The sequence below is a fragment of the Ursus maritimus genome, unplaced genomic scaffold (assembly GCF_017311325.1).
Source record: "Ursus maritimus isolate PB19 unplaced genomic scaffold, ASM1731132v1 scaffold_27, whole genome shotgun sequence".
Taxonomy (NCBI): Eukaryota; Metazoa; Chordata; class Mammalia; order Carnivora; family Ursidae; genus Ursus; species Ursus maritimus.
This window is the reverse complement of record NW_024425230.1, coordinates 24942406-25192295: the sequence shown is the minus strand read 5'-3', so window position 1 is coordinate 25192295 and position 249890 is coordinate 24942406. Positions and strand designations below refer to the sequence as shown.

General features: G+C 54.6%; 1 protein-coding gene and 1 long non-coding RNA gene across 2 annotated transcripts; one reads left to right on the top strand and one right to left on the bottom strand.

Annotated features, from left to right (window-relative positions):
* Nucleotides 1–74483: 74483 nt before the first annotated feature.
* Nucleotides 74484–81355, bottom strand: LOC103660232. The gene is made up of 3 exons (XR_567757.1): nucleotides 80975–81355; nucleotides 80418–80563; nucleotides 74484–75601 (listed from the first exon to the last, which is right to left on the bottom strand). It is a non-coding gene; the product is annotated as an uncharacterized LOC103660232 (long non-coding RNA).
* Nucleotides 81356–122298: 40943 nt separating this feature from the next.
* ARNT2 (aryl hydrocarbon receptor nuclear translocator 2) lies at nucleotides 122299–237917 on the top strand. The gene is made up of 18 exons (XM_040642888.1): nucleotides 122299–122411; nucleotides 128317–128364; nucleotides 136035–136248; nucleotides 139942–140155; nucleotides 171404–171506; nucleotides 173609–173674; nucleotides 173998–174083; nucleotides 201786–201862; nucleotides 203253–203387; nucleotides 205659–205733; nucleotides 210495–210646; nucleotides 219340–219412; nucleotides 220223–220346; nucleotides 223227–223326; nucleotides 226124–226262; nucleotides 226982–227147; nucleotides 236120–236256; nucleotides 237762–237917. Exons 1-18 carry the CDS (start codon nucleotides 122299–122301, stop codon nucleotides 237858–237860), a joined length of 2121 nt encoding a protein of 706 aa, XP_040498822.1. The 3' UTR covers nucleotides 237861–237917.
* Nucleotides 237918–249890: the final 11973 nt, after the last annotated feature.

Below are 249890 nucleotides of genomic sequence, written 5' to 3'. Positions count from 1 at the left end.
CCCCCCCCCCCCGCCGCGGGTCCTTGGCACCAGCCCGTCCGTCCACCCGCAGCAAGAGCAAAGCCAAGGCTGATGATCAGGATGGTTGGAGTCCAGTGCCCGGCCCTCTCCCTGGAAGCCGGCTCTTCCCCACTGCTGGTGAAGAACCCAGGCAGGAAGACGGTCCTAACACCTTTCTCCTGCGCGGCTTCATGGTCTGACGCTTTCACGGCCATGTCCGGGTTCTCATTCCTGTGAGCGCCCCAGTGGGGTTCTGCTGTTTTATAGACGAGATACAGGAAGGAGGCTCAGGGAGGCCTCATCTAGCCCACTGCACATCACCCAGGGTGAGAGGGCTCGGGGCCCCCCGAAGAGAGGCAGACAGAGTGCTCTGACTGCATCGTGGTCATTCGGGGCCCGTCCCCTCTGCGGAGAGGCAGGAGGCAGGGAGCCGCCCCAAGGTGAGCTCCCACCCCGCAGACCTCCTGCACTCCCGCCTTCGGGCTTGGATTTGGTGGCACATGGGGCACCTCTGAAGCCTGAGCAACTCTCCTGGCCCACAGAGGGCTCCCGGGAGCCTGGGGAAGAAGGCAGAGCAGGGTGCCCACAGCCTGGGGCGGGAAGGGGAGGCCAGATGCGGCCCCTCCGGTTACTGGTCACCAGAACAGCCGGAACTGTCTGTTGTCTCAGGGGACCTCCTATGCCGCCAGACCATGATGCCGCCCAGACTCTCCTCCGAAGGTCGTAAGGCGGCGGCCCTCCGGTGGGTCTGGGCAGGGGCGCTCTGTTTGGCCTACAGAGCTCGGCTTTCAGTTTAATTTTGGTTTAATTTTTAAAACTTGGCCATTGGCAGATGTTACGTACAGTTCAGCATTTCTGCTCGTGCAAGGCTGTCGGAGCCGGGAGCACGGTGCCCCCCTCTCTGCCTGGCAGGTGCCCCCACGGACGGCTCGTGGGTGTCCCCCCCCACCTCACCACCCACTGCGTCACCCGCCTGCCTCCATACACAGCTGATCGTGCCATCACAGGCACGTATCCCTGAGCTACACGGGGAGGTCAAGAGCCTTGGACCCACTGATCCGTGGCCACATGAACCACACTTCCATCTGCCAACCCTCCATTTCCCTCAGCTACCTCCCCCTTGGGAAGGGCGCCGTGCCGAGTACACCTGCCTGTTTCCCTCGCCCCACGCCCGAACGGCTATGGATCCCCACGGCCGTTGAGGCCGGGCCCCGGGAGCCCCGAGGGAGGCCTCTGCGGCCTGGTTGTTGGGAGCTGTGGTGAGCAGTCCCAGCCTGCTGGATGCAAAATCAGACTCGTCCAAGGGATGGTACCAAGACTCGTGACCAGCCGGGCAATGCCCCATGCCCACTGTCACCTTGGCAGGAGGGCTGGAGGTGGGCGGCACGCTGCCCTGGCAGAGTCCCTAGGATGCGGGCCAGCGGCTGCAGGAAAAGCCCCAGACCAAAGGCCAGAGCTGTTCTCTCGGGCAAGGCATGTAGTGATGGACTGCGAGGATCCAGGCTATTTGGCATTCTCCTCCTCCTCCTTTCCCGCAAAATTCCAGATGCCAACGCGGCTCTCTCCTTGCCCCCCACATGTAGGTAGTGCCTCCCTACTGAGCTCCAGGAAGATGTGGTCCGGGGGGAGCGTCTCTGACAAGTGGACGGAGCCCTGGGTCTGCAGGCCCGTGATGCTCTGCGCCGTCTGGAGAGCAGGAAGGAGCGGGGCTCTGGGGGCGTCCGCCACCGTGCACCGGGCCCCGCCATCCCTCCCCTCAGCGCTCCGGGTGCCTCTGCGCAGAGCCTGACCTGTGGTCCCTGGCTGGTGTCCCGTCCTTGTCACCGAGGGTGCGGAAGACGAGAGGGGCCATCCAGCCGCCAGTTATTAACTGCCCTGCCCTGTTTAGAGTCCTGGGAAGTGTCGGCTTGTTTTCTGCTGAACTGGAAACAATCTTCTCATACTCTGCTAACGCTTTCTTCCCTCTGAGCCCAGCAAGCAAATGAACAGATGTGGCCCGAGAATTTATGGGCAAAGGCCCGTGCTCAGGACAGTGGGGGAAATGCTGGTGAAGGGTGTGTCGAAACCACAGATGCTCCAATCACCCTTTAATTATTCCTGATCAATGTGACCATCAGGAGGGGCAGGCTGCACAGGGTGGGCCTCGGGGGCTGGGCGGGCAGATGCCGCCTCTCAGCTGAGACGCGGGCCGGGCACAGCCAGACCCCTCCCTCCCCGGGACACGTGCAGCATAGAGAGAGGCTCTGTTGCAGGAATAGTATCGCATCGCCTGTGGTGAAGACGGGGCAGGCTCTCTTCCGAGTCAGTGCAGAAGGGCTCGCTGCCGAGTGAGATCGGTGGACGGGCGGCTTTGCACAGTTCTGGCCCTCAGACAGACCGAATCACATCGCCCTCTGTCGCCAGGTCGGAGTGACTCCAGAGATGGGAACTGCGCTCCTAACAGGTGCCCTCATGCTGCTGCTGCTGCTGGTCCGGGAGCCCTGTGGACCCTACACCAGCAGGTGCACACCCCCCTGTGTGTTCTAGCAGCCTCCATGGACAAGGAGGGAGGGTCAGGGTGGAGAGCAGGGTCCAGAATCCCAGCCCAAATCCTGTTTCCTAGCAGGGCAGCTTGGGCGGTTTATTTAACCTGTGGCTCAGTTTCCCCATGGGCAGGACAGGGGTGATGATGAGCGCACCAGCCTCCCAGAGTTGGCGTGAGGGCTAGAGGCTGCCGTGGCGGAGAGCACAGAGATGCTCACGCACTCCAGCCGGGCTGCAGGGGAACCGGCTCCAAGCTCGGGTACACCGTGCTCGCTGACCTAAGTCCGCTGGTCTGCAGCAGAACTCCCCTGCTCTCCTGGGGATCTGCACACACTGGCCTTGAGAGTGAAGGACCAGACTTTCCGGGAGACAAGGCCTGACCACGTGCGAAAACAGCGGGCTCAGATGCCAGCAAGTCCACTCAGGGTCACATCCACACAGGACGAACGGCCTGGACACCTGCTTCTCCTGCACTCGCCCCCTCCCTCTTTCCTTGCCGTCCCCTTTAAAGCCCTCTGGCTCTGCCTGGACGCAAAAACCGTCTCTGAGCCATTAGTCCACCATCTTCCCCTGTGGCTGGCTTCCCGAATAAAGGAAGCTTTATCACTCGTCTCTCAAATACTAATTTTCAAGGGCCGAGCAGCCGAACCTGAGTTCAGAACCGGGGCTTGGGGGGCAAGTTGAAGGCCCAGCATCAACTGCTGTGAGTCTGTCCCTTTGTGGGGAGGACCCTTGCCAAGCACCTGTGGGTCGGGCCCTTGGGCACCAAGGCCCTTTGAGGCTCTGACCCAGCCCACCTCCTGCTGCCTGTGGGATCTTGTGTTCCTCTCCAGCCTGAGCAGGCTGCTGTGATTTATTCAAAAACCACCATCACTGCTTCTGAACCTGGAGGGTGACAGGGCTCAGCCGGGTGCCTCTCACTGGGGGCTTTGTCCCGGGGACATGGAGGCTCAGGGGTGGCAGGGAGGGTCCCTACAGAGACCAGGCAGAAGTGTCACTTCCAGCCTCATGTTATTCGTTGAGGGGCCCACAGCCCCCAGGCAGGCTCAGGCGGAGGGGCCGTGGCGACCACCTGTGTGGGGCGAGGGTTGAGGAGCCTGTAGGCGTGTTTAAAGCCACCCCGAGGCTCCTCTGTGCCTTCTTCCCGATTCCCTTCTGCCACCTGCTCTACCTGAAATGCCACCTGCCAGCCCCCACCGCGTCAGCCCTGCCCGCTGTCTGCTCCCTGCCCCAGGCCACCGCCGAGCCTCCTGTGCCCGCGACCACGGTTCACGGGGTTTCAACCTCACAGAGCCCACTGAGGCGGACGGGCAGCAGACGGCAACACCAGAAAAGGTACGCGCGGGGGGAGAAACTGCAGGAAGCACGAAAAGGCTCGTCGAGTGCTTAGCTTTGTTGGTGGGTGATAGTCCCTTCTGCTACATTTTTCAGTATTTCCCAAAACTTCTACAAAGTCCATCTATAACTTGAATCAACAGAAAAATATTTTGCTGGGAAGAGGACACTTTAAAAATAGATGGCAGACGTTTCTTGCCCTGAATCCAAAGCCCTCGGCTATTAAGCTATTCAAATCTTTGTCCTCCAGAGAAGCAAACTGTCTCTAATTCCGAAGTCCACTCTACATAAAGGGGACAAAAATACCACACGACAGATCAAAGGCGGACAGAAAGAGCCTTTCTGCTGCGCCGGCGGAAATTGGAGCAGTCCTGGGCTTCGGGGAGCCGGGCAGTACGTGCTAAAACATGCAGTCGCATCACGCGGAGAAACCGGTTTCTTTCCGTCCCCGGGCCTCGCGGTGGGTCCCTCTGTGGTTCTGCAGGGCCGGCTCGGACAGGACAGCGAGGCTTTGGCCACGGGCCGTGCTGGCGGCCACTGTTGTCGTGGGAAGCCCGTCGGGGGAGTTAATGGGTGTCTGTCTGGAGCGGCGCGGAGAAAGGGGGCTCCGTCTCTGCCCAGACATCGCTGGCGGGGGACTTCCAGGGATGCGTCGTTTAAACCAGGCAAGTGTGCAAACTGCCCTCCTCTCTCCAGGCAGGGCCGGCGATTCTCTCAAGTTCAGGGTGCCTCGCCAAGTTGTGCCGAGCTTGTCGAAAAATGTGCATGGCCAGCTCTGTGCTGGGAAGCTCTGGGTCAGGGCTGCGAGGCTGGCTTCTGAGTGTGTGTTTTATCACGTGCTTCTGGGGCGTTCTTGCAGTGTGAGCTCTTCTCTAGCATCAGACCCAGACTCCACGCACGCGTCTCAGACCTGCTGCGTGACCGCACGGCGCTCGGTGGTTTTAGATATTCTCCATAAAATCTTCCCACAATGTCCGTTTGCCCGTGAGAACACGGAGCTTGGAGCAGTGGGGTTGGTTCTCGGTGGTCCCATGGCTGTAAGCACCGGAGTCAAGGTCTGGAACCAGAGGCCCTCGTGTTCCCCTGGGGTATTATCTCCAGGGTTCTGTAATCTGTGACTCCAGCCAGCCAAGGCATTGATTACTGGGTCACTGTCTCTACCGCCTTCCACCATCCAGCCCCATTCCACATGTGCAAAGATCTTTCCTTAAACTGTCCCACATCCCCCACCTCCTCTGCTTCTGAGATGCCTCCGAGAGGGGCGCCTTTTGTCTTCTGAGCAGCCAGAGGTTCTCTCCTTGGAGTCACAGGTGGGGGACACCTGCTCTGAAGGGGGGGTGACCATGGGGGGTGGGGGTGCCCTGGGAAGAGGAAACTCAATTCTCAACAGTGGTCTGGCCCTTGAGACCGTGCACATCCACTCTCCCCACACTAACGTAGACACCCAGCATCTAAGGAGTGTTCTCAGAAATCAGACACATTGCTGAACACAGACATTTTCAGGAGAGCCGGGTGTCACCGGGCTCGTATACTGACGCACGGTAATGTCTTGCTCCTCCGGTGAGCTGGCCTCTGGCAAGAGGCAGGATTGTCAGAGTTCAGTTTGCCAAAAGTGGCAACGTTTCTCTATTCTGCTACAACACCGAGGAGGAAGGTAGCAGCATTTTAGCCAAGGTGCAGGGAAGGGGGACACTCGCTGCGTCTGCCTCTGGGACCCAGGTCACACGCTGGGGGTTGAGTCCAGATGTCTATTTGGGGATAGAGATCAAGAGCCAGACACTTAACTGACGGAGGCACCCAGGTGTCCCCGGGGAAGGGTCTTTTAAAGAGGTGACCAGGGTAAAATGAAGTCAGATGGGTGGGCCCTAACCTCATACGACCAACTGGGGTCCTTATAAGAAGAGGAGATGAGGACACAGACATGCACAGAGCAGGGACCACGTGAGGACGAGGTTGGAGAGACCAGGAGAGGGGCCTCCAAAGAAGCCAGCCCAACAAGGGGCATCTGGGCTCTCAGTCGGTTAAGCGTTTGCCTTCGGCTCAGGTCATGATCTCAGGGTCCTGGGAACGAGTCCCACATCAGGCTCTCTCAGAGTCTGCTTCTCCCACTCACGCTCCCTCTGTGCTCGCTCTCCCCCCCACCAAAAAACACGAAATCTTAAAAAAAAGAAAAGACAGGAAGAAAGGAAACCAGCCCTGCCGACACCTTGATCCTGGACTTGTAGCTTCCAGGACGGTCAGCAGGTACGTTCCTGTGTGTCAGCCCCCAGTCTGGGGTACGGCGCTCGGGCACCCGGGAAGCTGTAAGTAGGAGTTCCCCCTGGGGCGGCACAGGCAGCCCCCCGAGGCTCAGCTGCAGCATGGCGTCAGGATCCCTGCAAGCCCACCACACAGTCTGCCCTCTGTCTTGAGTTTGGGGGCCTGCGGGGCTGCACACCGACAGACCGTGTCAGTGTCCCCGTGGCTATCGGAGGGGCAGAGGGGAAAGGTGAGGGGGCCGTCACCGTCCTCCTCACTGTCTCATTGTCTACTGTCCCTACTCAAGGCCATTTCACGAGCCGGCTCCAGGCAACGGTTGAGAAGGCTTCCGAGGCCCCGTTCCGGCTCTGCTGGAAAGCACGTCCTGACTGACGAGCAGAGCCTGCTCCGGGCAAGGCAAGGGGCGTGACAGACACGTGCCATAGATCTGCAGTCTCCTAGAACCCGGGGCGCTCCACCCGAGCCAAGGAGAAGTCGCGTAGCCGGGGGAGCTGGGTATGATTAAAGGCAGAGCAGTCCCGGGGTGCTTGTTGGCCACCAGTGCCAACCGCTGGACGGCAGACGGATGTCATCATGACCGCTACCTCTGGTCAGCTCACTGTGGCTGCCTGAGCATGAAGACCTACATCCCAGAAAGACATATGTCCATGGAAAGAACTGTAGTTCAGTCCCCACTGTCTGCCCCGGGCCTGGGTTGCAGGAGTGGCAGCATGACGCCCGGTCTTTCTAACCCTATTGCAATCTCCAGGCTGAACTCAGGGCCTCTGCCATCACACGAGCCCAAGGACATGGATGAAATGCCATTGTGGGGTCTGTGAGCTCATGGGGCCAAGGGACAAGGAGATGGATCTTTTAGAAGAAGGACAGATGGCCAAGGGCTTGGCCTCCCTCCCTGGGGCATGAGTACACTGAGCGGGCAGCAGTGTGGCCCGGGGGTCAAGGGCACTGCCTCCCCGAATGGTGCTGGGCTGGCTGGCTTCCTTCCTTCCCTTCTTCCCTCTCTCCCTCCCTTCTTTCCATTATTGGTTGGGGAAGGGCAGAGGGGGGGGGAATTTTAAGCAGAGTCCACACCCAGCACAGAGCCTGATGTGGGGCTCGATCTCACAACCCTGAGATCATGACCTGAGCAGAAATCAAGAGTTGGACGTTTAACCAACTAAGCCCCCTAGGCGCCCCTGGGCTGCCTTGCTTTATATTAAGCAAAGATAAATTATGGAGTAGAGCAAAACAATTTTTTAATTAAAAATTAAAGAATTTTTTAAAAATTTAAAACATAAAAATAGAGTGTAGCCCTATATACCAAACATGAAATCTGTGCCTTGAGAACCTTTACTGAGGCCTCCGGGGCACGTTCCTTTTGGGGTCATTAGTGGTTTTCGGCGGGGAAGTGGAAGGAGCTCTAGTCTATGGGAACATGCCGGATCCATTCCTCCCTCCGTCTGCGCCTGTCCTTGCTACGGGGATGGTAAAAACTTGAAGGTCAAGGTGACAGGGTGGGCCCTGAGGAGAGGGCCGGAGAGGCACCGGTTCTGTTTTCAGACTGGACGGTAAGCGAGAGGCAGTAGCGGTCCTGGGTGGCGTCTGGGCAGGACGGGACTGCAGGGGTGAGGCTGAGCCACAGGGGAGCCCGTTCTTGGGCAAGCCCCTCTGTGCCACAGGGGCCCCGCCGAAACGTGGGGCTCGGGGTAAGTGGCAGGCTGGGGATTCTGGGATTAGGAATCCCAACCTCATCTCTTCCCATCAAGGACAGTGTCCTTCTATGTTTCCCTTGAAATAAGTCTCCCTGGAAGGGCTTGAAACATCCTTGACCTTGGGGGCACAGCAAGGACCCCTCCAGAAATGTCCAGCCATTGGGGCACATGTTCAAGAGCACGCAGAGGAATCCCGACTGAGCTCGGACGTCCGCGGCGAAGCAGGGCAGACTGTGGAAGGGAAGGTTCGCGGGACCTCTTTTATAAAACACCTGCTATGTGCTGCATCCTCAACGATGATTCCCACAAGAACCCAGCAAAGCAGCCCATTGTGTGCTAAGTTTACAAACGGGAAGACTGAGTCTCAGAAGGAGTTAGAAGCTTCTATGCGCCAGGCAGCCATGATGGAGACCAATTACAGAGGGACCTCGCGTGCGGCCTGTGTGCATTGGCTGATTCCATCTCACCCTCACAAAGTGCAACTGGTAATCACAGCTACGTGCAAATACACTTTTGTGTGTTGAGTGCGGACTCTCAATCAGGGATGTCCTCCTTCGAGCAGCCTCCGGGACGGGTGCAGCACAGGTGAGAAGGACCCAGGCTTCACAACCAGATGAGCCCTGTGGGGAATACCAGCTCTCCTACACTGAACCGACCTTGGGTAAGTCGTTGCTTCTCTGCTCACAGGAAAACAAGGATAAGAATTGCCGCCCTGGGAATTAGCAGCATACAAACAGTGCTTAGCATACAGTAAGTGCTTCACAAGTGAAACTCACTTTCGGATACTGGTTCTCCTGGGTTTTACAAATGAGAGACAACGCTGGAGAGGCAACTCGCTTACAGTCACCTGACCAAGGCAGCGCCCGGAGCAAATGCTGACCTGTCGGCTGCAAGCTCAGGTCTCCTTCTGCCCTGTGAACACTGGAGAACAGACGTTCTCGGGGCTGATCCTGAGGCGTCAGGAAATGTCTGGATTCCCATGAGCCAGGTCTCTGATTGTAAGAAGCATGCCATGCACTTTAGGAATATTTTCTCCCCAAACCATTAAAATAGTTGAAAATGTTGTCCCTTCTAATGTTTCAATGTGAACCTCACTTATCTAAAGAATTCACTGACATGGACCCATTCCAGAGCCTTCGATGCCAAAATTCAGAGCCATTACGGTCTTCTTCCATACCAGAACTTATTAGAAGCGTTAGCCTCAGAGTCTTGGAACCCTGTCAATTTTATAAACACTGCTCTTTCTAGCGTGGCCGGACAGGAGAATTTAAGGACACTTTCCTTGATGCCACTTCATTTTCCACTTCCATCATGGAAACACTGTTGAATTTGAAAGATACTCTGCACAAACCACCTTAAGACAGCAGCTTCTGAGTCTGTGCTGTGATAGTGTAATCTGGTTGTGTAAATATTTGTTGGAGAAAGATTAACTAGCGAGCCAGTATATTCAGAACGGCCGCCTCTCTCATTAGCCCAGGAAGGAAGTAAACCGGAAAGAGGAGCCGTTCTCTACGTCACGACTTATGGGCAGTCACTGAACATCTAGACAAACTACTTTTTTCCCTACGCCAATTAAGGTTCGTACTATTGAAAAAGGTCTTTATTTCACCATAACCTTGATCAATGTAAATTTGTATTTTAAATATCTAACAGCCAGAAGTTTGCTACAATTTTCCAAATTCATTTGACTTCAGAGACACATTATACTTCATGCATTTGTTGCTTGCATGTTGTTTATAAATAATAAATACAGCCGAAAAGTGATTGGCGAATTAATCGTTCAGGACAGGAGCATATTAACACCAAGATTACACTGAATAAATGAACAGCCTGCCCTCAATTTCTCTTTTGGATAAATGTGAAGTTAGCAGTTTCAGAGCAGTTTTCCAGAGATAAGCGTTTGCTCGCACGACTTCCCTCCTAGTGGGTCCTCAGAGCTGCTGTTACGCTGAGCCATCCCTGAACATGGAACCTTCACCCAACTCCAATTTGTAAGTCACATCTAAGGCCTTGGATGTTTGGCTTTGTGATGTCCTAAGCCCTTTCTGCAGGTGTGTGAGAACCACACGTCAGGTTAGTATGGTTCCTCTCAAGGGGAGCCTTCAGGAGACAGAAGGATGTGCAGGGAACTCGAACCCCCCAGCCTCTAGGCATAGACCCCCTAATTCACTGGACACAGATGTGACATGAAAGAGTAAGACTGCATCGCACTGCCAAGCCAGATACTCTGGTCCTCTGGCTGGCCTCCGGGGAGGCTCAGGGAGACCCTAGGATTGAGCTGATGCAGACCTGGATTAGAGCAGAACTGTCTCCAGCTAGCCCCACCTGGGACTTCTCTCTGGGGGGAGGCCACACTGTGACCTTACTGAAGATCTAATGAGAAGGTGCATCCCCTTGGTCCTTCCTGATGGTCCTTCCCTTCCAGAACTTTCCCTGTGGGCCATGGAGACTCTTACAGAATTCAGTTCCATAATACATTCCCCTAAATACCTCCCAGAGGCATTCTCCACACTGATACAGAGGAAAGATTCGAAAGATGGCGTTAGGCTTTTCGCTGTGGATCAGGACAAAATCCGACTGAGACTTGACATTTTAGAAACGCTGCCGCCAACAGAACTTTTCCCAGAAGTTACATCCATTGTGACCTTCATCAGCTACACGGAGAAATACCTGTCCCCTGGGACTGTCAGCCGCAAGCAGGGACGGGATTTGGGGCACAGAACTTGACAAGAAGGAATTTCTAACTTGGATTCAGTTTCGCTCACACTCTCTCCCGCCCCCCACCCCGGGACAGAGGGCCCGGGGCCCCCGTGCGGAGGAAGGGGCGCTCGGTCCCGGGGCCGCGGCCGGGCACCGCGCGAGCTCCCGGCTCCCGAGCCCCGCGCCCCAGCCCCACCGGCGGCCGCGGCTCCCCCGACACCGCGCCCCGGGCCCGCCCTGCCCGCCGACCGCCGCGCGCCCCGGGCGCAGAGGCCGAGGGTCCCGGGTCCCGGCGGCGGCGGCGCGCGGCTGGACCCCAGCGGGGGACCCGCGCTCGCGCCCGGCGTGCTGGCTCCGGGGCCCGGGCTCCGGCGCTCCTTACCTGGCGAGGCCGTCCCGTGCGCTCGCGGGTCCCTGGGGCGCAGCCCAGGCCCGGCTCGGCGGGCGGCGGGCGGCGGGCGGCTGCGGCTGAGTCAGCGCCCCGGCGGAGCGGGCGAGCCCGGCCCGGCCGCCGACAGGGGCTGTGAGCGGAGTCGCGGCCGCCCCGGCATTTTAAAGGCGAGGCAGCTGGATGCCGTTCAAGCGGAAACGCAGGGCGAAACTTCACGCGCGGCCGGCGCGGGGAGGGGGCGACGGGGGGCGGGGGGGGTGATGCAGACAGGGGGCGGTGCAGGGAGGGGGCGCCGGGCGCGGGGACGGGGCGAGCGGGAGCGGGAGCGGGGAGGGGGCGTGCGGGCAGGGAGCGCGGGAAGGGGGCGTGCGGGGAGGAGGCGCGTGGGGAGGGGGCGCGAGGAGGGCGTGGCGGGCGGCGGGGAGGGGGCGCCAGGAGGGGGTGGAGGGCTCCTGGCGGGGGGCGGCGGGTCCCTGGCAGCTGCCCGCCGAGCCGGGAGCTTCTGACAGCTCCTCCAGCGCGTTGCCTTCAGAGGTTCGCTTGGCGGGGACGCGGGGGCCTCTTGCAGCGTCCGCCTGCATTGTGCTTAATAGCCAGACGAACGTTTCCATCAAAGTTGGGAGCGAGACCCGGCCGGTTTGCCGGAAAAATTGTGTGAAAACCTCAGGTGGCACCTTTGTAAAGCCAAAACCAAAGATTTTTTTTTCCATTTTTAAAATTGGAAAACAGGGAAAACGATTGCTATTTGCAGTGCATGGGATGGTCTAGCTGGAAAATCCGAACTGCAGATAGAAATAGTAGCCTTTTCAATGAACTGGCCGGCTGTCAAACGAACATACCAGATCAGCAGTATTCTTGGGCGCTTACTAACTGGTTGGAGATGGAAACGGAGAATCCCACCGTCACTAACAGCAAAACCATAAATAGCTGGGAATGTAAACGTGTAAGAGAATGTGGTCTACTGTGTAAGAAGGGAAAAACACCTGCTCTTTACTGGGGGACTAAAGAACACTTGAATCTATTAGGACACAATCCTTACTCTTGCACAAGAAGAAGTGAACGCTGTAACCCTATCACGTGGTCTTGGTAAATTCAACACAATCTCCTTCAAAATCCAAGCAGAATGTTCCTTTCAACTTGAGGTAAAGATTCTGGGTCTCATGTGGAGGTATACAGAGAGAACAGTCAAGGGAAAGGATGGTAAAGAAGAGTGTGAGGGAAACCAGCCGTGCTGGGTGAGGTCATGAAGGAACGCGCCTGCATGAATGAATAACTTAAACAGCGGCTCCGGGCTTACTGTTGACGGAAGCGCTCCACACGCACGAAAGCCTCACGGCCCTATGATGCGGATCCGAGGATCCCCGTCTTGCCGTGGCCTTCAGGTAAGGAAATGCAGGCCCCGAGGGTAAATATCACAGGTAAAGTCACCCCAGCTAGCAGGGGAGGGTCAGGGGTCTGATGTAGGCATTGTGCCTCCAGAGCCAGGCGTCTGTGCTAACCCGCCATCACATAAAGCAGCGGTAATTGCAACCCAATGTTCCCGGCCCGGAGCTGACTTCAGTGCAGAACCGTGAAGAGACTGAAATCAGAAGCACGCAAGAAATGCTGGTGTTTAAGGTGGCACTTCAAGTGGATAGAACAGTTGCATTTTTAAAATAAACAGTATTGGCATAACTAAATAGTAATTAGCAGGGGCTGATTTTCTACCTAGTTCTCTAGAGCAAAATAAATTCCAAAATCCATCGAATAGTGAATGCAAAGAAGTGAAGCCAAAACATAACAAGGTGAATATATAGGGGAGTATTTGTTGCAAAGCCAGGATTGTGAGAACCTTTCTAAATATGTCACAGAACCATAAAGGGAAAGACTAATGGACAGGATTATAAAATATACCAACAAATGTCTTTATTTAAAGAAAAACATAAGCAGAGTTAAGAAGTGACAACCTGCAAAAAAATAGTGGCTGTATGTATGACATGGGATTGCTAAGTTCAGCCAATGAAAATACAGGCACCCAGTTAAATTCGAATTTCAGGTAGACAACAAATAATAATTTAGTGTAGCTCTGCCCCATTCACTGTTCATCTGAGAATCAGGTTTAACCCAATGTCCTGTATTCTATCTGGTACCCCTAATATTACAGAAACATTTGAAGGTAGAAAATTCACAAAGATCTCTTACAATCATTACAAAGGATGACCATCCCAGTAGAACAAGGAATAACAGAGGTGAGCAGGCAATGCAGAAGAGAAGACATGCTGATGTCCAGAAAACAGAACAAAGCAGCCATCTTGCTGCCAATGAGAAACTCAGAAAGCTGGGCTTTTTACCTCCTAGACTGCGAATTTTAAGATATTGACAAAGTTCGGTGCTGCTGTGGGGCTTGGGGAAAATAGGCGCTCTCTCTCACTGTTGACGAAAATGTCAATTAGCACAATGTTTCCAGAAAGCGGTTTGAAAACAAATATGTAACCGAGTACTTTATGTGCTTAGCAGTAAACCAAACAAATCCGCTTTTAAAGTGAACAAAATGCATAAAGTCCATGCTTGTTACTTCGGGTAAAAATACATGATCGCGCAAAGCTGGTAACCACCTAAATGTCTGCGCGTAGGGGAGAGGTTCATTAAATAGTAATAACGTGCTGAGACTTGACTGTGATTCAGGCAGTGTTCTAAGCACCGCCTGTGTACCTGTTTATCCTCAAAAACAGAACAGAGTAAAAGAGACCCGGCCCATGGCCCACGCCCCACCTCCCCTGAGTGGGAAGGTACGGCCAGCATCGGCATCTTACAGGAGGGAAGACGGGACAGAGAGGGGAGGCAACTTCCCCAAGGTCCCAGGCTGGGACGTGGGGCATGGGGACTTAAACGGAGCAGGTCAGGGACCGCAGCACCGGCTCCGGAGCTCTGTTGTGTACTTAATGGCAGCTCCGGGATGGACAGTGACTCCATCCATAGGATGGAAGAATATACCGTCCCTAGAAATGACAACACAGCTCTGTAGGTGTTGGCACCGAAAACGACCATGACATGGTGTGAAGTGAAAAGGGAAGTGTCCAAAAACATCGCTACAGACTGAATGTCTGTACCCCCAACATTCCTATGCTGAACCCTAATCCATCATGCGAGGGTACTAAAAGGTGAGGCCTCAGCGGGGATCAGGTCATGAGGGGGGGCCTCCCGAATGGCATTAGTGCCCGTAGGAAAGGGACCCCAGAGAGCTGTGTCACCCTCCCGCCACGTGAGCACGCGTCTGTGAGCTGGAAGCAGGCCTTCACCGGACACAGAATCTGCCGGCACGTTGGTCTCGGACCTTCCAGCCTCCGGAACAGTGAGAAATCCGTTTCTGTTGTTTATAAACCCCCCAGTTTATGGAACTTTGTTGTACCAGCTACAGCGTGATCTCATTTATGTAAAATCGAAAATACTTGTATCTGGCTGCATACAGGCATAAAGATAAGTCTGGATGAATAGTCACTAACATATTAACAGGCTTTTTTCTGACTGATGGGAGTTCAGGTGGTTTTTTAGTTTCTTCTTGATACTTTTCCAAATGACTCAGGTTTTAAAATTATGAACATGTATCATTGAAATATCCAGGGGGAAAAACCCAGAAAACAAAGTCTTCCCATTTGACGATTCAGTCCTTCAGGCTTTTCCCCAGCTTGTTGTCTCTCCCTCTGAATTCTGGGCGCTCAGAGCCCTGCCTGAGGACTCCGTTCTCCACTCAGGTAAATCCCAGGCATCCCTCCAGCACCTCCTGCCTGCCCCCTAGCTGAGCGTGGAGGACGGTGCCCTGGACCTCAGGCCTCTCCGGTGTAAGTTAGGGTTTTCGTTTCCGAGGGCAGAAATCCAAGCGAAGCTGGCTTGAGAAATAAGGCATATTCCCTGGGAGGGTTAGAGAATCCAAGCAGAGCAGGACCAGGGCCGGGTAGGGCCCGAGCTGCGATCAAGCCTACAGAGCTGCTGGGAACACTGGATCCAAGGCCTCTCTCTCGCCTCCCTGCCTCTGCTCTTCTCTGGGCATCTGTTCCCCTCTCCTCTTTAATTCAACGCCGGCTTCCTCTCCTCCTCACTCCACAGAAACATGGCAGCCTCCCGAGCCTTATGTAACAGCTTCGGTCACCCAAACACATTCATTTTCTTGGTACTTAGTTTTAAAATTTCCAAGTCAGGGCATCATTAATTCAGCTGGGTACAAATATCAGTGCTGTGCATCCATCGCGATGGGCTGTGGCTCGGCTCCAGGTCGGGAATCCCACTGGGGACCCAGGCTGAAGAAGCAGTTTCTATACGGAGCGTTTTGGTCCTAGTGTTAGAGGGACAGCGAGGACAGCAAGCCTTGGGCTGCCTCTTAAAGCTGCTGCCAGACAAAGTCACACGGCCGAGCCTGGGGTCGGTGGGGAGGAAGCCCGCAGCTCCCCCAGACCAGCAACACGGCCCCCCACAGCCAGCACATGGTGGCGAGGGGATGGGTCGTAGCGGAACACAGCCTTGACCACCCCAGCTGCTGGATGGCATGGTCAGTGGTGCCGTGTTCTGACACGTCTCCATCCAAGGAAGAAGACATGGGAATATTCGGCAGACAACTGCACCCGTCTTGATGCCAGTGGTCCTTGCGTTAGGACTGTGCGATGCCAGCAGGGGGCTAAGTGGCCACTGGGGGCCGTTGGGGAGCACGGGAAGGAATGCTGGGCTTGGAGTCAGACAAGCCCTGAGTTCAGGTTCTTACTCTGCCACCCACTAGATACGGAACCACGGCCGGGTCACAGATGGGCCGGGTCTTCCCATCAAGACACAGATGACCGTTCTCGCAGGGCTGTGGCAGAGGCCAGCACAGCACAAAATGGAAGCATGTAGCAGAGGGTCTCATGGGAGGGGGGGCTCAGCCCTACTGTTAACCCTTGAAAAGAAGACGTTGCCCACCTGCTCCTACTCGGTGTCTGCTGGGAGCACAGCAAGTGCAGGGCCCCTTAAAGAGCGGGTCCGATTGCTGTCTGAGCTTTTAGCGGTGGAACTTCCTCTCTCACTTTGAAACTGCAAAACAGGTTGATTTCCACAGAATTAGTCAGGTGTCAGTTGCATGCACCTGATCTGGGTGGGTGTTGAGCCCTGGAGCCCGCCAGCGGGGGCACCGGCTTTCTCTGTGATGGGGACAGAAAGGAGGGTGCACCAACACTACCGTGTCTGTTGCGTCTTCCCTGCTCGGAGGTGTTACCATTGGCACCAGCTGGTGCCCCAGCAATGCCATCGGGGGCCCAGAATCTGTCCCCACGGGCTCCCAGCTCATTGATGGGGTCAATGCCTCCATCAGCAGCGACATGCATCTCTGACCGCATCACAAGGCCAGCGTGTAGCTTCCTGACCCCAATTCCTGCTGATGGTCTAGGGATTCCTTTATTTCAGTGGTGAAATTCGCAAGGGGACAGTTGGGGAAAAATATTTCCGGAGCCTCTGGCCCTGCCCCAGCATGGGATAGATTATGGCTAAATGCTGTACGTTCTCTGTCTGAGGCAATATTCCGCAAGAGGGCAGAGGGCCCTGGTTTACAAGAGCCAATTTAAAATTTTCAGGCATTTGCAAGTCCGTTCTTAAGCCATCGGTGGCTTGAAATCACCTGTAATGTTTCCAGCACTGTGCCGGGGAGGCCATGTCCTGGACAGTGGCCAGCGTTTGAGCTCTGCCACAGGCTAGGGAAGGTCGAGCTGGTCAGTCTCCAAGGCAGGTTCATGGGTGAAGTCTGCCATGGCCTCTCCTCTTGAGCCCCCAGGGGAGCACATCCAGAGAGGCCAGCTCTGCCGGGTGTAGGGAGGTGTCGGCAGCAGCTGCCAACTCCATCTCGAGCCTGCCGTATTGTTTAAAATTTTTACCTATTTATTTTTTTAAGAGTGAGAGCGTGCGCCAGTCGGGGGGAGAGGGAGCGGCAGAGGCAGAGGGAGAGAGAGAATCTCAAGCAGACTCCCTGCTCAGCATGGAGCCCGATGCGGGGCTTGATCCCAGGACCCTGAGATCATGGCCTGAGCCGAAGTCAGGAGTCAGACACTTAACCCACTGAGCCACCCAGGTGCCCCCACCCTCCCACCACCTGCAGTCATTTTTAAGGCTCTTTCTCAGACTCTCCATTTACAATTGCTACTTAATGACCCTGCCCCCATCTATAAAATACACGAATGAACATTTCGACCACTCCTCCAAACAGCGGCCAGAGCTGTCCCTTTAAAACCTACTACTGCTTTGCGCAGAAATCTCCCGTGGTTTTCCATTTCGCTCAGAGTGAAATCCAAGGTCTTTTGATGACTGACAAGCGCAGGGAGATCCACTGGTCCCTCGCTGGCCTCCTTTCTGCCCCCCACCCCCCACACTTCTCCAGCCCAGACATCCCCTGTCGTTCTTGCCCCCGGGGCTTTGCGCTTTCTGCCCTTTCTACCAGGACTGCTCTTCCCCCAGAGATGGACAAGATTAGCTCTCCCTCTCTCCTTCCGTGGCTCAAACCTCAGGTAACTTCGTGATCATTCTGTGCAAAAGAGAACTTCCGTCCCTTTGACTCAGTCTCAGCTGCCTTGCTTTGCGTGTGTGCGGTATTCACCTGCACGGCCGGAGTGCACACTTACTGGGATGTCAGTGGTCTCTCTCCGCTGGAGTGCCCGTCCACGCGGGCAGGGCCTTGTTGGGTTGCTCCTGTGTCTTTCACGATGGGCCCAAGTTGAGGACACAGCTGCTCATGGGCTGCCTGGTGTAGGGAGCCTGCTGCCTCCGCGGCGTGTGCTGCGTGTGCTGCGTGTGCCGTGTGTGCCGTGTGTGCCGGGTGTCCCGCATGTGCTGCATGTGCTGCGTGTGCTGTGTGTGCTGCGTGTGCTGCGTGTGCTGGGTGTGCTGCCTCCATGGCGTGTGCTGCGTGTGCCGTGTGTGCCGTGTGTGCCGGGTGTCCCGCATGTGCTGCATGTGCTGCATGTGCTGCGTGTGCTGTGTGTGCTGCGTGTGCTGCGTGTGCTGGGTGTGCTGCCTCCATGGCGTGTGCTGCGTGTGCCGTGTGTGCCGTGTGTGCCGGGTGTCCCGCATGTGCTGCATGTGCTGCATGTGCTGCGTGTGCTGTGTGTGCTGCGTGTGCTGCGTGTGCTGGGTGTGCTGCCTCCATGGCGTGTGCTGCGTGTGCCGTGTGTGCCGTGTGTGCCGGGTGTCCCGCATGTGCTGCATGTGCTGCATGTGCTGCGTGTGCTGTGTGTGCTGCGTGTGCTGCGTGTGCTGGGTGTGCTGCCTCCATGGCGTGTGCTGCGTGTGCCGTGTGTGCCGTGTGTGCCGGGTGTCCCGCATGTGCTGCATGTGCTGCATGTGCTGCGTGTGCTGTGTGTGCTGCGTGTGCTGCGTGTGCTGGGTGTGCTGCCTCCATGGCGTGTGCTGCGTGTGCCGTGTGTGCCGTGTGTGCCGGGTGTCCCGCATGTGCTGCATGTGCTGCATGTGCTGCGTGTGCTGTGTGTGCTGCGTGTGCTGCGTGTGCTGGGTGTGCTGCCTCCATGGCGTGTGCTGCGTGTGCCGTGTGTGCCGTGTGTGCCGGGTGTCCCGCATGTGCTGCATGTGCTGCATGTGCTGCGTGTGCTGTGTGTGCTGCGTGTGCTGCGTGTGCTGGGTGTGCTGCCTCCATGGCGTGTGCTGCGTGTGCCGTGTGTGCCGTGTGTGCCGGGTGTCCCGCATGTGCTGCATGTGCTGCATGTGCTGCGTGTGCTGTGTGTGCTGCGTGTGCTGCGTGTGCTGGGTGTGCTGCCTCCATGGCGTGTGCTGGGTGTGCCGCGTGTGCCGGGTGTGCCGCGTGTGCCGCATGTGCCGCATGTGCTGCGTGTGCCGCGTGTGCTGGGTGTGCCGCGTGTGCTGCGTGTGCTGGGTGTGCTGCCTCCATGGCGTGTGCTGCGTGTGCCGTGTGTGCCGTGTGTGCCGGGTGTCCCGCATGTGCTGCATGTGCTGCATGTGCTGCGTGTGCTGTGTGTGCTGCGTGTGCTGTGTGTGTTGCGTGTGCTGCGTGTGCTGCGTGTGCCGCGTGTGTTGCGTGTGCCGCGTGTGCCGCGTGTGCAGCGTGTGCTGCGTGTGCCGCGTGTGCAGCGTGTGCCGCGTGTGCTGCGTGTGCCGCATGTGCTGGGTGTGCCGCGTGTGCCGGGTGTGCCGCGTGTGCCGGGTGTGCCGCATGTGCTGCGTGTGCCGAGTGTGCTGGGTGTGCCGCGTGTGCTGCGTGTGCCGAGTGTGCTGGGTGTGCCGCGTGTGCTGCGTGTGCCGTGTGTGCCGTGTGTGCCGGGTGTCCCGCATGTGCTGCATGTGCTGCATGTGCTGCGTGTGCTGTGTGTGCTGCGTGTGCTGTGTGTGTTGCGTGTGCTGGGTGTGCTGCCTCCAAGGCATGTGCTGCGTGTGCTGGGTGTGCTGGGTGTGCTGCGTGTGCTGCGTGTGCTGGGTGTGCTGGGTCTGCTGCGTGTGCTGTGTGTGCTGTGTGTGTTGCGTGTGCTGGGTCTGCTGTGTGTGCTGCGTGTGCTGTGTGTGTTGCGTGTGCTGCGTGTGCTGCGTGTGCCGCGTGTGTTGCGTGTGCTGCGTGTGCCGAGTGTGCTGGGTGTGCCGCGTGTGCTGCGTGTGCCGAGTGTGCTGCGTGTGCCGCGTGTGCTGCGTGTGCCGGGTGTGCTGCGTGTGCTGGGTGTGCTGCCTCCGCAGCGTGTGCTGCGTGTGCTGGGTGTGCTGCGTGTGCTGGGTCTGCTGCGTGTGCTGGGTGTGCTGGGCGCGGGGCCTGGCTCCCGGGAGCCGGTGAGAGCACAACTGTGAGCTTCTACCTGTTTGGCCACGTCCCAGCCCAGGGCCCGGCTCATTGCCTCATAGACCCAGGACGAGTTGACCCCCAGAGACCGTCTGAAAAGCCCTCAGGTGCCGGCTCAGGAAGGAGGCTGGACGGAACACACTGGGCAGGGTTCTGCACGCGACCTTGGGCTACCCCGCTCTCTTCCAGGCCTCCTCTTCTCCACCGGGTCAGGGCATGGGGTGCTCTGAGCTCCCTCTCTGCTCCAGCATTCCACGTTCTGTCCCTGGATGGGCCGGGGAGGCAGCTTTTGAGGGAAAGCTTTTTGGAAAATCCGCAGCTGTTGGCTGCTGTCTGCATCGTGGTGCGGCTGATGCTTGCGCTCTGGGCTCCCTGCCTCTGCCGGATGACACAGCACGGCTGTGGGTCAGCTTAGCATTGCCCTCTGCTCACCCCGCACCTCAGCGCCAGGACCTCCGGCTGATTTGTGCTCTCAAGGAGCTGGGAAGGCAGCGGGATGGGGGAGGGCAGACTTCAGTGACAGCCCGTCCCTCCTCTTTGCATTTTGGGGAAGGCTGATAGATGATCTAGTCCTAGAAGAAGAGGCTCAAGGGAAGGAGATGGGGTCTGCCAGCTGGACCAGCTCGGGGTGTCAGAGCCTGTTCTCATACGGCTTCCGTACTCACAGGTCCACTTACAGGCCACGCAGAGCAGGTAGGAAATTATGCAGACAGGGAAACTGAGGACAGAGAGGCTAAACAGCGGGTCCAGAGTCCCACAACGTGAGGCCAAAATCCCAGAACTAGAAACCAAGTCACCGAGTCTTTGGTGCAGTTTCTGCCACGTCCAGTCCCCTCCCCTGGCACGTGGTCACACTCCTGAAATTGAAGTCGTCGCTGTGTGGCTGAGTACACCAGAGCTCGTGGTCCCCGGCTGAGCCTGACTCTCTGGGCTGTGGGGCCCGGCATCTGCGCTTCGGCTGGCCCCGGGTGAGCTGAGCACCGTCAGCCCTGTGGGGGCTGAGCTCCCTGGACTGCACATCATTCAGCACAGGGGTGCCCCTTCACTGGGCCCCTCACCTCCTCTGTCAGCCCAGAGTGGGGGACGGTGCATAAAGTGGGGTCTGCTGAGAGGTGCTGTTCAGATGGACCTGCTACCGGGAAGGTCGGGCTCAAGTTGGTGACGCCCCACAGGAGCCGTGGTGCTGTAGAGCCCTGGTCCAGTGTGGACCCTCTGTTCCGTTCTTGTCGGAGTCTGGAGTCACTCCTTCTCCTTTGGGAACTTGGCCCCCCACCTCAGCCTGCTCTCTTGGACTCTCTCTTGGGGTGGGACCCATCTTCCAGCTTCCCTTCAGAGACAAGCCTGTTTTTAAGGGGCTTCCTCTGATCCTCCGGGCAAGCAGAAGACAGTGACAAATGGCGGGGGGTGGGAGGAATGGTAGTTTCTGGAACTCACAGCGCTCTCGGGGATCCTTGGTGCTGATCCTTGCTCTGTGGTTCCTGACTCTCCTCCCAGTGGGTCAGGGCAGATGTTTCCCTGAATGCCCTGCCAGCTCAGAACCCCATGGTCCCCTGGAGAACCATAAGGAACCCCTGCTCTGAGAAGGACCATTTGTTCACTCCTTGTGCACCTGTCTTCCCTGAGGGCTGGGTACGAGGGCACAGCTCCAGCCCTGCTGGCGTCTCCCCAGCTCCTCTCGCTGCAGCTCCAAACCTCAGCATTGTCCACCAGATGGATGCAGTTCTAATTCCAGCAAGCTATGTCCCCGTGAAGGCACCGCCAGAGGGAAGAGAGGCAAAGCTGGGAGATAAGACTTTTAAAAAGCTTTGGACCTGGGACAGGAAGGGAGAGAGACTGAAATGAAATCTCAGGTCACTCAATCTCCGTCTGCGATCTGTTCTTGTCTTCTACCCTAAGGCTGATGAATTTGTCATTGAAAGGGGTTAGTTAGACAGTGGCAGGGTGAGAGCCCAGGTATCCTTCACTGTGATCCCCACCGCCTTGCTAATGTCCCTTGGGACAGCCTGCTTCAAGAGAGCTGGGCTGCTCAGAGTGCGGGGTAGTGCTGTGCCATCTCGAGCCATGGAAGAGTGAGGGGGCCCTGATTGCTTGTATCTGCTCTTCCGTCATCCCGTGCCTGGGAATTCCACATTTTCCACCAGGCTACGAAGGATGACACATATTTATCTCATTTTCTCTTTTGTCCTCCCTATCCGCACAAAATATGACACCCTCCCTGCGCTCACAGAACAAGGATCCACTGAGTTTCCATTGTGGAGTCAGTGAATAAGAGAAACGTGGTCCCTGCTCTCATGGAATTTACAATCCAGTGGGTTAGAGTGACATTAAAGGAACATTTACACAGTCTCTGGTTACAATTGTGTTAAGTGTCATGACAGGCGAGGGCAGAGCACAGTGAGGGAATGTAATAGGAGAACAGAGTGAATCTGGGCAGTGGGGAGGCTCCCTGGAAGAGGTGACACTCATGCGAGGTTTATGGCAGAAGCAGGGGTGTGGAAGTCAGGAGAATGGAAAGCAGACCAAGATGGCCATACGTGCAAAGGCCCTGAAGTAATACGGAATTCATTGTAGAGGAGGAACTGAAAGAGAGCCGGGGGGAGGGAGGGCATAGCGGAAAATGAGGCCAGAATGGTGAGCAGAGGTCAAATGTGAATGACCTTGGAGGCCTCCATAAGGATTTTGCCCTCATTCTAAGAGCGATGGATGGCCTGAGAATGGTTCTTAGGGGGAAGGACTTGGTCAGATTTGCATCTTTAAGGTAGCTTGGGAAGAAGGCCATGAGGTGAATGCAGTGTCCATCTGAAGGCACAAGATGATGGTCCTGATCAGGGCGGTGGTGGAGACGGGTGACAGAGGGAGGACTTCCAGATTCGTTTGAGTAGAGCCAACAGGACCCAGCAGTAAGCTAGTTCTAGAGTCTTGAGAGCAAGGCCTGTCCAGGACAGCGCTCAGGATGTTAGCTTGAGCCACTGGGCAAGGGTGCGGCAGGGGCTGGAGGGCGGGGCACTTGCTGAGCTGAGAAGCAGATTTGGGGGGACACTAGATCATCGGTTCAGGCTTAATATGTCAAGTCTGAGATGTCTGAGGCTGTTCCAGTGGAGATTTTACAGATAAAGTTAGATACGTGGAATCCAGCTCAGAAGAGAAGAGGAAATCGGGGGAACGTGTGGGTAGTGGAAGCCATGCACCAGCTGGGACTGCCTGGGAGAAAGCGGAGACTGGGAGGACGGAGGACCTGTCCTGGGGATACCAGCATTTACATACTGGGAAGAGGAACATGGCGGCCAAAGAGATGGGAGTGGAGTCACAGAAGGTGTGAGGGGGCCCCTGCGAAAAAGTGGCTTCCAGACCAAAGGAGGCTCCTTGCAGAAGGAAGGTGTGGTGGCCAACATTGAAGGCTGAGAAAACCATGTCCATGAGGGCTGAAAAACAAACCTGGGACTTAGCAGTGTCAAGGATCAGGGTAACCTTCATGAGAGCAGCTGTGGTGGAGGGCAGGGAGGGAACTCAGACTCAGAACTGGCCGAGGAGCAGGCAGGAGGAGATGAGCTGGGGAGACTAAGGTCAAACAACTTGTAAGGAGAGAAGAAGGTGGGGGAGCATGTGGGTCAGGAAAAGTGCTTTTTGTTGTTGCTTGACTTTGTTGTTGCTTTTGGTTTTTTTCCAGAGGGGAATGACTTGAGCAGTTTGGATGCTGATAGGACAGATCCAGCAGAGTGGGAGAGGCTGATGTGAATAATGGCTGACTCTAGAGCCCTGAGAAGGCTGAGAGTGGGGTCCAGGAGGAGGGCTGACCTCTACTGGGAGGCAGGTGCTCCCCTATCGTGTCAAGTGGAAAGGTGCAGCCTGGCTGCGGATAAAGGTGACTTTGTGAATGCCAAGGAGGTGGGGGAGGGTGCCGTCTGGTGGTTTCTGTCTTTTCTGTGAAGAATGAGACCAGTGTATTCTCCAAGAGTGAGGGAGGCAGAGGAGAGGTCAGAGGTTCGGAAGGGCAGAGAAGGCATGTTATCGCCGAGAGGTGTTTGTCTGAGGTTTGCTCTTGGGACAGCAAGGTTTGGGGATTATGTGGCTCCATAAACCACAGTTTCACCCTTCCAAGCCCACTTTTCCCAGGTTCCTCATCCCAATCCTTGTACCAAAGGCAGATTTCTATGGTCTACACCGCAGCTGGTCTACGGCCTGGACTCAGGCCTCCCTGATGCCCCGACTGCAACCAGCCACCAGGGCTGCCCTCATCCCCCCTCCTTGCCATTGGCCACCGCTGCCTCCTCTGGCTTCCGCCTCAGAACACTTAAAAAAACCTTGGGCAAGTACAGAGCTTACTGTCACAGACGCCCGTGTACCTGCCACTTGTTTCATGAACACAGACATTTTGCCTCATTTGCCTTTGTTTTCCCTTAAAAAATGCACCGTTACCGGACTTCTTGCCCTCACAACCTATTTGCTTTGACTTATATTTTTATTAGGTAAACAGTCACGTGGTCCAAGATTTACGAAGTAGGAGTCTTCACCCTCCTCCAGTCTCCTGGTGACACCATCTGATGTCGGTGACCGGCTGACACGAAGGTGTGTGTGGGCCTGCAGGCTGGCAGGGCTGCCGTGGGGACTGGGGAGGGGTAGGCAGCACCGATACACCACGGACCCCATGGATCCACGTCCTTCCAATCCACTGGGACCAAATTTTCCGTTGACAATGCCATCTGGGTGTGCTCTGAGCTCAGAGTCAGGGCTGAGTCAAGTCTGTCTCACTCCCAGACTCGTGCGTCTTCCTCCGTCCTGCAGGCTGCCAAGGAGAATAATGTGGCGTTGTGTCATGGTCATTCCTGCCCTGGAGACCGTGAAGGTCGCCGGTGGGACCTGGTGCCATTCCCACGGAGGTTCTGGGCCAGTGGAGCAGGACCTCGGGGCCCACCACCGTGACCGGTAGGGAGGCAAGTGCATCCCGGGAATGTCGTAGGAAAGAGCAGGAGGGCCGCTGGGGCCGCTGGGGCCGGGTGACACCAAGCAAGACGCAAGCCCCTTTCTGCTCCCGCTGAGCTCCTGCCCCAACTTGCCCCGCGTCCTGTACATCCTGGGGCTCCAGGGAGCTCATCGTCGGGGGCCCCGGGCCGTACGGCAGAAAGCGGGATGAACTCCCCCCCACCGCGGAGCCAGCTGAGCACGCTTCCCGTTCAAGTGGAGGAACGCAGCTGTCTCCTCGCAAATGCCGTGGGAGCACGTCGCACAACCCACGTCCTGCCCTGGGGAGTGGGCACGGGTGCTCGGGCCCAAGCACTCTCTGCCATTCAGAAAAGCAGACACTAGCCTCACAGCTCTCGTTGGGCAGCTCTTGTGTGAGGCAGCACTGGGCCCACACGCAGGAGGCCGACCGGGGCCCGCCGGGGAGGCAGACACGCAATCAAATCGGTTTAAGAGCCAAGCATGAGCTGTGGACAGCCAAGAAGACAGAGCACAAGGCAGGGCGCTGCCAGCTCTCCGGACGCGTCCCCAGCGACCCCTGCCCCCGCCCCTGCCTTTGGATGCGTCTACACGTGCCATTTGCACGCTTCACTTGCTGCGCACTCTGCTGCGTCTGGCTTCCCGTTCACCACGCTCCGAAAAGCTCCACGAAGCCCAGCGAGGGAGGTGATGACTCTGAAGGACTCTGGACGCAATGGGCCCGTTGGAAGAAGATCCTCCTCGCTCCCTGCATTGTCTTTCCTCGCCTGATGTCTGATCAGCTCAGTCCCCATGCCCTCTCTTGTCTGCTCAGGCTCTGTAACAAAATGCCACAGACGGGGGGCTAAAAGAGGACTGGTCTGTCGCAGTGAAGGAGGCTGGAAGTCCAAGATCGGCCTCCAGCAAGGACCTCTTCCTGCTCAGACAGCCACCTTCCCGCTGTGCTGTCACCGGTGGGGAGAGGAAGCTCTCGTGTCTCCTCCTCTTCCCATGAGGGCACAGATCCCATCACGGGGCCCCACCCTCATGACCTCATCTGAACCGAGTCACCCCCAAAGGCCCCACCTCCCCATCCCGCCACATTGGGGGTTAGGACCTCAACGTATGAATTTGGGGGAGACACAGACGTTCGGTCCATAGCGCCCTCCCTCTTCCCTTGACCCCACGTCGTCCACCTCTCTTCTCTGTCCTCTCTGGTATGTGTCTTGGTTCGTGTGCCTTCCTCCTTAGGGGTCAACGCCCCCTCTCCTGCCCTGCAGGCCCATCCCTCCGGTCACGGGGCAGCTCGGCCTCCACCGTTGGGGGCCCAGCCCATCACCTCCCTCCTCCTCGCTCCCGTTCCGTGTGTCTTATCTTCGTGCCACCGGGTTCTCAGTCGGATGTGGGAGTCACTCGTGAGGCCCGCTGTTCTCTCACTCCACACGCCTGACTCCTGGCCCGGGGCCTGTCCTCCTTCCTGTCACCTCACCGTCATGGCCCCTCACCTCTACCTTTCCTTCTTTGCAGGCTGGCCGGTCCTCATTCCATTCTTCAACGTGTGGCTGACGGGATTGCCTAAAAACGCGACTCAGAGCACGTATTCTCCCGCTGGAAACTTTGACATAGTCCCGGTCTCTACGGGTGTTGAGCAACGTCTATGAATAGGGGGGCATTTCAGGACTTACTGAAATCCACATTGTGTCCTTTCTTTGTCCCAGAGCTAACTTCAGTTCCACACTGAAGTAATACGGAGGGAATTTCCGGACACGGAGACTGGAGACTGGAGAAGGGTTTGCCGCCCCCCCTCCACCCCGTCCCCAAAGCAACGTCAGGTGCGGTTTGGAGGGTGGCCTCCCTGGTTTCAGCCTTCTGAGAGTGAAATGGTGTTCGCTTAGGGCCCGAGCAGTTCTGGACACTTCTATTGTATTATTATTATTGTGAAGGGGACGATCACCCCAGAGGCTTTTACCTGCAGTGGGAAAGCTGTCTCGAAGGTGGACGTTGCTTTAACCCCGTCGTTCCCTCCGAAGGCAGGCATGATTGGCCGCCGAAGATGGGATGTGACGACCCCTCCCGTCCGTCACAGGCGGGGGTTCTGTGCCGGGGGGCGGGGGTGGCTGTGCCAGGCCAGACGGTGCACGGAAGGCCAGCGTGGCCACTGCACAGAGGTTTCCCGCCACATTCTTGCAAACACTGCATCTACGATTCGCTGACATCTGAGACATCTTTTCTACAAAGGTATACACACGTCTCACGTTCAACAGCACGATTTGATAACGTCTTCTGTTTCATATGAGAGAAAACATGGTTAGCCGCAGGGTTTAGAGGGAGGACGCAGGCCTCTGGGGCGGGCTGGCCACGGGTCTCTCTGGAGGAGTTTTAGGCCTTTCCGAAAATCCTATGCTGGGTAAGGAACTTGTGTCCATAATATGTAAGGGACTCTCACAACGCAACAATAAAAGGACAAACAACCCAATGAAAGAAGGGGCAACAGGTTTCTCCAAAGATATTTCAGAAGGAAAATAAGCACATGAAAAGATGCTTAACATCATCGGTCATTGGGGAAGTGCAAAGCCAAACGATGATGGGATGGGGGCTCACACCCCCTAGGACGGCTACCGAGAGAAGGAGACCCTGAGGAGTGTCCGCGAGGATGTGGAGACATCGGAGCCCTCACACCGTGGGTGGGAAAGTAAAACGGGGCGTTTACTTTGATAAACAATTGGGCAGTTCCTCAAAAATGTTGAACCTCAGAGTAACAAGCGGTGAGGAATTCCACCCCTATGAGCGCGGAAAACACAGAGCCACGCAAAAACTTGTGCAAGGACAGTCGAAGCAGTGCTGTCAGTACCGGTCAGGAAAACGGAAACACCCCAGACGTGGTACAGCCACACGATGGTGACACAGGATCCAGCCACGGGAAGGCAGGCGTTCCCAATGCACCTGCGACATGCGGGAACGCTGGGAAGGTCGTGCCACACTGAGGAAGCATGAGTCCATTTACCAGGAAGCTCCAGAGCAGGCAAGTCTGTGGAGACCCACGTAGATGAGTTGTTTCCAGAAGCCGGGGGACGGGGAAGCTGGGAGCGGCTGCTGACGACAGGTGGGATTTCTCTTGGGGGCAATGAGAATATCCCGCAATTAAATTCAGTGATGGGTACAACTCTGAGAATACGAACACTGCATTTTATGCTTCAAGAAAAGGGAACGTCGTGGTGGGTGAATTGCATCTCGATAGAGGCAAGCAGAAACCGTGAGCAGGACCGTGTGGCTGGCACAGTGTGGGGTGGGAACGGGAACAGTCACAGAGGACTGGGGTGGGGGGGGGCCCGTGGAGCGTCCTGAATATGTGGGTGACACGGGAGAGTCATGCCCTGGCCAGCTGCTCTTGGCCAGGACGCGTAGAGTGGATTTGGAATGGGAGGAGGTGGGGAACATTCTGACGAAGGAGATCTGTTTTTGGAAGCTGGGCTGAGGTTCGAGCGGCATCTGTGTTCAGGGAGGGTAATAACTTGCTGGTCTCGGCCTTCGCACCATCTGCCGTGTGCCCAGCTGGAAAGGCCTCCCGGGCACTGAAAACTGACTCACCCCCTCAGTCTTCATGGTCCTGGAGACGAGCCATCATTCCCCGGCTCTCTAGTCCACGCCATCTGGGTGTTGGCCTGGCTCGTGGCCCTTCTCCCTGGAGAACCATCCCAGGGGTCTGTGGAGCCACGACCAATCCCGGCCACCAGCTGTCTGGTGTGTGGTCACCACTGACCCCTAACCTGGAGCATCTGGGACTTTGAGACTCAGAGAGACACAGGCGGGATCTGTCCATGGCAGTGACAGTGAGAGGGTCACAGGCTTCCAGTGCTTAGGCCTCTGACACTGCGGTAGCTCTGCCCTTCCTGAGGCCTGGGGGGTCGGCTGCCCCCACGGACACTGAACTGCACCCCCACCCGGCCCTGTCTCCTCCTCTGCACCCCCTTATGCCCGTGAGCTAGAGAGGTTTCAGGGTGCTGGCTGCCAGGCTCCTCTCCACTACACAGTGGGTGCAGGTGAGCTCCATGTGGCCTGCGGGACCCACTCCGTCACCAATGACGTCGTCTCAGGGACTGAGGCCCAAGGAGTTGGCTTTGCCTTCAGTGAAGGTATGTGTGACAAAGAGCACATTTCTGGAAGATCCATTGAGTTCTAAGACTCTCCCTCTGCCCTGGGAAGGGTCAGGGCGAGACCGCCTCACCAAGGAAGGGACTTGGGGTGGGGAGAGGGCATGGTGACAGGCGCCTCTGTGTCTGTCACGGGCACACGGGGAAGACTGTCCCCACCACAGAGATGCACCTCAGACCCCCTCTGGGCAGAGCCTGCTGCCCCTGAGTGATCAGCTTGGGAGCTGAAACTCGTCAGGCCAGCAGCCCAGGTCTCCCCCTAAATATCATGCACCCCACTCCATCCAGCATCCGCTTCTCGGGAACCCGCATCCAGCACGTGGCATGTGGGCACGACCTGGCGAATTTCTGTCCCACTGGCATCCGTGTGGCTGTTGGGGGAAGGGGCACAAACATGGCTCCGGTTCTTCTGACCCAGTAAGCGCTTGCTCTGCCCAGCCGGGGAGACCTCCCACCACCCGTGGGGAGCAGACGAGGGCGAAGGGGGCCCCAAGGCTGGGAAGTCCCCTTTATCAGGACACAGGGGCCTGTGCGGGCCACGGACACCCCCAGCGAGAGTGAAGGGAGAGCTTATCTTCCTACACCCGAGTGACTCCAGTGGATTTTCAAACACCTGAGCTTGTACTGTCACTTTCTGGCTGGGTTTATTTTTAGTAGGGTTTCCAGTGATCTTTACCTACAGTGAAGCAGACGTTTGCTGCGGGCCCCTCTGGAGGTATTTCCATCTTCCAGAGACGAGCAAAGAGACCAACTTCGGGCTTGGTGGTGGGGGAGTGGAGGGAGTAGGGGGAGTCTGACCGTGTAAGGAGCTGGGGTGCAAGGAGGTCGACCACCCCCTCCGTCTCCCGTCCTCCACCACGAATCAGCATCAGCAGGGAGCAGCTGGGACCCACAGAGGACCCACCACAGACACAGTGAGAGAAAGGGGCAACGTCAGGCCATCGCGTGGCTGAGAGGGAGACACAGTTGGTCCGAAGGTTTGGTTTGATTTTAGTAAAACCAGCCCTGCGATGTGCCAGGAAGCAAACTCTTGATGAAAAAACCCATCAAGAGTCCACCGTGAGCTTGGTCGCGTGGTCAGGGGTGGGAAGGGCCTTGAAGGACACTGGACGATCCTTTCCTTAGCCGGGTCCAGAGAAGGCATGGTGACACTAGGGAGTGACAACATGGGGGGGGGCAGTTCCTGGTCTTCTGATTGCCAATCCAGGAAGAGTGTTTTATGGGGTGGGGTGGGGGGCGCCGCAGCCAAGTGGTGTGTGATGTAAATGACAGGGTCTGACTCGGGGTGTGGGAGGGGGAGCAAGAGTGGGGGCTGGGCGTGGACTGCTCCAAGGGCATCCAATTTGACTTCAGACATTATCTCCAAGTGAGGTTTGTATATAGACGCCGTGTGTGTGTTTCATTAATGTAAACATTTAAGATATACTACAATTTTCTTAAACCCATTCTGACATTTTTAAACTTTTTTATATACTGGCAGCCTAAAAAAAAACCCCAAAACCAATTTGTTTGAAGCCCTCTCAACAATGAGAGGCCTGAGCAAATTATATTAATGACCCAACAAGTATTCAACTATTCATATAACACCCCCGGGTGCCAATATGAACAAGAAATGTAAGTTATGTAAATTAGACATTTCAGCCATTTAAAAATAATTTCCTACCCATATGGGCCCCGTTGTTTCAAGTATCAAGTACAGGATACAACTTGTCTCCCGCCCCTCCTGCCGTTCCCTTCTCCGTGGGCCGCGGCAGCCCCATCCGGTCCGGGTGGGAGCCCCCGTCCACACCCTCACCTTCGCGTGGAAACAGGGCCAGCAATGTCTCCTCCTGGCAGGGAGAGGAGGGATTGGGCACAAAGCGATGACCGTGTCTTAACTCATCACTTGAGGGGCTGGTGGAATGTCACCTGCTGCGGGGTTGGTGGCAATCAGGGGACACACTCGGGCCGCCGGACTCTGGCTCCAGCACAGATCCCTGCGTGTCCTCTAGAGTCCTTGTGAGCTTGCTCAGCGAGATGGGTGAGCTCCCTCCTGACTTCAGTCCTACCGTTGGGACCTGAGTCCCGTGTTACTTGCAATGCTGAGGCCCAGGTGTTATTCTGAAGGTCGTGCATAGCTTCCCTGGGTGACAGCACCCCCTTGCAACCACCAACCCTAGCAGCTTGCCTGCATGGCCCCCACCTGCCCACAAGGGGCTGAGTGTCCTCCTCCTACGACCAGCCCCCCCACCTCCACCCCAGAGCCCGACTCCCTGCTGGTCAGAGACTGTCTTTGTCTCCCCAGTCCCCCCAGGCACCTGCTTACCCATGGAGCTGGCACCTGCGTGCCTGGTGTCTGTCATGGGCCAGGCTCCGTTTCAGGGTCTGGAGATAACAAAACGTAGTCATCAGTAACCCTACCTTCTTGCAACTTGGAGTTTACTGGGGGCTGGGGGCTGGCCTCGGGAAGTGCCAGTGAGGAGAAGGTCTCTCGTTAGCACCAGAATTGGGTTTGTTGGTGTCGTTTGTCATTGCTTATAACTGGCCCTGGGAGTCTGTTTTCTTTTTTCTTTTCTTTTCTTATTTTTTAAGATTTTATTTATTTATTTGACACAGAGAGAGACAGACAGAGAGAGACAGCAAGAGTGGGGAACAGAGGGAGAAGCAGACTCCCCGCTGAGCAGGGAGCCCGATGCAGGACTTGATCCCAGGACCCTGAGATCATGACCTGAGCCGAAGGCAGCCGCCCCACCGACTGAGCCCCCCAGGCACCTGCGAGTCTTTTCTAACTGAGTCAGAGACAAGCAGGCACAAGGTGAGCTCATATGAGGGTCACAGTCTGCGGTTCGAATCCTGCTATCTTGAGGGCTTAGACGTCAGGTTCCCATCTCTGCCTCTCACTCGCTGCAGAATTCTTTAGTTCGTAACTTGCGGACACATTGCTCTCACACCTCAGTGTCCGCAGAGCAGCACCTGGTCCGCGAGGCAGTGCTGGAACCGGAGGGGCTGGCGCCCGCGGGCCCAGGACAGAACCGCCCTCCGCGTGTGCTTGCTGGGACTCTCTGTGCTTCTGCTCTTAACCTTCCCCATCTTTCCCCAATTATTCTTTGTTATGCTGCTAATATGTTTCATGCGGCTTTTTTCCGTATGTGTTTGAGAAGCTATAGATCTTGTTTTACTGTACTAGTTATTACCTTTAAGGAAAAACATAAATTTGAAGCCGTCTTTCTCTACTTCAATGAAAAATAACTCTTCTCTCCCTAAGTAAAGCAAGAAATTTAATATGCCTTTAAATCTCCCGTTCTGTCCCCATTTAACACTCTGTTTTCTTGGAATAATCTAGGCTTTTAGATCCATGTTATTATCAGCAGCCCTTTCTTCCTCCAACTTCCTTGCAGGAGGGTATATAATGTTTGCATTAAGTTAAATCCCATATTAATGGGAGTTCTTTAGACTTAACTACCTATTTCGTAGGTTTAAATATCACGTGTTTTTTAATTTGTCTCTGCTATTCCTAGAGTCCTAATTTTAACTGGATTGGTTTCTTTTGGGGGGGGAACGGAGTGATCCGTGTATTGCAACATGCCCCCCGAGGCCCCTGTACCCACAACTGTGCCCTGGCTCATCTGGGATGGGGCGCCCTTCTCCTGCCCTTGACGTTGGTGGTGGTCATGTGACTTGGCCAGTGGCACGTTGTCTGACATAAAAAGATATCAGTTCTGAGTTTGACCTTCAAATGGCCTTGCCCTTTTCTGCTTGTCCTCCTGCCCGTCCACCGTCCCAGGAGGAGAGAAGCCCTCGCTCATCCGATGATCCAGGCAGGACATCCCGGCGGCCCGCGGACCCCCGGTGGGAAGCAGTGCTGTCTGCCCACATCCCCCCGGATCAGCCAAACCCAGTGGGGTCATTGGTCAGGAAATAATGGGTGACCACACAGAGGAGTTCTTCAATTCTTATCAAGAGACCGGCCCTCATTCTCCTCCCTCCGAATTTGCCCTGGCCTGTGACTTGCATTAAGAATTTAGTGCGATTTCTCGGCCTAGCCCTTCGGAGGCCTGGCAGCGTTCTCTGCCCAGCCCTGGGGTCCAGCCTCCCGTGTGGACAGAAAAGGCCCCGCCAGCTCCCACCTGTTCCAGCCGCCCCAGCTAAGGCATCAGATCAGCTACTAGCCAGATGGAGCCATCGAGCGCCTCTGTCAACCCCACACCTGGCACACAGCCTACGGGCGCCCAGCCGACCCACCGAGGCCTGGGGACTATTAGACTCCGGCTCCACCAGGAAAGAGAGAGCAGCTGCTGAGGGTCACTAGCCTCGGCCATGAAGCGTCACGAGCTCTCTTGTCCTCAGTGCAACCTGAAGGCGATGCCATGGCTTCTATTCCTGGGAGGGTCACGCAGCCCACATAGGTTTGCCGCAACCCTGCGCCAGGCGAGGGCACGGAGCAGCCACCCGCACACGCTGAAACAGCCCAGGGTCCCTCGGTCAGCAAACGTGACTTGAGGACCAGAACTGGGTCCCTGATGTCTGACTCAAGAGGGAGCCTCTCTCGATGTGCCAGTGGAAACAGAGACAGGGAGCAAGGGGAGGACACACTCAGACGGCCCGAGGGACAGCCTCTTCTCAAGCCCGGACGTACCCTCCGTGTGGAGAATATAGTAGCGGGGCGGCCGGGTGGGGGAAGGAAGCAAACTCAAAACCTAAAAACTAGTAAGTGCTTGAGGACCTTTCTGCCTCCTGGCGGGGCAGGAAGAGTCTTTCCTGAGGTCGGGAGGGCTTCTATTTGAGAAAAGATCTCAAGAATATGATAATATTCAGTTCAGGTTGTTTGCTTTTGCAGGAAGTAATCTTTTTTTAAAAAATGTTGTTGTGGGAAGAACTCTTGGCAGGAGAGCCGCCCCTCCGCAGATTCTCAAGCGTGGAGCGCAGCGCGGTCACCTGTGTGCAGGTCGCTGGGCAGCTCGTCTCTGGGCGTCCTCCTCATGCACGACTGACTTTATGCCCACCGGTTAGCATCTCCTCGTCTCCGCCTCCCCCCACACTGGGCAACCCCACTCTACTCCCTGCTTGTTTGGTTTTTTTAAGAAGGAGGCGGGGAGGGGGAGGCAGAAGGAGAGAGTCTCAAGCAGGCTCCACGCCCAGCATGGAGCCCAACGTGGGGCTCGATCTCCCAACCCTGAGATCATGACCTGAGCCAAAACCAAGAGTCACTTAACCGACTGGGCCACCCAGGCGCCCCCACTACTCTCTGCTCCTAATAGTTTGACTATGTTACATACCTCATCGAAGGGGAATCGTGCAGAATTTGCCCTCAGCGTCTGGCTTATTTTACTCAGCAGAATGTCCTCCAGGGTCATCCGTGTTGTCGCAAACAGCAGGGTTTCCTTCCTTTTAAAGGCTGGATAATATCACATTCCATTGTACGTAGTTACTGCATTTGTTCGATCCACGCACCTGCTGATGGATGGGCTGTTTCCACCTTTTGGCTGTTGGGAGCGACACTGGGATGCCCTGGGGCTGCTCCTATCTCGTCGAGGTCCCAGTTTCAATTCTGCGTCATGAACGCCCTGCAGTGGGTTTGCTGGATCCTCCCCCCGCACCCCACGTCTTCACGGCAAGTCTGCTGTGAGCTACACTTTCGGAAGCCGAAGGACGGCGCTGGTCCTTCATGTAGACCAGAGCACTGAGGATGGAAGGAAGTGGGGGGGTGAAGTGCGGCGCTTCCTGGGAAAGAGGGTTGGGAGGAGGAGTGACCGTGGAGGTCTGATTCCCCGTGGCCTGCAGACGCCCGGAGGAGGGCCCAGCCCGTGAACGCACACATGCAGACAGAGGAGTGGGGACACTCAGGGTGCGTGGGACAGATGGGGTTAGACTGAAGAGACACCACCCAGGCCTTCCTTCAAAAACACAGAACCCCGAAAAAGGCAGCCCCCTGCTCCTTCCTTCTGTCTCTGGGGACGCATGAGGAGCTGTTGCCTGGCCAGCCGGAGGGCGCCGCCAACTTCTCTCTGTCCGCAGGTGCTGAGCCGAGGGCGGCCCAGGGCCTGGCATGACTCTCGCCATGCCTCCGCATCCAGAGCCTTCCGAGCCCTGAAGGAGAAGCAGAAGTGCGGAGGGGGTTGGGTGCCCCATGCTCGAGCTGTGCCCACGGAAGGCTGAGCGGGCCGGGTCCAGGCCACAGGGCTGGTCACCAGGCTCCTTCCCAGTGCAGGGAGCAGCTCCCAGGACCACGGGCCATGTGGGAGGCTTGCCCCTCAGAGCCAGGGGCCAAATGAAGGAGGCGGTTACACACTGCTACCCAGATAGCCTCTTCTGGAAACTTCTGGAAAGAAGTGTCATCATGAGGAAGGGGAAGAGAAAGTATCATGACTGACTTACAGGTAAGACGTGCCCACCTAGAAAACTGCGAGAAGAAATTGAACTGTAAGAATTAATATCAAGTGGATACAAAATAAATCTTCAAAGTCCTCAGTTGTCGTAGTAATAATTACACAGAAAAGATAAAGGACTCCATGAACAGAGAGCAATATAATTTATAAACTACTTAGGAGTAAACTTAATAAGAAATTGACTCGGTCTTTATTTTTAACCATTTTTGTTTAACTGGGGGACATAAAAGTCAACGTGAATAATGGCAGAGAGAAGCCTACGCGAGGAACAGTCATCGCCAAGATAGCAGTTCTCCGAAAACTAATTTATAAATTGAATGTGCTTCTAATGAAAACACAAGGAGATCATTTTTGAACTTGTCGAGTAGGTCTCAGTTCATGGAAAGAATAAATGCTCACAAAGAGCCAAGGAATTTTTTGAGGGAATGAAATTACTGATGTCAGCAGTTAGCTCGAATATTGGCTGAAAGCAATGGATATTGGGAATAGCCAGACGAATAGGAAAGAAACCAAATATTTTAAAGAAATTGAGATGTGATAAAGATGGCATTTCACAGCAGTGGGTGAAATAATATTAATTTTTAAAAAGTTTATTCATTTATTTAAGTCATCTTTACACCCGATGTGGGGCTCGAACCCATGACCTTGACTGAGATCAAGAGCTGTGCACTCCTCCAACGGAGCCAGCCAGGCGCACCCCCCTTTTTTGTTATTAATTTTTTAAAATAAAAAAATCCCACTGTTGGCAGGAATGCAAACTGATGCAGCCACTGTGGAAATGAATGTGGAGTTTCCTCAAAAAGTTAAAAGTAGAATTACCCTATCGTCCAGTAATTCCAATCCTAGACATTCCAACCCAAAGGAAATGAAAGCACTAACTCAAAAAGATGTGAGCCCCCAAAGCCCATTGCAGCATTATTTACAACAGCCAGGATGTGGAAACAAACCCAGCGTCCATCGGCTGAAGAATGGAAAAAGAAGATGTGGTGTGTATATAGTAGGAACATTACTCAGCCATAAAAAGAATGAAATCCTGCCATTTGTGACCACATGGACAGACCTCAGGGCATTATGCTCCGTGAGATAAATCCGAGAAAGACAGATACCGTATGAACTCACTTACGTGTGCAATCTCAGAACAAAACACAACGAAACCAAGCTCACAGATACGGAGAACAGATCGGTGGTTGGGGGAAGGGAATGGGCCAAGGGAGTCGAAGTCAAAAGACAAGAAGAAGCTGCAGAAAGGCTCTGGAACTGGGGAAACAGCCCAAGTCTCAGATTCAAGCTGTGGGACAGTGGGGGCCTCCGACGGCATCCTCCTGGTGGGGCCACGCTGGACGGGCCTTGGGCTCTGCCCCTTCAAGGTACTTCCTGGCTCCTGTCAATTCTTTTGTACGTGACAGGCGCACCAGGAGTGCCCAGCCCACAGCAGGTGCTCAGAAGTACGTGCTAAATGAATGAGCGAATGAAAATAGACGGGGGCCTGAAACGCCGCTCCGTGAAATTCTAGTTTAAGTTGGCTTGTTTCCAAGGCTCTGTCACTCCTAATAGGGGTCTCGTGGCTGCTATCTTTATTATTAAATCTTCACTACACTTTTATGTTCTGCGTAAAACAAGCCCAACGAGTCCAGGGTTTTGGATAGACAGGTGTAAATTACATATGCTCTCCATCTCTCTAGTGACTTTTAGTCATTCATTCAACAAATATCGATCACGTTTCAGAAAGCCGGGGGATGAGCACTGGTGAGTGATTAGGTGCGTGGCAGGGGACATGCCATGGGGACGGCTGGGTCTCTAGGCTTCTGACGAGTGACGTACTGACCCTGGGCTGAGAGTCGAGGGGGCAGGTGGACGAGTGGGCGTGGATCTCGAGTTCAAGTTTGGACATGAGCAGCGCGAGGCGCCCAGGGCACCTCCACAGGGACACGCTGGGTTGGCGGTTCCTTAAGTAAGTTAGGAATCCAGAAGAGGGGACATTTGGGGATCAGTGGTGCACAGATGACAGGGGGATGAGAACCAGGAATCGCCTTCTAATCCGAGTCACAAAGATTAGTGCTTGTGTCATCTTGTTAGAGAGCTGTACTTTAGCTCCGGCGGAGAGGTCTTTGACTCGTTTTGAATTAAGTTTTCTAGACGGTGTGAGGAAGAGGTCCAGGTTCACTCCTCTGCCTGTGACTACGTAGCTGTCCCAGCACCGTTGCTGTTGGGCGTATTTCTGGACTCGCTGTTCCGTGGATCTATACGCCTGTCCCTGTGCCTCCCTGTCGCCGTTGCGGTAGCTTGTAGGAAGCTTTACAATTAAGCAGTGTGATTCCTCGGACTTTCTTCTTACTCCTCAGGGCTGTTTTGGCTGCTCAGGATCCCTCGCAATTCCGTAGACATCTTAGGACGAACTTGACAACGTCTGCAAGGAAGTCAACTGGAATTTTGGTGGGGACTGCACTGGGGCGCGTCAGGTCTTCCAGACACGAAGGGGGCTTTCTTCCCGCCTACGCCTATCTCCTCCGGTTCCCTTCAGCAGTGCTTTGTGGTTCTCAGAGTTTACGTTCTCTACTTCTTCGGTCAAATGTATTCCTAGGTATTTATTCTTCTTAATGTTACCGTGAATGGAGCAGTGTCTCGGCTTCATTTTCAGAGCGCTGGTGTGCAGAATTCTATGCACGGATAGAGCACCCTACGCTGTGCTGTGTGCTAAGTTCTTGTGATCCTTTCTCACTTGTGCTCCCCAGTGTACCTCGTCTGCTGTGATGAGATCCCTTCTTACAATCTTCCTCGACGATCTTTCTAAAAAGACAGGCCTTACTTTCCAGTCAAATACCTCCCTACTGTATCAGAGACGCAAGTCAGAAACTTACCGACCGGCAGAGTCGGATCACGGCTGTCTTACGCTGTGGCCCGAATATCCGTGCCCCCCTCCCCCGTTCATACATTGGAAGAAAGACCGTTTGAAGAAAATGCAGAAGCAAAAGCCACAGTCCTTTTCATTCCAATGAAATGTTTATTTCCAGGATAAATGAGCAGTTACAACAAACTAAATAACAGACCCTTTCTGAAATCACTGCTTGCATTCATCCGAGGGACCAATTTCCTCTACTTTCAGTGCATGTCCTAATGGTGGATACTTTCCAAGAGTCTAGTAATAAATTTGCAGTTTCCAGACTCTTCCTGTCCAAGGACCGTCTCTGTCCTTCAGGCAGGGGTGCAAGGCTGGGTTTTCCTTCAGTCACATTTACAGGACCTGACCCCCACCCCCGCTCGCCTGCCCCTCTCTCTGGTGGCATCTGACGCGTGGGGCAGCTCATGCAGATGGAGAGGGGATGCGGCTGGGCTCAGCCAGCTGGGAGGGCTGGGGCCAGCTCCCGTGAGCTCGCGGTGACGGGTGCTCCCCCCGCACCCGGTTTGAGGAGACTATCGATTCCACTGCGTCACGAGAAGCCGGTGCTGGTGTCAAGTGAGGTGGAGAAGAGACGCGAGTTTTCCTAAACTTTCTCCCTACACTTTCAACGTCTGTCCGCAGCTCATCAGAACTGATTTCCAGGAGGTCACTGGAGACTTCGCCAAGCTTATGACAGGAAGGTTAGAAAGACCCACCGAATGGGTTCTGAATTATCACCATACACTCGCCAGACAAACGTGCTCAGCGACACGTGCCCGTGCTGGGTAGCCTCCGGCGAAGCGGCTCCGTGCTCACAGTTGTTCGATTACCGGCTTACGTCACGGGGATCTGATGGTGCCTGTTTGTCCGGGGAAAGGCTAGGGCACCTCGTCTAGAAAGCGCCAGCTTGGAGCTGAATCCTCCGAGTGTCCACACAACTCATGAAATTTGTTCTCAGCTTCCCCCCTCCTCCACCCCGCGCTCCTTCCAGACAGGGCGCTAAGTACCAGCACTGTTGTAACTCCGGGTACAACCACTTCTGTGCTTTGGGGACACGTGGGGCAACTGTGACGTGAATAACCTTGCACGGGTGTGAAGATACTTCATGTCTCCTCTGAGACAGCTTCTTTTTTTTTTTTTTAAAGATTTTTATTTATTTATTTGACAGAGATAGAGACAGCCAGTGAGAGAGGGAACACAAGCAGGGGGAGTGGGAGAGGAAGAAGCAGGTTCATAGCAGAGGAGCCTGATGTGGGGCTCGATCCCATAAAGCCGGGATCACGCCCTGAGCCGAAGGCAGATGCTTAACCGCTGTGCCACCCAGGCGCCCCTGAGACGGCTTCTTTTTAATCCCCGTCCTCCCTCCTCCATTCTTCCCTCCATCCCTCCATCTCCTCACCCCCACGTGCACAGTCCATAATCATGACATAGCTCTCCAAATATAAATTTAAGCTCCCATTCTCTCTCCTTTAAACAGAAGGCAGCATACTAGTCGCACTGTTCTGGACATTGTTGTTATTTTTATAACTCTCTCATTTAGTGAGAAGAGAGACCCCCCCCACCCCACCAGGAGAGACTAGTCCATTAACCAGCTCTTCTGATGGATATTGGGGTCATTTTCAATCTTTCAAACTTAAGGCCACAAGGAATAACTTGGCGTTGTGTTATTTTGTACGTGTGCGAGGCTGCCTGAGGGATCATTCCCAGAAGCGGACTCGGGGGCTGAAGACGTGAACGCGGTTAAAACCGGGTAGAGAGCGCCACGTCCTCCTCCATCCGGGGGGTTATGCCGATCTCTGCTCCCTCCCAGGGGCACACTGAGGCGGGGAGGTGGCGGCGTCTGCCCCCCATGAGGGCAACAAGGGAGGCGTTGTCTGTACAAAGCTTACAAACCAATGATGAAACCAAATAAAAACCGGCGTGCTTCTTTTTGACGCCCTGACTTGGAAAGTCTAGTCAGTGATGCAACACTCCCCACAAAAATCTTTGTCTAAATTCTCAGTGATCAGTGCAGTGACTGGTGGGTTTTAATCATCTACATGTGATCTTTTTTTTTCTTTTAAGATTTTATTTATTTATTTATTTATTTATTTAACAGAGGGAGAGAGAGAGAGCTCAAGTAGGGGGAGCAGTAGAGGGAGAGGGAGAGGCAGGCTCCCCTCTGAGCTCCAGCCCCTCATGACCTGAGCCAAAGGTGGATGCTTAACACACTGAGCCCCCCAGGCGCCCCTCCATGCGATCTTTGCATCCTGTCTATGTGGAAGTTAACGTGGAGAGATTGCGGTCACCCGGTCACCCGGTCACTGGTCACACGGTCACACGGTCACCCGGTCGGCCTCCTCAGCCTCGACCGCTAGCGTGGTGGATTGAGAGCAGAAGGTTCGGAGGCAGCAGGAGCATGGGGGGTGGCGGGCTCACTGCCAGCACAGCCCTGTCCGCAGCCCCGGCCCTACGCACGCCTGCATTCCAGCCGAAGATACCGCAGACTCGGATAGCGAGTGCGCTGAGTGTAAAAATGGAGGAACACACAAGCCCAGACTCTTAACTGCAGAGGACAAACGGGGTTGCCAGAAGGGAGATGGGGGGGGTGGCGAGAGGGGGAGGGGATGAAGAGGTACCTATGCCCAGTTATAAAGTAAGTAAGTCACGGGGCTGAAAAGAATACAGTCGGGCACACTGTAACAACGCTGCGTACCACCGCACGCGTGATGGTGAGCACGGAGCAGAGTACGGCACTGACCGGTCCCCGCGTTGTGCACCTGACGTTAACGGAACCCTGCGCGTCCACTGTCCGTCACTTAAGAAAAAGATCAAGAAACAGGACAGGAGTTACTCCAATGCAATGCCTTCTATGTGACCACGTAAAACTTCTATTTGCACTTAAACCTTAAAAATTTGCAGAAGCTGGTCTTAAAACGGCAAAAGGAATCGCATATTATTATTCGTTACTGTGACAGACCAATATGTAGGTTTTCTTTAAAAAACTGCTAATGAAATAAAAAAAGCGTTAGGCCGTTTCTGGACTGCAGCGGTAATGTTATTTTATGTGCCTTTTAATCGTTTTTGCTGGTGTAATTCACTACGTGAAGTTCAAGAAAAGAAAAAGATAACTGCATTTCTTTCTACACATACGATAACTCCATGTTCATTCTGATTCTACTGAGAGTAATTCATGGAGCGGGGAGGGGGGATGGGTGTCCACATAGGACTGCTATTTACCCCGCCCCAGCATTGTGCGCGGGGACCCCAGTAACCTCGTGGATGGATTCGGTCATGACACCGTAGGATGGCGGCCAAGCCAGCCACGGCGTAATGGTGCCCCCGTGTTGGCTTACATCGTGTTCCTCTCCAGTGAGGGCGAGAATTTCTTCCAGCGCTGAAGAGCCCCTTACACTTCCTCTCGTTTTCTGAACCTGGGGCACTAGCTCTTCAGTTCTTTTCATTATTCCCTCTGCTCTCTTCCTTCTGGGGAAGTTTCACTCGATACATCTCCCACCCAGTGTGATACGCAGAACAATGAGATAGTTTCCATGGCTGCTCACGGGGTGAAGACCAAGACTGTCTGCTCCCTGGTTCTGGACACTCTGCTTCTAGGAATACAGCCTTCACATCCATTTTTTTAAAGTATTTTATTTATTTATTTGAGAGAGAGAGCACACAAGCAGAGGGAGGGGCAGCGGGAGAAGCAGACTCCGGTTGAGCAGGGAGCCCCACGCGAGACTCGATCCCAGGACCCTGAGATCCTGACCGGAGCCCAAGGCAGATGTTTCACCAACTGAGCCCCTAGGTGGTCCACCAACATCCATTTTTAAAAGCTCCCCCAACTACTGACTGATACTAAGTTTAGAATCAATCTAACCTCTTAATTCCTTTGGGTAATGACCTCACTTAGCGACAACACCCATATTTCTGTACGTGCGGACACAGCACATCGTTTCAGGCGCACCTTTCATTCTGTGGCATTCATGCCATCATCCGGCTTGGGGGCATTATCTTGGCTTTGCCGTTGGCACCTGCCATGGCTCCCAAGGTTTTCCATATCGCGGCAATGGCAAATTCGAATTGTCAGAATCAACTGTCCTTATTCTGATCACACACACCCCACAAAATCGAGCAGTGAACGTCAAAGCCAGAGCTTTGCTGCAGACAAGGAGGTACCCCACGACCCCACATTATGACATTAATGAGCCCTCTCCTAGGGGAGTGGCCTTGACACACTTCTTGCTATTTTCTCATGATTTAGGAAGAAATATATGCTCATTATAGAAAATTTAGAATGTGCAGAAAAACACAAAGGAGAAAATAAAATTGTCCCTTCAGAGAAGACACTTAAACATTTTAGGGTCTTCTTTATAATATAGATCTGTGCTAAAACAGAGCAGCTCCTTGCCACAGAGGGCTGAGCACTTGAAAATGTGCTTGTCCAGGGGCGCCTGGGTGGCTCAGTCGTTAAGTGTCTGCCTTCGGCTCAGGGCGTGATCCCGGCGTTATGGGATCGAGCCCCGCATCAGGCTCCTCCGCTGGGAGCCTGCTTCTTCCTCTCCCACTCCCCCTGCTTGTGTTCCCTCTCTCGCTGGCTGTGTCTCTCTCCGTCAAATAAATAAATAAAATCTTTTAAAAAATTTTAAAAAAAGAAAAAAAGGGAAAAAAATGTGCTTGTCCGGACAGAGGTGAGCCGTAAGCATAAAATAGACACCGGAGTCGAAGCCTCAGCGTGGAACATGTACAGTGTAAAAATCTTATTCATGGTCACCTATATTGATTACATGTTGAATTAATATTTTTTGACATATTGGGTTACATTATATTATGAAATTAACTTGAGTTGTTTCCTTTTACTTGTTTAATTTGGCTGCTAGGAAACTTAAAATTGTGTATGTGGTTCACATGCTAGTTGTGTTGGGCACTGCTGTGTATTTTCTGGAATCACACCTTCATGCTTTGACACATCGGAGGGGTCCTGAAGATCCGCGACCTGGTTGGGTCTTTATGCTCTATGTGATTCCACGTCTGGAGGAAGCAACCTAGGGGGAAAACGTCTGGCAGCTTCTGAGGATGTGTGTTGCCGCCGCCCTAGCCCCTGTGATGCTGGTGGAGCTCAGTCCACACCCGGCTCACGGGCACATGCAGAGTTATCCACCTGCCCCTGGGCGTGGGACCCAAGGCAGGGCCGTTCCGGCGAGCGCCTGGATTTCTACACGTGCTGGAGAAGAAATGGGCTCTTACCACCACAGTGGCCCGTAGAAGAGAGGTCCGCACCTGCTAGTGACCATTGCTGACCACACACGGAGCTCGGCTGCCTAGAAGAAAGCACGTGGAGATGGAAGCAGTATGAGAGATGGATGGGGACAGACCCCCTTGTTTGGGCACCTGAATCCAGCAGGGGTGGGGGCTGGAAACCTCTAGGCTTTTCAGTTATAAGAGTCGGTATATTCTATTTCCACTCTTGCCCGCTTAATTCTGTTTCAGTTGGGTTCTGCCACTTGCATCCTGGAGGGGTCTGACTGGTGTGTGCGAGGAGTTTTGTGTGTGGGACCAAGTGTCACAGTTGCTGAGAGCCTGGCATTGGCCCAGCTTCTGGAACTCATTGGCATGGCCATTCTTGATCTTTCCATCTGTGCCATGAACTCTGACGTGACAGGAACTCTATTTCTTGGGAAAATTATCCCCCCCGAGACGTGCCTACTATGCCCCAAGCCCACTGCTGTGCTGCCGATGTGAGAAAGAAGTGTTCTCATACCTTGTATTTTATGCAGGTGTTAATCGTTACCCCCAGACTAGGAGCCGTTGAAGAGATCAGGGCATGTCCCTTGACTGAGCCAAGGATTCCATTTTATCTTTACTGGTTGCTGTCCGGCCGTACCCCCGTGTCTGGGTCTGTCGGAGGTCCCGCTGTCTCTAATTACTGCTTATGATGACTTCACTCGCGGGTATACGGTGAACACCTTCCCAGGCCAAAAACATTTGCAAATGTAAGTTGTCATGACTGACGACACTCCGTTATATCGATACAGTGTCCCCTCCACCTCCTCTATCCTGTAGAACCAGGGAGACTGCTCTTAACATCCAGCCGGAGTGTGGGCTTTGCAGTTTATTATTTCAGTGGTTCATGAGTGTTAACAGGACGCTCCTGAGATGCCTACTTTCAGATTTCAAGTGTAAGATCAATTTTTCTAAACGATTCATTAGAACTTAAAATATGGAATGTTATCCTGTTGGGTACAGAGTTTGATACGTGTATTAGTGTAAACACACACAGACACACACACACACATACACACACACACACAGTTCTGACTCGGTACAGATTCAGATCAAGTTTCCAGTTTGCTTTGCTTTACGTGTGATGCGGGGAGAGTGTCGAGTTAAACTCCTGCAGTGCTAAGGGCAGCCGGGTGGGTTTGGAGGGGGGGCTCTACTGCTGCACATAGACAGAGATCAGCCACCAACTTCCAAAATCATCCTGGAGAAACACACAGTCGAGGTAAAAATCTGCCTTGGTGGGGCGCCTGGGGGTCTCAGCCGTTAACTGTCTGCCTTCAGCTCGGGTCATGACCCCAGGGTCCTGGGAGGGAGCCCCGCATCGGGCTCTCTGATGGGTGGGAAGCCTGCTTCTCCCTCTCCCTCTGCCTCTCCTCCTGCTTGTGCTCTCTTTCGCTGTCTCTCTCTCCGTCAAATAAATAAATCTTTAAAGAAAAAACTCCTCCTTGCTCTGCGCATACAGGCTCACACTCGGTGTCCCGGGCCCTTCCTCCCGCTGCAGAGCCACGGCCGTGTGTGACTATGCTGACGGGACCATGTGACGCGCGGTTGTGACTCTGGAACACCGTCCAGCAGTCCCGCGTGGACTATTCCCTGAGCTCGTCACGTGCGAGCTCTCGGCTCCTCTTTGTGCGTCAGCTTTGTCCCTGTCTTGTGCCTCACTCCGGCGTGTCTCGTCTCACGACGGTTGCACTTCCGCTGGTGTAACCTCTCCGTTGGAATGACTTTTCCCCGGACCCACGCGACGCACCAGGAATCCGTGACCTTTGCGGTTTGAGCACTGTCTCCCACCACAGTGTGACCCAACTCCGTGCGATGCCCCGGCAGCGAACATAACCTCGGCGGTCCCGCGGTCATGTCTTCTATTTAATAAACAACCAACAAATATTTAGTGAGGCCCTTAGACGTGCATGGCACTATTTCGGGGAACCTTGAGCAAGCGTCGCGAGCTCATTTAGCATTTGTCAGATTGCAGCCGGGCATCGAGGGTAACAGGTGCAGGTGGGTGGGCTGCGTCCCCCGGGGGAAGGTGGAGGGGGAAACCGAAGGTTTTCTGAGGTCTCCTGTCCCACAAGAACAGAGAGCCATGGGGGCCAGAAGGAAGGGAAAGGACGGCTTCCCTGTGGGAGGGAGCTCCACCGGCCTCTGGCCCTCGAAGGCAGGGACCGTTCCTTGTCTTTGGACTTCACGGAGCCCTGAGGGAGCAGGTCTTCAGTATTGTCAATGAATCCATGTAGGAGTGGCGTCCAAAATCAGGCCAGAACTACCAGTTATTACAGTGTCTCACTGCGAGCCTCAACCACGTGCCCTTCCAGAGACGGGCCCGAGGGGCCTCCCAATGGGGAGAGGCCCGGCTCTGTCCCCAGACGGTGCAGCTCCCTACTTCTGTGGCTCAGGAAGGCAGCCCAACGGGCCTAGAGTGACAGAGGATGGCGGGCCAGAGGTTGTAGGATCATAAGCCCTGGTCTTCTGGATCAGCGACTTCAGAATCAAAGAGTAATGCTTGGGAAGTGGTTGAGGAGGAAAATGGGAAACGTAGAAGCAGTGATTTGTGTCCAAATAAGAGTGATTCATGGGCTGCTGTTTAGTTTTTAATTTCCAGCGGGCTCGCCTAATCTCATTCCTGTGCCATCAGCTGAAATATTGAGTGTGACTTCATCACATTTATTCCTGGAGATATTAAATGAAACCGAAAGCTCGATAGCTCATTCATATGCACCTGCAGCGTGGTCTGCAGCTTAATAACCTAATTTAAAAGAACTCAGACCTTGACATTTATCTTTTAATCAAGTAAAAGAGGAGCTTGGATACATTCTCTTGAGCAAATACATCTCCTTCTTTAAATAAGCCAGCGTGTCTCACTCCAGCTGCATGCCGTAAAAATGCATACCTCTGCGAGCTTACAGCTTACTTTCTAATTCTTTGATCGATAATCTGCAAACACGTGGCTTAGAGATCATCGACGAGGAAAATCACAGGATCCCTAAATGTCAGGGGACGGGACGTCATTTCATCCCGCCCTTCAGTTCACAGATGAAGGATGGGGCCCGGGTGAGAAGGGCGCACGGGGCCAGGTCTCCAGGGACACAGGCATCGGCCAGCTCTCCAAGGCCGAGAAAAACAAAGAGATGTGGAAAGCAACAGGACAAAAGCAGGAGCAAAATAGGGCTTCTAATTCAAACTCTGAAATGGTTTGAGGATTCGACGTTAGAGCCATTCAAGAGGAATTTTCCTTTAGAAGTCGTTTGTTCCTCCGAGACCGTTTGTCTTCCTTTGATACTCTCAAGCATGAATTTAATATCTTTACCCTAAAACAAATAGCTGCTGTAAGGCTCAAAGGACAAGAAGGATATTACAGTCTACCCAGTGCGGTAAGGTCGTGAATTATTCTGCTGGTGGTTAAGCACTGATTCTCTGAGTTGATTGAAGAATTGTGGGCTCAGCGAAATAATCTTCAGCCTGTCCCGTGTTACAAGAATCCATTACTCACGCACGGAGCGGGTCTCTGGTCCGCGGCAGACCCCGGGCCACCTCGAACGCGGTCTTCGGGCCATCTTTCCTTGTGCTCTCGGCCTTCAGGGTGGGTCCCCATTTCCGGTCTTTGGACAAGTCTCTCCTTGGCTGTCAGCCGCCTGCTACCATTTCGGACTGCCGCAGATGAATCCGTCAGCCCAGGCCCCGGAAGGCCTCTGCCTGGGAACTTTGCGATCACCCAGAAGGGGAAAGTCTGTCTCTCCGTGCGCCCCACTGCTCTCCCAGGCCTGTTCTTACTCACCTGTTCTGGATGCTCAGAGATTGCCACCGAGAATTCAGAGAGGTCTTCTCGCTGTCCCTTGCCCTGCGGTGCAGGCATGACCGACCACAGCCCGGAGACCCCCGAGTGCTCAGAACAGCCCAGAGATGGTGGCTTTGACATTGGAAACTTGGCAGAAATCCCCCTGCACCCGAGGGGCATTTTTTAAGGAAAGAATAGGAAGCAACCAGAGGAGAGAGGATGCCTGAATATTCACAGGGATTCTTCCAGGAAGAACCGAGCCCCAGCTGGGCTCTTTTTGCTTCTTCAAACCAGGACGGGAGAACCCCCTTCGGCCACAGAAGCAGGTGCAGAAAAGATGGAAGTGCCTGAAACCAGGCCTGCTGAGAGTCACCATTGCCTTTTCTGTCATCATTCTTGTGTAGGGTGCCTCACACACTCTCACACATGCTCACATACTCTCGCACACCCACACTCTCACACATCACACACTCACCCACTCTCACACTCACACATACTCTCACACGCTCACACACACTCACGCACACTCAATCATGCTGCATTTACGGAGGGCGCCGTTTTAAGTGCTCTTTGAAGTTCTCAGTTTGTGTTGCCTGCCCCTCGTCTTCTCACGTATCTCTCCTCTGGCTCCATGTCTACCCCTGTCCCCAGCAGAGGATAAGAACTTCATGGGTGTTTTCCATTCCTCTCTCTCCCCATCTCTATGTCCGTCTAGCTATCATCTGTCTATGTATCATCCATCTATCACGTCTCCATTATCTCTCTGTCATCTATCTGTCTGTCTATCGTCCACCTATCCGTAAGCAGACTTGGACTGCGATCCTTGTTTTGTATGGGTGAGACTGCCTCGCGCCCCCCACTACTCTCGCTCAGCATGGCACGGACGCACAGGCTCCCCGTTAGCTGCACAAATGCCCGGATGGCGGGGTGCCCCACCTTGTCCAATGTCTCCTTTCCGGACACACATGCCCCTTGTTTCTGGGTGGGGTCACTACACACAGGTGGTGGTAAACATCCCTGTACATGACATCTTAGGGTTTTGGTACTTCTTTCTTCCTATGGGGAGTGAGATTGTAGCATCAAAGAGTATCTTTTTAATTTTCACTTAAGAACTTTCTGCCAGCCTGTTTTCTAACAGTCTGAAACTATCCCATTTGCACCCGTGGATGTCAGCGGCTTCTTTCCCCTGAATGCTTACCAGAGGGAGAGTTTACAATTCATTTTAATTTTGTCACTCTGATGGGCCTAACATGAGAATGCATTATTTATTTGGCAATTTTCAGCCTTCGGAGGGTTTTGAGTGTCTGTTCATAGGCCTATTGAACAGTTGGCTATCCTCTGCTAATTGACTATTCTTATCCTTTTAAAATTAACTTGGACGTTATAGATAACTGATTCTTTATCTACCACAGGAGTTGAATTCTTTCCCAGTCTACCATTTGTGCGTTGAATTTATAATGTACAGTTTCCTCTGTGAGATACAAGCGAGTTGTTTTGAATTCTGTATCTTTTGCCATGTAAAATTAAAACAGCATTATCTTTCAAACAAATATGTTTATCGTTTCTCTTCTAACTTCTGATTTATTGTCTTGTTTACAAAAATCTCCGCATGACTACGCGTACAGAAGTGATGAGATGTGCTCAGAGTAATAGGAACTGTATTCTTCCGGCTTAAAGTAACATAACCGTATCTTCTGTGGGACGGAGTTCTGGGTGTGGCCTTGCGGAGTGTGCGTGGCTTCTGAGTCTCTCCCAAGGCTGAAATCCTGTTGTTCCTGGGTTCCAGTCACCGCCTGAGACCCAGGGTCTGCTCCAAGCTCACGGGACTGCTGGCCACAGGGCCCCCTCAGGTCCTTGCCCCGTGGGCCTCTCCATGGGGCAGCTCACCACCTGGCTGCTGGCTTCATCAGAGCACCGAGCAAGAAGAGTGAGAAAGAGAACCAGCCAAGGGGAAGGTCATGGTCATTTACACTTGTATCTGGGAGGTGCTGTAAATCGCTGCCGATTCTATTCTGTTCTATTCTATTCTATTCTATTCTATTCTATTCTATTCTATTCACTAGAAACAAGTCACTATGTGCAGCCCACACCCTGGGGAAGGGATCCCATCAGGGCGTGAACACCAGGAGTGGGTCACATCTTGGAAATCTGTCTGTCCTAGTGACAGAGATCATCAGCATACGTGATTCTGTTTTTCAAGGAAAACAGTTTTGTCCTAAAGTAGCTCTTTATGCCCAGTTTTGTGTTTATGTATTTGTTTTGACCTCTTAACTTTAAATTGAATCAATTTATTTTCATGAAAAATTACTGCATTGTCTTTTTTCTCTCTCTTTAGGTACTAATAACCATATCTTCAAGGACAAACATCAGTGCCAAGGCTGAATCAGGGAACCATGGAACCAGAAGTTTCCTTCTGGTTTTCAAACTCCTTGGTGCTTTTCCAACCAGAAATTAACTTTCAAATGCGGCCGTGCTCAACAAAGCACATTTCACCCATTACAAACGTGTCTTTATTGTCTAATTAAGCTGCTTAGGATTTAGTGAACAGAGAACCCATAACTGGGCTTTATCTCCCCATTCATTATGCCGATGCTGCTTGATGTGCCTTTTGAAGCCAATACACTGACTTTTTATATTTTCATTTCAAAAAGAAAGGCTTTAGCCATGTGCAAACTACATTAACATGAAAACCCAGCTTAGCAATCGGCATGGAAACTTGGGATTTAACTGAGCACCAGTGAGATCAAAGATTACACTCACACCAATATTTTCCTGGAAATTAGTTCATTCCAAGCACAAAACTAAAACAGAAAGGAATTATTATGTTTTTATAATTTCATTTAGCTGTGTATATCTGTCTCTATTTGTTTACTTCCTGAAGGTGTAATAACCAGGATAAATGCTATTGGGAAGCTGCCCAGAGAACCAAACAGTAGGAAAAAGAAGTCTTTTTCTATGTGAGGAAAATATCCATGTTGGGGTGGCTTATGCTATGTTTGGAGGCAAAATAAAAGATTTATAAAACACATGGTGGGAAATTTTTATCATGAAAAGTAGCTTCTGTTCATTGAAATCAATTATGCTGTTTTAAATCATCTCAAGAGTATATCCTCTTGCATACTTAAGCTAGTGATATAGAAATCAGATAAACATAGGGGTGGCAGGTTTATTTTAGAATGAAGGTAATCGGAAGCTAAGAAGGCAGGTTAGTGATTTTCATAACTGTGTGTTTTCTGGGTAGTCACAGAATATCTGAGCAATTAATGCCGTCAAATGCATACGCTCACTATTTGTTATTTAGTTTAAATTGTTGCAGCTTTCTTGAAGTGTAGCTCACGTACAATAAGGGGCACATATTAAAGTGTGTAGTGAGATGAGTTTGACACACGCACATGCACGAAACCATCGCACAATCGAGATAATGAACTTCTCCAGCAACCACCAAAGACTCTGCCCGTTTCAACTCATCGCCCCACCTGACCCTCAGCCCCTCCCTCCCACCATCCAGGCAACCTTGGGCCTGCTTCTCTGACACTATAGATTGGGTCACGTTTTCCAGATTTTTTGTAAATGGAATTATCCAGTAGGTGCTGTTCATTGTCTGGATTCTTTGACCGGCTTAATTATCGCGAGACTCAGCCATACCGGTGAGTGCACCAAAGACTTGCTCCCTTCCATAGCTGAGTATCGGTCCATAGTATGAATATGGCAAATTTGTGTATCCGTTCATCAGTTGACGAGCGTGGGGCTTGTTTCAGCTTTTGGCTATAAATAGAGCTGCTGTAAATATTTGTATATATGTGTTTTGTAGACATAGGCTCTTATTTATTTTGGGTAAATACTTAGCCGTGTGATAGGTGGGTTTTACAGTAGGTGCAGACTTACCATTTTTCTGGAGGGCCGAACCATTTGCCAAAGTGGTTGTGCCGTTTTCCGTTCCCTCCAGCACTGTATGGGGGCTCCAGTTCCCCCCCCCATCCTTGCCATGAAATGAGTTTCATGAATAGAGATTTCTTGGGGTTCATACAATATCTTACCAGTGAATGTTGTTGAAGACACAGTCCCCATGATTTCTCATTGAATGAGGCTCAAAGGGACCTTATTTTACTTTGAAAAGTTTTCTCTTAAACCAGCACTACAGCCTGAGTGTGTGTGGGGGGGTGGGGGGTGATGGGTGCACGAGGAGCGTGGGCTTGGAAGTCAGGCTGCCACTAATAACCGTGCTACTCCGTGTCCTCAGCTGTAAATGCCGCGGATAACGGTCTCTATCCTGCGTCGTTGTTGCGAAGAGAAATACTTTAATGCAGAGAAGTGGCCCTGCGCTGGGCACAGAGCAGTGAAGAACGATCACTGACTCCTAACGCACAGGAGCTACGCTCGCTCTCCCATTTCCTTGGGGTCTGTTCCGCAGTCTCACCCCCCCCAAAGTGCCCACTCCCCGTGAGCTGGGAGCGGTGGGGAGGGGGTTCCAGACGTGGGAGAGCAGGCCAGGTCCCCTTCCTGCCAGTGCCCTGGAGTAGGAGGCAGCCCCTCCAAGGGAAGCCGTGGCGTCTGGGGACAAACCCCAAAGGGGGCTCCCGGCTCATGGCGCAGGGAGCTGGTGCCCAGGTGGGGGACGGAGGCACTCAGCTCATGCTTCTAGAGCCCGCCGGCCAGGAGCGCCGAGGGGGCGCGCGGCGACCCCGGAGTGGCCGGTCACCTGCCGCCGCGCGCGTCCAGGCGTCCAGGTGGCTTCAGTGGCCGCGTCTTCTACCGGGAGACGCAGGAGCTGTGTGGCCAGGACGTGCCACCTGCTGCTCAGTGGCGCCCGCTGGCGGCAGAGGCGAGGCAGGTGCGAGCCGGGCAGGAAGCGTCGGGGGCTTCGGCGGCCGGGCTGGGAGCGCAGAGCCCGGAGCTGAGCCGGCAGCAGCCTGAGCGGGCGCGCCTGCGGGCAGGAGGCCCTGTGATTGGGGCCGGTCCCGAGGCCCTCGCTGCGGGTTGGTCGTCCGGCCCTGGAGACGCCTCGCGGCAGCCGCGTGATGCACACACGGCCTCAGGTGCAGCAGGGCGCCGGGCCGCGAGGGGTGGCTGGGTGGCCTCCGTCCCCCACCTGGGCACCAGCTCCCCGCGCCATGAGCCGGGAGCCCCCTTCGGGGTGTGTCCCCAGACGCCACGGCTTCCCTCGGAGGGGCTGCCTCCTACTCCAGGGCACCGGCAGGAAGGGAACTGGCCTGCTCTCGCACGGGAACCCCCTCCCCCCCGCCCCCAGCTCACGGGGAGTGGGCACTCCGGGGGGTGAGGCTGCGGAACAGACCCGGAGAGCCACGCGCTTTGGGCAGCGTCTGCCTTGCTGGACCCCAGCACCTCCTGGAAATGAGGTAAGAAGGAAGGAAACTAGAGGAACACGTCCCAGGCAATTAGGATTGCACAAATTCGCGGTTCGCGCGTGTTCAGCGGGCCCCATAGAAAGGCCCTGCAGACGGCGTCCAAGCTGTAGGACGATGGACAGTCATCGGCGGGGAAGGCTGCGAGGAGCAGTGGGCGGCCAGGGACGGGCGGCAGCGGCCGGGCGGGGTGGCCCCCCAGCTGCGTGCGGCCTGCGCACTGACCCCCACGAGTCCCGGGACCTCCCCGAGGAGCACCCCGCTCCCCGCAGGAGGCCATTGCTGTTGCCACTGTCCGCCCAGCGTTGCGGGAACACGGCCGCGGTCGGAGCCGGAGGTGTAGACGGTGACAGGAAGCAGTGACTTCCAGTTGCCTTCCAGGCTCCTCCGGGGCTCCATCACAGGGCCGAGGGGGTTCTGGGTGAGAGAACCCCTCAATAATCGCGCTCTCTGCTGCTTCATGCAAGTGCTGCGTCATCCGCCCCTTCACGCAAGACGCTGACCCTCTGTCAGGTCCGCTTGTCACTGGGCGTCCCCAGCCGGGCCCCCAGAACATGCACCAGGACAGGTGCCGCGGGCTGAGGGCTGCTGGGCTGCTTACCTCTGCATTGCTGTCTTTATTTATATCCACGAACACAGGGCTAAGGACATGGAAACCAGTACTCGTATAATTCAGGATCAAGTAAAACGAGGGAGCTTGTAAAATTGATGGAAAAAACTTTTAGTAAAATATGAAAATCTAAGTATTTCTGTAACTATAAATACTTATAAAAATAAATATATAATTTATATACATATGCAGTAATTATAACTCATAATCAATTTATACTTAGAATAATTTATAGAATATAGTTACATAAATATTTACGATGAAAAGTAATAACGTAGATAAAGTATTTTCTGTCTACACGAATCGCATGCATCACTTCCTTTGCGTTGGGGGGAGACCCTCTGCATCTCACACACACCTGGTGGGTCTCCTGGCCTGGCCGCGTGTATAAACGCACATTCATCCCAAGAGGTCCTTTTGCAGCTCAAGCATTGTCCTACAGAGGTTTTTTAAGGGAATATGTGTAGAACCTGTGAAAGCATCATGTCTTCTTCCTTTTCTCACCTCCAGTGTTGGGAAAGCAGAAAGGCTGGGAGGCCATTTTAGCATTTTGAAAAAGTAGCAAAATCTGCGTATTATTAGAGAGAGGGCATAAGGTGTTATTTTTCTCCCATCCTCGATGAGTGTCCATGACCTGAACCACAGTGGTGGACAAGTCCAGTGGTTACCAGTTCCTTCGTAGTCTGTGCCAGGGTTGTGCAGTGCACAGCCTTCACAACTGTCTGTGGTGGGCCTACAAACCATGTGGCAGACAAAGTCCTATGTGTCCATATTTTCAAAGCCAATCTCAAAATATGGGAGATGATTTATCTTGCTTTAAGGAACAGTCACATGACTATGAGAGGTTAAATGGCTTGTTCAAGACCACAGCCCACTCTTTGCCACCTCCCAAACTTTCATTTCAACCTGGAGGATTTCTTTTGCATTTCTCGTAAGGGCAGGTCTACTTGAACTCCCTCAGTTTTGAGAGGTTTTTTGCTTGTTGTTTGGGTGGTTTTTGGTCGGTGGGGGTGGGGAGGTTGTCCTCATCCCTCTTTCGTTTGGAAGATGGCTTTGTTGGATATAGAACTCTTGGTTGACGGCATTCTTTCAGCCCTGCAAATACGTTCCCACCCTTCCTTCTGGCCGTCCTGGTTTCTGGCCAAAAATCCGATATTAAAGTTACTGAGGATAGCTTGCGTGTGACGGGTTGCTTCTCTCTTGCTGTTTTCAAGTTTCTCCCTTTGTTTTTTGCTTTCCAGCAATTTGACTGGAATGTGTCTCCGTGTGGATCCTTAAGCTTATCATGCTTGGACTTGGTGGAGTTTCTTGGATTCACGTGGATTCGTGTCTATTCATTCCATTTATCCTACTATATATTTTTTAGTGAAGACTTTACTTTTAGAGCAATTTAAGGGTCACAGCAAAATTGAGACGGTACAGATTTCCCATATACTGCCTGCCCCCACATGTGTGTAGCCCCCCCCCCCNNCCCTATATCAGCTCACCGGTACCAGCTACCAGAGTGGGACATCCATTAAAATTGAGGGCTCGGCGCTGATGCACCATAATTACCCAAAGACCATAGTTTATGTTTCACTTCCCTTTTGAGGTTGTACATTTTGTGGGTTTGGAAAACTATGTAATGACGTGTATCCATCATTATGGTATCATACGGAGTATTTTCACCTCCCTAAACGTTCTCCGTGCTCTGCCTGTGGCTCTCGTCCTCTCTCCCCGCCCCTGGCAACCACTGATCATTTGATTGTCTTCATAGTTTTGCCATTTCCATTCCCAGAATGTCCGATAGTTGGAATCATACAGTACATGGCCTTTTCAGTACGTGTTCTCCCACTTAGTAATAGGTTTTTAAAACTCCTTCATGTCTTTTCATGGCTTGATAGCTCATTTATATTTTTAGCGAATAATATTCTGTCGTCTGGGCGGGCCACAATTTAATGAGCCATTCCCCTGCTGAAGGACATCTTGTTGGCTTCCAAGTTCTGATGAGTTGAATTGAGCTGTGTTGGTTTGTGTGTGGACAGAGTTTTCAATGCCTTTGAGCAAACAGCAAGGAGAGTGATTGCTAGTAAGGGTAGTTTGGGTCTGCGAGAAGTGCCACGCTGTCCTCCAAAGTGGCCACGCCATTTTGCATTCCCAGCAGCCATGAAGGAGCGTTCCTGTGCTTGCCACCCTCGCCAGCACGGGGTGTTGTCAGAGTTCTGGATTCTGACCATTCTAATATGGGTGTAGTGGTATCTCGATGTTGCTGTTTTATATTTTTTAATTTAAATTCAATTTAATTAACATATATTATTAGTTTCAGAGGTGGAGGTCAGTGATTCATTAGTGTTATATAACACCCAGTGCTCATCCTATCACCTGCCCTCCTCAATGCCCATCCCCCAGTTACCACATCTCCTCACCCCCTCCCTCCAGCAACCCTCAGTTGGTTTCCTAGAATTAAGCATCTCTTATGGTTTGCCTCCTCTGTTTTCATCTTATTTTATTTTTCCTTCCCTTCCCCAATGTTTATCTGTTTTGTTTCTTAAATTCCACATATGAGTGAAATCATACGGTATTTGTCTTTCTCTGACTGACTTATTTCACTTAGCGTAATACCCTCTAGTTCCATCCACGTCTCAATGTTCTTTTAATTTGCATTTCCTTGATGACATACTACACGGAACATCTTTTCATATGGATCTGTAGTATCTTCTTTGATGAGGTGTCTGCTAAGGTCTTTGGCCCATTTTTAATTGGGCTGTTTGTTCTCTTATTGTTGAATTTTCAGAGCTCTTTGTATATTTTGGATAACAGTCCTTTATTAGATGTTTCTTTCGCAAATACTTTCTCCCTGTCTGTGGCTTTTCCTTATTCTCTTGACGTTGTCTTTTGCAGAGCAGAATTTTTTATTTTAATGAATTTTTATTTAAACAAAGTCCAGCATGTCTTTGTATCTGAAAGTTATGACCGCACCCAAGACTATCTGAATTTTTTCTTGTATTGCCTTCTAAGACTTTCATAGTCTGTGTTTTACGTTTGGGTGTGTAATCCATTTTGTAATTTCTGTGAAGGGTGTGAGGTCTGTGTTGGGATTCACTTTTTTACATGTGGCGGTCTCGTCTTTCCAGCACCGTGTGTTGAAAGACTATCTTTGCTTCCGTGTGTTGCTCTGTTATTTTGAGATAGTTAGACAAGAAGAAAAGACTAGAAGGGCGTTGGGAGTAGTTGGCGCCAAAGTGTGGGAGAAGCCATGTGGGGATGGGACCTTCTGTGTTCCTTAACAAGCTTTGCAGACGCAGTTGACTTCTCAAACTGAGTGCATATGTCACTTCAATAAAGTAAAAAGTAGGTTTTAATAAATGGGCAAAAGGTAGAAACAATGTGCAGAGAAGGCGTGCAATGGCTCAGTAAGAGCTCGGCCTCGCCCGTGATAGCAGAAGTGCAAAGAGAGCGGCTCTCCCGTCTGGCTGGCAGAGGCCGAAAAGGTTGGTAAACGCGGTATTGCTGAGATGAGTGGGGTACAGTGCAGGCAGGAAGAGGGGCACTTACAGGAAGTACCGCCATGTTGTTTCAGTAAGTGAAGAGCGCTCGCTGTAGGGCCGTGTGCGTGGTGCGATTCCATCGTGCAGAGAAGAGGAATCGGAGGAATCTGTGGTGGTCGCTTCCCCGGGTGGGGGTCGTAGGAACAGCTCTACTTGATTTCCTCTGGACCGGACTGCGAGCTGCAGGGGCTCGTCTTACGTGTCCACTTGACCGGGCTGTGGGGTATCCACGTGTGGGGTTCCACGCTATCTGTGTGGGCCTGGGAGGGCGTTGCCAGATGACCTCGACCTCTGAGTGGGGGGACCGGGTAAAGCAGGTTGGCCTCTCCAGCCTGGGCGGCCCTCATGCAGACTGCTAAAGGCCTGAAGCCAACAGAAGGCTGAGTAAGAGGGAATCCCCCGTCTCTGCCCGCCTGGCTTCCAGCCGGGACTCGTCCTCTCCTCGCTCGGATTCAGACCAAGACTGACGCCTGCACTCCGCTCTCCTGGTCCTCAGGCCGTCGGACTTGGACGGGAGCCGCGCCATCGGCCCTCCTGGGACCCCGCTTGGGGACCGCAGACGATGGGACTCAGCTCCAGGATTCCCCAGCCCAGACACGAGGGAGTGAAGCGGAGGGGTCCCCCCATCCAGCTCCTCCAGCCAGCGGTGAGCAGGGGGCAGAGGGCAGCCAACCTTGCTGTGCCTTTTCCAGATTCTGACCCATGGAGTCTGTAAGTAACAAGCTTCTTTCTTCTTGTACGTGAGTAAGTTGGGATGATCTCTCGACGGCAACAGTGAACAGAGCGTTCTTCATGGCCCTTGAGTAGACGTAGGGACTCAGTGCCGGTTCAACAGTAAAGTGAAAACACAAGCAGCGGCACATGAAACAATTTATTTAAAAAACAAAATGAAAAGAAACCAAAAACCATCCATTCCTGTGGGAACCTGTGTGTACGTGATAAGACCGGCCCCCTTCAGAGGGCACGAGCGTCTGCGTGTTACTGAAAACGAGTCTGTCGATTGTACGCAAGCTCTCTGTAACCTCTCTGCCTTTCCCTGCCAGCTCCGTCTGGTTCTGAAATGTGTGTTGGGATTCCCCGAAGTGTGCTTTCCTCGTTCTCCACAGATTTATCTGACTTGGATGTTAACTCACATTTAAATTAACATTCCCTTCTGTTACAATTATGTATATGCACATAAACATATGTACTGTGACATCATTTCGAAAGCTTTTAAACTTATATAGATCACGTAATTCTTTATATTCTGTAATTTAGTTTAAAAAACAGCAAACTATAATTGCAAATATAACAAATGGGGAATAAATTGGTAAAAGTGATAGAATCAAGAAAACATCCCATCCTAGACCCCATTTAATAACATGTGAAGGAAATAAGGATACTTTTAGTAAGATTTCAAGCAAACAGGAGATATTCTGATATGGTTACGTGGACAAGATAAACCTTAAAAAATGCAGAGAATTTTGTGATGCAGAAATGATCCCTTATTAAAGGAAAATAGGCAGAAATATTAAAATATTAAACTGATACCGTTACCCAAATAATTTATAAAACTAAAATCCCCAGACAGTGTGCAGGGTGCTCTTTGAAAGCTGCATAGCAAAAATTCGTGAAAATCATCTTTCTCTTTTCATGGGTTTTCTTTTTAACTGGTCTGTGAGCAGCTCCTGTCCACATACAACAGAACTGTGATCTCACCAACAATTAGTTCCCGTTTTTGTGAATGACACGAGTAAGATGATCAGAAGCAAAATTATATGTAATTAAGTATCTTTAATTAACTAAATAACATAATTAAAGATATAAATAGATAAAATAATTAATGCAATTATCTATTATAATTATCAGAAGCAAGCAGTGGAGGAAATCTGAGGCCACAGCAACAGCACCAAATGGAAAACACAGCAGGTTTTTAATCCCGTATTCACATCAGGGAGAAGCAGCTGGGCTCAGTGTCTCCGTCCAGTGTAAAAGTTACTTAGTGCTGAGCAATTATACTGGAAATTTTTAATTTGGATCCTAATTTCCACTGATCTTCCAGACTCAGAGAAATCATAAACGAGAGGAGGGCCCTTGCTCGTGGTGTAAGCTGCTGATCTTTGTTGCCCCGTGGAAACTTTCCACCGTCTCCACCGCCCGCCCCCACCCCGGACTTTCTCATCTTTTGTCACCGAGCTCTTACAGGTGCAGGATTTGGGGCTGTGTTCCTGTATTCCGAGCTGGACTCGGGGAGTGCATCTCTGTAATGACGTGTGCTCGGCACGCAGCTGCACCGCTCCCGTTCTGTCCCTGCGCCCCTGCAGCTTCTCCAGTAGACGACCCCCCACTGTAATAACTGGGACATTTGCATGAGGGGAATAAGCAGCGAGAAAAAGTCACATCTGGAAATCGAGAACACTGGGCCCCCCACTGTAATAACTGGGACATTTGCATGAGGGGAATAAGCAGCGAGAAAAAGTCACATCTGGAAATCGAGAACACTGGGCGTCCATCTTTCTCCGCGATGAAACAGGACACTCAGCCCCACTGGTTTAGGGAAGGGAAGAAGCGGGAGTGAGCCACAGTCACCGAACGCAGAGAACACACTTACCCGCACAAGTCACAATGCACTTGCGTCCCTGCAGGTGGGGTTCTGAGTTGCGGGAGCGGAGTGTCTCAGAGAGAGGAGAATGATGTTGGTCAGTGCCCTGCTCAGATTAGGTTAGAGTTAGAAGAGCCTCTTCTGGGGGGCTTCTTCGCTCGTTTGCTGTTTAATAGCCCACTGAAGACCTGAAGACAGGCCATGTGATCAGAGTCTAGATGCTTCGTTCCAGAGGACCACCTGCTGCATCCCTCACCTGCCTCCCCCGCCCCCCACTGGGAAGCGTGCAGCCTTACTTGTTTGCCATTAGACGGGATCAAATCTGTCTCCTTGACAAACCCCAGCACCGAGCCTGCATTACTCTGCTCTACTGGAGTCGGGCTTTGTTTTGAACTGGACCCCCGAGGACCCTTATATTGATGAGACCATGACCCTTCCTTACCCCTTCTGGGGCCATCAGTTACTTCTCAGGGAAGCCATCCATTCTCTCTGCCCCCCCAAATCTATTTCCCGTGGGAGTTCCAGAAGCCAGCTTTGTTCCAGGTCTATTATGGACTGACTGTGTGTCCCCTAAATTCATGTGTGGGAGCCCTACCCCTGCCATGGGATGGTATTGAGAGGTGAGGCCTTCGGTAGGTAATTGGAGAAGGTCCTGGGGCTGGGGCCCTTGTGAACGGGGTTAGTGCCCCTGCGAGTGTCCTGAGGGCGCCTGCCCTCTGCTGTGTGTGCATACAAGGAGAGGTCAGCTGTCTGCAACCCAGGAGTGGGTCCTCACTGGGACCTGACATGCTGGTGCTCTGATCTCAGGCTGCCAGCCTCCAGGACCCTGAGCAATACATTTCTGTTGTTAAAGCCCCCAGCCTCGGGTCCTCTCTGTTCTAGTGGCCCAAACAGAGGAAGGCCCTATAAAAAGTTCCCTCCCTTCTGCCCCAACTGCGTGTCTGGCTTCACAGCGAATCGCCAGCCTGGGTCTCAGCCACTGGCGGCTTTCTCAGCAGAGGGGTGGTGAGGAGGTGAGGGTGGGGAAGGGAAAGTTAATGTGTACTTTTCACTCAGTGTTGTATCTGTGATATGCACCTGTATACACAGCCTATCGTTACGTCACGTTTTAGCTCTCCATCTGCCTGGTTGTAAATCTCAGATATTTCTGGGGTTTAAGTATTAACATGTTGCTGGAGACGCATCTATGCTTGTCTCCTGGTATACTTGTGTGAAGATTTCTCCACATTAAATACCTATGAGTGAAATTGCTGGGTTATAAAGCTCGCACATTTCCAACTTTACTGGATATGGTTGAATTGCTGTCAAAATGGTTCCCTTCGTGGCCTCAAGGTGGCTGCGTGGGTTCCAGACATTACATCTAAGCCCTACGACAGCAGGAAGAAGAAAAATGGTCTCTTCTGGTCCTTTTCTTAAGAATGAGAGAACACTTCTCAGATCTTACAGCAGACTTCGTCTCAGGTCTGTCGACTGGGATTAAGTCACGGGGCCATGCTTAAACTGAACATTGGCAAATGGAGCCCATGAACCTGAGCTTCTTAACCTTGGCACTACTGACCTTTGGGGCCAGGTAGTGAATTCTAGGACGTCTGTTCTAGCAGCACAGACCCTCGGCCCACCACATGCCAGCACCTCCCCAGAGGTGACAACAGAAAATGTTGCCACATATTGCCAAGTGTCACCCAAAAGGGGTGGGGGCGGAATAGCCTCTGGCAGAGAACCACCGGCGTAGACCGTGCTTTGGGTGAGGAACGGCTGGTGGGAATGACCCCCAGGGACCCCAGCAAGGGTCAGTGCAGGGTCCACGGGGGACACTGGGCTTCCGGTCGAGGCTTCCTTCTGCGAGGAGCGGAGACCCGCCGTGGTCTGTGCTTACAGCCTGGCGGAGGACTAACCCCAGACTCAGCCGCAGAAAGGCGACAGAGGAGAGGAGAGCCACAGAGCAGTCACCTCTAGAGACGCTCCCACTCCGTGATCAGGGCAAAAGTGCATGGAAAACCAGCTCCTAACGCCTCGTTGGGTCCTTGACTCTTTTCAGGTCCCTTCTCAGGTCCTTTAGAGATCCTCAAAAATACTGTCGAATGTTGAATCAAAATGTGCCCGGTTTGTTATTTTCTTCCTCCCGCTTTCCATCCGGCGTGGGCTGGTTTTCAGTCTTCTGCTTCAGTGACGGTGACATACGCTGCGGCCGGTGGCAGGGTCCCAGCGGCCTTCTCTGCCATCCAAAGCTGTGCCTTCTGGGGGGGCCTCCACCCCTACGAGCTCTGATGTCGGAGCAGGAGCTGGCTGGGGCCAGCCGGCTGCCGTGGGCAATCTGGGAGGGCGTCCTGCCCCCTGGGCTCCCACAGGCTTGCAAGCTTTGGGGAGACCGTTGGCCCTGCAGGACACTGGCCGGGGAGACCTCCCGTGGGCCATTCTAGCTCCTCTCTCTCTCCGAGCATCCTCCCCGGCTGAAGATGCAGACAACTCCGTCAGCAAGGGCTGCAGTGGATGCTTTTACACTTCGGAGGCAAAGGCCCCCCTGCCCCCCACGGGGTGTCCCCCTCCTGTCCCACTCCGCACACCACCTCGAGCCACAGCACGCTGTCTGTGAGCCGCCGTATCCCAGCCCTATGCCAGGAAGCTGGACCTGCTCTCTGCCACCCAGGAACTCAGGGGCAGGGGACCCTGGAACAGCGGTGCTGGGGAGGATGCATTGAACCTTCCATCAGACATGCACCGCAGGGGCTCCGGGTATCCTGAGAAGGGAGAGCTCCATGCTGGCCTCCAGGGGCAGAAGCTGGGCATGGCGGGAGGAGCCCTGGATCTGGGCTGCAAGGTGTGCCCCCCGCCCAGCCTCACATCACCGGCGTCCCCGCTCCCGGGAAACCCAGGACGTACCTGCGACTCCTGCACGTGACTCACGGTCCCTTCGTGTGCATTCCACAAACGGTCACGGAGCCCCTACCGTGTGCTAGGGGTTTATTTAGGAGTTAAAGGCGAAGCAGAGAACACGACACTGCAAGTGCTGCCCTCACACCCCGACAGCCCGCTGCACGAGACAGTGAACAAACTGCCGGGTCAGGAGCAATGAGAGAAACAGAGCAGTGCCGCGAGCAGAGGGGCCGCTCTGCGGGAGGGGGTCCAGGGTGTCGGAGACATGCGGGGGGCGCGCAGGTGTCGGGGCTGGGAGCCTGCGGCACAGTGGAGCGCAAGGGGCTCTCCGTGCGGGCGGGTGGAGGGGCATTTAGGGCCGGGATGGATGAGCAGAGGAAGCAAGAGAGGAGGGCACGAGGGGGGCGCAGTGGTCAGGGGCCAGACAGGTGGGATTTGGGGGTGGTGTGAGGATGATGGATCCTGCTGTAAATGCTCGGGCAGACCCTCGTGAGGTGACAGCCCAGTCCCACGATGTCACCGACGGGGCTTCGGCGGTGCAGGAGACTCATGCTGGTGGCCTGGAGCATGGACTGGGGTCGCGACAGGAGAGGGGAGAGGAGGGCCCGTTACAGAGGGGTCGGATGTGGGGTGTGAGCAAGAGACAGGAGGCAGTGTCTCAGCGCCCACAGGGGGGAGCCGGGCCGCCCCTGGCCCACAGAAGACCCGCTGGGGCGGAGAGTGTTTGGAGGTGGGGGGGGTCACCGGTTCTGTTCCGGCCGTGACGAAGCCTCTCAGACTTCAGAGATGACGCGTAGGCGCTGGAGGTCTCGGTTAATATCAGCGTACTAACTACTCCGCCCAGATGACACCCCGCAGAGCTACCTCTCCTATGCCCATTTTACAGATGGGGAACGGGCACGGAGAGGCTATGTGAACAGCATCTCTGTGCCAGGCATCTGTCAGGCAAGGGGAAGTGACTCATCACGGAGAAGACGGGAGAAGGAAGGTTGTCCATGGCGGGTCACTGGAGACATTGGCTGGATCACAGAAGAGGGCCCAAGACCCGAGTCACAGGTGGACCAAGCGGCTCGCCCTTTCCCCTGTGCCACGTGGCCACCTCGCCCGCCACGGGTTCTACCACTTCTGTCGTGTCTTCCTCTGCCATGGGACGTGGATGGCACCTGCCACCCGGACGTGGCCAAGAGAAGCGGAATCATCGTGGGGCCTCCCCTGGGCCATAGACCTCTAGAATGAGAAGGGTTTCCCAAGATCCAGGAGCTAGGAAAGCCTCTGTCCGTCCTGCAGGCCAGCTGCCCCAGAGGCAGCAGTCGGCTCGCTCATCAGGAACCCAGTCTTCCTCAAGATGAGGTCTCCTCCTTGTTCAGGAAGAAGGTCACACCTGCTCAAGACCTGGAAAGCAAACGCTCCCCCCAGCACCTTCCAGACTCTGGCGCGGGTCTGCGGCACGACGGGCGCGGGAGCAAATAGTAGGAGGAATACGGCCTCCACGCCGCCCAGCTCCCAAACTGCCTTTTGTGAGTCCTAGAAATGCATTCGCTCCATTCATCCCACGGCCACGGAGACCGACAGCAAAGACATTTTTATTAAGTTCTCACTCAAGAAGCTTAATCCCATTTTGGCAGCTTTTCTCTGTGACACAGAAGCATACTCTGTGTCCTCCCCTCTGCCCCTTGGGTTTGGGGTTCGGGCATGTCGTTCTGTAGTTAAAAAGGAGGCGTGGTAAGCTTCCCGACCACGTAGCCCAGCTGCTCTTTGTGCCACGTCCTCGGCCTCCTCCCGGTGCAGACACCTCCGTGGATCCGTGGATCGGTATCCACCCTTTCACTCTGGAAACAATAGGGAGAGGGTCTCTGAAACCGAACGCCTGACGGGTTCTGACTCCACTCATTTCTTGCTGAGCCAGATTCCCCTGCGCGGCCCCGGCCTCGGGCCGCCCAGAGTCAAGTACAGGAGGAAACAGGGAGGCTGGCGTGTCTGGAGAAGCCGAGGGGAGCCCTGGCTTTACAGAGACGCTGGCGAACAGAGACCAGGAGAGTCCAGCTCAGGCCACACCAACACCGAAACCCGAAGGACACCGGCTGGGGGAGGCTGGGTCAGGGGGCAGAGCAGAGACGGTGGAGGGTCAAATCCGGGCCATTTCAATCAATCCGTAAGATAGGAGCAAGGCATTGACAGGAGAGAGGACTACCGCGGAGAACAGGGCTGCAGGGAGAATGCACAGAGTCCAGCGTAAACGGCTGGGGTGCTGAGCGGGTGCGGGCCAGACTCTAGCCATGCTCGCTCCCGTGAGCCTGCGGGCGAACTCCCAGGACTTGCAGGCCCAGGATAACCCGGCTGGTCGAAGATTCGAGCTGGGATTCACATGCAGGCTCTCTCCGGTCATGCCCTTCACACACCAAGGCCAGTGAACAGATAATGATGTTATTTTTTTGCATAAATTCCTTGAAGTGCTATTTTCTTTGGAGTCTCCGTGATCTAGCCAGGGCCTCTTACTATCAATAGACTAGCCACAGAAACTCTTTTATTAATTTTTAAGATTTTATTTTTAAGTAATCTCTACCACCAATGTGGGGCTTGAACTTACAAACCCCGAGGTCAAGAGTCACATGGTCTACGGACAGAGCCAGCCAGGCGCCTCTTGGGCCCTCCTCACACAAACTCTGCACCAAGCCCGGGTGAGTAGCTGTCAGGCACCGCCCCCATCAGTCCCTCTCAAGGGGGTGATCACGAGCTCCCTGCTCCCCCAGCAGAGCCCTCCAGTTTCCTCCAGTGGTTTTTGTGTGGCTTATCCCAGTAAGACTAATGGGTAAGACCATGCTGGGCCAGTCTGGACCAGACCCACACCCCACCACTCAGAAGTTCTAAGAGGGGATGCCTGGGTGGCTCAGGTCATGATGTCAGGGTCCTTGGTTCCAGCCCCACGTCAGGCTCCCTGCTCAGGGTTGGAGGGGGGGGGAGCCTGCTTCTCTCTCTCCCTCTGCAGCTCCCCCTGCTTGTGCTCTCTCTCTCTTCGGCAAATAAATACATAAAATCTTAAAAAAAAAAACAAAGTTCCAACAGAACAAAATCTCTCATACATTTGATCAAATATACAATTCTACCATTCACGAGTGCTACCAGGTAGTTAAAAGTTTCCCTGGGTCTTGGAAACCGGGCTCATTGCAGAAAAATGCAGGCAGAAGGCAGCCCACGGCTTCGCAGAGAAGCCAGGTCCAGGGAATGAGCACCAACCAGGCTATCCACGGATGGAAGTGTGTCAGAGGAGGGAATTTATGATGACTTTTTAAAAATGTGCATTTAATTTGGAAAAAGAAGTCTCATCCTCTCTTTGCATTTCTCAAATACAGACCGCTGCTTTCATAAGAAGCGCGGCGCGTTCTTCTAAGAGATGCTCGAACAGAAATGAGAGGCCGGGCCTGGTCTTCTTGGCTGTCTATTAATATTAACGCCACCAAGCACAGAGCACTGGGCAGACGGAACAGGGAACTGCGATTAGCTCTGGAAAACCTGGACCCACGCCTGGCCCTGCTCTTTAAAGCTGTGTGTCTGTGGAAGGGTCATTCTACCTCCCTGAGCTTTTATTTCCTTCTCTGGGTAATGGAGAGAATCATAGCTTGCAGGGTTATTCGCAAGAAGTAAATGGTGTAATCTCAAGGAAAGCTGGCCTGGCTAGCACAGGCCCCCTCTCTCTTCTGGGTTCAGGTGGCCCTTGCTCACACGTGCCTCGTGTCACTGTTTCCCCCTCCAGAGCAGGAGCTATTTAGGATCAGGGGCGGTGGCTGACTTGTTCCTGTGCACAGAACCCTTGAATAATGCTGGCGCCTCCAGGGGAATGTTGAGTGCACGACTCTGTCAGTACGCGGGTGCGTGGACGGGGACTGCAAACTGCAGCGTGGACAGTGGCAAGTAGGGTAGACCACTGGGTGAGAATTCGACCTGCTCCCTCCGCCCCCATCACAGAGCCAGCCAGTCTAGCAGGGAATGCAAGGCTGTGCCCTGAGCCCCACCCTCCGCCACCCCGCGTTCCTGTCCCAGCCGCTCTGACGTCCTCTGACACAGTGTGTCCCGCAGTGTGTGGTCTCATGTCGCAGGTTGGACCCAGTGCTCATGACCACTGCCCAGCCTGGTGGTTCTCACAGTCCAGCAAGCATTAGGGTCACCTAGAGGGGCTGTTCAAACGCACATTTCTGGGTCTCACCCCCCGGGAGTTTCTGTTCCAGACGGTCTGGGGAAGAGCTTGAGGATTTGAAAATTTTTTAAAGATTTATTTATTTATTTTAGAGAGAGAGTGTGTGTGAGTGCGAGGGAGCACGGGGGAGGGGCAGAGGGAGAGAGAATCCCAAGCAGACCCCACGCTGAACATGGAGCCTGACGAAGGGCTCGATCCCACCACCTTAAGATCATGACCCGAGCGGAAATCAAGAGTTGGTTGCTTAACCGACTGAGCCACCCGGGCGCCCTGAGGATCTGAAATTCTAATAAGTTCCCAGGTGATGTTGATGTTTGAGAACTGCTAGTCTAGGCGTCTCCCTTACAGGGAGCCCTCACCTGGGGCTGAGGGGACAGGGTGTTTCCTCCAAGATGCCCTTACAAGGGAGAGCCTCCAGAATATACAGGGGTGGGAGGGCGCGAGGCTGTGTAGCTGACGTCCTGGGTCGGACCTCTCAGGCCACCGGGTTTCTAGCCACTGGAGCCGAGGGGCTTGGCAGCCAGGGGAGCGCTGCTGAAGTTTAGCAGCGGGCTGCTGAGGCCTGGGGGAGACGCCCAGATTTAGGGCATCTGCTGGTACCTACGGTGTGTATTCACTGTGGGCAGTTCCGTGCTACGGCCGTGTGACCTTGGGCAGCCTTCAGTCTCCCCAAATGCAGAAGGGCAGTAATAAAATCCATCCTCTGGAATCGGGAGTGTAAGCGGTAAATCGCCTCAAGTCGCAGGAGCAGAGTGGGTACCGAATAAATTCTTACTCTGGTTTTCTGGATTTCCCCCCAGAACGCCCCAGGAAGCAGTATAATTCCTCCCAGTGAATAATCTGTACGAAGCTTCAGTCACAGGGGTACACATTTTCAACGTCAGGCATTTGTGTCTTAGAACCTATTTTGTTTTTAATTTTTTTAATTTTTATTTTTATTTAAGATTTTATTTATTTATTCGACAGAGAGAGAGAGAGACAGCCAGCGAGAGAGGGAACACAAGCAGGGGGAGTGGGAGAGGAAGAAGCAGGCTCCCAGCGGAGGAGCCTGATGTGGGGCTCGATCCCATAACGCCGGGATCACGCCCTGAGCCGAAGGCAGACGCTTAACGACTGCGCCACCCAGGAGCCCCTACAACCTATTTTAAACGGTGCTGGGAAAGTTACATTTTCAGTTGGCGTTTGGCCTAAAGACAGGCGTAGGGCGCTTGTGCTGAGCCCCGTTCAAGATAAACGGTAATATGGTCTTTTCTCACGGACGGGTATGGTCTCTCGTTCTGCAGCGGTGATATTAAGCATTTTTAAATCATCACTAATGACTCATTGAAGATTGCCACGCTGTTGCCATTTGCCTGGCAGATAGTGCTGGGAATTCTCCAAAAGCCTAGAGTAATGGGAAACCAGACCCCGTCCCATCTTCCGGTGCTGTTTTCTAGAACGGCATTTTCTGCCGTAGTAGGCATTTGCCCTCCAGAGACACGTGGGCAGCGTCGGGCGCGTTCTTGCAGAGCTCCAAGTGCGGAGAGCCCCAGATACCACCCGTTTGGCAGGTACGGACGGCAGGAGAAGTGACCTCCCCCACGCCAGGGCATCGGCTCGTAGCGAGGCGTCGGCGGGACTCCTGTCTCTCAGAGCGCTCCGTCGGCTGGGGTCCACAGGCACGTGAGTGCTGAGCCACCCGGCAGAGCAGGAGGGACGTCCCCAAGCTTCGAAGACGAGCTTGTGCAACGCAGGGAGAAGGAGCCGGCCTCGTGCTGCCGCCCCGGGCTTCCGAATCTGATTTCATGACCAAGGCTTAGCTCTCACACTGGATAGTCAAAACTTCTGTCGAGTGTATACTTGTCATAATTACAACTGTTTGGCTGCAAGTGAAGGGGAACAGCTCAAGTGGGCTCAGGCCTAGAAGCAGAAGTGGCTGAGGAGGGCTGCTAGCATGCCGCAGGGAGCACGCGGGGAGCCCAGAGCCTCCTGCTCTCGGGCCCCCAAGCAGCTCTCCCCCGACCTCCCTCCCTGCGTGTCTGCTTCTCTCTTGTCTTCTCCCATCCGCCTGCCCAGCACAGGCAGGAGGCAGCAGTGAAGGGTCTTCACTAAATGGGAACCACGGTAGCAACCTAGCGGAGCTTCTACAACGGCAGGGCAGGTGCAGGGCCCTCAGCGGGCTAGCTGCGCCCTCATGGAGAGGGAGTCCTTGGGTAACCGCTAGGTTGAGACGGACATGGGGATGCGGCCTTATTGACCAGAGAGAGGCATACAAGCTGCATGGACGGAGGTGGAAATGTCAGAATGTCAGAATGTTACCAGCACGGAAAGAGCGGTGTAGACAAAGTGCGGCGGGGGGTCCTGGGGAAGGTGTGACTGCGGTCGGGAAGGGACAGGAGACACGGAAATACAGTGGGTACTGAAGGAACGCTTCGACCGCGAGGGACTGGAGGGAAGCCCGCACCCAAAGGGTGAAGGGAAGTCTCCGGGGTAATCACACAGCAACCGCGGAGCCCGAAACCACGATGGGGCGGGGGTGCCGGGAGGGCACGGAGACAAACAGTTCGAAGCAACTCTGGGGATGAGACGCCCGAAGTCCTGCCGCTCTGAGGGGCGTGAACCTCCACAGGGCGGGCCGTGCAGAGTTCCTCGGGGCCGCTTCCCCGGGGCCATCGTCCCCGGACCGTGGCATGTTAGCCCCGCGTGGGCACCCCGTTCTTGATCTGTGTCTTCGCCCACTTCATGCCTTTTGGATCCCGAACCCCTGAAATCGGCAGGGCTCCCCATTTTCGTTTGCAAAACTCACAGCAGTGTTACAGCTTTGGCAGACGTGTCGAAAGCAAAAGAGCATCCACATTCATCACAGAAGGTCGAAGAGGAGCCCCTGAGCAGGAAAATCGGTGTGCTTAAGCTTTTGACTCCTTCAAATGCGAAGATAAATTTAAGCACTCTTCGGTGCCAACAATCCAACCCCATAAATTAGAAACAACTACGGCGAGTGCATCCGACAGCACCTAAGCCAGCCTTCTTTCCTTGTTTGGTCTGATTATAAAGCATGGGGCTGAAATCATTCGCATGGGTTCATCCAGTTCCCTATTGTCAAGTGCTATGTCTGTCCTTGATGTGATTATGTTAATGTGCTAATTAAGTTCCATGTCGTTTGTTGAACATTCTGCTTTCAGCAAAATAAGAAAGTAGTACTGGAACTATGTTTTCATCAAATGTGTCCTGGGATAAAGAGGGAAAATGCCCTGTGAGAGCAGGAAACGTCATCCCGTGGGTTGAGCGGGCTTACATACAATTTCGCGTGAACAGCTGAGTGTATTTCTGAAGCATCAGAAATAGGCAAGTAAAGGAGTAGTCACGCTGGGGAGGGTGCCCGGCCGGTCACGTGGGCGCTGTGGGCACGGCGGCGCTGCTGGTACGTGGCTCTCGGTGTTTGGGGGGCGCGCTGTGGGGAGGACGAGCACAAGATACCCTCCTTATGTCTCCCTCAACGCCATGTTTAACTTGAAGTTATATCCTGTGCCATTTTTTCCCTGACTCAACGTACGCACACGTTTTCATTGTCTTGCATGTTGATTTTGCTTCTGGGACCACTGTGCAACAGCAGAAGGGCTGAGGCCCAGACTTGGTCTGAGATGATGCATATTTCCTAAGGGAGACTGGAAGAGTCCGTTGTTTTGATTCGCAAATGGCCCCAGGAGTAGAAAGGGCCCAGGAATGCTGGTTCCCTACTCCCCAGATCAAGGTGATAGGCCCGAGGGCATGTCGGGAGCTCCCCCCCACTCCCCGCGTCCTTGTGCCAACCCGGGATGTGGAGCCAGACAGGCCTGCACGAAGCCCTTGGCTCTCTCACTTGCTTTGAAGGCTTTTGAACTACCTGTGGCTTCGCTTTCTGCTCGGGGCAATGGGAATAAAAGTGTGTTTCGTAGACACGTCGATTGTGAAGGACATCACTGACTTATGCACCAAAACGAAGGGAAAACGGCACTGACGTACTTTCTTAATATGTAAGTTCTTATTTCATATTATTGGAAGAGTTCTTTTACATGTATTTAGATAGCTTTTTTTAGTCATACATCATTCTTTTAAAAAAATTGCAGCATAGTTAGCCCACAGTGTGATATTAGTTTCGGGTGACAACACAGTGATGCAACACTTTCCTGCAGTTCTCCGTGCCCATCGTAAGTGCACTCCTAATCCCCGTCCCCTTCCCCCCCATCCCCCACCCAGCTCCCCTCTGGTCACCAGCAGTGTATTCTCTAGCGTTTAGAGCCTGTTTCTGGGTTGGCCTCTTTCATTTGCTTTGTTTCTTAAATTCCACATGTGAATGAAATCATATAGTATTTGACTTTCTCTGAAGAACTTATTCACTTAGCCTAATACACCTCAGCTCCATCCACGTCATTGCAAATGGCAAGAGTTCATTCTTTTTGATGGCCGAGTAATATTCCCTTGTGTCTATATACAGCACGTCTTCTGTATCCATTCATTAGTCCATGGACATTTGGGCTTTTTCCATAATTTGGCTCTTGTAGGTAATGCTGCTGTAAACATTGGGGGGCATGGATCCCTTTGAATTAGAATTTTTGTATGCTCTAGGTAAATACCCAGTGGTGGAATTACTGGATCACATGGTGGTTCTATTTTTAACTATCTGAGGCACCTCCATACTGTTCCCCAGCGCGGCTACTCCTGCTTGCATTCCCACCAGCGGTGCAAGGGGGCTCCCCTTCCTCGCCAACACCCCTTGTTTCCTGTGTAGTTGATCTTAACCCTTCTGACAGGTGTGAGGTGGGCTCTCATTGTGGTTTTGGTTGGCATTCGTACATCACTCTTACGCACACATTAGTTCATCTTGTCCTAAAAGTTGGTAGCATTCAGAGCCCTTCTTCTGAATCATTTTTAACTGAGTTGTCAACATCCGTGTGTTTCCTTACGGTGGCGTCCTCTGGGCCATCGAGGCTGGGGAAATGGAGTATTTCTTACAGGAGTGCTCACTGTTGTCTTCAGGATAATTCTGCAAGTCTCAATGCTGTACTTTCTGGCTCTTACTGGAAAGGACCAACAAAAGGCTTTTTGTCCAAGTTTTGCATGGAAAGGGCATTCCAATGGCATCCGTGCGACAATGACTATGAACCCCAACGACTGTAAGGCAAACCTTGTTTTGAGAAGTGTGCCTCCAGAAGCCGTGAAGTACCGAGCTAGCTCTTTCCTCTTCGGGTCGTTCTGAGAAAAACAGCAGTGGGCTCTTGGCATGGTGCCTTACTATTCAATACACGGTGGATAGCGATCTCAACGCTACTCTAATCTTTTGTGATGCTTCTGTACTTGTAAGTCATCAGATAATTAAGGTGATAAATTATACCCAGGCTTCAGTTATGAGGATATTTTAGAAATGTGTGTATGTTGAGTTTCAAATAATGGAAATGGAGACCAAAGTTACGCTAAATTGTGTCGGTAATTTAGGCGCACTGGGCCTCAACTTGGACGAACAATACAGCTGATGCCGTTATTGTGGTCAGTTAAGGTCACCCCACCAGCAGCGAGATCAGAACACAACACCATTAGGACAAAGTCATCGTTGCAGCCACAAGCCCAGAGATGGGATCCATGGACGAGGATTTTTACTGTTCCAAACACGGCGGCAGAAACATTTCACCACTACACGCCTGTTAGAGTGGGGAGAACCTAAAACAATGACAAAAACGAATGCTGGTGCCATCTGGGGTGACAGGGACGCTTCTTTGATGCCAGTGGGTGCAGCACGGTGTGGCCACGTGGGAAGGCGGTTTGGTGGTTTCTTACAAAACTAAACATGTTCCTACCATGGGATCGGCGATCGTGCTCCTTGGTATTCACCCAAAGGAGTTGAAAACTTGTGTCCACACAAAACCTGTCCGTGGACGTTGATAACAGTTTTGTTCGAAACCACCCGAACCGGGAAGCAACCCAGATGTCCTTCTGCAGATGAGCGATAAGCACACTGTGGTCCCTCCACACGACGGAGTGTCGTTCAGCACTAAACACGAATGAGGATCTAGCCGTGAAGAGACACGGAGGGACCTCGAATACATATCACTTCGTGAGCGAAGCCAGTCTGAAACGCCTGTTGTAGGATTCCAACCTCAGGACCTTCTGCGAAGGGCAAAGGCATGGAGGCCGTAAAAGGATCAGGGCTTGCCCAGGGTTCAGAGCGGGACAGAGATGAACAGGTAGAGAACAGAGGAGAATTAGCGCAGTGAAATGATCTGTATACCATGGTGGACACGCGTCATTAAACATTCGTCAAAACCCATAGAATGTACAACACTAGAAGTGAACCCTGATGTAAACTATGGACTTGGGGTGATTATAATACGTCGATGTCATCAGTTCATCAATGGCACAAATGTCCCACTCTGGTGCAGGACGTTGGTAGAGGGGGAGATTGTGCGTGTGGGTGCAGGGGGCAAATAGGGACTTTTTTTGCTGCATTTTTGCTTAAGTTTTCTGTGACCCTTAAAGTGTTCTAAAAAATAAAGTCCAGGGGTGCCTGGGGGGCTCAGTCAGTTGAGCATCTGCCTTCGGCTCGGGTCATGATCCCAGGGTCCTGGGATTGAGACCCACATGGGGCTCTCTGCTCAGCGGGGAGCCTGCTTCTCCCTCTGCTCCCCCTGCTTGTGCTCTCTCTCTCTGTGTCAAATAAATAAATAAATAAATAAATAAATAAATAAATAAATAAATAAAATCTTTAAAAACATAAAACTGCTTCTCCCTCTGTCTCCCCTGCTTGTGCTCTCTCTCTCTGTGTCAAATAAATAAATAAATAAATAAAATCTTTAAAAACATAAAAGTGAAAAATAAAGTCAACTAAAGGGAAAAGTAGAAACATTTCTAGATTAAAGGAGACTCCAGAGACATGACGATATATAATTCTGGATTGGGCTCTGGGAACCAGAATTCCTTTTTTCCATAGAGAACATATTTGGGATAACTGGGAAAAAGGGTAACATTTGTAGCTTAGATAATTATGTTGCATTCTGATGATTTCTTTTTTTGATAAGTTCTTGATTGTGATCATGATAACGTGGTTATGTAAGAGCGAGCCCTTGTTCTTAGGAAATGCACACTGGAGGGTGTGGCAGAAAGGGCTATAAGGTCCCCGATTATTCTCAAGTGTCAGAAAAGGGTACTATGAAGATACATGGAGAGAAAGCAATAAACTAAGTGCCGCAAAACGTTAACAATTGGGGTGAAATGTGTACGGTCGTTCTTTCTACTATTTTTACAACTTTACTGGGAGTCTGCAATTATTTTGAAATAAAAGAGTACGAAAAATTGGGAAGGCAAACCACTTTAAATGAACTGAAAAGGACATAAGGAGCATCAAACTCATTTTGAGGCAGTTCTTCATTCTAGCTCCCCCTGACCCGCGTCCCCGTAGTCGGGGGCTCACCCACGACGAACTGAAGACCTCCTCACCCCGCAGCGGGTGCTACAGACAGACAATCTATCACGGACGTCAGGGGACACCACTGTGCACTTTACAGGAGTTAGGTCAGTTCGCTCCCGATTTCCCTAGAACATCCCACACAGACGGGGGTGCAGTCTGGACAAGTGAAACCATCAACAGCACCACGGACGGTGTGCTCACTCAGTGACCAGCGAGACCGCGTGACCAGCCCTCGGCGTGGTCAGCCTCAGCTCCCGCCACCTGAGGGACCGACCTCGCCTGGGGCAGGAGGACCGTCCCACCTTCCGACACCTGCTCGCTCTACTAGTTGCTTACACAGTTCACAGCCTCCTACATCTTATTTCAAGTGACTTCCTGAAGTTAGCCCGGGAAGCTGTTTCAAGTTTGCATGTTAAAATGAGATCGCATCTATCAGTGGGGCTGGCTCTGTTTGGGGTTAATTAATACGTGGAGATTGAGTGAGCAAATGCCTTGGAGTCAGACCAGTCTGGGTTTAGATACTTAGCTCTGGAACTCATTAGCTGTGTGACCTTGAGCAAGTCACTCAACCTCTCTGAATATCACTCACCAGACCTGTGAAGTGAGAATGAAAAGAAGGGAATTAAAGAGTTACAAAGGGTGGGATGCCTGGGTGGCTCAGTTGGTTAAGCATCTGACTGTTGATTTCAGGTCAGGTCCTGATCTCAGGGTTGTGGGACTGAACCCCGTGTCTGGCCCTGTGATCGGTGCAGAGTCTCCTTGTCCCTCTCCCTCTGCTCCTCCCCTTGCTCGTGCACTCTGTCTCTCAAATAGATAGATAGATGATAGGTAGATAGATAAAATATTTTTAAGAAGTTACAAAGGGTTAAATAAAATATATACAAAAATACTTTTGAATCTTTTAGGCACTTTATTTAGATACAGTATATGTCACAGATACAAGCCTACATATTCACATAAATACAAATATGATTCAGTTGTTATTTAGATTTTATGGATTAAAATTGGAAACCAGCAAGACCAAAATGCCCTCCAGGGTGGCCAGGAGATTCTCAGCATCAGCTTGGGTCATGACCATCATCCACAGTCTGGAACATTTGTTTTTTTTTTTAACTCAAGCAGACTTATCAGACCTTGAGGGACAGACTGAACTGACCAAATGCCAATTTGTTTTTAATGGGGAACAAAAATAGAAAGTACATCGGCTCGCATAGGCTGATCAGCTCATTACCTCCTCACAAACCTCCTTAGGTAACCAGATTATACCCTGTGGTGTGTGTGGAGGGACGGGAGAAGAGACAGGTGCCGACCAGGAGACAGGTCTGGAGCAGATGTTGTGGGGAGGTGGCCAACTGGAGTGGGAAGGCCCCAAGAAAGACCTGTGGGAAATTCAGATCCCTTGAGAACTCCCAGGAGACACCTGGGGTGGCCGGAAACCCTGTGAAAGACTACACCCCATGATGACGGGGAGAGGTGGGTGTTCATGTCATCCTTTGAGACACAACAATGAAGCAACAGTGATTGACCCGTCTTCCCTGCAACCCATGCCTCCCCCACCTTGGCCGGGATGCCAACGCCGTCCAGAGCCAACGTCGTCCAGAGCCGGGGCATCTCTAACCTGCAGTCCCCTGATGGATACGGCAAGCAGGGACAACTGGAGAGTTTCTAAGGTTTACCTCTAACTTACATATGAGATGGTCTTTTAAGTTCAATTCTAAAATGCCAAGACTGTTTAAAGTAGATAGACATTCAGAAGACCAAAATCTCACCCCTCAAGGGGTTAGACTCTGTGTGCTCAAAATAAACATTCTTAAACAGAGACATGCTTACTTCCCTCCGTCCTTGTGACCTCCAGGGAGGGAGTCATTGTCACCTGTCCCCTATTTGTGGTAATATTCATGCTAATGACGGAGCAGTCGCAGACCAGTTGTCTGGATAATGAACTTGGTCCGGGCGTGTTGTCTCGGAGTAACCAGTGTGGACGCCAACGGAATGTTGAAGATTACTTGGCGAGAGAGATTAATCATTAACCAACCCCGTTAACTCACTTGGATTTTTAAGCAATAATGACCTCTTTATAAATAACATAAGCTCAAACACGCCTCTTCAGAATTACCCATTAAAATGCTCAGAGAACCTTATTATGCAGGAAAAAAAATGTCATTTGTGAGGGTGTTTCCAAAGTGGATTAATACAAACAGGAAAGTGGCTACCTATGAAAATCCGAATAAATTCACACACGTGGCATTTCGTCACGAAGGAGGCCAAATGAAAAATGCCTGAGCCTGTGAAAACATGGTGTTAAGGCGCCTGGACGGTCTGAAAGAGCTGAGCTTCGGGGATTGGGGGGTTACAGCTGCTGCTGGAAATGGAGCCATTGAGGTCCTTCTCACGCTCTTGGGGAGCGTGAGGACTCACCCTGAGTAGAGCGCCGAGCTCGGAGTAGCCTTTTTTCATACCCCTTTCCCTCTTGTTCTCCAAGAGTAACTGATACAGTTTTTAATATAATTTGATCAGAATTATAGCAAGAAAAAAAATAAGAGGCCAGCCAAGAGGCGTTGTAAGGGAGGTGCTGGGAAGCCCGCTGGGCTGCCCTCACTGTGCATCCTGCCGCGGTGATGCAGACGGAAGCGTGGTGGGCTACGCGAGCATTGTCCTCTGATAAGACGGTCACCTTCCCTGCAACCCATACTTCCCCACCTCGCTCACTCCATCATACTAGAATGACGGCTCAGGATACGAGCTGGGTACCGGGGAAGAGACAAAACCAGGAAGGCCCAAGCTCACAACTTAATGAAATGAGCGTAGAAAAGAAATGGGTCCTGGCACGGTGGGGTATGTGGCAGTGTAGGGGAAAGCTGGGACACGGAGCCCCTTCGTGGAGGAAGTTACACAATTTCCAGTGGAAGGAGAAGGCAATCAGGAATACACGGTACTGATGGAGAAGCTCACGGGGGGAGAAGGGTGTCTCGGGGAAAGGAGGCATCACGGTGTGTGTTGTGTGTCGGAAATGACAGGAGCTGGATTTTATCAGAGCACAATGGTTGGCGGGGAGGGTGGGAGCCGGTAGGTGGATACACAGAGGTCCTTTCCAAAGACTCTGCCCTTGGACTAATTTATAGATGCTTCTTTTTATTTCTTATAAACATTTCCGACTTCTGGCTAAATCAGTCTCTGCACCTATCTCACGTCATTTTTCCCCAAGTTGTAGTGGCCGTCTGTGGAAAGAGCCTTGCATCCTTCTCCGGGGCCCTCGCCCCTACTCTTCAGAGCCACGGGGTTCCGCCAGGAGGCACTTTCTTCTTATATGACCTGGTCTCCTATCCCCAGACCAGACAGCCATGGTCACCTGACCCACGGACATGGCTGATCTGGGGTAGGCATCGAAGCCAGGGCAGCCCCAGCCTTCAAGTCTGTACTGGAGGAAGAGATGGGGCCCCGCTCCATGTGTGGGAGCCGGAGACCGTGCCAACTCTCCTTGTCAGGAGCTAGGTCTTCTCCACGGGGAGGAAGGTGGGAGCAGCGAGGAGGAGAGAGGAGATGCGCACAATGAGTCCGGGGTGCTCAGAGGCACGGTTCCAGTTTTCCTGAAGTGTAACCATGTTCGGGTCCTTCACCCTTCCTCCGGATTCTTCCATTGGCCCCAACTGAGCTGGGGAGCTCTCGTGTACAAAGTGCAAGTCCTCACTGAGGGACTCCACCTTTATAACCTGAACGGGGTTCACTCATTTCCACTGATTCCTGTTTAATAATCAAGGACTTGCAGCTGTGAATTCTTCTTGGGGGATAGATTTCGATGTGCGGCGTCTTCTTTACACTGTTTTTCCAAATTGTCAGTTGCTGTGGTTTTGAATTCCTCCCCCCCCCCAATGTGCCCCATTTCGTCATTGGCTACTGAGCCTTACTTCTCGGATAGCAGCCATAATATCAGCAAATACACGTTGCCACGCGCATGCGAGATAATGTTCTAAGCCTTTCACAAATGCTAGCTCACTTAGTTCTCACAAAATCCCTTTTGGGGTAAGTACTGTTTTATCCCTATTTCATAGGCGGGGAAACTGAGGCGCAGAGTGTAAGCTCCGTGGCAGGTGAGCAGAGTGTTTGCACACGGGCCGTCTGGCTTCCGAGGCCACGGTCTGAGAGCAGCGTAGCTTACACAGCTCCGTGCGGTAGGGGGGACCACCAGCATGCCGCCAGCGACTGAGAAAGCCCGAGAAGCTGCCGAGGATGGGGGCGAGCACCTGCTGTAGGACACTGGGTTCTCGTAGCCTCCAAGCAGCTCCCGGGACCAACGTCTCCTGGGAGGAAGAAGCTGCCTGTCGCGTTATGGCCCAGTATTGTCTCCAATCCCACCGGGGCCCAGCCACGTGCCCTCCCTCCTGGGGCTGAGAAGACTTGTTTTAGGGGAAGTGGAACAGACCCTTTGGTCCTACAATCTGGCTAAGAGTAAACCACGAACCTCAAATCGGCACATGTCACCGTTAGGCATGAGTTGCTGTGTATTCGATCTGTCACAGGCTAGAAGAGCTTAGCTGAAGTCCTCACAGCCGTGGGGGTTTTGGTCCATTTCTTCTTGAGTTTCTAGCAGGATTTGCACACCTTGCTGCTTGGTTTTGGTCCCTGAGAGTTCACAGATGGGGCTTTTTCACCGTAGATGTGTGTGCCTGTTATGTTCTGACTTCAGACTGTCCCTCTGTACCATGTGGCGGGGGCAGAAATCGACTCCTCCTAGACTCCTTTGACCAACTTTCACCGTGAGCACGGACGGCGTCTCCTCTGGAGACCGTAGTCTCTGTCAGATGGAATGCAGGGTCCGCCCGAGGCCCTTATCCTGCCACCCGTCCTCAAGGTGGTGTCCAGGTGGCGTGGAGGGGCTGGTGGGGAGCAAGGGCCCTGGGATTCCTGCTCCCCTCGTTCTGAGTGGCTGGGGCGGTCACCTGGCCGGTGAACTTGAAGGCATCTTCAGGAGGCCTGGGTTACCCTGAAACCTGTGGCTCTGGTTTGGAGCCTTTGTTCCTTGAGGCCCGCTTGTCCTCCTCCCCAGCAGCCTGGGAGCCCAGACACAGCACCTGCGGGTCCCCTCGCCTGCGGGAAGCAAAGATCCGCAGCACACCACATGGAAGCCCCACGGGGCCAGGAGCACTGTGTGGGGCCCAGCTCTCTGGCCGCATCCCTCCATCCCTGCTGAACCATCCTGTGCGGTCTCCCTCCCTGGACTTCCAAACGGGGGAAAGCCCTCGGCTGTCGGCTTTTCCATCGGCTCGTTGGAGGTGCCTCTCCCAGGACTTGGGCCAGAAGATGGAAGTCAGAACGGGTGGGTCTGACAGCCCGTTCCTTCCCCCTTCTTCCTCTCCCCACTCTCCCTGAGGCAGAACAAGAGGAACCGCCCCTTCCCGTGTCTCTCTGTCTCTGCCTGTCTCTCTCTGTCTCTCTCTGTCTCTGTGTGTCTGTCTCTCTCAGGGGGCAGGGGGTCCGGCCACACATCCCTTCTTCTCTGCCGGGCTATCAGAGTCACTTTCTAAAATGTCTTGAGTCTCCAGAGCACAGACATCACCACATTCAAGTCCAGGGTCGCTAGCACTCAGCACAGAGATTTGCGTCACCAGCCGCACAGGTGGGGAAACGAGCCAGAAGAGCCTTCACGAAGCTCCAGGGCGGGTAGCAGGGTGTGCTGGTGACAGAGGACACCTGAACTACACTCTCTGCTTCAAAGGCCGTGCTCCCGTCTTTCTCCGTAAACGCGTGACCCCATCCAGCTCTCGGCTGAGTTCCTGCCTCTGAGAGTAACTGGGAGACCCGCTGGCTGGGGGGCTGCCTAGAAACACCAGGCAGTTGTTGCCTGGGTAGAACTGGACATGGGAGGGAGGCCGGGGGGCAACAGTCCCACCACTTCTCTGTCCAGCAAAGAACAAGAAGTTAGGGAGAAGGGAGGAGTGAGGGAGGGGGAGAGGGGCCGAGCAGTGTGGGGCAGAGAAGAAACGCCCCTGCTCGAAGATACGGCAGCCTGTCTGTCTGTCTGTCTGCCCTTCCGTGCCCTTTTTTGGAAGAAGGCCCTGCTCTCATTCCCGGCCTCTTGCTATCTTGAAGGGAGGAGAGAACAATCCGGGGTCATCACACACCGCACATGGGAGTCCTGTTTCTCGTGTCAGAGCTCACAGGGATGGGACACAGCGGCCAGGTGACCGACTGCTCCCCCCACTCCCCCCTCGACGAGTGTCGTCAGCCCTGGGTCTGCGGGCCCAGAGCATTTCTGGGAGAAACACACTGGGAATCACGAATCCCCTGCTATGGGCCCAGCGGGTCTGCCTTCATTCCTTTTTTTAAAAAACGCAAATCTCAGCTTCCAACTCAACAGCCTCCTTTGGAATTTAAAAGAGTTCTAGGTTGTTTAGAGGTTGAGCGGGATTCCTGAGCCTGTTAACCGGTCACAGTCTACTAGCTCTCATAATTAGCACGAGACCACCGTATTGTGTAAACGCCACTCAGTATTCAGCAATGACTAACCGCTCCATTTCAGCCTGTTTACTTAGCAGTGGGGGCTTTCCTCCACTATCGACGTTTCTGGGTATTTACCTATTTAACGAGAGAGAAGAGAGTGAGCTAGTGAGAGAGACAGAAGGTAAGGGCCCAGATCCCCCATTTCTCTATCCTTTCACAACACCTCCCTGGCCCAGCCCCCAAATCCCAGCGCTGTGGGTGACCCGGTTCCAAGTCTTGCCAGGCTACTGGGCTGTGTGACCTTGGGATTCTCTGCCCGGAGCCTCAGGTCCCTAATCTGCAAACAGCGAGGGCTGAGTTGGGCAAGGTCGAAGATCACCCACCTGAGACATGCAGGGACGGGGGGAGAAGGTGGAATGTGTCCTTCTCTTAGCGTCACACATGTTCTTACTGAAAGCCACAGCAGGACAGACTCCAAGCAGACTTCGGAAGTGTCCCAGCCTGGAGCAGCAGGCCACGTGCTACCTGTCTTTTATCGCAAAGGACAAATGCAAAGAGAACGATTAAAGCTATCTGCAGGGTAACATTTACAAAATGGGCAGCAGGGCTCAGCACAGTAGGGAAGTAAAACTTGTCAACAATATGCATGCACAGGTTAAATGCGTGTGTATGTGGTAATGCATTATGTTCACCCCAATTTTCTTTTTCAGGGCTAATATTACAAATACATCTGTTCGCAGACAATATCCAAGGGAGCCGTAGGTCATGGCTGATGGGGAAGGGCTTGCTGACCTCCAAGGGGCGTGGAGAGTGGGAGGGTGCAGAGTTTGGCGGCAGCAGGGGCATGGTGATGCTGGGGGCCCTGTATGGAGATGGGCCACCAGACAGAACTGCCCGTGGGGAGTAGGGCCGAAAGGGAACATTTAAGATGGATGTTTACCTTGTTTGATGTGAACAAGGTGAACCTCCTCCTGCATTTGCCTTAAGAAATCTTCAGTCAGGTACACACTGTGTGTTCCGTGCACGTGGGTGTCTGAGTGTGTTGCCTTTTGGGGTATGTAGAAAAGAAGCTGGGGTCTCATTTGGCTTGCTGTTGGGAGAATCGGGGACATTCTACTTGATACAAGGACGCTGGCCGTGCCCAGCTGACTTCCGAGTTGCTCTTTCTCTCATTATCTCCCTGGGCCTGGCCCAACCCCGTTGCCAAATGCCCACAGGTGTCAGTCCGCACTTGAGAGGTCTTCTCCATCCGCCTCTCCACATCCTGCTTATTTCTTCAAAACCGACTTTTCATTTTCCCTGATCACTGCACGTCTCTCTGCCTGCACTCATTCAGCATACCCCCCACCCACCCTCAGCAGCTGTGTGCTTCCTGAGTACAAGTATCTTCTTGGGCTCCTCTCCTCCCCACCCCCAGGCTAGGCCCTGGGAGGACAGAGCCCCGTGGCTTCCTTTCCAGGGTGCGCCCAGCACCTAGCTGGCACGCGGGAGACGTTCCATGTCTGCCCAATCAATAACCAAATGAATATCATTAAGCGCCTATTAGTCAGATCAATAGTGACAAATACTCCCCGAAGACAATGCCTATTTGAAAAATACATCCCAAGCATTGTTTTTCTACCCCCCCGCCCCACCCCCCAAATGCTTCTTTGGAAGGATTTAAGAAAGTCCGATGTTTTTGCAAACATTTCTCCATTTAGGGGCCATCTTGCCCTTCTTGGCTCTCACCTGGAATGTATTCACCCACCCCTGTGAGCTTTAAACCTAGGGCACCCGCCTCGGTGGGTTTTCTTCCTAAGAGCCAGGAGCTTTCACAGGGATCCAAGTGTCTGGGGGAAAAACAGGCCCTCCAAGCTCTCTACAGCTTAACCTCACCAGGATATGCAAATAAAAACATTTAAAAACCCGTTCAGTTCTGTTTGGTTGTATCCATAAGGCTCTTGCAACAACCTCAGGCCATAACCACGCCAGTCACCAGGCCGAAGAGGAGCAGAGCTGAGTGGCTTCCTCGGAGCTAAGTCATTCCCGATTCCTGGGCCGGCTGCCTGGGCTGGGGTGTGCACCGAGCGCGCTCCCAAGCCGCCCTGGCCTTGGGAATTTCTGGGCGCCGGGCGCTCACCCCTCGGCCTCGGCTCCAGCCCAGCCCGGGAGCCAGGCTGCACGGCCCCGGCATGCTAAGTGGGCCGCACTGGGCGCCTTTGTTCCCCTCGCCTCTAAGGACCGCTTCCCTCTGCATCTTAATGGGCTTCTTCCCCCACCCGCTCTGCGCCCCGGCCCCCGGCCTCCGCGCTGCGTTCCGGACACCGGAGCGCGGGCCGGTCCGCAGCCGCTCCCCGCCGGGCAGGCCCGAGCACCTGCGCCCGGGGCACCCCCCGCCGCTTCCCCCCCACCCCCACCCCGGGGGTCCCGCAGCCCGCGGCGCAAGTCTCGCGGTGCTACGGCCCGGCGGGGAGCGGCGGCCCGCGCCCCCCGCCGCGCGACAAAGGCCGGCCCGGGAGGCGGGGGCGGGGCGCGGCGGCGGCGGCGGGGGGAGCGGAGGCAGCGCCCGCCCGCGCCGTCCTTTGTGTGGCGGCGGCGGCGGCGCCTGGGCCCGCCCGCCCTCCGGGGCCCGGCTCCGCGCCGCCCTCCGCCCCGCCCGGCCTCCCGGCAAGATGGCAACCCCGGCGGCGGTCAACCCTCCGGGTGAGTAGCCGCCGCGCCCGCCCGCAGGCCCGGCCGGGGCCCCGCGCGCACCGGGGGACAAGCGCGCACCGGGGCCCGCGCGCCGCAGCATCAGCACCGGCACCGCGGCGGCGCCTTGCTCCCGGCCGGGCCCCGCGGGCGGCGGACGCGGGCCTCGCGGCCCCCGGAACCAGAGGCCCGGCCCGCGACCCCCTGGGCTTCCGAGAACACCCACCGCGGGCTTTCCCGTCCCGCGCGCCTTCCTCTTCGGGTCGCGGCCCCCGCGGCATCTCCGGCAGCGGGAGGGCACCGCGCGGGCGCCGGGAAAAGTTTGGAGCCGGGATTCAACAGGGTGGCCCAGGGTGGAACTCGCGGCTTCCCCCGCGCGGCCAGCCCCCGGCGCCGGTCCTCTGCGCCCCCCTTCCCCGTGCCGCCGCGCTGTGCCCTCATCTCCAGCGGCCAGGAGCACCCAGCCTGCAGCACCCCGCGGCGGCGCGCGGCATCCCGGCCCTGCCGGACTCGCGCCCTCTGCCTCCCCCGGCGGACCTGTCCGCAGGGTGCGGTCCGTGACAGCTGTGAGCGCTCCGCAGGTTTGGGACGTGTGACTAGGTCCTGACAAGTGGGCATATGTACCTGTTTGGGAATGGGAGCAGCGAAATTCCGTCTTAGGTGGGGAGAATGCCCTACCTGGTGAGAAGGACTCCCTGAGGGGTGCCCAAGAATGGGAAAGGGGGACACCCAGGCTGACTGCTGTTAAGTTTTGGGTGCTGTGCGCCGACTGCTACCCGCCCCCCTTGGTGCAAAGTCCCGAAGGAGGATGCAGGCAGCAGAGTCAGACCCAGGCTAGCCCGCAGGGAATTCCCAGTAGGGAGCGTTCTCTGTTAGAGGTGGGGGTGGGGTGGGGTGCCTAGCAAAGAAAAAAGTAAGTGTCATCCGAGTTAGGGGTGAAAGATCCTTTCTATCTAAAGTGGCCAGGGAAAGCTTTTGGAGCTCAGACCTTTCTCAGCCCACCTTCGTAGGGCTGGAAGGTTTGCATGTGCAGAGCTGGGGGTGAGGGTATTTGCAGGTGGAGGGGACAGCTTGAGTGGCAGACTTAGCTGGGTAGGTTTCAGTGAGTACGCGGGACATTGGGGTTATAGGAGGGAGCAGTGGGATTTCACAGACTTGTTTGGTTTTGAAGGACACTCTAAGGAGTCTGGATCCCCCCCCCCCCACATCAAGGAGTTCTCAGTGGTATGGAACAAGGAAGTCACGTGATCATGATTCTTCAGGAAGGTGGACTTGTCAGCCACGTCTAGATAACATAGGAAGGAGCAAGCCTGGAGGCAGGGAGGCTGGTTGAAATGAGGCCTGTGGTGGGGGGAGGGTGGTGAAACGTCCCAGACCTGGCTGGGAACAGAGAGGAACAGCACACTTGGGCAGGTGGGGGGCTGGCCTTGGCACAGCTCGGGTGTGGGGTAAGGGTAAAGGGGGCACTGCCCCACGGGCGATCAGATCAGGAGTCGGTGGTCCAGAACACTGAACGGGAACATGCCACATGTGGTCACAGCTGCTCACGTCACTGGCTCCTGCAGTCTGCAGTTTCAACCTGGTCAGTGGCTTAAAAATCAATAGCAAATTGATGGACTTAAATGTTATGACATGAAAAAAAAGCAAAGCCGATCAAATGAGGATATTTTCGTCCAGTAGAGTCTTATATTGGAAAGAAGAATAAAATCAGGGAGGGTATTTACATAATGTATATATATATATATATATATATATATGCATATCCCCTTATATCACTGTTGAAAAGGGGTTTGTCCGCGACATTGTTCCACGAGCTGCCTGGAGGGAATGGGGGCAGCTGCCCGGCTTGGCGGGGCGGAGCGCCCGAATGCCTGCGCCTTGGCCTGTGGGAGACTCACATGTTGCAGGTGAGGGTTGTTTTATTATTTGCAAACACCTGGCCTGCCTGACAGGCAGTGATGGCTGTGTCTTCTCTCCGTCGACAGAGACGCCAGAGACCCTGAGCCCAGAGAGGTCTTCTCAAGTGGCAGGTCTTTCCTCTTCTCCGGTCCCCTGTGATAACACTCAGGTCTGTGGGGCATGCTGTTCTTGTCCTATGTGAATACCTACCTTCTTTGGGAGAGAGGATGGTTTGTGGGGATACGGCAAAGGTTTGAGCCCCAGAGGGAGACTTCAGATTTGCCTGGCAGTTGAGGCTCGGCACCCACGCCTGTTGCCCAGAGCCCACGGCTCCGGGGCAGGAGTCCCAGGACGCGTCTTCGAACACCTCCCCCTCTTCCTGCCTCATCCTTCTCCCCAGATGTTGTTGCTTTGCAAAGAGTAAGAGCTTGGTAAACACAGGCAAATGCACCAGGAGGCACCGAGATTTATTTGCCCGGCTGCTTTGTGCCCAGGGTCCAAAGGCCACAGCCTGTCCCCTCTGCACCCGAGCCCACTGGCTCTGTTTTTCCAGCTCCCGGTTGCCCGCCCACAGACCCCTCTGCCGTTAGTCGTTTCTATGAGGCATGGCAAGGGCACTTGGTCCGTGATGCAGGATGAAGCTGGCGTCTTCACATTCTCCAGGTGTTCAGGCGGTAGGAGCCCCGTTCAAACCTCTGATTTGCCCTTTCCAGATCTCCTGTTTGGGTTTTAGGATTCTAGCAACTACTCTGGGGGAGGCGTGCTCTCTGAGAAAGGCTGGGCTCCCTCGAGTTCTCCTGGCTTCTGCCTCCTGGTTTGGCTCTCCAGTGGCCCCTGACACCCCCCTGTACGGATTGCTGATTTTCCCTGTTCTCTCTGGCCGGGGATGACCTCTGTCCCCTAGACCAGGGAGTGGAGTCCTAGAATCTTTAGTCGTGTGTTTACATTATTTGTTTCACTTCCTTTTTGGGTGATATTTAAGCACTTCTGATTTATATGGAATAGGGAAAGTTTGGATTCATTTCATGCATGGAAGGTTATCGGCAACTGAAATGGTCGAGGGTCCAAGGGGGCTGCTCTTCCAGTGCCTTCACTCCACCTTAATCTTTTGTAGCGGAAGCAGGAGGGTCTCAGGTACAGTCAGACCAGAGAGCATCAGGAATTAGGCATCATCAGGACAGTCCCTGCAATGAGCGTTTGCGGAGTAATTATTAAGGCCTGCTTGCACATGGTAAAGGAATTCAAAGGTATGTTTTCAGAGACTTCGAATTTCTACCTTTTTTCTGAAATCAGTTACTAGACTTCTTTTCCCTCCGTGTTTCCGGTCTTTGGCATTTTAGTTTGGAATTGATTGTATGGTACGGGAAGGTCCTCCGGGCAAACAGCTGTAGACATATGCGTCAGTCCAACAGACACGTTGAACACAGTTTTCATGTACCAAGCACTGCTCAGGGTTCAGGACTGTGAAGGTAAGGAAGGGTGCTCTTGGACCTCAGAGGGTTCTGAGGCTAACAGGGGAAGCCCAAGGAGACTAACTTCATAACAAACGGTAGAGCGAGGTGCATGCTGGACAGATGTGCTTGCATCGTACTGGGAGCTCGCTTGAAAAAGAAAGCCTTGTGGGGAGCTCGCTTCTGAAACCGGGCATTTAGAAGAGAGAGATTTTGCCCTTTAGAGAAGGTAGGGTCCCAACCGAGCGGACTGCGGAAGCCCGATTTCTTTTCATGCTGCATTTCGTGGAACCCGCGGGCCCATCGGTTACAGGACACACCGCTGTCTTACCTACCCCTAAGGAAAAACTCGCGCCAGTCCAGCTCTGACATCCTGTCAATTATACGAGGTGCCCCTGTCTCAGGGATGTTTTGAAAATGTGTGTTTAGAGTCAGTCAAGTACCGTGCATTAAGAAAGAAATCCATTTTGCTGCCGGACCACCGACATGTAAAACCTATGGTCTTCTTCTTCTTTTTTTTTTTTTTAATTTCTTTCAATGCAGTTAATTAACATATAGTGTTGGTCTGCTTTTCAGTAAAATATCTCTAGTAAAGTTTACCATGTAGGCGTGTGTCATGACCCCAGTGATGAACTGTCAGCCTCTTGGCTTCTGCCAAATGAAAGGAGTGATCTCTGAAAAAGAGCTTTATTTATTTATTCCTCAGCCAGTGTTTACTGAGCACCTAGTATGTGCCAGGTCCTGAGAACTAGGTTCCGGGCGATCAGCAGGGAGTCACCAGGACAGCCTTGGCCACTGAGCGGCTTGCAGCCCACGGGCACTCACAGCCATAAAGAATCCCGAATATGTTAGTTATAAAATTGTTAATGGTATGATGACGTGAAGGCAGTTTGAGGTTTGCCCCTCGGAGGGGAAACCTTTTTTTTTTAATTATGAGCCTTTGATTTTATTGCTTATAGATCGCTCCATCTAGAGCGAACTTGGTATCAACCACTGGATTTTGACTCAAAGCACTCTGAGACGATAGTTCCTACAGGAAGAGTTCAAGGACATTGTATCCTCGGGGCCCTAGGCCGTCACGGTTTCTAAGAGCTGGGCTCCTTCATCGAGGTGCCCTGATATTTGCTGGTTATCTTGCATGAGAATCGCCGCTATTTATCCTCAACACCAAAGTCATTACTGCTCATATTCCGAGACATTTTATAGGTGAGACGAGGTGGACACGGGGACCCGTGGGTCCTGGCTGAGGTGATCGATACCCTGAGCGTTAATGTAGCAGAGCTTCTGTCAGGCGATCCTTTATGATCAAGGTGTACCACTCACCGTTTGCCGCGAGACGGGACACAGTCTAACGTGGATGTGGATACATTTGTCAAATAGAGTAGGTATTAGTGAAACAGAAGAGATATGTAAGATGCAATGAAATGCTTGATGAGACTGTGTTTTAGGTTAAGATTTACATTGCAAAATTTATTTGATTTTCTTTTCTTGTGGTTGAGTGTAGTTGACACAATGTTACATTGGTTCTAGGCCTATAACGGTGATTCCACGACGCGATACCTTGTGCTGGGCTCATCCCGAGTGTAGCGACCACCTGTCCTTGCACAGCGCTCTTATGACGCCATTGACTGTATTCCCTGAGCTGGACCTTTCATTGCCGTGATTGAGTCACCTCATAGCGGGAAGCCTGGACCTCCCGCTCCCCTTCCCTCTTTTGGCCCATCCCCTGACTCCCCTCTCTTCTGGCAACCATCAGTTTGTTCTCTGTGCTTATGAGTTTTTGTTTATTGTTTTGTTTTTAGATTCTACATATAAGTGAAATCAGACAGTATTTGCCTTTCTCTGTCTGACTTGTTTCACTTAGCATAACACCCTCGAGGTCCATCCACGTTGTTGCAGATGACGAGATCTCATTCTTCTTCGTGGCTGAGTTATATTCCGTTGTATATGTCTGCACACACCACACCTTTATCTGTTCAACTATTGATGGACACTTGGTTTGCTTCCATGTCTTGGCTATTATCAATCGTGCTGCCATAAACACACGGTTATGTGTATCCTTTTGAATTCTTTTTTGTTTTCTTTGGGTAAATACCCAGTAGTGGAATTGCTGGATCATAGGGTAATTCTATTTTTAATTTTTTTGAGGAACCCCTGTACTGTTTTCCAGTGTGGCTGCACCAGCTTGCGCTCCCACCAACAGCGCCCGGCGGTTCCCTTTTCTCCGCGTCTTCGCCGACACTTCTAGTTTCTGGTGTTGTTGATCTTGGCCGTCCTGACTGCTGCGAGGTGGGATTGCACTGTGGTTTTGGTGTGTATTTCCCTAAAGATTAGTGACGTTGAGCATCTTTTCATGGGTCAGTCGGCCATCCCGATGTCTTCTTTGGAGAAGTGTCTATTCAGGTCCTCTGCCTGTTTTTTAATCAGATTATTTGTTTTTTGGTGTTGAGTTGTGTGTGTTCTCTATATATTTTAGATATTAACGCCTTATCAGCTATGTCATTTGCAAATATCTTCTCCCATTCAGTAGGTTGTCTTTTCGTTTTGTTGACTGTTTCCTTCGCTGAGCAGAGGCATTTTGTCTTGATGGAGTCCTACGAGTTCGTTTTGCTTTTGTTTCCCCCGCCTGAGGAGATGTACCTAGAAAAATGTTGCAATGGCCAGTGTCCAAGATGACCGCCTACTTTTCCTTTTAGGAGCTTTATGGTTTCAGGTCTCACATTTAGACCTTTCTTCCGTTTTGAGTTTAGTTTCGTGCGTGGTGTAAGAGTGGTCCCATTTCACCCTTCCACGTGTGGCTGTCCAGTTTCCCCAACGCCATTTGTGGAAGAGGCTCTTCTGTATTCTTGCCTTGAGGACGTAACCTGTAAGTTGAGATATGAGGAAGGAAGACGAACACAGGCAAGGAGGTGCATTCTGGACCCAGGGAAGAGCCTCTGCAAAGGCCCTGAGGTCGGAAGGGCCTGTCTGCTTTGAGGAACCAGAACAGGCCAGAGGGGCTGGAGGCATGTGAGCCAAGGTGAAGTGGTGTGGGAAGCTGCAGGCGTGGGTGGAGGCGGGCTCATGGAAGACCGTGGAGCTTGGGTTAGGGCGTCAGACGTTATTGGAGGTGCAGTGGAAGGCCACCACGGGGTCTTGAGCTGGGGAGAGACATGCTCTGCCCCGCACGTCACCGTGCTGTCCGCGGCTGCTGTGTGGAGAGCAGATCGGAAGGCAGGACTCCAGTTGAGCTTGCTGGCGTGAGCCCGGCCGGCAGGGGAGATGGAGAGAAGTAGGAGGAGGTGAGATAGACTTTGGGGCCGGGACGCCACACCAAACTGCGCCGGGGGCACCAGGCATGTCCTTGTCCATTGCACCGTGGGGCCGGGCACCCCCTGCAGCAACTCTTTCTTTCTGGGTGGAACTGTCAGAACTCTGTGGCGAGGGTGGGAGAGGGCGAGAGGGGGGAGGAGGAGTGGAGGAGGCCCCCCGCCGTCCATCCTGATGCCTGGGTGGTAGGAGGTGACAGGAAGGTGGGAGGCACATGGGGCTGAGGGGCATGCTTGAGGCTTCAGCTTTGGACAGTTGAGTTGGGGTGCCCCCGGGACACGGGGCTGCAGCTGCCAGGGAGGCAGTGGCCACATGGCCCCAGGGACCTGGGCTGCAGAAGTGATACATCAGGAGGGACATCAGCTAGCCTTTCACCAGCTCCGTCGAGTGTTTTCCTTGGGGAGGATGAGATCCCAGAGGACAGAACAGTCGGGCTAAAGCACCTCAGTCCCCAGGCAGCGCCCCCACTCTCCGCTTTATTGTGGGTCTGTGCTGACACTCACCTGCCGAGGGACAGCCTTTCTGCGTCTGTTCCTCCCGTGCTAAGTCACATTTGTGCGGGGCCGTCATGTAAGGAGCGTGCAGTGGTGTGGTCCTGGAGTGGACAGCTGTGTGGGGAGGGATGGGGCTTTCAGACAGAGGCTGGTGGCAGTGGTCACTGCGCGGGGCAGGCTGGTGGACGCCGATACCACACAGAGCTTCCTGTTGGGTGAATACAGATTGTCCACTGCTTCTGCATTCAGGGGCTTTTGCTGACCCTGAGTTCGCCTGTCTCTCCTGCCCTACACCCACCCACTGCCCACACCGAAGTGTTTCCCTATCCAACGCCTGTTTCTCCTGGTCTCAGCTTGGATTCTTTTTTTTTTTTTTTTTTTTTTTAAAGATTTTATTTATTTATTTGACAGAGAGAGAGACAGCCAGCGAGAGAGGGAACACAAGCAGGGGGAGTGGTAGAGGAAGAAGCAGGCTCCCAGCAGAGGAGCCTGATGTGGGGCTCCATCCCAGAACTCCGGGATCACACCCTGAGCCGAAGGCAGATGCTTAACGACTGAGCCACCCAGGCGCCCCTCAGCTTGGATTCTTACTCAGCTGGGGGGTCGGGGGGATGGGAGGAGCTCTCCTGATGCCTTGATCCAGATCAAGTGTGCCTGCACTGAGCTCTGCCAGGGCCCTGTGGCTGTACTTTGTGTTTGGAGCACGTCCCCTCACTGGGAATGAAATGGTAAATTGTGTAGTCATTGGTTGATGCCTGGGTCTCTTGCTGGCCTGGAATCCCCACGAGGGCAGGGAATGCCTTCCTCACTGTGCAGCCCCAGTGCCTGTCATATCACATCCTGTGCAGCGGGCATCTGGTAAGGTGGATGCATGGGTGCCTGGGTGCATGGGTGCCTGGGTGTATGGGTGCCTGAGAGCCTGGGTGCATGGATGCATGGGTGCTTGGGTGCATGGATGCCTGGGTGTGTGGATGCATGGATGCCTGGGTGCATGGGTGTCTTGAGAGCCTGGGTGCATGGTTGCATGGATGCACGGGGGCATGGCTGCATGGTTGCATGGATGCACGGGGGCATGGCTGCATGGTTGCATGGATGCACGGGGGCATGGCTGCATGGTTGCATGGATGCACGGGGGCATGGCTGCATGGGTGCATGGATGCACGGGGGCATGGCTGCATGGGTGCATGGATGCACGGGGGCATGGCTGCATGGGTGCATGGATGCACGGGGGCATGGCTGCATGGTTGCATGGATGCACGGGGGCATGGCTGCATGGTTGCATGGATGCACGGGGGCATGGCTGCATGGGTGCCTGGGTGTACAGATGCCAGGAATTGTGTTATCGCTTTTGTATATGCTGCCTGTGCATGCTTGCCTTGAAGACAAGAAAGCAAGGCCCTGGACGGTGTTTTTGCAGGTCTCTGAAACGGTAGCCAGAGCTGTTTAATTTAGATTCTGATCTTTATTTGCGGGAACTGATTTGATCTGTAAACCCTATCAGGGTAGTCCCTACCCAAACCAGTTCCTCCAGACTTGATCTCATTATAAAGGAATCTTGGAGATGCACAAATCTTATCATCTTCCCCAGAAGGAGGGGAGGTCAGACTGGTCATAACCTGGGGACCAGCTGGTAGTAGCGGAAGGCCCGTCCCCACCAGGTCCCTTATGAGAGTCCCTCTAGGGGCCTCCCGGAAGGGGTCCTCCCCTCCCTGCCTCCTGTTCTGTGTGTGGAACCGTGGATGTGCTCGCGTACTTGGCAGCAGCTGCAGATAAGGTCGACTCGGGACTGGCTTTAGATTCAGTGTCCGGAGGGGGGTGGCAGCCTCATTTCTGTTCAAAGAAAGCATCCACCGCCCTCTGATCGGATGCTGAGATAAGGAAGCTCTGTGGCTCTCCAGACGGCGACAGTTTGACCGTTTTCCAGGCAAATCCACAAACAAGCAAAAATGTTCGCGAGCAGGTGGTCCCCACTTTGTCCATGGTGCAGAAACGGGGCATCTCTCACCGCTGTGGGTGGTCCCCACTTTTGTCCATGGTGCAGAAACGGGGCATCTCTCACCGCTCTGGTTGTGCTGGGACAGTGGCCAGGCGGAGCCCGGGGGTCCCCTAGCCCCGGCTGACAGGCCCCCTTCTGTCCTCCTCATTACCTTCCCCTCCCCCGAGTGCAACAATAAAGACACGTGTTGATTGTAAAAAACAAAAGTCAGAAAAGGTACAAAAGCACGAAGGTAGTTCCATCACGCACCACGAACGTTTTCGTACGTGTTATTACAGGCTTTCCCCTAAATACTATACGCGCATATGGAATCGTCCTGGCGTTGTTCCGTTGTCCGTCCTCCCGTCGCCCACGGCAGGGGTGTTGGTGTTCAGTTTTCGCGCCCTGCCCCGTCTGTTCACTCAGTCTCTTCTGTCGAGGCGCGCTTGGTGCGCTTTTCCGTGTGTCACAATGACACGCAACGTGGCCATGGCCGTCCCCGTAGATAAATATGTCATTACGCGATTCCTTGTTTCCTGTACGTTAACTTCCTCGAAGGAGAACTGTACAGTCCAGTGGGTTTATAGGTTTATGTTTCTTCTTGGTTTCCAGAGGTTAAACCCGAGGCTCGGCCTGGGTCAGAGACCTGCCTGGGGTCCCCGCTGTGCTAGTGGGGGAGCGGGATGTGGGCCCCTTGCCACGTCACCTCTCCCACGGGGCCTTCTCCACGTGGAAGGGGCCAGTCACTGTCCTAGAAACTTTCGGTCGCTGCCGACTGTCCACACATGCCCCTGTGCTGAAGGACACGTTTGCAAGCAGACCGCTCGCTGCCCGGGGCCTGGGGCTGAGGGAGCATGGGGCGGGGTGGGGGGCTGTTGTCCCTTTGCCTGCGCTTTGTGGCTCGGACTGTTGGCGGCAGTTACTCCTGCTTCCGACGCAGGTTCGGGAGGTTTTAGTGACTGACGGTGCGTTTAATTTGGTGCCTCTCACTGGGCACCTCTCTGCTCAGGCCCAGGTGATGGAAGAAAGTCCCGGTGTAGGACAGCCGGGGAGGACCCCCAGGACAGCACCAGGGGGCCGTGCGGAAACCCAGCTCCGCGCGTGGCACCCCGGGCGTGGATCAGGGCCTTCGCAGAGCAGATCAGCGGAGTGAGGAACCGAGGGTAATCTGTGCACCAGATACTCCCTGGGGCCCTGCAGTGACACTCTCTGGCCACCAGAGGCTCGTGGCCTGTTGCGTGGCCTCCTGCCCAGTTTTTGCCTGGCCCACCAAACTGTCCTTGCAGCAATTAAGAAAAAAGCCACTGAGATTGGTAAGTGTCCGAAGGGAGGCCAGGAAAGCGACGTGGCTGCTCTTTACAACGTCAGCTAATGAGCTGCGTTCCAGGCATCGAGGCACCAGGAGGCCGGAGGTCACTTTATGCCCCCATGTGTTTAATTCGTGGCTATATGCACGTGATAGTCTCTCTCTTATCTTGGAGGGACCTCTGACTGAGCTGTGCGGCAGAGCACCCGGGAAGCTGGCGTGGGGGGGCGGGGGCGTGTCCACACGGCGTGTGGCTGTGGGGGGCACTGGCAATGTCTGCAGGGCTTCCTGCTTGTCACAACACTGGGGTGGGGAGGGACGCTGCCGAACCTCCCGCAGTTCACGGGACAGCCCCCCTCCCCGCCCCAACGAAGGCTTCTCCAGACCCAGATGTCACCAGCGCCCACGTTGAGAGGCCCTGGTCCGCGGGGTGTGTGTCCGGCAGAGCGGTAAGGGGCCGGCCCTCACGACCACCACTCAGTGTAAGAAAACCCCGTGGCTCTAAGAGCAAGACGATCCTCCCCAGATCGTGGTGATACCGTGGAGGAAGTTAATTTAAATGTGAAATAACGGAACTGCAAGAATTTTTTATTATTATTTTTAGAACAGCATTGATGTTTCCATCCCATCAGCAGTTTGAAATGAGGCGTAGTCTGGAATCATTTGCTGTAATTTGATATGCTTGATGGATTCCAAGTCCCCCAAAGCATAAAATGAATGAATGTGATCAAGGATCACAGCTGTGTTCTCTCCTTTTGAAAGCATTTCACACCAGAAAACTTCTAGTTCGGCTCAGCCAGCCTTTCCCCGAGCACCCCCACCTCCCCGCACAAAGGGTGCTGTGCTCCGTGCCAGGGGATAGAAGGATGCTGAGCAAAACAGGTTGGCTGCACGCGTGTCCAGCGGCCTCTAGGACAGCCTCTAGGACAGGCACTGTTGGAACAGTTTTATGCAAGTGACTGCATGCTGGGGGGCAGAGGGCATGGGGACCCCCGCTGGCTCCTCCGACGGGCAGAGAAGGGATGCTGGAGGGGTGGGCTTGGGGTATACAGCTCCGTTTAGGACAGGAGCCTGCGCCTTATCCCTAACGTCGGCCTCCAGCTGCCCGCCCGGCGTGTCTGACGTGTGTCCCCGACACTCTGCCGAGCCCGCACCTCCAACACCTCCCCTCCCCCTAGGTCCCCGGTGGCAGTGAATCTCCATTCGCTGGCCAGAGCCAGACACTAATTATTTTAATTGCTTATCCACCTAATTAAACAAATACTAATTTGAATGCCAACTATATGCTCACAGTGGTGTGCAAGGCCGGGCGTGGTTTCCATTTCCCGGAGCTCACTGTGTGGTTGGAGAGGCAGCCATTTATGAAATAATCACATGCATGAGGCTATCAGTAAAATAAGTAATAGGAAAGAAAGGAGTCTTTGTTTCCAGATGCAACAGGCAGCTTCCGAAGTGTTGTGAGCAGGGTGTGATGTGACCGGAGGAGCGTTCTGGAAAGATCTCTCTGGCTGCTGAGTCCGCTGGCCGGCTGAGGGACACCTGCTGCGAGGCTGTGTGGACAGTCCAAGTGGGGGACGGGGGCGGCTTCCTTGGGGGGCCGCGGACATGGGGAGGGACGGGGGACCCTGAGGTACATGTGCAGTGAAACCAGCCGAGCCAGATGACGGGCTGGACGTAGCTGATGCAGGGGCAGGAGCAGCGGGGTTCCTGATTCCGTCCCTGGGTGGGTTAGGGTGCCATGTCCCAAGGCAGCGGACACGGATGAAGTCTGGGAATTTGGGGGTGTTTTCGTGGAGGTGTTGGCTGAAGCACGTTTGCTCTTGGACCTGCTGAGCTCAAGACACCCAGGTGACACGGGGATTTGCCAGAAATCTCTTGAGTTTTCATTTCCTTTCTAGTTGGGACCTTTTTGTTTTTTTAAACCACAGTGTCCCCGGTACCTTGCACGAGGCCTGGCACATAATTGGTGCTTAATAAGTATTTATTGAACGAATGACTGAATCGGTCTCCCTGCCTCCCAGATGACAAGTCAGTGAAGAGTTATGTCATCACCTGAGAGCTGCAGAGCGTGACATTCCTCAGGGAACTCGCAGCAGCCTTCATGTTCTTGGAGACACTAAAAGCAACCTTATCTTGACAATAGCCAGACCTCCAAGGTCCTGTAGACCCTGCTTTCAGCATACAGAAATTCCTTAGAAACTTAACGTTATCTCCACCCCTCCCGCTCCACAAACCTGAAAGTACGGAATCACGCCTCACACTCCCCGGGCAGCTCGTCTGCCCACGGGTCCTGTCCCCGTGTTTAATAGAAGCACCCTTTTGCACTGGACACGTCTCAAGAATTCTTTCATGACCATGGCGCTCGGCAGCCCCACATCACTAGGAATAAGGATGTTCTCTTGCATGACAGCAGTTTGTGACCCAAATCAGGAAATTAGTGTGGATATGACCGTAACATCTAATCCACAGACCTTACTGTATTTTCAAGGAAGTGCTCTTCAGAGCCAGAAACATGGTTTTCCTGGCCCTGGGTTTAATCCAGGATGGCCGTTGTGTTAGTTGTGGTGTCTGTCTCTCTGTCTTTAGTATCTATTTCTAACTGACGTGTAATTAACACAGTGTTGCATCAGCGTCAGGGCACACGGTCTGTGTGCGTGGGGGCAGCACTCGGGATTACAGATGTATTGACTGAGTTCCCTGTGCTGTGCTTCTCATCTCTGTGACTTATTTATTCTATAACTGGACGTTGGTGCCTCTGCCTCCCCTTTGGTTCATGTCACCCCCTGCCCCCAACCGCCAGTGTGTTCTCTGTATTTAAGAGTCGAGGGTTTTTGTTTGGTTTTGTTTATTTGTTATTTGTTTTGTTGCTTCTATTGCAAACACGAGTGACGTCATGTGGCTTTTGTCTGCCTCTGCCTGACTTATTTCACTGAGCATGATGCCCTCTGGGTCCGTCGTTGTGATGTCCCGTTACTCCCCCTCAATTCTGGGATAATTGCTCAGAGGCTGTTTTTGGTCTTGTTTTGTGTTTTGTTTTTCTTTTATGGCCTTCCCACTGTGGCCAAGTACAGGTCAGTCATTTTATAAAATAGCCCTTCCTTTGTTTTTTTTTTTTTTTAAAGATTTTATTTATTTATTCGACAGAGATAGAGACAGCCAGAGAGAGGGGGAACACAAGCAGGGGGAGTGGGAGAGGAAGAAGCAGGCTCATAGTGGAGGAGCCTGATGTGGGGCTCGATCCCATAACGCCGGGATCACGCCCTGAGCCGAAGGCACACGCCCAACCGCTGTGCCACCCAGGCGCTCCCCTTCCTTTGGTTTTGTTTGATGTTGCCTCCTGGTTAAATGGGGGTCGTGCTTTTTAAATTTTTTATCAAAAAACGCCACCAAAGCGACATTGCGTCACAAGACTGTTTTTAGCAGTTGTCACTCAAAAGGGGGTCTCTGAGTGGCTGAATCAGGGTCCTGGGCAGACAAGGCTGAGGAGGGGGATGGGCAGTGTCAAACGCCCTCCTTGCACGCTTGGTAAACCTCGTCTTTGAGTTCCGCACACCATTCATGGGCGGCTTCCGATACTCCTTGGGGAGTACAGGTCCCGGGGGAGTTTTAAAAAAGACTGGAAGGCTAATACCTTCCTAAACTAAATATCAACTTCATTGTCAAATAAAATAATTATAATCTAACTATGTAAGGATTATCATATCTCTAATAAAGTCAATAGGGATTTGAAGTGTTTAATTACCAACTTTCCCGACATACAAATTGAAAAGCTTTTCAGGTAAGTTGCTCATGTGGAATGCCTGAAACCCACTGCAATTAACAACCAGAGCTTCATTCAGACGTAATTAGCGTGTGATTTGTCCTGTTCTCTGTTGCCCGTGCATATCCAGGCTTCCATGTGTATTTTCACTTACGTTAAGGAAGTTAATTGGCTCCTTCTATGTTCCACTTAAAAACAAGTTGATATTTTACTGTGAATTTGGAAAGAAAGACCTAGTGACTTAAAAACCGGAATAATTTTTGGTGGAATTTGCCTGCAGAAACTTGCTGCGTTTTCCAAAGTCTGAGAATCCCTCGCTCATCCCTCTCCCTCTTCCATTTCTTCCTCCTCCTCCTCTTCTCCGTCCTCCCTTCTTCCACATGCCCTACCCCACCTCCTCCTCTCTCATCAGAGACCCAAGAGCTGGTCAGGGCGGAAATGTTGGGACCACCCCAGTAGTTACTGGTGGCTCACCTTGCTGGGCAGGTGTGTAAGAACTCAGACCGTCTGTGCGTGGGGGTGACGTGAACGCCGTCTGCTAGGAGGCAGTGCAGACAAGGGCCTCTGTTTACCCATATGTAAAATGGGGCGGCTTCTTTATGGGGTGGAGTGGGGCCTGTTCTGTGTGCTCCAGGTTCAGAGGTGAGCAAGACACCCCCTTGCACTGGAAGCAGGCCTGGGGGACCCGGCCCATGGCTCATGATGCCATCGCTCCCAGACATGTGAAATGGGGCACCTCGTTGGTTTGTGGTGAGGACTAGAGGTTATCTGTCGCCGTGTTTGGGGTGGTGCCGTTTCTCACTGTTGCTGCTTCTCTTGGCACCACAGTGGCGTGGAGCGTGACAAGGGCTCAGAAGGGAAGCAGGAAGAAGTCGGGTAGCACATAACCAGGTGTGCCTATGGAAGAAGGGGGCTCATATAACACAGGAAGCACCCTCGCCCTTGGCACTCTGGGACGGTCAGGGGCTCTCATATGCACGCAGCTCCTCCTCCTTGTCTCGTCGCGGGGAACGCGGGCCCTGGGAGAGGGGGCCATCACCCAAGCCTATTGTCTGACCCAGCCCCTCCCGTGCCCTGGACAGACCAGGTTGGGGTCTGCCCAGACTCTGTGTCTAAAACTTGCCCCTGCAGATGGTGGCTTGGTGCCCCATCTCTTTCCTCCTGTTTAACTGGCCCCACTGGAGCTCATGCTGAGTCCCAGGACAATCTAGTTTGTACACTTTGTGGACAAACGAGAAGTTAAGACGTCTGCCTTTTTGTCTTCATTCGTTCAACGGATCTGTCACCTGTCTGTCCAGTATCAGTCACGGGACGTAGGTGCTGGGAACGCACTGTTAGAAAGGACGGCGGGGTCTGTGCCTTTGAGCACGTACGTCGGGTCTGCCTGAGGGCAGCTTCTGCCCCAGGTCATGGGGCTAAAGGTGCAGGTGCAGAAACGCTCCCACTCCGCTGCAGGTCTGTTAGGCCTGTCCCCCACTAGGTGGCGCAGTCACACAGGTGGAGCCACGGTTCCGGCCTGCGTCAGCGTCGCCGCGGGGCAGGCTTGTTAATGCGGACTGCTGCCCTCTGCCCGGTCCCACACGCTCTGTCAGCAGCTTAGGGTTGAGGGGGTGCCGTTGGCATTTCGGACCTGTCCCCAGGTGCTGCTGATGCTCCTGGCTCCTGGTCCACAGAGGCAAAGGCGGCTAAACCCGTACCGTGCCCACTGCTAACTAACCCACCTGGTTCTGGATCCGGGGACTCATTGGATCGTCCCGGCGGCTGGGGCTCCGTAGCCCCATCTCACAGCTGGAGAGTGGTGAAGGTGCTCTGACACCCCGCACACCCTCTCCACTGTCACCCTGGCTCTCCCGGGTGGCTTCGCGAGGAAGGCGGTGGGTGAATGAGCGGGCTGTCCTGGGAGAGGTGAGGGACGGTGTGAAGTGGGCCCTGGGCAGCCAGAGAGAGCGGGCGGAGAGCCGTGTCCCTGGCCTGCTGCTGGCTCCGCTGTGCTCTCGGGCGCCCTGCCTTTGCTCTCTGGGTTTTTTCTCTGTAAAATGAAGGGTTGGTCCTTGGTGTGGGGATTTGTTTCATTTACTGTTGTGGGTCTTCAGTGGGCCCTTTCAAACTAGAGTCTCTGACTTTCAGGGCTGAATACTTTAAAAAAAAATAAATTCTTTCTCTCTATTCTCTCGTTCTAGAAATTCTGTTAGTCGGATGTGGTCTTCTTGGAATGGTCCTCCATGTCTTCTCCCACTTCCCAGCTCCTTGATGGCTTCGGGAAGATGTAGATTTCATTAGAAAATAGACCTCTCGTTTCTTTCCCCAGAGAAAATGCCAGTTTGTTGGCATCAGGGATTGGACTATCGTCATTGTCATCGGCAGGGTGTCGGGATGAGGAGAGAGACGGGCAGGACTTCAGTGTGTCACCTTCAACTGGGAAATGGTGGCTTTTCTCTAATTGAGAAGAACAACAGATGCCAAACTATGATCATATCCTACTATTTACAACTTGAAAAAAGTGACTGAAAGGTTTGAAAATAAAAGGATTGGCTGTGGTCTGTCAGGCTCATGCAGAGACAAAGAAAGCCATGGTCACAGTTTTAAAATCAGTAAAAAGGAAATTAATGTCAAAACACCTAATGGTACAAAGAAGGCCATTTTTAGCCTATAATTTACTGATTCTGAGCCTTAATGCATGAAACGATGTTCTATAGCTGGTATAAATTTCTCATGATACCCAAGTGTAAGCCCCGTCTTACTGCATTATTTGTTCTCATCAAATTAAATCTGCTTCATTCCTTCCAGCTTGGCTGTTAGAACCTCCCATCTCATTTTTCCTGGGCAAGATGCACCTGTTCCCTGGGGTCGTTTACGACCCTCTGGGCCTTGCAGAGGTCAGGAGAACTGGAAAGGGGGCCTCAGATCTTGATCGTGGGTCCTTGTGAGACCCTCCTTCTCTGGGTTCTCAGGAGCCGCGTGAAGGCAGCCAGCTGGCCAGCTGTCATGAAATCCAGGTGGGCTGTCAGGAAGTTATAGCATTGAAAGATAAACAAAATTAGGAGATCAATGGACGGATTTAATAGCTGCTAAACACAGATGAATGGAGAATTAATGAATTAGAAGGTGGAATGGGAGAAATTGCAGAGCATTTAGCACAGAGACAGAGTTAGGACCCACGGGCTCGTGGCCGCGAGACGGAGGCGAGGCCTCCTACCTCCGTGCGCACCCTGGAGCTCCGGTCAGGGCCGGTGGGGAGGACGGGCCGGCTGGTATTCAGGAGACGAGGCTGGTCATTTTCCAGAACGAACGAGCGACACTGAGCCTCAGAGCCGGGATCTACAGCGGATGCCAAGCAAGATAGATCAGGAGAAATACAAACGGGAACCACGTGCAGTGCATACAGACCGTAGCAAAGACAGGAGCCAGGGAGCGCGGGGACTCGGCGCGACTCTGAGTAGCTCTGGGCGCACGGGCCTGGACTAGGTCAGCTGTGGCAGGCTTCCGTTCCCGTGGCCCCTAATGGCCCCGTGCTCGTGAGTCGGGGGGGAGGGGGCGTGTTTCTCTCCCGCCTGCTTCAGTGAGGTGGTGTTTCCGTGGCATTTCTGTGGGATGAGCTGTGGGGTCGTGGGCCCTATTTCGGGTCCCCGAGTGTATCCCCGAGGCTCAAGTGAACGAAGTACTTCTCAGAACGGGACATTCAGGAGAGAAGAGAGTGCCTCGTGCCCGTGCGCGGACTCAGGGGAGGGGGTGGCCGTGTGCACGTGTGATGTGGCCGTGTGCCTCCTGTGGCCAGGGGAGAGACGGTGGGGCCTCTTCTGCTTCTTTACGTAGCTGGGGTCACTGGCAGTGGCCGCGCCTTGGTCCCGCCGTCCCGTACTCTCTACTTGGAGCGGAGCCGGAGTGCGTCATCTTCGTAGGCTAGAAGGCAGCTGCCACCAGAGTTCCGTCTCTCTTGACCTCTGTCCATCGCAGCAAAGCCCAGCTTCTCAGTGACCCCTCTTCCCAAGGCCGCTCTGTGGGAGCAGACAGGGCTAAGGGAAGGGAGGGCGCGGATGACGCCAAGTCCTGCTCAGCAGTCACGCGGCTGCTTTCCCTCGGGGTCCCTGAAGAGGAAAGAGCGTTTCACCGCTCTTGACCGGGTTAAATTATCTTGTCGAGAGCAACACGTTTCCCAGATGGAAACCATTCCTTTGACTAGGTGCCGGCGACCTACGTGAGGTGTCTGTCAAGCCCGGCCGCCAGGACAAAGTGCCATCGGCCGGATGACTTCGGTGACACAGATGATTTTCTCAGTGTGAAGTCTGGGGAGTGCAAGATCGAGGGGCAGGCTGAGCCGGTTCCTGATGAGAGCCCCCTGTTGGCGCGTGACGGCCACTTGGCGCTGTGTCTGCACAGGTGGGGAGGACAGATAGGCTCTCCGTTGTTGCCTCGTCTCCTGAGGACCCTGATCCCAGCACGAGGCCCCGCCCTCAAGACCTCATCTAACCCTGGCCACCTCCCGGAGGCCCTAGCTCCACATGCGTCATGTTAGGGGTTAGGGCCTCGACATGCGGATTGGAGTGGGGGGGCACAGGTCAGTTTATAGCCCAGCACAAAACCCACGTGTGGGGCCATCAGGTCGTAAACCCGAGCGGAAAAGGCAAGAGGAAAGCGACATCAGGGAGGGGAGTCTGCAGCGGCGGCTGACCCGTGAGGTCGGAGCTCAGCAACGGGGGCTCGTTGGCTAAGACGTGGACCCGTGTGCTTTGTGTCCCTCGGCTGCCTGTCTTCCACGGCACATTTTAAATTGTATTTTGGTTCACAGCTCAAACCAATTCTGTACTGGACCATCCTGCTCAGTTTTGAGCTTGCGGACCGTACTTGGTACGGTGCCCCGTACGAGACAGGTGCCCGGGAGTCCTTCGAGGAAGGCCAGCCGGGAGTGCGGAGCCCCAGACGGAAGAGAAGAAGGTTCTGCTGGTGGAGCGACTGGGGGTCAGCTCGCCGCGTGGTTGGGGGAGGAGAAGCTGAGTCGGGCTTCACGGTGGAGACTGAGTTAGCGGTGAAAGCTCTAGCACATCATGCCAACTGGTGGAAGGTCACGGAGTCCCACATCTTAGGAAGGGATGGGTCGTCCGTCTTCACCCCGTAGCCACCGCAGGAGTCCCCATGGTAACACCATGGCCTGAGAGTCACCCAGGGCTTGCTTGGTGCACTGTTGTACACGCATAGTACTTACAAGGCACTTTTTTTTACGTTTCGACAGCATCAGCTCTTGGAAAGTTCTCTGCCACTCTTCAGAATCTGCCTCCCTGACCGTTGTCTTTCTTCTTGAATCTGACCTCTGGGGGATCATGGCCTGCATGTAGCTTCCCTTCTTCCTGCCTGTTGACCCCTAGCCCTGACTCCCGCTGTCCTGTCTGTTAGGGCCACCACGGTGGGCACCGTCTCTGGGGTCTGCTCCGTGCGCCTGTGGGCCGAGGGCAGCGGCTTACACACCGCTGCTGTTTGCACAGTGACGTCTGTACTTGTCGGTGACCGTGTACAACTTTCATGGTGGGCCGGAGCGCGAGGGTCTGGGTACCTTTGTCCAGCCCCACAGGGGGCAGTGCTGGGGACTCACATACTCTGACCACGTCTGCGCGTGGACCCAAAGCGTTGTAGGGAAGTCGCCAAATGGTGTCACCGTCGGTACTCACGTGCACATTGCCATTTGACCGGCTAACAATTTCTGGGACATTATCTCATGAGGGACAAGGATGCATAATTTATAGAGGGATGGAGTCAGACTGTGACTCACCCAGTTCGCAGGTGAGCAAGGCAGGAGCCCAGAGGTTCGTGTCCCAGCCGTGGTCCCGTGTTCAACCCGCAGTGCAGGAATTCTCTCGTTGGCTGAAGTGTCCTCGACTGATCAGGGCTAACGCTGGGACTCAAGGAGGGCCAGGGTCCCACGGAGGAGGAGCCTGCCGCGGGCTCCATGTTCCACCTCCCGGACACGTGTGCGTACACAGCAGACGTTTTCGATTTAATAGGAGGAAGCCCTGTTCTCTTCTGGAAGAGAAGGCAGAGGATCCTGAAGGAAGCAGAGAGCTACTGTTTTTTTTTTTTAAGATTTTATTTATTTATTTGACAGAGAGAGAGACAGCCAGCGAGAGAGGGAACACAGCAGGGGGGGGTGGGAGAGGAAGAAGCAGGCTCCCAGCAGAGGAGCCCGATGTGGGGCTCGATCCCAGGACCCCGGGATCGCGCCCTGAGCCGAAGGCAGACACTTAAAGACTGAGCCCCCTAGGCGCCCCAGAGAGCTACTGTTGATCACAAGCCAACATCCCTTTATAGACCAGTCCGGCTTTCTCTCTGCGTCTCCTCCTCGTGGCCATGCCGGCTCTTTGGGGCCACCTAACAATAATGCTTCCGTGTGGAATGACCTGAGTCCGCGGGATTTACGTGTCGCAGTCTTCCTGCCAGGAAGCGGGTTGGAAAAGGTGTAGGGTTTACTTTCCCACAGTGAACGTCCCCGGGAGAGCACGTCTTCTCGGAGTGCACGTCCTGTATTCTAGGCTTGCTTTCTGGATAGAAAGTGGGGGCAATGAGCTTGACTGGCATGGCTGTTAGAACAAAGGGGTGCTGTGGTCTGGCACTTCGGGGCTCCTCCCCCAGTTGGAAACCACTGTCCCAGGGAAACCCCCCCCGGGGGGGCTTCCTAGGCCTTCTGGCTCGATGCCACCACCGTAAATGGCTTTCCCAGGCACCCGCTGACGTGAGCGGGATGCACCCCGTGGCTTCCCCACGCCCAGGCCCCACCGGCCCCTCCTGGTATCTGCCCCGCCTCCCAGCATGGCTGGCCACTCTATTCGGGACTCCCAATCTAAGCAGCCCTGCGGGAAACTGCAAAGGTCAACCATGTGTCGTGTGTCTGATCCGACTGCACTGTCCAATCCAGAGCAGAGCTGCCAAGTGAGAGCCCGTCCTGTCACTGGATGTGTTCCCTCTCGGGATATCCCAGAGCCACTCTTCAAGGAGGACAGTCCCAAAGGAGACAGAGCCCAGCGGGACGGCAGCCATGGGCTGTCCAGCCCCCGTCCACTGTGTCAGTAGCTTCAGACTCTGTCCTGACCTTTTACCCTCTTTCCTTATGTCTCTCAAGGGCTGGGATCTGCCTGGTCCTTCAAGGGTATTGGTTGTGACCTTGGGGTTTTTCTCTGCTCTTTTGCTTTAGTGACATAGAGGAATAACCAGAAGTGGGAGTGTGGGGACGGAGCGCCGGAAGCGCCCATCCCCCCACGCCCAACCCGAGAGAAGGCAGTCGGGCAGCCTGCCAGGCCCATGGTGGCTGCTATGAGCAGTGGGGGACTGCTCCTCTTCCTTGCTCGGCTCACCCGTGACCCGTCTACACCTGCCCCCGCTGAACCCTGTTCTGGACGGCGCATGCACAGTGATGGACCACATAGCCTCCCTCCCAGACCGTGTCCCCGGGGGTTTAGCCACCGGCTTCNCGCTCTTCCCCGGAAGCCATTGTCCTTATCCTCCCTCGGGGTGTTGGGCATCCGTCCAGGGAATCAACACAGGCATTTTTCTGTAGAAAAACAAACCGGTCACCTGCCACCAACACCCCATTCCCCCAAGAGGGGCAACAATAAAACCAGAACCCCACGCCCCAAATTGTGCGTGCGAGCTCAGCAACCGTGCAAGGAGCCAGCCCTCTGTCTTTGCGCGGTCTTTTCTGAGGCTCGGGCTCTGCTCCGTGCAGGTGGGGGCCTGGGAACCCCGGAACGGTGGCTGGCTGGATGCAGTGATTGTGGCCTGGCTCTGGCCTGAGTCTGGTCACAGCGGGCCAGCGCTGGCCCCTCCCTGCCCAGCGCCAGGGCAGGCTGCCCTCTTCCCACTGGCATCCCTGTGCGCTTTCCCCAGCAGCTGGGAGCTGCTGTTCCGGTCCTGGCCCCTGAGCGCACCCTGGCCTCTGACGCCTGCTGACCTGCGTCTCCTCCCAGAGCCCGGGGACAGTGCGTAGTGGGGTGTGTTGGGGATACTCGGGGCAGCTGGAATGGTGCCTCCTGCAGGGCAACCCCCCCACCACATTCCTTCCTCCCATGTCCTCCTCTGTGCTTTTTCTTGCGGGGGGGGGGCCTTGGCGAGCAGACTCCCAGTTCGTGTCACACGGCTGTCTCTGCGTCCTGTGCAGCCTCCCCGCTGTGCTCCTCTTCCAGGCAGCCTTCTTGCATTTGCCTCTGCTCCCATCTGCGTGGCTGCCAGTGGCTCCTGCTGGCCACGCGGGCTCAGCCTCGGTGCCCAGGCCAGGCTTCACATCTCCGGGGCTTCCTCTGAGATCACCTGGCAGCGGAGCCGGCTCTCACGCTGCGTGGGGCGTGTTTGGGTGGCCCTTGGGTGCGCAGTGCCTGGCTGGAGGCCCAGCCGTGGGAGCAGCTCTCCGAAGTGACCGGCCACTGAGGGGTCTGTGCCTGGGGACTCTGCCACCCAGACAGGCTCTGACACGGCGGCCTCTGGCGCCTCTTCAGATGGCTGATGGGGCTGACCACAAACCTGGGGAGGGTCTGGCTTGGTGCAGAATCAGGCCGCGCTCTCCGGGAGCTCAGCCTCCAAGAACGAGTTTTTTTCTCAATAGGCGAAAATGCGGTGTGGGTTTTCCCCACGGCTCTGCTCCTGCAGGGATGGGCTGGGACAAATATTCATACCACACCTGTTGCTTACCTATGGCTAGGCCCAGTGGGAAGGCGCTGCCTTGCCCACTGGTTAGATGCACTGAACTCAGCCCCCCCGGGGTCCTTCTGGGCCAGACGCCTGGGCTTATTGGCTGAGACCAGAGGTTGGCAAATGATGTCTCATCGGCCACATCTGGCCTGCCTCCTCTTTTTCTGTGTCCCACAAGCTAAGAAATATTTTTACATTTTTAAAAGATTGAGGGGGGCATAAAAAAATGGTATCTCGTGATGTGAAAATTATATGAAATTCTAATTTCAGTGTTTATAAGCTGGCATACAGCCAAACCCACTCAGCATCTGTGGCTGCTTAGATGCAAGAACCACATGAGAGAGCAGTTGCCACGGAGACCCTATGGCCTCAGGAGCCTAAAAGAGCCACTCCCTGACCCTCACAGGAAGTGTGCTGACCTCTGGCACCAAGCTCCAGCCCGAGGGGACTTGCTGCTGGGCCCGGAGCCTCTGGGACACTGAATGATGATTCTGTGAGCTCTGGGAGCCCTGGTCTTCCATAAGCAGAGGGCGAGTCTTATGACCCCCGAGGGCCTCTGCAGCCCGGGCTTTCCAGGGGAGCAGGGCGCCCCAGCAGTCTCTCCTCCAGGAGCCCACCCACTACTCTTGTCGAGAATTGGGTCTCAGGCAGAGGTCGGGCCACTGAGGACAAATCCCATTTGGTCTGTAGCACCGAAGAGCACAAGAACAGAAGAGATGCCAGTGCCTTGCGTGCAAGCATTTTTAGTATTTTGTATATTTTACAGTGAGAGAGTAATTCGCTGTTTAAAATTGAACGTAGAATCTATTTGTCAAAGGATGGATGAATACATTCATCAAGGAATATATTCAACGAGAAAACTACTTTGTTTCATAGATGGCTTTGGAGAGGATGTTGTATCTGTGGAAGGATACGTGATTTCCTTAATCGGTTTGTTGTGTAAACAGGGGGTGTGTTCACATTTATTTTATTTTATTTCTTTGCTTTTCAAGGAAGGCATTTTTATGGAAAGAATTGCATTTCAAGAATGGGGAGGGTTCCTCTGGTTTTGTGAGGATTTACGCATCTCTCCCTGGGGCGGCGTGGCTGGGCGTCTGTGTGCTGCCGACAGTTGCCTTTCCTGTGCGCACCGTAGCATCCGGGTGCTGGTGGAGGAGGAGGCGGGGGGCGTGCTGAGCGCACCTGCCCCGCTGAAGCCGGGAGGGAGTCAAGAGGGACAAACCCGGGCCGAGGGGCCTGGGGGAGAGAGCTGGGCTGAGGGTGTGTGTCGGTTCCTGTGCTCCTGCGTCGGGGAGAGGCCGAGCGTTGGTGCACATCAGAGCTGTCCCAGGGGCAGCTCAGGCAGCAGGAGCGAGGATGGAGGGAGGGATCTGGGGAAAACGACCTGCGAGGGAGGGCGGGGCAGGGAGCCGAGCAGGGGGCAGAGGCGAGTAGGGAAACAGGTGCGATCCGGGAGGAACGTGGATGGAGAAGAGGAAATGGCAGGAGTAGGATAGGAGTTATGGGATGAGGCCAGGAGCTGGGGGGAAGAACGGTAAAACGTATCACCTTCATGAAGGTGTTTCATGAATTTTCCGTGAATCTTGAGTGCAAGGTGTGTGGGTGGGGGTGGGGGGTCAGGTGGAAGGTGGGGCAGTCCAAGGGCTCCTTCTCCTTTGTTCTTCCCAAGGCCTGGCCCCATGAGGCTGGACTCTTCACCCCGGGGTGAGCCCCCGGGACCACTGGGTCTGTGCATCTGTCCATGCTCGTCTGCGGCTGGACGCCTCACACTCTCTGAGGCCCCGTTTCCAGGGAGCCCGCAGTCCCTGGGTGTCCATACACACAGCAGGTTTCCAGTGCCGCCTGGCTGCCCGCACCCCTGGCCCTCTGCCGGCCTCCATCCCGCACTTGCCTGCAAGCTGCTTGTCTAGGATGCCCCAGCCTCCTTCCCAGCCACCAGCTCTGCCTTGGGGCTCTCTCCTTCTCCGGGTTGGAGCGGCTGGCGGCCTGGGACGCTAGCTCCAGGGTTCTGGGTCTCGCTGTGTGAGAATCCTCAGGCTCCAGTGTTCTGGGCACAGTCGCCCCTCTGAGAAGAGCTGCCCTCTGGCCTCCCGCTTCTGCAGCACCAGAGCTCAGTGCTGCTGAGCGGAGGCCAGGCCGGCCTGGGACGCCTGGGCTCGCCTTCCCCGGCCTTCTCCTTGTCCCCCTTCCCTCCTGGCCACGCAGCAGCCGTCCACCGCTCATGTCTCTGACCCTATAACCCTTCCCGCAGCCCTGTCTCGGGGGCCTGGGCCTCCCTCTCTCTCTGCATGGATGATACGCTATCCGAGGCCACTACCACGTCAGAGGTGGGTGGCGTGTGTGTTCGAGACTGTTCTGAAACTGCATTGGTCGCTTGGCACTGATTTTTTACCTGAATAATGGAGAACCTGCTATGTGCCTTTTCGGGCAGCACCCAGACTTAGAGTAAAATTCAGTCATTCACTTAGCATTCATTCATGTAAAAAATAGGTGTAGAGTGCCCCACACACCCCAGCTCCGGTGCTTGGCACGTGTGCAGCAGCGAACGCACGATCTTCATCCAGCCGCCCAGAAACCTCCCCTGACGGCACCCCGTCTCCTCCCCTCATCTGGTCTCCCCGTCCCTGCCCAGCACCCTCCATTTAGAGCTTTCCCCTCCTGTTTACCTGACGACACCCCGGGGGCTATGAGTCTTGGACCGACGCTGCGTCCAGCCTGGCTGAGCCAGCCGAGGGTGAAGTCCCGCCCTCTTCCCAGCGGGCACTCTGCGTCTGGCTGACTCGGGGCGTTGGTGGCGTCCTGGTCCGCTCAAGCCCCTGTAACAAGCATGCCACGGACTGGGGGCTTAACCAGCTAACGCTTGGTTCTGACGGTCTCGGAGGCTGGGAAGTCCAAGGTCAAGGTGCCAGCTGTTGTGTGTCTGGTGAAGGTGTGCAGGTGGACGTCGTCTTGCTGTGTCCTCACCTGGCGGGCGGGGGGGTGGGGGGGCGGGGCAGAGAGAAGGGGAAGCAAGCCCTCCTGTCTCTAGTTAAAAGGGCAGCAATCCCAATGAGGGCTCCACCCTCGTGACCTGATTACCTCCTAATCCCATTCCATGGGGGGTCAGACTGGGACATAGGAGTTTTGGGAGCTGCAGACATGCGGTCTGTAGCAGGTGCGTGAAGTGCTTTGGCCCGGAACTGGCAATCTGAGTGCTGTTCCAGGGGAGCCGGTTGACCTCCCACGTGGCCACAAGGGAAATGCGGCTGTCCTTGAAGGATGTGTGATGCCATGAGACACATGAATAGACGTGGCACCCTGGCCTCGGGGATCGGTGACTCAGTGAGTAGTGGATTGTAACCGCGTGACCTGGCTTTGGCCACGTCCATCCCCGTGTCCGCATCACGGTGCCACCTCCCTAGGGTTTGAGTGGACTGTGTGGCAGGTCTAGGTGGCTGGGCGGTTTCGGGAGTCGAAATTAGGCATTGGTTTTCCCAGGTTGCCCTAATCCCCCCAGCTTACTAACCATGGAGTGTCCCGGCTCATGGCTGACGGGTCCTGGCACCGGAGACGTGGCCCCCTTCATTGTGGCTGGCCGCCATCCTGCATGGAGATTGCCGTCTGGTTTAGCATTTGTGCCGCTCTCCTCCAGAGCTGTCCTGTTTGGGTGACAGCTGATGAGGCCACAACGTCCAGGAGACAGGTCTGACCGACTTTGCTGGTTCCCGGTGGCACAGCTCAGCACGGACCCCCAGTGCTCCTCCCTGGAGCCTGTGGACCCTCCACACTCGCTGTGGCTCCTGGGCTGGGCTGGCGGTCCTCCTTCTCGATCTCGGTGTGCTCCATCTTTCCTTTCCACGTGTGAGGGCCTCGCCCCGTTCCCGGTTCCCGGTAAGTGCTGGTTACTGCAGACACGTACCATTAAGAGACAAGGGGAGGCCACAAGGAGTTCACGACCAGCCCGGGTCTGCATGAATGCTGGGTAGATCACTGGCCCATCTCTGTGGAGGGGACGGAGCCTCCGGTCCCCGTCACCCCTGGTGCCGAGGAGCCGAGATGGTGAGGAAAGGTGCAGAGCTGCTCCCTGGAGGGACACGACTGTGACCCCTTGTCCCCGCCCATGCGCTGGCGGTGTGCCTCGTAACTGATGCCCCATATTTCTGTGCTGGGGCGTCACCTTTGTTTCTCACATCGTATCTTGTCCCCTTTCCTCTTGTGCGGCCTCATCTCCCCGTCCCGTACACTTTCCTGAGTATTTCAGACTGTTCCCTGGGTACGGCGCCTGGCAGCTTCGTGGGGCTCAGGAGATGCTTCCTCTTGGGGTGGGCCCCTGCCCTGCCCTCCCCCATCCCTCCCCTCCCCTCCCCTCTCCCATTCCTCCTCTGCCATTCCTCCTCTCCCCTGCTCTCTCCCACCCCTCCCCTCCCCGTCCTCTCCCACACCTCCCCTCCCCTGCCCTCTCCCACACCTCCCCTGCCCTCTCCCATCCCTCCTCTCCCCTGCCCTTCTCTCCCCTGCCCTTTCCCACCCTTCCCCGCCCCTCCTCTGCTACTCCTCCCCTCCCTGTTCCTCCCCTCCCCTGGGATGGGCTGCAGGAGGCCCAGATTTCACCGGGATGGCGGGGTGGGGGGGTGTTGTTCCGTTCTGCTCCCCAGCTCTGTGTTCAGAGCCACTGGACAGCCGCCCACGGAGCCCAGGGTCCTGGGTCTGCTCGCTGACTTTGGGAGACGTGCCCTGCCCTGTACCCTGATCACATGGGTATTGTACTCTGAGTTTTCACAGCTTAGAGGTTATAGAAAATGCTAAGTGGGAGATGAGAGTCCCGCATAGGTGTTAGAGGTGTCCCCTCTTGGGTGGGCTTGCTCGAGGCCCCGCAAACACGCAGGGGCCCTGTGTGCACAAGGACACACCGGAGGTGCGTGGAGGCCAGTGAGGCGCACCGGGCGGAACGGCTGTTTGCTTGGGAGAGGGCTGCGGCTAAGGATCATTGTGACGGGGTGAAGAGCTGGCATTTTCCAAAAGCAGGTGTCGTTACTGTTTCGTTACCATTTCGTGGCCATCACGTTACAGAAGTCTGACGTCGGCTCAGATGCCATCTGTCCAGCTGCGTCCACGGCCAGGCTGCCCCGCGGCTCGTCCGTCGGACCAAACCCATGTCCATTCACAGCGGAGTCTGGTGGAGGGACGCCGTGTTGGGGGTTTCCCTCACGTCTCCCTTTGCTCCCTTTGCTTGTCCCTTTGTCATCTTCATCGTGCCTGGATTGACGATGAGTTCCTGCACACTGTCTTGGGGTGCCTGGTTCTGAAGGCTCCCGTGTGCGTTCTTGGGGTAGCAAAGCTGACAAAGTTGATTATTGCGTCACCCTTACGAGGCACGAAAACTTCCAAGTACGACTTTTTCTTGAAAGTTACCCAACCTAAACAGAAATAAATGAAATTTCTTAAATAATAGTTGTTCAGAGCAGAACACCAGACAGTCCGTGGAGGTATTCGTTACAATGCGCTGTGATAGTCCCTTTTATTCTGCTCTGTGTTTTCTTTCCGGTTCTCTGCACGTCTGGGTTCCAGGGACAGAAGGGTCTTGTGACAGGTAGCAAGCAAACGCATTCCCTCAACGTTTGTATCTCCATACCTTTTACACTTAAGTATTTGAAAGTTCTTAGTAATTGGACTTGTGCATGAAATTTATAGCTTTTACCATATGGCCATGGATGATCACACATTTTGCTCCTGCAACAAGACAATTCGTAAACCATCTGATGGGGAGACTGGAGACGAATCCTGTGCACAGGATCTTCGGGTTAGTTCGTCTAGAATGCACGCTGACAGTTGGAAGTGAGTATTCAGGCTTGAAGGGTGAGCCCACGCGGCACGCCTTATTTGGAGCATTGATGGTGGTGACTGCAGGTGCAGAAGCCTCAGTGACCCGTGCGATCGGTGGTCCTGGGTCACACACCTGTGCAGGGGTGCCGGGAGCGATCCTGCAGGGGGATTCCGCAGGCTGTCCTTTCCAAGGCCCAGGCATTGGTGTAGAAGCCAGGGCCAAATGGAAGGTTTGGGGGTAGTGTGGCTGGGGCTGAGCTCTGGTGGGCCCCGACAGAGACCCGTTCCCATGCGAGATTTTGTGCCCTGAGCACAGCGTTACTCCTTGCCGTTGTGATCGTGAACGGCCCAGTGATTTTATCTGAGCAACTGTTCCATCCCACATCAGCTTCTCTCTTTACACCAGGTATTTTAGTGTGTTTGGTTTCTGTCCGACGCCTCGCTCTTCGTAGCCCCGGCTGCCACACAGAGGCCCCTGCGGGGATCAAAAACGGCCTTCTTCCCTTTCACCCGGGAGGGTCCGTCACAGGCTCGGGGCCCTGTCGTCCCTCCTCCTCAAGGACTCCTTTGGAAAACAAGTCTTACCTGGTCTGCAGGCGCTCCTCCATGCGGCATTTGAACTCTTCACCGTCCCATGGCCTTTCTGGTACTTTCCAGTCTGCGAGTCAGAGCTCCCTGCAGACTCTCCACCAGCAGCCCAGGCCCTGCCCTGTCTCCTGTGCGGTCAGCCCTGCTGCGCTGTGCTCCAGTTCTGAAGGCTCAGGCCCTGGTGGGTCACGGCAGGGTCTCGGCCACGGCCCCCAGGAAGCCCTTCTTAGGGGCAGCCCGGCCACTGACAGACCCCGAGCCTTCACAGCAGGTGCTCCGGCCCATCTTCTGCGTGGCTGCTGAGACCTACTTTCCTGGGATGGCCTCTGGCTGTTGGATTGGACTCAAGCCTGAGACCAGTGGTGGGTGGGTGTCCCATCGTGGTTTGCCCCGTGGGGGTGGTGTGTTGTCTCTCACGGAGGGGGTGGGCTGGGTGTGGAGTGTGCTCTCATTGTCTCCAGAGTCGTGATCTCAGTGGTAACCTCCCTACCCTTTTTCTGCTGGAATTGCTGCTTGCCTGTCTTCTTGCCGACTCCGTGTTTTCCACCCTCAGGGCAGGGATGCTGGGACTTCAGGCAGCAGGGTGGGCGTGGACTCTAGTGGCAACATGGGTGTGGACCCCCTAGGGGGCTGGTGCAGCGCCCACATTCCAGAAGGCACGGTGCCTGCCTGAGTCAGCCTGGGGAGCAGGGCCGTGCCTCGGTGGCCTCATTAGTGCAGGTGGGGGGGTGCACCTCAGGGGCTGCCTTGAGACTAGTTCCGGTTCTCTGACACTAACACCTGCCGGCCGGCTGGGAGCGGCTCAGGCACCGCCAGATGCCCGGTGTTGGTGCTGGAGGCCCCAGCGGGTGGAGACAGGGCCTGGCCTCTTCCCGTCTCCGCTGCCTCCCGCCCTGCTGCAGAGACCCAGCCTGCCTTGATGGACCGGGCTGCCTGCAGAGGACACGGGGCTGGCTACAATGTAGCAAGGACCTGGGGTCACAGTCCCCCGGCTCTCAGTCTCATGATTTTTCTGTACGTCGTGCTATAAAAATCCCACTCCATGGAGGGCCTTGGGGAATCGTGCGCCCTGCCTTCCTTCCAGACGCAGAAGGGACCCTCCCTTGCTCTCCTGTCAGGAGGAATCCTTTCTGATCTTCCCCCTGAGACGTGTTAATAACAATCTGGACATTTCAAACGTATATTGTGGTTGTCCAAGAAATTCCCGTCTCTGATTTTTCAGAACCTAAGCAGTTAATGTTGGAAATTTTGCTGCAAATAAGTTGATCAGTATGCAAGACAGTTGTCACGGCTGAATCATGGTCCACAGTTAAGGTAAACAGATCTGTGATGACATTTTCTGAGCAGAATACAAATGCAGCTCATGTCCTCCCAGAGGTTCCTGACATTTCTTCTACGCGGATAACAGATTCTCCCAAGAAGGTGTTGGTCACAAGGAAGAAAGATCTTTGTTTAATCCCTCTGAAAAGGTAGGGCTGTGATATTTGGTGTGTTTTCTGTGGAAAGAATTGTTCTAAGAGAGACAGCTGTTGGGGAGAGCGTTTTTCTTGGCTTAGCTTCCTCCCCTCACCCCCCACCCCCGGACAGACCCTGCTGGTTTTTCGTCTGTGGGTATTATCATTAAGACAATGTGTTGTTTTGTGAAAGTTTGCATGTAATGGATTTTTTTTCCCCCAATGTGAAGATCAAGGGGTATTTTTCTTACTGAGATTCCCATGAAAGAGTGGGGGGACGAAATGTCTCTCACTTCCTCATGTTCCTTGTGTCTGGAATGCTCCCCCGTGCCCATTTCCCCACGATTTCGCTGCCTGTGCCGTATGGGAGGAACCCTACACGATATGTCTGCATTTGAAACGTGAGACGGTCTTGAGCGAGGTGCTGCTTCCTAAGCCGGCTGTGTTTTCGGTGCTATGGCGAAGCTCAAGCCCTCAGCCTGCACTGATGTGAAAATGAGTGGCGTGAGGCAGGCGGTCATTTTGCCCGTGTAGCGGGAAGCAGTGCTTCCCCGGGGGAAGAGGGGCATCTGCATTTGGAGTCAGACAGCTGAGAACGGAGGTATTTCTGCCTGTCTGTGCATTTGCCGTTGGTTGTGACCTGGGACCCTGCGCAGAGGTCTGTTAGGTGCAAGGGCTGCATTTGAGGTGGGGGAATAATCCCAGATCTCGTAGGAGTTGGAGGAAGCTCCTGGGACTGGACATGAACCGGGGGGCATGCCCCCCAAGGGCGGGGCTGGGTGGGTCTGCCCAGAAACTTGGCAGCAATCAAAGGAATCCATTTAGGAAAAGGACACCTTTTATGTCCTGCTTCCTTCCTCCCAGAGCATTTTCATTGCCAGGATGGCACAGGTGTGGCCTCCTCCAGGAAGCCCTCTCGATCCTCCTGGTCACTCCCACAGTGTGGTGTCTAGTCGCTTAGCACCGTGTGCAGCTCCACTAGGAGACTGCCCGGCTGTGTGTCCCCCAGAGGCACTAGGGGGTCTATTCATCTCTGATTACCCGGCTTCTACCACAGCTCCTGGCTCAAAATCCGAGCTTTGCAAATGCTGTTTGTAATGGAAACAGGGTCCCATTTTCTTATGGCTGCCTCTGCAAAAGGGAGCAATGTCCAGATTAACCCCATTTCTTAGTGGGAGAAACAGAGTCACATGTAGGGAAGCCCAGCTAGGACCAGCCCCCGACTTGGCGCACGACCCTCCGAGTCACTGGACGGAGGGAGGTGTGAGTGCCCACGTGCCTGCGCCTGGCCGCAGAGTCCCCACGGCAGGCGTGTGGCGTGCTGGATGTGAATACGCAACCGTCACCCAACCACAGTTTTCTTCCTCCTCCAGAAATTTTTTGCCCCATCCAGTCTCCGTGTGGGAGGATCAGGTGATCAAGGCTTTTTAGAATCTTCCCTTTCTGGGCGCTGACGGTGACACGGAGTATTTTGAGGCACTGACATCATCTCTTTCCTCCTGAATGCCCTCTTTGCGATTCTGTCGCTCAGGCCCTGCCATCCTTCACCTGGACGGCTGTGACCTTCCTTGCTTCTCAGGAGACGTACAGGGACGGTAAGAGTGAACGACAGGGGACCAGACCTCGACTGGGTGGGGAAGGGACTGGCCGGGGACAGGCTTCCCTGGGAAAGTAATGTTGGAGCTGAACTGACCGACTGTTAGGAGTTAGCTCTGTGGAGAAGGGAGGAGAGCTTTCTTCCCCCTGGGACGTAGCATGTGCAAAGGCCCCGAGGTGGGAGGGAACGTGGAGTGTTCAAGAAGCTGACAGAGCAGTGGGGCTGGAGCTCAGGAGGTGTGCTGGAGGGGTGGACAGCAGCCTGACCACATGGGAATGGGCTGATCGTGGCAGGGAGCTCCACATGTGTGCCAAGAGCAAAGAGAAGCCACTGGGGGATAGAAGCAAGGGCTGGCCTTTGCAGATCTGGTCTCCGTGAGGATGGATGGGGACAGTAGATGCAGGGAGACCAAGGGTGGAGGCCCGGAGGCAGGCCAGCAGCAGAACCCAGAGAAGGGGTAACAGCAGGATCCGATGGCTGGGTGTGGGATCATGGCCACACTCCTGAATGAGATGCTCTGGGGAGAAGAGAGATGGGGAGAAGTGGAGGGGCCCCACAGGAGGCCGAGACAGTGAGAAGGTGGGGCCTGTGAGTGGGAGGGGGCGATGTGGCCCCTGCAAGCCCAGGAGAGGGGTTGGTGGGGAGGGGGCGTGACCCCCAGAGGGGGTCGGGCAGGGAAGGGACCCTGTGATGGGCAGCTCTCCAGGCGGGTGACCGGGACAGAGGTCGGACTGTGCAGGGCTGCACGGGAGGCCAGGAGGCCTCCGGGTGAGACACAAGGGGAGCAGGTGACTTCGCCACGCGACCGACTCTCATTTGTACGGTTGAAAATCCCTCGTCTGTTTTTAACCTCGATTTTAATGTTGCTGCGTGATGATCTGTCAGTAGAATGCGTTCGTGAGTCTGTGGTGCCCTGGACGCCCTTCCTTTCTCCATATGGTCAGCCCTCAAGGGCATGGGAAGGTCAGGGGGAGGAGTGTGACCTTCCCTCCCCTTCCGGCTGGGATCTGCTGGGGTTGCCCCAGGGAACTGGGGTCCAGGACACCCGAGCCCCATGGGCCGGCCTCGGCCCTCTTGCAGGCACGTGGGGCTCTAACCCCATGCACCTGCTTGCAGAGGCTCTCAGTGGGCTGTGTGCACGTCAGGCTCGGGGCTCCAACGTGTGCCTCTGTGTGAAGCTCTGTGGGGGCTCGGGCAGGGTGGAGGTCGGGGAGTTCGGGGCGGCAGGCTCAGGGCCTGTCTACCCACCCCTCCCTCCCTGCAGTGGTGCTTGGGCCGCCAGTGGTTTAAAGGCCCTGTGGTGTGCAGGGCCGTGGCGCGAGGTCTGCCAGGAGCAGAGCCCCGTCTGTACTCCCCCTCTTCGTGGCCCTTTGTGACAGCCTCACTCGGTGACCGTGTGGTCGGGGGGGTGCTGAGCAATTAGGGAGCCCTCTTACAGCGCCGTGCCCCCTTTGGTGGCCCACACGTAAAAATGACGTCCCAGAAATAACTTAATTCCTTACATTAGGAGGACGATGGCAGGTTTTGTTGGCATCCCTGTGTGTGTGTTGACGTCGGCCGCGTTTAAATGAGCTTACACTTCATGCCGCGCCTCCTTCCGGGGGCTCTACGGATACGGACTTCTTTCATCTTGCGAACAACTTCATGAGGTCCTTCCCATTATGATGCCCGTTTTGTAGCTCGTAGACTGAGGCACAGACAGTTACGTGCTCAGGGGTCACCTAACCACACACACACGCACACGCACAATGTCTGCTTCAAAAAACGTTCCTCTCTTGCGGGAAAATAAAAGGGCAGAGTAGAAATTACTTTGCTGGGCATCTCACCTCAGTGACCTTCCTTAATCCTCCAAACAGCAGGGCGAGATGTGGGAGAGTTCCTTACGTCACGGATGGGAATCTGCAGCTAGGGCGGTCGCTTGCCTGCAACCCCACGACTAGATGGAGTGACCCCGAATGTGAAGGTTTCCCGCACGCCACGCAACTTCCTGTCTGGGCCCGAGGACGTCCCTTGTCCCCCGGCGGAGGGCCGGCTGCTCGCCCAGCCTCCCTCAGCACCCCGAGGGGCGACAGCCCTACAGTGGCTGGCCGAGCACACGGGAGCCTGCTTGGCCCCTGACCGGCCGTGCGGCTGGGACACGGCGCCCGCCTCTCTCTGCCCACCCCCCTCATCTGTAAAATGGGCTGACTTTATATCTGTCTTGTAGGGGGGATGCAAAGATCACGTGAAAGCTCAGACATAAACCTTACCATTTTTATGCAAAAATATTTTAATTATTTGCATATCAAACTTTTATCCCATTCTATTCTAGCGCGTCCATTCTATTGTTGGACAGTCCTGTTACTGAAAAGGGTTTCCCCTTTCTTTGTCTCATTGATTCGTTGCTTCTAGTTCTCCAGCTGTATGTGCTTTTCACCGTGTTTTCCCTCTAAAGATGTTTATTATTCTTCTTGTGGTCATTAAATTAACACATCATTAGACTCACATTAAAGTAACACATGTTCATTGCAAAAAAAAAAAAAAACCTATGTGCAAAAACGAAAAGCGTTTTTAGGAGAGCATAAAACCCACCTATGATTCCCACCACAGAAGTAGCCAAGTGTTACACGTTGGTGTCCTTGTGTTTGTCTTCCGGTCTTTTCCTGTGCAGGTCGCCAGTACATACAACACCCCCACACGCTCTCGGGTCTCAGGGTCCATGCTGCCAACTCCGCCATCAGAAAGGCAGAGCTTGTGTGCACCCCGCAGGGGCAGGGTAGGGCCGGGGGCGTCCGAGATGGTTTCCCCTCTGCCCAGTGCGGTGCTCAGGTTCCACTTTTCTTCATTTTGGGGTGAAATTCAGAAGCCCTGGAGCAAATCTGCAGCATGCTTACAGAGCTGCTTCAAGCCCTGCCTTGGAGACCTTCACCTCTGACCTGGTGAGAGACCTTCTTCCACCCACCTTTCCTGAGTGGACATCCCAGGAGTTACGCTCACTTCTGTTCAAGTCTTATAGAAAAGTTGCCAGATTTGGGGAGAAAGTATTCACTTTTCCAAGGAAGGCTGACGACTGATCCCATGGGTGGGTTTGGGCATGAGTTACAGAGGAGAGAAACACATTTCTGTAGTGTTTTTTATTTGAATGCACTAAGGGGGCTCCTAAAAGACAGTGAAATTTAATCTTTAAAGTGAATTTTAGCCTCACTGATTACAACTCCCATTTGGCTTACTGGTATCTAACACACTATTTTAGTGACCAAAATGGCATTTGATAAAATGAGACATCTATTCCTGAAATAAACCTTAAAAAAATAGGGATAGGAGCAGATTTCCTTATCTTAACCAAGCATATCTGTCTTAAGCAAGCTGGTTATTCCAGTGAAATTCAAGGACCAGGCAAGGTTGCTCACCAGCACCTTAATTATGATCATTTTCATCATTGTTTGTTGAGTGGCATTTTTTCCCCAGGCACTGCGTTAGGCTCTTCACATGCACTATTCTTAATTTTTAAAATGACCCTTCAAAGTAGATTATCATGAGGCTTTGACCAGGGGTGGCCTGGTCACTCTCATAGCTGGGAAGTGTTGAGCTGTGATTTGACATCAGGCATGTTTGATGGCAAAGTCCATGGTCTTGTGTTACCCAGGTTTAGGCCATTATTGCTGAATATTGTTCTGAAGTTCTGGCTTATGTAATAAGACATGAAAAAGAAATATTTCACTGTTGGAAATGAGAACATAGTATCCTTATTTGGAGTCCACAGGCTTTGTGAACTTAGAAAGTTCACAAGAATTAATAAGAAATGATTAGAACAAATAAAAGAATTTGGTGGAATGGTAGGACACAGGATGATGGCCCTAGAAACTCTTCAACCAGGCATGCGCATTTTGAAAGGGCAACATGCAGAACAGCGAGGGTGGGGAGGGCAACAGCTCCTTCCCTGCTGCTGTGGGGGGGAGCGAGGGGGAGGGAGAGGGAAGGGGAAAAGAATCTCAAGCCAACTGTGAGCTGAGCCCTGAGCACAGAGCTAGATGTGGGGCTGGGGTTCAATTTCATGACCCTGAGATCATGACCCGAGCCAAAACCAAGAGTCAGAAGCTTAACTGACTGAGCCACCCAGACACCCCAATATTCTGGAATTTAAATGGAAAATTTAAATGGAAGAATAAGACAGAAAGAAGGATGAAGGTAATTGTGGACGGTGAGAGCAGTGGGAGGAGGTCCATCACCAGGTACGTATGGCGCAGCAAACGCAAGCACAGACAGCTGGGTAATTGGCAGAGAAATGCATGTGCTGGAGGCAGCCCATGTTCTGTGGTCAGATACAAGGTAGGATAGAGGGCGCATCACAGCACTTACGGGTGGAAGAAGGACTCCTGAATGAACCGAGGTTGGGACAATTGACATTTTCTTCTGCTGGGGACTGAATTATCTCCCCAAATTCCTAGGTTGACGCCCTGAACCCCAGTGTGACTAAATTTGGGGGTAGAGCTTTTAGGTGGTAATTAAGGAGAAGTAAGGCCCTAGGCTTGGTGGCCTTTTGAGAGGAGGCCATGAAAGGCCACGAAGAGGAGGTGGCTGTCCATAAACCAGGGAAGGGGTTGCCGCCGGGAACTGAATTGGCTGGCACCTTGATCTTGGACTTCCCAGTCCCCAAACCGTGAGAAAACAGACATCTGTTGTCTCAAGCGCCCGGTCTGAGGTATTTGTTACAGTGGCCGGAACTGACCAACACATCTTCCTCAAACTCTACCTCTTAAAGCTTTCTCTAGTATTAAAAAAAATCTCTCAACCTAAAAAGCAAGTGACAGGCTAGAAAAAAATATTGTAAAATATTTTGGAACATAGACAAAGCCCTACTGTCTTTATTACAAAAGGAGGTTGTACAAACAGGTGAGGAAGAACGCTGAATCTGGGGAGGAGAGAACCTTCCTGGACGCCTGGCGCTGGCGTGCAGGTGGGGGCCACCGCCGCTTTCATGTTACTGCTGGGCAGGTGGGAGCCTCTCATCTTCACACTGTGATGCGATGCACTTGCGTGTAGAGCTCATCGGCTCACCACCCACCCCCCAGGCCGAAGCACTCTGGTTTTATGACAGGTGCACGTTGCCCGTGAAGATTTGGGCTGTCCCAGCACACCCACCTGCCACGTCACCTCCATGAAGGGCACCGTGTCCCCATGGTAGAGATGGCTGGTGTCTACCTGTCAGCTTGCCTTGCTGTTCTGCACAGGCGTGGAGGGCTCTGGGGTGTGCTCAGTGGGGTCCTTGGAGGCAGGCTGGTTGTGGGCCTGCCCTCACACAGCCAGCCCTTTGCTGGGCGGCGGAGGCCGACCGGCGCGGAGTGTCCAGGGGAGCAGATAGGGTGTTGACGTGCCGGGGAGACTGGGCCTGCCCCGCCCTGGCCAAGTGTGGGCAGCTGTGCAAACCACCCAGTCTCTTCCTAGCTTCCCTTGTCCATCCAGGGGAAGGACTGGATGGCGGGTGCTACTGAGCCCTCATCCCATACCCGGGTTTCATGGAGCTTTACTTTCTGTAACTCGTATTTCAAAAACAATCAAAATTTTTGTTTTCCCCAAATAAAATTGGATGACTATCATTTTGTCTAGACTACACATTGTCCCTCTACCTTCCCCCCCTTTTATGATATGCCGGTCTAATCAAAGTTAAACAAACTTCCTGATACAGGACTTCTCAGTGCGTTTTTAAAGGACGTTGGAATCTCCAAGGAGGGGATAAATGTGTGACTTTTCCTAACTTGCTTAACTGTGGGATCCTTTTTCTCGGGGTATCTCAAGGGACTGATGTTCTCTGTGGCTTATTTGGGGAAGTGGTGACTTTTGTTTTCACCCGTGTTTGTGCTGGCGGCCACTCTGCCCTCCGTTTGGGGGCCTTAATGGACTCATCTGTTTCAGTTTCCATTTCAGAAAAAATACAGATTTCTTAGCAGCAGCAGCAGATGGCGAGGCTACAGGGTCCCCCCTGCTAATACGGTCTAGATGCCCCCCATCCAGGGTAGTAATTGTTGAAAGGGGAGAGGATTACTTTAAGAAAGAGATTTTCTTCCTGGAGTATTTTCTAGTTGTGTGCATTAGGTTAAAAAACCCAACAACTGTAACAGCTCTCCAATTTTTGTGAACAGAGTAGAGTGGCTAAATTAAGATGTTTGTTAGTATTAGAAAATTCTCCTTCAGAAGTTTTTAGTGGACTAGTTTGAGTTGATCTTAGAATGTGTTTATTAAACACAATGTCTTTGGATGTAATGTGGGGCAGCTGCCCGGTGCCTCCCTGGTTTCTGGAAGGAGGCAGAGGGCAGAGACCGGCCCCGTGTGAGCACCGCCCGTACCCCTGACAAGGGCCCAGATTCCCGTACTTGTCCCGACCCGTCTTCTTGAAATACGGTTTTGTAGACCGTTGCTTGCCTTCTGGGCTGGTGAGAGCTGAGCTGGGGCCGGCGAGCGCTGTGAGAGTCCCCCCAAGAACAGGAAGCAGAGTCAGAGAGACACTTGAATATTTATTTTGCTATTTAATATTCCGAGGGAAGGGTGCCCGAGTTGAGGAACCCTCCACAAAGTAAGAAGGAGAAACTCTTGAACTGTGGTTTCTCTGAAATTGGGAATACTTGACATAGCCTGAACGAGCTGGCAGAAGCGTCTCCCGTAAGAAATAGTGCCTAGGAGAGCGGGGCGCAGGGAGGGCGCCATCCTCCAGCACCACACCTGCTATTCCTGGAATTCACGCGTACCCCGGGGAGGCTGTGGCGAGCCGGGCACCGCGGGCGGGCCATCGTGCAGCCCGTGCTGATGCTCACCGTCGTCAGGAACGGTGCAGTCAGGGTTCTGAGTCCAAATTCAGGATGGGGAACAGCGTTTCCGCCTGAGACAAGGGCCCAGGGTGGGGGCAGAGCATCGGGGGCCCCAGCCACAGGGGACAGACACCTGACCCTTGTGGGTTCACTCCGTCTGGATGACCAGTGGTTGCTCAGGTTCTGGCCACGCCGCCTGGATCCGTGGAAGTCTCACCTGCCTCCAGGTGGCCCGGAGTCCTGGTGAAAGTGGCAAATCCGTGCTCTTTTCAACCGCTGAAACTAAGCACGGGGTACTACCTGGGATAGGGGTCCCATTTCCAAGGAGAAAGGAGGAGCCCAGCTGGGGAAAGGGCTCTCCTGAGTCACACAACGGACGTGGGCTGAGCGGCCCCAGGGCCTTGGGCTCTCCTTCCAGCTGCTGCTTTTGGGACTGCTGGACAACTTTCGTGCTTATTTCTGGGCTTTCCTGGCATTGATAAAACCTGTCTTCTTTCCTGCATTCCAGAAATGGCTTCAGACATCCCTGGATCGGTGACGTTGCCCGTGGCCCCCATGGCGGCCACCGGACAGGTGAGGATGGCCGGGGCCATGCCCGCCCGTGGAGGAAAGCGGCGTTCTGGGTAAGCAAACTCAGCGTTTCCAGGAATTGGGCTTCATACATGTTGCGCAACCGTCTTGACCTGTTAGGGAAATATTGTCTCTCCCCCTCCTGGAGAATAAAAGTTCAGCAGTTTGCCTGCTGTTTAGATTTTGCAAGATCCCTAAGTATGCATGTGATTTGCCTCTAAGTGTCCGCCCCAGCCCCCAGCTGGGGCCTTCTGTTTGCTTATGCTCGTGGTGGGGAGGGGCTCTGTGGTCCTGCTGGGCCTTGCTCAGGCCATCTCTGGGAGGGGGAGCTCACCAGTACCCCCGGTGAGCACACCAGCGGAGGGCAGCACTGCAGGCCTGAGCCCAAGCCCCTGTGGGCAGCGAGCATGGCCCCGCTGCTCGGGTATCCTGGGCAGCTGGTCTCTGCGGGATGGTATGCCAGAACTTTCATAACGTTGGCTCCTCCAGCCCCGCAGCTCAAGGCCAGGCGCGTGCCTCGCATGCTGCCTTGCCGGGGGTACGCGGCCGTGCGGGGCCCCAGAGACATCGCCCTTGGGCTGATGGGCCCGAAAACCGCATCTACTCAAGAGTGTGGGTCCTGTAGTTCCAGACGGAGATCTCAGAAACACCAGCCAGCCAACAAAAATCCCTGCAGGGACAGTGAGACTGATGTTGTCACACTGTGCTGTCCCCCGGCCCCTCTCTGCATCGAATCCGTGTGATTGTCAATGAAACAGCTGATACTCATGGAGTAGAATCAGCCTGTCCCCATAGTGCCATTTCTGACAGCCCAGGGCTCCCCAGGAGCAGGGGACGCAGTGCCCCCAGGCCCAGGCCTGCAGGGCGGGCCCCGGTGCCGGCTGGCTGTGTTCCAGACCTGCAGTCCCTCTACCAGTGTGGCTCTGGAAGGGGCGATGTGGGGGGGGGAACAGGTGCACAGGACGCCCGTAGTGGAGTGCGGCCAGGACGGACTGTGTGTTCAGTGCCGCAGGTCTAGCCCGTGTGAGACACTGCTGTGTGTGCCACACGGTCTTTAAAGGAGGGGCTCAGCTTTCGGTTCATACTGAGAGGGTGGCAAGGGCTGAGACACCGAGCTCAGTGGCCGCACCAGCTTTCCCTTGACTCAGGACTCGCTCTCGGGGTGCCGATGCCGCGGGTTGTGCAGCCCCAGGGGCTGGTGCTCAGGGCAGGCCCGCGGTTTGCAGAGTCGGCACCGGGGGCACAGCTCCGCAGACCCTCCGAGTCGAGGGTCTCACTGCCCACCCGCTGCCCCATTTGAACCAGCTCTTCCAGCCAGTGGCACCAAGCTGAGAGCGTCTGTGCTCTTCCGGGGACACAGGTCCTGTCCACACGTCAACTTGCTGACTTCTTTGCACACATTCCAGGTGTCTAAGAATTATTTTAAATGCGTGTGCTCGCTCACTTCTGTTCCCTGGAGGCAGAGCCCTGTGGCTGCCCGTTCCTGTTTCCAGAGAGGCTGGCACAGGGAGGTGGAGGGTCAGGGTCAGGAACGGGCAGAGATGCCCAGGCCAACCCCTCTCTGCAGGGCGAGCAGCCCCTCTGTGCTGGGGGCCGGTTCTGAGCCCCCATCAGGAGTTCCTGCCACCCCTCCGCACCGTGTTGGGGGCTCTGTGCTCAGGGCTGGGCTGCAGGGGCCAAAGCTGACTCTAGCCACGTCCAGACCCTGACTTCCACTGGCTGCCCTGGCTGATGATTGGACCATGGATCAGGCTCTTTTCTGAAGACGTTGTCCCCAGCTGTCCCTTCCCTACCAGATCTCACACACACACACACACACACACACACACACACACGGTATGCATTGGAGGCGGAGGGGGACCCAGAGCGGCCTGAGACAGAGCCTGGAGGTCGTAACACCTCCAGCCAAGGAAGTCCAACATCAAGAAAAGACATGAGAGATTCAAGGGGAGGCACAGCAGCTGCCAACACACTGGCTAACAGTGTAGACATGACGTGGGCCCTTTAAGACAGACGGGAGGCCTGTCCCCCACTGTCCTCATTCAGGGGAACATGCCTGCTTCCTTTTCCCTGTCACAGGGAGGGAGCACATGAACTGTGGTTCCTTCTGCTAAACCCCAGTGACTTAGGGGCTTATCTTCTGTGTCTAAGCAAGAAAATGGGCACTTGCACAGGGCTGTTTCCAGAATAATTCTTGCAGTTGGTAGCTTACACTGCTGGTCTACTCCTTGTAACGCCTGACCACAGCCTAAACATGTAGCTAAATGCCTGGCCTCCTCCCCAAGCATGTGGGGCGCTGGAGAGACGGAGGGAAGGAGGGAGAAGAGAGAGGGCCTCGGGTGGTGGGGGAGGGGGAGGGGCAAGAGGCGAGGATCTCCTTCCTCCCCTGGTTTCTGGGGCTAGCCACCCATCCCTCCTGGTGCTTCCGACCCCACAGAGCTGGCCCCTGGCAGGTGCGGGATCCACTGGCCGCTGGCCGCCAGTCTGGCCCCTCCCTGTGGATGCCTGGGGCTTGAATGTGCTTCCCCTTCGCTGACAGCCTCCCAGGAGCCGTCAGCAAGCCGAGCACCCTGCTGGCCGCCGGGACACGAGGTGAAGGTTCAGGAGTTTCAGATTCTTTGAAAAGTGATGCCACATGTATGGGAAAGATGAGTTGAAGCGAGTCACCTTGTTCCCCTCTGGCGAGACCTCCCCAATCTCAGCGCGGGGACAGTGGCGGGGATGGGTCGGGTTCTGCCCCCAAAGCCAGATGCTTCTGTGTGGCACCACTGTGGCCTCCGTGGCTGGCCCAGGCTCCGGAGGACGGCCATTCCCGTACCCGTGACTTGCCGTGCTGTTAGCAGGAGCCTCGGGCTGGCCTGGGGCCCTTCTGCGCTGCCGCTGTGGGGCCTGCCCTATTGCCACGGCCTTTCCTCCCTTCTCCTAAGAGCGTGAGTGAATCCCGTCTGATGACTCACCTTTGATAACGCGTGATTGCTGCACAGTCACTGTCCTGGGGACTCACATCACACGCTCGTAACTAATCACAAGCTCGGAGGTGCTTTCCTGGTGTTGTATTGAGCTAAGAATTCTCGCTCGTTGACAGGAAAGTGAGGCAGCGCATTTTCAGCCCATCCTCTGAAGACTCTTCCATCGTCCACGTTGTACCGAATTCCTTAAAGTGAATACAGTAGGACTTCAAAGTCATATTTGGATTTCTCTCTTTTATTATCCAGATGCTTCAGTATAACAGAGGCACATAAAAGACATAAAACAAAGGATGATTTACTTAAGAGTTTTAGAGCAGAAGAAATAAGCCTAGCTATTGCAGTCCCATTTAAAGTAGGGGCTCAGCAGTGGTGACAGACGCCCAAAGGTGCTGCTCTGAGGAGCCTGTGTCCCCAGGAGTGCGAGACTCGTGGGGTCAGGTGACACCCCGAGGATCTGACCCGTCCATTAGTGGACTGATGTCTCTTCCGGGCTCACCCCACATCGTGCTGTTCCGGATTACGGAATCTGATCCCTGCATACGTGTGATCACATGTGACAGATGGGGACGCACAGTTTCATGGTCTCTAATTTTCTGTGGACAAATCCTGGTTCCCGAGCTCCCCCCAACTCCAGGAAACTCCAGAGCAGGGCTGTCCCTTCCTTACACCCTCAGCTCCCTGCACAGAGCCACAGCTGACTTGGCCTCAGCTGGGACCACGAACCCGCCCAGAGGGCTCACGTACCCGCCTGTCTGGGCCGTCAGGCTCCAGGTAAAGAACGGAGCTCTCTTTACAAAAACCAGGGTGACCAACTGCCCCGGTTGGCCTGGGATTTTCCTAGTGTTAGCACTGAAGTCCTACATCCTGGGAATGCTCTTAGTCCGGGAAAATCGGGATGTTTTGTCAGCCCAAATACCCCAAAAATCATGCAAAGGGAGGCCAGGGCGCTGACTAATACGTGGCATCTTGCAGGAGCCCGATTATCACGCTCCTATCGACTTGTGCTGACAGGCATTTTAAAAGATAACCGTACATCTCACACTCACTCGAGGTTTTGCTTCATGCTGACATACGTCCTTAGGAATTTTGAAAATGCACTTTCTTTTCCCTAACTCTGAAATGTCTGTTGGCCCCCGGGGTTAAGTCATCTTAACGGTGTGGCCAGCCCTGTCGCGCTTTCCCGCGGTGAGCGCTGGGTGGCAGTGTGGTTCCGTGGCTGTGCGGGCCGGGAGCTGGGGAACCACGCGTTTGGTGGGCTCACCCAGCTGTCCTTCCTGGTAAAGGTGAGGCGGTGGCTCCGTGATGAGGCAGATCTTGATGACTTTGCTCCATTCGGAAGGTCATGCACGTGGCCCCCATTTGCCCACAGCATAGGCGAGTCTGCAGCGGCGGCCCGGTGCCTGGCGGTCCAGCCTGCACTGGGGGGCCGTGTGTGTCTCCACAGTGGTGCGTGCGGGTCTTTCCCTCCCTTTCCCTTCCTGACTGCGTTTCCTCCCCGCCTGCCCTGCCCTGGGTGCGTTGGTGTTTTGGTTACCCTTGCTGTTGTCTCTTCCTACTCTTTCTAATGCCTTTGTTCTTCCGTTCCTAGCGGCTAGTGTGGCCCACGCTTCTGGAAATGAGGGATTCCAAACTGGCGCTGGGTCCCCTCAGGTCATCCCAAATGGACAGATGCCCAGATTAGACTCTGGCCACCCTGCACATAACCCGAAACAAACATAAGTGAATGATCCCATTTTAAAGAAGAAAATACTCCTTTGCCCTAATTCCAGTCCCTAAGTTCCCCCAGTTAGCCAACCGCAGCCCAGAGAAGACCATTTGTCTCATTAGGGACCTCTCCTGTGTGTGTGTGTGTGTGTGTGTGTGTGTACGCGTGTTTGCACGCATGTGCGTGGGGATAGCTCTGCTCTGCACCCTGGCCATTCCTGGTGGCCTAGGCCTCCTGTTCCTCCCCCGAGTCACCATTACCCACCTAGAGCCGGGGGTGGGGGTCCCGTTCCCTCCAAGGCCACACACTCTCCATTCCTGTGCTGAGCAGCTCCTTAGGGAGCTCCCTTCTGCTTGGAGTCCAGGGGACTGCACCTTGCTTGGCCCCTCGGGCCCGCTAAGAAGGGGCTGGGCAGTGCCGTGGCTCTGGGGCGCTTTTCCCCAAGCAGCCCCCTCACCCTGAGTGTCCAAGAGAGCCAGGACATCCGCACTATTTCTCACTTGTTCTTGGAAGATTCCGGGTACAGTTAATACTAATTAATTACCCCAGCATCTTCAGGGGTAACGTTAATTGACCTTAGAGGGGATTAGTGTTTCGAGAAGGAGAGTTCGGGGTATTAGTTAAACAAATACCCGTCAAGGCTTTTTAGTTTTATGTTTATACTGAGAGGCCCAGGAAAGTGGGTTCTGAGTATTTGGGGCGTTTCAACAAGCAGATGAGTATTTTGAGTCGTTCAGGCCCCAGATAACTTTTTCTCAGTCCCCATGCATTTGTTTGGGTTTGGGCTTTAGGGGACGGTGGCCTGAAATGCCCTTTTCACTTGGACTCATCCAGGCCGGCCACGTTCTCAAGCAGCAACAGCCTGTTAATCCCTTTATCGCCCTTAAAGCTTCCTGTTTTCAGAGCCCCTTGAGCTTTTTGAGTCTGCTGACAACGTACCACAAAATAAAATGTCAACTGCAGTCTCTGTGGAATAAACGAGGTGGAGGGAGGCAGGAGCCCCCAGAGCTGCCGGGGGACACGGGGGACATTGACCCGAGCAAGCTGCCGGCGGCCTGTGCGGGCCCCGAGGGCGCGGGCTGGTTCCCAACCATGCAACAAAGGGCGCTCATACGGAGGCCTTCCCTCTGCCCCTTCTCGTCCCCAAGCTGTTTGCGGACTGCGTGAGGGGGCGTTTCCTGAGGGTTGGGACTGGGACTGGACAGGCCCCGGGTGCTGCCAGCAGTCGGGTCACCTGTTAGGTGTTCTGTTGTGCTGAATCTCCTCGTGCTCTTGGCTTTTCAGGATGGACTTTGACGACGAAGATGGGGAAGGGCCCAGCAAATTTTCAAGGTGAGTTTACTTCACGTTCCTTGGGTTTCAAGAAGCCAACAGCCAGCCATCACCGTAGGAGGGAGACGCGGGGATTTCAGTGTCTTCTGTCACTGAGAAAGCCGTTGTCTGTCGTCTGAGCCCTTGCTCGTCCCTCGTCCTGTACCCACGTTTGACCTGGGACAGGCGGCACCCCGGCCGACGTCACCGAGGGAGGATGCCTGGCCTCGAAAGTTAACTAATGAGGTCTTAGCTCTGTCGGCCCTTTAAAGGCAACAGTGACCGCCAGGTTTTACAGACCCCTTTTGAAAAGACAGACTAGAGCTCAGGTTTAGAAAAAACAATCAGGATACGGCCTCTTTTCCTACCACAGGCAATAAGGGCACACGTGAGGAACCGGGGTGACCCCATCCTGGATGCGGGCCCTAAGACTGCACCGTGAGGTCCTCAGAGCCGTGTCCTCACCGGCCACGTGACGGCATGGGAACAAGACTCGGGGGGCTGACCTCAGTGCAGACCATGCCCCAGAAAGGACAGGGGACCGTGGGGGCTGGTGGCAGTCAGTGCGTCATGTATAGTAAGACAGGCACAGCCCCTCGGCCCGTTCCTCTTTCTCTCTCTCTCTTTCTTTTTTCTTTCCCCCTTTTTTTTTCTTCAGGGTTTTGTTCTGTTGAAGTTAAGCAAGAGGGTAAGAGGTTTGGGAGTGTTGAGAGAGAGGCCCAGATCATTCCATCGATGTTAGCAAAGCGCCCCTCTGTCCTCGGTCCACTCACGTTCGTCCCCACCTCCCGGCAGTCCTACTTCCTGGCTGCTGATGCACTTGAAAACCCGCCCCTGGTGATGGGTCCCCTCCTCTGCTGTCTGCGCTTCACAGTTTAGACTGATGGCCTGGGTTATTGTTTCGAAGTTCTTAGGAGAACGATGTCCCCGGGGGGCCCCAGGCCCATGGACCTGCACAGTCTGCTCCCCCCGCGGCAGTAGCTGTGATTGAGCGCGCTCCCCCCCCAACCCAGAGGCACAGGCGTCCCGTTGCCGCGCCCGGGGCCTCCCGGAGTCTGCACGTCCGTGGGAAACATACCGTGTGCCGGGGACAGCAGGGAGGACACAGACAATGCTCTGCTCTCTAATGACCCCGGGGTTTCTAATCAGAACGAGACGGGAGTTTCGGTAACAGAGGCGTGGGAAGTTGTCCCTCGGTGCCGACAGAGCCCCAGCTCACGTGTCACCCGTTTCTTGGGAAAAGCTCTAAGTGCAGGGAGCGCTTTGTTCCCGAAACAGAACTAGCCTTGGAAGTGAGGACACGCGCCTCCCTGTCCTCGTCCGTGCTCGCCTCACGCAGCCCCCCTTCCTAGGAAAAGACGACTCTTGACGTCTCTGGATCAGGACCCCCCTTGAGATAACATTCCAGACCGTGTCACGCTCAGGAAATGAGGATCCTGGGGTCTCAGGACAGACAGGAGGGGAGACGCGGAGTGCCGTTCGCTTGACATCGAAGGTCGGTGTCGGCCCTGAAATCATGGCACAGGACACAAAGCGCTCATTGTCCACAGGCCCCTCGTCAAGAACCAAACCTTAGCCTCTAGGCAACGGTCCCATGAGGCTGTCAGCACGTCTCATGTCACCCCGTCAGGGTTCAGCCCGAGGCTTCTGCAAGCCACAACCTTCCCTCCGCGCGTTAGAAACAAGAGGGGAGGACGGGGTGTGTTTGCAACATACGCTGCTGCTTCTAGGGTGCGTTTGTAGGGTCCCGGGGTCGCACCACCGTCTCCTAGTGGGGTGGCTGTCAGCCGGTGCGTGCACCTGAGTGGCTCAGGGTTGGGGCCACCGGCACAGACCACCCCCATCCTACACAGGGCCAGTGGCCGCGGCTGCCGTGCAGGGGAGGGGTGGGGAGTCCACTGCAGGTGGTCTCCTGCCAGCGTGGGGCACGGCCCACCTTGGGGCCGCATCTGTCCTGTCCCCTGCTTGCAGTCAGCCCCGAGAAGCCCCTCCAGGGCGGCCCCGCCAGGCGGGGTGGCTGAGGTGCAGGCTGGCCCCCGGCACAGTTTTGTGACTCAGGCTGACCAGGGTGCTGAGCCGTGCCTACCGTCCCCGGATGTTTGTTGAGCCAGCTTTCCCAGCCTTCCTCGAGGGTGGTCTGAAAGTCCATCGTCCTGCCCATTGCCAGACCTCAAGTCTCAGTTTTCCTTCGGGAAATATGGCCACAGTCCCATAGGAAGTAAGTCAGTCATTTTCTTAGCGTGACAGCCAGCTGCTTCCATACAGGGGATGCCCACTTCCCACGGAGGTGGGGCTGGGTGACAGGGAGGTGCAGCAGACGGACAGACGCCCAGGCGGTTGGCGTTGAGGGGAGGGCAGCTGAAGAGGCCGAGTGCTGGGCCCGGCTCCAGGGCGGCTGGAGTGAGGGTGGATCCCGAGAGAGGGAAGGACAACTGGACGCTCGCAGAAGGGAGCCACCGTCTGCAGCGGCCAGTCGGCTCTCACGTCCTCCATCCCTTCCTCTGCCGGTGTCCTTTGAATCCACCCTGGGTCACCCCAGACTCCTGCCTAGGACGCAGCGTCAGCCTCTGCCCACCGCCGGACGAGGAAGGGGCCGGGGACGGAGGGTGGGCCCGCAGCGCAGGAGCAGTCCGGTCCCCCGGCAGCTGGGGCAGATGGGAGCCGTGTGCAGACAGGGGACGTTGCAGCCGTGGGAGGGTTGGCAGAGGTCTACTGGAGGAGAGACGGCGCCTGGGAAGGGGAGCGGGGACAGAGGGTGAGCTCCCTGTCCCTCACGTTGAGGCTAGGCTGTCAGGCGTGCTGGTGAAAGGCCCCCGCGCCGTGCAGTGTCTGTGTGTGCAGCCCATGGGTGACAGTGACAGGGGCCTCGAGGGTTGTAGAGACGGGGAACTGTGTGCCACGGGGGATCCTTCTCTTCTTCCAAGAGAAGCAGGGGTGCAGAGCAACCTTTCTCCTGGAGCCATGTCTGGGGAGGGCAGCCTGAGCACGGACGCCTCCGAGAATTCCCGATGCCTGGTCACGGACCCTCGCAGTGGAGGGTGACGGGCTCTCTGTCTCTGGGAAAACCCATCACACACCAGAAAGCCTTTCTCCAAAGATGAGTCTCCCTGGCAGCTAGGAGTGGGGCAGGCCCTCTCGGGGGGCCAGCACGAGCCGCCCCGGCCCCGACCCTGTGTGGGTGCCCCTGGCCCACTTGGGGCGGTGAGCACCCATCCCGCCCAGCAGGGCCTGCAGCCCCACCGGAGGAGGGACCAGCTCTCTTCCTCTCGCTCTGCGTTCAGGCCATCTTCCCTCCTTCACGGCCCCCACTCCGGGGGTACATTTTCTGATGAGTCCTGGGATTTCTGCCTGTGCCCGCAGCTGGGGTCAGCGGCCACCCCTGGGGAGTGGCGTGAATACTCTTGCAGAGGTGGGACGGCTGACGTCCCGGAGCTGTCACCAGCGGTCAAAGCTACACGCCGCGTCCTTCATGTGATTCACATATATATGTATACACGTGTGTGCGGTTCCCTAAAAGACAGGAGTGGAGACTCAGACATGTGCTTGTGTCGTTAGGTTTATAACTTAGGAACAGCCGAGTACTCACTCCCAGTCCTGTCATTCTTGTCACTGCGGCTTATCAACCTGATTTCTGCCGTACTGGGGCTCACTCTGTACCTTTTCTCCAAACATCCGAACGACCTGGCCGGTGCTCTCCCGTCTGTGGCTGTGAACCCAGCCGCAGGCGTGGGGTGACCTGTAAGCTTGGAACCCCAACCCCGAGGGTTTTGTTGGGCTCTCTCACCCTTCGCGAATGGGTCTAAGTGACTGTCCTGAGGTCCCACCGTCTGTGTAACTTGTCTCTTCCCGGGGACGTCTGCAGCACCCAGCCGCGCCAGGCCAGACTTACGGCTCACGCTTTGTAGCGCTTAACCAGTGAGCCTCTACCATCGTCCAAAAGTAGGGATATCCGTGATGGACAGGTTTCCACAGGGCTGGCCTTCTATTTTCATCCCACCTATTTTGGTCCTTTCTGCTTGATTCTGTCTGTTATCTACGCTCGTGTGCATTTTTTCTGGTTTGACAGATTGTGATATTTTCGTATTAATCCTTCCATCTGAGTTTACCACCCTCTTTCATTTATAGATATGATGATTAAAGCCCCGTTGATAAGGGGAGAAATTTGCGTGGTGGGTGTGTCCTGGAGAAATCTGTCTTGGCCGACAAAGTAGAGGGTTGTTGTTTCCCAGAATTCTTAGGCTGTATCATAGCTGAGAAAGCTGGGTATTTTGGTTCTAGGTGGGAAGATGCTCAAAGTACTTCTGACGTGGGGAGGATGGCCAGGAAGCAGCGAGGGTTGTTCTCTGTCATCTGATCGGCCACCCCGTGTGGGACACCTGCATTGGCCATGTGAGCTGTCTTTACAGCCAGGAGAGACCCTGGCTCCTGAGAAACCCTGTTCCAAGAGGAACATTCCCAGACTTACTAGACTTCTCTGTGCCTCAGCATCCTTGGATCTTATGAATCAGAAAGGTGTTGCAGATAAGCTGGGTTGACCTTGGCAAAGAGGGGCCCACGAGCAACCAGATGAGCAGGGAGTTTGGTTGGGAGGTCTGGTTTCCGTCAGTTGGAGTTAGGATTAGGGCCAAGAGGCTTTGGAACGAAATCTGTTTCCGGTGGAGCCCGTTCTCTGTCCTCAGGCCGATGTGGGCCAGTCTTCCATTCATAGAGATGTTTGGCACCTGTGGTTTTGTTGCTTTTCTCACCTTGTCCAGCTGTCCACTCCTCGGCTTCTGTCCTGCAGCGATGAAGCTTGACTTGCAGTGACAGTGTCCGGATGACAGCAGGACTCTCTTGGGGAGGAAAGCATCTCTGGGGTCATCAGTTGTCCTGAGCCGTGTCTCTCTGGAAGCGGCCAGGCATTTCCCTCCCCCGAGATGCCTCCCAGGCAGGGGCATTCTGGCTCTGGATCCAGGACCAGGGGGCGCGCCATTGAGGAGCCTGGCTCAGGTCCTGCGGAGTCAGCACCTCTCTGAGCCTCAGGTCCCTCTTCCACAGAGGATGGTTGGGGGGATCAGATGCAGTGATGGCTGAGGCCCTGGGGAGCTGGAAGCTGCTATATAAACATGGAGGGTGTGTCCCACTGGGGGCGGGGGTGATCAGAGGCTGGGCTTGGCCCCTCTTTGGAGGACCGGGGCTTTCTCTGCCTCCAGCTCTGTGTTGCACAGGAACCTCGTCTTCAGCCTAGATGCATGAGTGCCTTCCAGCTGCCTTGCAGAAAACTGCCTTGCAGGGCTCCCGGAGGGCACGGCGCTTGTCTCCTGCCCGGGGGGTGGGGGTGGGGGGACATCCTTTACACCTTCTGGAGAAGACTTGGAAGCCAAGGAAACTTCTCAGCTGGATATGCCTCTGCGGGTCCTCCTGCAGGGCCTGTGGCCAGCCTCATTGTGGGGCTGCCCAAAATGGCTTTCCTTGGGCCTCTCGGCTCTCCTGATGTTCTGCCCTGCTGCCCAGGGAGGGCTGGTCAGGACAGGAAGGGTGTTCCCTGAGAGCCCAGCAAGACACAGCTCCCTTCCTGCTGTCAGGGAGGAGGACGCACGTTCGCCTTCAGGAGCGCCTCTGGGCAGGAGATGGGAGGGAAGACGTGCAGGGCGGGCGGAGTGGACAGGCTGCACCCTGCATCATAACTGCTGTCCCTGAGTGGCCAGACTTCCTGCCCAGCATCATACCCCCTTCTGCAGCCCTGGGCAGCATTTTCTGCACAATGTCTACTACCTGTCTGCAAGCCAGCCCGGGGGGATGGGGGGGGAGAGTGCCCTGAGCAAGCTCACCCAGCCTTTCCTGGAGTCCCAGGGCCAGCGCCCCCACGCCTCCCATGACAGGTGCACGGTGCAGGGCACAGGGAGGGGGTTGGTGAGGAAGGCCAGTTCTGGATGGGCTCCCACGACTTCTTTACCCACTTTGGAGTGCTGGAGAGGAGGGAGGGGAGGTTCTGTATCTCCCAGGGAAGGATCCAGCGTTCCTTGGAGCATGCGGGAATCCCCCGACCCAGTGCCCTCTTTCTCTGTGATTGCCCCCACCCCCATTCTGTGGTTACCTCTCTTCTCGCAGTAAACAAGCCCTAGCCAATTACCCAAGAGCCATTTCTCCTAAACAGTGGGCGTCCTTCCCTGCCCCGGTGTCTGCCCCGAGGAGCGGGGGCACTGGTGCTGCCTCCAGGCATCTGCCCTGCCCTGGCTGCCCAGCTGCAGCTCGCAGGTTCTCCCAGCTTTCCCTCTGGGGTTGGGCAGCATCCCCACTTCTCATGTTCCCCGTTCCTCACTGCTTTCCAGGCCGAGGCCTGCCCCCCATTCGGCCTGCCTCTGCCCTTTTGATCCTGTTAGTCTCCTCCCAGACTACACCTCCTGGTCCCGCTGCCGGCTCTTGGCCTGCCCCTCCAGCCCTGTGGCCCCCTAGGCCGCCCCCTCTGTCCTTTCTCCTTCTGCCCCGTGGTTTTATGTTCCACGTGCCTTTCACAGCACTTAACTCTATCCTGGCTTCATTTCCACTGTGCAAGGTGTGTGTCACCCTCCTAGTTAATCCCCTGGCTGCTGGAGGATGGGAGTGGACGATCCTTGTCTCCTCTTGTCCCATCCCCTGCAGTGCCTGGCTCAGTGCTCCTCGGATGGTGGGGGAAGGTGCCTGCCGGCTTGGACAGGTCAGCTCACCCCAGCACCGTGAGCTCCGCTACAGGCCCGCCTTCCCCTGCTGGCATGTGCAGGGACCCTCCTCAGTGTACGTGGCTGGCACACAGCTGACGTGTGCTTGTGCCCGATGGCCGGTCTGTTGCCCGGTTGGAAAGATGGGTGTTCAGCCCACAGGGTACATGTGGGGCAGGCAGGCAGCCTTGCCCACGTTGTTCTTGTGTGCTGTTCGTGTCCCTCTCCTGCTCGGAGCCCCAGTGAAACCCTTAATCCTACCGCAGACGTCTCGTGTCTTTCCAGACCGTTCTTTAAACCCCAGTAACAGCTTGGTGCCAGGGGTGTGGAGCTGAATTGACTCTTACTCTTTTCATCCTAAAGGTAATGATGGCAAGATGCAGATATTTGCCCATCCTTCCTGCTAGGTTTTCATCCTAACACATCACAGAGATGCAATTCAGTCATCCCTCACAATGCTTTTTCAATTTTAGTCGGCCATGGGCTGGTTCATGAGCCAGGGGTGCACCTGCGTGCGCGGCCTAGAAGAGAGGTTTGCCTGTGGCACTGCCGTCTCCTTAGTGATGGGAGGATGGCGAGGCCGCGCGGAGCTTCTCACGCTAGCGCCGGAGGAAAGCACACACCCACGCGCACCGCGACTGCATCCGTGCTGGCGTGTGCGCACGAGCCCCCACGCGCAGGCCCCGGCGTGCGGGCGGAGCGGGTGTTGGTTCGCCTCCCGCGGCGGAAGGACGGAGCCTTCATTCTCTGCGCTTAGAGGGGCGGACTTGGGGGCGTGGAAACAATGGGAAGGCTCGGACACATTTCGAGAGGGGGACGGAGGCCCGTGGCGGCCCGTGTGCGCTCGCCCCGCGCAGAGAGCGGGAGCGGCGGAGAGCGCCGTGCGGTGCGGCGTGCGTGCAGGCACCGGCCACTGGGAGGCGCCCGCGGACGCGCCCTGTTTTGTCCGGTGCCGCGGTGACCCCTGTTCTGACGCGTCTCTTTCCCCCGCCCTGTTCTTGTGCTTCCGGGAAGAGAGAACCACAGCGAGATCGAGCGGCGGCGGCGCAACAAGATGACGCAGTACATCACGGAGCTGTCGGACATGGTGCCCACGTGCAGCGCGCTGGCCCGCAAGCCCGACAAGCTCACCATCCTCCGCATGGCCGTGTCGCACATGAAGTCCATGCGGGGCACGGGGAACAAGTCCACCGACGGCGCCTACAAGCCCTCCTTCCTGACGGAGCAGGTACGAGTGTGGCCCGCGGGCCTTGCTCGGCCGACCGCGTCTCTGGGAAGGGACGGGGAGCTGTCACGGGATGAGACAAGCTCTGCGGGGAAAGGGGTAAAGGCAGAGGACGGGTGAGATCAGGAGATGTTACTTCCTTTCCCACCGCAGTTTGTGCAACTTTTGTGTCCTTTGCTTTTATGTTTCTGTAAACGTTCACGAGGCCTCGCTGAACCAATTCGCCCAGCGTCGGATCGGTGTGCGTTGTGTGCGACCCGGGGAAGGTCTGTGTGACGCCCGTGCTGCTGGGCGGCAGTGCAGACGCCCGGCCGGAGGCAGTTTGGGACAGCCGTGCTGATCACGGTGACAGGATCGCGTGGCGGGCATCCGCCGACCTGGGCTCCCAGCCAGCCGGGGTCCTGTGTCTCTGTGCAGTTTTGCAGGTACCCCTCATTCTAGCCAAGGAAGAAGCCACTGGCATGGGTCCCTGCTGTGTAGACAGGGAAGCTGTGGCTTGGAAAGGGTCAGCCATTGGCCCGGAGTGGGGCCAGGAGCTGGCGCAGGTGGGCTGGGGCCCAGGCCACCCTTCTCACAGCTGAACGGGGCTTTTGAGAGCCGGGAACAGCGAAGGCGTGGCGTGGCTGGGCGGGGGGGTGTCGTATTTTACAGATTTACAAACCGCCGTGTGAACCGAAGGCCTGTGTTCTGTTCTCTGCCCTTGTGGGCGCCATGCGGAGGGCAGATCCACAGGCGCTGTAAGCTTCGGTTGGCTCATCTCCGCAACGAACGGGAGCTTTGTGCCTGCCTGACCCCGAGGGCTTTTGCAGGATACACGGAAGGATGGACCTGGAAGGACTTGGCATGCGGTGGTGGGCGCAGGCCGGGCCGTGAGGACGGGGGTGCTCAGGAGCGGCAGGAGGGTGGAGAGCCCCACGTGAGGGACGAGTTCACGCCCCGGGGCTCCCCGGCGTCGCTGGGCTCTGAGGGGGCCCCAGAGCACGCCCAGAGAGACAGGCAGTGGGGACTTGTCACGAGGGGAACGTGAAGACAGGGCCTGGGAGGCAGGAGTGAAAGGTGAGTCTGGAGACAGAACCGTCTGTTCTCTGGAGGTGGGACCTGTTCAGGTCAGCGGGGGATGAGGTTTGGAAAAAGGACAGAAAAGGAGGGGACAAGGGTGACTGCCTGCCCTGTGGCACAGGCGTCCTTTTCCGCCATCCTGGGGGCCACGGGTGCCTCACCTTGCAGGGGTGAGGAGGTCTGGCTGTGCCGTGACCATGACCGGGAGGACCGGGAGCCTGGCGGTTGGGGCCTGGCTTAGTGGATGCAAGGGTAGCCCCTACCTCCTGTGGTTGTGGGGTGTAGTGTAACCAAGGGGGGACAGAAACGTGTTACACGCTCCCTAGCCGCTGGGGTCAGAACAGTGCTTTTTATCTGCATTTAACTCGCAAAAATCCTGCCGGGTCCATGTTTGAAATGAATCTCCTCATCTTTATGACCGAGGATTAGGAAGCGAGGAGAGAAGGCCGTCATGCAAATCGTACGCGTCCAGCCCATATTTCTCCCTTGGTTCCTTGGCACGTGGTTGATGTTAACAGCAGCTGCATCTATTAAGCACTGACTGTGTGCTAAGCCCTTACCAAGCCTCCACACATAAGACCTCATTTATTTTTATTTTTTAAATTAAATTAAATTAAATTTAAGTTCAATTAATTCACGTATAGTGCATTATTAGTTTCAGAGGTAGAGGTCAGTGATTCATCAGTTGCATATAACACCCAGTGCTCATCACATCACATGCCCTCCTCAGTGCCCATCCCCCAGTTACCCCAACCCTCCACCCCTCCCCTCCAGCAGCCCTCAGTTTGTTTCCTGGAGTTGAGACTCCCTTATGGTTTGTCTCCCTCTCTGATTTCGCCTTGTTTTCTTTTCCCCTCCCTTCCCCTGTGATCCTCTTGTTTTGCTTCTTAAATTCCACATATGAGTGAAATCATGTGATAGTTGACAAGACCTCACTTAACCTCACAAAGTCCCACTGAGAAGAACCATGGGAAGACACAGAGGCCGAGGGTGGTAACATGCCCGAGGTGCACGGCTCAGAGCCGTGGGTGAGAGCCTTCCCACTGGTTTAACTGGAGAGTGCAGGCTCGGGACCCAGAAGACAACACTGGGGGGTGGAGGTGGGGGGTGTAGACAGAGGGGCCGTGATGAAGGTGAGGCTCCATCCTGTAAACCTTGCCTCAGCGCTCAGCCTCTGCCCCTGTCCCCCAGCACACAGCATTCGCTGCTTTCCCAGACATCCTGCTCCGTGTTTTACGGTCCTTCCTGTTGGAAGGACTTCCAACACTGAAAATAAAACTGCTGACCCATTCTCTGAACTAAGTGAGCGGCCGGGAGACATGGATCAGCAGAAGCGCAAAGCAAGAGAAATGGACAAAATAAACTTTTCCTTAGGAAATGCTGTATAGTCTCCTTCCGCCCTAGGTTCCCAGGCAGAGGACGTAAGCATTCTGACCCAGCCAAGGGCTCAGAGCTCCCCAGATTCTGCTCACCAGCAGACCCCGTTTTCTGATCTTTGGGTCCTTGGAGCACGCTGAGGCCAGGCCAGTGGCGTCAGAGTCTCCTTTTGCGTCTGTGCAGCTGGTGCATAATTGGTGTTCCCGTGAGGCTTCTGTGTCAGGTGACATCCGAACAGAGGATTCCCAGCAAGCAGTGTTTGCCAACTGCTGACTTTGGCTCTTTGGAACATCATCAGCGTATGGGGCGTTCGGAGCACACCTGTGGGCGCAGGGGCATGTGGGGGAGTTAGCTCCTCAGTCCCTAGAGGAACGGAACCCACTGCATCGAGCTTGATGTGAGAATGACACGGTTGGCAGCCACACTTGAGCTGCCTTCAGGCAAAGAAAAGACCTCTTTTAACAGAGTTGACTTGGCTCCATTCCTGCCTCTGGGGACGATGGCAGGGCTTCCTGCTGCCCATTCATTGATTGCAAGCAGCTTCCTTCTTGCCTTTACTGACAGTCATGAGCCTGGTGAGTCAATGTGACCCCGGGGCTGGTGCCACTAACCTCTATCTCACTGTGAACTGAGATCGACAATGGTGTGTGCCCGGCTGCCCGTCGGCATTGCTCTGAGAGTCTTGGGAGTTCCGGAGGTTTGACAGGTGTGCTGATGTACGGGAGACTCTTGTGCGCACCGCCAGCATTCAGCTCAGAGTGCAGGAAGAGAGGGGGTGGGGTACACCACAGTGCGGGAGCAGTGGCTGGGAGACTGTCCTTCCCGCTCTCCACTCTCTCTTCCCCTTCCCTCCCTTCCAGCCGCACCTTTTGTACTGGGCACTGTGTGCTGGGCTCTTCTTGTGCCCCCATGACGTGACAACAGTTTGAAGAGTAGGTGAGGCTATTCAAACCTCTGGCAGCCCGACACATTCTGGTTATCACTGCTTGCTTTCCATCCCCCCTGGGCTGAAAGTTTGCTCTCTCCCTAAGAGAGGGCTAGTTAAATCAGGGCCAACAGTCTTTACAGTAGCTGTATCTTAGAGTAGGACAAGCTTTGTGCGTTTTTAAGCTAATTTTTCAATTAAAAAAAAACAATCAAAGTTTCTAAAACTATGTGTGTATCACAGTGAGGGAACAAAAGTTGAAAGTTGCTGATGTGAAAATTTGATTAGACTGGATTTGTCCATGCTCTGTCCTCATCTCGATCTTTTCTTCCCAGGAACTGAAGCACCTCATCCTCGAAGCAGCCGATGGATTTCTGTTTGTAGTGGCGGCAGAGACAGGACGAGTGATTTACGTGTCTGACTCCGTCACCCCCGTTCTGAACCAGCCCCAGTCCGAGTGGTTTGGGAGCACCCTGTACGAACAGGTGCATCCCGACGATGTGGAGAAGCTGAGAGAGCAGCTGTGCACTTCAGAAAACTCGATGACAGGTCAGTGTGGCTCCCTCTGTGAGGCTCTTTGACCCTGGAGACCAATGTCTTTCAGTAAACAGATCAGGGAGCTTCAGGTCAGAAAAAGCTGCCTAAAGGTGAGGGCCTATATTTGACTTGGTTTGTGTAATGGCTTCATTTACCTGTAACATTTAAAAAATTTATTTTTAGTACGTGAATTTTTTAAATCCATTTTTTTCTATATTTTACCTGCAATTAGGGGATGTTGTCACTAGGAGGCGATATTGATACATTAGCCAGAACCATCTATTCTGTAATGAGATTTATGTCTCAAGTGTTTCATTATGTGTGATCCTGATTATAGGTGCTTATTACCTCGGCTTTAATTCCCTGCCATGGAGTTGTTATTGGAACATTTAAATACAGTCAGTTCTGCCATCATGCCACATGCATGTTGCTGAAAATCCCTGCAGTATACAAACTCTTGAGATAAAACTACAGGGCTCATGGGGAAGAAATGGGTTAGGACCACACAGTCAAGAATGAATCACTGACAGATAAAAATAAGAATAGGAACCGAGTAGAAATGGGAGCATAATTTTATACATTAAATGATTAAGAAATTCATAAATACAAGCATAAGTGTGACTCTGGACCTTGAGACTGGCGTGAAATTTACTTGTGGAGGTGAGTCTTGGAAGGGTTGCCCCCTGTGTGTTTGTGTGTGGTGGTACAAGGATAGTCCTGTGAAGTTAGAAGTCAAAGGAGAGTTGTGACAGCAGATACGGATGGGGTGGCTCGTAACACATGGCAACTGGGGGAGCTGGCAGGTGTCCGAGGTGTGTGCGTTTGTGGGCCGGTGTGGTCCCCTTTGGCCGGATGCACTTTTCTGTGTTCATGAGCAGACACAAAATTCACATTACGCTCAAGTTGATCCCCCATAGAGCAATCACACTGGAACACATTTGCCTTTTCTAAGCAAGTGTTAGGGCCGACGGCGCTGTAGCATGTGCGTTCCGCTGGGTCTGTGTTCGCTTCTGTGTCTGCCCGCTGAGCCTCACTCGACGCTGTGTGCTTGGTAGGCGTTCAGCCGAAGCCTGGTGAGTGAGGGAGTCATTGTTGTGCCGATTGCAATAGTCTGCTCGGGCTCCCATAAAAACATACCACAGAAGGTGGCCTCAATAGCAGAATTGTATTTTCTCACAGTTTTGGACTCTCGAAGTCCACGATCCAGACGTTGGCAGGTTGGGCTTCTCCTGAGCCTCTCTCCTTGCCTAGGGGTGGCACCTGCTCGCCGCGTCCTCTCGGGTCTGCTGTGTGGCCGAGCACTCCTGATGTCTCTCTCCTCCTGTCAGGACACCAGTCATAGGAGATTAGGGCCCCACTCTCATGGCTTTGTCGAACAGCAGTCACCTCCTTAAAGGCCCCATCTCCAAATACAGTCACGTTCTGAGGTTCTGGGGGTTAGGGCTTCACTATACTGATTTTGAGGGGACCCAGTCCAGCCCCTAACACCCCTGATAAGACTGAGTTGCGTATTTTCAGAAGTGACAGAAGGACAGCTGTTTCTGGACGATACTAGTAGCGTTCTCGGCATTGGTGTCAGTGCGTATTAAAGGAGGGGGAGGGCGGGGGTTAAGGTGTGAGGACGGGGTCTGTGCTGTGCTCACCTCTGCGTCTCCGCAATGGTGACACCTGGCCTGGCACCGAGCTCCATGCATAGGTCAAACAACGGCGCTAAGACAGACTCAGAGAGACGCACTCTGCTGTCCCAGCCTTGAGCCGAATTAGAGAGCTCCATATAGAAATTCTAAGGAAGGCACCTTACAAAGTTAAGCATTCCAGAGGGATATGAAAAGGAAAATAAATCAGCCAGGAACTGTTGACAGCTGAAATCACCTTCTCCGGAAAGAGCCGTCTTTCCCTAGACTTCTGTGTCTGACCACAGGATGTGGCTTTTTGAAACCCAGTCAGGAGCCCTGGCAGATGGCGGGGGGAGTGATGGTCAGGGGGAGGTCAGGCTCTGGCCATGGGTTTAGCTAACTGACTCAGCAGAGCAGAGTGGACCCTTCTGTCCATGGGAAGCTTTCATGTGTCTGGCAGAGTTTAAAGGGTCAGTGTGGACCCCATTTGGACAGAGTGTCCTCGGGGTAAGCCCTGGACGGTGGCCCTGGCCGCCAGAGCTGGTGTACTAGAGGCATTCCTCCAAGAAGCCAGAAGACCTGGTGGACGCTGACCAGCGAGGCCTCTGAGCCTCCTTCTGCTTGAGCTCCTCGTCCGAGGGAGCAGGGCAGGCTGGGGAGGGGCTCCGTGCTCAGGGAGGACGAGGGGACTGGCTCTCCCAGAGCTGGAGAGGTGTGCTGTGACTCCCAGCACAGACAGCCTAAAAGCTCATAGACCCGGCGGGGAGCTTGGAAGAGCTCAGTGCAGCGGGAGGCTGTGGTTTGGAGGGCGCTCAGGACAGGCGGCAGGGGCTGGGCTCTGTGACCAGCCAACACGTAGCTGTACTAAAACTCAGAATAACAAACCCCAGGGATGATTTGATGCCTTTGGTCATTGGACGGAGTCTCAAGCTCTCCTGTCCCTTCATTGTGGGCCTTGCTGGGGGTCAGGGCGGGAGGGCGTGGGGCAGGGGGCCAGGCGGGTCTGTGGGGGTCATGGGGGGCTCAGCCTGGCCTCTCTGAGCCTCTCAGTGGCAGAGAGTTAGGCCTGGTCTGTGGGACCTGCAGGTGGCCTGTGCTGGCTTGCGGACGTTGAGGGGGCTTGGTAGGAGGGGGCGAGTCGCCTCGTGGCTGCGGGCCCACAGTTCTGCGCAGAGTTGCAGGGACTACAGTGGAGGTGGCAGCGGAGTTACCCTGTTCCCGCCGCAGAGGCGGTGATGACGTCTCGTGGGGGGCATCCTGCGGCGGCGTGGGCCGGGTTCCGTCTGTTGGGTTCATCCAGGCGGGGAGAGGTGGAGCCCTCACCCGCAGCAACGCTGCAGATAGAGAAGGAGCCGGGCAGGCAGCTCGAGATCCCGTTCTGGGTCTCCCTTCCTGACCCTCCTTCCCCTCTCCCCGCCCAGGGAATTCCCAGCTCCCATTCTCCACTCTTGCCCACCACCCCCGTGTAGAATTGAATGCACTGATTTAAGAAATGGGGGGAGCTGGAGGAGAAGCTGGAGGATGAAGAACTACACTCAAGGCCACGGGCCCCGTGGCACCCTGCCCCGTGGGCCTGCTCGCCTGCTGGCATGGCCTGTGGGGAGACGGGTGGCATCGGCCCCGGATGCCCAGGAGCCTGAGAAAGCATGTCCTTTCCCTAGGACTTGGGTGGGTGGTGGGCCGAGGTGGGCATTGTGGAGGTGCTCTCGCTGTGGCTCGTAAGAGCCCACTCCTCTCAAGGGCTAGTCCTGGCAGGAGGGTGAAAGGGACCCGTCATCTCAAGCTGAGTAACCGTGTAAATCTCGAGGCTCTGTCCACCAGCAGTGCCTGGCGGCGATGGGACTCTCCCTTCGTAGGTGTGAATGGAACGCTGAGGACGCGGGTTCTAGAGGGTCCTAGGGGCTGGCCATCAGGGGGTGGTGCCTTCCTCCCAGAGACAAGCGGTGGAGAGGAAGAAGCAGGTGGCCCATCGAGCAGGGAGCCCGATTCCGGACTCGACCCCAGGACCCCGGGATCATAATCTGAGCCGAAGGCAGACACTTCACCGACTGAGCCCCCAGGGGCCCCCAGAGACTTCTGTGCTTACAGGAAAGTGCCTGAGCAGCCAGCTTGGGTTCAGTGACGGAAAACCAACCCCAACTGGCTTAGTGAAAAGGACCTGGATCGGCTCACATCCCTGGAAGGGGCTTCCGGCTTCAGACACAGATAGGGATCAGACACTGGTAACAGTCATTCCTCGTTATCCGGAGCTTCATACTTGCGAATTTGCCTCTTAGCAAAATTTGTTGTAACCCCAACTCAGTATGCAGGGAGCGTTCACGGGCATTTGCACCCGTGCCCAGAGGGGTGAGGACTGGAGTCACGGGTGCACGTGTTTCTAGCCAAGGTCAAAGGAGATGATGCTCTGTCCTCTTGTTCCAGCCCTTTTTTCGCTGGAAATCAGCACTCTTCTTCCAGTGTATTTCGTGCCTTGTTGTTTGCATTTTTGTGATGTTTGTTGGTGATCTGGCAGTTCAGGATGACCCTCGAGAGCAGGCTGAAGTGCTGTGGCTGTGCTGTGTGGTGGGGGGTGGGGGGTCACGTGTCGGAGCAGCTGCTCGCAGACGTGAGGCACGGTGCTGGTGGCCAGCAGTTCGGGGGTAACGGAGCAGCCGTATCAGGTAAGGTTTCTACACAGAAGCACACGTAAGACACGGTTCTGTACCCACGGGGCGACGACCGTGCCGCGCCCGGAGGCTGGCAGGAACCTGTCTTCCCTGGAGCAACAGCTCAGAGTTTGCTAACTCGGTGTTTGCCGTGACGATAAAACGAAACTACGGTAGATAACAAGAATGGGCTGGACACCTTCTCCTCCGTCCCCTGGCTTTGTCGTTTTAGGCACGCTGATGCACGAAACATCGCCCAGGTTCAGTGCGTGCGTTTCGATGAGTGTGGACATACGCGCCCACCCACGACACCGTCACCGCCGTCAAGGTGCCGAGCATATCCGGCACCAGCAGACATTTCCTCGTGGGGTTTTTTGTGGTTTTTTCCCTTTTCTCTCTCTCTTTCTTCTTCTGTTTTTGCATAAGAACACTGGACATGAGCTCTATCCTCCTACCGTGTTTTAAAGCAGGCATTTCTGCATTGTTAACGACGGACACTGTGTTGCCCAGCAGACTCTAGAACTTCTCCCCCTGGCATGACTGAAACTTTGTACCCAGTAAGCGCCAACTCCCCAGTTCTTCGTCCCCAGCCTCTGGAAACTGCCGTTCTGTTCTCCGCTTTTGAGTTGACTACTTTAGATTTCTCCGGAAGGGAAATCAGGCAGTACTTTTTCTGTGACAGGATCCTGTCACTTAGCATTACGGTTCATCCATATTGTCACAAATGGTAAGTTTTCCTTTTTTTTTTTTCCTAAGGCTGAATGATTTTCCACGGCTGAATGATTTTCCACTGTACGTGTGTACCACGTGTGCTGTCTCCATCAGTGGGCATCGGGCTGGTTTCTGTATTTTGGCTGTTGTGAACATGGCGTGCAGACACCTCTTTGAGATTCCTTTGCAAGTCTTTCAGGGTAGACACCGTGCCCAGAGGGGGGATTGCCTGGGCAGGGCGGATCCTCAGGCAGGCCCTTCTCACGCAACAGAGGGGTTTCTTAGCAGCTCCGAGCTTTCAATCGTCGCTCAGCAACACCAGCAGAAACAGATCGCCTTCTCCAGCAGTTCCAGCAAATATCCCACCACCGGCTCTCTGGGCTCCGCGTGGGCCACCTGCCCTGCCCAGTTCCAGTGGCGAGGGAGTCTCAGCGAGGGTGTGAGGCCAGCGTCTCTACCACAGGCACGTGGGCCTAAAAGTTAGGGGGAGGCCATTCCCTGCGGGAGATCGGGCACTGTCACTGATGGGAGGAAGGCTTGCTGGCTGGCTGGGAGAGCTGCCCTCTGTGGTGTTAGAGGTGAGCCTTAACGGGGAAGGATGGGGCTTTCTACCAGACGCAGGAGCACACTCTCATCTTCCGGGGAATGCTCGGGATATTTGGGTTACAGGCTCCTAAGTTGGAGGTGGAGCTGATGTCAGGTATGGAAGTTGGGAGGGATCAGATAAAAGTTTGGGGGGTGGTTTGCTGGAGAAATATCTCTTGTGCATGTCTGAGTGACCCGTGCTCCAGCCCACGCACTATGGGGAAGGAGGGGAGCTGAGCAGAGTCCCAGGGCTTCCAAGTGATCCTGCCCCAAGGGGTGGGGTTCAGAGGGCAAGCAGCACAGTGAGCTGCCCGAGGGAGCCCAGAGGGAGCAAGTTCCGTGTCCATGGCCTTCCCCAGCTCCCCCCTTACCCCTGCCCGAGGCCTCTGAGCTCCGGCAAACCTTGATCCCGCAGGGAGCAGAAACTGGAGACCTCGCACCCGGAACCTGGAGCGCTGCCCTGTGTAGGAAGCGCCCAGCAACCCGGCTGCGCCGCGAGTGTGGGAAAGGGTGCTGCATGGACGGTAAGGAGCCAGGTTTGTTTGGTCCGTCCCCCCCACCACACCTCTGCGCTCTGTTCTTTCTTTGTTCAGAGAACGGAGTCAGCGTTGGTTCAATATAGGGAAAAACTTCGCAGTGGTTAGCACTTCGTGCTGCTGGAGATGCCTGTGAGCCACGGCAGGATTAATTCTTCCCTCCTTCCCTACTCCCCCTCCCCCTCAGCTTCCTCCCCCCCACTTCTTCCCTCCTTTCCTCCCTCCCTCCCTTTCTTTATCCAGTTGCTCATTCATTGAACCGTGTAGGTATCTATTCAACAAATACCTGGTTGCACAGCCGTAGAAAGGACTTGTGGGATGCAGCCGGTCCTTCCCCACCCGAGACAGGAGAGACAGGAGTTCTCAGCTGCTGTTGAATGAATGGACCCCCCCTTTCCTAGCTGTTCCAGCCCAGAGTCTTTGTGATAATCTGAGGAGAGCCCGGGCCATGTGGGTCCCCGAGGGCTTTGTCCGGAAAGCCCCTCGTGCATGAGTCACAAGTCCCAATCAGCTGTGATTAAGCTTCCCCATTGCCCGAAGTCCAGAGATGCCTTCAGCCTTGGGTCACAGGACTTGGCTGGGCCCTGCTCTGGACCCAGATAGCAGCTCATGAGAGCAGGCCAGCGGGGACCCTGGGCAGGCAGCTCTGCTCACTGACCTGTCATCGTTGTGTCTGTGAGCCGTTCACGCTGGTCATCCGCTCCAGTGTCCCTGCTTGTCTGGGACAGGAGACACCTGCGGGACTCTGGGTGCATTGAGCTTGTATTTCTCATTCATCCTAACAGCAGAATATTAACAACTGTCATGAGCGCTCTTCGTTTTTAAACCACTTTAGTGGGCATCAACCCTGGCTGAGCATTAGAACCAGTCACACGGGGAGGTGTGACAGGAATGCCCGCCCAGGCTCTGGGGATGGTGCTGGGCATGGTTATTCTGGAAAAGCTTCCTGGGTGGCTATGATGCGCAGGGTTGGGCTGAGAACCCTTGCTTCTGTCGCCTCGTCACAGTCCTGTGCACAGGGGCCTGTTGACCCCAGATCACAGGAGAGGAGCGTGAAGCTGGGGCTCCCTGGCAGGTGCCCGGGGCCACACAGCTGAGGCCCAGCAGGTGTTACAAAGTGGATCTCGCTGTCAGTGAAAACAAAGCCTTTGTGTCTTCAGGGTGTCTGGATACAAAGAAGCCTCGGAAGCCTTGGCGCGGCCCTGACACGGGGCAGGTGGGCAGTGCTCAGTGGGGTTCAGGGCGCACAGGTGGTGGACGGTGTCAGAGCTCAGGCCTCGGGGTCCTGCATGATCTCGTGCAGTGCTTCTCAGAGTGTGATCTCTGGTCCTGCTGCCTGAGCGTCACCTGTGAGCCTGTCGGGGACGCTCAGTCTTGGTGGGAACCCGGACCTACTGGACCGGGAGCTTGGAGGGCCCTGTAATCTGTATTTCGACTCACCCTCCATGTCGTACTGATGCATGCTGGAAGTTTGAGAACCGCCGGTCTGGGGCCACCGTCCTGGGACTCTACCCTGTCCTGGGACTCGACCCCACGTCACCTGGACCAAGTCCACCTCTGTTGACCCTTGTTGGGTTTTTCATCTCTGACTGTAACTTTCCTCCTGAGAAAGGTGGCAATGTAAAAGGCTTTGTGAAATGTCATATTAGCTGTGAACCTCAAGGCAAGTACGTATTTGTACTTGGAAGGTGAAGCCCGGTAAGATGTAGGGGTGCTCTGCGGGCCAGCAGCACCTGCACCTCTGGGAGCTTTGTGGAAATGCGGAATCACAGGCCCCATCCCAGCGGGCCTGACTCAGCACCGACATCTTCATGAAACCCCCCAAGGGATTTATATGCACGTACATGTTTGAGAAGCTTGCACTAAAGACTTCGGCAAGGTGTGGCTGGGGGCTGGCAGCCACTAGGGCTGGGGACATCCTTCAACTGCTGCTCCTGGCAGGAGGTCTCGGGCAGGGCCATGGAGAGTATGGGGAGAGCCGGGGGAGGAGGAGCGGTCTCTGGAGCTTGCTGTCCTCTCCTTGCTCCCCCTTTCCCCCAGCCTGCACCAGCCCCGGACCTCGCTCTGCAAGTCCAAGGGTCACAGTCTGGCCACTAGGATTGGGAGGAGGTTTGCGAGCCTGGCAGCTGGCATGCTCTGGCACAGAGCAGGAGGAGAGCAAGGCGCCGAGGGCTAGAGGACCCAGGCTAGAGCAGAAATGAGCCCCACTGCACATGATGCCGCAGAGCCCGGCGTGCACGGCCTGGATCATGCGCGCCTGGGAGAGCAGCCGGCCCGGGTCTGCGTTCAGTCTCAGCCCGTTCCAGGCAGCTGGGCCTCCTTCGGGACACATTGCAGAAGAGGGCGAGGGCCAAACCAGGTCAACCTCGGCCGCGCAGTTGAGTCCTTCGGGGGAAGAATGGCAGGCGGATAATTGGTCCCTCAGGGGTTCTGTGAACTGTGAAGCCCACCCTTGTGATATCAGTTCTGGAAAAAAGACCGTCTCTTTCCAACTGTCAGTCATGAAGGTAACTTCATGAAAACCATACTTGCAAATATCTAGCTTATTTTCTTTGCAACACCCGGGCTTCGTCCTTGGGCCGATGCCAGAGTCTGAAATCCAAAACACGTTCAGCAGTTCATTTCTTGCCTTATTAGGTAACACACGTAAATGGAGCAAAAAAAAAGAAAAAAAAATCCTGATTTTTATCTGAGTCAGCTATTAACAGTGTTATTGAGTTTCTGTTGTTTGAAATAGAAATAAAGTGTCTCAGTGGCAAGAAAAGCATGTTTATTTGATTTCGGCCCCTTGGAAATTGCCCAGGGGTGTAGCAAACACTTGGGCGACCAGAGAAGGCGTTTGGAGTCGTGCTGCCCGAGGTGCTCGGTAAACGCACATGAGGCTGAAGTCTGAGAGCCGGGGGCTGGCGATTTTTCGTATTGTCACAGTGGCTTTCCCGCGGGAAACCGCAGCTTGCTTAGATCTCTTCTCCCAGATGTTGCCGCGGTGCCAGTTCAGTTCTTTCTCGTGGTTAAATATTTATATGACCTGCCTGGTTTTGCTTCGCTTCATACATAGCATGCGGACCTGCGGGGCTGGTTGTCTTTTGCTCTCATATTTTATGTGGAAAGATATTTCATGAATCTGGACGGATTTCCAACACGGGCTGCTGGGTTCAGGATCACTCTGGTGTCCCAGCAGATAAAGGCTGGTGCTCTCCAGAGGGACTCAGGGGTGGGGCTGGGGTGGGCCTGGGGGCGGAGGGGAGGCAGCTGGGGGTGGTGGGAGGGTCCCCGCACTTGGAGCTAGAGGGACCTGGTGCCAGTTATGGTTCATGGCCCTGTGCTTTGGGTGAGGGACTTGACCTCCCCCGGCCTCAGTTTCCTCATCTGTAAGTGCAGGCAGTGCTATACCCCTTATAGGACTGCCCTAGGCATGCATGAATGACCCACGGGATGGTGTTAATGAGGGTGTTTGGGGATTGTAGGGCTTTCTTTCGCTTTTTAATAATTGAGAAGCATATTTAAACACTGGTGGTCTTCCAAAGTGTCTGTCTTGCTCTGCTCTGTGTTCTTACCCTCTAAAATGTGTCTGAGGGTCTTGGCACTGTTGCCGAGGGAAGATGGGTAGACTTGGAGCTTTCTTAGCTTTGCCCAGTGATCATGGGACGGCATCCCCCCTTCCAGCCTGCGCGGGAGAACATCACACGTGCAGGAGCAGCGGAGGGGCGTGTGGATACACGACTCACTTCTGCTTTTGCTTGCATGCGAGCATTCATGCATCCACCCGTCCAGCCCGTGTGTACTGAGTACTGACTGACGTCGTGCGGGTGCTGTGCGGAGTGCTGAGGATGTAGTGCTCTGGCTGATGCAGTCTGGCTCTCTTGGAGTTGATGGTTTAGCAATGAGAGGAGACCCCAAAGAAATAATCACGTAGAACATGCGTCCCACATCAGGATGCTCATTGGGCAGGAGAAGTCCGTGCGGCACTGAGAACAAGTAATATGGGAGTGGGCTTGTTTGGCAGGTTGGACGGGGCCCCCGAGAGTGTGTGAGGAGCTGAAGGGGGCCGGCGGGGCGTGGTAGAGGGTGGGGAGAGTGGATGCTTGTTCCCACGGCAGCGAAGGCCGGAGGAGTCCTGTGACCGAGCTGCGGAGCGCACACTGTTGTAGGGGGCGCGGAGTGGGCTGGGGGAGTCGAGGTGGTGAGGGTGCCGACGGATGCAGAGGAGACAGTGCGCTGGGGCTGGGGCGCCGTCGGATGCTGCCATCAGCACAAACCGGGCAGCTGGAAACCACAGCGATGGGTGCTCTCACGGTTCCAGAGGTCAGAAGTCTATCAGGATGTCAGCAGTTGGTCCGCGTTGTAGGCTCTGTGGGGGGTCTGCCCTGTGCTTCTCTCCTGGCGTCTGGTGGTGGCCAGCGGTCCTGCCGCTCCCCTGCCGCTCCCTTGCTCTAGACGCACCCCTCCTGTCTCTGCCTCGGCCACACACAGCGTTCGTCCCTTGTCCCTGGGTCCAGACTGTCCTCTTGTCTTCAGGACCCGTCCCTGATCCAGTCTGAGTCGTTTCAACCTGTTTATGTCTACAAAGACCCTATTGCCAGGTGAGGCCACATTCGCAGGTTCTAGGGAGACATGCATTTTGGGGCACACTGTCCCAACCCAGTGCAGTGATAGTGGGGACAGAGAGAGGTGGGGACTCGGGGTTCTCAGGCAGCACAACCAGCAGGGAAGCCGGTCCACTCGCTGTAGCTCTTTCTCTACCCAAATAAAGTTAGGAAAGCTGATGATCGAGGGTCCTTGGTGACCCTTTGTCACTGCCCTGTATGGTCTCTGACACATCTTTTCTGCCAGAAATGAGTTTAATTGTGGCGAGAGCCGGGGGCTCCTCCTCTGTGGCCCCAACTTGCCGAGTTGCTTCAGGCCACAAATCCCACGCCTTCCGTGGGTGTGTTTGCATTAACTGGTGGCTGCCTGTGGGCCCTGCAGCCCGTGGTCATGGACCGACGTGGGGGCAGTGCAGAATGCGCCGTGTGCGCCCGTGCCATCTGTCAGTGTGTCAGTGTGACTGCAGGCCACCAGGGTCACAGCCCCGGGGTGGGGGGGTCCCCGAGACCCCTCCCCACCCTCACACGGTGCTCATTCCCGTCTGAGCCTCATGGATGGCGCACTGTGTCCTGCCCGCTCCTCTGCTGCGTTCTCCTGCCCCCTGCTTCCTCACCCACCCCCCGGGCTGCCCCTGCTGATGCTCGTCCTCCGTGGGCAGGACAGGTAGGCCTGCCCTTGGGTGGGGGGATAAGGAGCACACTCTCTCCCCTACTTCTCTGTGCCTCTCGGATCTGGTGGGACTTGGAATCGGCCCCCCATCCAGCTCTGGCGAGGCATTTAATTTCTCAGAAGTGCTCCTCTCCTGGGTTCACCCTGCTTCTCCTGCTCGCTCCAGCCCCTCACCTGCCTGCCTTCTGACATGATTCACTGCCCGATGCCTGGGTCCTGCCTCGGGCCAGACCTGGCACTTGGCACCGTCTTCGTGAACGGAAGCAGAACCAGACACCGTCCGGAGCCAAGGCCAAGGCCGTTTCTGCAGAAAATAGTGGAAGGTCGCCACCGTCGGCTGAGGGCAGGTCCAGAGGCGGGGGTCAGGGGCAAGCCAGAGAGAGAGGTGGTGCTGCTGTGATGCCTGAGGCGGGGAGGCAGGGGCACACAGCGGACAGTTGGTGGGCGTGGGGAAGTTTGGCCCCCCGCTTGGGACCTGTTGTACTGTGACGGGGACCTGGCCAGCTCGGCCAGTCTCTGCGGTACAGAGTTGGTTTCTGGACATAGGGGTTAGTAGCAGGTGTAGGCTGGCTGGTGCCAGGCACTGTGCCTTGTTTCTCGAGGCTTCTTTAGTAGCTGGACCCTGACACCAGGGCATGGCACCCTGTCCCATCACTGGGCCCAAACCCCTTTCTCTTCCTGTCCTTGTCTCCCACGTCTGAGGACCTAGCATGTGTGGACAGAGTCACAGCTTGTCAGGGTCAGGGGTCTACGACTGAAGCGTGCCAGGCTCTGCAAGGCTTGACGTACCAGTGGGACCGAATGACTGGATTTTCCGTGGGTCATGAAGCACACTTCTCTGCCAGAAGTCACAGGGGCACGCAGCCTCCTTCACAGTGGGGCTTGAGGGGAGTCAGTGATGCACCCACTTCTATGAGTCTGGTGTTCACCGTGGGTAAGTTGGGGAGCCCTGCAGCCTCGCCTGAGCTGTGCTGTTGCTCTGTCAGGAAGCGGCTGGAGAAGGGGGCGCAGGGCTCTGCGGTGTCCAGGCAGAGAGGCACTTTCTGGCAGCTCCCGAGAGCAGTGAGGGTGTCCTGATTAAGGGATGGATGAGGTTAAGTGCTTTTAAATGGGTCATTATTAGTACTTGCCGTCCCCTTATCCATGCGTGTGCCTTGGACTTGGGAACTCTCAGTCTTGCTTTAAATTCACGCAGAGATCTCACCACATCCACAGGCTGCTGGTGCGTTCTTTTGTAATGCTGAGAATCACCTCCTCGAGGTCTGTGCTCTGTGTTCTCATCTCTGTATCATGGCTTTTTTTGAACCAAGTAACATCCAAGTAGTGCCTGGAAAACAGCAGCTTTGCAGTAAGTAAGTGTTTAAGATCCCCAGCCCCTAAAACACTGGTTCTCAGTCTCCGCGCACAGCAGGATTTTATTGGCTCTTTCAGAACTTCCGATGCCAGGGCTCTGGCCCGTTTCTCTGAATTCGACCCTGTTGTGGTGAAGCCCAGGCGTCTGTATTCTTAAAAGCAGCCCTGATGATTTCGTTGTCAGCCAAAGGTTGCACACTACCGTACCCCCACCAAAAAACCCCCACAAAATAAAAGAGCACAGCCTGATCTGTTTTATAGCAGGACAGAAATTTCAGCAAGGTCAAAATAAAAAAGAAACAAAATGCTAACAATGTCATCAGTCAGCAACACAGTTGAAAAGTGAGCGCATGAGCTTTTAAACCCTCCTTGCAAGCCTTGAATTCTTGATGAAGTATCTTTCGTCCTAACTCTGATGCTGGAGAAGGGAATAGACAAAGACTTTTCTCCATCTATAAAAGGAAACGATAACAAAAATAACCTACCAGTAGGATTGTGTTTAGGCAGATATACTAATTTTGAGTTACTTTAGGACAAATGAAAAGACAAATGGAATCATTGCTTCTTCCTGGTATGATGCAGGTTTTAGTAATAATCTCACGTGATGGCTGTAGTTTGTAATGCTTTGGTTAAAAATAACTCGATTGCAGAAACTCCAGCAGGATCAGGAAAATTAAAATAGTTTCCTTCAGCCTCACTAAAAAAAGAGACATATTTTTCTCTGAAATGTCATGATTCACCCCCAACGGTGAAATAAAAATGCACGTATAGCAGTGATCTTTCCTGTTTATTGCTTCCTCAGTAGAAGCTAATTGAGGAAAACATCTGCATTCAGTTTTCCCCTTATTTTTGTAGATTCTTTTCTTACACACCAACGAGAGCCTCGCCCGTCAGCCGTTTACCCAGGCAGAGATCCGGTGGATGGGTTTCAGTTTCGCCCTTTCTGGTGATGACAGAAATTAGTCTCAGAGGAGCTATTTACAATGTCATTCTTTAACCTTGGGTTGAGTGCACACGTTCCGAGGACCTAGACTCACGGGAGCTCCGCGTCGTGGGGACCTCAGAGCTCACATGGGCCAGCTTTTCTGCAGATCGCGTGCTCCCTGCAGAATGCACCTAGAAAGTGACCACCTCTGTCCTTTGGGGGGCACGCGGCGGCAGAGCTGGCCATGTCGGGGGACAGCCCTGTCTGCTTTGGAGTGATATGCTTGCACTCAGTGTGAAGTCCCCCCCGGTCACCCCGTCTCTGTGCTCAACTGCCTGGCTGACACTACGGGATGGGACCGGGAATGTGCACACACGTGCAGACTCAGCCGTGGCCAGGGGGCGAGCGAAGAGCGTGGGCTTTGGAGCCAGAGTCTGCCACGGGGCCGGGTTTTACCCCAGACCACCCGCTCTCGGGGCCCCCGTTTCCTGCTCAGGGTCGGCATGAGGGTGGTGCCTGAGACAGTGGGCCGTGAGCTCAGTTGGAGCCGGCTGCCTTCCTTTCCAGTGGCCGGCAGCCTTCACCTGGGGGTCAGTGTCTAGACGCCCAGTCTGGGTGGGGATCTGTGCACACGCTTCGGGAGAGAGCACCCTCGGGGGAACGGTCAGGGAGCAGCCGTGGAGGTCAGGAGGGGAGGCGGGCCGAGATGTGGTTCAGGAAAGGTCTAGCCTCAGCCTGATGCTGCAGGGAGCTGGGGAGGCTGCTAGAGGCTGTCCCACCAGAGGCAAGAGAGCAGGCTGTCCTTGGTCATAGACCCTGAGAGGTGGGTGAAGCTCCCAGGCATCCTCAAACCGGGCGGCTTCCAAGCAGCTCCAGGGACAAGCCTCTGAGAAGAGGCGGTGTGAGCCGTTGGCTGAAGCACCGTCAGCAGCCGGGGCGGGCATCTGCCGGTCAGCTTGTAGAGGGGCCCGGTGATCTGCCTGGGGCACCAGCGTGTCCGTCCCAGGCCTGGAAGGCTGGGAGCCAGCCCATGGGCGGAGATGGTGACCCCCAGGCTTGCCCACAAGAGCAGCTGAGGCTCTGGGGCTCGGGTGGGACCCCTACGGGCCCTGCTCTCCAGGACCGGCAGCTCCTGGGACTTGACCAGTGAGTCCTTGTGGATGAAGGGGAAACCATTTTACGGGAGGAAGAGTGCGTGTCTCAGTGTGAGAGCACCGATTATTCAGCACATGCCAGAAACAAAGTGCATCAGTGAGCCAGACACGGTCACTGTCCACGAAGGAGCTGTCCGTGCGGCTGGGGGAGAACAGACAAACAGACAGTCATACGGTGAATGCAGACTTCAAATGGCGATGTGTTCCAAGGCGGACGTCAGGAGGCTATGAACACGGTAGCGAGGACCCCTCATTCCCGTGTTGGAAGTGGTGGGGGAGCAGGGCGAAGGCTCTCTGAGGAAGCGGTGCTCAGACCGGGGTCAGAGGACATGGATGGAGATCAGCCATGGGTGGAGGGCCTGGGAGTGTCAAGCACTTTCCCAGCCGTGGGGATGAAGGTGGAAAGGCCCTGTGGCAGGAAGGCATTGTGGAGTCTGGGGAGGTGGCTGGGACCGTGGTGTGTGATGAGGGGGAGGCCGGGCCGGTGACAGCCACAGAGGACCACAGCACGTGTGGAGTTTACTAAGAGCACAGGGAGCAGTTGCTGAAAGGACGCCGACATGATCTGATCTGCATTTTTATGCATGAAGACTTTTCTGGTGCAGGGGAGCAGATAGTTTTGTTTTTGGAATCCGAGAAGAAAGGGAAGGAGTGTTTACATACTACATGAAGTGCTGTGTGGAGAACTTCACACATATTTCTTACTTAATCCCTCATGACGAGCTTTCACTTATTTTCAGCTTACGAAGGTCTGGTTGTTCCAGCACCCTTGTTGAGAAGACTGTCCTTCCTCCAGCAGGGTGCCCTTGCTCCTTTATCAAAAATCGGTTTTGTGTGTGTGGGGGAGGGTCTGTTTCTAGACTCTGTGCTGGCCCATCGACCTCACTGTGCATGGGCCAGTTCCGTGCTGTCTTGAGTCCTGCAGCTTGGTCATGACATCGGGCTGCTTTCGTCTCCCTACGCCGTTCCTCTTTTCCGGAGTTATTTTGGTTCCTCCAGGTTCTTTGCATTTCCACGTGAATTACACAGTCAGCTTGCCTGATGCTACAGGAAGCCCGAGGGGAGCTGAACTGCTTCAGAGCTAACATGAGCTTGGCGAGAACAGACATAGGGAGTCTTGTGACCCATGAACGCTGCATCCCTCCATGTACTCGGTTTTCCCTTCATGTCCCTGGGCGTTATTGTGCTCTTGTCCGTGTATGGCCCTTGCACAGATTTATTCTAAGTATTTTCTGCTTTTTATGCCAACGTAGATGGGGTTTTTAAATTTCAGTTTCTGATTGCTCAGTGATAGAATACGGAAATAGAATTCTTTTTCTTGCCTGATTGCGCTGTCTCGGATCTTCATCGTACGTAGAATGTGACGCAGAACGGAGCTGGTGAGAGTGGACAGCTCTTTTTCCCGATTGTACAAAGAATCCGGTCTTGCATCATTAAATTCTGAGCCAGCTTAACTTTTTCAAGGTTGTCCTTTATCAGCTTAAGTTTCCTTCTGTTCCAAGTTTGCTGAGTGTTTGATGAGGAAGGGAGGTTGGATTTTGTCAGGCACTTTGGTGGCATCTATCGTGATGACCATGTGGTTTTTCCTCTTTAGTTTGTTCATAGGGTGAATTACATCAGTTGAGTTTTTAGAGTGAAGCCAGTCTTTCATTCCTGAGATGAGCTGCTGGGATGATGGAGTGCTGCACTTCTCGTGCGTCGTTGGGCTGGACTCGCCAGCATCTTGTGTACGGGTTCCTGTAGCTGCTTCATGGGCAGGGGGGCCTGTGGTTTTCTCTGCTGTCCTGAACCCACTGTCTTCTCATTGGCGTTGACTCGTGTGAGAAACTCGGTGTTCTCCTCGTCTCCTCCCTCTGCACAGAATACCTCTCTCTATCCGGCTGGTTTCGTCCCCTCCCTCTGCACAGAATACCTCTCTCTATCCGGCTGGTTTTGTCTCCCTCCCTCTGCACAGAATACCTCTCTCTATCGGGCTGGTTTTGTCTCCCTCCCTCTGCACAGAATACCTCTCTCTATCGGGCTGGTTTTGTCTCCCTCCCTCTGCACAGAATACCTCTCTCTATCGGGCTGGTTTTGTCTCCCTCCCTCTGCACAGAATACCTCTCTCTATCGGGCTGGTTTTGTCTCCCTCCCTCTGCACAGAATACCTCTCTCTATCGGGCTGGTTTTGTCTCCCTCCCTCTGCACAGAATACCTCTCTCTATCGGGCTGGTTTTGTCTCCCTCCCTCTGCACAGAATACCTCTCTCTATCGGGCTGGTTTTGTCTCCCTCCCTCTGCACAGAATACCTCTCTCTATCGGGCTGGTTTTGTCTCCCTCCCTCTGCACAGAATACCTCTCTCTATCGGGCTGGTTTTGTCTCCCTCCCTCTGCACAGAATACCTCTCTCTATCGGGCTGGTTTTGTCTCCCTCCCTCTGCACAGAATACCTCTCTCTATCGGGCTGGTTTTGTCTCCCTCCCTCTGCACAGAATACCTCTCTCTATCGGGCTGGTTTTGTCTCCCTCCCTCTGCACAGAATACCTCTCTCTATCCGGCTGGTTTTGTCTCCCTCCCTCTGCACAGAATACCTCTCTCTATCGGGCTGGTTTCGTCTCCCTCCCTCTGCACAGAATACCTCTCTCTATCCGGCTGGTTTCGTCCCCTCCCTCTGCACAGAATACCTCTCTCTATCTGGCTGGTTTCGCCCCCTCCCTCTGCACAGAATACCTCTCTCTATCTGGCTGGTTTCGCCCCCTCCCTCTGCACAGAATACCTCTCTCTATCCGGCTGGTTTTAAGGTTTCTCTTTGTAAGTGGTGTTGAACACTTGGATTCCGGTTTGCCCGAGTATGGTTTCCTGGTGTTTATTGTACTTGGTGTCCATTTGCTTCTTTAATCTTTGGGCTTATGGTTTTCATCATATTTATAAGAAATATCAGCTTTTCATTCTTCAGATATCTCTCCTGTTCTCATCTCTCCCTACTGTTTCTGGGGCTCCGATTACAAGTATATGAGATTGAGCGCGTTGCCCCGCAGCCCACGGATGCTCTCTTTATTTCTTTAAATCCCTTTTTATCTCTGTTTATTTCATTTTAAGTAGTTCTTTTTTCTCTGTTCAGGTTCGCTAATCCTTTCATCTGTCCTTTCCTCCGTCTTGTGTATTTTCCATCGGAGACATTGCTGTTTTCCTGTCCAGAATTTTCCATGTTGTGCTCTTCCTTCTCATCTTTCTGTTGGTGCTTTCCTTGACCTCAGGTGGTTTCCTCACAAGCATGATCAGTAGTCTGGTACTGGCTTGTGGGGGGGGGGTGTCTCTGTGTGCACCTCCCACCCTGGTTCTCCCAGCCACCCTGGCCACTCTGGTGCCCCTGGGGGGGGCGTGTCCTCCGCTCGGCGGGCTCAGTCTGGGCCCCCCTGTCCCTGGGCTGCAGCCTGGGGTCCCCTCCAGCAGCATCACTGTTGACTGCCTTCTTTTGGGTTTCAAATGTGAAATCCTGTTTTTCACCTAAAAGCAATCTTTCCTGGTCTCAGGTCATTTTCTTTTTATTCATGGAAGATCTTCTTGGCATCACTGAGATCGATATTTCAGTATTGCCTGCTTCGCTGGACTGTGTTTCGTGGGGTGGGGGGGGGGATTTGTTGTGATTTCTCAGATCACTTCCTTGTTATGTGCTGCATTTTCTCATGCGTTCAGCAAATCTTCCCCCTTCCTCACCCTTTTATTCGTCCTCTGTTCCTAACATGTGTTCAGAGTTGAAGTGGTTTTGGTCAATGTGTATTTCTTTTACACTTAACTTTTCTAGATTGGGGCCCAGTTGTCGTGGGGCCTGGCCGGGGTGGGCATGGGTCTCGGCCGCCCCTCTCACTGGAACGCGGCCCCTCGGAAGTCCTCCTCTTCACGGGGCACGTTGGCTGCTGGAAGGCAAGGTGACACGAGAACTCTGCCCCGGCCTCTCTGTCCAGACCCTGGGACACTTCTCCTCTGCTTCCGGACTCCCCGGTCTCTTTCCTGGCTGCAGGTCTGGAGGCCTCTGCTGGGGGAGCCTTACATTGATTCCCAGGCAGTCCCTTATTTTGTATTTGTTGCGCCACAGGGCTGCTCACATTCACCCCCACCCTCCTGCCTGCACTGCTCCTTGCACAAATCCCTCCATGCTTCAGACCTCTTCGGGCCCTTGACACTGATTTTCGGCATGGATGCAGACTTTTGTTGCTATTTTTGTATTTTCTGATCATTTCATTAGCAGTTTGCAGGGGAGGTCTGGCTTGGCCTGAAACTGCATTCTGGAACAACGTGTCAGCCTGGGCTCCTTCCACACGCCAGGCAGCCTCCCTGTAGGCAGGGAGGGAGAGGAGGGTTAATCATTTACTGGTAAAATGAAAGCCCTCAGGCCTGCGTTTCTGGCATTTTTGTAGCATGATACCCGGAGAGGAATGTATTTCTTCCAAGCACACCCCAGCATATTCTAAACACGATGAAACATTTGTACTTTTGCCTGCAGATAAATAGCAGGAGAGGCGCTGGCTGCAGGGGGTTGGGGGGTGACAGGGGAGGGAGGGAGGACTGGGGGGGGAGGACAACAGGCCCCCGCTGGGGAATGGGGTGGTGGTGAGTTTGTAAGCAGAGCCTCGGTGGTGCTCCCCGTGGTCGTCCTGCCTGGGATATGCGCCCCGGAGAAAGTTAGTGAGCCGTGGGCTTTCCAGAGTGCCCTGCGAGCCCGGTCGTCGGTGGCAGGGCTGCTGCGGCCGGTCACTCACCACGGAGCTCTGTTCTTGGCGTGGATGTGCTCCAGGGCTCATCCTGGCCTTGGGACTGGGGAGAGGTTGTCTCCGCGATGCTTTGTGCAGACCTGCGCCGCCCACCCCTTGCCTGGCTAGCGTCTCCTTAGTGCCATCCCCAGATGGCAGGGTGGGGACAAGGAAGGGTTGACACAGAAATCAGACTACTGGGCAGAAAGGCTCCTTCTGAGTGTCGGTGGGGCCTGTTAGGGCTGTGCTCAGTCCCTATCGCCAGCCCTAATCATGGGTCCCTCTGCCTTGTGCTGTTCCACAGCCAGAGGCTGGAGTCCTAACCCGGAGGAGGGATGGTTCCCTGCAGGCCCCTCCCTGCTCCCTGCAAACGTCTCCCTTTCCAGGATGACCAGAGCAGCGTTCCGCTCGTTGACCGTGATGGCTCTCACCCGTGGTCACTGCTTCCAGCATCCTTTGCTGCGGACTGGCTGGGACTCCGTCCCCGAGGCTGGGCGTCTCTCTTCCCCTCTCTCGGAGATGGGCAGCATTAAATATTAATGCTAGTCTTACAAGTGTTTGCTTCTAAAATCTAAATTATTGATAGGCTTACATTTAAAATACAAATCATGAATTTCCCCAGACAGTGCTGAGGCAGTTAGAAGTTTTGCTTTTACCGTATGGCATGACCTTTGTGAAGCACACTCAGAATTTATTGCCAACAACGTGCAGGGACGGATGGGTCTTTCGGAAGCACATTTCCCAAACATCTGGAATGCCTGGCTGTCCTGCATCTGGATGCGTGACAGCGGAACAGCCTGAGGCCTGGCTCCCCTGTGTGCTTCTGCCAGCCCAGCCCTGGTCACCAGCTCCTCTCTCACCGAGCTCCAGCCGGACAGGACTTGGCCCCATTCTCAGCGCCTCCCCCCCCCCCACCGCCATGAGCTTCCATGTATCCTCTTGTGACAATATTGTTCTCAAAAAAAGAATCTATTGGTCTGTGTGGTGTATTCCCATCCCAGGGTGGTGGGGCTATCTTTTGTAGTCCATTTTTGCCAGAATTCACCCCATCCCCACCCCCCTGATCCCCTCCCAGCCCGAGTAGTGAGCATCCTCTGTGATGTGGGAGAAGCCTGCCAGCCCGTGGTCTGCAAGGGCAGAGTGTGGTGCAGCCCACAAGTCGAGCTGGGTAAGGAAGCTTCCCCCAGTCGCTGCTAGGAAACCATGTGTCCTTACAAAACCCCTTCCAGACTCCGGTGCCAGTGTCCCTAGTGAATAAAGGGTTGTGAGCTGGCCAGTGCGACACACACATAGCCTGTCATTCGCTGGATGTCAGTAGCCTTCCCCTGCCTGGGAGCCTAGATACTGCTGCTGGGGCAGCTGCCCCGCCTGTCCTCCAGGATTACGAACTCCGTGAACACAGCCGGCCATGGGCCGCGCATCTCCCTGTGTCCCAGGGCCCCCCTGTTGGGGGTCATGGCAGGTCGTATCTTCATAGGCTCCTCAGGGGTCCCACTTCTGGTTATTCAGTCAAACGTGCATCTAGGTTCTGTCAGGAAGGGATTCGAATGAAGTAATTAAAGTCCCAAGTCAGTTGACCTTAAAAAATGGAGATCGTCCGAGTACGTCTGACCCAATTGGGTAAGCCATTATAAAAAGCAGAGAATTTTATCTAGTTGGTGACAGAGGAAAGTCAGAGATTCCAAGCACAAAGAGCACTCCGCGTACCGTCGCTGGCTTTGACGGTAGAGGGGGCTGGGAGTGGTGGTCTGTGGGTGGCCTCCTGGGAGGGACCCCCTCCTGAAGGCCAGCAAGGAATGGGGCACCTCAGGCCAACCACTGCAAGGAACTGACGTGCCAGGAGCTCGAATGAGCCTGGAGACCGCTTCCTCCGCAGAAGAGCCAGCGATGAGCCCCGGCCAGCCACCACCTTGGTTTGGGCCTCCAGGGGCCCTGAGCAGAGAACCCAGTCAGGCCCATCCGGAACTCGGACCCAGAGAACTGTGAGCTGATAAGCGGGTGTTGTTCTAAGCATCTGGGTTTGTGGGAATCTGCTACGTGGCAGTAGAGACGAGGACGGGTACCGTTCGGGCCGCGGGGTTCCCAGAGCAGCAGACTGGGCACCTGCTTCGCCTGCTTGAGAAGCTCGCGACCTGTCTTCGCCATGAATGATTCCGCAAAGCTTTCTTTCCGAGCAAGTCTTTGAAGAGGGAAGGGGAAGGAGAGCCCTTTGCAGTCTGTTTCATGTGTGGTCTCACCTTCGGGCTCGTCTCCAAGTGCTGCGACCAGCTGCGCTCCCGGATCAGAGTCACGTGGCACTCGTGGTGCCGTGAGCCCCGTGCAGCTGAGGCCAGGGCGGGCTGAGGGACAGCCGCCACTCCATTCGGGCCGAGGGTTTCCTTAGCCTGGGGCTCTCTGACTCCACCTGAGCATTAACTCCCCCCTTCCCGAACTGCGGGGGCTCAGACGCTTCGCAAACTTGTCGGGCAGAGCCAGGTCTGCTGGCACACCGTTTCTTCCGAGGGGCTCTTAGAGACCTGCCCCCTGCCCCTAGCGACAAGGGGTGCACCCATCCAGGGGCAGAGGAGCCTGAGTGACAGGCGGGAGGGCGAGGTGGCCTGGAATCCAGCCGAGTGTCAGCCTTCTGGGGGCGGGATCCGTGTGTCACTGTGCTGTCACCTTGTAAAGAGGGACCGTATGTGTATCATCTGTCATCCAAACCTGAGCACTCTGGGAGTGAAAAGAGGCTCTCCGAGTAACTATGCTGGGCCGGCAGGCAAAGCCGGGACGCCCGGGACCACGCCTGCCCCCCAGCTCCACCCACACGTGGACGCAGACCCACGCCTGGGAGTCTCTTGGGGATGGCTGAGACTGGCTCGCGTGCTCTCCAGGTGTCTCCAGAAACCGAAAAAAAAAACTGAAAAAGCAATAAGCACACACACAAGAATTCCAAAGAAGAAAGGCACCCTCGGGTTTTCCCCAGTCTAGGTGTGTGCCGCTGACGCAGGCAGAGGCGGGCCACGGTCCGTGCAGCGGTGACCTCCTGTGCCCTCGGCGCCCGGCTGCTGCGGTCCGCCGGGTGCTATCCCACTTTCCGCCGATGGGGATCGTTCCCCAGGCAGTCGCGGCCGCGAGGAGCGCGGACTCTTACATCCTCACGAGGAGGCCAGTCTTGGCGGAGTTGTTTGGGGTCTCTGGGCTTCAGTCTGCTTTGGGAACACCACAACCTAGCCAGGGGCTAGCAAGGAGGGAGCTTTGCTGGGAGTTTCTGCCCAGGGTGGCGCAATAAGGAGCTGCATTTTTCACAGAGAAATTAAAACAACACCGAAGCCTACGCTAAGTTCATCTGCTTTTTACTATCGCCACGGACCAGCCGTTCTTGGCAAACGGGTGATGGAATATTTCTCCCCTCTGGGGCTGGCCACTTGCCGTGCCCTTCTCCCTACTTCATGTGGGCCCATCACTGTAACGTACTTCCTGGGTTGTGATGCCAATCACACGAAATTTTTTTTTTTGATTATTGTACTAAAGACTTATTTTTTTTTAATTTAAATTCAGTTAATTGACATATAACGTACTATCAGTTTCAGAAGTAGAGGTCGGTGATTCCTCAGTTGTGTGTAACACCCAGTGCTCATTACATCCCATGCCCTCCTTAATGTCCATCACCTGGTTACCCCATCCCCCACCCTCCATCACACAAATTTTACACGGAAAATGTTTCATGGTACCTGGCCCTCGGTAAAATCCGCAGTAAACATGAAACCCTTGTCCTTCCTCTTCTGTCAAAGGCCAGAGATGGTTGCATCTGTCTGTTGTTTGAATATAAGTGACAGAGACTAAAATTGAATTAGGTATGAAAAGGGGGGATTTATGGGCACCAGAGATTTGAACGCCGTGATGGTACTCCATCACCAGTTAATGCCTTCACTGCTTTCTTAGAGTCAGGTTCATTGTCTTAGACCCAGTTCTCCATGAAGCTGGAGTCATTGCTGCTGAAAAAGCTATGCTCACATTCCTACAGAAAAAGCAAGAGGAGAGGTGGGAATGGTCACATTTTGCCTGTGGAGGACTCTTATTGGCCTGGCTGGATCATGTCCTAGTTTGGGAACCAATCACTATGGACAGAGGCAGAATGAGGTACCATGATTGGCCGAGCATGTGACAGGTGCCCAGCGCTCAACCAATCACTATGGACAGAGGTAGAATGAGGTACCATGGTTGGCTGAGCTTGTGTCAGGTGCCCAATGCTCGACCAATCACTATGGACAGAGGCAGAATGAGATACCATGATTGGTCGAGCTTGTGTCAGGTGCCCAGCGCTCCACCAATCATCATGACCAGGGAGGTGGGCTCCTGTAAGAAGACGGCAAATCCTTTCTTGACATTCATAATAAAAGAGCACAGGAGGGTTGTGATGGGGGAGTTCTGGGTGTGTGGAGTAACAGGTGTCTCTGGACAGCTCCACTGCCCACCCAGAGCCCCTTCTGCTGTGGAAGAAAGCAGTTTGGCCACAACTTGAGAACTGGTGTATTTGTGCCCTCGGGCTCACCCAGACACCTGCCAGAGAGAGTAATATCCATGGGAAAGGCACCTGCCCTCAGTAGCAGGGAGGCTCGGTGGAGTACCTCTTGGTCTGGAGTTGGCTCTGGAGCGGGCCCCCATGCACTGCTTGCATTCCTGTGCTGGGGGGTGTTTGTTCCTGTGTGCACAGCTGCTCAAGTGGCCGGGGTCAGCCTCTGAGAACAAGAACACGTGTCACTGGAACAGCAACCAAAGTCCCGTCCAGCCTCTGGGCCCCCATTCAGGGGGCACACGTCTTTGGAACGACATCAAATAGTGTCCATCATGGGGCCATCGCTTTGCTTTTGTTGCTAATAATTTTCTCTTGTTTTCCTCCTTTGCTGTCTTGCTTTTTCTTCTTTTTAAACCAAGATAAGATGTTTCCAGTTTTCTTAAGGATTCTTTTGATGAAATAATTCTAATTTATATTTGTACTTCTGCTGTAGCCTGGGGAGCTGTTTTATGAAGCACAAAGCCTTCTTTTGTGATCTTATCCAAGACAAACTTCTGATTCTTCTTTTTTTAAGAAGTTACTGCTGATCTAAATAATACTTAAAAATCAGCTTATTGAAAACAATGACAGAAGGGCCCTTTGCCCAGAGAAGGGGGCCCGTTCGTTGGAATCTATGAGCATTCTTCTAAAGTAGCAGTCCGTAGATGGTTTTTGTTAAGGGCCAGGTAGTCGAGATGTTTGGCTTTGTGAGTTATAGAGTTTCTTTCATAACTACTCAGCCTGACCATTGTACCACGAAAGTAGCTGAAGACAATAAATAAATCAGTGGATGTCTGTGGCCGGGTTCCAATAAATATTTAAGTAACAGGGAGTGAGCCAGGTTGGGGTCAGATGTTGCAGTTTGCCAACCCCTGTTCTAAAGCATTTTATGCTTACAATGTAGAGAAATTGTCCTTGAAATCCCTGAGATGTGCCATACTTCTCCCCATGTCATGGAGTAGAAACACGGAGTGGAGTCCAGAACTCACCGTAGGTTCACGCGGGGCTTAGAGTAGACCAGGTGTTGACAGCCTTGCCTCCTGTGATGCAGTAATTCCTTTTTTGGGAATCTATCCTAAGACAGTATGCATGTATATATATTTTTCCACCCAGTTACCACGGCATTATTTGCCATGTGGAAATAACATGGGAATAACTTCGTGTCCAATGGTAAATCGTCTACAGAAAATGGTGTTATAGAGCCTTTCACATAATGTTCACGGTTACGTTTTTGTGACTTTATGCTGTGACATAAGGTAGAAAAACATATACCGTGGCACCTCAGTTAATGAAAAGAAAGAGCAGGCATGCATAGAGGATGATTTCCAGAAAATATCCCCAAATGTTAATAGTGTTTTTCTCAAAACAGAAAGATTGTCTGGGATTTTTACTCTGTGTGTGTATGTGTGTGTGTTTGTTTTTTCCAAAAGACCACTTTAGTTTTAGAATAAAAGCACTTTAAGGGGAAAATAAGTAGTTCTTCAACCTTTTAGCTGGAGACAGTGTTGTGTGCAGTATTCTAGAACCTTCCAGAATGCTCTCTTCACTCAGAGAAGCCTGCAGGCCAGGGCTGGGCTGACTCCAGGGGAGTCTTCGCGACCAGTGGTGCTCTGGCCCAGGGCGCTGTCATCTGGGGGCTCACAGAGTTGCTCTCTGGAGCCGCCAGCTGCTTATACTCTCATTCTTGAAGGAGGTTGCTTGAGCTTCTGCGTGTAAGTCTTCAGCTGTCCACATAACCTTCAGAGCAGGCATGTCTGGGCCTGTCTCCCAGTTGAGAGAACATGGAGCAGCCTGCCCAACCCCCCACAGCCCACTCCCGCAGGGGCTGTGCCGCTGATACTGGCTTCCTCTTCCTTCTGGAATAGGATCCTTTGGGTTTGGGCTATGCTGTGCACTCACAAGTGGTTCTCCTTTGTGCGTCAAGTCCAGAACAATGTCTGCTTCCGCAGCTGCCGGCTGTGTGGGAAGATGGCTGGGGCCTCGGGGCCAGAGCTGGCCACAGTGTCCCGTGCGTCCTGCTTGCTCTGAGAATGGATCCACGCCCGGAGGAAAGCCCATCACTCCCGTACGGAAGGAAGCCGATGGGTGTTGGGGGTTCAGACGCTGGACTCTTGCTGAAGCAGAGGACCAGAGTGGGAGATGACTAGCATGTTTCATTGTAAAATTTTGGATGGTGCGATTGTAGATGCCTCACGTTCCAGAACGTCATGGTGGGAGAGGTGGCTGCCGTGGGGAGGAGGGATGTTGGCAGGTTCTCCACGTGGGTGCTGGGACCAAGTCCGATGACGGCAGGTCTGGAGGTGAAGAGAAAGTCGTGTGACAAGCTGGAGTCTGACATGGAGGAGGGGTGACCTGCAGTGGGGAGACCGAGGCACAGCAGGTGCACCAGGCGGACGCGTGAGTCTGGCAGGAGCTGCGGGTTATACGACAGGAGTGCGTGTGGAAGGGCTCTGGGGCCTTGGCCTGGACTGACTGTGCTTTGAGGAACCCACTGGTTCCAGCCCTGTGAATCCAGCCCCGTGGTTCTAAGCAGACCCGAGGGTTCTGTGGGCCAGGAGAGAAGACTGGAAGCAATGCGTGTAGCAGCCATGTCTCTGTGTTCCCTTCCCTACAGGGGAGCCCCGTTGCAAGTAAGCCCAACACCCCGTTGCCAGAGGGACAGAGAGTGATCCCCTGGTCCCCTTCCCTGGGACACACTGTCCAGTGTTGGGGGGCAGCCACTTGTCTCCATACGTCTCCACTGCTTTCAGATTTGCCAAAAATCCAGTGTCACAGACGGCCTTTCAGGAACACAGCCACTGTATAATGCTAAGTGTGCTTTCCCCCCAAGGAGCCCAGAAAGGGGGCTCCCTGTGCCCGAGGAAACTGGAGAAGCCCACAGAGAAATAAACGTGGGGGCCGTTGTCTCTCGGGGTCCTGACAGCAGATCATGGGAATGTGTTTTCTCATTTCCTCGTATTCCACGGCTCATGTGTTCGGCAGCTGTGATTTATTTTCAGAGCACACGTTGGAATTTGACAGACTCTCCGGCTGGCCTGCTTCACAGCTGAAACCATTTGCCATTTGGTAGATGATAAAGCGAGTGACAGTTTACCCCGGAGCAGCCGCAAAAAGCAGCCATCTGCGAGTGAGACAGACCGGTGTCAGCCCTGGGGCGGCCGCCCGCGCAGCCAGTGCCACCGCTCCTAGCAGACGGGGGCGGGGGCGGGCGGGCCCCTCGATGGGGCCGAGCTCTGGGGGACGCGTGCTGCCTGAAGATGTCCGGGCCGCTGTGGGCACGGCCGTGATCGCTGGCCTCCGCAGAGGGCCAAGCGCCCTGCAGCCTCCCTGCTGCTGGGGGCGGGGGAGACAGCCTTGAGGTGCCGGCTCCAGCCCGGGAGACAGAGCCCCCCCCAGGTGCTAGGGGGAGGACGGGGCATGGCCACCCTGCCCTGCACACCTGCTCCCCTCTGGAGCCGTGAGGGCATGGCCTCAAGACGGTCTTCCTCAAGGCTCTTGCGATTTCAAGCGATAGAAACCCACTCAGTGTTTTATTGCAAAGGGGGTGGGTCTCTGGTCATGTTTTTACTCCTGCTCCGCTGTGTTTTTGTTTAGAGCATTTCTCCCCACCTGACAGCATCCCCACTCCCCCCCCCGCCCCCATTCTGTTCTTTGGGTTTTGTTGCCCGTTCACCTGCTAGACTCCCGTGGCCCCTGCCTGTTTAACCCTGTGCGTCTGGTGGCCCCCAGCAGATTGTAGGTGTTTAATAAACACAAGGGTAAGTTGTGACAAGAAGTGGGAGGTGGGCGAAGGGAAGGAGGAGCTGCTGGGAAGGCCTGGCCTCAGGAGGCAGAGCAGGGGACAGCGAGCTGGCTGAGCTGGGCGGGGAAGTGGCGGGAAGGGCAGGCGGGGACGCAGCAGGTGCAGCCTGAGAGGCCAGCAGAGGCCAGATCTGGGGGGGCCCCTTCGCGGTGGGCGGAAGGACTTAGAGTTCATTGGGAATCAGTAGTGGGAAGCAAGGAGTGTGACATGATCGTTTGAGTGTGCCAGGAACCTTGCACTAACTGCATTCCTTGTGTGTGCAAACCACACGTCATCACGGTAATCCTGAGCGCGAGATCTGACCGCCTCCATTTTGCAGAAAAAGAAAAAACAAACAAAGCAACCATGGGCCAGCAAGGCTGAGTGCCCGGGTCACGCGTGTGGTGGAGCTGTGGCCGTTTTGTGGTTAAGTGGTGACTTCTGTAGGATGCGGAGGGCAGACTGCGGGGGGCAAGGCCCAGGCGGGAGAGCTGCCCGAGCAGGGGGCCGGTGAGCAGCACCGGGCTCGGGTGGTCCCATGCAGCTGCAGGAAGCACACAGGCAGACGTGTGCGGGAGACAAGTGACCGACTGTCCGTGACTAATCAGGTGTGGAGCGAGTGTTTCATGTGCCTTATTTAGTAAGTGTTTATAGTGGGAGCGCCTGGGGGGCTCAGTCGGTGAAGCCTCTGCCTTCGGCTCTGGTCATGATCTCAGGGTCCTGGGTCAGCAGGGAGCCTGCTTCTCCCTCTCCCTCTGCCGCTTCCCCTGCTTGTGCTCTTTCTCTCTCTCCATCTCTCTCTCTCTCAAATAAATAAATAAAATCTTTTTAAAAATGTGGAGCACTTTCTACGAGGCACACACAGTTTTAGTTGTTCCATGACATTAGCTCGTTTACTCCCCACGACAGCCGTCTGAGGGAGAAGCTATTGTCCTCATTTTACGGACGAAGAAGCCAAAGCACGGATGCGTCAGGTGCACTGCCCAGGGTCGCAGTCAGTGAAGGAGGCAGGCCTGGAAGCAAGGCCCGTGCTCCACCGCTGGATTCCTGGCTTGAGCGGGAGGGTCACGCGGTGCTGGTGACCTAGATGGGGACCCGGGGGAGGAAGGGCAGTTCTGGGCGCTCTGGACGGGGAGGCGGGTTTGGTTCTGAACCCGTGCGCCGTGAGGTGGACACATGGGAGCTTCCGAGAGAGGTCCTGCTGGAGATGCTGTCTTGGTGTCATCAGCACGGAGGGCCCGGGGAGAGTGGGAGAGAAGGGCCCAGGCTCCGGAGTGCCACCGGCAAAGGAGAGGCAGGAGACAGTGGTGTCCAGGGTGCGAAGGGTCCAAGAAAGAGGGACTGATTGAGGACAGGGCCCAAGTTGAGAGGGACCGGTTTGTATCTGTTATATTTGGCTGCAAACAGAGCCCCGGCGACCTGGCAGGCTGCAGAGAGCTGAGGCTTCGGGGCAGGCGTGGAGGTGAGTGTGGACAGAGCACAGGGAGCAAGAGGATGGGGGCCTTAGGGTCAAAGACCTCTCCCCGCCATCCCCCCAACCAGTAACAGAGATCTGACGGTTTCTGAATACTGGATGGAGTAGCGGTAGGAAGGGGCGAGGCGGGAGGGTCTGGTGGATGGAGTGAGGCCCACCACAGGTGGGGAGGAGACTTCTTCTGTGGTGGGAGCAAGATGGGGAATGGGCACACAACAGCTTGTATGTGTTTCAATGTAGGAACAGGGAAACAGAGATAAAAAGCCACTTGTGCTAGCGTGTTACTTAATGCCCACTTTGTTGCGAATCCTTTCCCGGATGGACGCAGACAGTGGCGTCAGCCAGTGAGCACTGGGCAGGCGCTGTCAGCAGAGCTAGCATCAGTGTTCCCCTTGGTGCATCCCTGCAAGGTGCGGAGCTCAAGGTCACGGTAGACGAGTTTGCGAGTAAGTCGTAATGGGTTTGCGAGTCATTACGGCACAATGTGGCAAGTGAGAGGGATGTCTGTTTCATCCACCAGACTTGATGGTACCTTGTTCGTGTTTGTACCCCCAGAGCCTCACAAGATGCTTGGCTCTGCAGAAACACTTGACAAATACTGAGGGAGGGAGGGAATGGATAGAAAGGGAATGAAAGCCCCACCTGCAGAACCTGGAGGAGGCTTCCCAGGGGCTGTGACATTTGAGCTGGGCCTGAAGGACGAGCATCAGAGCATCAGGTGCCGTTGGCGTGGAGCAGAGTGAACCTGTGGCAGAAAGGTTTGTGTCTGTGCGTGTGCGAGGCGGGAGGCCCTCCAAGATGCGGGCATGCTGGGCTGTGTCTGGAGTGGCACTCACCCTGTCCGGAGGCCACTGACCACGGACGCTCACTGAGCACCCAGGACAGAGGTCGGGGGAACGGAGATGTGCCCTTTGTGTGCAAGACACAGCAATGTCGAAAACCCAGTAAGAGGAAAGGAATGCAGAGTATCCCGCGAATGTTTTACATGTTGACATGGTAATATTTCAGGTATATTCTTGCAAGCAGTGCCACCTGTTCAAGTTTGTAAAAAATGGGCGTACTGGGACATGTGAAGTTACGCGGGCGGCTCCTACAGCGTTTCTCTTGGGTTGGGTAACGGGAAATGAGGTGAAAGCCAGGCGGAGTGGCAGGCGGGGCCGAATTCCAAAGCACCCTGTGAGGAGCTCCCGTAGTTGTGAGCACAGGTGGGCGGTCAGATGTGTGCTGTCTACACAGCTGGCGGCCATGTGAGAGGTGCTCTGACAGGATGCTGGAGGGTGGGAGCCCGTGAGTCTCAGTTGAGGGTTGGCGGGAAGGCGGAGGAGATGGAGAGACAGGTGGGCGTGCAGGGGATGACAGAGGGGAGGACTCCCACATGGCATGTGGCCTTCTGACCTTGATTTCCGTGTGGATGGAGGGGCATTTGCTGACGTCCGGGAGGAGTGGGTGGTGCTGGCCTCGAGGTGCTGCTGGTGGGGGCGGAGGGGATGGAGGGGTTGGTGCTGGAGGCGTGCGTGCAGGGTTATTAGCGTGCAGAGGCGGTCTTCGCCGGAGTGGATGAAGTTGGTAGAGGAGCCCATGGGAGGAGAGCCGATGGCCCAGCTGAGGTCTCGGGGCGGGAGGGGGGAGACCCAAGGAAGTGGGCATTGGGATTAGCAGCAAGGAAGTTGCCGGTGACCTCGGCAAATGCTGTCTCCATGAAATGATGGGGAGAAACCGACTTGGAATGACTCCGGATGGTGCATCCGACGGAGCAGGGACAGCAGGTGCAGACCGCCTCTGAGGCAGACGAGCCGTTTAGAATCGTATGGATTTTGTGGCTCCGTGTGTTCCCAAACAGAGAATGCTGGGCATCCAGGAAACAATTTGTGCCGCCCGGTTTGTCCTCATTTGCAGAGCATTTGGAGAAAGCTCTCCTATCGAAGGCAGAGGCTTACACATGTGTCCCTCTCTTACTTAGGCCGGATCCTGGACCTGAAGACGGGGACGGTCAAGAAAGAGGGACAGCAGTCTTCCATGAGGATGTGCATGGGCTCGCGGAGGTCCTTCATCTGCAGGATGAGGTCTGTGGGTGATGGGGGCTGTGGCTGCGGGTGGTCCTCTCCTTCTCTTCTGCCATCACTCTGCTGCTGCCACACATCGGGGTCTCGGCCAAAGCCCGAGTGGTCCGTCTGGGAGGGCCCTCGCCCCCCGTCCTCCCATCCCACCTTGTCTGACTTTTGCCCCATCCTGGGTTGGCTTCCCCTGTCCCCTAGGTCTCAACTTCCTACTGGTTCTTCAACCTCTCCAGGCTCCGTGTTTCTCAACATAGTTTATGGAAGATTGATCGATTTCATACTTACTCTTATGTTTCCTGTGCCAAATCACACACTTTAATTAGAATTTAAGTATGATGTGGTCGATTGATGTTCTCGGTGTAAGTATCTCGGCTCTGTGAGTGAGTGCTGGTTGCCCTGAGGGTAGGGGCTTTGAGGTCCCTCTCTGAGCCCCCCGTGACCTGCAACAGGGTGTGGTTAGCTCATGGCTGCTGAGGAGATGCACCAGTGACGGACCTTGGGGGTAATTAGAGAAGTTTCTGTCCCTCAAGAAGAAAGAACAAGGATTTTGAGACTTCACATCCGGTGGAGACCGTACTATACTCTGAGGCCCTGTAGGGAGGGGGGTGGGGGTTCCTGATGGGGAGTCTGCCTGGCGTGTGGGATTCCAGAGGCTCTAAAACGAGGCGATGGGTCTCATTCATTCATTCAACTATCCAAAGCTTTCATATTGAGGGCCTGCCTGCCCCAGGTGCTTGTCAAGGTACCAGGGGTTCAGCCCTGAGTAAAGCAAACAAAATCCCAAGCATCTAGGGCAACCCTTTATCAGGGAGATGAAAGGACCGCATAGATCCTGGGAAGGCCAGATGTTGGTGAGCGCTGTTGAGGAAAATAGAACAAACGGAAGAAGGAGTACTCTGAATGGGGTGGGAGGCCGTTGGGACAACACACAGGTGCCTTGGTCCGCGGAGCATACCCATCCCAGGGTGCGGGCCTCCAGGACAGTGCTGGCCGCAGACATCCTGAACTGCAGCCCCAAGGCGTCCCCCGTGAATGCCCTCCCTGAGAGCGTCCAGGAGTAGCCTCCGTGCCTTGAGCACTGCCCCATCTCACCGACTCAGGCAGCCCCTCCCTGCCCTGGGGGCTCCAGGGGGCACGGTCCAGGTGGTTCTCTGCTGTGCCAGCTCCACACGACCTGATTCACCGGTGAGGTGGGCGGCCTGCCGTCTGCTTAGCGCAAGACCTTGTCCTCCAAATAAAGTGGGTTAGTTTTAGGAAGATGCCGAGGACCAGGCCAGCTTGCCCATGCAGTGGGGTTCTGGATTGACCCTGCTGGGGGGACATGCATGTGTTAGCAGCTGCCCCAGGGCTCAGAGGACAGTTGGACCCTTATCTTGGCTGCGTTAAGTAGGAAGACATCCAGAGCGTTAGCTGTCGTGGAGTTGGGGCGCACACGTAAGAGGGGGTAGACCAAGCGGTGACCAGCTCCTGGCCACGGCGCAGACCTGGCTGTTCAGAGCCTGGGGTGGGGGGCATGAAGGAGAGAGGCGGAAAAGGCCCCCACAGAGTGGCCTGGCCTCCCCAGAAGGACCCTCAGAAAGGCCATTCCACCCTCTGTCCCCACTCTGCCCTTTGCCATCAGCTGCCGTGTTACTCCCGAGCAGAACGGTGCAGGTGGGAGGGAGGGCTGACTGCAGCCCGAGCCCGAGAGGAGGATTCTTGTCACCAGCGGGCACCACGTGTGTTGAGTGGCCGTCTCTGCTGAGGCCTGAAGAGACACTACCGCTGTCATCACCCACTTTCCTGCTTTTCCGAAAGCCACCCAGTGGCACAGACATGAGTCTGCAGCTTGGAGCATGGCCAAGATCCCCTAGAGTCTTTCAGTGCCTCTGGCCTCTGGGCTGGGCCCTGAGCATTGCCCAGTGGGTCACACTGCCCTGGCTTTCAGGGACAATCCAGGTTCCAGGGCCTGCAAACCTGCTTCGACTCTGGAAGGGAGCTGGCTGCTGGGCTTACCCGGGTCAGCGTGTGAGCATCAGACATCAGCGCAGACCCACCTTTCTGACTGCAGCACTCCAGGCTTTGTAAACTTGGGCTTTCACTCATTCTCATTATTTATCGAATCTCAGGTGTGGAAACGCTCCTTTGGATCACCTCCCTCTGAACAGAATAACCACCATGAGGAAAAGGTTCAGGTCAGTAGACTTTTCTGACGTGTTTGGGGCCACGCTGGTAGAAAGCCTTAGTGCACTGAGCTAGGGGGTGGTGGGACCTGAAGAGGAGCTGAGCACAGAGAGGGGCTTGTGGTGTGCACGCTGGGGCTGGGGCTGGGGCTGCGTGGCCCAGTGGGGAAGGGAGCGGGCGCAGCTTTGCAGGAGGGAAAGTAGGCTGGTGGGAAGGCAACATTCAAACCCACAAGGCTAATACGACCCCAGTAGCTTAGATGGCAGGGGAGCCATCGGTGACCTTGCCTCCCCGCCAGGTGCTGAAAGCCATCTCACAGATGCTCTTTTTTTAGGAACGGCCTTGGTCCCGTGAAAGAAGGGGAGGCCCAGTACGCTGTGGTCCACTGCACGGGGTACATCAAGGCCTGGCCCCCGGCAGGTAAGTGGGAGCCACAGATTCATCCCAAGGGAGTCAGGTGCTCTTCTCACCTTATGCTGCTTTCCCACTAGGGATGTCTTTCTATGGAAAGAGCCAGAAGAATATTCCCTTTCTTTGTGGTAAGATGATAATAATCTTTGTAATTGGAAAAAATCCTGCTGCTTGAAGCAAATGTTTCTGGAAAGAGCAATCCTGCAAGGGTGGTGGGAGCCTCAGCCATTTCTGTGGTCTATTACCCAGAGCCCTGGGTGAAGTCATGGAGACATTTCAGATGATCCCTCTGACACTCACTGGGATGGTTCAGACAGACAGATGGACAGCAGCAAGTGCTGGTGGGGATGTGGAACCCCTTGCAACTCTCAGACAGGCTGGTAGGAATGTAAAATGGCGCAGCTGCTTGGGGAACCAGATGGACGGTCCTCGTGGTGTCAGACGTAGAGCTGCCCTATGACGAGGAGTCCCACTCCTAGGTGCGTGCAGGAGAACCCAAAGCATTTGTCCACAGAGAAACATGCACATGAACGTTCACAGCCCCGTTAGTGGCCGGAGTGTGGAAGCAGCCGAATGTGTGCATCAGCTGATGAACAGATAAGTAAAAAGTGGAGTATCTGTACCACGAAATGCTATCCAGCCGATCAGGGATCCCTGCTATGATGTTGGTGAGCCCGGAAAACATCGTGCGAGCCAGAGAAGCCAGACACACAGGCAACATGTGATCCAAATCCATTTATGTCAATATCCAGACAAGGCAAGTCCTTCCCGCCAGAAGGTAGATTTGTGGTTTCTGCGTGCCGGGGAATGACTGTCGTGGGTACAGCATTTCTTTTCGAGGTGACACAAGTGTTCTGAAATCAGATAGGGGTGATGGTTGCACAACTCTACAGTCTAAAGAACCACTGAACTGTGCACTTGACAAGGGAACATTCTATGGTGTGTGAATTACATCTCAGTCGATCTCAAGCAATCTATTAAGCAAAAGAATAAATGCAGTGTTGGCCGATCTGTGTACTCTTGGGGGCCCGGAGGGCGGTCTTCCTCCGGGAATGCTCCCAGCCTGCTGGAGAACGTTGGGACTCTGCTGTTGAGTATTTGTTAAGTGTCCGTGAGCTCAGGTTGATCGATAATGCTGTTCAGCACAACTGTGTCCTTATTATTTACCTGCTCGATGTGTCAGTCCCTGAGAGGGGGCGTCGAAGTCTCCAACTGTAACAGAGACAGGACTCGTCTGCTCCTTCTGGTAGTTTGGCCTGTGTTTGCCTCCCTTCTCTTGAGCTCTGTTGTTTGGTTCTTACACGTGGAGGGTTTTTGTGTCTTCTCAGAGAGTTGACCCCTTTGTCATTATGTAATGCCCTTCCATATCCCTGTTTCCTTGCTCTGAATTCTGCTTTGTCTGAAAACAATACAGCGACTCCAGCCTTCTTTGGATTAGTATTAGCACGACATGTTTCTCTCCATCCTTCTGCTCCTAACCTGACTGGGTCATTATATTTAAAGTGAGTTCCTTGTAGACAACATGTCGTTGGGTCTAGTGTTTTTACCCACTTTGACAATCTACCTTTTAATTGGTGTATTTAAACCATTGACATTTATTGATGATAAAGTTTGAGTAATGCCTGGTATGTTTTCTATGCATTGTGTTTGTTCTTCTTCACTCTGCCTTCTCTAGCTTTCATTGAACATTTGAAAGGATTTCATATTCTCTCCTGTCTTAGCATATCAGCTATGTTTCTTTAAAATATCTTTATGGCAGGACCTGGGTGGCTCAGTCACTTGAGTGTCTGACTCTTGATTTCGGTTCAAGTCATGGTCTCAGGGTCGTGAGATTGAGCCCCACGTCGGCTCCACACTCAGCATGGAGTCTGCTGGGCGTACTCTCTCTCCCTCTGTCCCTCTCCCTGCTCGCCCTCTCTCTCGCTAAAATAAATAAAATCTTTAAGAAATATATCCTTATTGTTTGCCCTAAGTGTGAAATACACATTTACAACTAGTAGAAATCCACTTTCCAGTACTGTTGTACCACTTTGTGGGTAGTGCAGGGACCCTGTCACCTGGCTTTCCTTCGCTCCCTCCGTCACCTGCGGCTGTGCCCCCCCGCGGTTCCCTTACCCACGGGCCTCATCACCCTACGCATTGTTACCATTATTACTTGGAACACACAAAAATATATTGGCCCAACTAAGAGTAATAAAAATAAAAAAGTTTATTTTACCTGAATGTATTCTTTCTCTGACACTCTTCCTTCCTTCATGCGGATCTGTGCTTCTAACCCACATCGTTTCCTTCTTCCTGAAGAACCTCTTTTAACATTTCTTGTGGGACAGCTCTCCTGGCAATGAATTCTATTTTTGTTTTTCACAGAAAGTCATTTCTCCTTCACTCTTGAAGGATAATTTTACCGGATATAGGATTTTAGGTCGGTGTTTATTTTCCTCCAACACTTTAAATATTCTCTCTTCTCGGGGCACCTGGGTGACTCAGTCAAGTGTCTGACTCTTGATCTTGACTCAGGTCTCAGTCTCACAATTTGAGCCCCAAGTTGGGCTCCATGCTGGGTGCAGATCCTGCTAAATGAGTGAATGAATAAATAAATGTATTCTCTTCTTGTTTCCATGGTTTCTGATGAGAAGTCCACAGAAGTCTTATCCTTGTGTTTCTACAGATGGTGTGGGACTTTTTTTTTTTTTTTTTAATTTTCTGGCTTCTTTCAAGATTTTTTCTTTGCCTTTGGTTTTCTGCAGAAAACCTCAGTCATTCTATGACATGTTTCAGTAGGTCGTTTTGTTTTGCTTTTTGGTTCTTTATTCTGCTTGGTCATGTCTGAGCTTCCTGTGTCTGTGGTTTGGTGTCATTAATTCTGAAAAGTTCTCGAACATTGTTTCTTCACATATTCCTTTGGTTCTCTCCTCTCTCTTCTCCTTTTGGAATTGCGATTGTACATGCATTATATCGTTTGAAATTGTACTATGAGTTGAGGGTATTGTGTTCTGGATTTTTTCACTCTTCTTTTCCTCTTTGCATTTTAGTTTTGGGAGTTTCAGTCGACATGTCTTCAAGCTCACGGAGTCTTTCCTTGGCAATGTCCAGTCTACTAATGAGTCTATCAAAGGCGGTCCTCATTTCTACAATGTTTATTATTGCTAGCATTTCCTTCTGCTTTCCTCCTGGAGTTTCCATCCCTCTGCTTGCATTACCCTTCTCTTTTTGCTATTGTCTGTTCTCCCATTAGAGGTGTTAACATATTAATTATAGTTACTTTAAATTCCCTGTCTAGTAATTTCAAAGTCTGTGTCATATCTCAGTCTGGTTATGATGCTTACTTTGTCTCCTCAGGCTGTGTTTTTCTTGCCTTTTTGCATGCCTTGTAAATCTGTGTTGAAATCCAGATGTGATGTGTCAGGTAATAGTGGCTGAGGTGAATAGGTCATAGTGTGAAGTTTACTTTAATTTTTCCAGGAGTTGGCTGTGTTTAATGTTGGCTGTATGTATACATATATCAGCTTGATGCTTATACATATAAATATATGTATGTTAATTCATATTTTTTTAATTTATACATTTTTCCCCTACTTAAACTGTAATGCACAAAATTGTCAGGGTGCTGCTTGCCTGAGGCCCCCAGGAACTCGTAAAGCAGCGCTGCCTTCACAGTGTTCAGAGCCTGGACCTCAGCTCTGTGGATCTAGAAACAGTCCTGACGGTGTTCTAAAAAGGTCAGTGCCAGTGAATGTGGGCGAGTCCTCAGAAGCTGACATCTTCCCCGGTGCGATCCCGTCATGCCGGGGGGGCTACCTAGTCTCGACGTGGATGCTCCTGTCTGTTGTCCAGGGAACCTGTGAGCTTCTGAGGGACTTGTGAGACCAGATATGTATTGGAAGGTGTGGACAGCTGGGAGAGAGACTCCCACGGCAGCTCAGCTCACGGAGCACATGTGATGCCGGCTCTGTGCTGTTGCTGAGCAAGGCTCTCCAGCGCCAGACATAGGCCTGTCCCTCAGGGAGCACAGAGACATGTGGCTGGGGGGCCAGCACGTACACAGATGACCACAGGCGAGTGTGGTGAAACAACCAGCCCTGGGGACAGAGGGTGGGACCTGCACCCCAAGTGACCCCAGGGTCAGGAAAGCTTCCTGGAGGAGGCTCGTCCAAGGGATGGCCGGTCCCACCAAATCCAGTTCTTGGGACCCTGGTTCCAAGAGCCCATCTTGTTCTTAATGTCTTCTTCTTCTGAAGTCATTAATCATTCTCATTATACCAGGCAAATTCCTCATCCTGTTTCTGGCCTCAAAGTACTCTCCTTCTGACCACTTTATTTGGGCTCCAGGCCTACAATATCATGAGAAATGCCATGATCGTCATGAGTCTAACTCAGAGGATCCTTGTGGAGGAGCAGAAGGGATGAAGCTGAGGCCCAGGGTGCAAGCCGGTGACTACACCCAGAGCCCGTACAGGTGACCCCGTGCAGGCTTTCCTGGAGTTGCGTCAGGTCTGTCCCTGTGAGTGTTTGCGGGACAGGGTGATGGGGCAGCAGGACTTAGCATGAGGTCTTCAGTGAGACCTTATAACTGTGCCAAGTGAGAAAGGGTTGAAGGAGCCGGGGGTGTTTGTCTTGGAGAAAGCAAGACATGATTTCTGTCTTGAAATATTTGAGGGGGTGTCATATGAAGGAGGAATTCATCTTACTTAGGATAGTTCCAGAAGGCACAGATTGGACCAAAAGAGGAAAGTTACCAAAAGGCAGATTTTAACTCAATTGGGAAAACTGAGCAAAGGATATGAACAGGGTATTAAAAACACGTATAAATATAAATGCATACACTCCCTGAGCAGATGGGGAAATTTAGATCCCTGTGAGTGCTGTAAATTAAAATAATTTGATACGGTCTTTCTTACCTATCAAATGGCAAAGGGCAAAAAAAGACAAACAACAGCGTTGGTAAGGTTCAGAGAAACGGGCGCGTTGATGTAGCGCTCGCGGGAATATGTAAGTCAGTACAGACCTTCGTGGGCTGATTCGGCGGCATCCAGATGCTCTGAGATGTGCTCTCCCCAACATACAGGCATCGCACTTGTAGGAATTTATTCCAGGGAGTTAATCAGAGATGTCCGTTATGCGGTTAAGCATTATGTATAATAGTAAAAGCCTTGAGTCGGTGTAAACTTCAGCGGCAGAGAATTGGTTAAGAGCAGCGCGGCGCATCTCTTTGATGGGCTACCTGACAACCACAGACCAGCACGCTTTCAGAGGACACTTACGAATGAGGCAAAGTGCTGGGAAGCGTGAAAAAGAAGAGCAGGTTTTACAACAGAAACCTCGTGATCAGAAGGTTACCTTCGTCGCGAGTGAGTCCTGTATCTGTGTGTGATAAGCTGTGCAGACAGTGTTAAGCACCGTTCCTCCTGCGGGGCACGGTGCTCCTTACTCTTCTCTCTTCGCTCCTGCGTTTGCCCAGCTTTTATGTGACTCTCGTAATCACAGAAAATGACGTTCTAAAGAAGTCGGTCTAGGGGCACCTGGCGGCTCAGCCGGTTAAGCCTCAGCTCTTGATTTCTGCTCAGGTCATGATCTCAGGGTTGAGGGATCAAGCCCCATGTTGGGCTCCACACTCAGCGGGGAGTCTGCTTGGGATTCTCTCCCCCTCTGTGCCTCCCCCCTGCTCACACTCTCTCTCTCTTAAAAAAAAAAAAAAAAGAAGAAGAAGGAGAAGGAGAAGCAGCAGCCACCCGTCTGAATTTTGTAAAGCCCGTTCCAGACAATTGGATTGAGTGGTTTGCCTTGAATTCAGAAATTACGTCTTTTTGTCTGCATTTTGGTTTGGTTTTGTTGTTGTGCTTCTATAAAGGTGAAGGTTCTGGAAAACAAGCCTGCATCGACACGTGATTATAGCCTGCCTCCGGGATACTCAGCCGATGCCCCTTGTTCTGTGGCTGATGATATGCTGTTCCGTGGTTGATGACTGCATTCCTAGCACATACGGCACTGTGCTTCCCATTGAGATCTCTCAGGACCGAGTGTGTGCTGCATTCATTTCCCCACCCTAGTGCTGAGCTCAGACCTGGCTCAGATGGAAGACTGACAGATGGACAGACAGATGGACAGACGGATGAAAAGAAGAAAGGAGAGAGGGGCGCCTGGGTGGCACAGCGGTTAAGCGTCTGCCTTCGGCTCAGGGCGTGATCCCGGCGTTATGGGATGGAGCCCCACATCAGGCTCCTCCACTGTGAGCCTGCTTCTTCCTCTCCCACTCCCCCTGCTTGTGTTCCCTCTCTCTCTGGCTGTCTCTATCCTGTCGAATAAATAAATAAAAAGTCTTTAAAAAAAAAAAATCTACAGACTTTAAAAAAAAAAAGAAGAAAGGAGAGAAAGAAAGAAGAAAACAGAAGACTAGTCGACCCAGGGGGTGGCTATGGGAAAGATGTCTGTGCCAGAATTTCCAGCGGCGTTTGTACAGTCTGCTTCCCAGAAATCTTTAAGATGGACGTGAGCGTCATCTGGCCTGGATGAGGCGGCTGCAGGGAGGTCATCGGCATGCTCAGCCTAGGATGAGGTCATGGGACTGGAGCACAGGAGCAGTGACTCTCCCTCTGCTTGCATGAAGCCTCGTGAATGTTCTGGAGGAGTGCTGTCCCTGCTCGCCCCGAGCGCCTCAATTAGAAATGATGACGTGATTAGAGAGGACGAAGTCCTAAGCACCCATGTTGCCGAAAATCCATCCACAGGCGACCTTGGACATCTCTAGAGGTGAGCAGAAGAGGCAGACTTTGTGGAGCAGACGAGGGCCTTAGGAAGGAGTCCTGGTCGATCCCGCGTGCAGCCCGCGGGCCTCCCCCCGAGCCTGCTGGCGGTGCCCTCAGACCTCTGCCTGGGGCCCGCTCACACCACCGCGCCTTCCCGTGTGTCCTGAGCCCCATCTGCGACACGGTGGCCTTCCCAGCTCCCCTCACTGCACCGTGTACTACGTGGGTTTCATGTGAAGTGTTTGGGGTGCGGTGGGAAGAAAGAGCAGGGTTCCGAAGACCGGCCCCTCAAATCCCGCAGCTGCTTTGTCTGAAGAAGCAGACACACTGCGGTCCGCAGAGTACGCGGGTGGGGAGGACGTCACCGTAACGGGTTGCGGTTTACATCTCGTGAGGTGTGTGCAGAGTCCAGAGGAAATCTTGGCTTTGGGAAGATGGTATTTACTGGCCCCGCCCGGTTGTCCTCGCTGTGCAGCCTTGCATTTCAGACGGGCGTCCAACCTTGAGCCAGAAGCCACTTCCATGCAGGCCTCTCTTCCATGAGCTGCGCTCTGACCAGCCTGGTTCACCCCCAACAATCCATGGGGGGATCTCTGGAGAACGGGCGTGTGTCCGCATAGGGGAGCCACGGTCCGACCCTGGAGAGGGGGAGGCTGACCAGATCTGGCTCCTCCCTCCGGGCACGTGCGGTCAGGAGGGGGCTCCTTGGTGGGCACTCCCGTGTGCTCTCTCGGCGGTGAGGCTGGTGCTGCTGGGCTGTCAGTAAGCCTTGGCCACAGCGTCCCAGAGGCCTGGGGATTGGGGGGTTTTGGTCAGAATCTGCTGTGGTCAGGCCAGCACTGTCCCTTCACCAGACAGCCCAGCCCGGCCACGAGCTCATCCCCAGCAGCCCCACGCCTCTCGCAGTTTGCTTGTGGAACACAATGTGTGTGTCTTGCCTTCATTTGAAAATCTCCGAAAGCTGCTTTGACTGAATTGAGGCCACCGACCCACCAGGCGGTGGCTGGATCCCTGCTCTCTTTTACCCTCGACCACGCTGTCCTGCCCATGGTGCACGCACACGTCCACGCACAGCAGGTGCTGGGCTCCTGCTCCCTCGGTCCCATGCCCTGGTCACACAGCAGAGCCAGGAGCTCAGCTGTGAGATACAGAGCAGCGGCTGGTGACATCTTCCAGCTCCTCGTTCCGGGGCAGAGCCACCTTCCGTCTCCTTCAGTGAAGGTGCTTGAGGTCCTGCCGTAGGCCAGGCACTTTGTGAGGCCCTGCGGACCCTGGGGCTGGCTCGTCTGGCACAGGTCCTGCCCTCGTCGCCCACAGTCCAGTAGAAGAGACAGGTAGGCGTGCAGGCCACGCAGAGCCTGGGGTCAGGGGCCGTCAGAGAGGCCCAGGTAGGCAGGTGGAGGGGAGAGCCCATCTGCTGGGAGTGTCAAGGTTGGCTTCTCTCCCCTCCTCGCTGGGGCCAACCCTGGTTGAAAGCCCCACAGGCAAGGAAAGAGTAACACCCATGCTGAATTGCAGACATGAAGGAGACATGGGCATTTCCTTACTGAAAAAAATGCTTCGCAGGCACAGGGCTGGTGTGGTTGAGGGCACGGGGTTTGAATAATGACCACAGCTCCACTGAGTACTGCTCACTGTCTGCTAGGCTCTAGGAACAGTCTCTGTGTGCATTACGCTATTTAATTTTTACAAGAACCCTAAGGAAGTGCTGGCTCTATTATCATGCCTATCATACATGAGACACCAGGCCCACGTAGTGCCGTCATTAGCCCAGTGCCCAACCGCAAGTGGGACGGCTGGCCTGCGAGACCAGGCCTTTCCGATGCTCTCACCAGAGTGCTCTGCGCGCTGCTGGTGGGAGGGGTGCTGTGCTGGCACCACGGGTGGCTCGCTGTGGCTGGTGAGGGAGATGGCCGAGTGGGCAGGAGTCCAGTCCTGGGGTTGGGGCCTCATGGGCCAGGCAGGAAGTGTGGACCCTGCACTCCATTCCACGGAGCATCACTGAAGGCCACCGAAGGTTCTTAAAGATCAATCTGCATGTTGGAGTAAAGTGGGAGGAGGGGGAGGGATGGGCCTGAAAACCAGGGGACCGGAGGAGACTCCCCCAGGGAGAAATTGTGGTGCCCCAATCAGGGCCGTGCTGTGCAGATGGGGCGGGCTGCGTGTGTGGCTGGTGGGGTTCGGGCCCAAGACCAACTCCAGAGGCCCCGTGCTTAAGGGTACACGAGACTGCCTCCCCCGACCTGTGCTGATAGGCACGGGGATAACCTGGGGCTTTAGATGCATAACGCAGAGTTCAGATATACGGCCATTGTCTTACATCATCTGTGTTTCAAGAAATTGGTCACCCATACTTGCTCGGCCCTGCTAGCGCACTGTCATTTCCTCTAGACCGTGTTCCTGCCGTCGTGTTCTGTCTGCCATGCTGCCAGGGTGAGCCTTCAGTCTCTTGCAAGAAGAGTGAGTGCGTGCGCCATTCACAGTTCCGCCACCGTCCACATGGTCCTCCTTGTGGCTTCCCCGTGGCTGCCCCGGGAGCTTCTGGGTCGTGGGGTTCCCTCTCCAAAGAGGCCTGAGACGGCCTTTTGTTTTTCTTTTCTGGGCAGCCTGCTTCTCCTTTCTCCCGCTGAGACATTCGTAGGTTGTTTTGAGTTTCTCCCTGGAATTTGAGACTTTCACTCAAATAGTGCCCACGGTAGGTCTGTTTTCACTCATCGTAATTGGTGCTGGGTGGGCCCTCGCGGCTCGCACACTCAAGTCTGTCTTCTCCATGGGGGAGCTCATCTAGATGTTTCCAGCCTGCTCCGCTCACGCCTGCTCCGCTCACACCTGCAGCCATATCGATTTCCCGCGTCTGCTCCATTTACATTGCTTAGAAACCTTTTCTTCCAAATTCTTGGGGAATTTCTCAGTCCGAATCCTCTAGGTATGACTCCCATTTAATTTTTTAAAACTCCGCAATGGTATGTTTCATGTGAACTCAGCACGTGCTGAATTAAAGTGAAGCCCTTTTTGTAAATATGTCCTCTCGTGTCATGCTGGGTCATTGAGTTTAGGGGTTTTTCCTCTCTCTCTCTTTTTTTCTTTTTAATAAACTTTTTTTTTTTTAGTGGGAGCATCTGCCGTGATGCCTCCACTTGGTCTCCTCTTTTTCACATGCTCGCGATTTTCCCGCGTGGCTCACGTTCTGGAGGCTTCTGTGTGGTTGTCCGTTGTTGAGGCTTGGGACGAGTTCCATCACTGACCATGTGGGTTCCCGTACGATCTGTCAGGCCCTGGTGAGGGGAGAAGAGGAACGCTGTTTGTCTGCACCCGAGGACAGAGGTGCGGGGCAGGAGATGACTGAGGTCACATGCAGCCCTGAGAGGACGCACTGACATGTGGCCGCCATGCTGCCTTCTGGGAGCCGTGGGTTCAAGCCTGGCTCTCCCTCGTGATCTGCGCCATTCTGCACTAATGTCAAACCATGTAGCTCGAAGCTCGTGGGTTGGCCTTGCTGGGGGCCCTTCCACACACGCACACCCCAGGTGGCACAGGGGCTTGTGTCTTGGTACGCTCTTCAGATTCCGTCACGCTTGGGAGTCTGCTTATGGCTACCCTAATGGTTTCCTGTACTGATGTGGACTTCTCCTCAGTCTCTCATTGTTTCCACAGTAATTTGGGAGGTTCAGGTAGTTTCTCAAATGGTCTGTTTTCCTCTTTCGAGCTTCAGAGCTCTGTTTTGCAAAGTAGGGGGATCGGTTTCCTTAGTGTCACCAGCAGGAACGCTGAAATGCAGCATACCTGCGGGTCAGCACTTCCCAGAGTGTCTTCGGACACTGCACGTCCCCAGAGAAGCACCATGAAGCAAAGATTCCGTGGTCAATAATGTGGGAAACTTCATGTTCTGTTTTCCCTCCTAGAGAAGCATACTAAGTGCTCTGAGTAGGTCTAAGTGATGAAACCTCTTTATCTTTGTTGAAACTAGGCTTCCCAAATGTGTTTGGCCAGAGGAACTTTTTTTTTTTTGCCTAAAACTTATTAATATTCCTCAGAGAATGTCTTGGAAGCGTGCTGTGAACGAGTGGCCCAGAGCACTTGCAGAGGGGGTTGTTTTCTCCCCTGCATTGGCAGAAGGCACAAGTATGTCTTAATTCACATGTGAAAATGTAAGTCCCAGGACAGACTCCACCCGGCGTTACTGAAAAACAGGCCAACTTTCCATGAGCGTGCGCACAGCGTTCGCGCAAGCCCGGGAAAGAAATGAACACACATTTCTGGCCAATGCCGGGGTTTCATCCCAAACGGTTTCCAGTTACACTTCACTTGTGTGTTGTTGGCATTACTTGGGATTTATCTAGACCTGGCGTTAGCGAAGCATGTTTCCAAAGGAAAGGTAATTGAACGTGGGGCAAAGTGAGTTTGTGACCCCAATTAGGGAATGACTGGAATCCGTTAAAGGCTGGAATTATCCCGTTCCTATTAAAACCCACTTGGATAAATGTTGCGGCTCCTGCCAGGAACTGTTCCCTCCTGACACCATTTCCTCCCGGCCCTGGCATCCCGCCGAGGCCGTGCGGCCTCCTCGCAGCCCAGTGCTCGTCTCCCTGTTCTCATACTACCCACATGGCATTGTGGCGATCTGGCTGTTCGTGTCCCCCACCAGCTCCTTGAGAGAAGGAGCCGGGTCTTGCGCACCACTGAATCTCCAGGTCAGCCCCGCCACTGAGAAGGAGCTCACAAATGTGTCACACACAATGGACGGCATGGCTGAACTTCAGCCTGGGCTCTGGACCCACAGAATGTCAGAGCCACAGAGAACCTCGAGCATTGCCTCTGGCTAGCCCCTCCTACGTGCAGAGGGAGAACCAGAAGTCCCGCAAGGCTCTGCGTCTCCGTGGACCCCAACATCTCTCGCCTGCCCTCGACCCCAGAGGAAACCTGCAGCCAAGCAGAGCTCAGCCACTGCAAGAGGCCACCTGTTCTGCTGAGTGCTGAAGTTGGCGCCTTCCACATCACGGGGAAAGCGAGACCTGCTGGTGTTAAGTTCCACATGCTGGACACTGTGCTCAGTGCTTAGCAAACATGGCCTCATCCAAAGCCCACTGCAGCGCCCATTCCACAGATCGTCACTGTTATTAGTCTCATTTCCTGAACCACAGGGAGGCTGGAGCCTCTGCGGTCAGCATGCGGTAGAGTCAGGATCCCCGAGTCAGGACGCCTGTCGCTCCGGCGCTGGCACTGTCAGTCACCGTCGAGTCACTCTGTTCCGGAGGACTTGTCATCTGGAGCACCTGGCTGGCTCAGTCGGTAGACCACGCGACTCCTGACCTCAGGGTCATGAGTTCAAGCCGCACGGTGGGCGTGGAGCCTGCTTTAAACACAAACAACCACACCGAAGACTTGTCTTCTGTCGATGTTGGTGTTAGCCACAGACCACTTTCCTTTAAAGCATTCTTTCCTGGAACCAGTTTGGCCCCTGGGAGGCCTCCACAGCAGCCTGCGTTCCTGCCTTCCAGAGAAATCCTTGTCACCATTTCAAATATGAAGACAATTTGTGCCTCCCTCTATCTGGGGGCAGGGGGGTAATCCGCAGAGCTCAGCGGCTATGCTCTGAGACACACTCTCCGAAGAGCACACAGGCCTTCTTTCGCGCCACTTTCTAGAAGGCCCCCATGGGGCCCGTACGCTGTAAGAAGAGACCAGAAGGAGAGCTCAGCCAACCTGTAGCAGAAAAGTTATTATATTCTATTTCAAAGGTATTTGCCCTTCACATCATTCATCAAGCCTCTTCCTTAGGTGAGCTGCTGCCCGAAGAGATTTTGAGATGTGCGTTCACAAACGGAATGGATGGCCCTGAACTTGGTGACCAGTGGGGAGCCTTCTGAGGTTTTTTGAAAGGGGGCTTGAAATCGGGTCAAGGCTGTGCTTTGGCGGGGTGTGGAAGTGGCAATAGGGTGGACCGTGGCCAAGGGAGGTGGGGCGGGAGGGTGTGGGGGAGAAGCTGGCAGAACGCTGCAGAGCACAGGACAGGACAGGTGTGTGGAGGCAGCCCTGGGGCAGGGGACTGGGATCTATGGGAGGAAGGAGCAGCCCTACTGGGGCGGTGGTCCCAGTGACGAAGGTGCCCTTGACGCAGCTGGGTCACAGAGCCTGCAAGAGGCAGATGGCCACGGGCTTGGGTTGCGAAGAATACAGTTTCAGGGACTGAGTAGAAGGAGCTTGTCTGGGAGCCAGTTAGTTTGAGAAAGACGAGCAGGGGCAAGTGGGGCCCGGTGTTCATGGGGGCAGAATATGGAGAGAAAGTGGTGAGACATGGGGGCGGGGGGTGAGGGGTGACGGCAGAATAGGCGTGGGGCGGCTGGAGGGGCAGACGGGGGGCAGCGGGGAGCTGGCAGAGCAGGTGTGGAGGGACTGTGGGGGCCAGCCAGCCCCCGGCGAGCCCAGTGCTGTCGGAAAGGGAGCGGCAGCACAGCCCCCGGCAGGCATGGGGATGGTGGGTGGACTGCCAGCCCCCGCCTTCTGCACTGGTGGGAGGTGTTAGATTCTAGAAGGCAGCTAGTGGGGCGGGTCATTGTATCTGTGAGCTCTATATAACCAAACGCTGAAAATCACCATGAAGTCCCACTGCTGAGGTGGGGAGGGCTAGAGGGTCAGTGTTCTTTGGCTTCCCTTGGAAAACAGCCCACTGCTTTCCATCGAAACCACTCCCCGTCAGGGAAGGTGACAGCATCTGTCTCATAGTGGGTGGGGGCCCTGGGAGGCCCACAGCCCCCTTCTCCCTTTAGGTGAGGCCAAGGCCTAGAGAGGGGCTGCCGAGGTCCCCGCAGCACCTCCATGTGGCATTAGTGTCTTGGCCCCTTACTGGCTGGCCCTTAGTTTACAGATTATGATTTATTAGAAACAAAGCTCTATCTTCTGAGTCCAAGTATAAACAGAAGATACTCATTTACAACTTTCCTTTTAGGCAAAAGAAGATGCTTGTGAATTTTCAAGATTTAGAAGCAGTTAATTTGCAAAGCAGTGTTGCAATTCTGCCAGATGTTTTGGAATTAAACTTCTAGCATCATCGGGTGCATTTTCTCTCAATGTGGGGTCAAGGGGTAGAGTTCTAATGTCTGGATTTAAGTTCACTATGCTCACAGTCTTGGTACTGTTGGAGAACGAGGTACCACCTCAGAAAACTTCCCAAGTATGTGCAGCCCCCCTTTTTAAGTATCAGACATCATGTGCTGGCCTTTTTTTTCCTGGTACCTTTATTTTTTTAAATAACTGTGACAAAACCAGCCCATCTTCATTAAAGAAATTTAAAAGGTCTGTAAAAACCTTGAAAAACATAATAAAATTCACCCACAAACCCATTTTTTAAATTTTTAAAAGGTTATGAACTAAAAATAAGTCTCCCTTCTTACCTGGGTCCCACCCCTGAGAACCAACTGATAACACCCCAGTGCTTCTTATTCTAATATATATATATACGTATGTGTGTGTATGGTTGGAGCTCATGTTGTATATTTTATTACATAGCCTGTTTTTTAACTTATCATGGGTATCGTAAATACATTTCCAAGTTAGTACATATAGTGGTACTTCCTTCTTTAAAGTGGCTCACAGTTTTTCATCAGCCATTCCTCAAACAGGAGCGCTGAGGGTGTTTTTAGGTTGGGGCTCCCGGAGAAGATACTGCAGTGAATGGCCTTGTACAGGTTCTTTACCCACGAGTGCTGGTATTTCCACAGGGTCATCTCAGCATTGGTATAGCAATGATGTAAGTCCTTTTTGTAGATACTGTCAAATGTATCGTACAAGGCAGGTTGGGAGTGTGTCTCTTTTCCCACATTCCTACCAAGAATGATTCCATTGTTTTCTAAGTTTTGCCAATCTGATAGCGTAGGGGGGAAAAGACGTATTTCAAATCGGGTTTTCTTCATTAGCAAGGTTGAACGTCTTTCCTGGGTATATTGAGTCTCTGTATTTCCCTGCACGTTGCTTGTTCATGATGTATGCCCATTTTCCTGTTGGGTGATGTGTTTTCTTCATTTACTTAGAGGAGGTCTTTATAACATTGTGAATATTAACCCTCTGTTTACTGTATGTTGCAAATGTTTTCTTCTAGCCTGACATTTAGCTTCTGATTTTATTTGCATTGTTTTTCATCCCTTGGGATGAATGAAGGACACAGAACGTGCTCTCATCTTTCCCTGCTGATTCAGAGCTCTTGTGACAGAGTTCCAGGGCTGGACAGGAATTAAAAGGACAATTCAGAGATGTCCTCAGGGCGTTTCAGCCCACTGCTGCCTGCCCTATGGCTGTTGTTTCATTGGTGGTTTGTTTGAGTTTGTTTCTTTTTTGCTCCATAGGATCTGCTGTCATCACATCCACCTGCTGGTGGCTGACACTTGTTTCTTCCCATGTGCCTGTTTTTATCGTGTCCCCATCTGGTCACAAGTTGCTGTTTCTCATCCTGCATGGTCTAGACAACCACACACCCCAATTTGCCAGTATTCTGCCTAAAAGGGAATAAAACAGGCTGTGGGTTGGGCACTGGCAGCCTTTGTTGAGAGCGGAGTGCACAGGCTGTGGTGATTGGCCTCGGGACATCTATGTGGGAAGCTTAGAAACGTCGTTCTGGTTGCTGAGATGATAATGGGTACTTTCCAGATGGATGAGGTGCTTCCTTCCAGGAGAGACACCCTGATGGCATGGGTGCTCGAAGCCCAGATGTCCTGTGTAACTGCCAGGGTCGCCGTGGCACCACACCGCCCCTCCTTCCCCGCTGCCATCCCGAGCCATCTGTCCCCAGTGCCTGCCAGTCCCACCAGACAGACACACCCAGTTCTCACCAATCCTTGTCCGTAAAGCCTCACCAGGGTTCTGCCGACTTCCCAGCCACTTTATTGGGATCACGTTGTACCTACTATTACAGTTTGTTTGCGTCTGTTTTCCCTGCTTCTGTGGTGCGCCTGGAGGGCAAGGACCCACATTGTACGCATTTCTGCAGTATTTAAACTATGGAGCACAGGGCTTAGAACATAGTAGGGAGCTGGTGAGTGTTCGGTACCTAAGTCTCTCTTTGCATCCCTCGGTCACACACCCTGCGGTACCTATCCAGGAGGTACCCAGATTTACCAATAGCACTATTTAAAATTGTCATTTAATCATTACCGTTGAAAGAAATTATGCGACTTGATAACAAAACACTAAGTAAGAAAACAGAAATGGCAAGTCCGTTTTATTTCATGGCCACTCTGACGACTGTTTTGGGTCTGCTTCTCTAATGAGAGCGAAGAAAGCCCATGTTCAGCTAGTGATGCATGTCACGGGTAGAAGAGGGTGTGCTCTCCACTCGGGTGCTGTGTCCGTGTCGTGGCTAACCCACCAGGAAGGGCAAGCGTATGCATAGAATATTCATGGCAGGCATTATAGGTTGAATTGTGTTCTCCCAAAATTCATGTGTTGAAGTCCTGAGCCCCAGTATTGCAGAATTTACCTATTTGGATATAGAGTCCTTGCAGGTGTAATTAGTTAAGTGAAAATGAGGTCGTACTGAAATATGGTGGGTGCCTAATCCAGTACGACTGGTGTCCTTATGAAAGGGCACATTACCTATTGGTATAAAGGAGCTTATCCTGAGTAACTTCTGGTAAAGGATGGAAATCGAAATGAAACCCTAATTACAAACTATTTTCTAATTAGTAACCGTGGCCCCACTCCATCTTGAGACTTAGGGCATGTGGCCAAAACAGTGTTTGAAAGACAGCTGTGTCTTGAAATGCTTTTATTGTTAAATGTGGAAAAACTAGAAATTTAACTTATGAATTGGGAATTTAATATGAAAATAGAACTTATTTGACTTATGAAAAATGAAAAGAAGAACAAAATACCATGAGCAAACTAAGAAGATGGAGTTAATGAAGAAATAAAGACAAAAAAATTAAATTTGAAAACAGAAGTATTGCCCTATTGATAAATAGTTCTTCATGAAGACTTGTAAAGGAGAAAACCTCTGGCAAATCTAATTTTAATTAAAAAAAATCAAAATAAATGCATGTTAAGAATGAAGAGATTTATCAGAGAATATGTAAAAACTTACAAAGTGTGGATGATACAGATTTATGCATGTTAAAATCTTTAGGAAGAAAGCTAATTTCTGGGAAAATATGTAACCAAATTTGAATAAAGAAAGGAGGAAAAAAAAGTCAGAGGTAGGCAAAAAATTGTAAAAACTAACAAAGAATTGCTTTCTAAATGGTAGCAGGCCTGGAGGTTGTATGGCAAATTATTTAAACACTTCCAGAGTAGTGGAAGAGATGGAACGTGTACTGCTTTGTTTCTTAAAGTTAGCACAACTTTGGTACAAAAACTGTTAAGGGTATATTAAAAAACAACAACAGCCTAAAACTATGAACCCAATTTCATTTGTAACTATAAGACAGTACATACAAGTGTTAGCAAATCAAATGAATAGTTATACACAATGATTGTAAGACTGTGAGTGGTTTGACATTAGAAAATCTGTTCATGTAATTAATTAACCAAAGAAGAAAGCCTGTCTGATGAAAATTCATTTCGGTTAGTAAATTTTAAAAATAACTTCCTTTATAAACTAATACTAGAACTTTATTTCCTTAACATAGACAGAATGCTGGAGCCAATCGTCAACACCTTGCAGAACGGGGAACTGTTGGAAGGGTTTGGGTCTTCCCCGAGGGGGGAGGGTGGGGGGAATGCTTGCTGTCACCCTCACTCAGCATCGCTGTGCGACTTCTACCCACGGCAATAAAGAAGAAGGAAGGAGGCATAATTACTATTGAAAGGAAGAAAAGGAAGATGCAGTTAACATTACTTGCAGATGATGTGATCTCTCTGAAAAACCAAATCCAATCTATGAAAAATCTTTCAGGAGATTTGAGTACAGAGTCATTTAGGTAATTCTTTAAAAAAAAAAACAAAAAACCCACTATTAGTTAGAAAAAGACAATATGAAGAATAGCTGTTTGTAAAGGTAGCAGGGTGGCAGCATACATGTTAAAAATATTAACATGAAATATGTAGGAATACTTAAACTGCAAAATAACACGGAGGGACACGCATGACCCAGCTAACCGGAGCGTCAGGCGAGGTCTTTGATACAAAGGTTTAGCATTATGAAGATTTTAGTTTGTTCCAAACCCGTGTATAGATTTGATACAATTTCAGTAATTGTCCCAATGAGATTTCTTTTAAATGAAAGTTAATTCTGAAATTCCTATGGGCCAATAAGTACAAAAATAGCCAATAAAATCCTGAAAAACAGAGTACTGCGGAGTAATGAAAATAGGTATGTTAAAGCCTGAATAATTAAAATGTGATAAATTGAACTGAAAAATCAAATTATTGAATAAAAAGACCTGAAAGAGACCCAAGTCTCTATAGAAATGTGCTGTGTGATGAAGGAAACATTTTCAGTTAGTGAGAAAAGGAAAAAATTAGTCAGTACATAGTTTGAGGTCAACTGACTAATCGTTTGGAAAAACATGAAGTCAAACATATCAAAAATAAACCAGATTTATTAAAGATAAATATGAAACTTTAAAAGTAGTCTAGGAAAATATGGGTGAGTATTTTCCATAACTATAGGGTAGAGAGCAGAGAAAGAACCCCAAAGGCAGATACCACAGAGTAAAATCTGACAGCTTTGATTATCTGTACTTTAATAATATTCTATATAAAAACAAACAAATAGAGAAAATACTTTATAGAAAGCACACTTAAACTTGCATGGGACCCATATAGTATTATTATATAAGGAGAGTTTCAAAATCCATGAGGAAAAAAAACCCCAAACAGATCACTTGTACTGCAAAAGCCTGCCCAGGCTGTCCGTAAAAGAACAAATGGCAAAATAAATCTGTATCAAATGAAATAAAAGAAAGGCTAATATAACCAATGGGAAAGTACCATTTATGTTCTTATAGTCAGCAATTTCGCTTCTAGGAATTTTATGGTAAAGAAGTCCTTGTTATGCTCAGAGACTTTTCTAGAAGGGTGTGTATCGTTGCATGACTTAGGGAGCAACAAGCTGGGGGCACCACACGGTGAAGGACCATAGAGATGGGGTCGAACGAATCACCGTGTATCCATATGAAGAAAACATGAAAAACAGATGTTCTAACACATTGGAAGATTTTCCCAGTAAGTTCTAAAGTTTCCAAACCAGGTTACAAAACAATATAAGGATAAAAAAATACATCTTATTAGACACTTACACATAGTAAAGGGCATAAAGAGTATTGACCTAATTAAGGTTAATTTTCACATTCATCTTTTATTTTTCTGGTTTCTACACTTGCTCCAGAAAGACTGCACAAATGTCTACCAAAATGTCACCTTTGACATATTTTTTTTGTTGGTGGGAATTTTGAATGGCTCCTTACTCCTTTCAATTCCACCTCGTTTCCTTTTTTCAAAATCAGTTTTTTCTACCAGCTTTGTTGAGATACAATGCACGTATCATCAAAGCTTCAGTAAACCCAGACTTCCTTAAAGGACTCTTTACGTGCCTGTGTCACCCACGTAGAGTGTATAGTTATTTGGATTTTGGTGCATTCAGATAGTTTTGCAACTGTCACCGTAATTAATTTTAAGATATTTATATCACTGAGATAAGAAACTCCATACAAGGACAGCTCGTCCCATTCCCCCCGAGTTCTAGGCACCTGCTTCCTGTATGTACAGACGTGCCTAGTCTGGACATTTCCTGTAGGTTCATGGGGTGTGTGACCTTCTGTGTCTGCCTTCCTCCCTCAGCCCTGTGCTGTCGCTGTTCATCCATGGCGTAGCGCGAGTCAGCACCTCCTGTTTGCGGCTGAAGACTATTACATTGTATGGAGTTCCCCATTTTGTTTATCCACTCATCAGTTAATAGACATTGGGGTTCTTTCCACTTTGGGGGGCTGTTGGGAATAGTGCTGCTGTGAACATTCATGCACAGTTTTTGTGTGGGTGGATGTTTTTATTTCTCTTGGACGTACAGCTTGGAGTGGAACGGCTGGGTCATATGGTGGCCCGGTGGTTAACCTCATGACAGAGCTGCCAGACTGTTTTCCAGAGCACTGGCACCATCTTACATTCCTGCCAGCGCTGTACGGGGCTCTGATTTCTCCACGTCTTTACCAGCACTTGCTAGTGCATTTTTTCTGTTGGAGTCATCGTAATAGGTGCGAGGTGGCAGCCACTGTGGTTTTGATTTGCATTTCCCGATGATTCATGATGTTGCACGTCTTTCCATGTGCTCATTAGTCATCTGTGTGTCTTCTTTGGAGTAATGTTCAGATCCTTTGCTCATTTTTACTTGGGAACATCTTTTTATCATTGGGGTCTCAGTCAAAACCATGTTTAGGGACCATGTATTACTTGAGAATATTGCACAAGGAACACATGGAAAATAGAGAAAATCCAAATATCCGGATGATCACCTGAAGATTGCTCGGTACCGCCCGGCTAGAGGCAGTGTGTCAGAATGGAGTGTGATCACTAGTCTTTCCTCCTGCCGGTGCCAGTGCCCGCCCCTGCCTCCCTACACTCATCCGCAGCCGCCTCCCACAGGTTCACCCACACTTAGATCCGGGCGGCGGCCCGCGGGGGCTGTGTCAAGGCCGCCTGGACAAACATTTGACCCTCTGGCCTCATCGCCATCCCTTTCCTGGGGAAGCTGAGCCCCGTGTCCTGAGAGAACCTTCAGACGTAAAGAACCTGGTCTTTTAAAGAAGTTTGGGTTTACTGAAGATTTTCTGGAGATTTCACATAAACACACACACTCAGATCTCATTCACAAAATGACTTGCCCACATTAAGGCCAAAACTACACATTTAGCAGGTTGCAACTTTTCCACTTCATTTCTGCAAAACCAAGGAATTCTTTTAACATTACTTTACCTGGTTGACACCAGGCCTCTTCTGTAAGCTATAGTGAGCCTGTTTGTATGTGTCCCAGACTGGTGTCTTAGGGCCCCTCCGGCCTCCTCCTCTGTGCTTCTAGGCTGACTCCCCCTTCTGATTGGGACTCATTTCATTTCATTTCTTTGATTGGCATAAAACCACCAGCATTTTAATGGGGTGCCTAGGTGGCTCAGTCGGTTAAGCGTCTGCCTTTGGCTCAGGTCATGATCCTGGGGTCCTGGGATTGAGCCCTGCATCTGGCTCCCTGCTCAGTGGCGAGTCTGCTTCTCCCTCTCCCTCTGCCCCCTACCCCCACTCACTCTCTCTCTGTCTCTCAAATAAATAAGTCTTTAAAAAAAAAAAAAAAACCAAACACCACCTTTATTATGCTCACAGTTTCTTTGGGTTAGGGGCTTAGGGTGCAGTAAGGACACTTCTCTCCACTCCACAATGTGCGGGGCCACCTGCTAGATGTCACACAGTGTCACTTCCACTGTATTTTGTTGATCAAAGTATTCGCGGGGTAATCTAACTTCAACCTTTGATGGAAGGTGTATAAAAGACTCTGCGGCTATGTTTTTTAGATCTGCAAAGTTCCCCATCAACACTCGTTAGATGAAGAATGAATTCACAAACTCTGACAGCTCTAGTAGACGGGGTCGCGTATTAGCCAGTGAGAACCTAGTTCTGCAGGATCACTGTGAATGGTGGGCCTGAGGAGAACCTGCTGTTTCACGCCCCTCATCAGAGAGCTCTGCACGCACTCCCCTCTGCTCCCCGCTCTGGCCTGTGGCATTGCGTCTTGATCCAATGCGAAACCCAAGAATAGGGATCTTTTTTTTTTTTTTTAAGATTTTATTTTATTTATTTGACAGAAAGAGACAGCAAGAGAGGGAACACAAGCAAGGGGAGTGTGAGAGGGAGAAGCAGGCTTCCCGCCGAGCAGGGAGCCCGATGCGGGGCTCGATCCCAGGACCCTGGGAACATGACCTGAGCTGAAGACAGATGCTTAATGCCTGAGCCACCCAGGCGCCCCCCAAGAAGAGGGATCTTGCCCCCAAGAGAATTTAAAAACTATCATAAGACTCAAATGAGGCTGAACATAGAGCTTTATATTTAAAATGTATTTCTTGGGGCGCCTGGGTGGCTCAGTCATTAAGCGTCTGCCTTCAGCTCAGGGCGTGATTCCGGTGTTCTGGGATCGAGCCCCACATCAGGCTCCTCCGCTGGGAGCCTGCTTCTTCCTCTCCCACTCCCCCTGCTTGTGTTCCCTCTCTCGCTGGCTGTCTCCCTCTGTCAAATAAATAAATAAAAATCTTTAGAAAAATAAATAAATAAATAAATAAATAAATAAATAAATAAATAAATAAAATATTTCTTCTAAGCAGCGTATAGTTGTGAAAGATATTTTACTTGGTATAGATTGCTAAGTAGACTGGTTTTTTTCTCTTTCTCTGGGTACTTTAAAATACATCTTCTCACTTGCATTGTTTCTGACATGAAATCAGCTGTCATATGCATCTTTGTTTCCCTGTGTGTCATCGTGTCTTTTCCCCTCTGGACACTTTGAAGATTGTGTTGCTGCTTTTGAACAGTTGATGATGTGGTTTGCTGTAATTGGCAGGGTTCCTGTGCTTGGGGTTCGTTAGGCTTCTTGCATCTATAGATTCATAGTCAGTATCAAATCTGAAAAGTTTCCAGCCATTAGTGCTTCAAATATCTTTCTGTCTCCCTTCTCTCTCTTCTCTTTGGAGGCCCCGGTTGCACGCACACAGGGCACTTGAGGTTTTCACAGCTCGCACACTGATGCACATTTCACTTAAAAATTCTTATTTATTTCATTCGGCATCCTTTCCATTGCTGTGTTTGCAAGCCCACTTATGCCTTTCACGCATCTAATGCACTTTTCATCCCATGCATTGTTGTCTCCACCTCTGGGAATGTCATTTGGGTCTTTTATATATCTTCCTTGGCTCTACTTAGACATTTGAACATATGGAATACAGTTATAAAACCAGTTTCAGTGTGTTGGCTGATTCCAAGATCTGTGTCACTTCTGCATAGTTCTGCCTGGTTGATTTTGCTTCTTTTTATGGGTTATACTTTCCTGCTTCATTACATGCCTGGTAATTTTTTATCTGGTGGTAGACATTGTGACATTTCTGTTGTTGGTGTGGAAACTCTTAAGGCAGGAAGTTGGGGGCGATCGTAGGGCTGATTTGTTTCCCGTCTCTCAGAGACTGCTGTTGTTCATCGCCTCGTACACACGGTCTCGAAAACCATTGTTTCCTATGTCTCTGTGTCTCTGGTTGTTTTGGGCTGGAAGCATATTGGCTGGAAGCATAGCTCCTATTATGATTATTTGTTAAATGCTTAACCAAGGTCACCCCGCTTATGGAGAGCTGTCAGCATGACTCATACCTTGCTTCCCGAATGCACGGCCTTTGGGACCTTCCGTTGTGTCCAGGATAGATGAAATGAGGTCATGGCAGAGGTCATCCCTGGCCTACCGTGGAAAACAGCCTCCAGGGGAATGCAGCCAGTCAGAAGCAAAGTGACAAGGAAAAAGGGAGACAGACCATTTTCGAAGGAGGACCAGTTAAATTGACACAAGGATGTTAGGCCGTGAAAGAAATAGACTCGGGAAAGCAGTGTAGCCTTTCTTTGTCTAAAGGGCAAGCACAAAGGCAGGTCTAGGGCCTGCAGAGGAGATGTTAAAAGAGAAAGACAGTCATTTTGGGGATGTGGTGACCATCCTGTCGCTGGAGAAGTTCCTGCTGCATGATCCTTATTGTGTGACCTTGGCTTCCTGTGTGACCTTGGCTATGGGGGCTCCACGAGCACGTCTGTGTCCCGCAGAAGGAGGAGCTTTCCTGAGCCTCACTCAGGGACTTCTGCTCACACCCCACAGGCTGAGCTGTGTCCCTGGCCTCCCATCCCTTAATGGGGTGCACACAGCGTCACTCCGAACAAGTCAGGGTTCCATGAGCGTGGGAGAGGGGCACACCAGGCAGGTCATGAGTGGTCCTCTCTGCAGGGGAGGAGGCAGGGGAGCGGGTTTCCACAGGAGGATTGGGCAGCGTGGCGGTTGAAGGGCCCGAGACAGGCGGATCTTCTCAGGAGGCCCTTGGAGTCAGGGTCTGGAAGCGCAGAGGCAAGTCTAGACAGGGGCAGTCTGGGGTCTCGTTGATGCCTGGTGAGAAGTGGAGCAGCGGGGAAAGGATCCATGGACGAGGAGGGAGGACCAAACTCAGGAATGGCAGCACAGGCTGCTCTGTGGACCCTGGGTGCCCCAAGAGGATCTCGCACGTTTAAACAGCTTTCATCCTGGCACTAAGATGTTAGTCACCCTTTCCACTCACTGCTGGCAGGTAAGCATCGGTGGGGAAAACCTGCTGGAGCCTCAGCATGCGTCAGGGCCGTGGCCCCAAACTGCCCTCGTGGCCCCTGGATTTTTCATCACCACACACTTGCAGCAAAAAATAATTTCAGAATTTCAAAATGCTGGTTTCACTGAAGTATGCCCTTGATGGAGCTGTAAAAAGTACTAATTTGAGTGAACCCCGAAATGGGAAGTATGCGTAAAGTGATTTCTGCTGCGTACCAGAGCGTGGTGGTTGTGTCAAGGAAAAGCACATGCACAGTTGTTTGAGTTGCAAGCTAAACTAGTTGCTTTTTTTTATGAAACACCATTTCTTACTTGAAGGAATGATGAACAAACACACTATGGTTATTTAAATTTGTGTGTTTGGCAAAGATATTTTCACAAAAAGTTAAAATGAACCTGTCACGTCAAGGAAGACAGTTGACAGTATTTGCTGTCAGTGATAGAATGAAAGCTTTCCCGTGAAAATTTGAATTTTGGAAAACTTGTATCCACCACCGTGGTCTTGACCAATACTTAGAGCTGTTTCTGATGAAATGCATGGTGATTTTAAAAATATCATTTATTGTAATGGGTCAGCATTCGAATCCATATAATTTGAAGAACCAGTATTTTCCTGATGACCGATACATCGTGTTCAAAATCCTGTGTCAGCAAGGAGCCGTTCAAAGTGTTAGACCAATCTATTTTAATGGAACAGAATATTGAAAACTCACTGATACAGTTTTGGAGTTCATATCGCAATGAACTTTAAGAAACAACCACTTGTCAAGACTTAGGAAAACGTCAAAGAAGAATAGGCACCATTATCGGGGAACCTTCTCCCTCCTCCAGCTCCCTGTCTGTGTGAGGGCACGTTTTCTTCACATAGCGCAGGTAACGGGACATGCTGTAACAGGTGCTGTGCACAGCAGGTGTTAGAGCCCAGCCGTCTCCTATTAAACAAGGCTCTAAATCGATCGCAACCATGACAAACAGTGATTCAGGAGTAACTTCTCTTCTGCAAGGGTGTTTATATAGTGGAAAAACCCTTGAGACATTTCCGGTAAGATCAGAAACAAGGCAAAAATGCCCACTCTGTACCAGCCTTCGGCGTTGTAAGAGATACTGGCCCATCCCGCTAGAGAAATCAGAGGCAGACTCATGTCACCAGAAGAAGGAAACTACCTCTTTTCAATTATATGCTAGCACACCTGCTGAACCCCAGTGGGCCAGAGGAAAAATAACTAAAATAATAAAATAATTCAGTGAAGCAGCACGACACAGTATTAACATGCAAAACTCAGTAGTCCTCCTGTGTATAAACGATACATGGAAGGTATGATGGTACAGGAAACCCCATTGACTATAGCAACAAAGATGATTAAAGACTTAGGAATAATTTTAGTAAGTATGCAAAATACAAGTATACGTGAGGAAGATTTTTAAACGCTCCTGAAAGACACAAAAGCTCAGACAGGTGGGAAGGCATCCCCTGTTCTTGGGGAAGACAACTCAGCATCACATATTTAATTTATAAATGTAACGTAAACCAAATACGAACACCAGCAGGCTAGTTGATGGAGTTAAATAAGTTGATATTAAAGTTCATGTAAAAAAAGATATATCTGAGAAGAGCCAAGAAAACACTGAAAAACTGGAAGAGAGGAACAGTCCTGCAGATAGCGCACCCTGCAATAAAGCCTCTATAATTAAAATTGCATAGTATTGATGTTAATAAACAATGGCCAGTAGAATAGAAGAGAAAGTCCAGAATTAGCTCCAAATACATGAGGGGACTCATTATATGATAAAGGCGGCCCCTCAGGTCCCTGCACTGTCAACAGACGTGGCCGGGCAGCCGGATAGCCATTCCGAGGAAGATAAGCTAGGTCCACATCTCACGCCCGACACAAGAATAGCTTCCCGTGGATTAGGGACCTAAGTGTGAGAAGTGGGGGCGTGAACGTGTCAGAGGAGAACACGGGTGAGAACTTGGCGTAGGAAATGGCTCTCTAGGACTCCATAAAAGCGCTTTCTGGTATTTTAATAACAAAGATAATAAAAGAAAAGATTGATAAATCTGACTACATAAAAATAGAAAGTTGTCCAGTCATCATCAGCAAAGTCAGAAGACAGGAGACCAACTAGGAGAACACTCACAGCAAGGACTCGATATCCCTTAATATGTGATGAGGGGCAAAGGGCCAAAATCCAACAGGAAAATGGGGAAGAGACAGAACAGACAGTTCACTGAGAGGATAGAAAAATGGTCCGCATGCACCAGATAATGTCCTAATCCATAATGAGAGAGAAATGCCAATTGAGACGATACTGGAAAAATTAAACGGTGTGCGGCCTATTCTGGCCAAGACTGCGGGGCAGCAGGCCTCTCGGACACTGTCGTCGGGAAGGCAAATCGGTACGCCCCTTCTGGAGGAAATTCGGCAACGCTGGACACAACTACATCTGTGCCTGCGTGGCAGCCCGGCAGTCCCGCTTCCGGGAGAGGTGTTCTGGGCGAATCTGCAGGTACGCTTCCTACCGCTGGGGAATACGCGTGCGCAGCGTGAGAAGCACCCGGACGTTCTTACACACGGAAGAGGTAGAACGAGCCCTGGCAGGCTGCGTCCCGCGGCACTGCTGGTGGTGGGGGGGTGTGTCCCAGGACGCGCTGTTAAGTGGAATAAGCTGAGCCCCAGAGAGCATCCAGGGCACAGAGCCCTTCATAGGAGAAAGGAGAGAAGGTAAGAAAATACACAGATACGTGCTCATTCGTGCAAAAATACAGCAAGGACAAAGCAGACACTTCAGGGATTGGTTACCTATGGGGGTGGACGGGGCAGTGTGGGTGCGGACAGAGGGACAGCGCCCTGGCTCCTAGAACCAGCGGCTTGACGGTCTGCGGCGATGGGCTGTCGCCCTGCTTGTGTGGTTCTGTCCGTGGGAACCTTTGGTCTGACCCGTGTGCAAGTATCTGTGCGAGGTGTTGAGCAGTATGAAAGATGCTTGCTTCCCTACGACTGTTACAGCCGACTGCAGCCACTCACGAACCTGGCACCGTGAGCGACCGTACACCATGCCCTACTGCACAGAGCGGAAGACTCTTTCCTGACCAAAGAACATGGAGGATTGTTTTAACCAAGTCCTGCCCACCAGGGCACTGGTTTTCTTTTCTTTTTTTAAAGACTGTTTTTAAGTGATCTCTACCCCCGACGTAGGACTCGAACTCACAACCCTGAGATCAAGAGGCCAGGCTCCTCTGACTGAGCCAGCCCCCATAGAGCACTGGTTTCCAGTGCTCAATAACCATCCCCTGTTTCTCCGTTCTAGCCCTTACAGGGGAAATATTTACATAACCGGAAATGCCCACTTTCACTTCGTACTGAGAATTCCTTTATAGCTCAGTGTTTTGGCCAAATTTTGCAAACGTGTAAATGAATAATGGGCATTTCATCTTCCTTGAGTTCCTCTGCACCGTGCATGGATGCCAGTGCTATGGCCCCCGTGAAGTCATCCCAGACGCCAGGCAGGGGCGGGAGCCGGGCAGGAGCGGGCACCGGCGGACTCACTGGCTGCCGGCTAGACCCGAGTGGTCCGTGAGGATCTGTGTTTCGGGTTGCACACCTAAAATCCTGGGCACACTTGCCCCTTTGCCACCCGCCTTGGGCACGTCGTGGCTGACGCTGGTTTTTCTCATTCCAGGAATGACCATCCCCGAGGAGGACGCCGAGGTGGGGCAGGGCAGCAAGTACTGCCTGGTGGCCATCGGAAGACTCCAGGTGAGGGGGGGCCACGACTCTCTGCAGGTTCAGAGCAGGGCTCATGATTCCAGGGAGCAAGCACACAGCTTTGCCCGTTCCGACCCCCGTGTGCCCAGCGTTCTCTGGTTTCCGGTCCCTCTGGGCAGGGGTGAGGGTGAATCTGGGAGCACACAGGGAGACGTGCTGTGAGCAATGGAGTTCTTGCCGCGCGGAGGGCCCCACTCGGTCCATCCCCACTCGGGAGCCGGCCACGGCAGAGTTGGCCTCTGCCCCCACGGCAGCTGCCCGATGGCCTTGAATGCTCTCCTGAGTCCTCAGGATGAAGCTCTCACTCCTCCTCCAGCTTCACCCCTCCCGTCCCCCCTCATGCTTGATTCCCAAGCCCCTGCATGCCTTTCCCGCAGACCCAGCAAGCACCTCCCCTCCTCAGTGGGCCCCACGGGCTGTTTCTGCTGCCCGGTATTCCCTGCACCCCTTCTTCCCCTCCCAGAACTTCTCCTTTCACTTCTAGTTAGGCGTCCTCCAAGATTCAGCTGAAGGGACGCCTTTATCCGCTTCGTCAAAATCAGTCATTCCCTCTTCCCTGCCCTCCTGGTGATGAGCTCACACGTCCACTGTCCTTCTTTATAGTCTGTCCTCTTAGTGGAGGGCATGTCCCTATCCTGGACATCCTCCTCTGAAAAGCCATGTGGGGAATGTGGCTTATTAATCTTGTGAAAAGTGAATGTGCCACATAACGTCCATAAAGCCCACTGGCTCCATGTCTGGCACACACAGTAGCCACTCATTGGGCAGGACGCCTTCCTCCCCTTGAGGCACTGCCAGCCCTTCGCCTGCTGATGGCGGGGGACCCAGCAGACGCAGGTCGGAGTACGCTAGTCTGTCGTGCTCCTGGGTCCTAGGTCCTACCACCTTCAGACAAACGAACTAGCAGTTTTATTCGCACGTGATAAGCATTGCTTATTCCTTACAGGTGGGAGAAGAAAGGACACTTGGGTACATTCACTCCACAAATGTATCCTTTCCAAATACTTTGATCGGTTCCTTAGACTCCTCAGTAAGGGGAGAGTGGGAGAAGGGAAGGGTGTTAACGTTCCGGAGCACCTGCGATGTGCCTGGCATCGTGCTGGGGTTTGGCATGTGGGATCTCAGCCCACCCTATGAGATTACACAGCTCGTTATTCCCTTGCCTGTTGAGGACACGGGGGGTCAGCAATGTAAGGTGGCCGTTGCTACAGTTAGTGGAAGGTGTGGCCAGGGTGCTTGGAACATTTGGGGCTCAGTGCACTAGCGACATGGAAGGCTCTGTGAAGTTGACGCCACGTGGATCCCTCCCATTGTCCGCCTCTCTTGCCGTCCCCGTCTCTGTCTCCGTCAGAACCACCTCAGTGTGGATGTCCCTTTCCAGGTGACCAGCTCTCCTGTGTGCATGGACATGAGCGGGATGTCGGTGCCCACGGAGTTCTTATCTCGGCATAACTCTGATGGGATCATCACGTTCGTGGACCCGAGATGCATCAGTGTGATTGGCTACCAACCCCAGGTGGGTGGTCCTGAGCTCATGGCAGTTGGCTAGAGATTTAACTTTACTTAAAATGTGTTCGAGATGCAGGAGAATGACAGTGTAGGGGACGTGGCATAAACATCCAGGTCCCTGCCCAGAGAGAGTCTTGTCCTTCCATAGCAAGAAAGACATTGCATGCCACGCCACTGCTTAAAATTAACTGTTCAGTTTTTGCCCTAGGCCTCCTGTCTATCTCCCTGATTGTTCACAAACCAGAGTTAAGTCCCTCTCTGTGAACGGGGCTCTCAGATCCGTTAACTTAGATGAACGCCAAACAGGACAGCTCCTTCTTGCAAACTTAAAAAGCAGTATTAATGTGAAAGAGTCTGGAACGTTTTGAGGAAACATGTTCACTTAATTTTGCCTAATCCCTTGTTTCTCAAATGTTTTTGGAACCTTCTACAGGGGCATATTTTCAGGTCTTTGTTCCAGACCTTTTTTAAAAAAGTCCACGTCATAAGAAACACAAAAAGGCAGGGGAAATTAATCTAGATTAAAATAAACCAAAGAGAGGGGCACCTGGTGGCTCAGTCAGTTAAGCGTCTGCCTTCAGCTCAGGTCATGATCCCAGGGTCCTGGAATCGAGCCCCGTGTCGGGCTCTCTGCTCAGCAGGGAGCCTGCTTCTCCCTCTCCCTGTGCCTACTGTTCCCCTGTTCATGCTCGCTCTCTCTCTCTGTCAAATAAATTAATAAAAACCTTAAAAAAATAATAAACCAAAGAGAGAAGAACCACAGTATGCAGTGTGAGAACCTTCAGTGGGTCCTGGGGCTGAAGATAGGTAGCCAGGAAAGACATTTAGGAGATAATCGAGGAAATGTTAATATGTATGGAATATCAGGTGATTTTATCAAACAATTACTGATTTTTTAGGTGTAATATGGCATATTGGGGTTTTGGACGATGCCATTTTTTTGAGATACACACTTCAGGGACAGGAGTCCTGCTGTCTGCTACTTTCAGATGATTCAGTAAGAGCTTTTTCATTGTGTGTGTGGAGATACGAAAGATATTTGTATATACTTTCATAGTTTTCATTTACATATATTTATATTTATGTACGAAAGAAAGAAAAACTCAGATGTGACAGTCTAGGTAAAGGATAATCAGGTGTTTATCATGTAATTCTCTTAACTTTCCCATAGATTCAAATCTCTTCCAAAATAAAAAACATTTAAAAAAAGAAAGGAAGGAAAAGATCTCTGTTCTGAGGAACAAAATCTGGGATGCGTCGATGTGGGCATTTCAAGTACGTGTGTTACTTTAGAACTAGACACAATCCGGGGGTGCTGGCTGGCTCAGAAGAGCACATGGCTCTTGATCTCGGGGTGGTGAGTTCGAGCCCCATGTTGGGCTAGAGACTACTTAAATAAACTTAAAAAAAAAAAGGACCTAAAAACAGTTCAAATTGAACTATTGGAACCATTCGTATAATTCTACATCTCCAGATTCATGTGAACTTGAGGTTCTTGGAAGGAGCAAGGGGGGAAATTAATCAGTTTCCAAAGTCACCGTAATCTCGGCTGGCAGAGTGTTTCCAGATCCATTTACCTGCCTGCACCTTCCATGAGCATTGAGATGCTTCTCGGCGCACAGAGAGACCGCCTTCCCGCGGTCCGTGTCAGCTCCCGCGGGAGCCATTGCAGGCTTGGGCTCCAGTCAGTGGACTCGTTTCCACCCTTCGCTGCCTAAGACACACCCAACTGGACCCCTTTCCTGTCCCACATGTGGAGCTGCCTTGCGACGGTTTATCTGATTCTGGTTGGTTTTTGTCCTGGGCTCGTGCAAGGTGCTTTGAGTAAGAAATAGACGGGCGAAGGTCAGGATGGTTACTGGACGGTCCCAGCATCTGTCCGGCCACGAGCGTGTCCGTTTCCACATTTCAGCAGTTCTAGTTTCATCGGCAGGCACGTCTGTCCTCGTGCTGTCGTTTACTTTCTTTTCATGGTTATTAAAATATGCTTATTACAGTTTGCCTCCTGAAGGCAAACCAAAATAAAACCACATTCTGAAGGTGCTGACCCAGCGCCCTGGTGAGATTAGCATGGGCAGGAGCACTCCGGAGGCAGGCAGGCAGGGCACAGAGGCCAGCTCCGGCGTCGCCCCAGGGCCATCCTGCGTCCACACTCCCCCGAGGATGGGGAGCTAAGGGACGGGAGGTGAAGGGGACGCAAGAGCACTGCTGTCCAACAGCGATGGCTCCGTGATGGGAAGCGGCGTCGCGGGTTCTCACGGCTTGTCTCTTTCTTCAGGATCTTCTGGGAAAGGACATTTTGGAATTCTGCCACTCCGAAGATCAGAGCCACCTGCGCGAGAGCTTCCAGCAGGTAGAACCCGGGGGCCCGGGCAGGTGGCCGGCAGGACGCACAGGCGGGCTGCAAGGGGCTCCCCAAGGCATCCGGCGGGGACCCTGCTGCGAGGGGCTCCCAGCCGAGTGGGGAGGGCAGACCCATCAGGAAGTCGTGCCTGTGTCTGGACGAGGGGCGGGCGATGGAAAGGTTAATGGTGCAGGGAGGAGGCAGGAAGAGTCTCCCAGGGAGGGAACCCTTGGGACGGGATGAGCCTGCCCCCACGACAGAACATTCCAGACTGATGGCCGGCGCCCGGAGATGCAGAAGAACGTGGCATATTAGGGAGTTAGCGTAGCCCCTTAGGCTGGAGTGACACTTCCTGCCGGGCAGGGAGGAGGGGGCCCACGGTCGAGGCTGCTGAGGCCACAGGGAGGAGTCGAAGTTCCCCCGCGTCATTTACGGGAGGGCTCCTCCGAGGACCGGAAGCTGAGCAGTGTTTCTGAAAGACAGTTTGGTAGCGCGGGTACTCGGAGAGCAACTGGAGGAAACCCTTGGAACAAGGGGGCACCGCGGGCAGCTGTTTGGATTGTCCAGGGTGGAGGTGACGGGTGGGTGGGGACGGGCAGCCTGAGGGGACCATCGTGGTCTTGCTCTGGGCGGAGACAGCGAAGGGGTGCCTGGGAGGGAGGTCGCCCATCACGGCGTCATTCAGCGCCACCCCCGTCACCACCGGGAGCTGCCGGTGCTGAGCACCTGCTGTGTCGTGCTCGGGCACCATAGACACCTCGGTGTGCACCACGTGCTTGTCCTGGGGGGGGCACCGCCATCGTCACGTCACGTCCTCTTATCCCCTGAAGGCACGTGCAGCCGGGCCCTTCTCCCTCTGCTCCTTCCTGCCGACTTCAGCCGGGCCACCCCTGCTCTCATTTTCAACAGCATGACAGGGTCCTTGCCGGGCTCCCTGCTTGACTCTCATGCGCTCCACGCCACTCAGGAGACGTGAATTAGGCTTTGCCACGTCTTTGTTTAAACGTGCCGGTGGCTTCCCAGTGCCCCTGGAATCCGATCCAAGCTCTGTACCACGGCTGCAAGCTCAGGGTGACCCTTGCCCCACGTGTCTTATCCTCACTCGTTCACAGCTCCTGGTCGCATGGGTCTTCTGGTGCCTTGAACACATCACGCTGTTTCCCACCTCAGGGCCTTTGCATGTGTTCCCTCTGGACTAGAATGCAGTCCCGTCACTCTTCCAGGACCGACATCTTCTTGTGGTTTAGGTTTTAACTCCTGTCATCTCAGAGATGCCGTCAACGGCCACGCCAGCGAAGAAAGCCCCCCCCCCCCCCGCCCTCCTCCTCAGCCTCTGGTTTTTCCTGCACAACCGTTTGAGTTTGTAATTGTTCTGTTTGTTTGTCCACTGATTTCCTTTTCTCCCCCATCCTCTCTACTGAAACATCAGCTCCCTGTGGGCAGCTCGTCTGTGCTTTTCACCATCATGCCCACCACCGAGTGTGACGCATGCTCGTGGTCAGTGGCTCTTACTAAAATGATCTGAATGGACGGTGACCCGTAGCAGGTGACTTTCATTCTGGAGAAACGTGAACTGAGAACGGTTAAGCATGGCCAGAGTGCGTCTTTCACATCTTTGCAAATGTGTGGAGATTATCCTAGACGTTGGCCTGGGTCAGTTTCCCTTTCCTGGATCTGCGGAAACGAAGGTCCAGCAGTGATGGGCCTCCCCACATGGTTAGTGACCAGCCCGACCCCTTGTCCCACACGATCTCAGGTTAATCCTCAGCCCACACCATCTGTTGTCAACCCCACTCTTCACGCTGGACTCCAGGACGCAGTGTTGGTCGCCTGCCCTGAGTCCCACAGCAGGGGCGTAACAGCGAGGGCTGGAGCTGCCCCCTTCCAGCATGTTCTCCTGTCACTGCACTCACAGACCTCTCCGTCGGACAGCACGCCGAGGTTTTACCCTGCTGACGCCATTGGAAGCTGGGTGATTTTGGGCAGAAACAGGAGGAATGTAACACCAGACCCCACGCGGCACCCCCTCGCGGACCTCTCGCCTGGGGTCTGCCACCTCACTGCAGGAGGGAAGTGAAGCCAGAGCCATGCCTGAGAGCCAGCGGCCCCATGGCACAGAACTCAGCAGGCCGGGGCTGGGCGGCCACGGGGACATCCTGGAGCACCGGCCTCGGCCTCTTGAGTGTGTTCTTTGGGCCCCAGCCACTGGCGGCCAGGCTCGGGGACGAGTGTTGATAAAGGGAAGTGGCTTATTTTTGCAGAAGCACGGAGGGGGCTGTGTCAGCTCGGAGTCAGCCTTGGAAGTCTCTGGATTTAAACCAAAGCAACTGAATGGCCTGGACGTGAGACCCTTAGAGTGCCATCTAGTTCCTGAGGAATTTGAGTTTGGTGGGTGGCCTGTGCCCATGCAGGGGCCAGGAAACTCGAGTCTGCCCCTGGCTCCGCTCTCGGACCCTCGCCGGCTTACGGTTTACCCGGCAGCCAGGTGGAAGACTGGGACCCAGCGACCCAGGCCCGGAGCAGGGTTCCACTGCCCCCTGTGCTCTCCCCTTGCGTGCCCTCTGCAGGGCAGCTGTGTTCGTGAAGTGCGGTGCTGGCCGGCCTGGGTGGTCTCCTGGCACCTGCATTCGGCACGATGGAGGGACCCTGGGGCGCCCCTGCCCCCTCATCCCTCCCTGGGCCTCTGGCCTCCGCCAGGCCCCGGGTTCCCACACATGGAGCACGTGCCTCCTGCCAGGGAGCTTTGCTCGCCGACCACGTACCCACCTACCCAGCTTCCAGGGAGTTCCCAGCCCCGCCTCCCTCAGGAACCCTCTCTGGTCCCCTCGTCGTCCTGGTGGCCCCATGCCTCTTGATCGTGTGGTTCTGAGCTGGGACTCGGCCTGCTCTCTCTGGGTTCCTCCTCAGCCGAAGGAGTTCATGGAGACAGCGGGCCGTGGGTCAGGGAGATCCGGGACCCCGTCCTGCCTCGGGCATGGCTTAGTCAGGAGGCATCAGCAGCATATTTAGCTCCTTTGGGGCTCAGATTCCAGATGCACACGGTGCCGTTGGGAGGCCCACACGAGGTGACCCGTGTGGCATGCTTAGCCGGGAACCGGGCCCCTGGGAGGCTGCGGGGCTGCCGCTCCCTCCCGCTGCTCCTTCTCCAGCCGAGGGCCCAGCTTTGCACACAGTCGGCACCTTGGCAAGTGTCTGTTGCACGGAGCTAAAGAATCTCCCACCATCGCAGACGTCCGCGGAGGAGAAACACTTTGTGGGCTGCTGCTTCAGAGAGCAAGGACGCGGGTCTCGGATCATGCGAGCGGCTGCCAGTTTTCCATGTTTTGTCCCGCCGGACCCCCTCAGAATGCCGAGCTCAGGGGCATGCAGCCTTGACCCCTGGCCCTGTGGGGAAAGAGCCAGCTTCCTGCTGGGAACACATACCTGCCGGCAGGCCGCGACCCCTGAGCTTCCGGGGGTTTCCTTCCATCTGGGTTCCCCAGGGGTGGTGCAGAAGAAGGGTGGGTGCCCAGGCTGCATCAGCCCAGTGCATGGGGCTGGCAGACCCGTCAAGGAAGTTCAGAATATGCTCCAGGTGCCTGCTCCGTGCCAAGCTCGGGGCTGAGGATGGAGGGGTGGGACTCAGGTGACCAAGAGGTCCCTCCCTGTCCCTGTCCCTGTCCCCTGGATGTCTATAGATGTCCAGCCAGAAATAAACTACAAGTAGGGGAGTTGAGGAGGGACTGGGCCTTCCCTGACCCTGGGGTCATGTTCCTGTTCTTATCTCTGATCACACTCTGGGCCAGCTCGGCTGCCCTGGGCCCAGGGCCTTCTCTGTCCTGACCAACCCCAGGATCTGAGGTACACAGGCCTGTGGAGAGGAGCACCCCATCATGCTTTGTCCTGGGGGTATACTCACACCCAAGCCTAGGCCCATCTGCCAGCCATTCATAGCCTCTCCTGTTTCTGCTGCAGCCACGAGAGCTGCTGGCCAAGTGTACCTTCTGCACCTGTGTGTGCACGCCCCCTTCTGCACCTGCGCGTGCACCATGCACGCCCCCTTCTGCACCTGTGTGTGCACCATGCATGCCCCCTTCTGTACCTGTGTGTGCACGCCCCCTTCTGCACCTGTGTATGCATGTCCACGGCTCCGTGTCTGCCTGTGCAGGGACTGTACATGTCTACAGGGAGCACAAGAGCCAGCAAAACACACTTGTGGTTTGGAAGTAAGACCTTGGTTCCTTCCCAGCTTTTCCAGCAGAGTCATCTAATCTTGGGCAGCTTATTTCATTTCTCTAAGACTTGGTATTAAACCTCTATAAATAGTAAAACTCACCTTCACCAATGACGATGTGCATCAGGAAACCGTTTGAAACCATGCTGCGGCATAAATGCAACAGTAGACTTGTGCGCCTGCGTGTACGGATTTATCCTTTCACACACCTCCTCCCTTGATCCAGTTAGCAGTGGTAAACGGGGTTAAGTATGTTTTAGCGCGAGGTGTGAAGCAGCAAGTCGAGCGCTACAATGTATCTAGACGCCCGGGCCGAGAGGGAAGCGCTGGGCCTGCAGAGTGTGACCCGATTTGAAAAAGCTCAGAGGTCCTGATATCAAACGGGCATTGCAGAGAGTGGGACAGAGTGCGGGGTCTGCTCCAAAGAGGGAGAAGCCCCCCCCAGCCCAGCCGCGCCCCCTCACCGTCTTTACCACGAGCCCCGTTCTGAGCCCTGCCCGGCGCCTCTCCCTCCTCCCGCCTCCCGCGGACTTCCTTCCTTCTGCACGTTTCCGCAGGTGGTGAAGCTGAAGGGCCAGGTGCTGTCGGTCATGTACCGGCTCCGCACCAAGAACCGGGAGTGGATGCTGATCCGCACGAGCAGCTTCACGTTCCAGAACCCCTATTCGGACGAGATCGAGTACGTCATCTGCACCAACACCAATGTCAAGTACGTGCTCCCCCTGCCTCCGCCGCCAGGTCTGGGCGTCTTTCCTGAGCCCAGGGCTGGAACCCTTTCTCCCACAGGCCTGGCTCCCCTGCAGCTGGCGGTCCCTGCGGGGCCTGAGGAGCAGGCCTGGGGTGAGGGGGCTGCAGGCCGTGTCGCTGCTTCCCCCCACCGTGCTCCCGTCCACCCTTCCCTCCTGGTCTGTAAAAACCCCAAGGTCGAGAACGGCCCCCATGGCAGCCCCGCCCCCCAGCTCAGTGCAGGTGTCCTGCTCCCTAGGCCTCGCTGTGCCCCTGGCACATGGAGCCCAGCAGGGATGAGCCGGGTGCCCTCTGGCTGCCTGGCATGCCGGCTGCTGGGGCCTGATTTCTTGGCCCTTTGGAAGCAGGGCTGGGGAGTGAGGCTGGGGCTCTGGCAGCTCTGGGGCCTGGGGGCCCGGGCTGGGGGTGGCACCGCAGGGACACACGGTTTCCCTGCTGCCCGGTCATCCACACGTTCCTCCTGCTCCGAGTCCTGCAGTCCCAGAATTGCTGCCGGCTCCAGGCTTGACCCCTGCTTCCTGTGACCTTGAGTTGTGTGTCATGTTATTTCTCAGTGCTCACTTTCCCATCTGTGCAATGGGGTGGTAATACCTCTCCCATGGGGTTGCTGTGAGGCTTGAGGTCAGTCTCCCAGCGACAGGCAGTTCGCGCCTTGTCCCTGGATTTAGTATCAAGGAAATGCAAGGCCAGAGAACCAGTGTGAACAAAGGCAAAATGATGTCCAAGCCTATGTGAGCCAGTGTCGGGGACCCCGCAGCCTGCCAGGGCGTGAGATGAGCGGCCATCACAGAATTGTCCCTCTGGGCCCACTCTGGTCAGTGGCACTGCTGTCCTGATTTTCCCAGACCCGGCTCTGACCTGGTGGGGTCTGTTCCCACTCCGCCCCTTCCCCTCCTCATCTGACAACCGTCCTGGTGATGATGCCCCAGGCAGTGACTGTAGCCTGCTGGCTTGCTCAGGGCTCTGGCCCCATTATGTCTCCCAGCTCCCTGCATTGGGCTGTTCCCCTTGGGGCGCGCCCAGCAGTGGCCTCCTTCCCGGGCAGTCCCACCCTGTGTCTCAGCTTCAGCCCTGCTCCTGGCCCACAAGGCCTGGAGCTGGACAGGCTGGTCCACCCATGCAGGGCCCCTCAGGGCAGCTGACTTGGGTTTCGGTGCCGGCCCCCGCTGGACGCATCACTGTGTTGCCAAGGTTCAGCTGCCTTGTCTGGAAACTGGGGCGAAGAACAACCTGGTGCCGCAGACCCTGCACGTAGATGGTGCGTGCAAAGCAACGTGGGGGGCGGCAGGCCCGAGCCGGCCCTGGCGGGTGGGGCCTGCCGCAGTTGATAGGGACCGTGTTGATGCACGGAGTGCCCCTGCCGCCGTGTCCCGGTGTGGTCCTCGCAGGCTGCCCGCCACCCGCTTTGGGCGCCTGAGATGCGCTGCCCCGCTTGCTTCCTCAAGCTCCAGGCCGATCATCCTGCCTCCTGTTGGAGTGAGGGAGTGAGGGTCTCAGCACCCGCCCCTCCTGCTGTCCTCCCTCCAGAGCTGACCGGGCCCTCCCAGCGCATCCTCCGTTTCCCGTGGGCCATGCTCCTTGTCCGTGCGCTGCCACGGGCTCCTCCTGAGACCCTGGCATAGGCACTGGCTTCCTGAACGTGGAAGACCCTGGTCTCCCTGCCAGCCCTCTGTCAGCCCCCCCTTGGCTGTCCATCTCCTCGTCACCCCTCACAGCCCGGCCTTGGCCCCCCACTCTGCTAACTTGCTTTCCCAGCTGCCGTAGGGACCAGGCAACTCATTATCACTGGTCATTGCCCCAAACGGTGTGACACCTCCTGTCCCTCTGCTCCTTCTCCCCTGGCCTTTCCGGCGCTCCGGTTCTTCTAATTCCGTCTTCAGCCACGACCTTGGTTCTGGAAGAGCAGGATCGCATGGGAGTCGGAGATCCAGGCATGTGCAGAAACAGTGCTGCTTCTCTCCCCGTGTCTGATCTCGCGGCTGCGTGGTAAACGCGGTTCGGTGGAAGGCCTGTTACTTCCCCAGCTCCCCTGGCGTGGGGAGGAAGCTCCTGCCTCCGAGAGAGAGAGGTGACTGCAGTCCCAGGCCCGTCTCCCTCCCAGGGTCTCGGAGGCTGGGGTGGCTGTGCGCTCACGGCCGGGGGGGCAGCCAGTGCGGCCGTGGGAGCCCAGGGGGAGGAGAGGCCCGCGTGGTTTGCTCAGTGGCTGCTCACGCTGTCGCTGGGACCTCCCGTCCTGCTGCCTCTGCAGCCACACTGGCCGCTGTCAGTCACGCAGACGGGCAGGCCTGTCGGGCATGCAGGGCCCTGGACGCTGTTCTAGAAACCTTCACTCTTCTGATGCCAACACACTGGCTGGGGTCAGTGAGAACCGTCTTGTCTTTGATGCAGCCCCTGTCGCCCATCCGCCCTGCTGCCTCACATCCCCCTCCCACAGCTGTGCGCTGCCGGGTGCGTGCTGCCTGGCTTGCGGGGGCTGAGGGCTGTCCCCTCCGGGCGACCAGAGGAGTGTTGGGTGTCGTGGGGATAGCCTGCACCCTGCTCTCAGACCCGAGGCTGGCCCCTCGGCGAATCGGCTCTGCGGCATGCCGGGGCCGCCCCTGTGTGGTTCGGACCGGCTCTTGGCCGGGCTCCTGGCAGGGTCCTCTAGATTCAGGTCAGAGAGCGGGCTGAAGCTCCCCTTCCTGGGGTTTGGTTTTGCTTACTTTTCACCGTTCCTCGCTCATGCCCGTGTTTGTGCAAGCATCACCCATCCGAGTCGGGTGCTGTCGACTCATCCAGCGGGTGCTCACTGGGTGTCGCGGGAGGACGTGGGCCTGTGGCAGGTTCCAGGACATGCGCGGCCCCGCCACCAGGGAGGGGCCATGTCCCCGGAAGGCTCCGGTGCCCTGGAGAGCGCGAGGAGGCAGAGGGGCAGACAGACGCATGCTGTGAGGACGCAAGGAGGTAGAGAACGAACACGTCCGCCCGTGGTCACCAAGACAGCCTCCCCGCAGGTAGTGCCGCTCTGGAGCCCGGAAGGACAGGAGGGACCCTCATCCTAAGGGCGCTCATCACGGACGCCTGGCTTTCTTCTCTGAGGCAGGCAGCACGAGCGAACAGGGCGTGTCCCCGCATGTGTCTCAGGACAGTTGCTCGTGGCAGCTTTTTGGGGTCAGAGGGGATGAGAACGCCCGCTCGGGACGACTTACAGCAGAGGCCTGACAGTCTCCCGGCCCGAGCGGCCCTCCCGGCTGGCGGTGGCGGAGATGTTTGCCGTGGGCAGCAGAGGGCAGTGACGACCAGGATGTGAGCCTTCCGGGCCTCTGCATGCCGGAGGCTGAGCTCTGCCAGCAGCAGACAGCCTCGCTGTGGGAAGGGCCCTGCGTGCTCTGCGTTCGTGTTCAGGGCAAGATCGACCTGAGCTGAGCTGCCGTCAGTCAGGAGCGTCCAGAAGAAATTCCCGGAGAAAGGGAGTGTGTGATGGTGAGCATTTGTGCGAAGCTACGGAGAGGAAGGCCTCTGTCACCCATGATGTTGGTGCAGGGAAATGGCCAGAAGGGCAGAAAGCACAGACTTGGATCTTGCCCACTGCTCGCACAACCGTTGTCTGTGCCGTGTCCATGCTCAGGGCCGACTGTGTCTTGTGGTGATGCGGCCTGGGCTGCCCTGAGCGGGAGTTGTCCGGCGTTTCTCTCCGATGGTCCCTGTCCCGGCTCCTCTTCAGCGGGGATCTGAAGCTGTCGCTCGGCGTGTCCGGACGTGCTGTTCCAAAGCCACCATCGGTCTTCACGACCACAGCTGCTTTTGCGCTGGTGTGTGCACTTCCTTAGGCCTCCACCAGGCCCGGTCCCGCCGGCATCCCTCCTCGGAGCCGTCCGTCCCCACGCAGTCAGGGAGAGCCCGCCCTGTCCGACCCCTAGGCTGTGGGAGGCAGGAGCCTGGGAGTGGGCAGAGAGAGCGAGGTGACCCTCATCTCTGCAGACTTAGGGCAGGGAGGGGCCGACGGTCCCGGTCACCAAGCCCTAGCCTGGCACTTTCCCGGCGTCCTGCCCTGCCATGCACCTGCAGCAGACGACCTGGCAGAGAACAGGGCCCCACAGCTTCTGTCTGGGAGTCTCTCTGGCCCATCTCCTCCTTCCCTGCCTCTTCCCCAGAGCCTTGCTGAGACCTCTGCCCTGTCTCAGGGGATCCTCCACCCTCTTCCCTGACCAGCTCCCCCTGCCTTCCGTCCGGCCCCCTCTGAGCAGCGCACGTGGCCCCAGGAGCCATCTCGGTCACACACGCTCCCGCTGCTGCTCCGTGGAATAGACTCCAGACCCTAGACGGGCATTCGGAGTCCTCCCGATGGGCGTGCAGACAGCTGTCAGTCAGCTGTGCGTGTTATTAGCCTCACTCTGGTCCGCTGAGCTTGGGGAGCCCCAGATGCCTCCTCGCCGATCCCGGTTCTCCCAGAGGTGCGATCAGTGCCGCCTCTGAACGCCCGCCTCGTGGCCGGTCACGCACTTACTCAGGCTGAGTGAGACCCTCTGTCCCGGGAGCGTCAGACATTACTGTCGGCATCTGCCAGCCTCCTGACGTCCCTGGTGCAGGGAGGCCACGCAGACGGCAGGCCCGGGCCTGACACATCTGGTATCGGATCATCGTTTCCCGTCCACAGCGGCAGCGTTTTTGCTGCATCCGGCCCGGTCCCACACACGTGCTGTCGGTCAGAGTTCTGAGCAGCCACAAGCCCCGCTCTGGAATTTGTGCTAATACCAAGGTTTATTTTTAATCCGGCCGTGAAATGCTTCCCAGGACGGGCGGCCTGCGAGTCGGCACAACCTCCATGGTGTGCAGCTGTGGGCACGGTGACCGAAGTCTGCAGGATGGGGTGGCCATGTCCGGACCACAGGGGGAGTGCGGTCAGGCCCCTGGGGATCTGCCGGCCACGCCAGAGACCCTGTTTCTGACATCCCCCTGGAAGGAGCTTCCTCGGGCCCAGAAGAGGACAGAACGGACAGCAAGCTCCCACCCGGATGCCTCTGGCCCTTACTGACACCCTCGCACACCGTGGGAGTGCAGGCCCTTCCTCCCTGTAGCGCAGGCCACACCAGGGCACCCGGTACGCAACCCACGGGTGGTCTTGCCCCCTCCCCAACGGTCTGTGCTCCGGCGGGACACGGGCTGGGCCACAGGCAGGAGTGGCCGGAATTCCCTGGACAGGCACTGGTGGGCTGACGTTTGGGCTCCGGGAAAGTTGTGGAAGGAAGAGAAGGGGCATTCACTGCTCTGATCCCACAAAAAACCCAAAGCCCAGCTTGGCTGTCCCGCCTGCTGGCCCATGACGCCGTGTGGTCAGGCCTGCTGCTCTGGAATGGGAGGTGTGGGGCGACGGTCCTCATTATGTCGTGGGACCGAGTGCGGGTCTTAGCACAGAGACGGGCTGAACCCTGCGTGCACCATCCCGGGCGCATCTTCGGGATTCTGATCCTCGCCTCTTGCATCTGTGAAATGGGAAGGCTGCAGAGGCAGGATGGCGCAGGCAGGGTGCCGCCCCGAGCTCTGCACTCAGGTCTCGGGGTCCCGCGAGCGAGCGTTGGTGGGCTCTTGGGGTGTTAACAAAATAGCAAAGTAAAAATAGGAAAATGTGGAAATTTATGATTTTTCTACAGATCGTATATTCTTTTTACATTTTTTGAATTAGCAATTTAAAAAATTATTTTTAGTGCCCCTGTTTCCTGGTGTTGCAGGTGCTCGTGCAGACTGCCTGGGGGGCAGTCCCATGTTTTCTGGCTCCCCTTTCCTCTGGGCTCTCGCACCCAGGTCAGGAGACAGGCTGTGTGTTCTCCTGCACCCTGGCTCTGAACGCAACACACTGCACTTCTTGCCAACTGTCTGTCCTCCCTGGACACTGTCCGTGCCATGAGGGCTCTGACCACGTGGGTCTGGACGCCTCATCCTCTCCCCAGGCTCTAACACCGAGCCTGATGTAGACATGTCAGTACACTTCCCAGGACAGATGGCCCGTCCGGGCTTAGATCTAAATACACTGGTCAGCGGTCCCCCAGAAGGGTTCTCTTCGAAGAGGTCTTCCCTGGGGGAGACACACATGCCAGGGGCCAACATGAAGGGCACAGGGGGGTGGGGGGGAGTGAATGGTGTCCAGGCTGTCCATCTCTCTGGCTGGTGGGAAGAAGAGTTCAGGGACAGAATTCAGCTTATTTTGTGTTTCTTGGGCGGCAGGATCGGAATTCGGAATGGGAGTGATAGGAAGGTCGATTTGGGCTGTTTTGGGCACAGATTTTTCATGATCGCCTCCGTCTGCACATGGAGTGGGCTGCCTCGGGAAGCACCAGCTCCCCAGCAGAGGAGTGAAGCAGAGACTGGCCAGTGGCCCGTGTCTTGGGTGGGGGGCTGTGGACCAGACAGCCCGCATGTGGGCCTGGACAGCCTAGCTGTGCTCCGTCTGCTCCACCCGCCAGCCTGGGGGGCGTGTGGATATCCACAAGCCAATGTTAGCCTTTGTGGACGGGACGGCGTGCGCCCCCTTCTCAGGCTGCTAGCTGTCCGGCCAGTGGAGGGACTGGCTGGGGGCAGTGGGGTAAGAGTTTGGGGACTCCCTCACCCCAAGATAGCGGGGGCTGCATCTGCCACTGAGGCCGGGCTCCTGGCCGGCCACCTCTCCCACGGTCTCCTCACTGGCCCACGCAGTGGCTAGCCCAGGGCCTCCTCCCCTCCAGCGCGGTGTCCCTTACGCTGTGAAGTAGCCACCAAGCCCTCTTCAGAACAGCCCCCTTTTCTGCAGACCCCCAGCATCTCTGGGCCTCCGCGTGCTCCTTTGTAAAGGGACTTCAGAAAATACCCACATGGAGGGTTTTCAGCTCCCTTTGTGAGCCCAGCGAGGGTTGCTGTGAATGCAAACCCTTAGCAGGGGCCCGGGGCAAGTGCACAGAGGACACAGGTGTCCTTCCTGCTGGCTTTCTGCAGTTGGCAGCTCCCCCTTGGCCAGACCACACGGCCTCCTCCCGAGCGGGGCCCCCCAGGTCCTCCCGCGGCCCCGGGGTCTGCTGATCCGGGCTGCAGGTATCCAGAGCCGTGCTCACAGGGGCCCCTCTGCGGGGACGCTCATCTGACTGGTCTGCCTCCTGCAGTGATTTCTGGGCTCACTGGCAGACTTATCTTTTCTGCACCTTCCCCCGGTACCTCTGGCCCCCAGCAAAGGGGATGGCATCTTTGAGGGGTTCCTCCCCTCCAAGGGCTCCTGCTGCTTCCCTGCTCAGAGCACAGGGCAGGCATGGGGGAGACGACCTGCACCTCCACGATGTTCAGAAGGGAGCCACGGAGATTGTCCTGGCTTCAAACCGCAGCGACGACAGATAAGATCCTGCCAGTGAATGCACACACGGAAGGGATGTTCTGCCTTCCAAATTTTGTTCACCGCGTAGGCCGTGTGCTGCTCGTGGCCATAGTCACGGTGCGCAGAACGTTTTGTCCTGAACTTTTCCACGTGCTCTGACCAAACCTCGTAGTGTCTGCAGGCGGTCCTCGCAGCGGCCGCCGTGGGACAGCAGGGACTGTGCACTCAGTGAATCCACAGACACGTTCACACAGTCACTGCCGTCTTACCGCCAGCTCTGCACAGACGGCTCTCGTCTCCGGGTTCCCTGCACACGCCCCAGCAGCAGGACGACTCCTGGAGGCTGTGGATGTGTCCGCAGGACCTAACAGGGACCGCCAGGAAGGCTGATTCCACGCGCACTTTCCCGGTGGAGTGTGACCTTTCGGCAGCAAGCCACCACGTGAACGCAGTTTTACCAGCGTGGTGGGTGAAGGATGGTTCTTCAGGTTTGTTCCAGTCGGCACTTACTTCCGTATTCGAATGGTGAAAGTGCATCTCTACACCCGCTGATTACACGCGTACCCATATTGTACGTGTTATACGTGTGCGTGTTTATGCTGGAACAGTCTGTGTCCTCTCCATGGACTCCTGGGCTTGGCGGGGGGTGATTTTGGTCGATAATTTGCTGGTCGTTGTTCGCCTCTCATTCTTGTTGGTATTTAGACTTGAAAGCGACGCTGTCATCCCGCCCCCATTTTAGGCTCTGAGCTGTACGGCTCACTGTCCCTCGGAAGAAACTCGGTTCCATATTCTAAAACATAACGCAGCTCTTTCCTGTAAGGAGGCTTTTTCTGTCCCCAAAGGACACAGCCCGGGAGTGCGCGGAGTGCCGAGCAAGGATCAGAGGTGTTGGGTCAGGTCCCGGCTCCGTTAGGTCATGACCCTGGTGGGCAGGCACTTGGGCAGCCTCTCTGAACCTTTCACGTGGGGGTGAAGTAACGCTGCGGGAGTCCAGAGTAGGGCTGGACGAGGTCCCGCAGCCCCCTTCCAGCTTACCGGTCAGTACTCACTGAAGCCTTCTGCGTCGATCTGAATTTTGCCTTAACATTTTTTTTTAACTGCATAAAATGCAATCATAAACCAGAATTTATTTCCTCAGTGTTGGCAGCCTAAACTTAAAGTACAGAGCTCGGAGTCTTGATTTGGGGCATTAAAAAACAATCATAAAATAAATAAAAACTGAAAACGTTTGGAGGTCCATCGGGTGTCACCCGCACCCTTTGGGCTCGGGGCAGGTCCTGGTCCTGCCCTGTGGCCGCCGTGTCTGCTCTTGTGACTCTTGACTTCTGGTTCCCCAGGCAGCTCCAGCAGCAGCAGGCGGAGCTGGAAGTACACCAGCGGGATGGCTTGTCGTCCTACGACTTATCACAGGTGAGCTTCTGGAACTGTCTCCTGCCCAAGGGACTGGGGACTGCATTCGACCCTTAGCTTGACTCCCAACCCCCCAGTCCAGCAGGTGCTCCTGCTCCATCCAGCCACTCAGCACAGAGACTTCAGTCCCCTGGGGTCTCCTGTGACCCTTCCTGAGAGCTGGGCCATGAAGGGAGCAGGACCCGTGAAGCCCGGATGGCAGGCTGCGGCCAGTCCGAAGAGTGTCAGGGGCTAACAGTAGCTTCCCGGACTCTGAGCCCTAGTCCTCACAAACTAGGAAGCCGACAGAGGCAGCTCTGGACCCCGTCAGCTCTCCGCTTCTTCCCAGCCGTCTGTGCTGCCTTTGGTCCAGTCCCTCTCTGCCCCCGCCCCTGCTCTTGCCCTGTGTCCCCATTCTGCCTGGGCCGCCTCCCTCCCTTCTCCCTTCTCCTTAGTCCCCTCCTCTTCCCTTCTGCCTTTCCTGCTCCTGCTGCGTCTGAGAGCTGGCCGGCTAGGGAAACCACAAGGGGTCTGTCTCCTACGCTAGACCTTATGTTCACGTCTCCTGAGTTTTAGAGTACGCTGATTATCATTTATCTTTCTGTAAGTATTCAGTGTGACTCCGTCCGTGGTCCTTTCTGTGATTTCCAGCTCACACCTCCACCCTGACTGTCCTTGTCCTCCAACAGAAAATCACCCCCCCCACCTGTAAAACCGTCCAGCCTGAAATGTCAGTGAGACCAGAGAGAGGGGACCCAACGAAGGTGAGGCTGGAAGCCCATGTTCTGTGTCTCACACGTGGGGTGTGGCTGTGTTTTAATGTGCAAACAGGTTCCCGTCCCCAACCTGCCAGCCGGCGTTCACGAGGCTGGGAAGTCCGTGGAAAAGGCAGATGCCATCTTCTCCCAGGAGAGGGACCCCCGGTTCGCCGAAATGTTTGCGGGGATCAGTGCATGTAAGTTTCCGGACGGTGCCCCGGCTTGGAGGGTGTGGGGGGTGGGGGCTGCGGCCAGGCCGTCAGGAGACACCCCCCCGCAGGGAGAGGCCCCCGCGGGCTGGGTTTTCAGTGTGCAAGAGCACCCAGTGCCGGAGTCCCAGCGGAGCCTCGCCTCCCGCTCGTCTGTTCCCTGGGGCCCTGAACCGCGTGCTTTCTGCATCCGAGGGTTGGGAACGAATGGTGCGTGGATGCCCAGAATTCGCTTGGTCACGGTCGTCCGGTGGCCTGCCTACGTCAGCGCTGTCGCCGGAGAACATGGCGCATTCTAGGTCAGGCTGTCCCACGAAGCCCGTGTGTAGCTGCCCCTTCCAGCCTGTTTACCACTAAGATTAGCAAAATATACAACTGGAAAGGTCTGTATTATTCCAGACTTCAGCAGGAGGATTCTATTTTCTGGTGGTCAAGGAATTTCTGCAAGACACAGTGTTTGGGATCCGTTAAGGGGAGAAGCAGCTGACCCGCCCGAAGGCAGCGTGGAGACACTCGTCTACAGGACTGAGGGGCTGGGGACAGATGGAGGATCAGATCTCAGCCCTCCTGGAAGCACGTGTGGTGTAGACATGGCCGTCATTCCCTCTATGCCGCGGGCCAACCTCTAAGGAAACGAGGAAGGTCCCCTCACTGCCTCCCACGACAACAGTGCGTGCCAACCCGTGTGGCACAGTGACCTGTTGGCCCCCGGACATGCCACCCACCTCCACCAGTGGCTCTCGAGTCAGCAGAGAAGAGAGCAAATGGTAGCACGTCTAAAAGGCTTCTCCCCCTCAGAGAAGCCTGAAGGTTTGACCAGACCCCAAAGCCTTTCTGGGAAATCCACGGGAAGTTGGAATGTGACAGACACACACGCCTTCCCATAAAGATGACAAAGTAGTGGGAGAACAGACAGACAAGGAAAACGGGAGAGCCACGTGGGTCCACAACCAGGCTGCGCTCGCACGCGGGAACCGCACTCTCAGACACGCGCCATCTCAGACCGTCCGGGAGCGCGGCCTGCCCCAGACTGGCCTTGTTTGCGGGATGAACCAAAACACAGAACGCGGCAGAGGAAGTGACGGGTGGAGAAGCCGGAGTGTGGAGGACGTCCCGAAGAACACCAAGGATCAAGGTGCAAAACACTAAAGATACAAAAGATCCGGAAAAACCAAAACCGAATCAATTCGGCGAAGACCCAGGTGCATCTTGGGTTAAGGGTCACAAACAGAAATGTCTCATCGGCATGTGTGGTTTTTTTCCTCTGACATTTCTAGAGTTCCAGTGTGTTTATTTATAACCACTCTTGAAAGGAGGGAAAAGAAGAGAAGGAAGGAAGTGTCGCTTCCAAGAAAAGACGAGGACATTTTTAGCAAATTGCAAAATACTCGGAAGGAAAAGTGAAATAGTAAGAAAACATGAATGTCATGAGCGATAGAATCAGTCGGTGTTCAAGGACTCCTGACTGGTAGCTCCCGAATCCCATGCTGCCGAAATATGCCATGTCCCAGACCGCACAGGTGACACCGTGGGGCCGGAGGGGTGGGGGGCCTGGTGCCCGCGGACATCGGAAGAAACATAGTGCTGTCCGAGCGCTGTGGGCGAAGAGGGCTGTTTTACGCAGATACGAGCTGTGACCTAACGTGAGGGTTTGTGTGTCATGAGCACTGCAACGTGGGAAAGAATAATTAGCAATACAAGAAAATCCTGATAAAGCCAAATTGCAGTGGGAGATCTCAACATGCATTGCTTCATCTCCAACAAATCACGTGGATCAAAGTCGTAAAACGAAGAAAGATATAGAAGATCGAATCATAAACTCAAGACTCTCCATATATATAATTTTGTGCCCTACAAATGTCCTGTAGCAGTTCGGAAAAAATGTGCTTCTCATTTACCCAAACCACCAAAACCCCAAAACACATGAGAAAACAATAGTCTACATTAAGTGGATAGTCACGAGCAGTCCCCGGGGCACCTTCTCCTGACACCCTGAGCCGCATCTTCCTCTGCAAGACTCAGGCTGCGGACCGTGTGAGAAATGCACACGCAAGAGTCCAAGCCCTTTCCATCCTCCAGGACTTTCCACTGGGCGCCCTGTCGTTGCAACAAAGGAACTGCCCCGGGAAGACCGCTCAGGGCTTCAGTGTACCAAAACGTCACGGAGGTGGTTTGCACGCTCGGGAGATTCGGCACGTGGCCGCTGAAGCCTGCCCCCTCGGCCCCAAGACCCGAGGCTGAGTGTCCACCAGCCACTGCTCACGTCCACCCAGTGGGGATCCCACCCCAAGCCAGAGATGGGTACAGGCGAGGGGTCTGTCTAGGCACAAAATAATTGCCGCATAACTTTGACATCCTTTGTTCCAGAATCTTGTTGCGGGTGGGGTGTCAGGGGTTGGGGGAGCAACAGGTGTAGGAGTTTTGAGATTGTAGGGAAGTGAGAGGCTCTGTAACAAACATGTCCAAGGCCACCCCCCGACCGTAGGGCAGAGCTGGGCTCTGAGCGCCAGAGCCGTTCCTCCAAACCACTGCTCCGTGCTTTCTCCACGGGGTTGGAAGGAGTGGGTAAAGTCGTGTCTGAGGAAGAACTTCCATTGGTTCTCTCCATCTTCCCAACGCTTGGAAAGGGTCTGCCTTGCGGTGCGTTTGGCCTGGCCTAGGTGCCGGAGGACAGCCTGGCGCCGTCCTGTGCGGAGAAGGCCCCGGGAGACGGCGCGGAGGCAAGAGCAGAGCAGGTGCACGTGGACGGGCGCCAGCATGTGTCATCCTGCTTGGGGACACCCAGCCCTGCACCTGCTCCCGGCTGTCTGCCCCATGGTCTGGAGGGCGGGAAGCCCTTGAATATGACCCTTGCTGTGCTCTTCCTAGCGGAGAAGAAGATGATGAGCTCAGCGTCTGCGGCAGGAACGCAGCAGATCTACTCCCAGGGAAGCCCGTTCCCCCCAGGACACTCTGGGAAGGCTTTCAGGTACATGCCGGCCAAGGGGCCGGGGGGCCAGGGGGCGGGAGGATGCCCCTCGCCAGGGAAGCCCCGGGTCTCAGAGCTTGGCTCCGTGTGTGGCAAATCCCGCCAACACCATCGTGGCTACTGTCCAGCAGGCACTGGCCAGGCTGGGAGGCTGCTGGCGCTGGTTCTGCCCTGTGAGCACTGCCCTGTGTGCCCAGTGCTGCTGTTGGGCGTGCTGCTATTGTCTGGTGGGGAAGGAGGAGCAGAGACTGGGAGGAATGGCCAGGGGAGAGACTAGGCTCTCAGGTGGGTGCGGGGGTCCTCACATGTACCCACCAAACGCCCAGACTCACTAGAACTGTCCCAGACCCGAGCCCAGGTGGGCTGGGCTCCTCATACAGCCCAGCCGCTGGCTCTTGGCCAGAGCCTAAGAGGAACGTCCAGGTGCAGACGGGGACCAGGACTGGGCGGGTGGGACTGACCATCCCAGGCAGCGGGCCCGGCCAGGAACCTGCCCTCGCAACTAGAGTAAGGCGCGAGTTTCCACACTGGTCCACGGACAGGCCCCCTGGGGAAGCAGGAGGTGGCTTAGCAGACCGAAATCTCGGAGGCGCTCGGGCCAGTCCTGCAGCTGGGTCTCACTGGAGGCAGCCTGCTCCACGGCTCTGGGGAACACGGGCCACAGGCAGAAACTCTCTGATCGGGAGCCAGCTGGATGAGGTGGTGGCCCCCGGGGAGCGGCTGCTGCCGTCCTCGCTGCCAGTCACCCCGCCCCGCTGCACGTGCTCGTCAGGTCCTTGTGACACTGGCTGCCGGTCCCTCAGTCTGGACGAAGGGCAGGGGGGACGGAGTGGAGGCTGGAGGTGAGGAGGGGACAGCCTAGGGTAGCAGGGCCCGGGAAGGCCTCGCCGACTGCTGAGCTGAGCCTGGGAGCAAAGGGTCAGGTTGCTACTTGATGAGGCGACTGAGAGGACCTCCTCCAGAATGTGCCGAACGAAGCCTGGGAGGCCAGAGAGATGGGAGAGGCTCAGAGTCTGGGCGAAACAGGAGGAGGCTGTGGAGGCCCTGAGTACCATGCTGGGGAGTCGGAGGGGAAGAGGAACTTGTGGAAACAGGGTACGGGAGAAAGGTCGGGGGGCAGCGTGGAAAGGGAGAGTGCTGGTGGGTCGTAGGACACATGGTCCAGCTTGAGAGGCTGAGCCGGGGTGAGGCTGTCGTCATAGAAACAGAAGTCAGAGGACAGTTTGGAGAAGGAAAGGCCGTCTTGTGGCCAGCTGGCTGTGTGGGGAAGGAGTCGGGGAGGACGCCAGCCCCTGCACAGAGCCTGGCTTCAGGAAGGCGCTCACTCACTGCTCATCTGTGGAAGGGAGGGAGGCCTGGAGGGATGGATGAGTGGAGGGAGGGAGAGATGGGTGCCTGTGAGGCCCTAAGCCTGTGGAGTAGGCTGGATTTCCTGCAAATCTAAAGGGCCCGTGCTGGTGTGAGTGGGAGGGTGTGGGACGAATGGCAGTCAGAGGTCGTCCTGAGCTCTAGCGGCACGGTGTTACCGCAGGTCCCTGACTGTGTCCTCACCCTGAGTCCTACCGTGGTCCTGGCGGCCTTGACCTGTCCGTGTGCCCTGAAGCAGGCGTCTCTAGTCCAGAGGGCTGTGGGGGTGCTGGGCCCAGGGCTCAGCCCTCATCCACCAATGCCCTGGGGCGGACATGAGAGCTGAGGGGTGGGGGGAGCCCTCCCCCCATAGAGAATGGTGATCACTAAAGGCCTTCTGAGGCCGTGGGTTCATCAGGAGGGAGAATGGGGAAGGAACATTATGTTCAGGGAGGGAGTGGTTGCAGGAAGCTGGGAGTGATGTCCGCTTTCGGAATGGCTGGTACGAGAAGGTAGGGTATCCTTGGAGACTCTCTCATGAGGAACCAGATACCACAAAAAAATATAATACGAGCAGTAAAACCATATCCACTCTTCTCCACGGGTCTGTCCATTGCCCTTCTTCAAAACCCACACCAACGATCAGCCCCATCCCTCCCCGCTCGGCTCCCTCCTGGGCACGCAGCGTTCTCCTGCGCTGAGCTGCTCCCAGGACAAAGGGCCTGAAGCCAAACAGAAGTCTCCGTACCTTCCCAGCTTTAATGAGCATGTCGTATCATCCTCACGGCTGGAAAAAGCTCCGGGCAGCAGTGCACAGACAGCGGTCAGGGATGGCGCCTGCGGGGGTCCAGGCAGAGCGGCACCTGGGACACACTCAGCAGGTGCCCCAGACAGACTGCAGGGATGAACTCGAAGACGAAGGGAGGGTGGGGGCACGTCCCCGCAGCGAGCTCCGGGGGGGCTGGACCAGGCCCTGGCCGCCAGGTGTCCCCTGACAGGTTCTTTGTCCTGTTCAGAACCAACCAGCTGCCAGTGCGCGGCCTAGTTCCTGAATCTCGAGCCCTGTAGGCGCCCCACAGGGACAAATTAACCAGAGCACAGAGGGGCGAGTCCACACCGAGGCTGGTTTCTATGCTAAGGAGCTTCTCCTGCAGAATGGTCTGCTGGGAGCCAGACATACGCGGGTGGGGTGTAGACCGCCTGGAGAAGAGAGCGGCCTTGGGGTGGAGGAGGGGGGAGCATGAGGCAGACCCCAGTGGGGACACAGAGGGAGCCCCGAAGGAAAGAAGGAACAATGGAGGCATGCCACGTGTGGGCCTCCTTGTCCAGTGTGTGCTGGAGAGACAGACACGCGGATAGAGGCAGCGGGGAGCGAACAGGGAGGTGGCCCCGGGGCCAGCGTGGTGGGTGAGGCGTCTCCTCGGGACACATGTGAGTTCATCTCTTCCAGCTCTTCAGTGGTCCACGTGCCTGGAGTGAATGAGATCCAGTCCTCCTCGTCTACAGGCCAGAACATGTCCCAGATCTCCCGGCAGCTGGGCCAGAGTCAGGTGGCATGGACGGGGAGTCGGCCGCCCTTTCCCGGACAGGTACGGGCTTCAGTGAGGGTGCTGCCCCCAGGTCCAGGCGGGTCAGAGCTCCCGTGACCTGCTTTCTTTGGGTCCAGGCTTCGAGACCCCAGGTCCAGGCGGGTCAGAGCACCCGTGACCTGCATTCTTTGGCCAGGCTTTGAGACCCCCAGGTCCAGGCAGGTCAGAGCACCCGTGACCTGCTTTCTTTGGCCCAGGCTTCGAGACAGGTTAGTGCTCTGAGCATCAGTCCCTCAGAGGGGCCCCAGCAGTGGAGCCCCGTCTGCTTTCGGCAGCCTGGCCCTGCTCAGAGAGGGCCTGGGAAGCTGGGGGAAGGGGCAGATCCACAGACGCTCCGCGAGGACCGCTCTGGACCTCTCTCTGTCCCAGCCAGGAGCACTTGAGGACCCCCAGCCCCGGGACACACGCAGCTCCCTGGTAGTCACTGTGACGTGGGCGTCCGGTGGCCCAGGGGACTTCCTGGTGTTTGTAGTGCCCAGGCCCAATAAAGAGAAGCCGCAGGACCCGCATCCTCGTAGGCCTGTGGGTAACTTTGCCCAGACCTGCCCCAGAGAGGCAGGGCCCGAGTCCTGCAGTTCTGGGCCCACAAGTGCTGGCCTGATGCCAGGCTTGTGCCCGGATGGGCAGGAGGGCCATGGGGAGTCGCCGTCAGCCACTGGGGCCTGGGGCAGAGACCTGCTGGTGATGCTTCCCTTCTCTTTGCTGTGTCCTAATTGTAGCAAATCCCCCCCCAGTCCGGCAAGACCCAGTCATCTCCCTTTGGGATCGGAACGAGCCACACCTACCCAGCAGACCCCTCTTCCTACAGCCCCCTCTCCAGCCCGGCTACCTCCTCGCCCAGCGGGAATGCCTACTCCAGTCTCGCCAACAGGACACCAGGGTTCGGTAGGTGGGGAATGAGGGAGAGAATTCCTGGGAGAGCCAGCAGAAATGCTTTCTGAGCATCCTGAGTTCGGGGACTGAGCCCCAAGCTCCCAGAACCCTGGGACAAAGCCTAGGGGTTTCCAAGTGCCTCCAGCTCTGAGAGCCTGTGGTGCCCCCGGACGCTGGCTGCTTGGGTCTCAGCTTTGTGGAGTGACTGTCATTTTCAAGGCCCTGGGACTATATTCCTCCGAATGCTGTTTTAACCCTTTATGGCCCTTGGCAAGGACGTCAGGTACCCTATGTCCAAAACGCTATAATCTTGCTTCAAACAACTGGGTGGTGATGGTATAAAAACACTGTAAATAAGAAACACAGTAAAGTTCTCTCTCTTCTTAGTGTTCCAAGAGAGATCCCATCCTGTGTCAGAAGGCCCGTCCCAGCTTTGTTAACAAAACCTCAGGCCATAAAGGGTTAAGTGGCTGCCCCTCCTGGTGCTCCTCCCAGGGGCCTTTGCCGTGGCTCTGTGTGGATTTAATGGGCCAGGGCTCTAGCTCCCATCAGGAGGGACTGCTGAGGGGCCATGGCCCTTTGACCTGAGCCGGCGCCCATCTCTCACAGCGCGGTCCCTGTGACACCCACTCGTGTGGCTCATGGGGCGTCTCTCTGTAGGACGGATGCCCTCAGGCGAGCGTGGGGCTGAGCCCACACACCTGGGTTTCCATCTGGCAAGTCAGCCACTTTATGCAGCCAGCCCCAGGCTAAATGCTGTGTGGTGTCCTGTGTACCATGCCCCCCCACCCCCCCACCAGCCTGGGGGCACAGTACTTCCTGACCTCTCACCAGCTCCCCCCCCGGGGATGCAGTGACCTTCAACATTAATCCGGTTCACTCGTTCACTCGTTCACTCGTGGCAGGTTCTCCTGTTCGGCCTTAAACTATCTTTGCTGTATTGTTCCCCAAGCGGGAGCTCAGCCGCATGCTGCCCTGTTTCCGGAGGGACGGACCCCTGGCCTCTTGCTTGCCAGGCGCTGTGCTAGGCTCGAGCTCACAGAGGGGAGGAGACCTGGTCCCTGCCCAGGGGAGGTCACAGTACAGCTGAGGCAGGGGAGACGCTCGGGCACCGGGAGAGGGCAGAGGAGACACTCGGACACAGGGAGAGGGCAGGGCAGGTGCTCCCACACCAGAAGAGGGTAGGGCAGGCGCTCCCACACCAGGAGAGGGTAGGGGAGATGCTCGGGAACCGGGAGAGGGTAGGGGAGATGCTCGGGCACCGGGAGAGGGCAGGGGAGTGCTGTGTATGCAGCAGCCCAAGTCCGCCCGCGGTCCAAGGGCTGCCATTCTCTCAGGGTCAGAAGAGTCTTCAAGGAGAGCGAGCGCTCATTCTAGTAAGGCCGAGAAGCATCTCGTGGCCACAGCAGGAAAGGTGGGCAGGGCCTTCCCCTGCCCTGGGGATCTGGGCCCTTCAGCTCTGTGCATCTGTCTGGTTTCCACCTGGCGTATGCAGGCCCTGATGTGTAAATGGGGCTGGGACATGGGGAGGACAGAGCCCTGGGCTGAGGCCCTGAACAGCAGGCTCACGTGGGGAGCTCCAGGATCAGCAGCCACGTCCTCATTGGCCCTGAGCCGTCCTGTAATCACTTGATCCTAAGGATAGTTACAGCCACCGCTGACGCTCACCAGATGCCCACTATGTGCTCTGCACTGGGCGCATTTGAATTCCTGTAACACTCATGGCAGCCCTAAGAGGGAGATGCCCAATTGCTCCCATTTCACAGATAAATAAACAGAGGCATGGTGAGGTCAGAGGTCACGGTGCACTCCCCTCCAGACTCTGCTTGCCCCTGTCTTCTGATCCGTTGTTTGGAGTGCATTGGAATTAGTTGGGGATTGGGTGTCCTGGCAGAGGTCTCTTGATTTATACTAATGAGAGGGGCTGGGCCCCGCTCCGTGAGTGCCCAGAGACTCTAAACAGAGGTTTCATGTGGTCTCATCTTTAATCCCTCCCTTGTTGACCTTGATCCGGCAGGGCAGCAGGAAGCTGTGGCTGTGTTTGGAATCCAGGCCCTGGGGGAGTGTGGGACGGGGAGCTGGGGTGGAGCTTCGGATGAGGGGCTCCCCGAGCCCACCTATGGGTCATTGTGGCAGGAGGCCCCAGCAGAGGTGGGGAACAGTGGTGTGGAGGGGTCTGGAGGGTAGGGCAGGCCGTGTGTGGGATGTGCGGCTTGTGAAAAACAAGCAGCTTCGCTCCAGGGGCAGGGAAGAGAGCAGTGGAGAAGGGGTATGTGGGAAAGAGACAGAGCAGCTCCATGAATGGTCAGACTTCCCAGTCATTGAGTAAACAGCGTGTGAACCCACCGGCAGCGCTGACATGTGCAGCGGACCCTCACTGTGGCCCTGCGCGGGACCTCGGTGCCCAATCTGAGGGCGTGGGCGAGACGGCTGGTCGGTCCTGGAGGGTGCGCAAGCCCGACAGCCCCCCGCCCGCAGTTCTCGGCTCAGCTAGCCATCCTGTCCGGGCTCCGGAGCCCCAACTGCCCTGTTTCACGGCTGGAGCCAGCAGGAGTCTGGGAGCGCTGGCAAGCTGAATGTCACCAAGTGGGGGCCCAAGTGGCTGACATGGGGGAGAAAAGCTGGGTGTCAGCTTCTGCAGGAAATCCTCAGGATGGCAGGTGTTTGGGGCTCCCTCCTTGAATGAGAAACCCGCCCTCTGGTTCCGGCCCCTTCTGTGTGCCACAAGCTCATTTTGCTCCCTGGGCTTCCAGGAGTCACACCAAGGCTCTCCTGCCGTTTTGGGCCTGTGGACGTGTCCTCAGCCGTGTTACCAATGCGTTTGCATTTCCAGTCCTGGTTCTGGTTTCCGCTTGGCGCAGGTCTTACCTCTTTTGATGGGGAGTGTCCAGAAGTAAAACTGGAGCCATTTACCGAGGGGCTGACAAATGTGAGCGTTCGCGTCCTAACGAGCTGGGTGGGGACGGTGCAGCAGGCAGGGTCCAGGCAGCGCAGAGAAACCACATCTGCAGGTGCAACGGGGAACGCAAAATACGATGATTCCTAGTGAATGTGGTTGAAGGAGCGCCCCGAGGAGACCGCAGAGCGAGCATGCCTGGCAGCTTCCAGCTCCAAGGCCAAGGGAGGGACCCCACCCCACAAAGCCTGAAGGTCACAGCTCACTGAGGGTGTGTCTGCTGGGCGCTGAGCAGACTGGCCAGGGGCGGGGGCTGCGGCTGGTCGCTCCCCAGAGGCTGCAGCGGGACCAGAGTCCGCAGGAGCTGCCGCCGGGTGGAAAACACCAGCCGCTGGGGCTGGTTTGCAGTCTCGGGGTGACGGAGAAGCTCCCCGAAGAGTGAGTGCACGGGGCCTCCTGCACACCACCAGTCACCACGCTGTAGACAGAAAAACACCCGAACCAGAAGAGAAGCCCCTTCCTCGGCTGCACCTGCTTGTCTCTCCGGTACCTTCTATGGACAAAGCCTAACCTTGCCCCAGCGGGCAAAGGAGGCACGTTCACAGCGTCCAGCTCCTACCCCACCCACAGGCAGCGCCAAGACGCGTGGATGTGGAGCCAAGAGGCCGTAAGCCAATAGCGCAGGGAGTCCTGAGACCTGGGTCCCTGAACGGCTGGGTCTGCGTCTCCGCCACCACCCGGCATCTGCTCCCTGATGCGTCCGTGTGTCTTAGGGAAATGCAGGAGCCAAGCACGCAGGGTGCTCAGTGCAAGTGGCCCAGTGGGGCCGTGGCAGACCAGGTGTTCCTCCCCGGACTCGCCCTGGGTCTGAATGATGTCCACTGTCTTACCCACGTGCTTCCAGAGGCAGGGACTGGGCTGCACGAGCAAGTGCGTTGCTTCCCGGCCTCCCTGCTTCCCGGTTTAGGGTGGGCGGCTAACATGTCCCATTCATGCCCAGCGTGAGTCAACGCGGATCCTCTCAGATCACAGCCGGTAACACGGACAACATGGAGCCTGAGCAGCTGTCACGAAGGCCACGGACTGCATCGGTCACGTTGCTGGCCTTCCTGGGAGGAGCCTCGTCCGTCTGCACGCTTACTTCGGAGACGAAGCTTGAAAGAACGGGTCATTCCACAAGAGTCTGAGGATTTCTGCAGTGAGAAGGGGGATGAAAAATTAGGGTCAGAGCAGGCACAGTGGGGGAGGGGTTGGGGTTTCCCTGATCTAGAAAGTTTGCCGGCACCACACCCCCGAACCCCCCAGTTCCTGCCCCCGAATCTCAGCCCTGTGTATTCTCACCAGCAAATTTTAGGGGATTATAGACCTTTCCACCACTATGAGTTAGTGATGAAAAATGAGGTCTTGGCCAGAAAGCATGGGAAACGCGTGTCCTGGGCGTGAACTGCAGGAGACCTCCGCCCAGAGGCTTTTCTGGAACGAGCTGCCCCTTTGGAGCTCTTTGCTGATTCATCCACAAGGGTTTCTCAGCGTCAGCACCATGGACATTTTGAGCAGGTAATTCTCTGTTTTGGGGGATACCTTGTTCGTGTGTGTGTTCAGCAGCCTCCCTGGCCTCTACCTACCAGCACCCCTGCATTTATGACCGTGAGAAATGTCTCTAGACGCGTCCCCTGCACGGCAGAGTTGGCCCTGGTTAGAACCACTGAGCTACTCCCGACCACAGAGGACCTCCGAGCAGTGCACCAAACAGCCCTGGGATCCTCAGATGATTCTCACGAGGAAAAACGTCAGCAAGAGTGACCCTAGAGCATTGAGTGCCGATAAAACAGTTTTAAAAGAAAGATGTCGTCCCTTTAGTCCTACAACCTAGGAATCCACATGTTTCTCAAGAATCTGAAGTTTGGTCTAAAGGCCACCCATTTGGCCCAGATGGCAGCCACCCCGTGCATGCTATATTTGCACCGGGGACCTGGCGGGGGACCCACGTGTTCAGCTGGGGCTGTAGCAGCCTAGACTTTGCTCAGGAGGCCAGCAGAGCAAAGGGCGGAATGGCTGGAGCCCAGCTCGCGGTTTGTCACCATACACATGGCTTCTAGAACGACGGGCATCCAAGGGTGTCGGTGACCCTGGGGCCTTCTCCAGAATGCGGCTTGGGGCTGCGTGGTGGGCGCGGGCTGCATGGTGGGCGCAGGCCACGTAACACCCCTGCTCACCATCGGTCTGAGGTCAGGTGGGGTGGGTCAGTGGGGCCGAGGTCTGGGCTGAGAGCACCCGGTGCTGCGTCATCCAGGAGACACTGTGTTATGGTTACTGCTCATCGTTGAGCGTCGAGGTCACTCATGCAGCTCAGAGAACGGGTTTCAGTAACGGGCTGGAAGAAGGGCCTCCCCCGTGGCCCTCCCCTCAGACGGCGTGAACGCGGCCTGCTGGTCAGGGCTTGCGGGGGGCGGCTTTCCCGAGGAAGACTGTCAGCTGCGAGGTCCACTTCCATGTCCCCCCACGCGGCCTGTGCCTCCTTGCCACGCTCAGAACATCCCAATGGCCCAGTCACTCGTCTGCCTGCCCCAGTGGAGCGGCCAGGCTGGGTCACCCCCGTGTCCCCGGCTCTCTGCTCAGCATCAGGGGCGTTGTGGACAGTGGATACAAATGGTCGGTGTCCCAAGTGAATGCGTGCAGGCCCCGCGCCAGAAACACCTCGGGTCCGGCTGTGGCTCTGGCATTTACACGCAGAATGAGTCGGGCAGATTTCTTGAGTCTCCGGTCCCTTGTCTGGAAAAGGTGGGTGATGCAGCTGTCTCTCCGAGTAGGTGACATGATGTCAAAGCCCCGCGCGCGGCCCGTGTCCAGAAAAGGTCCAGAAATACCGCGCTCTTCTGTCCTTAGCTAGTTCATGCTGTTTCTGAAGCAATCCCATCAATTCGCTTTTCTCTATGGCAAACATTTAAGAAGAGCTTGTCCTTCCCCACAAGTTTAAGAATGTGGATTCTGAAATCATGCGTCTGTGATTAGCAGAATTGAGCTGGTCTTTCTTCATCCTTCAGCCCCCGCCGCCCACCTGGGCTCTGGTGGTCACTGAGACCGATGCGGGAATGTGCGTTCACCTCTTCACATGCCGCTGAGCGCCAGGAAGCTTCCGATGGGATGTTCACGGTTCCTCATTCTTCCTGGTCTCTCTCCCTTCCTTGACCTTTCTGTTACTTTGTCCCTCAGCAAATACCTGACCAGGTGTTCCAGTACCAAGCAGTGGGGTGGCTACGCATGACCTGGGGGTGGGTTGGCTCAGTTGTGGCCCTGCTATGGGGGTGACACAAGGCCATGACAACTGAGAGTGGGTCAGGGAAGCTCGCTTCCGACGGGGCTCTGAACATGGGCAGAACCTTCTGGGCACAGAGGGTGTCCACAGCTGGGGGCAGGCGGGTCACCTGGGAAGGGGCGGAGGGGGGCGGTGGTGGGGTGCAAAGCGGAAGTGGGGTTATGCAGGCTCTTGGGCCGTGGTGGGCTGGGCTGGCTTTAGGCAGTGGACACTGTTTCAGGAAGATCGAGGGCAGCTGTGGGTTCAGAAGACAGGCTGCCCCAGATGGAGGGAAGCAGACAGGAGTGGAGATGTGGTGTTCGGGGCAGTGGGCTAGACGTGAGCGCCCACAGCTGGGCTTTCCCCACCGGGATGCTCTGGGGAGGGGAGATGCTGGTTTCAGGCACGGGGAGCCCAGGGCGCCTCTTGGAGACTTAGCCATGTCCTCCGGGCCCGGGGGCTGGGCCCAGAGCCTAGAGAAGCAGGACTGTGCACATTCAACCAGCAGAGATGGGGATGTGTGGTCCTGGCGCTCCCAGCTGTCCACCCCACGTTGCAGGACTCAGGCGCCATGGGTCATGCGCGCAACCCCGCAGCAGCCCCCTGCTAACCAGCTCCTTCCCTCTGCCCGCTCGGCCCCGGACGGTGGTCTTCCTGAAGGTGCAGGCGTGTGCGGCCGCTCCTCTGCCCGCGGATGCCCCCCGGGTCCCTGCCACCCTCACAGCCGAGCCCTGGCTTGCCCTCAGCCCAGTCACACTCGGACCCTTACCCCAGAGCCGCCTGCGGGTCCCTGGGCAGATCACGCCCTCCTCACCCCACCTCTTTGCACAGACCCATCCCAGTGTCTGCCTCCGAGCCCTGCACCCGCTCAGCTGCTGACCCTCCCCCTGCTGGTCTCTTCTACTTGCTGTGACAGGTTAGGCGTCCCCCCCCGAGAGCTGGCACTCTCGCTGCTCCCCCCATCACAGCGGCTCCCAGCCACATGGCACTGCCTTTCCCCTCTCCTCACCATGCCGTGAGCTCCCCCCGAGGAGCTGTCCCGCTTCCTGGCCTATGTGCGCACCTGCATGGAGCCTGGGTCGGGGCCGGAGCTCAGGACCCCAACGTATGAATCGGGGGGACTCAGTGAAGGCCGTAGCCAGAAGGAAAAGTTGAGGGCATCAATTCCTGATGGGCAAGACCCCAGCAGGGGTCACTTGTAGCAAGTGGGGTCGGTGGGGAGCCTCCCGGTGGCAGTCATCCCCCCAGCTCCATTATGACAGCTCCCATGGTCTGCCTCGCTGTCGCCTTCCGTGAAGTGACAGGTGACCGGGCCCATCCACGCTCCCCGAGCAGCAAGGGGGCCGGCTTGTGCTTGGGCCCCCGGGCGTCTTAGGCGGCCTCCTCACTGCCTCCACTGGTGTCGTTTGGATTCCCAAGCCAGCCCATGGGCCGTGCTTTGGAAGAGCTCCCCCTGGCCTTGCTGCCTCGTGAGCTTTAGGAAGAGGCGTTTCGGATTTCCGGATGCATTTTCCTTAAACAGCAGAGCCCTGTGTGCCCGGTCGGTTTTAATCCCTCTGATGCGGAAGCAGGGAATCGTGTCCTTGTCTGATTTTCTAGAACCTTTTCCCAGCTGTCACCATGCAGAGTTTGGAAAGTGTGGTCGTGAGGCCTTAAGGAGAACATACGTGTTTCTTTACAACCTTTCATGTCTCAGGCCGGATGTCCCATGTGTGTGCATGTGAGAGAGACAGACGGAGAGAGGGGACAGAGGGAGAGGCTGGGGATCTCCCTGAGCACTTAGTGGGCTCAGCTCCTGAGCCCAGCATCCGCCTTCCGGCAGGACGGGTGGCCCGTGGCAAGCACGGCCGTTGGGAAGAGCGAGATGGGGCCCGTCCTGCTCCCAGAGCCTAACAGAGAGCCCGCTGCCTTCCAGATGGTGCTGAGTGGTTCAGAACCAGGAAAAATGTTTCTCAGCTTTTTCCGATGTGCCTCCAGGTTTAACAAATCCTCTGAGGTTGAATCTTTAAAACGGTTTAGACAAATTTCTGCTCATTTTTTCTACTTGGTTTTTCCAGCGTGTATTCTCTGTAAAGCGTAAGACAGAGGCTCTCGTGACACGTTACCGTGCTGGTCCCTTCGTGTCTGAGCCGGGCCCAAATGCCTTTGCTCTCGAGCCACCCCATGCTAAGAAACACTCAGAGGCCAGAGGAGGGGCCGTGGCTCGGGGCCCCTGTGGAAGGACCTCATGAATGCCACGCGTGGCCTCGCCAAGTTCCCCGAAACCCGCTGAGGGTGGCAGAGCTCTGGGCACGCTGAGGTGAGGCTTGTCCTGAGTCAGGCTCCCGGAAGGAGCAGCCTGGGGACGAGGGGTCTGGAATGGCAAAGTGGCTTTCCCTCCTCGGGCGGCCAGCGCGCGGCGGGGCAGGGCTTGTCTCAGCCCACGCTCTGGGCCCCCAGACGCGCCCCCGCTGAGCTCCATGCGCGGTCACTGAGGGCACCGAGGGCTCCAAGGCTTAAAGCCCCTGGCCCCCCTGCAGGTGCACTCTGGGGAGAGCCCCCCTCCACCGAGTGCCTGCACCCCTTGGCAGAGGGCTCCCACTTCTGCTCCCCCCACCCAGCCGCGTGGTGCAGAAGCGACTTGTAACCTGTTGGTCCATGTGAGCACGCAGAGGTCCGTGAACACATGTTCCGCCAGCTCCGAGGGAGCGTGCCGTTCAGAAGCGTGGGGCGCTCTGGGCTACAGTGATTCTAGGTCTCACGGAGCCACAGCGTGGCTTTTAAAGGCAGTGTCCTGTACGTCGGATCTTTCAGCTGAAAGTGGACAGAGTAGCGGGCAGTTCCAAGGGCGGCCGTCGGAAGTCTGGTCGCAGTGGCAGAGCCAGCACCACGGTCAGCAGAGTGGCGAGCAGCATCCCCACCAGCAGCCCGGTCAGACCGAAGTGTTCCAGGTAAATCGAGCCAGCACAGCCTTCTCGTAGGTACCGGCGCCTTCTCTCTGCTTCCTTTCCCCTCGCTCTCTGCTGCTGCCCCACCTATTCCTTAGGGATACAGGTTCTGGCCCAGCCTGGGGAGAGGGGCTGGGAGCTGAGGCCTCAGCTGTCCTCTCTGCTTGAGGACACCTGCGCCCCTCGCAGCTGTCCATTGCTGGAGACCCTCCCGGCCGTCCCTCGTGATGGGCAGACCTGACCTAGCTGTGCAGCTGGAGGGGACCCTGTGACAGCCCCGCTGGGCAGGGCTCAGGCCCCTTGGGGCTTCCCTGGCCCTACTTTCAGCCAGAAGTTTCCACTGGAAGATGGTTCCAGATGGAGGCATGAACCTGTTGGCTCCTCCTGAGCCAAGCGCTTGGCCTGTCCCACTGGGCCTGTGTGAGGGAGAAGCGCCTCCCACAAGAGCCGAGGCACCCCCCGCCCCTGCCCCCATTGTGCCCAGAGCTCCAGGTCTGCCCAGCAAAGCAAGGATGGGCCGGAAGCACATGGAGGGAGGGATTGGAGGCCCCCCAGTTGGTAACCCCCACTTTTCCAAGGGAGGGTCTGTGCTCCTTGTCCCCAGCACCTTTCCCACTTGGCCAAGGAACATCTTCGCAGACAAAGGTCTAGAATCATATGTCCCTCTAAGTCTCCAGAGGGGCAGTATTCTGACTTCCTTCCTCTATCCTTATGCCTCACAGCTGTGTGTAAGGCAGAATTGCCAGCCTGATTTTTCATGTCAGGAGGCTAAAAAGAATTCTTGGTCAGATATGTTTGTGAAACACTGGTTAAGCAAATTATTCAGTTTCTTGCCTGCAGGACTTATCAGAGCCTTTATTATACTAATAAACACTGAGGATTTTTAGGAGGTAGGCAGAATATGCCATTTTCCAAACTCCCTCATCCACAGAATTCTTTTCTCCCAGAGTATCTCGTGGGCCAAGAATCTGGCAGAAGACACTTTGAGAAATTTGCCACAGGGGATTGAAATATTGCCATTCCCATTTTTTGGATGGGCAGTCTGAGGCCCACAGAACCTGAAGGGCTTGTTAAAAGGGAGGCCTGACCACACCGGGATTTGGCCCTGCCCTCAGAATGCACACGGCCGATCTCGTGCTCAGCCCGGCACCGAGTCTCTCTTGCATTTGGAGCACTGACCATGGGTCCCTTGCTTTGTGCCCGGCTAGATTCACCGCACCGGTGGGGTTCTTGTCCACCCTGTGTCCTGGCTCGGCCTTTCACAGGCACAGGTTATGTCCTGAGGTTGTGTTGACCTGCTGGGATGTCACTTCCCGGGGGAAAGCAGCTTCCTGGCTCTGGACATTTGAGGACCCCTGAGATTGTCCCCCGAGACCGAGAGCCTGTCGCAGGGCTGCCCCCAAGGGGGATGAGCATGAGGATGAGCGGCAGGCTGGGCTCCTGGGGTGTGTGGGCGCCCGGGAGGGTGAGCTGACTCCCCCACGGCTTTCTTTTCTGCCCTCCTGCAGGACATGCTGCCCATGCCCGGAGATCCGACCCAGGGGACCGGCAACTATAACATCGAAGACTTCGCGGACCTGGGCATGTTCCCGCCGTTTTCTGAGTAGTGGCAGGCAGAGTGCGGCTGGCGCTGGGCAGTGCCCTGTGTGTGGTGACGGCGCCACCCACGCGGGCGGGGCCCCCCCACGCCCTGCCTGCCCCGGCCTCCCCGCCACGGGACCCCCCAGCAGAAGGCTTCTCATCCCTGTGCTCCCCCTGGCACAAAATCGCTCAGCCCACAGCCGGGGCTGCCCGGCCACCCACCGGGAGCCCTGGTAGACATTGGGGGGCCGTTGTATTTATTGTACTTTATCTGTGTATGTTTGGGAGGTGAGCCCGTTGGGCCCTTGAGGTCTGGTTGTGAATAATCTCATAGCAGACAATGTTCACCTGTAAAACGTCCAGTCACAGTCCCGAGGGCTCAGGCCTGCCCAGGACACGGGAATCGGGTTTCTTCTTGCCTTTGACGTCTGTGGATGGGTGGGGCTCGGGTGCTGGAAGGGAGGCAACCAGGATGCACGGCCTTTGTTCTCGGAGCTGGGACCCAGAGGTGGACCCCGCTCCCCTGTCCCCAGTTCAGCCAAGTCTATGTGCGTCTGTCCGTCCATCCGTCATGCTGTGGGATGTGTGTACTCTGTGCCCTGTGACGTGAATCCCCGCCCTGATGCGTGTGCTGTGCCCCATGTGGGTCGTGTGGCCAGAGTGTCCAGAACCCAGGGTGCATCATGGCTGAGGGCCCACACATGTAGCCCCCACCCCCAGCTCAGCAGCAGCCCAGCTGGAGCTTGGCCCAGGGTCTGGGCACCAGGCTGGCAGGCTGGGCGGACAGGCTGGCACTTCACAGCGTCGCCAGTGGTCGTGACTGGGAACTCGCTTGCTTTAATGGGTCAGCTCCTGGGTCCAGGCGTCCCTCTGAGAGGAAGCGGCCCCCTCCTCTTACAGGAGGCCCCCCCGAGCGAGCCTGGCCCTTCCTGGTGACGCGCAGGTGTCTCCCACCGGGCTCCCAGCCAGCGGCTGCTGGAGGCACACCTTGGGGTCACAGAGCCCGAGGCCCTTCTGCAGAGGACCGAACGGGAAGGCAGGATGTCCAGGCCTCCCCATCCTGCTTCCGCAGGGCCAGCCGTGGCGGCCACATTACACTCAGCGACTCTGGAGATGGTTCAGACGCAGACCCGTACGTGGAGACAGGAGCCCAGAAGTGCCCCCCGCCAGGCCGCCTGAGCCCTCCTTCCGCAGCTGCTGGGAACGTGGCGCCTCGTCGGGGGGCGGAGTGCAGGTCCATGAGGCCAAAGGCCGGACTTCCCATTCTGTCTGGTACACTCACCCCCCGGGGCCTTGAATTCCTCAGGTAGTCTCAAGATGGGAGGAAGAGCTGACTTCTAGAAGCTTCTGCCTAGCTGAGCCCATTGGCTTCCTGTGTGTCCCTGTATTCACTGACCTCACGCCCCCTGTGCCCCGTGCACTGAGGCAGGCTCTCAGCCTCTGTCTCTGTCCTTTCCCGATGGCCACGTTTGGCCTCACCATCCATGGGTGACTCCCACGTGGGGGGGAAGCTACACACACGGCCAGGCAGGCGGAGGAGCCCTCCCCCAGGGAAGCCCTGCGTCCCTCAGGCAGACCCCGTCAGGCAGCGGCTCAGAAACAGCCCATGACCCCCCGGGGACCAGGCAGAGTGCAGAGGGTTCTGAGCTGCCTGAGTGCAGAGTGAGCCGAGCATGCAGGAAGGAGCCGGGGGGGGGGGGTGTGTGCACGGTCCTCTGCCTACTCTGCATGAAGCGCCGGCCCCATGTGGGGTCCAGAGGGGACCCCTGTGCCCTGTCTTGCTCAGAGAGCTCCACCTACGACGTCCAGCGTTGTTTGGTAGCATACCTGTGGCCAGTAGCCAGCTCTGTGAGCTCCCAGTTCCTAGACTCGAATTCACACGGACGGAATGGTTCTAGAGCGGCTTTCAATCCCTTCCATAGGGTGGTGATGGAGTCCCGGGTTCAGGCGCCCTCCAGGTCATCTTACGCTCAGGAGCCTTTTTGCCTCATGGGACTTGGTGGGGGAGCAAACCCCATGCACCCCAACAGTGCCAGAGCCAGAGGGGCTCCCCCGTGCGGGCCCTGCCCTTAGGGTCACCTCCACCTCCACAGCCTGAGCCTACCCCAAGCAGGGGGCACGATCATTTCCAAGAAAGGCACAGAAATTGCTTTCAGATCAAAGAATGGTTTCTCCATGAAACGAAAATGGACTTTTTGTGGCCTTTCACCTGTGAGTTTGGAAGTTTTGGGGATTTCATGTTTGTTTTTTCCTTGTTTCCTGGAGAGAACTGGGGGATTTCCTATGTGCCCATCATGACGCTGTGACCGGGGCTGTGCTGGACCCCGAGGGGATGTGGACAAGGTGGAAGAGCTTTGCCCCCGACGGCCTTGCAGCCACTTCCGTCCATCACGCGAGGGCTGGGGTGCAGACAACTCAAGGCTCGGTCCTAGAAGGCGGGGACCGTAGGTGACTGAGAGCCGGATGTGATGGAGAATATCGTGACTCGGGCGGCCCGGCCTTCTTCCCTTCCAGCTCTGTCCCAGGAGCGCCGACGGGGAAAACAACGGCAGTGCTCTGTCCTCTGGACCCCCAGCCTACTCCTTGGTTGTGATTCTTGGAAACCATCATGTGGCCAGTAAGAAAACAGACAGGACTGGAAGGATCTCTGACCCAAGAGATCCCCCCCCCCAGCCGCCCGAGGAGCCTTGAGACAGACCAGAACACGAGTTAAAGCCGCAGAGGGTCTCATCCCAGTTTGGAGGAGAGTGTCCCGTGCCAGGCCTGCACAGCCAAGAGGGGACTGCATGGACCCTGCTGTTGGCATGTCCTCCAGCCAGGCCCGGCCCAGACTCCCCTCCCTCTGGAGACGCAGCCTAGCTCGGCCGGGACTCACTCCCTCACTCACACCCCCTGTCCTTGGGGCCAGCGGGTGGGCCTTCCACAGACCAGGCCTGAGCCGTGGCGGCCTGAGCCTTGGGGGCGGACACAAAGCAGCTGTTTTGAGGTTCACCTAAGACTTGGCTAGTGACTGTATCCGTGGCCAAGGAGTTCTAGAACATTCTACCTATGTGTCCCTCCCATGAGTTTTGTTTTTAGCTGTGGTTTCAGGAGTGATAGAGCCATCACAAATAGCCATGTTCTCCTCTGCTTCCCGATATATTAAATCCACCCCCTTTGCTGTTTCATGAATGTGTTGCAGAGAGTGGGAGTGTGCTGATAGCTGATGGAACGTCCATCAGGGAGCTCGGACCTCTCAGCCAGTAAAGAGACCCCAGATTAGCCACATGTTACAGTGACCTCCCATCCATGTCTGCTAGCCTCAGCCAAGAGATGGGACAAGCCCCGGGGAAATGAGTAGTGGCCTCCTTCCTGTACGTCAGCCCTTGGGAGCAGCTGAGCTCGGCTGGGACCGTGACACCCACTCGCCTGAGCCCACCTGCTCCCTGCCGGTTATGACCTGTCACACAGACCAATCAAAGCACTAGTGAGTCACGGGTCAGGGCAGAAGTGGCCTTGGTTGTACCAGAAACTGTGAGTCTGGTCGTTACTTGCCAGGGACCCATTCTCTCCTCCCTCCCCCAAATCCTTGTGTGGTATACTAAGGGGCCACAAGCCACCTGGCCGCCCACTTATCCCTCGGCTGCCCGGGGTCTGGGACCACCTGTAGAGGCACCACGCCATGGTGCAGGCCGCTGTTCACGTGGAGATGTGCCTGGGTCTTGTGGCCAGAGCTGGTTTTGTGGCCCAGCAACCAGCCAAAGCGGGTGTGGGGCACCGACCGGGAAGGGGGCAGGCCGTGCCGGACACGGGGCGACTGGCTCCCCGGGACAGCCTCATTCTCCTTCGGAGATGACGGGCTTCAGTGGACAATGTAAGCACTTAATCATTTCTCTTGTAGCCTTTCTTCGTAGGGCTGTGAGCTGTGCCGTGGATAAATCATCGTTCGTATTTCTTGAATGTTCTCTATGACTAACGTTACTGAGTTGGTTGTGTACATGTGTAACCAATGTAACTGCGTTTTAAAATTTCAGTACAATAAAAATGACTTTGACCAGCGAACAGCTCAGGCCAACTTCGTGATCGAGTGGCTCAGGGAAACTTCTCTCGGACTTTGGGATGTTATCTGGGGTCACACCTCTTCCTGAGGGCTGTGTTGTATCTATCACTGCTGGCCAAGGGCGGAAAGTCCCTGGGTGCCAAAGAGGGACCCTTCTGGGGGTCTAGCTGCAGAGGAGGGGAAGGTAAGCGAACAGTGCTTGCCCTTGTCTACCAGGCAGAGCTCTCTCAAAGGCTCTCTGCGTGCTGTATTTGTGAATCGTTACAAACCTGTGCTATGTGGTTATTAGTCCCAGTTTGCAGACTATGAAACTGGACTCGAGAAGTTAAGTGACTTATCTAAGAACGGACAGGAAGGAACTGGCAGAACCAGGATTTGACCTCAAATCCTCACTCCAAACCCCGTATCTATTGTCTTCTTCAAACACCCTTTTAATTTCTTTTCACAATTCTCCCAAACCAGTATTTTAATATGCTCAAGCCTCGAGTAAACACTTACAAATTCCAACCTTTCTCTGTTGAGAGATGACTAGCAAAATGCCAGACTGAAATCATTTAAACACTCTCCCATCGAACATCTAGCATTCCTATTTTTGTTACAGCTCTATTGAGCTATTCTTGATATAAAATAAAGTGCATATATTTAAAGCATACGTGGGAGAAAATTTTGTGACCTTGAGTTAGGCATAGATTTCTTAGATATTCCACCTAAAGCATCATCTATAAAAGAAAATTATAAACTGGACTTGATAAAAAAAATTCAAAACCTTTGCTCTTCAAGGACACAGCTAGCAAGATGGAAAGATCCACCATCAACTGGGAGAAAACATTTGGGAGCCATGTATCTGACAAAGGGCTCGTGTCCAAAATATGTAAAGCATGCTTACAACTCAATAAACAAGTCAGTACGAAACAGACAAAAAATCTGAACAGACGCTTCACCAAAGAAGATACAAAGTGGGAAATGACATGAAAACATGGTTGGGATCATTCGCCATCAGGAAAACGCACATTCTAATTCCACTAGCCATTAGAATGTTTTAGTATTTAAACAGACTGATGACAGCAAATCTTGTCCAGCATGTGGGGCGCCTGGACAGCCCCACATACGTGCCAGATGCCACGGTGCCTTTGCACGACAGTTAGGCAGCTTTTCTTACACAGTTAAGCACACATGCTCCATATGGCCCGGTCTTTCCACATCTAGGTATCCGTTTACCCAGCGGAAATGAACATGTTTCCCCACAAAGACTGCAATGGGAATACTGATTGCAGCTGTATTTGTAATCACCAAGAGCCAGAAACAACCTCAATGTCCATCAGAAGGTGAGTGGGCAAGTCATGGGAGAGCCGTACAATGAACACTACTCAGCAAAGAAAGGGAACAAAGCGCGGATACAAGCAACGATAAGACAGATCTCAAAACACGCAGAACCAAAGAAGCCAGGCCCAAAGGCACCACATGACTCCACGTGTGCAAAATTCCAGGAAAGAACTAGCTACTCAGAAGGATGGGAAGCAGGTCCGTGGTTTGGGGGCTGGAGGAGGGGCGGGAGGGGATGAGAACAGAAGAGGTGATGGGAAGGTTCTAGATTTGATAGGTGGTCACAAAGGTGTATACAAATGACATCGCTCATTGAGCTGTTCGCTGAAGATGGGTCTTTTAAGTTACAGTGTATAAATTCCATCCATGTTAAGTTGATACAAGAAAGAATCACAGGAGAGTTTTTTGTGCAATTTGACAAGGTAATCCCAAATTTCCTATGGAACTAAAGAGAAATAATAGCCAATACATTTAAGTGAATGAGATATTTAAAGAAGAGAAGGAGGAAGAGGAAGAAAAGGAGGAGAAAAATGGATAATTCAGCCTTCCAGACACTTGGAAGCTTTGTGATGAAAAGTGTGGCTTTGGTGCGGATCCAGAATCCTGGATCAGGGGAACACAGCAAAGAACCTAGAAAGACACACGCATTCAGAAGGGAGACAGTCCTTCGGGAGAGCCAGCATCACAGGCACGGGGACCGGGCGGGCTACCAGTCAGTGGTGGCAGGGCAAGGCAGGAAAAGGGGACATTCGATCCTTGTGTTAGACAATATACAAAATACAGTAGACAAAAAATACACTCCACAGAGATGAAAATATCTGAATGTTAAAAGTGATGCACGTAAAACATTTAGGAAAAAAACTAGGAAACTGTATTTAGGGAATCAAATCCGGGAAGGATTTCTCACACCAGGCGTGAAGACCGCAAACCCTAAAGTAAAATACTGATGTGTTTGAACTCGCTGAAAAATACTCAGCTTAAAAATATGTAAAGACAACCAATAAACTGGTAGGAAATATTTGAGATTGATACCGTATATACCCAACCACGTGGTATCGGGGCAGAGGATTCAGAATATACGAAGGATTTATTAAAACCAATGAGAAAAATACAACTTTACAGATACACGGCCAAAGCGTTTGAACCGACAATTCATAAAGCTCAAATGGCATTGAACACATCACAAGCGGCTGGACCTCCCTAGTAATTCAGGGAAACGCAAAACTGAAACAAGATAAAGATGTCCTTGGATTTACTAAATTCTGATAAACACAGTTGTTATTGAGGATATGGGGAAGCGGGGGCCCTTGCTGATGGGAAGCAGGCCGGATGCTCTGGAGAGTTACGTAACACCCCCGTGGGTCAGGGGTGTACAGGACCCCTGACTCAGCCACCCCAACTGCAAGCCCTGTCCTAGGAAGCCGCCTATACGAGCACAAGAGGACAGCGGAAAGGAGATTCAGTGTGCTGGGTGTAGCAGTGAAAAGTGAGAAACATCTAACCATCCCTCAGTGGAGACAGGAAGAAACTCATTTAGTCACTCACAAGAATACTGGCAGCCCGTAAAAGGGTCTCGTTGCAGCATGCAAAAACAAAAAACAAAAAAACCCTATGGTACCGAATTTAAAATATTGTCCGTATTTTTACAACTCAGCGCCATCCCCTGCTTTGTACGTAAATAGGTAACTAGTTAGAGTTTGAAGAGTCTTACAGCCCAACTGGCAGGTGCAATTCTGAATAGAGAGGCGAAGAGATGGTGTGGCCGTAAGGATTGTACAGCTCAGTTCTTTCAAACAGATAAAGAAAAGAGAGAGCGGGGTGTGTGGATCGAAAGTAAAGGGAAGAAGAAAAGTATCTGAAGAATTAGGGCAAAATGACCAAAAGCTGGTCTCATCTTGGTGCTGAGCAGAGAGGAGTATGTTACCCTTCTCTCAAGCGTGCTGTGTTATGGAAATATTTAATAATCGCACATAAGTCAGCAAGTGAGAAAGCAGCTACTGAATCTCGCCCAGTAGCCAGGGAAACGCAAACTGAAGTAACAATGAGACGACCTTTCTCGTCCCCTTGGATTGCCAAACGCACAGAAGACTGCTAACACCCATCACAGGTACGAATGCACGCGCAAGAATTTTCTGACATACTTTCGGTAGAAACGTGCATTTTCACAACTTACTTTGAGTGACGATCTCTTTTAATTGAAAATAAACACCTCTTGGACGCACCCACGTCCATTCTAGCCTCCTTCCCAGCGAGGTGAGAGTATGCAGCCGTAGGTGCGAGAGCGTGCACGCAGCAGTAGTCCGCGGGAGAAAAACGGATAGAAGAATGAATACAGTGGAAAACGTCCTTTCATTAAATGTTACACAGCATCACCTCCGAGGGTGAACAAATACAAAGCAATCCCACGTCAGGCCTACCGTTGGGAGCCTGTTTCTCCCCCAAACTCTCCCCAGCGTGTTCTCGGACCACCTGCTAGGCGGGGGGCTGGGGCTCCACAGGGAAGACGCACCCCGCCCACGGGAACCCTGTTCCTGGGGAGAGAGGCGAGCAGACATTCCAGAATGGGCGAAGGGCTCGGGTGTAGAGGACAGCCCTCCCGCACCAACGCAGACGGGGAGGAGGAGCGGGGCAGGGGCTGACTAGCATGGGAGGGTGTGATGCGCTTGACTTAACCCGCAGGTCCCCGCTGGGGCCCATCGGCGACGCCGCCTTCCCCCCGGCGCCCAGCTTCGGGGCTCAGCTTTTGCAGACGACACTTAATGGGTTCCCATCTCCAAGCCCAAGTCCCTGACAGACCCTGAAGCAGGTGTGCCGGCTGGAAAGGACCAGAACGCCCCCTGCGTCTCGCTACAGCCCAGCTCCTGATTCCTCCCACGGAAGCGCAGATTTCACGGAGGAAACGCGTGTGCGTGCGTCCGTGTGTGCGTGCGTGCGTGCGTGCGTGTGTGAAGATGGCGGCCGGGGGGCTGGCGAGGGGGAGCCACCGGCACTGCACGCCGGCAGTTTACCAGGGAGAGCGTTGCTGCTCCGCGAGGCTCCTCGGGAGCAGAAGCCACGTCCACTCCTGTGCCTCGTGGAACCTCCGCACCCTGAACGGCCGCCGAGTTCTCCCGGTGGCCACGTCTGAGCGCAGGTTGGGCCACGGACCCACAGCTTGGGCCCCGGCAGGGCCGGCAGCCCTGCAACAGCCCGATCACGGTGAGCAAGCGGTGGCTGGCGGAGGCTCGGTGGGGGTCCGGGGAGGGGTCGGTCTCGGCTCCGCGGGCAGTGGCGTCCACAGGCCTGCGGCTTCTGCACAGGACAGGAGGGAGGGCGGCTGAGAGCCGGCGGGGGCGGGGGTGGGGGCGACGGCTGGTGGCCGCTGGCTGAGCCCCGGGCAGACAGCCCGTCCGGGGCCATGTGGGTGAGGACCGCGGTCAGTAGGACGTGGGGCACAAGAGCCTCCCCTCTGGGACCGTGGAGCGCGGCCCCCGTTTATCGCAGGCGATGTCCAGGGGACTGTTTTCCCTTCCGTGGGCATGAGGCAGGGAGGCCGTGTGAGGGCAGGGTGGCTTTTAACCTGAGCCACGCTCCGAAGGCGCCTCGGGGAGGGACGTCCAGGGAAGGCTGGGACACCCGCGCGTGCTGGCCGTACCTGTCTCCCGAGCAGACAACCCCATGGGCTTGGGCCAGGCAGCCGAGAGAGGACATACCTCAGACAGAAAATCTGAAGCAATGGGGGAAAGGCAGGCCCGGCTGTGTGGCCCAGGCCCAGATAGGAATGCTGGTTCCTAGTGCGTCCTGGACCCAAAGACCCCAGGCCCCAGGAGGTCATGAGCTCAGGATACAGGCCGGGGTTGGGAGAGCACAGCCCTTCCAAGGAGACCATGAACAAGACTCTGGGAGGCCCTGCTGCCCGCTGTCCCTCCCTCCAGCCCTCTCTGCCTTCCCTCTCAGGCACGGGAACACCGCCTCTGTGGAAGGGCTGTCCTCGGCTCCTGCGCCCCCCTCTGCCAACATACAGGGCCAGGGGCGCCTGGCATCTTCTGTCTCACCAAGAGCCACCCCTTAGCAAGGACCCATGGGTGCCGAGGTGTCAGAAACCCCCGTTCCCTTGCTCCCCCGCTTCCTTGCTCCTCACTGAGGAGTCTCCACCCTGCCGGGGTGCTCGAGCATCCCTGGGAGACTGAGCTATACTTACCCTCTGCAGGAACCCTGTTTGCCAGATACTGGGGCCTATCCTGTCTTCTTCCTTTCCAATCCCACTTTCTGGGGGGAGGTGTCTCCCTTCCCTGGCAGTCAAGCTCCACCGTCCCGAGTCTCTGTGAGCAGTGCCCCCTCCAGTCCCGGGTGGCTGTGAGGTGATGGCAGACGGATGTGCCTCCTCCCCGCCCGGCCTTCCTGGGAGCACCCCTTAGATAGATCCCGCACACGAGACCATGCTTCTTAGATTCTGCTTCTGAAGAACTCAACATCATACATCAAACGTGGACAAAGAATTAAGGACTTGTGACCACCTCATCGTTCTAGCAGAAAAAAGAAATGCAAAGAAGTTATCTTTTTTTTTTTTTAAAGATTTTATTTATTTATTTAACAGAGATAGAGACAGCCAGCGAGAGAGGGGACACAAGCAGGGGGAGTGGGAGAGGAAGAAGCAGGCTTATAGCGGAAGACCCTGATGTGGGGCTCGATCCCACAACGCCGGGGTCACGCCCTGAGCTGAAGGCAGACGCTTAACCGCTGTGCCACCCAGGCGCCCCCAAAGAAGTTATCTTTTAAAGAGTTGTACGTACGAAGGATTGAGCCTCTACTTGTCAATAAAAACAGATGGATATTTTTGGTAATATTTGGAACTACAGATGGATCAGGACTTTGTCCTCAAAGATACCTGCCCTCCCCGGGGCCTGGGAAAGTAGCTCACCCCCGTTTACTTGGGACTTTCCCACTTGCAGCCGTGGAAGTCCCACGTCCCGAAAACAAAGAAGACAAGGACATTGAGTCACCCACCCGGGACCCCGACATTTGCTGGCAGTGATGACAGCACCCCTCAGGAGGAAGAAAGACCGACGGGATTGGGCAAGGCCTCAGATGGCTGGAGCTGGACAGGACTTCGGTGGGAACTGAGAGCGGTGTTCTTACATAGCAGAAGGGGGAGGGGAGTCCAGAAGTTCATGCGCGAATCTTGCTTTGCTTCCCAGAAGCTTTAGCAATAGAGGAATGTTCCTCTCGGCCCTGGCCGTCTCGATGAACGAGGCCTCGAATCAGACCCACACAGATCCCACAAACAGTGGGGGGGATTTTTTTTTATTTTATTTTTTCCAAGGAGGCTCCACGCCCAGCCTGGAGCCCAACGCAGGACCTGAGCCCACAACCCCGAGATCAAGAGTCGGACGCCTCACCGCCTGAGCCCCCTGGGCGCCTCAAAGTGGGGGGGATTGTCTTTGCCACCCGCAACTGACCAGACCTGCGGAGACTGAGCCTTCCCCTCTGACCTGGGTCAGTGGTGCACGTCCCACCAGAAAACGCTGGAAAGGGAACGGCAGCAAAGGCGACTGGGCCCGGAAGCTTGGCCTGTTGAGGGAAGCCTGGCGTCTTCGGGCTGGGCTTTCTGCGGAGAACAGCAGTGTCTGCCCCGAGGAGGAGTGGCGGACCCTGGAGCCTGTCCCAGTGGAGGAGAAGGGGAAGAGGCCTGGGGCAGACACACTGCAAGTGGGGGCCATACGGAGCGCATGGCCCGATGCTTGGCCTGCGGCCGGGAGTCCCACACGGGGACCATGTCAGAGTCAGCCTGGTGTGTTCGTTTCCCTGGCTACCACAACAAGTTGGCACAAACCAGGTGGCTTCCAACCACGGCAACATAGTCTCATGATTCTGGAGACCACTCTCTGAAATCAAGTTGTCAGCAGGGCGGGTTCCTTCTGGAGGTCCTGGAGGAGCATCTAAGCCATGCCTCTTCCAGGGTTTTGGTGGCTACCGGCGAGCCTCGCGTACCTTGGCGTGGGTCAGCACGCCCCAGTCACCACCTGTGTGCCCACAAGACCTTCTTCCTGATCCCTGTGTCTCAGATCTCCCCTCCCTTTCTCTTACAAGGGCCCGCTCGCTGGTTTAGGCTCCGCCCTAAATCCAGGACAGTCTTGTTTCAGGACCCTTAACCTCATTACGTCTGCAAAGACCCTATTTCCACGTAAGGTCACTTTCCCGTGTTCCCGGGGTGAGAACTTGGACCGATTTCGGGGAACACAACCCGCTCCGCACAGCAAGGCGTGAGGGACGGTCTCAGCTGCTGGGTCCTCTGCAAAGACATGCGGGAGTCCAGACTGTCCCAAAACGTGGAGGACGCCCAGACGGACGATCCTGGAGTGCAAGGATCCCTCGATGCTGGGGTGGGGAGCTGGCGAAACATGTGCGGTTGCCGAAGACGCCCTCGGATGAGCAGAGACAACGGGTGCGTGATGTGGAAACACAGCCCAACAGCAGGCCCGGGAGGGGCAGCCCGCAGCGGGGCCGCCAGACGTGCTCAGTGCCAGAGCGCGAGGCTCAAGGACAGCGGGCCTGTGACTCTCAGACCCTCAAGGAACAATAACAAGTGGGAGGTTTATGTCTCTTTTCTAAGCTCCTCTCTTCAGGCTTCTGTCTATACCGTCTGCACCCTCACGAACACAGCGTGGAAGACCCATCACTACGGGAGGCTGGGGACAGCGGGGGGGGGGGGGGG

Coding starts and splice junctions, on each gene's coding strand:
- ARNT2 (XM_040642888.1), top strand. CDS start 122,299: ATGGCTTCAGACATCCCTGGATCGGTGACGTTGCCCGTGGCCCCCATG. Junction 122,412..128,316: donor GGAGGAAAGCGGCGTTCTGG/GTAAGCAAACTC, acceptor TTGGCTTTTCAG/GATGGACTTTGACGACGAAG. Junction 220,347..223,226: donor GTTTGCGGGGATCAGTGCAT/GTAAGTTTCCGG, acceptor TGCTCTTCCTAG/CGGAGAAGAAGATGATGAGC.